Source organism: Myxocyprinus asiaticus, chromosome 40 (genome assembly GCF_019703515.2).
Source record: "Myxocyprinus asiaticus isolate MX2 ecotype Aquarium Trade chromosome 40, UBuf_Myxa_2, whole genome shotgun sequence".
Taxonomy (NCBI): domain Eukaryota; kingdom Metazoa; phylum Chordata; class Actinopteri; order Cypriniformes; family Catostomidae; genus Myxocyprinus; species Myxocyprinus asiaticus.
This window is the reverse complement of record NC_059383.1, coordinates 28,601,255-28,889,612: the sequence shown is the minus strand read 5'-3', so window position 1 is coordinate 28,889,612 and position 288,358 is coordinate 28,601,255. Positions and strand designations below refer to the sequence as shown.

Below are 288,358 nucleotides of genomic sequence, written 5' to 3'. Positions count from 1 at the left end.
GAGGTTACATCAGTAACCAAGATGTTTTGTTATCTTGTTAACCCTAGTCTATGTATTTAACCCTCATGTTTGCCTTTGTCCTTTGTTGAGTATTGTGATTGTATTATCCTGTAATGTTGTGTCATAGTCTTTGTTTTCATTAGTCAAGTTCAATCAAGTCATAGTCTAGTCCTGTTTGGTTCATGTTTAGGTTCTGTTTTGTTTCTTTCACGTTTTTTGGATACACTTAGTCAATAAACTGCACTTGGGTTCTCACTACATCATCGTCTTCTCTTGCTCCTGTCTGCCTGTCCTGCTATGTAAAGTTACATACAGTATGTTGTCCCAACATAAATAGATTAAGCAAAGCTGACAAGACACTTTTTTGTTGAAACAACTTAGTAAAATTGAGTTAACTTGGTTACATGCATTTTTTTGAGTAATATGAACAAAGGAAGATTCAGTAAACCTAAGAATATTGAAAGTTAATTTTTCTTATTGTTGAAAACCCTGTCATTAAAAGATTTATTTCAAAATGCATTAGTCACTCACCACCAGCAGTTATAGCTACTAGAAATGGGTGAATGGGCAATTGAAATGAAAACTGAAGCCCTGGCTGTGGAGAACGCAGTTAAGATGTTTGAGTGCACTGCTTTTGTAGCCCAATTAAATTGTGATGATGTAGCTGGCAGACAGGGTTTAAGCCTGACATGTAGTGTTCATGTAGACTGATTGTGCCTGCTACAGATTGACTATGTGGCTTCACTGCAGAGGTGATTAAGATAGAGGAAAGGGATTTATGACCTGCTGCTCCTAAGAGAAAGTAATTGAAATCATCCCCATCGCTGGAGCTCTCTCCTCTCCTCAGGTCAATGCCGGCTAAAGAGTTGTCAGCGCTTGAGCTGTTTACCACATTGAGATCTGCTTCACCTTGCTTTCACATTGCCATCCGGCACTTGCGTGCAAACATAAGCTCTTTATTTCTGGGGGCAATGGAGGCTGTTATCGCTATCAGCCACTCCTGTAATTAAGACATTAGAGTTTCTTGCACCACTCAGCGCATTAGCGGGAAGAAAATGGCCAACCGAGACAAGGAGAGAACAGCCTGATGGTTTATCTCAAGGGTTAATTAAAACTGGACAGAATCTTTCATTTCGTCTTCTTAGCATCTTGGTCAGCTGGAAACCCTGCGGCTCTGGTGGATTTTGCTGACTCTCTGAGCTGTGGCATCGCACAAATAACTTTCCAGCTGACCTAGAGGCAGAGAGAAGCCTAAAACAGACGATTTAAAAAAACACAGCATACTCGGCAGAACTTCAAACGATCACGAAGATTTTGAAGTGAAGTGTTGAGGGTGACTTCCCCTGTAAGAGGCATCGCTAATTGAAAGGTTATTTTTCTTCCATCAAGATTGTAGTTTCACAATGTCTGCCCTTTGTGTAATCGAGATGTGGAACTATATAATGGGGTATTTACATTACAAACCGGGTTGCTGGTGTTGGCACAGTAAGAACAGGGAGAGTGTCATCAGGGAGAGTGTCATCAGTGGTGCATTAGCTATCAAAGATCTCTCTGATCAATGCCCTTCTGTGAAGCAATACCCCAGTTGTTTAAGGATGGAAAGAAAAGAGAGAAAAACAAGAAATACATTATGCAGTTTCAAGCAGCCAGACACCCACAGTCATAAACCTACAGATTAATAGGGGACTTACAGTAGCTCACTTCTAGCTTATTGTTGAAAGAGGCTTTAAAGGAATAGTTCACCAAAAATAAAACTGTGTCATTATTTACTCACCCTCATTTGTTCCAAACATGTAAGCCTTTCTACCGTGGAACACAAATTATATATTGTTGAGGAATATAATAGCCACACTTCTGTATATAATGAAAGTGAATGAGAATTTTGTCTGTCATGCAATATGACAATAAAAGTGTCATAAAAGTGGTCCAAAAGACTTGTACGCTATATTCACAGTAAAATGAAAAAAATGACTGAGGATTTTCCAGTAAAAATATCTAAACATTCTTAAAACAAATACATAGGGTGGGGTTTATGCTTAAAACAAGAAAAAAAAAACTATTTGCCAATGGGTTACAAAAATAAATGAATAAACTTGTTTTCCATTTAAATATTTTTCTTTTGGTGAACTAAAATTCTCTGAAAACAAGACCAAATATTTTATGTCATTTTAATTCTCAAGTAAATGTATCCTTTTCTAAGAATGTTTAGATATTTTTACTGGTAAAAACTTACCAGGTTTTTTTTTTTTTCTTAAATACTTTTTTGCAGTGTTCCAAGTTTCCTAATGTCATATGATTGTGTTGTGTGAAGAAGAACATACTGAAAATCCACCTTAGCTCTCCTTTTGCATTCATGAGAGAAGTAGTGATGTCCAGTTCATGAAAGAATCAGTCTTTTGAGTTGGATCTTTTCAATTCATCAGTTGATTCAGTTTACAAATTGGTAAGAATGATTACTTTACGAATCTGAATATTCAGAGCCAGAGTTATATTGTGCTATATTCATGCTGATATAATTGTTATACGGTTAAACATTTAAAAATGAAATATTATTTGCTTTGATGAAGATAAACAACACTCTTATTTTCATATTTTGAATTAATTAATTGTACACTTTTCTGATACTAGACTCAAAGCGCTTTTACATAGAGAACAGGGGGACTCTCCTGAATCACCACCGGTTACCATATTTTAATATGATTATTCAAGTGTTTTATTGACTAGTAATGTTTGTATTGTTTTGTATTATCAATTTAAGAGGTGAAACTCGTGATGTTGCTGATTCGAGATCAATGTAAGAATTCATTATTTTTACATGATTAAACTTGTCAACGAAATCAATGATGAAAAGTTTGTTGACGAAAGCTTTTTTTGATTTTGTCAACGATAACAAAGATGAGACAAAAAAGGCACATCATGGAGATTATTAAATGATTTTATTAAAGCATACTGTTGATGAAAATATTACAAAAAAAATTATACTGCAAGATACTATTAACAGTGCAAAATATAAACAGAAGAAGAAACATCTTGATAATCTGTAAATAGAAGAAGATATTAGATATGGATTCATTTAATTATGTACATCACTTAAAGCATGATTGTGTCACTCAATGCCAGCTAGAAGGCCTGGACTGGGACATATCCTAAAGACCACGCCCACCAAGACAAATAAATCAATCTGATTGGCTGATGAATATGACAATCTGACTTTAGATGCCCATTCATTTGCACTGTTGAGGGATTCTGCAGAAATTCTGAAGGCCTAATTGGGTTCAGCTAAGGAGCTTGGCTTCGGGCATGCGATTTGTAAAACAGCTGTCACATTTCGCTTGTAAGCATCGAGGAATACATTTTGATTTGATAAACTTTTTGTTTTTTGCTATTCGTTTGTAGATGAATTAGGAGTGGAAATCGATTGAAAATACTTTATGTTTGATACATGTTTACATTAGAAAATGTTTATTTAAAAAATTCTAAATATTTTAATATTTGATTAAAGTTTGGTCTGTTACAGTATGACACTTTTTTGTCCATTTTGCACGTCATCATCAAGTAAAAGATATTATTTTTGTTGACTAAACTGTTTTGACATTTTTGTAAAACTGAACTTTTGTAAGAAATTTTCTTTAAAAGACTAAAACTGTGACTAAAACGAAAAAATGAAAAAATGAACACGGCAGTTGATAAAGTAAAACTGTAGGCGTAATCACACTGTAAACTAAAAACATAAAACGAGCAATAATGGGGATAAAATATACTTTATTAAACATGAAAATAATATGTACAAGAAGTCAATATCAGAAATCATATGTATTAGTAAACATGTACAGTAACAACATACTGTATCCAATTCCAAGCATTATAGCAGGTAAACAACTTTGCCAAACGGATAACAGACAAACATCCATCTAGACTGCAACGATGCCATCCTGAACTTTGTGATTGTGACTGAATGAACTGAACAGCATACTCAGCCGGAGCATGACACAGCTGGTACTTCTTTCCTGTGTTTATGGACATGAAGTCATGACGCAAAGAGGAACAACATAAGCCAGCGATTTCATGCCAAATCCAACCCAACAGCTGAAAATACAAATTATTTTTATAGGTTTACCGAAATGAATCGGGGGGAGGTAAGGACATTATTTTGAAAACTGATTGTTTATGTACTTTTACAATTTGTTCATTTTTAACCAAAAAATCTTACATAGTGCAGCTTTAAAGGAATATTCTGGGTTCAAGACAAGTTAAGCTCAACCTACAGCATTTGTGGCATAATGCTGATTACCACAAAAAATTATTTCATCTTGGCCTCCTTTTCTTTAAATAAAAGCAAAAATGGAGGTTGCAGTGAGGCACTTACAATGTAAGTCAATGTGGCCAGTTTTTGGAGGGTTTAAAGGCAGAAATGTGAAGCTTAAAATTTTATAAAAGCATTTACATTAATTCTTCTGTTAAAACTCATGTATTGTTGGAGCTGTAAAGTTGTTTAAATCATCATTTTTACAGTCATTTTAGGGTTTTAGGGTTTGTTGATGTAAAATTGGCCATAATTTTACACAGAAAAGGTTAGTAAGCAATTTTATCACACTAAAATCATGTTTACATGCATATTGTTTGTCTTGTGGCTATACATTTGAAACTGAGTATTTTAACATTAAACAATTGGCCCACATTCACTTCCATTGTAAGTGCCTCATTGTAACTGTCACGTTTATGTGTTGTGTTCATGTCTTTTATTTTTCCATTCCCATGTGATCCTTTCTTGTTCCATGTGTTTTGTTCTCATTGGTTTGTGTTCATGAGTCTTGTTATCTTGTCATCAGTTCTGTTATGTCATTGGTTCATGTTTCATTGTCTTATTATTAGTTCAGTCTTGTGATTGGTTGTCTTGTTTACTTGTTACCCATGTCTGTGTATTTAAACCCTCATGTTTGCCATGGTCCTTTGTCAGGTATTGTTAATGTAACGTTGTTTGGTTGTCAAGTCTAGTCAGGTCAGGTCTAGTCAGGTCAGGTCTAGTCAGGTCTAGTCAGGTCAGGTCAGGTCAAGTCCATGTTTATGTTTTTGTTTACGGTTTTTGGATTTCACATTTATGAATAAACTGCACTTGGGTTCTTCACATCATCATCGTCTTTGTCTACCTGTCATTGCCAAGCTACGTGACAGAATACTTGACCGACTATGAACCCAGCAGTTCAGCTCCTACACCTAAGTCAGGAGAATCGTCCCTTGGAAGAATATGTAGAGGACTTCTGCGCTCTGGTCTGCAGGGTTGACTTTAATGAGACTGCCCTCAAGGACTTTTACCATTTTGGGCTGAATGAGTTGGTCTCCTCCCTGATGCCTGACAGTCGAATTACCCTCAATCTGGCTCAGTTCATTGATTTAGCCCTACAATTGAGCGGTTCATCTTTCACTGTAGGAGTGGCTGAGGAAGAACTATGCACTCCTACATTGACTACCATGTCAGAGCCGACCACCGTCATGGCCGCCGAGCCAGAGTTCCCCGTCATGGCCGCCGAGCCAGGGTTCCCTGTCATGGCCGCCGAGCCAGGGTCCCACGTCATGGCCGCCGAGCCAGAGATCCCCGTCATGGCCGCCGAGCCAGGGTTCCCCGTCATGGCCGCCGAGCCAGGGTTCCCCTTCATGGCCGCCGAGCCAGGGCTCCCCGTCATGGCCGCCGAGCCAGGGCTCCCCGTCATGGCCGCCGAGCCAGGGTTCCCCGTCATGGCCGCCGAGCCAGGGTCCCACGTCATGGCCGCCGATCCAGAGATCCCCGTCATGGCCGCCGAGCCAGGGTTCCCTGTCATGGCCGCCGAGCCAGGGTCCCACGTCATGGCCGCCGAGCCAGAGATCCCCGTCATGGCCGCCGAGCCAGGGTTCCCCGTCATGGCCGCCGAGCCAGGGTTCCCCTTCATGGCCGCCGAGCCAGGGCTCCCCGTCATGGCCGCCGAGCCAGGGCTCCCCGTCATGGCCGCCGAGCCAGGGTTCCCCGTCATGGCCGCCGAGCCAGGGTCCCACGTCATGGCCGCCGATCCAGAGATCCCCGTCATGGCCGCCGAGCCAGGGTTCCCCGTCATGGCCGCCGAGCCAGGGTCCCACGTCATGGCCCCCGAGCCAGCGTTCCCACGTCATGGCCGCTGAGCCAGGGTCCCATGTCATGGTCTCAGAGCTTGCGCCACCTTCTGCCTTGGATCCTGAGTCTACTCCATGCCTTGTCACAGAGACACCACGGCCTGCTCCTTGCCATGTCACAGCCAAGCTTCAGCCTGTTCCATGCCATGTCACAGGCCCGCCTCTGCTCCACGGTCCAGGTCCACCTCTGCTCCACTGTCCAGCGGCCATGCCTGCCACGGTCAACGAGCCAGCGCCCTCACCTGCCATGGCCAATGAGCCAGCGTTGCAAGCCTCATCCGTCCCAGAGCCAGCGTTGCAAGCCTCATCCACCCAGAGCAGCATTGCAAGCCTCAGAGGCCACATTATGCCATGCTGCCATTCCTACCTCATCATGCTGTGTTACCACATCTGCCACTTCAAGTGACCCTGCCTTGGTCCTCCGAGCCTCTGGCTCCACCCTGGCCCTTCGAGCCTTCAGCTACTCTCCGGGCTCCAAGTTCCCAGTTTCGCCCCTCAAGCCTCTCACAGCTTCACCTTCCATTGCTCCGCCCTTCGAGCCTCTCACGGCTCCACCTTCCATGGCTCCACCCCTTGAGCCTCTCATGGCTCCAACTTCCTCTGGCTATGACCTGGTCGCATGCTCCATGCCCTGTTTTTGCCAGGCCATGCTCCACACCTTGTTTCGCCAGGCCACGCCCCACAATCTCTGCTTATACAGCGATGCACTTGTAATCCAGGCAGTATGTGGTTTGGCGTTGTCCTGCTGGAAAACCACTTCTGAATGTGCGTGATCTCAGATCCCTCAAAAGCCACTGTCTTAAAAACCATCATGTGTCTGTAACAGATATCATGACATGGGCTCAGGTATAATTCAGTAAACATTTGTCAGTCAACACCATTTACAGTTGCAAATTAAGGCTTTACTATGCAAAGCAGAAGCCATACATCAACACTGTCCAGAAGTGCCGCCGACTTCTCTGAGCTCGGTCTCATTTGAGATGGGAAGTAGAATGGTGGAATTGTGTTTTGTGGTCGGAAGAGTCCACATTTCAAATAGTTTTTGGAAAAAACAGCCGTCGCGTTCTCCGGGCCAAAGAGAAAAAGGACCATCCAAGCTGTCATCAGCATCAGATCCAAAAGCCAGTGTCTGTCATGGTATGGGAATGTGTCAGTACCAATGGCATGGGTAACTCGCACATCTATGAGGGCACGATTAATGGAGAAAGATATGTACTCATTTTCGAGCAGCATATACTGCCATCCAGACACTGTCTTTTCCAGGGACGTCACTGTATTTTCCAGCAGGACAATGCCACATACTTACAAGTGCATGATTGCATAAGAAGAGCGTGAATGTGCTCAATTGGCCTGCCAGCAGTCCTGTCCTGTCTCCAATTGAGAATGTGTGGCCATTATGAAGTGCAAAATACATAACGAAGGCTCCATACAATTGTGCAGTGAAGACCTGCATAATGGATGAATGGGGGAAAATCCAGCTGACTTGCTAAACTTAACAAACTTGTGTCTTCAGTACCCAAACACTTAATAAGTGTTATTAGAAGAAATGGTGATGTTTCACAGTGACAAACACTTGACTGTTCCAACTCCTCCGGAGCGTGTTGCAAATCTTCTGATTTTTAATGAGTGTATATTTAAAAAAAAATAATAATTTAAATTACATTCACAAGGAAAAACAACAATTAATGTGTTGTTGTAGTGCTTTTAATATAGCATAGCAACAGTGGTGATACAGAATTTTTGTTTTATTAGCACTTTCCATAATGTCCCAAATTTTCTAGAATTGGGGTTGTAAATACATTTGAATACATTTGCAATAGTCCACATACCCTGGTTTATATTTACAAAAACTAGCCTGAAAAGCTTGTTTACAATGTTGTGTATTGCTTGTTCTATCTTTGTGCAACTTCATGTCTTTTATAATAAACACGTAAATTTACATATGAACACTACAAACAAGTATAGATGTAGATAAATATATGGCTTAGAAATACACCCTAAGACAAACAATCATATATTACATGCAAATAAATCAAAGAATGAAAAAGAGAGAGAGAATACTGATGAAAGGGCACAAGTATAAAAAATGAAAGAAAGGGAAAAAAGAGGAGCAAAAGTGAAAGCAAACAATGAGACTAGAGGTATAATTTTCATATCCATGATTACATCCATTTTCCTCCATTGCCATTTGTGTCCTATCTGGTTCCATTACAGAGGCCCACTCAAAGAGAGTGAATCCCAAAGTGGAAGAAACAGAGAGAGAAACTTCTCTCCACTGTGACTAAATTTAAAAAATGAACCTTGTTGACAGCAAAGGCATCAGTACACACAGTCTGAAAATCAAGGCTAGTACAAACTGAATAACAATGGTTTTCCAAAGAAGCAAAAAGTGGGACAGCAGTTTTGGACTGACAGAGATGCATTTTTTTATTTTTTGTCAGAGTCCTCAAATAATGCTGGCATATTTTGAAGTTCATGGGAAAAAAAATGACCCAAATCAATTCTTTTAATCAAACTCAAAGTATTTAAAGAAATAATTCACCCAAGTCATTAAAGTAGTCCATACGACTTGTGCACTATAAATCTTCTGAAGCCATACAATAGCTTTCAATGAGGCACAAACTGAAATTGGTATTCATTCATAATCGTCCCCTCTGCCACAGACCTCAAATCTCATTTGTGGCCATGTTTTTAAACATGTCTCTCTGGGATTGGCAAGTCATGTCAGTTAAATTGTGTTTTGCTTGAACAGTATTTGATGTAAACCAAACATAAGATTGTTTCACTAAATTAGTGAGGACACCTCATAGACGCATTGATTTTTATTTAAAGGTAATTGTATTTTAGTGTTAGATTTAAAGAAAACATGATTTGGCTGATTTATGAGCCTTTTTACAAGTTAAGACTTCTGAAATTTTATCAACTAGTCAGTTTTCACCATTTTTCACTTTATTAATGAGGACTTTTTCAAATTTGCCCACAACAGCCAAAACTTTACACACATAATCTCAACCCTCATCCAGTTTTCCTTGCCACCTGATGGTCTGCCAAGTGCCAACAGGTTAGTTCTGCCCTCAGCTAATAAACCATTGATGTTACATGCTGCCTTTTTTATTTCTGCATAATTATGTTTAATTATAAATCCGGTGAGCTATTATTTCATTCCAGTTAATGAGCTTGATTGCCTTTCCTGCTTCATATTATTGAACTGTAGACGGCATCCTAATTTCATCAGGCCGAATATTTGGCGCAGTGTTTGCAGAGCATAATCTCCACTGTATTAAACGCACAGACCTTAACAATGTAATAGCATAAATGGCAGGAGCTGATTTGCATAAACAATACGCCAACTAAAGGAGTGGGAGAGCAAGATTAATTGTCTAAATGAAATTCTTGGGCCGCATTGAGTGTGTTTTCCTCTCTTTCTATAATCTGTTTTGAGCTGACACATTTCATTAAAAGCAGTTAAAAACTCTGCAAACACTGCACCGTGGCAGCTGAAATCCACAGCAAAATGGATTTAAAGTGAAAAATGACAAGTCTTAAGGCCGTGGCCACTCACAGCAAAGGGTTTCTTTGTTCTTCGCTCAGGGCCAAGTTTGAAACAGCTGAGCAACGACATCTATTTGCAAATATTCAGATACCAGCCATGCAGCTGGGGGAGGTGTTTAGAGTTACACTGAAATATGAGGATGCTCAAGCCTACATGTAAAGCATAAACTAATATGACATTAAAATGTGCTATCAATGATTTCATGTCTCATTCTATAATTCACACAAGATCAGTAAAAGAAGCTGTTTTAACCACTCATTGATGATTGTAAAATATGCAGTAGATATTGTGTAATTTGTTATGTTTATTTTCTGCATTCAAGGCGCTAATGCGCTAGCATGCTATACGTGGCCATAATATGCACCGATTAAGAGCTGTTATTGTAAATGATGACACTGATAATACTGCAAAGATCCTATGTACAAAAGAGTGTTAATGGGTAGAATACAGACAAAAGAATGATGATAGGCATATCTCACTTTAGGGTGTATGTGTGAATGGCTTTTGGCTGCAGGTGGCACATGAGTGAAGCAGCATATAAAACAACAGAGTGCATGGGCACTTAAGAATATTTGAGTAGATTTGATTCCTTTTGTAGACAAATTAAACAAAATAATCGCATTAGATGTTTTTGGAAAATTTCTCTGCGCAAATGATCGTACAGATGTAGGTACATTTGCATTAGCTCGCTAATAACTCTGCATGCCGGTGTGTTCATTTTGACAGATCTTAACTGACAGTCGGCCTTAAAGTAAGTGGAGCTCCAGGTCACACCTACCAATGTTGTGGACCAATGGCAATAAGAAGGTGTTTAGCAGCTGGTAAGAAGTTTTCCTGAATGTTTGCCCTGGCGAGCTGTTACATATAACCACCAAATAAACTCAAAAACATCTTCGTTTTGGCCAGATTTTGTAGGAAGTGTGCAGGGGCCTTTAGGCTTTCAATATTGAAAATAAATTCTTGCATTTTTTTTATTTTGACCATTAATGAAAAAATGGTCTTCCTTCAATGTAATGAAGTTCAAAAGACCCAACATGAAAGCTGGGAATTTGATTATCAAGGATCAGAAAATGAGCAAATCAGAGACACTTTTGATCTGCTACCAAATTATGGTCTACCAAGCGGCTGAGAAAACAGCTCAAAACTGAGTGCTGAACTCATGTTTCTGAGTCAAAATCAGGCCACATAAAATCAAGCATCTAGATGCTTTATTCTCAATATAATATTTTGCAGTTTTGACCTTTCTTTTTGGCACAGCTTTTTTCTTAGTGTTTTTCAATTGGTTTTTCTAATTGTATACAGATCAGAAATTACAAACACAACATGGAAAAAATTAAAATCCCAATTTAAATAAAATGTCTATATATATAGCTTTGTTCCAAAGTACACATACCAATGGTTTAGACATACAGTGCATCCAGAAAGTATTCACAGCGCTTCACTTTTTCCACATTTTGTTATGTTACAGCCTTATTTCAAAATTGATTAAATTCATTATTTTCCTCAAAATTCTACAAACAATACCCCATAATGACAACGTGAAAGAAGTTTGTTTGAAATCTTTGGAAATTTATTAAAAATAAAAAACGAAAAAAAATCACATGTACAGAAGTATTCAAAGCCTTTGCCATGACACTCAAAATTGAGCTCAGGTGCATCCTGTTTCCACTGATCATCCTTGAGATGTTTCTACAACTTGATTGGAGCCCACCAGTGGTAAATTCAGTTGATTGGACATGATTTGGGAAGGCACACACCTGTATATATAAGGTCCCACAGTTAACAGTGCATGTCAGAGCACAAACCAAGCCATGAAGTCCAAGGAATTGTCTGTAGACCTTCGAGACAGGATTGTATCGAGGCACAGATCTGGGAAAGGGTACAGAAAAATGTCTGCAGCATTGAAGGTCCCAATGAGCACAGTGGCCTCCATCATCCGTAAATGGAAGAAGTTTGGAACCACCAGGATTCTTCCTAGAGCTGGCCGCCTGGCCAAACTGAGCAATCGGGGGAGAAGGACCTTAGTCAGGGAGGTGACCAAGAACCTGATGGTCACTCTGACAGAGCTCCAGCATTTCTCTGTGGAGAGAGGAGAACCTTCCAGAAGAACAAATATCTCTGCAGCACTCCACCAATCAGGCCTGTATGGTAGAGTGGCCAGACGGAAACCACTCCTTAGTAAAAGGCACATGACATCCCGCCTGGAGTTTGCCAAAAGGCACCTGAAGGACTCTCAGACCATGATAAACAAAGATTGAACTCTTTGGCCTGAATGGAAAGCATCATGTCTGGAGGAAACCAGGCACCGCTTATCACCTGGCCAATACCATCCCTACAGTGAAGCGTGGTGGTGGCAGCATCATGCTGTGGGGATGTTTTTCAGCGGCAGGAACTGGGAGACTAGTCAGGATCGAGGGAAAGATGAATGCAGCAATGTACAGAGACATCCTTGATGAAAACCTGCTCCAGAGCACTCTGGACCTCAGACTGGGGCGAAGGTTCATCTTCCAACAGGACAACGACCCTAAGCACACAGCCAAGATAACAAAGGAGTGGCTCTGGGACAACTCTGTGAATGTCCTTGAGTGGCCCAGCCAGAGCCCAGACTTGAACCCGATTGAACATCTCTGGAGAGATCTGAAAATGGCTGTGCACCGACGCTCCCCATCCAATCTGATGGAGCTTGAGAGGTCCTGCAAAGAAGAATGGGAGAAACTGCCCAAAAATAGGTGTGCCAAGCTTGTAGCATCATACTCAAAAAGACTTGAGGCTGTAATTGGTGCCAAAGGTGCTTCAACAAAGTATTGAGCAAAGGCTGTGAATACTTATGTACATGTGATTTTTTTCGTTTTTTATTTTTAATAAATTTGCAAAGATTTCAAACAAACTTCTTTCACGTTGTCATCATGGGGTATTGTTTGTAGAATTTTGAGGAAAATAATTAATTTAATCCATTTTGGAATAAGGCTGTAACATAACAAAATGTGGAAAAAGTGAAGTGCTGTGAATACTTTCCGGATGCACTGTAGTATTAAAGTGTTAGTAGCCCAGCAATATGCAGATGCTAATGGAAGGAAGTGATCCTTGTTGAGAGAAGTGTAGCTATGTGAAACAGTATGGAGTTTGCCTGTTCTTTGATCGCGTCATCTTCTAGGAGGCGAACAACTGGGTAGCTTCATGTGAGAGAGTAAGAAAATGTTCCTTCATGACAGCCATGTGCTCTTCCCCTGCGCCAGTCAGTGCAAATCTGAACGGATGGCTACCACTGCTCTGAGTTAATGAGAAAGAGAGAGGAGAGAGCAAATTAAAAACAATCTCTTCCAAGGGGTCCAAAACAGCACATACAGTAGCACCATATGATCCAGGATCTACCAAACAATTCACAGCAGTTAAAATTGATATGACCTACAGAGCTCCAAACTGTGACTAAAATGGTCACAAATGCGACTAAAAATAATAAATTGTGATAATAATTTAAAATCTAGTCACCATTGGAGACAGTTGGTTTGTGTGCGTTCATATGCAGTTTCGTCAGATATCATCTTTAGAGTTACTGAATTCATATTTAGCGCACACACCAGTGTGTCTCGTGCCGCTTTTCACCCGTTCTGTTTCTGATGAACTCGCTGCACCACACGCAACAACAAACCCAGCGCGAGAGAGTCATGAACAAATGACTCTTTTGAACTGGGTCTTTTTCATGAATCACACGAAAAGTACTGAGGGTTTGAACTCAGGACCTCAGGTTAGCAGTTTTAATCAGATTCACTCCTCAGCCGATCAGCCGTCAGTGAGCTCACGATGCAGACATTTCAAACCCATTTCAACCCTTACCCCAAAACCTAACTCTAATCCCTAATCCTAACCCTACCCTTACTCCTAAACCTACCTGTACTTCAACCTCAGTAGCAGCAAATGTGGGAATTTTGCAGAACAACATGTCGTTACACAGTAAATACATAGTCTTGTATGTATTTAATGTTAGTACATAGTAGTTAAGGCCACCTAATATAAAGTGTGACCAAAAATTATTTTACCTCTTATATTTATATAAACTATGAAAGGGGTGTGAACATTTATGAGACAAAAGGGAATGCAAACTTATTTTCTCAAATATATTTACTGTTTATTAAACCTCTGATTAATCAGTATTCAGCTATCTCCCTTTTCCTCGGCTTTCTATCTTGTTTCTGAACAGCAATCTAAATCAAGCACTTCTGTGATTTGGCAACTAAAAACAGCCATTTGGCTTCTTAATGTTTCGGTTTAGGAGCCAATGGCTCCTAAGTCATTATTTCAGTAGGAGCCCTGGACCTATCACTGTGCCACAAACTGCTGTCATCTCAGCCCTCGCATGACCATCAAATGTTCATCATTTAAAAACTGCTCCTCAACATAATTGGATATGGCACAAGGAAATGGTACACATTTTGAAACTGAATGCTCTTCGACATGGGCATTGTTGCTGTCATGTTTTTTTATCAGCTGTCAGGTTCAAAGTAACAATGGAGCTTTAACATTGCAATCTATGTTGATAATCTCAACGAGATAAAATACAATCATTTTGCCTCTCTAATCTACTTGCACAGACTTCCGCAAAGGTTCTGAATGTTGACAGAGGCACAAAGCTTTATGCATTTTAAAGTTCCCTCAATGGGCCTGTTGGAGACAATAATAGACAAAAAAAAAACTTTGTTTTTTAACAATTATAATTGTTTTTCTGCTGATTCCTGACCCTCTAGTGGATGGAAAAAAACAAACAATTTAACATTAATTTTAGGTGAATGAAAAGCATGCAAATAACATGGCATAATACAAAAGGCTGTATCGTGTGGAATGAGGGTCTGATGATGGCAAATCACTCAGACAGATAATTGCATTGGATGCTACCAGAGTCCTTGACAAATCTGTTCATTCGAAACACACACACATTCATGTGTAAACCAGGCGTACCATTACTTTAGCACCCAGTTTACACCTGGTATTTAGATCTGTTTTAGGCAATCCAATCACAAGTAAACAGCGATAAATACAGGTGTAAACAGGGTCCATAGCATTTTGTGATCCAATTACTCAAACCACATTCAGACGTAGTCAAAAACGCATGTGACGGCATTGCATTAGTAGTGTGGACACCTGATGTAAAGTGAATCTGCCCCGATGTCTTCCGGACAGTAGCAAGAGACCACTTACATGCAATCTTAAAATAAAATATCTGCCCTAATGGAAGATTTGAAAAGCATACATATACTGTAACCTGTTCATGCATGCGCGCATCACAAAACTTCTGTAATTTAACAGATAATAACATGCAGTGACACAGATCATGGTAAATACAAACATCAGAAGTTCACTTAATACAGGAACTCCACAAAAATAACTGAGGATTCTGTTGGATACTTCACGTTTGTGGTTAGATACAAAATCTAAGTATAAATGGTTATAATATACTTATTTTCATGCTTTTTTTCTTTGTTTTTTGTGCTTTATTAACACACACACTGATGTAGTGAGTGATATATGTTGTCACAAAATCAGAGACCCTCCCCTTAAAATCCAATCGCAAATGGTCACAGGAGATGAATTCAAGACGCATGTTACTACCAGTTGTAAACAGCAATTTGTCTCGGGTGATTAATTGTGATAAAATCACCAGAAATGGATCTAAACACCAGATGTAAACAAGGCCTGGGATATAGTTCAAATGGTGGTTACACAGATGAACTGAACATTATCGTACAGGAAGATATTTCACACTATTGCTGTGCATACCAGGAACATTTTTAGAAGTGTAAAATAAAGTTCATATGCTACACCAATAGACACCAATTAAATTCATTGCACTGCCTTTTTATTTATTTATTTATTTATTTATTATGTTTTTGGAATTGTGTTCTCAGCCTGAGGTTAAATAATGGAGGAAAAATAGCTGTTGCTATAAGCGATACCTTAATCAACACTTATAAACAAGTCTTTCATTTTTAAGTAATTAGCCTGCACAGCTTTGTCAACTTTGCTGATGGCAGTTTAAACTTGCTGTAGATATGTTTACTTAGACAGATATAAAAAGTAGACAGATATAATAAGAACATGTTTCTCTATTGTCCTCATGGTAGCCTGTCTTTGCAATCAGAATTTTAATGACATTTCAGCAAAACTTTTCAGAAAAGGGGAAAAAGCGACTCATCTGCACAAAAAAGGTATTTATTGTATTAGGCAGGCAGGCCAAACTAGCACCCTCAATTTCTGCTTACGCAGCCATGCACTGGTAATCCGGGTAGTATGTGTTTTGCCATTGTCATGCTGGAAAATGCAGGGACATTCCTGGAAAAGACTATGCCATTGGCACTGAAACAGCCCCATACCATGACATACATGCTTGGATGGCCCTTTTCCTCTTTGGCCCAGAGAACACGACGGTTGTTTTTTACAAAAACTATTTAAAATGTAGACTTGTTGGACCACAAAACACAATTCCACTGATGAGACCGAACTCAGAGAAGTCCTTTACTTGCATCTGAGGATGCAGCGGCAAATGGTGTTGATTGACAAAGGTTTACCAAAGTATTCCCAAGTACCGGGTCAGGAGGACTGGGAGGTGGCCACAGGGCCGAGACAGGGTCAGGAGGCCTGGGAGGAGGTCACAGGGCCGAGGGTGGCCCAAAAAATAAAACGGGGCCACTATGTTTGATCATTCATATCTTAAAAAACATAAAGGCATTTGTACGATTTTTGCCGTACTTCTACAACTTTTTGTAAACAACAAAATGACATCACTGTGAGGTCATCGTGAGCAACAACTTGCTACAAATAAAAAAATAAGTCAATCATTTGACCCCAAAAAAACGTGGCAACACGGCGAAAGAGACTCACCTACTGTAGGTTTGCTGCCATTGAAAACTTAGCTAAACGATTTACATATTTATTTATTTGTAGCAAGTTGTTGCTAACGATGATGTCACAGTGACATCATTTTGTTGTTTACAAAAGATTGTAGAAGTACACCATTACTACTTTACATTACTATTCATCAGACATGCATAAATTATTGAAGATTATTAACTATTAATTATCTTTTCTAAAGTGCAACTGTAAAAGTTTGCCAGTCATTTGATCTTTGTAATGTGTTTTTGCCTGGGGGTGAAAACATATTGTACAACTGATGGTTCACAGACTACAGTATGTCTACAACAACTCTTGCAGGATATGCAGTGGATAGATTTTTGGTTCAAAAGGTTTAGATCTTGTAGTATGGCCTGGGAGTTGCTGTGACAGTCTGTCTGCAAAGATTTACACAGAGGATGGTAGGTCAGAACATGAGAATCTTTATTCTGCACTTCTTTGACAACTCTCTGAGCATCTTTATAAGACAGCAACACCTTTGGTAAGATTGCTCCCAAAAGAACATTGGAAGTGCATCCCTCTGAAGACCACAGCATACACAAGATGCTTCAGGAATTCAGGAAAGTCATGACTGGCTCTGCTAGTGCACTGCATTCTGGTTTGGTTGAAAACTTTATGGTATTTAATTTATCACACAATGGAATCGTTAAACGTTAAACTGAGAATCTTATAGGTGGGTCATTTTAAGGAAAATTTGCTTTTATTGTATTTAAAATATAATTTCACTATGTATGTTTTATTACTATTATTATTATTATTATTATTATTATTATTATTATTATTAAAATGTGTAGTTTATTACAAGGCAAACCAAAATTTAGTGATACTACCAGAATTTAACATACAATAAAAGATTTTAAGTTTTAAAATGCTATTAATACTATCAATTAAAGTGCCCTAATAAAAATAAGTATAAAAACAAGAATATTAAAGAATATCAGAGGTTTTTTATGTAAACATCCTTTCCATATGAGTGTTTCCAAAACGTTGATTCACTTTTCTAAAAGGGAAGTTCATCCCAGTACATACTTGCAACATTTTGACCTGCATCTCACACCTGAGCCAGAGACAGCAGTGGATGGTAGAGCTTTGTGTGTCAGATTTCAGTATGTGTGCATTTGCATGATCAGATAAGAGCAGAGACAATCTTAGAGTCAAGAGACAAGATGTGGCTATGTGAGAGGTTAGATGTTCCTCACTTGTCTGCTTCACAGGAACTCTGCCTGAAGATTTGAATGACACTCAAGTGAGGAATTACATTCTATCAGTGCAAAAAGTGTCCGTGCCCTCTACACCTGGGAACATGGTCTTCACCTGGTATGAATGTTCACCATGTGTGTGTCAGTTACCTCTTTTCCACTGAAAGGGTGCTGTTGCCCAATCTGGCCTGTTTTGCAACTTTTTTGCCAGAAATTTGAAGCTCCAAAAATGCACATAAAAGCAGAATACAAGTAATCCATTCTCCAGAGGTATAAATCTATATCTTCTGAAGCAATATGACAAGTGTAGATTAGAAACAAATCAATATTTAAGTCTTTTTTTTACTTTAAATTATCCTGCCCAGTAGGTGGTGATATGCACGAAGAATATGAATTGGCAAAAAAAAAAAAAAAAAAAAGAAGAAGAAGATTGTGACCATGAAAGTGAAAGTGTAGATTGATAGTGTAGCCTCTCATGTCAGTGGAAATGTGGGTCAGTCCTGAGACTTGCCCACATATCAGCACCAGCCACAATTTGGTGGAAAAAAGGTAAGTGTGACACACATAATGTAAGTAATAAGTGAATTGTGTTTAACTTTCTTTCAAACCCATTTTCGGAGGTGATTTATAACAATTTCACAATTTCATACATGTAGCTACACACAGAAACCTTACTGATCAACATTTCAGCAATTGCACAAGCAGTGTATGAATCCATAAAAAAGGCCGGTTGCAACACCTAAATCAGATTCTCTGCTTTCTAAAAAGATGCCATTGCATTCACATTCATTTTCTCTTTCTCTCTTTGCTGTGGGAGAGCTTTACTGTGACAATAGGTCAGGGTTGCGCTGAGTGCTCCAACAAGAGAAGTGGGTGTGCTACAAAATAATGCTTTGTGTGGGCAGCAAGTGCAATTACCCAGAGTGCATCTCTTATCTAAATGTGTATCTACCTTGATAATTATTGGCTTAGATAGGGCTTTAGTTCATCTTACATTCTGCTCTATAGCCCCACTGCAGCTCAGTGTTGACCTGTCACAGACACATAAACAGTACTGTGCCCACATACACACCACTCTACAGCTTTTTTAAAATGTTTTGTTTGTTTGTTTTAGCCCAAATACTGCATTAATTAATCCCCAAAAAACATTTTTGTCCAGAAATTTAACATTTAGCCTTAACGTTTTCCAGAACTGGTGGCACTCCATACACTTTTCCACCATTGGGCCAATCATCTGAAATCATTTCATGATTATAGAGATAATTATTTTAATGTCCAAATGACTCAGCATGCTCACAGCAGTAGAGTGCAGAGCACTAATGCATCTGGACACTAAAATGCAAACATAAAATAAGAGAAGGAAGGAAAAAAGGAAGGAAGGGAGGGAGGAAGGGAGGGAGGGAGGGAGGAAGGAAGCACACCTTGATGTTTAGATACAACCTAGAAAGTCTGAAGGAAGGAAATCAAATAAATGTGAATAAACCCTCACCTATGCCTGTGGAAAAGGAAATTTCAGAAAGATCTAGATCACAACTACTCAACCCGTGGGCCACATGAGGCCCTTGAGTCATTTTTTTGTCATATTATGTCATCATTTTGACAACCACAACAGTGATAATCACAAAAGAATTCAGTAATACTTTACAATAAGGTTCTATTAGTTAATGCATTAAGCATCACAAATTGTTTTGTAAAGGTATTGTTCATTATTAGTTCACGATTATTGGTTTACCAGATTTTGTTATGGATATCTTTTGGTTTGCGCCCATCGAGGTTCAAATACAAATAAACTAATCAAATGAGATAAAGTACCTTTAATTTGTCTTTAATTGTAATATTTATTTCACTGGATTTTAGTCATAATACATAGTGCACAGTTTACATACCTCATTAATATAAAATCATTATTATAAAAATTAGGAGTGCGATGCTTATGGCTAAAAGCCCTCGAGCTTTGCAAAATGAAGTATTCCTGTTCTAGATTTGTGGAATGTGCCATTAGAAATAGGCATGAGTGAGCGAGTGGAATGTGAACTGTTGCTGTTATTCGATCTCCACCACTGTAATGTTACTCTGATATTACTGCGCTACTCTGAGATGCCGTATTACTAATATCACGCTGTTAAGTCTCAGTTGGTAACCAAGATTGTGGCCATGATAATGATAATGGCCATATTGCTTTCATTTGGTTTTCATACACATTGCCTTAATAAAAAGATAAACACATTGAAAGCCATGTTTAATCCCGAGCGTAAAAGCCCTTGCTGATGATAGCATGATTTACACATGATGCCACTTTGACGTCCCTCCATGTTTTCATTTTCAGATTGCCTGCCAGCTCCGGAACACCTTAAATGATCTATGATTTCTCCTTACATGGATCACAGGAACATATCGGGTCCGCATATATCCGCAGTCAACCGTCTACATTAATGTGTCTCAAGCAAGAGGTGAGAAAACACCCAGCGAGCTCATTAGTGTGCCTCCAGCAGCGCTCATCAGCCATTATCAGGAAGCATCCTGACAGGGAAAAACACATTCATATTCAGTGTCATGGACAACCCCCATTACCCCCTTTGATAAGACAAGACTCCCCCATTGCACATTTCAGGCCAGTCAAGTCAACATGAAATCAAAATGTACCCTCTTTACTTTCTTAATGCATGTTCCTGGTCTTATTGTGTGAGATTTTACCATGCATGTTATCCCAAAGAAAAATATATATTGTCTCCGCAACCATTTTTGTCTCCATAATCTTTTCTCCATTCAAATCCTGACCAAAATGTTTTTTCTCTTGTTGAATATTCTGTTTCACTCAGAAATAAGCCAAATTATAGAAGAAAAATGGGTGTATGCTGTTTGATGTTTACATTAAAAAGAATAATGGACAAAGAAAAGGTGCAACAGTTCTACCTGGACACAACTGAGTCTAGCGGGTGACTAACAATTTCTGGAGGGCAGGCAGGACAAATTATAGCAAAAGTTTTATGTGGAGTCTCCTAAAGCACTTACAGGGATTGTATTTGATTAAGGAAACATGACGGTAACCTACTACAATCTGGCTATTTGGGAATTACAGTCCACAGTGTAAGCCAAATTAATTCTCTGCTGAAGGAAAACAGAAGTACAAGTAGAAGGTTTCTCTGTGCAATACCTGAAAAAGACCCAGGTTGAAAACTAGGTTGGGTTAGTCTGATAAAAACAGTACAACAGATTGTACAATGTTGTCTGATGCAGGGCCATCGTACTGCTTCAATCAATCATGATTCATGTAATAATAACAATTGTCTTTATTAAATCAATTTTAAAACCTCATATCATTTAACTATAACAACATTAAAGGTGCAATATATTTAGTTATATGTCATCCTGTGGAGATTTCTGCAGACATTACACACCTCAGCTTTATAAAGTATGCACAGAATACAGGTCCACCCTATTTCACCAAGCTCCACCCACTTGGAGATTTCTCGCATTGCCTCTGAAGCACTTTCATTTCTGGCCAGTTTTTTTTTTTTTTTTTTACTTTACAGTGGTTCAGTCATTATACCTCAGCAAAATAATTCCAACCAAGTTTTGTCGATTGATTTTCAAGGGCAGACCACATTGTTGTTTCTCAATGGCTTACGGGATAAGACACCATCTGTCAGCTGTCCGCATTTTCTCTGTAGCTACAAAATTGATGTTCAGAGACAGCCATGTTCCTAAATAGCTGGGAGATGATGGAATGCAAACTAACGCTAACATGCTACATGCTCATCCATGGCTCCAGAAATTATGTACACTCAAAATCCAGCAGTCCAATTACTATCGCTGGGGATGTTCCCAAGATGGAAGTCCTCACAGTGGGCCATCTCTCTCTCTCTCTCACACACACACTTTTCCTTAACACATCTAAAGAGAGGAAGGTTGATTTAATTGAGCTGTAATGTGACAGACAGGCAGCTGTGCAAGCCTTTAAGAGCCCATAAGAGGTGAGGGCACAGGCTAAGAGGACAGCACCCAAGAGTGTAATATCGTAGCCTAAGGATTAAAGGCTAACTGATTGTCCCATTAACACTGCCTATTAGCCAGCATCCTTGACATCTCACTGCACAAATTGGCCTATTGTATGGGATTATGGCAGTCCTTCATCTGACTGCATTAGCCTCACCCCAAAGGGACAGATAGAACCAAAACCGTGCTGAAGGCAAACTGTCTTCTACTATTAGCCATCAATTATAACAAGACCATAAGACCTTAAGAATCCCGCGCCAATCTCTGTACAAGCCCTTATCAACTGAATGAGTGGCGAGGCAGTGTGTCAGCACTTCATTTTAGCCAAAGACCCAAGAGAGCAGCCACTGTCACCTCCTCAGATTTCTTGCAAGTTGCTTGGCAGCTATCTCATTCACAGATGCAGGCCTGATAGAAGTAACCTCAGTCCATTGCGGTGGCTAAATGCCATCTCATAATGGAACACTAGTGACCCTACAGGCACAAAGGAAGTCCATCAAAGCAATTTGGCCATTTATTTACTGTGCATTTAAAAGCAGAATCAGTGCAAATTGGATTACACCACTTTTTTCTTTCTTTCTTTCTTTCTCTTTCTTTCTTTCTTTCTTTCCATCCATCTTTTCTTCTATCTATGCATCCATCTATCCATGTATCTATCCAGCCAACATCTATCTATCTATCAATCATCTGTCTGTACTCACAACTGTACTAACCTGGTCTTTTGAGAGATGTCCTGTGTAAAAAAAAACATGAAAAATAACAGAAAACTAACAAAACTAAAATGCAAACAAAAACTCTCACGGGGGAGAAAAAGAGCAGAGAGGGGGAAACAAATCGAGAAATGATTCTAAAAGAATAAGACAGACAAAAAGATGGCAATAAGCAGAGGAGGAAGTTTAGAAGAGGGAGAGATAGAGAGAAGACAGGAGAAAGATCAGATGTTGGATCTTACAGTGGATGCAAAGGGAGAGAGAGAGAATGGATCCATACAGCCCAGATCAAATGATGCAGATTTGAGACAGGGGGAACTGAAATGGAGATAAAATGACAACATAGGCTTTTTCTATCGACCTTGGGCATGGAAGCGAGGCTATGAGTGGGCGAGAGGAACTAACGTGTCACATAGTGTGTGATAAGACATTTTGAGCGTAACCTGACCTCACTCACAAAGCACTCTGTAGGTCAAAAGTAAGCCAGGCTTGGTTAAGAATTGAGAACAATAAGACAGACCAATATGACCTAAAATCAGCAGTGTCGAACTGTCAATCACTGAGTTAAGAGGTGGTTTTGAAACGTCTTAGCACAACAACCTATTTCTCAGGAAAATAGCAAATTGCGCTTGGCTCCACTTCATTTACATACAATACACCCACTGTTTGCACGCCTACACACACAATAGCGCAAACACTCACACCCACGCTCATTTGCGCTTTGCATTGGCATGAAAATTGCACAGAAATTGGATAAGATATTGCGCACAGTCGTAGCGCATAGCACTTCCTACATAATCGAAAAAAGAATGGGCATGATGCCATTTAGAACAAAATCTGGCTAAAACAAACATGTTTTTGAGTTCGTTGCTGTGGTTTGAACAGCTCGCCAGGGCAAATTTTCAGGAAAACCGGCTGCTAAACACCATCGTACTGCCATTGGTCCACGTTAATGGTAGGTGTGATCTGGAGCTCCACCTACTTTGAGTCTGACAGCTAATTCCAGATGCATTGTTCAGTCAGTTAAGATCAGTCTACATGAACCTATCGTCGTGTAGGGCTATAAGAAAGCTGCTGCAAACTTACCGACATCTGTACGATCATTCACTTATAGACATTTGCTTAGAACATGTCACGCGATTAATCAAAAAAGGAATCAAATCTCCTCCAATATTCTTAAGTGCCCATTCACTGTGTTGTTTGATATACTGCTTTACCATTTGCATCCGAAAGCCATTCACACATCTGACTATCATTCCTTTGTCTGTATTCTGCCCTATAACACTCTTTTACACAGTAGTATCAGTATCATCATAAATTACAATAACAGAGTGTAATCGGTGCATTTTATGGCCGTATATAGCGTGTTAGCGCATTAGTGCCATGAATGCAAAAGGTAAACATTTCAAATTACACATTATCTACTGCATATACAGTGTATTAATTTAAATCATCATCACTTAGTTAATATAGCTTCTTTTACTGATCTTGTGTGAATTCTGCTCATAGAATGGAGACTTGAAGTCATTGGTAACACATCTTAAAGTCATATTAGTTGATGTTTTACACATAGTCTTGAGTGTCCTCATATTTAAATGTTCCTGGTTTCTCAGCTGTTTCAAACTTTTTTTGGCTCTAAGCGAAGAACGGAGAAGAACATGATTGTGCCGGGGCCTTAAAGCTAAAACACCTTCTCCTATCCAAGATTAATATGCAGAGACAACTATTAGTAAGCCATTCATAGGTAAATTTGGTCAGAAACTGTAAGCACTGTCTTTTTGTGGCGCTTTGAAAATTGCTCTTGTTTATTTTGAGTGACCTGCTTAGACCCGCCCCAACAATGTTCCTCAATCAATGGTGTGAGTTGGGGTCGGGACTTGTCATAATCCTGCCTCTTTTGGTCTTCTTGTTATTCTTGGTTTGGCAGGATTGTGACAGTTTCTTCCGCCCATCTCTCAGGTTGTTTTCCTCTCTCCCTTGTGTTTCTCACAGGTGCTGCTTAGCGCTGATTCGTGTTGCTCATTATTATTGGCAGCACTTGTACCCTTTCTCCCTTTGCTCTGTATATTCTCTCCTTTGTCTCGTCTTCTTTTCCAGATCGTTGTGTTATGTATGCTCTCCAGTTTTGTCAGTCCGTCCATGTGAGTTCCTGTTTGTTCCCTCTCTTAGTTAGTTTGTTAATTATTCTTTCTTGCCTTGTCTTTTCTGTTTTTTTCTCCCCCGTGAGAGTTTTTGTTTGCATTTTGGATTTGTTAGTTTTCTGTTATTTTTCACGTGCTTCTTGTCTTGATTTTGTTTCCCTCCATTGTGAGATTTTGTTGTATTCTCTTTTTTTATTTTTAATAAAGCCCAGCTTTTTTTGCCTTCCTGCATCTTGGGTCCTTCCTCAAATACCGTGACAGGGATACGACATCTTATTGTTTGATCAAAGTTAGACAGGGGGCGTGCATTTTGAAAACATTATTTATTTTTGCAATTCTGTTTGGTGGTGCTGATTGGTGCAGAAATTACAGACTTCAGCTTTAAATCTAGATTTGACTGGCATTCCAAGCAGCAACAATTACACAAACCCCAATGTTTTTAGTTATGCTAAGATGGCAGGAACCAATCTGCTTGACACTTGAAAAGCAGATTTTTGAGCAGATCGGAAAAAGTGTTGCTGGAAGGCATCATTCTCAAGTCTCAAGCAGTGTGTAATTAGAGATTGTGCTGACAGCCGTCTAATGAAGAAACATCTTGGAATGGTGGTCACGGAACATGAGGCACAATATGTCCTGGAGAGCATGCTAAATAAAGTAAATATCATGATCCATGTCAATCTGACAGCCTTATACAATACACAGTCATTCTTGCCCTTTTAGTAAAAGTAATCTCCTTAAAATAATGGACAGCACTTCTGATCACCAAAGGGTATGCTGAATGATAAAGATCAGTCACAGCCATGAAAGCTGTTAAGTGAATGAATAGGTGCACTCATTTAACTGTTAGTTTCAGTAAAGTTTCTGACCTTTTTAAAAATACCTTGTCTGCAGCTTTTCCCTCTTCTTATTCGGAAGCATGCAGAAGTCTCTGAATTAATCCAACAGTTGTTTTTTTTTTTCATTACCATATTTTTCATTCCCCACATACAGTATTTCTGTGAAAAAATTTGGTAGTAAATGAGGACAATTAAATATCATATTTTTTAACAGCACACCTCAAAGAAATTCTTTCCTTTAAATGGCATTGAAAAGCATGGCTTTTGATAATTGTCTTCACTCATTTGAATGAAACCGCTGATTGTCGAAAGATTTTTTAACAGTAAGTAGTGAATAGTACTGCAAATGTCAGACTTAACATGTGGATGGAACAGTTACCACTGTGTGTAAAACCACATGTCTTCACTACCATGCATTACAAGTTCGCACAGCATTCTGTTGTGATGGCTGCGTTTACACTTGGCATTAACATGCGACCTCTATCTGGATGTTGTCCACATACGTACTGAAAAGACAAGTGTACTATCTTGTACTATACTGATGTGGGTTTGTGATCGGACTGTTCTGATCTGCTTGTCCTGATGCCGAGGTAGTCGGGCACACATTGTGATATCAATGTAATCTAAACGCAATCCAGCCATCATATCTTCATTCACAGATCGATGTCACACAAACCCCGCCCACTGTCATTATGCCCGCTCCTCTCTCCAAGGGCTAATGGCACACTGATATGTATCTGGGTATTTCTCCCGTTTATAAGTGTTCTTCTGTTGCCATCTTGGCACTTTAGTGAAATATTTGTATCTCTTGAACACCTGTGTAAATGCTGACTGACAATAAATTGAACCTTGATCTTACAACACTAGCACTGTGTACTTTGTTTGCATAAAGCGGTTAGGACTCAAGAGCATCAGCATATAAGCTTGCTTCCCTTTGAATTCAGTCATGAATGCTGCGTCATAGCTGACGCTATGGGGTTATCCCCGCAGGCGAAGCCGATCTCTGAAACTCTTTCAAATCTAGCAAATTTTAATTGGCAGACTGCGCTTTGTACTCCGCCTCCCCCGTGTGCGTCAGCAGGCGTATATAATGGCGGTGCGCAACGCTATCTCTTCAGAATTTTCTACTTCAGGGTGCCAATAATCTCTCTCGTACTCTGCACGAAAATGAGAATTTCTCTCTACTAGAATCGTCGTCAAGAACTACTCTCACAGTGGGTGGATCTGAGTTTTCTTCTACCCCCTGTGGTGCTCTGGCAATCACGGATTACAACATTCAGCGTTGAACGGCAGTGTGTGGAATTTCTCTTTTGTGGGACAGCAGGCGGGCGAGACATCTTCGGCGTTTTCACCGCTTCACAGTGAACGGATTATTCTGCGGCCTATGGGCCTCAATTGAAAGTATCCTGTGAATTATTGGATTGTATTGGATTTTTCTGTAAGCGTGTAACATAAGCGTGTATGTTTGAATGTGTATTTGTGTACTGTGCACAATTGTAAAAGAGCCATCTGACGTCTTTATAAAGATGGCGTTTTGCAAATATTTCCACAAGCACATGAAAACAAGCATATTTCCCTCTGTCTGGCGGGCACAAGCACTGTTTTGAGTCCAGCTTGTTGAGGCTGACTGTGTTCACTGTGAATGCATGGATCTCAAAAGATGCTTGCTCTTGGCTCGTTTTCCGTTCTGACACAGCGCTAGCCGAGTTTGATTGTGATTTTGGTGGGCGCATAAAAACTCGAAATGCTTTGCTCTCCACCAAAGCCGATCCCATCTCCTCCCACCATACTCCTTCTGAGGCTCCCGAGGGACTGCAAGAGGGAGGTGCGTGAGGATGGAATATAGAGCATGGAGAACCTGAGGATGTTTTGTCATTGGCTTGTGACATGCGTTTCTCTTCTCCATGTAAAGCGGCATTGCCTGCCCAGTATGGACATGATGCGCGGGGCTCATGATGCGATCACGTTCGGCTGAGTTTATGATTAGGGGGGTGCTATGTCATTAACATTATTCCTGCCTTGCATGCAATGCTCATTGAGATTGATCGTGTTATTGCGAGTGTGTAATATTCAAATGCTTTACTCTCGATCTGCTTCTAAGGAAGCTGACGCCATCCCCCTCTCCTTCCTATATCTATCGAGGATGGGCACAGAGCAGAGAATTTGAGGGTGATTTTCGCCGGCTTGAGCCTGCATCCCTCCTTTTCTCAGCGGCCATGCCTGTTCTGTGATGATTAACAGCTCGCTCCGGCACGCTGCAATCGTTCACGGTGGTTTATGTCAGGGATTCTTTGTCACTGGGCTACATTAGTGGACATGTACACACTCAGGTAAGACATTTACCGTAATTTCCCCCCATGGGTGGGAACATGGTACGAAGCAGCAATACCTTAAGATTTCTTGTTTAAGCTTGAAAAAAAACAAAAAAAAAACAATGTTCACCGTGTTGCAATGCCTCAGAGTTTCGGCGCTGGTGCCTTTCTTCCAGAGCTGCACGAACAGCTTATTATGGCTTGACTTTCTCCCTAATCAGTGATAGTTCAAGTCTCTGGCGCTGTCACATTGCTGTGCTTATTAAACACGCTTCTCATTTACCCTGCCATTGCAAACCAGGAAAAGAGTGTGTCATTTCCTCTGTAATGCAGGAAGGTTCACCCTGTTTTTACTATGGTTGACAACATGTCAGGAGACACCCTATGTTGCAACAGTTTTTAAGCGCCTCCATGACACCTAATAGCCATCTCACTTTCCCCGCTGCTGTGAGATGAGAACGAGTTAGTACCTTGATGCAGGTAATTTCAATGCCTGTTTGTACTGTTGTTGATGCTGTGGTGCAACATAAAGATTTTAGGTGCCTCAATATCGCCTAATAGCCCTCTCACTTTTCCCGTTGTCATGAGCCAGAAATGAGGTTCTTCTTCGTGCTTGAGCGTTACAGTGACCTCAAGAAAATTATTTGGGCACTTAAGTCACACTTAAAAATATATGAATGTCATTGCATTAGATGACAAATTATCAAGGTGGGAAATGAATAATCAGAATGAAGCTCTGGATTTTTTTTAAGCACATTCTTTAAATGTCAATTAAAGAATCATGTCAGAAGCAATTTGGTCACAGTTAATGGAATACTGTAGAACACCCAAAAATTAAAATTCTATAATTATTTACTCACCCTCATGTTGTTCTAAACCTACATCTATAATTTATTTTCCCATGGAACTCAAAGGAGATGTTAAAGGAATAGTTCACCCAAAAATTAAAATTCTCTTATAATTTACTCCTTCATGCCATACCATATGTGTATGACTTTCTTTTTTCTTCAGAACACAAATAAAAAAACAATTTGAAGAATATTTCAGTTCTGTAGGTCCATACAATGAAAGTGAAGCAAGTAAAACTTTGAAGCTTTGGATGAGAACATACCAAAATATAACTCCTTTTTCACTATAAATCTTGATCAGCAGTCTTGGTGATTTTTTACACTTCCTAGCACCATCTAGTGCTCTGCACATGTGTCAAGTACTAGGAAGTGTAATCAAGCTTGAAATCATGATCATGCTAAGAGATTGCAATCGTGAAATGCACTGTTAAAAAAGTAGTTACATTTTGATCTGTTCTCACCAAAAACCCATTAGATCACATCAGAAGACATGGATTTAACCACTGGAGTAATATATATTACTCATATGCTGTCTATATGTGTTTTTTGGAGCTTCTAAATATTCTTCACTATTCACTTGCATTGTATGGACCGAGAGAGCTGAGATATTCTTCTAAAAATCTTCAATTGTGTTCTACAGATGAAATAAAGTCATACACATCTGGAATGGCATGAAGGTTAGTAAATGAGAGAATTTTCATTTTTGGGTGAACTCAAGCAGAATGACAGCCTCAATCACAATTCACTTTCATTTTTTTTTTTTTTTTTTTTTTTTTGTGGTCCAAGAAATAATGTCATATTCCTTTTGTTGTACTACCAATAAAAAGCTTTCTGTGCATGTCTGGTAGTGAAAGAGAAAGAAATATGAAATTGCCCACTACATCTATTTATTTCCAAAAAATCATTTGAACGCAAATCACGGTGTAATTATGATTTCGGAACTCATAAGCAGGAAGTTCACAGAAGGACTTGAAGGCAGCGTTAATTTTAAGGAAAGGTCTACCATAATTTGTTTGTAGATGCCTCTTGGTATTCGGTACACACATTATATTTTGTTATCTAATGCAATGAAATTCATAAATTTTTAATTGTGGATTAGCCTACGTGTCCAAATACTTTTTCGTGCTGCTTTATAATTGGGGCATTAAAATGTGTAATTAGAGTAAAAAGAATAAAAACGTGGCATTTGTTCAGATTTAAACTATCTGATGAAATCATTGTGATGAGCAATTAAGCTGCATGGAGCAAGTTAAAAATCAAAAGATGAATATGTTTCCATGGGAACACTCTTCTAACACTCCTTTCACAGTTCTGTGTTGTCTCCCTGTACTTCTTTTCACTACCTCTCCCTATGGCTTTCATGAAAAGTGAAGACAAAGAGAATCACTAAGTAGTTATAGAAAATTAATATGCCCAGTCTTTCCATTGCACTGTAAAGGTCTGAATTCAACTCCCAAACCTAACCTATTTAATATCAACTAAAATATTCCCGGCTATATCAGTCCCTTTAGTGAGAGCACCTTTAATATCAAATTTGAGCCCTTTTTCAACAATATGGATGAACTACATCCACACTAAAACACATACAAACAAAAATTTCACCCTAACACTCTTCTGGATGCTGGCTGGCAAACTTTCTCTAAATTGCAATGAATTGCGGTTAGTCTATAAGTTGGTTTTGGGTGAAGCGGTTTGTGTTCAGAGCTATTGGAACCTAATTAGCTCAGCAAGAACGAGAGATAGATTACATTTGTGTGTAAGAGGGTTAGGAAGAGAGAGAGAGTGCTAATCAAATGTGCAGAAACATCCCTTTTGATAGCAGTGGTTCCTCTGTTCCTATTGCAACAAAAGACTGATAAACAATGGCTGTGTTCTGTTTCACAGGATAATCAATAAATTGGAAGCCTGTTTGCCTGCTGTCAGGGACTTTGATACTTTCAAAATGTTGCATTTTATCATAGACATCGCAAAGTATTAGGTCTTGGTTGCAGCAAAACACTGCAGAAGAGTACTGTGAGAAGATAGAGGCATAAATAACAATTTTCATTGCTGGTTGTTATGGCATTTTGTGAATATGAGACATATATACATTTATTTTTTATGCTGTTGCCGTGCTGTTCAAACTTCAAGGTGTAACAACAGAGTTTGCAGGTGTGTCAATAACTTTAAGTGTGTTATCATTTGTGAACAGGTTTTATTTGATCACAGCATATTTTCAAGTGTCGGTAGCAGGTTCCACCCCTGCTGTTTACAAGTAAAGCTAAGTTGAACCTCTGTACATTTTGGCAAAATCTAACCTTTTAAAATTCCTAAAGAAGTCTTAAGCTTTGTAGATCTCCAGCTGAGCAAATGCTGTTAGTACGGAGAACAGCTCTGTAAAGGTAAGCCAGCAAGATTCCTTGCACAACCCATCATTGGCTTTTCTACCCATACAATTATTTCCATTTTGCAAACTTCCTTCAGGCATCCTGAGGGGTAGAATCCATTAACTCACTTACACTGTGCTACAACTGATCAGAAGTCAGAGTCCTACGCAATCCACTCTTTCAGACAGTACAATGAAGTGAGTGTGGGCTGGTGCAAGAACGCTCTGAGTTCCAATGGTTCCAAGGAGAGAGCAGGAGTCATAAAAGTCTGCTTTTTGATCTCTGTGCTTTTTTGTGTGTTGTAGTCTTTTTCCTTTGTGAAGGCTTGAAGTTAACATCACAGGGCTAGAGTTACATCTTTGTCTCTTTGATACATATACAAATTATTGAGAATCTTTTTAGGTGTTTCTCAAGAAAAGATGATACTTCAATGTTTTATTCTGCTCTTGGTGGTATAATCGTTATTTTTGCTCCTTTGAAATACTGTAAGTAGGTCGTATGTTGGGAAAAAGAGAACTTTACCTCAACAAGACTCTGTGAAGCCCAATAAAGAGAGACATTATGTTCTAGTGAAAGAAAGTGCCTGGCCTCTGTTAGTCAAAATACGTTGTTGACAGCTAATAAAACTCAATCATTTAAGACCACAGCATAAAACATTCAAACAAACTGAGCCGGGTTAACTAAGAGACCATGGTCGTTCAAAGTGTTTCAGCACACAATGATACCAAAAGTGCTTCAAGGTTAGCAATTCCAGGCATCAACAGCAAGTTAAAAAGGAGCAAAAGTGCTTCAGAAGTTGTATGGATAATTATTCTATTCAATGCTCATAATGGGTTTATTTTTTATGGTGAAATCCAGTTTTAACAGCAACACAAGATACAGTTTATACAACTAGACCAATAGATAGAACTATAGATGGATGGATGGATGGATAGATGGACAGACAGATGGATGCACAGAAAGATGGATGGATGGACAGACAGACGGATTGAGAAATAGACAGACAGACCAATAGAACAATGGATGGATGGACAGACGGAGAGGACAGGACAGACAGATAGATGAAAGTGGCAGGATAAATAAGAATCTCTGTTTTTGACAAAATATTGCTATGTTCTTACAAGATATTCTACTTGTAGGTGGGCTAATAATAAGCAGTGTTCTACAGTCAAACATAAATTAAACTCAAAGTACAAAGGGTGAAATTTTATTTTTAATTAAATCAACAGTAACATTTTAAAAGTACAGATATGCTTGTAAATATAATGTCACATTTAGCAAACCAATTAGTAAAAATTCAGAATATTTGTTGCCAACGAAACAAATCCACACTTTGCTTCTGAATTTTTTCTTTTTTTTTTTTTTTTTCAAACAAAGAAAAAAACTTCCCCCTATTGTTTCTCTATTTGAATACTGGCTTTTTCTTATTCAGTTTTGCTATAGTAGCCTAATCTAACATAATCATGGCAAGTGATAAAAAAAATACCTGCTTTAAACACATTCACAACAGATTATATGCTTATTCAAATTCTAAATAGCCTATGAGAGTCACTATTCAGACATTCCAATAGTCACAACTGCTTTCTCTACCTCAAAGTGAGCAAGTAAATCTCAGCATCAAGTTATGCAGAACCTTCCTCTTCAAGCTAAGCAATCCATTAGCAATCCATTAATAAGGGAGAGGGAAGGTGAATTAACCAGAATCAGAATCTGGCTGCATCTTATCAAGCAGGGCGAAACTACCTCAACCTGACGTTACTGCAGCAATCAATTATATGTGAGATATGTTCACATGGATCCCGAATTGTTCATCTGCTCCAGGGTTACAGACCACCAAACGCGCACACACAGGCACACACATACAAAGGGACACTAAAAAGACCTAATGATGAATTTCAGAGAGCATGATTATTTTGTAAAAAGGAAGTTTCATTACTAAGGTGAACATGCGGATGCTAATCAGCACCAGCTCCAATTTATTTTACTTGTTTATCCCAAAACACTTCAATTCACCTAAGAGGTTGGAACGTGCCTGATCTGGCTCACATTTTGATGGGAAAGAACAAGCATATCAAGTAAGTTACCTATAAAAACCACATATAACAGATTTAAAAAAAAAAAAAAAAAAAAAAAAAGGATGGATCAATTAAAAATAAGAAAGCTTCTTTAATTATAACACAGACTTTGGAGAACAGAGGTTAAAGAGCACCTATTATGGTTTTTAAACATGCCTAATTTTGTTTTAAAGGTCATACAATAGATTTATATGCATCCAAGGTCAAAAAATACTTTAATTTGCTCATAATTTAAATTGAAGCATTACCTTTTTTTTTTTTCCCCAGTGTCAAAAACGACTCGTTCAATGATCGGTTCTAAAGGATTCAGTCTAAACTCCTCCTTTCAGAGAGCCTACTCTGCTCTGATTGGTCAGATGTCCCAGTCTGTTGTGATTGGTCTACCGCTTAGTGTAGTGTTTGAGGGTGGGTCAAAGCTGTTCGCGAGCAGCCAATGAAGACCAGAGGTGGGTTTTTTGTTACCAAATTATGTAAATTAGTACATGAAGTCTGGAATTACTAACGACTCGTTTCAGGTGTTCAGAATCGGTTCTTTCTTTTGGGAGTCAATAACTCCATTTGTTATGCACTTTCATTTTTGAAACTTTTCAGACTTTTTTTTACATTCACAAACAGCTATATAACACACTACATGAAAGGTAACATTTGAAAAACCATAATAGGTGCTCTTTAAGATCCATATGCGGTTTAATAGTAAATGTGCAACTCAGACAGTGTAATGAAACAGCGTAGGCAGACGAGAGACGTAGTAATAAACAGGCAATGGACAGGGCAGGCAGCAAACAATCACAGTAAGAGTCCAGGTAAACAAGGCAGGCAGCAGAGTATCAAACGGTGGGTAACAGGCAGAAGTCGAACGCAGGCAGTACAAACAGAGGAAAACACTCAAAAATGTTAGCAGGAGCAAAACAAGACTTTGCAATGACTAGCGTTAGAACAGCGCTTAAATAGCCTATGAGATAGGGCACAGGTGTAAGTGTAATCAGTCCAGGTAGGCTTGTTGGGAAGTGTAGTTCGAGGTGCCCTCAGAACTCGGGCGAGGGGGACCTCTGGTGGTGAGCAGGAGGAGTCCTTGATTTCGTGAGTGTAATCATCTTTGAGGGCATTCAATCCATGGAAGATCAATTGTCTCTTTTCTGTGATCAAGGACTATGGTGCTCAAAAATTCACCATTAGCCCCAAAACAAGATACCAACATATCAATATCCACTGTATGAGTGGACAAAAACATGCTCAATACCTCCACTGACATAATTTTAGCTTTCAACAGCTCATTTAACATGTAATGGTTATGAATGTAAAGACAAATGCAATTTTATACATGTTGGCACAGTGGCACATGTAATCATAAATTAAAGGAAATTATTTCATGCTTCTATTAATGTGTGCATAACTTACACAAATAGGCTACACACAAACACACACACACTGAGTTTCTTTGATACGCTATTAACAACAAGAGGAAAATCTATCAAATGCTACAAAATAAACCTGTATCCAACCCATACTTCATATCTGCCCTTGGTTATTGGGAATAGATTATGGTATTGTTGGCATTTGCCATTCACACACATTATTACAGGCATATACAGCAGAATTCTATTACTCCTCATCAGTGTTATCATAATATGGCTCTAAAAACAATTGTAACAATACTGTAATTTAGTTTTCCCTAGCAGCACCCTTCTGCCATGAAAGTAAAGGTTGCCTTCTAATGCTAACAGATACTGTAGGAACCAGGGACTAAAAATGGTTCAAGGAACGAAAACAAAAAACAAAAACCAATAAAATTTTTAGCAGAACATAACCGAAAACCGGAACAAAGTGATTTTCAGTTGTTCCAGAGTTAAAACGTTATTTTTAAATGCTGGCAACCGGTTAGAACCGGTTAATTTTGTTTCCGATAATTTTTTCATGAAACTAAAGGCAAATGGGTTTATCAAAGTAATTTTTTTAAGCTACACCACTTCATTTTGCCCCCAAAAACAATGAAACGTGCTTTGATCCTGAAAGAAACTGCTGCATCACACATTTCTTTGCCTAATTGCCCGTTGTGGATGTCGCATTCTCTGAATGAAAACCTTTTTAACAACTATACATAATTACTACATATACATGCACGGCTAATCCAGATACAAGGAAAACATTATTAGCATTTCTCAGTTGTTTCCAAGTCTTCACTGAATAATTATTAGATATGATGCATTAATACAGATTTGATACTGCCTGGTTTTGACTGAGAAGCAGATCTGTAAATAAAATTATACTTAACTGTTAATTAACTGCTTGTTATGAGTTCTATGCTGATAAATCCACCACACAGGAAACAATTTAATTGCTTATTTTACCCACCCCTTATGGCAGAGTACTGTCATTTTAAAAAGAACAATATTAACCGTTCTTTTATTTTGTTCTAACCGGTAACCTTTTGGAAAGGATGCTGCAGAACTTTTGAACCGGAAACAAAAAAATACAGTTGCTCGAAATGAACCGAAATGAAAAACATTTTGTTTTTAGAAAATTCAGCATTGCTCAAAACCCTTTTGAGATTTTTTCCTTTGGAGCCTATTTTGGTCAGGCCAAAACTGGATGGTCAGATGGTCATCTTGTGTCTGTCTTGCTGTTTTCTTTCATGTCTCATCAACACAACATACAGTTCCTTGAGCCAAAAATAGTGATTTTCAGCAATACGCTGCTACCGCCTATCAGTGGAAATGGTTTGTCCACTCACTCAGTGCATCAAGTAAACAGTGTTTGCCATCGTGTTGAGCTACTCTAACAAATTATTTCTGTAAATTCCACTCAGTCGGTACACAGATGATGAGTCATTTTAGTAAGTGTCCCACCAGTGCTGCTTATTAATATTATGTTTAAACAGGAAAAGCTTTAGAAAGTTTCTTCTGAAAGAGAAAACCAACACTGTTTCAAAATTTGAATTTTAATGTTTAAACACGTAAAAAATAGTGGGAAGACACTATTGTGTCATATAGGCCCTTTTCACAATGATGTCAGTTAACTTCTGCCTTTCCGTAAAGCAGTGTATCTGTATTTACGTTTTAAAGTTAAGATTAATAATGTTTACATATTTACAATCGGGATCTTTTATAAACATTAATAATCATTTCCAGTTTACCATTCTGCAACTGCCTTAGATGGTTGGGAAAGTAGGCTAGCTAGCAGCAACTTTAGCAACAGGAAAAATATGTATTGCTGCCGGCCTGTGCTGTAACAAGTTTACTTAACAATTTATGTGAAGCATTTACTTTTTATATTAATGTATAATCACTCACCTATTCCAACACTGTTGTTTAGAATAGCTTGATAGATACTGACTCTTAATCAAATCTAAATGCTAAACCATTTCCATATGCTGATGTGAATCATCATTTTGCTCTTTCCTTTCTCCCTGTGTCATTCTCAGCAGTCCACATCAGCCCACCCAACAAGCATGGCACAGTCATCAAGAAGATACTATTGCAGTGTTCCTTGTTGTTCTAATAACAAACAAAAATGTCCCTATTTGAGTTTCCACGATTTTCGTCTGGACGCAGAAATACGTGCCTGTTACATGAGGGCGATCAAAAGAGATGAGTGGCCGAGTTTCAAAATCCTTCATGGGAGCACCTACATGTGTAGTCAACACTTTGCCCCAGAGGATATACAGTTGTGCTCAAAAGTTTGCATACCCTGGCAGAAATTGTGAAATTTTGGCATTGATTTTGAAAATATGACTGATCATGCAAAAAAACTGTCTTTTATTTAAGGATAGTGATCATATGAAGCCATTTATCATCACATAGTTGTTTGGCTCCTTTTTAAATCATAATAATAACAGAAATCATCCAAATGGCCCTGATGAAAAGTTTACATACCCTTGAATGTTTGGCCTTGTTACAGACACACAAGGTGACACACACAGGTTTAAATGGCAATTAAAGGTTAATTTCCCATACCTGTGGCTTTTTAAATTGCAATTAGTGCCTGTGTATAAATACACGCCTCACAGCTTCTGGCACACTGTAATTTGGAGTGACAAGACCAAAATAGAGCTTTATGGTCACAACCATAAGCGCTATGTAGAGAATACCATCCCCACTGTGAAGCATGGTGGTGCTCACTGATGTTTTGGGGGGGGGGGATGTGAGCTCTAAAGGCATAGGGAATCTTGTGAAAATTGATGGCAAGATGAATGCAGCATGTTATCAGAAAATACTGGCAGACAATTTGCATTCTTCTGCACAAAAGCTGCGCATGGGACGTTCTTGGACTTTCCAGCATGACAATGACCCTAAACACAAGGCCAAGTTGACCCTCCAGTGGTTACAGCAGAAAAAGGTGAAGGTCCTGAGGTGGCCATCACAGTCTCCTGACCTTAATATCATTGAGCCACTCTGGGGAGATCTCAAACGTGCGGTTCATACATGACGACCAAAGACTTTGCATGACCTGGAGGCATTTTGCCAAGACGAATGGGCAGCTATACCACCTGCAAGAATTTGGGGCCTCATAGACAACTATTACAAAAGACTGCACACTGTCATTGATGCTAAAGGGGGCAATACACAGTATTAAGAACTAAGGGTATGCAGACTTTTGAACAGGGGTCATTTCATTTTTTTCATTTTTGCCAGTTTTGTTTTATGATTGTGCCATTCTGTTACAACCTACAGTTGAATATGAATCCCATAAGAAATAAAAGAAATGTGTTTTGCCTGCTCACTCATGTTTTCTTTAAAAATGGTACATATATTACCAATTCTCCAAGGGTATGCAAACTTTTGAGCACAACAGTAAATACATCAGCCAGTGGATGAATCCGGATTAAACAAGGAGCAGTGTTGTCTACGTTCCACTGGAATGACTGGGGTAAAGGTAGGAGGACAGTGTTAAACCTGGTAATACGTTACGTTTACCAATAAAGGTCACAATAATTTATTATATAAAGTTATACGTATTACAGTGCCATACAATTAATTATATTTGTTTGAAATACATAAAGAAAAAAATAAATGTATGAAGGTTGAGTATTGAGCTTGTTTTGCATTTGCTTTTTAATACAGCTTGTATTAATCCATACAAAAAATTAAAGCATAATAAATCGTCCTGTTGCCATATAAAGCATTTGTGATGTTATGTTACATTTTTTGATATTTTTGGGGACTGTAAAATGATTACCAAAAATGTATCATGACAATCAAGTGTATCAGCATATTTCACACCTGTAGGAAGAGGCTCACAAGCTCGGAAGTCAGTTTACCAGCAAGCAAGAAAGCATCTTAGTGCTGCTGTCCTGGATGACTCTCAGGAAATGCCTGTCCCAGGGGACAGCACAGAGGAGGCTTTGCCTGCAGGTGCAGTGGCAAAAGATCATGACTATGCCTGCCATCCTTCTCCTGGTTAGTATTACAAAAAGAGTAACAGCTTTTTCTGTCTTGCAGAAAAATATGTGGCAGTTGTATAGTTACATTGTAACTATAGTGTAGTAGGATTCAGAGCAGCTGGACTTGCTGTGACAAGACTTGAAATTTCGCTGCTCATCCAAGAACCTTCTGCAATTCTACTGACTGTTGTGGATGTCTGACCTTTGTAACCTCTTAAGTGTGTCTCTGGTTTGACACACTTAAGAGGTTACAAAGGTCAGACATCCCCACCAGTCAGTAGAACTGAAGAAGCTTCCTGGATGAGGATCAAAACTTATTCAAGTCTTTTCACAGCAAGCCCAGTTACTCTGAATACTACTACAAGATATGAACATGTCTTGGATGACTGAGAACCTCCACAGATATTACATTGTAAACTTAATTTAATTTTAATTAAATGCATGTTTGCAAGCAACTGCTTCCAATCATGTTTTTTGATTTTGGTAATAAAATGTAAAACACACACATCACAAGCCTTTTCTAAATTTGTATGTCAGTAAACAGGCTATATATATATTTACATACAATTTTCATCGCAGTTTACAATTTCAGTCAATTTTGCATTGTAAGAAATTATTTTATATTTACAACAGAAATTGCTTATATCAATTTCATAGGTTGTCACTTGTTCACCTTCCACATGTACCTAAAACTATTGACATGTTATCAAATTCTGCCTCAAGTTTTATAACTTAATAAGACATCCATGTTGATGTTATTATTAATTATGAATTATCCAGCTTCTGTCGCATTGAGTTGATAATCTCCTCATCCCTAAAGATTCTCTCAACTGTGAAGTCAGTGCGGGTCTCTGTAATGAAATGACACCACTGAAGTACGCTTAAGGCCAGTTGGCCTTGAACCTGATAATAGTACTTATGGCTCTTCTTAAGGCAGGCCTGGCCTTTAACTGTGATCAGGTGTTTAACTTGTGCAACATTTTCAACACTGCAACTCTTTAACTCAGCCAGCCCAAATGGCGGTGTTTCTCTTGGGTTGAAGACTTTAGCATCAGGGCTGGCTGCAAGGTGAGGTGCATCAGGGTGGATGATGATCCCACACTGTGTCACAGAGACATCACAAAAATCTAAATATTACCTCAGTATCTCAGGTTCCAGATCCAACCCTCTTTTCATAATGCCTCTCTGAGGAGTTCCTCTCAGAATGCGGGTTACCAAGGCTTTGGCGGAAGACTCCCCGCAAACATGGCATATTTCACGGAATCTGCAGGCTGTAAGTTGGGGTTTGCATACCTGGTTTGCATACCTGGGTCCACAGCTGGCATTTTGACTGCAGTCAGGTTTCTGTCTCAATAGCAGCAGAGATCTCCCGTGATACCTTTAGGCTCTCCAAGTGGCATTGTTGCTTGTAGTTGTGCTCGAAATCTATTGGAAATTTAAAGTTGTAACTTTCAACAGGCAACTGAGGAAACTCAGGGGCACCAGGGTGTTTAATAATGTTCCTACTTATTTCAGGAGGGCACTGGTAAGAGAGCACAGACACAAATGGCACAGGGCCAAATTTAGAGTCCACCAAATTAAGGCCCTCAAGCCCATACAGCAATTTGCATATCCCCAGTTGTGGATGGATGTCTTTCAGTTTCTTCTCACTGGCCATGATGTGAGGATCTGGAAGAGGCCCTGACATAAAAGTGAGATATGTCAAGTTTAATTTTTATTTCATTATAATGTCTCCTGACCTTTCACATTATAGCAGACACCCACACTTATCACCTCCCTGTACATACTTGAAATGCAAACTGTCCAAAATACAGTAACTCTCCCTTTAAAAGTGTTTGTTAAGCTGCCCCAAACCCTGATATTAAGAATTCATCATAAATTACCAAAGATAATATCAACTGAAGGCCTCTATAAAAAGTAATAAATACTAATCACTGTTGTGTTTATTATGTTAGAAATTAATTAAAATGTTTGTACAGGTGGGGGCTCATTCAGACTCACCACCATATGCTCTGTACAGTGTGCTACTTCACACCAGTCCTGACAATATTCTTTGTCTTTGCCACTAGTTTACACACCACCATGTCATTTGCAGCCTCTGGTGCAATTCCCTAGAATATAATAATGATGAACAATTCATTGACAAAAGTCATTACAAACTGCTAGTCCAACATCACCAAGTGTAACAGATATTAATATCTGACCTGTGTCCTAGGCCGCTGCCAGGTCTGCAGTGAGCTGGTGCATGACAGAGGCAATGGCTCCATCTTGAAGCCCATGGTACTGTAGTGAGCAGTTTGAAACAGAAATGCCACTATGTGATTGCATAGTGCTTTCCCAGCAGAGCAGGAACATGACATGCACCTCAGTACCATGGGAACCTCTTCAGAATCAAGTGTAACCTGTAATAAAGACATGACAATGAGTGTTGATGCTGCACAACATTTTTTACATTTCATTATATCTACAAAGAGTAATGGAATATAAACTTAAGGATTACAGTAAGTGTATAAGCTTTGAACATTATTTTTATTTTGACTTATCACACAGAATTTTTTTCAGTCTTTATTGTCCTCAAACAACCCACTTCTGTTTTTAAAGATATGTACAAAGTTGTCTTTTGGAGTTTAGCGACACAAAATCATTGACATAAGACTGAGAAACACACTGAACCACAGTGGAACTTCGTGGGATACTGCAAAGTCTCTGCAACCGCAGCAAAACACAACAAAAAGAAAACAACTCTCTAATCATAATGTTAGAGGACTATTCATCTGAGAAACCTGAAGGTGATGAGCCTCCTCATTTTTCCACATGGACCTGTAACATCGCACTCTCACTGTCACCTCATCAACAACTACATTCAAAACTGTGTTCCAATACAATGTTTTGGAGAAACATTTATCTTACAATCCAGAATCTGTAGCTAATAGCAGTAATATGGAAATGTGGTTGCAACAAGAGTTTGCAGTCTGTACTACAGTAATCTAATTAAGAATAGGGCCTAAAGACTTTTCTATTTGCAAAACAGGAAGCTAACAGATTGATAATATCAACTACCGTTATCCTAGCACGTTCGCTAACGTAAGGGCTAGAAAAGGCAAAAACACACCTTCATAATCAAACAGATACTGCTCAATGAGGAATTTGTAGCCTTTATCAAGTTTGGAACATGTCGTAAGTGAAAATTCATATGCAAGTCATTGTACATCATCTAGCCATATTTGTGGCAGATGTACAAGGGACTGGGTGAACTCCATACTGATTGCGCTAGCATTCCACTATGCTGGTGGAGGTAAACATACACCGCTTTGACTCAAAACGGAAGTTGCCTGACATGTAAAAAGGGCTTATTATCGCCGTCAGAATACATAATGATATCAAGAGTTCTGTGCGTTCAAAGGCCACAGTGATTAATTTGACTGCAAGGAGAGGCAATATCAAAATATGATGGTATTTTACAAAGGAAAAGATTAATTAACAGGTTCCTTGCCTTCATCAAAGCAGAACGAGCTCGATAGGCTTCTATACAATGCAATGAATTTTTAATTCCTTTTCTATCCACATTACTGTTCATTTGATTCATGTGGCTTTCATTATTAAATAGCCTACAGTTTTACTTAAAATGACCAAAACAGCATTTCAGAGTCATTGTGTCAGTAACTGTATGGATGGATATCACCATGCAAGAGGCCTACAACAACCATAGTAGACTTTGTAAGCACTTTTCTTTGCTGTTTCCTCTTATTTGTGGAAAAATATGAAATATCCATACATATAAACAGTAGTTCGCTCAAAAATGAAAATTCTATCATCATTTACTCACCTCGATTATGTTCCTTTCTTCTGTGTAACACAAAATGTATATGTTTTGTTATATGCTCAATCACCATTCACTTTCACTGGATCTTTTTTCCATTCAATGACAGTGAAGTCTGTCATTTTTTAGCATTGATAGCAATGTGTGGATTTGTAGTATTTTTCTTAAGTTTGGTGCATTGTGTCCTGCAAATGTACCCAGCTTGTTCAGATGTGAATACATTTTCTATAACTTCTCTCTCTTATTTGTGCCCATTTTTCATAACTGTCTATAAACTTTAACTCAGCACTCCAAGAGATTACAGAGGACGAATGATGAAACTAAAAATTATATGAATGAAAAGGGAGCAGACAGACACATAGAAACAAAGTCATGTATGTAGGTGTGAACAAACATTCTTAATGTATCCTGCAATAGGTCATGACTTTTCTGAGTTCCGGGCTGTTTAAGATACTTCACAAACGCTCCCATACTTTCTGAATAACCTGCCTGTCTGTTTTTTAAATGTTACTTCAAATACCACTTCATATTGCCTTTAATCCTCAATGGTTATAAAAGGTCTGTCAGAATTGTATTGACATTCAGTCAGTAGGGTTGTTCTTTCAGAACCTAGTATAGTTCTTATTAAAGGGCTTTGGATAGTTTCATAGGCTGGATTAATTCCTGAGCATGTCCCAGGAGCAGCCTGGGGAGATTAATTATAATCGTTGCTCTGTAATCTTTGAACTAACAGATCTCTAATTTGCTTCACTCCTGTTCTTTCATGCAGTTTATTTTTGTAACTTTTATACTGCATAAATTCATTTTCTTAATCAGTATTTTGTCGTGTTCCAGTAATATCTAAACATCCTTAAAACTAGATAAATGTACTTGAGAACAGAAGATATTAAAATGTGTATTTTCAGAGAATCTTAATTAGGTTTATTTTCCTTACCCCAATGGCATTTTTTTTTTTTTTTTCAAGCATAAATCTACCAAATGTAGTGAGGTTTATGCTTAAAACAGGAAAATACTATTTGCCAATGGGGTAAGAAAAAATATTTAAGAATTCATTTCAAGATACATTCTCTGAAAACAAGTCTTCTGTCTTACGCTATTTTACTCCTTAAGTGTGTTTATCTTGTATTAAGGATATTTAGATATTTGTACTGTAAACCAATACAAATACTGATTAAGAATTTTTTTTTTTTTTTTTTTTTTGCAGTGTACCTTGTGCATTGTGCTATAACATTATGCTTTTACTCATTCAGGGCAAAGTGTTCTTTATTTTCATAGTTGTTTACACTGTTTTTCAATCAATATTTGGATGCAAGTCAATGAAGGGAGGTCACAGAAGCTGGATCCCCTCAATGAGAGTAGACTACAAACTATAATGTTAAGAAATGATTGTATTTCTGAGACATGTTCTGATCAGTATTCAGCTGAAGCTCACTTTAAGTGCACTGATATTTGAAACATGTTCTTTTACTCAAGGTGTCTAATCTTACCCAGATATTTTTTGCATGAACGAAAATATTCAAGCTGATGGAAATAGAAGAGGTGGTTTGGAAGCTCTAAGTCTAATGTCAGAAGGCCAGTAGGTCATGGTGGAACTTGTACATTCATTGCCTACAAGAATATTTCATATATGGAGATGTTACGAGCAATGTTTTGAACAGATATCCTCAGTCACCATTCACTTTCATTGCATCTTTTTTCCATTCAATGAAAGTGAATGGTGAGGCTAACATTCTGCCTAACATCTCCCTTTGTCCTCCATGGAGAAAAGAAAGGGTTTGGAATGACATAAGAGTGATTAAATGACTACAGTATTGTCATTTTTGGGTGGACTAGCTCTTTAAGGAGAAGAGTTGGCAGGCAGTTGACTTAGCCAACATTAGCTTCACACAGTGATGAGTGAGCTGTATATGTTTTAGAAAAAGACCAGAAGAAAGACCAATAGAAAGATGAACAGGTAATGAAGGTTAGGTAATGAAGCTTGAAGGAATGAGAGGGAAGTAGTTTGCTACAACATATTTGGAAGGAACCCTGTTGACAGGGTAATGTATATACAGTGTTCCATACATCTTTCCAATGGATAGTTCAGCATCGACCAAATAAGTTTCCCAGTTAAAAAGTTTTAAAGCTAAAAAAAAGCTTTGAAACTTTGAAATGTCAGTTCCTTGAATCTAATATATATATATATATATATATATATATATATATATATATATATATATATATTCGCCTCTCTGGAATACTCAATTCTGATTGGTCAATGGCACCATCTAGTGATCTGATATTTCTCGGAAACAACCGCACATCCACGTATCAGACCGCTCATCCGGGTATTTGCAAGCCATCTTTCCTGCTTCTCGGATCACTGTGCGATCTCTACAAGTAAGCCAATAAAATAATTTCTATTTAAATCAATGTTTCATGTCCATTTATTTATTTATTTGGCAAGTACTCTTGTAATAAGATGCATAATGAGCTGTCAGACATTAATTAATTACAAAATAAACACCAACAGAACTCCGACACAAACAGGATTTCAGCTGTTCAGTGATTCATTTCTTCTCACATAATTACATAATTTCAACACAAATCAATGTTTCATGTCCATTTATTTGTTTATTTAGCAAGCAGTCTTGATAAATAATGAGGAGTCAGATGGCCATTTTTGCTAAATAAACACCAACAGAACAGATGCAAACTGGAGGTGGATTTTAGCTGTTCAGCGATTTCTTTCTTCTTACGTTATTACATTATTTCAGTACAAATCAATATAAAATGTCTATGTATTTATTTATTTGGTTAGTACTTGTTTAATAAGTGGGATACTCTACAGTCAGTCGCTTTTATCGCAAAATAAACCCCTTCAGAGTGACTGTACATTATACCTTACATAATATAAATACATCAAGTTCCACCAACAGTTCTTCACATCCTCTCAGTGAAGCTCTTGGAGTGGCTTTAGCTGTATTACAGACCAGCATTCTAAGGGGCCATTTACACAATGCATTTTTGGGTCCATCTGTGCTGCTTTTCTATGTAAATTTGCCAAACTGGTCTCATAGAATCACATTACTATAACAACTTTTTTGCCAAATTAGTTTAACGTGCCTCGTCCTACATATTGCGGCAGTTTTCTGGTTAAATAAACACTAGAGGCACTACAACAAATAGTTTTATTTCGTTTCACACAAATCACAAGTAAAAGGGCTGATTATCAATTAATAAACACTTATTTTTGGCTCTGTTCCTCACACAATGCTGTCAAAACACCTTTACACAAAGACATCAAAACACCTTTACTATAACGCATGATTTGAAATGCAATATATTTTAACATTTGCATTACATAAACAGCTACATTCACAAGCTTATTCTAGCATGATTAAATTAAGCAGTAGCTGAACTGATATAGTAGACTGGAGTAAGAGTGCAACAAAGTATGTTTCTTTAGCGCATGAGCCAAAAGTGTTATAGCAATACAAAACAACATGGTTGCTTCATCAATTGCGTTTTTCACATCAAATTTGCTTTTATGACACTATCAGTTAGGTTTAGTGTAGGGTTTAGGATAGGGATGTCAGTTTTGTTTATTTAAAACTTCATAAAGCATAAACCTTACACTTGTGATGAGGAGGAGGGCACACCTGGCACTGAGTTGCCCAATCAGCGGGAGAGAGACAAAGGAGGAGCCGGGGATGCCAGGGAAAGAGAGAGAGAGAAACGCTTGCAGCCACTGTGTGTATGTGGTCTGTGTGTTTTATGTTATGTTTAATTTCCTTTGTACCATTAAAGTTTACCTTGATTGCTCAGCCAGTTCCCACCTCCTCCTTGCCCATCTTGTGAACTCATAACATTGGTGCTGAAACCCGCGAAAGGAGAAAGAGCATGCTGTCCGGGAGAGCTCGCTGCTGCCATCCACCAGGAGACAGAGGAGCCGCTGCCGTCTGCTGGGAGATGGAGGAGCCGCTGCCGTCCGCTGGGGGATGAAGGAGTCTCTGCCGGCCGCCGGGAGGCAGAGGAGCCCGCTGCCATCCGCCGGGAGTCGGAGGATCCCGCTGCCATCTGCCAGGAGGTGGAGGAGCCTACTGCTGTCCGCCAGGGGGCAGAGGAGCAGCTGAGGACCGGGTGGGCGACCTGCCCGCGGGAGCTGAAGAAGAGTGTTTTTTTTTTCTTTTATCTCTCTCTCTCTCTCTCCTCTCTCTTTCTCCCTCTGTCTCTCCTGCTCACTCTTTCTCTCTCCCCTCTCCCTCCCCTCATCTCTCTCAGATTCCCAAGAGGTGGGGAGGACCACTGGATGGCGGTACGGCCGGAAGGGCAGTGTCTCCCCTCCAGAGATGCGGGGGAGTAAGCCAGACCGGATGGCGCCTTGGCCTGAATCGGGCAGTGGAGGAGTGTGACAAGGAAGAGGGTGTGGCCGGGCCGTGAGGATGCACGCCTGGCGCTGAGTTGCCCAATCTGCCAGAGAGAGATTAAAGAGGAGCTGGGAACGCCAGGGAGAGAGAGAGAGAGGACGCACGCAGCTGCTGTGTGTGTGCGGGTCTGTGTGTTTTATTTTATGTTTAAGTTCCTTTGTACAATTAAAGTTTATGTTAACTGCTCAGCCGGTTCCCGCCTCCTCCTTGCTCATCTTGTGAACTCATTACAACACTATTGGTTAGGATTAGGTTTAAGAATTAGGGTAGGGAGGAAGGGTTTGTTATCTAAAACTCGATAGAGCATTAATTTTTAAAACCTCATCTGTTTCGGAGAACATGTAACCTGCTTTTAATTTCACCTTGAAACTGCTGTGAAACATATAATGAACCACTAGAGTGCTTTCAATCTGAACGACCCCTAAGAAATGCTACAAAACTTCTAAAACTTCCTTTGCCCTGTATTATTAACACGGTGTGCATATGTCATGTATTTGTGCTTACGTGCAAGTTTTTTGAGTTCATCCCCTTGTAGATCAATAAAGAACATCTATTTTTCAGTATTTTTATATCATTAGACATATTGGCTTTGCTAGTTTGTACCAACAAAGCAGGAACCGAATGCGAACGTTTTGTGGTAGACCACAGGAAGAGACTTAGTGTTAGTGGCTTGCTATTCAATGCAAAGGCATCAGTCACTTTAGATGCACATTAGAATTATTAATTAAGCATATAAAATTTTGGACTGAACAGCATAGGTAAAGATATTTAAAGAATGTAATGGATCTTCCTTAAACATCCTCAAAGTGCTTTAGGATACATCTAAACATTGGAATTCTGGAATGAGATATATGAAACATTGGTGCCATGCGCCATTGTGTTTAGAGGAATGGGGAAAAAAATATTTTAAAACATTCTTTAGTCCATTATTTAACTTTAAAGAAAACAGAATTTCAGACACTTCAAGCTCATGACCATCATGCGGAGCAAACACTGTTCAGAATAAAAATATTATTAACTGCAATCCGCACAGTCAGCAAAAACAGTGCTAGCAGAAACAATACAAATTTTGTTTAACAAACCCTAGAGGGCCATACAGAACCAGATTTAAGAAGCACTCAGCATCTATTTGAAATGGAATAACCCCACTATCAGTCCTCACTCACATTCATAACAAAGACAAAGCTGGTGGAGAAATGAGAGTTTGAAATGAAAAAAGGATTGTAAGTGAGATGGGAGGGAGGAAAGTTGTGGGAATGCTGTTTATGGTTTTCTTTTTCCTTTCTTTTCTCTCTCTCTCTTTTTTTTTTTTTGTTTTTTTTTGACTGGAGGGAGGGATCTTTTGAAGTACATATAGGGCCCGAGCTCAGTAGGAAAAGTTGTACAGACTCACTTACCGAGTGGCTGCAGTGAAACCTTCATCATCATTATCATTAAAACACCACAGAATCATCAACATTAATCTATCCTGAGGCATAATGGGTAGACAGAAGGTACTCCTAGAAAAGATGGCTCGAATCTTTCAGGTTCGGAACATGCTGATGCGACAGGCACTGGCAGAATGCCTGGGAACCCTCATTCTAGTGGTGAGACACTTCTGTTGTGTTTTTCATCGATGAGTTAGTGATGAGGACATTGGTTTCAACTATGATGAAATTACAATGCTAAATTAGCTTCAGATGCTTAATGGAGATTGAGATGTTTACCCAAAGTAAATTTTGATCAAAGCACTGACTTGTTAATATGATAATACTCGCATAGCGTGTGCTGTCAAGGTTTGCTATATTTTACAAAAATTTACATATTCAATATGTGTATGCATTTTGTTTTCAGAGATGAGAGCAATTCAAAGGTTAGTTGAAAATTAATTAGTAAAAACAAAACTTTCAAGATCATCAACAGATGGATGATCATAGATGACTGATGATAGAATTATGCTTTCTTTGATGAGAACTTTATGGAAAGAATGAATGCAGGACATCAAATACTGTATAATCTAGACCCTCTCATCTGCTGAAAAGCCTAAAATTTCCCTTCAGCTATACATGAGGGGAATTTTATTTTTTATACCACATGCCAACTGACCTTTTCATTTAGCAAATGATTGCTGATTCTCTTGCTTAAAAGGGTTTTACTGTACAGTATGTTTTTCCCAACTTGCTTAATATGGATATTCCTTTCTAATTACTCTTAACTTATGCCAATAAAGCCATGATGATAAAGAATTATTGTTAAAATAGAATACAGAATACTTATATAATAGAATATAATAGAATACTTGTGTTCTGTTTTTAATGAGTGTTCAAAAACAAATTTGTAGGGCAGACTGTGAGTAGACACAATGGCAGTTGAATCTCTGGTGCTGCTGCCTTAATCTGTAGAGTGGGCCATGATGTATGTCCTGAAGTGAAGGCATCTGAGTTCATGTAACTGAGATTCTTTGTCAATGAAATCGCTTAAACCCAAACAAGCTCTCAAAAAGTAGACAGAATTATACTGAAATATTCTGGGCCAGTCTGTTTGGTCACAACAAATTATCAGTCATGTGGTAAAAAATAAAAATAAAATAAAAGTCTGCCTTAAACTCCCTGTCTTATTAAACCACTGAACACAAAACGAAAAAGAAAATAATCAGTGACTGTAAATACAGATTTGTTAGTGTCAGACACCTCAGTTTGTTGCTATTAATTTTGTTGCTCTTCTCCTTACCTTAAGAGGAAAGCTGTTGCTACTGAGAATAATTTTTAATTCAACAGAACAACACAAACATCAGAAGTTGTCTTGGAATTAATGAAACAACATCTGTTGGTGGAACATTCAACCTAATCTTATAGAAACACGTTACAATACCTACATTTTTGCAAAATGATTTATTAGTGGCTCATTCGATATATCCGGCAATTTCATTGTGAAATGAACACTAGGGGTCTATTTCAGCACCATAAGTCATGCAGCCAAGTCAATGGGCATGGCCATGAAGTTTTGGAATTTTCGTGCAAGCCTAGGTGCAAGTGGGTTTGGCGAAATTGCTAAATTTATTGAAACATGAAAAAAATTAAACCCCAAATATTTTTTTTAATTCAAATTACTCTTCAAATGAAACAAAAATATAGTCAAAATAACGAAGTGGTCAAAAAAGTCATACCAAATCCAAATATTTTACCTTCTTCAAATCCACCGGCCTCTTTTACAGTGACGTAAAAATATGATATGAACTTTATTACCACCTGCTGGTGGAATCTCCAAACTGTAAATGCAGGAACCGAATTTAGACTTAAAACAGACGTGGTTCTTAAACGTCTTAGCACAATAACATATTTCTCAGGAAAATAGTAAATCTTTTCAGTAATACACCCACAGTTTGCGGGCATACACCCACAGATATTGCGAACACTCCCACCCATGCCCACTTGCGCTTTGCTCTGGCACGTGAATTGGATAAGAAGTAGTGCGTGGTTGTAGCATGTAGTAAAAGGGCAGATTATGTGTCCATATATACTTACTTTTCACCCTATCCTTACACAATGCTATCTTATGACAGCAAAACACTTTTACTATAGTGTATGACATGTAAGGAAATACATTTTAATGTTTGCATTACATAACGTCCTGGTTACTTTCATAACCTCCGTTCCCTGATGGAGGGAACGAGATGTTGTGTCGATATATTGACACTAAGGGTCACTCCTGGGAGCCCCAAAGACCTCTGCTTTTTTGAAAAAAGGCCAATGAGAATTTTGCAAGCCACTCCCCCGGACATACGGGTATAAAAGGAGCTGGTATGCAACCACTCATTCAGGTGTTGTGCTGAGGAGCCGAGACCATGTTCCGGCCATTTCAGCGGGTAGTTTAGCATTGTGGCAAGAGGGACACAACGTCTCGTTCCCTCCATCAGGGAACGGAGGTTACGAAAGTAACCAGGACATTCCCTATCTGTCACTCACTCGATGTTGTGTCGATGTAGTGACACTAGGGGTCCCTATACAAAATGGCACAACTAGCTGAACTGTGTTACGTGAACTAGCGGTGGGCAGACTGCTGTGTGCCTCGTAGCCAGCGCACCAGGCCATCACATAACCTCCCCCAACACTCTTATGAGCGTCAAACGGTCCATTAGGAACAAGTCAGCTGCCCAGCTATTGGGACAGGCTAGCCCAACCGAGGCCTCTTTTCCCTCTCTTTTCTCCCCAAAAAGAGTGGAATTTGTTAACTGACTGGGAGCCATAAGTGTCTGCGTCAGGGGGTGTCCCTCCCAAGGGGAAGACACCATGGAGACCACACCCCACCCAAAAAGAGGGGGGTTATTCTGAGTGGAACACGTCACATGGTCTTACCAAGTCTTGTCGGAAGTATGTCATGTGGAGAAGTCCCATGGTGGGTCCTACCCGAAGGGGGAGGAGTTTCTACAGAGCATGGCGACCGGGGCAGAGGGGCCTCTGCCCAAAGAAGACGCAGTTTGCCATCAGGGAAACAATTTTGCGGAAGAAATCACATGGGGTCGCCTTCGGGGAACCAGCACATGTGGAGCTCCTATCTCAGTACAGGGGCTTATTAGTGCCTGTACTGGGCCGATCAGTGAGTTTCTCCACAAACTCAACTGCCAGAGGGCTAAGGAGGAAAGTCATCCAGGGATCACAGTCTGTGAACATGACTGGGAGTCAAGAGCGCATGTCTTCACCTCAAAGGAAGGGAAAGGCGCTATGCGCAAGCGGTACACCCAGCCAGTTTGTCCCGGAACTTACCTGCTCGTGCCTGCCGATACACAGGACGAGACCGGCTCAACCTGGAGACTGTAGAACCTCGCAGAGGTGTTGGGTGTTGCCCAGCCCGCTGCTCTGCAGATGTCTGCCAAAGAGGCGCCACTGGCCAGGGCCCAGGAGGCCACCACACTCCTGGTGGAGTGGGCTCGTAACCCCGCGGGGGTGGCACATCCTGAGCCTGATATGCCATTGCGATGGCGTCAATGACTCAGTGGGCGATCCTCTGTTTGGAGACAGCGCTTCCTTTCCGCTGTCCACCAAAGCAAACAAAGAGCTGCTCGGAGCTTCTAAGGCTCTGCGTGCGATCCAAATAGATGCATAAAGCTCGCACCGGACACAGCAACACCAAGGCTGGGTCTGCCTCCTCCTGGGGCAGTGCTTGCAGGTTCACCACCTGATCCCTAAAAGGGGTTTTGGGAACCTTGGGCACATAGCCCGGTCGGGGTCTCAGGATCACGTAAGAGTAACCTGGACCAAAATCCAGGCACGATTCGCTGACAGAGAATGCCTGCAGTTCCCCTACCCTTTTGATGGAAGTGAGCACAGTCAGGAGGGCAGTCTTCAAAGAGAGTGACTTAAGCTCAGCTGACTCCAAGGGCTCAAAGGGAGCTCCCTGTAGACCCCGAAGGACTACAGAGAGGTCCCACGAGGGGACGAGGCGTGGTCTGGAGGGATTCAACCTCCTAGCGCCTCTCAGGAACTTGATGATCAAGTCGTGCTTCCCCAAATACATACCATCTACTGCATCGTGATGAGCCGAAATAGCGGCTACATACACCTTCAGGGTGGAGGGGGACAGCCGCCCCTCCAGCCTCTCCTGCAGGAAGGAAAGCACTGATCCAACTGCGCATCTCTGGGGGTCTTCGCGTCTGGAAGAACACCACTTAGCGAACAGATGCCACTTCAAAGCATACAGGCACCTCGTAGAGGGAGCCCTAAACTGAGTGATCGTGTCTATCACCGTGGGTGGTAGGCCACTTAGGTCTTACATGTCCAGTCCAGGGGCCAGACGTGGAGATTCCAGAGGTCTGGTCACGGGTGCCAGATGGTGCCCCGTCCCTGAGAAAGAAGGTCCTTCCTCAGTGGAATTCGCCGGGGGGGCTGTCGCGAGGAGCGTGAGATCTGAGAACCACGTCTGGGTGGGCCAGTAGGGTGCTACTAGGATGATCTGCTCCTCGTCCTCCCTGACCTTGCACAGGGTCTGTGCAAGTAGGCTTACTGGGGTAAATGCGTATTTGTGTACTCCAGGGGGCCAGCTGTGTGCCAGCGCATCTATACTGAGGGGTGCCACGGTCAGGGTATACCAAAGCGGGCAGTGGGAGGATTCCCAGGAAGCAAACAGGTCTACCTGTGCTCGACTGAATCGACTCCAAATCAGCTGGACCACCTGAGGGTGGAGTCTCCACTCTCCTCTGAGGGTAACCTGATGTGACAGTGCATCCGCTGCAGTGTTGAGGTCACCCAGGATGTGAGTTGCTCGTAGCAACTTGAGGTGCTGCTGACTCCAGAGGAGGAGACGGCAGGCAAGTTGTGACATGCAGTGGGAGCCTAGACCGCCTTGGCGGTTGATGTACGCTACCGTCGCTGTGTTGTCTATCCGGACCAACACGTACTTGCCCTGGATCAACGGCCAAAACCTCCGCAGGGCGAGCAGAACTGCCAACAACTCTAGGCAGTTGATATGCCAACGCAGCCATGGGCCAGTCCAGGAGCTGGCGGCTGTGTGCCCATTGCATACGATGCCCCAGCCCATCTTGGAGGCGTCTGTTGTAACCACGACATGCCTGGAGACCTGCTCTAGGGGAACCCCTGCCCATAGAAATGCAAGGTCGGTCCAAGGGCTGAAGAGGTGGTGACAGATCGGCATGATGGCCATGCGATGTGTCCCACGGTGCCATGCCTATCTCGGGACTCGAGTCTGAAGCCAGTGCTGAAGCAGTCTCATATGCATCAACCTGAGTGGTGTGGCCGCTGCTAAGGATGCCATATGCCCCAGGAGCCTCTGAAAAAGTTTCAGTGGAACCACTGTTCTCTGTCTGAACGACTTCAGACAGTTCAGCACCGACTGTGCGTGCTCGTTCCTGAGACACGCTGTCATCGAGACTGAGTCCTACTCCAAACTGAGAAAAGAGATGTTCTGAACCGGGGAGAGTTTGCTCTTTTCCCAGTTGACCCGAATCCCCAGTCGGCTGAGGTGCCGGAGCACGAGGTCCCTGTGTGTGCACAGCAACTCTCAAGAGTGAGCTAAGATTAGCTAGTCGTCGAGATAGTTGATGATGCGGATGCCCACTTCCTTTAACGGGGCAAGGGCTGCCTCTGCAACCTTCATGAAGACATGAGGGGACAAGGACAGGCCGAAGGGGAGGACCTTGTACTGGTACGCCTGGCCTTCGAAGGCAAACCGCAGGAAGGGTCTGTGTCGAGGTAAGACCAAGACGTGGAAGTACGCGTCCTTCAGGTCTACCACCACAAACCAATCTTGTTGCCGGACACTCGCTAGAATGTGTTTTTGTGTCAGCATCTTGAACGGGAGTCTGCGCAAAGCCCGGTTCAGTACTCACAGGTCCAGGATTGGTCGCAACCCAATGCCTTTCTTCGATACGATGAAGGGGCTGTAGAACCCTTTCTTCATCTCGGCTGGAGGGACAGTCTCTATTGTGCCCTTGCGCAGAAGGGTAGCGATATCCGCACGCAAGGTAGCAGCGTTCTCGCCCTTCACCGAGGTGAAGCGGACGCCGCTGAACCTGGGTGGGCGCCTGGCAAACTGAATCGTGTAGCCAAGTCGGACGGTCCGGGTCAGCCATCACAATGGGTTGGAAAGCGCGAGCCAAGCACCCAAACTCCGGGTGAGGGGGACCAAGGGAATGATCACGTCGGACATACCAGTGGGTGGGATTTGAGCCCCGTGGCTGTGCTGAGTCCAGGGACATCGAAGCACTTACCTGGTTCCTGCTGCCCACCATAAGATTGGCTGCGGCCGCCCGGGAAAGCATTTCCGTCATTTCCATGTCGGCCTGGGACTGGGCAACCATTCCCGAAGGAGGAAGCCCAGTCGAAGCCTCTGCGCGCTCACTCTCCGATGCTGCGCTCGATAACTCATCTTCTTCCCGGGCTCCGAACGAGAGGTCAAACTCGCCCTGAGACGAGCCGGCAATCTCGTCCAAGCGCCCGACCGGGGCAAGTGAGCATGCTGGGGAATGGGAGGTCCGTGGGGGGATACCCGGCAGAGGTGGTCCCATTGAGGTCCCCAAATCGCCCCCAGTGCTAACCAGCATGGCCTCATATCCGTAGGTGGAAGGACCAAGGCAGGGAGCCGCTGGGGTGGCTTGCTTTCTTACGAATGCAAGCCGCGACCGCAACGTTGCCATGGTCATGTTCTCGCAATGAGTACAAGACCCATCCAAGAACGATGTCTCTGCGTGGGCAGCGCCCAGACACGTAAGACAGCGATAGTGGCCGTCAGAAGCGGAGAGATAACGACCGCAACCAGGAATAACACATCTTTAAAAAGACGTTCCATGTGTGCCGCTCTTTTAGAAAGAAAATATACTCTTTTTAGAATATACTCTTTTAGTTGTTTCTGCCGAAGTGCCCAGGGGCATTCTCTGCACTCCACGGGTGCAGCAGATGAGGTGAATGAACTTTGCAGATGAATTCAGCTTCAATGAATAGAACTGCTCGGTTCCGAAGAGAAAATCTGAATGAGTGGTTGCATACCAGCTCCTTTTATACCCGTATGTCCGGGGGAGTGGCATGCAAATTCCACTCGTCAATTCTCATTGGCCTTTTTTCCAAAAAGCAGAGGTGTTTGACCAAGGGTGACCCCTAGTGTCACTACATCGACACAACGTTGAGTGAGTGACAGATAGGGAACCAACTACATTTACTGCAGAAGCTTGTTCGACTAATTAAATTTTGCAGTAGCTGAACTGATAGAGCATTACAATTGTGATGCAAACGACTGGTGTACAAGTTCTCAAGAGCACCCAAATCGACACAAGAGTCGAAAGTGTCACAGAAGCACCACAAAATGATGTGGTTGCTTTAACAATTGCGCTTTTCATGACACATTTGCTTTTTATGGTACTATTGGTTAGGTTTAGGTTTCAGGTTTAGATAGGAAGGTAGTTTTGTTGATTTAAATCTCGACAGAACATTAAACTATAGAACCTCATCTGTTTGGGAAAAAATGTTACTCTCTTTTAGGAGCCACGTAATATAATTTTGCAAAAATGTCGCCACAGTTGTGTAATTATCATGAGATCAGGCTCAAAACATTTAATACTGGTATACTTTTTTTGCTCTGTAATTTCTAAAGTAGTAAGTAAAATTCAATAAGCAGGTAAACAAAACCAGTGTCTGTAACCAACAAGAACTGGGCACAACAAGGTCTAGAATTCAATACCATATCTGGACTGAATTTGACACACTGTAGGGGGATGCCAGGTTAAACCATTTCTCATCATCTGTTTTCAATGGAAACTAAGACTCCAAACCACCAATATCTGTAGAAAGATAGAACTCTCCCAAGTCCATCTGTTGTTTTCTGATGATACTGTGCGGTCTGTGAACCCCCATCCAGACATTGATCATGTGGTTCAATAATGGCTGGCAAACACAGACAGGCTAGAGGGCATCAAGCAATGGGATAGGGAACAAGTACACACACAAGTGCATACTCATACACACACTATCTATCAAATCCACATGGTACCCATAACGTTTCACATTCTTCAAATGCAGACCTAAGACAAAAACAGGTACATGAAACCAAGGATGTCCAGCTCGGAACACAGGTATACCCCTAACTAAATCCAGCAATCATTCAATAAGATTCTTTTTTTGCTGGTTGAATAGATTACTTTATGACTTGTCTGGGTGTTTTAGGGATGTCTAACGAGATGATGCCTGACTGAATTTAGCACAGCAAAAAGTGGGCCACATACTTAAACTGATCATTTATTTTATTTTCAATTCATCGTCAGACTCTGCTCATTTTGGCACATTGGTTTAAGTAAATTGTGAAACATTGTGGAAAAAGAGATCTTTCAAAGTTAAATGTTTAAAAATCTGTGGTGATTCATCTATAGCAATTAACTTTGTTAATTATCTAACCAAGATTTGCGATGAGACGTGTCTAGTTGTGTAGATGAATTTCTCAAATCTGACATATCTTTATTTAGGCAGTTATTTCTATGTGGAATATCAGTGAAAATGAAACTATAAAACAGTGGTTGTGGTGCGTCGCGTGTTTTGTTTTATTATTTCATAGACTGAACAAATTTTGATTTCCTTTCCTGATATCTTTATTTACAGATGTTTGGTTGTGGTGCTGTTGCCCAGTTGATTCTAAGTGGAGGCTCTCATGGAATGTTCCTGACTGTGAATTTTGCTTTTGGGTTTGCTGCTACTTTGGGGATCCTAGTTTGTGGGCAAATTTCAGGTAAGGTCAGTCATAAGCAGTTTTTTGTGTTATTTTAAATATTTTTTGGGACAAGACAGGAAATTTCAGATTTCAGATCTGGCATTTTGTTTTAGTGAGTCACATAACGGTTGAGGCATATCCACAAAACAATAAGCAGATATTAAAACATGAACATTCACCTGAACATTCACCATATGGTTTCAGACTAGTAAAATTCCATTGCATTCCTTTCCTGTTTTAGAGCACTTTATTGACAGATATTTTTGGCCTGAATCAAGTTGCCCCATAGCTAAAGTACACTCAGATGTACCTGGAAGATTCCATTTCTGGTGTAATGCCAAGAGCTGAGCAGCAAACGCAGCAACAACAAAAGGCAGTTTTGACATTAATATTTAAAACAGCAGAGTATTGAATAAAAATAGGAGTTGTCAGTAAAGTATTGACCACGAGTAAAGGAACTAGCAGACAGTTGAAGAGCCAGATTCCCAGACATAGATTAAGCCTAATCCATGCCTAAAAAATCATGAAAATTTTCAGATGGAAATTGTGGTCCATCACTTCACAGACTGCTGTAGGCTTAGATGCCGTTCACACCAAACATATATTTGCGTCCATGTGCACTATTGTTGTTTAAAGTTTTTCTGTCAACATGCACCAGATGGACATTTATGACTGTTGTGATGCAGGATCTCGCTGTTTTTTCAGCGTCATGTGCATGAGCACCATGTTTTTAAGACTCTGTGTCAATTTAGAAGAACTTTTAAACTTTTATCTTGAGATATCTGCATTCTGTTTCAGTCGTTTCCCTGCATCAAGCTCTTTTTTTTTTCAGTCTGAACGGCCCCATTGGGCATCTACACACTATAAAGTTCTGACGGAGAGTTTTACAGATAGGAATGCATCAGGGTTGTGGAAAGAGCCATGTCAGTTTTAAAATCAAGCAGAAATACAGCGAATTGTATTTCTGAAAGCACAACTGGACCCTTTCTGAGATTCTCATTGATCAATGGATGCCTACGTTAGGGTTTTCAGCTGTCCTGTATTAGCCAGAACACCCAGTATTTTGGACTTAATGTTCCAATGTCCCATATTTGTGTGGTAAAAGTTGGCAACCCTAGCCTACGACAGAGTGCATTGCGGCCAAAATAAAATATTCTTAACTTTAGTCGCATGACGGAGCGCCACTATAACAATCCCTTGAGTTTTCCTTCTCAGTCCTTCTGATGTACCATCCCAATTGAAATCAATGCATTTGCAGCATTATTAGACACAGCGTAAAATCTATGTGTATGCACCCTTAATTAGTATCTACCAAATAAGAGAAGTACAATTATTTACAAGTTTATTAAATAATATTTACTCATATAAAATAAATAAAACAGATCAACATCTTTTTGAAACCTCTTTCCCAACCTAAAAACCTTAACTCTGTAATCCACATTTGTGTTTCACAGGTGGTCATATAAATCCTACTGTGACCTTTTCCCTGTGTTTGTTGGGGAGAGAGCCCTGGAGGAAGTTTCCTGTGTATTTCCTGTCCCAGACTCTGGGGGCTTTTCTTGGCTCAGGGATAATATTTGGCATGTACTTTGGTGAGTAGAACAGTAAAAGTATCTTTTGATTGTGAATATCAGGACTGTTTTTTATATCCAGGGTCAGTCCATTGCAACATCCCGTACTCTATTTATGAATGTTGTGGTAACTTTATCTCTAAGAGAGTCTTTCCAGCTAATGTTCACTTGATGCTTTGCAGATGCATTGTGGGACTATGGACAAGGCTCTTTGGTTGTTATAGGGGACAATGCAACAGCTGGAATTTTTGCAACATACCCCTCTAAGCACCTCACATTGCTCAATGGCTTCTTTGATCAGGTAAGACACAAAAGCCATTACTGCTTAGATTAAGCTGTATTAAGTGTCTTAAATAAAATTTGAAATATAATTCAAATGTGAACAAGGATTTCATGACAAATATCTCTGGTCCAGATGATTGGCACAGCAGCTCTGATCGTGTGTATCCTTGCAATTGTCGATCCCTACAATAACCCTGTCCCACGAGGACTTGAGGCCTTCACTGTGGGGTTCGTGGTACTGGTGATTGGTCTGTCCATGGGTTTTAACTCAGGTTATGCAGTAAACCCAGCCAGAGACATGGGACCTCGGATCTTTACCGCACTTGCTGGATGGGGCTCAGAAGTGTTCACGTAAGTCTGCAGACTAAATTCACATTTGCTTTACTATGTCCCACTTTACCAGTTGTTCTAAAAAGTTATAATTCGTGCTTGTTAACCATGCTTGTTAACTATAACGCCGTATGAATCAAATATGAAACACAATGTTTGACGGCTCCTGTCTCACTCTCTGTTCAAGCAGAAAAGCCAAAAAACGTATGGTATGTTTATATTAATCTATTTAAAATGGCGGCAGACTTCTGCAAAAAATGAGAACGAAATTGTATTTATATGATGGGATAAATGACAGCTTATTTTAATAAAGTTAAAGTGACAGTAATGATTATTGTTGCTGATATTTTAAAATTTCTTAAATTCTTGAAATATTTAGAGTATTTGATAAATATAAACTTATGCTCAGTTTATTGAAAAAGCATGTTGAAAATACACACATCAAATATGATACAATAGGCTTCTGAGGTATATCTCTCAATCACCATTACATTGCATTCATGCCCACTAAAAAAAAAATAATAATAATAATTTAAATCACAGAGCTTTGAAAATTCTGACATATACTTTTTATAAGATATATTTAAAGTGTGAACTAATATTTCTGTGTATTTTCATAAATGCAGTCTGCTCTGTCATTATAAAGATCTCATTATTTTGCATTACAATCTGTTTTGATGTCATCTTACCAGAAGTTTCTGAGACCCAGCAAAAAAGTTTGACAATTTCCCTTTTTTAAATGTCAGTATAGTGTTTGGTCCATAAAATAAATATGACAAAAATGATACATTTTTATTTTAAAATATATTTTATTCATATTGTGTTTGATGTGCTGTGCTGAACTGAACTGTGATACATTTCAATCCATATTTACAGACCAAGGAGAGGACGTTTGGTATCTCTGAAAAGCCCAGGAAGTCCTCTGATAATACACCAAGATTTACCACTGTAGCAATGTATGGGCTAAGAAAAACTTAAAAAACAAATGTCCTATACAAAAATGAAGTGCTGGGCCTCAGGATAATGACCTTTAAAGCCTAATGTATCAAATATGATACATAAAAAAAATAAAAAAATAAAAAAAATCTTTATGATTTATTTTTATATTTTGTCTAATGGGACTAAAAACAGTTTAATGTAAAAAATAAAAAATAAAAAATCTGACAATTCTTTCATATGTCAGACTTTACAGGGTTAAGGCAAGCCTCACTAAGCCCATTTGTCATTCTTAGGGTTAGGGATTTGAATAAACCCCTAATCCTAAATATTAAGCCTCTGCATTTAATCAGACAGACATGTGTGAGCTCCAGTTTCCCGTGTTGTACACAGATGTCCACAGAGTGGCGCCAAAAGGGAGTTATAATTTTAGTTGTAAATGTAATACTGTCAACAGGAGTGCATTTTTTATTAACTCTACCCCCTAACCCCAAAATTTTGATGGGGCATAGTGCTTGTCAGTAATTTGCCAGTATTTGTTGAATTTCAGGGTACTGTCCTGAGTGATACCTCAAATCATTTAGGATTTAAATCCATAGGTAGAAAAAAATCCATAGGCTTACAATGAATTAGGGACCCAAGTCATATCTAAGAACCAGAATATCATAGAGACCAGGGTGTGTGGGCCAGTAAGCATCCACCTAACAACCACCTAGAACACCCTAGCAACCACCTAGAAATGCCCTAACAACCATGTAGAACACCCTTGCAACCTCATAGCATTGTCCTTACAACTACCCACAACACCCTATTATCATCGTAGCGGCATGTTTTGCATGGGCAAGCACCCATCACTTTTTTTTTTCTTTTTTTTTTTTTTCAGAAAATCTAGTTTTATTTTGTTTTTTGTGCATCTATTTTACAGTTGGCCCTTCCATCAACACTCACAGTTCTAGTTTACCATATCATCTTAATATTTCTTTCTCTTGTGTTTCACAATGGCATATTCCACCCACCACAGAGCAAACTCTCACTGGTCCCTTGTACCCATCTTTGCCCCATTCACTGGTGCCGTGATTGGTGTGATGGTTTATCAGCTAATGGTGGGATATCATGTAGAAGGAGAAGAGAGAGATAAAAGGAAAGCTGTTGAAAGAGAAGAGAAGAAAAGACTCAAACTCTCTGCTGTTTCTGAGAAGGAGACAGCGTAAGTCTGAGCTGAAATGGAGTGATCTTCCACAGTTCTGTTCAGCACCTAAAATTAAAATCAAATTAAGCTTTCATGACAGAGGGCAATATTTAAAACCGATTTACTGGATTGGCAAAACATGATTTAAATCCTAACTTTTGACAGCAAATGGGCAGCTGTGCCCTTGACATTATGATTAGGCTCAAACTAATTATTCTTGTATTATTTTGTATTTTTATGCACAATCAGTTGACCCCCCCCATTTAATTAATGAATCATAAATTGCATATCATTCAATTAATCCAAACCAGCTTGCATGAAGTGTTTTAAGCGTACCCTTTAGTTATCTTTTTCAATTTATTCAAATATTTGTCAAATCATAGCCTAAATTAATTCAACCAATCAAACAACAAGTCACTTGTTGTCAGCCATTTATTTTGTTGCTAATGCTTATACTGTATCTGCATAATAATTATGAACAAGGGATATGATTTATAAAAATCTTCATCTTTCTCCTTATGCATACAGCATCAAAGTCATGGAGTATCTGTTTTAGAACTTCAGTATCATTTATTAACTCATCATTTATTCATTCATTACATATTAATAAGTGCTGAATTTATGCAGTAGAATTTTATGATTATCAGTGATAAAGTTTTATGTCCATTATCACTTTGCTTTTATATATCCTTGTGTGAATGTAATTGTTTTGAAAGTCTTTGTTGTGATGTATTGAATGCCTGTTTTAACATTGATAAATATATCATCAAGCTCATTTGTGTGTTTGTTTTTTCTTTTTACCCTCTTTGAAATAAACTGTATTTTGCTGACACATGCATTAAGAATTAAATTTAGATGGATCTCTATATTTATCTCTGCCATTTATATTTGTAAGAAACAGCATGCGCAAAATAATTTTTGAAATGATCTCGTCTTTTTAACTCCAGGGGATTCTTTTGCTCTCCATTTCATGTAGTTGCTCAATACACATCAAGATTTCAAGAGGAGACTCACGATACCTTTGCTATTAAATAACATTACAGATTAATGCAAATGTGTTTATGGCTGTTGTAGCATTTTCAAGTGGTGGCCAGATATAATGAAACAAGTTTGCTGTCACATTTTGGAACACATAAACCAACTAAGAAGTAACTGTCCACAAATTGGCATATACTAAACCTCTGTTCTGTCTCCCCAGTCTGCAAAGATAATTTAGTAGGCAGGTTGAAGTGAATTGTAACAAACCGCAGATTGAACTCATGGCAATAAAAAAAACATAAATGATACAGAAGAGCTATACTTACTTGAAATATGATTATCAGACTGTAAAACAAATAAAGAGACTTTCTCACTTACTGGGTATAAAGCTCTGCATATAAAGCAATTCTCAGGTGGGCTTAATTCAGGTTTCAGGCTGGTTACAATGACGTATAGGGGAAAGAAGAGAAATATGTAATTTTTAGATCTTCACGGTACAGCCTAAAGGGAAGGAGATCAGCCCATAACTTTAAATTGTATTCACCTGAACTAAACCCAATCCGATCAAAACTTATTTAAGCATTCAAAAAGAGATGTGCAGGTTGTATTTGATTCTATCTTGATTCTATACACCATAGTGGAGAGATATTGCAATCTAATTTCTGACACAAATAAAAGTTAGGCCTATATAATCTTGGGTATATCACGTAAAATAATATAAATCCTGAAATTGTGTATGCATTGATCACAATTCACTCTCGCGTAAATCTTCCAAATGAAAAGGAAAGATTGCAGTGGCTTTTTAGTTCAGTGAAGGGGAAAATAGAGAATGAAAATAAGAGGTGTGTTTATTGAGAAGAGATGGATGGAAATAACCCAGACCGTGAATCTTAAATCAATGAGCACAAACGGAGTCAGTTCATAGGTTTCTGGAAAATGCATGTAGACGTTAAGTGGAATGATTGTGGAATTGAGTTTGGGAATTTGGGATGAGATTTGAGGCAGGCTAATCGAGGCATTTGAAACCATTAAACCAATTTTTTTGTTGTCTGTGTATTTTTGGTCCACAACTGGAATAGTCTTCATCCACAAATGTACTACATTTTTTTGGGTTTATTCTTATGTGTCAAAACAATATAAAACATCATGCTGCCAAATAATATAGCATAATTTTACCAAACTTTTTAAACAGGGTTACAGAATAAATAAATAAAAATATCAGAATTCAATAAACATCATTTTGTTTACTGAATAACATTCATAAGTCCTTGGGGATATTTTTATCTGCACATAATAGTCTGTATATGAAAACACATGCAACCTCAATCACAATAGTTACTTTTCTTCTTTGAGTTTGACTGAGGTTCCCATGACAACTATTGTTCCTGTTGACTGCATTTATCTTCCATGTCAAGTACACAAGAGAAGAGTCAGTATCATGAAATGAAACAGATAAAGAATTGCTTGTTATGCCCTCAAGCCTGAAATGGAATATGACTGTACAACCTGAAATATCTAGGGGCATTTCTCTGATTTGCACTAGGTTCAAATAGATTGGAATTGTAATGTTTAATATTTTATTAATATTATTTTAATATTATACATATATTCTAATCTATATAGATTTTTTTAGTCTGGTAGTGTATACGGACTGATCGTATGTTACGCTTTTGAACGAAGACTATAATTGGGTCACTCCTGGGATTCGGTCATATTCCAACTTGGAATTATTTTTTTAAACTACGTTTGATTAGTTACTATAATGTATATTACTCAGCATTAGGTACATATTAAACTTCCAAAAAAATAATATTTTGCACCTCAGGGGCCCTTTATTATTATTATTATTATTATTATTATTATTATTCTGATTTGTTCTCAACCCTGTCACGGACATAATGGAAGTGGTTTGAAAATTATTCTACACAATACTGGTAATAAAATAAACATTTTCCTACAGCTCAGCAGTCCCTCATACCAATTTAATGACTAGAAATCTAACTTTTATGACATTTGTTTCATTTTTATGTGATGAAGCTACAAATCGGCAAATTGTGTGTCTGTGGACTCATTATTTTTGTAAAAAATAAATAAATAAAAAAATATTACAAAAATTTTAAATTCTGATTTTTAACTAAGACCCCAACTTTTTTTGTGCTAGCCCTTAACATGTGAGGCTGTGCTCAGCAAATAATACATAGATTTTTAATTGCATTTCCATTTAAATTATCTAATATTGTCACTCTTGTCTCAACCCCGTCACAACACTCGCACCACAGATTTTTAATTGCATTTCCATTTAAATTATCTAATATTTATAATCTCGTCTCAACCCCCATCACAACTCTCCCACCACTAGGCCACTTGCACCCACATATTTTTAAAACCATGTTTCATTGAAGTAAATATATAGAATTTGTAATGTATAATATATTGACTATTCCATATTTTTGTTACAATATTCATAACTGTAGTGAATAACTCATAGGTTGACAGTGAAGAGTTGTTGTTGTTGTTTTTACTCAATATGGCCACTGTTCCTCATGTAATGTAGGACAGAAGACCACGCATCATGCATGAAATTAATAAATTCTCTGTATATTTATGGATTAAAATATAATTTTGAAAAGCACTGGTTTAATATCTTATTTCATGTGACAAGGTTGAGTTGTTAAGCTTGACAATACCCTTCAAATTATGAATACAAGTTATGATATGTCTTACCTGTTTCCGCACCATGCTGTTGAAGAAAGCTGAATGATGTCACTTCTGGTTAATAAAGTCACATATAGGTGGAACAGAAATTTTTATGGGCTGAAAATGGTTGTTGTGAGAGGGCTGAGTTCAGACTAAGGGACAAAACTTAATAGCCTGGTTTTTATAAAAATATATGTATTTTTTGGGGTAAAATATATTTTTCAGCAAAGGAACCCAAATAAATGTTTACGTTAATGACATAAATGATAGACAATGCACACATTTTATTAATAGTAAAGTGCCTCAGGGACATGACCAAAAGCTTGGTGTAAGATAGAAAGAAGACATTCTTTCATTCACATAACATCTTGTAAAAAGCTTAACATTTCATTTTAGTGAACCACCACTTTAACAAGTCTGGGGGACTGAAATATTACCGAATCCCAAGAATGACCCAATTGCACGTACAGCAATAGTTTGTTTGAAGTGTAAAATTAGGGAAAATTCTGATCTGAGAGAGAGAGAGCTGTTAATTTTTTGCATAACAGCATTTAAGTTGTTTAATCCATGTTGTAAATCCTTCAGGACCACTATTCGTCAGAATAATTTCTTTTTACCACAAACAGCTGTGCAAAAATACTAAATATAAAAATCTCTGCAAGGTTTGAACTAAATGTCGGTGGTGACATAAATTGTCAATGGGAAACTGCTTCTCTGGTCCCCACCCACTGCTCAAACTTCAGAGAGGCGCTTGACATTTTGAATTCCTAAACGGCATGGCCTTTCAGCAACGTTGATTCCCAAACAGATCTAGCATCCCAGACCTCCCAATAATGGCATTCTAAAAGGATCTATGCCAATTGAGGAGGCATGGCTGTAGCCTTTCAGTCAGGCAGACATGAAAAATAATGAATCAATCCCTAAATGTAAACCTTCAACCTTTATTTCACAATTTGATATGTAAACTATATCCTACCTATCTTAATAGAGGTAATTTTATGCATTTTTCATTGTTTAATTTTTCCCCAAAGGTCAATTTATAGGGTTAGAGACGTTTATTTGCATCAAAAACTATCATAATTTAGTTTTCATGCCCATTTGCTGAATGACAACTTTCTATACTTGCATTCTACACATAAATATAAATGTGAACATGGTATTTAACAAGTATTTAATTACATAACAAATGGAAGATGAAAACAATTCATTTTCAGTTAAATGCACTGAATCCCATAGGAAACACATATAAGTTAAATGTATATAGGACCCACAAGTGCATTCTAGGGTTAGTGATGCAGATTCTCTTATAATTTACAAATATATTCAACTAAATGTTAAAAAAGTCACTACACATTTTAAAAGACACCTTAAAGGGATAGTTCACCCAAAAATGAAAATTCTGAATATCTGGAGTGGCAGATCAAAAGATCACTTTTTGTAAAAAATTATATCCTAAAAGATAGACGCTGGGACTTTTTTGACCCATAAATGTGTTCTTGAGTTAAACATATACAAACACATCAACTCACTATTTATTGATACCTTGTTCATCATTTGGACTGGTGATTGTCTCTGTGAACTGTACAGAAGGCAAAAGAAAGTTCAACATGCTCCAGTGCTTGAGTATAAACTGTCAAAAATCTGGGATGCCTCTCACTGACACAAAAAAAGATGCTTGCAAAATCACACTGTTACTCCCTATCTGTGTATACGAATGTGAGAAAAACCTGAACTTTTCAAAGGAACATATTTAAGAGGCAATATTGTTTTACATTAATGAAAACATTCATAACGCTGCCTAAGGTTTTGCTGCAAAAACGCGGCAAAGGCAGCAGGAGACAGACAACGATCTCTGAAAGACAACTAAGTAAATATTCATAAATATGTATGATGAGGCAAATGGGGGGTCACCTGTCACTCAACCTGCCAAAGAAACAGTGGGCTCAAGTGAAATCTAAGAAAATGAAAACAAAAAGGAGCCAGCCATGATGGAAAACACCATATTGCAAGATTAAACATTCCTACTATGCTGGCCTGTCTGAAAGATACCTATGATTATGTTGAAAATAAGGTGAAGGGTAATTTATGATGCTTTTTGTATGTCATTACGCTTCAAAGAGACATCTAAAGAGTTTTTGCATCCACTTCTTCTGGGAATCAGATAACCCAAAAATGACAGTTTTGGATTGTCTCACGGCTTTCTATGCTTCATTAACATGTTAAAAATCCTTGGCGAAAGGATCAAGCAGCAACCTACGGCTTACAGGTCCCAATGTACCGTCACTAATGAACAGTGGTGAATGACACTAAAAAGGAGAGCAGACCAGAATGCAGGGCAAACACAGGTTAAGATCACAGCATTTAAAAAAAAATAAAAAAAATAAAAAAAAAATAAAAAAAAAACGCTGATTATTTTAAGCATGTTCAGTCGGGATTTTATTAACATAAAATGATAAATTTCCTGTTTACCAAGACATCTATCAGACGCTTTATAATGGGCTTTTTTATGATTCTTTTTCCCTGATCAAATAGTGCCACTATGAGGTCAAAAAAGTGAATTGCTAGAGGAAGGGAGAAAAATCTCAGCATATCACTGAAAATTACAGCTAAACAAAAGATAAAATTAAAGATTAATAACTATTAGTTTTATTTATTTATTTTTTAGCAAACTGTGTTGATCAACCAAACAACAAAAATATGAACATGAATAATATATTATTGCAATTTGCATAAATGTTCTAACATTTTTGTAGAGAATTTGCGTTTTTACTTTGAGTTAAATCCTATTTTTCTCTATTTTCAACTCTTTGGGGAATTCTCTTTGCATCTGTGAGGGCTAAAGGGGTTTGGCAAGCAATGAGGCAATTATAGCCTGAGAGGATGAGAGATTTGCTTGCTTTGAGTTCCTTTGCTTACATAAGTATGGAGGTTTTGATGAAGTCAGGCTTTCTCTGGGTTTTTGGATAATTTGGTAGCATCATTTTGTTGGCCTGGAGCTGCAGGAGGTAGAAGCTGGTGTAGTTCTGTCAAAACATTATGTACAGTCAGCAACATTTAGTTTTTACATTTTTGCATTTTTGCATTTGGCCTTTTTATAAAAAAGCAACATCCAGTGCAAGATGCACATTATTATTTTCAATAGATAAGTTCCCATGATCTTAGTGTTGCTAGTGCCATTGTACCTCCATTACATTTTCTGTCTACCTTCTGTCAATGTATACCTCCATAAAAACTTTTTACCAGGCCTTTATCATTTATTTTTGGTACTTTTCAAATGCCAAACTTTCAATATTAAATATGAAAATCCATTGAAAAAATACAAATGATTACATTTTTAAACCTATGATAATCTAAACAAAGAGTGAAATAAATACAAACTATTTCAATGTTTGTTGCATGAAAAGGATTTTTATCAATTTTCCAAATATTACTACTATCCCATAGTTGTGCCATCATTTCCACCACACCAAACAATTTTGGCCTCATAAAGTTTTTTCAAACACTAGTGTACTTGTTAACCAAGTAAACAAAAATTTCAGTGAAGATCATGCTTGAGATAAAGTATGAGGCAAGTGATGTTTAAAGAAAACAAAGAAAAATTAAGGTAATATCATTTGTGATTTTTATTGGCCGTCATTTCCGGTCAAATTGCAATTTTGCCAAATTATGCAAAAGGGGTGAAAATATTATATAATGGTATGTATTTATACATAAAATGTTAGCTATGAAATAAACTTTAGCTAGACAAAATATTCTGCCCTTTTATTTCTAAAATATTAAAAATGTAATTTCCGTCACTGTCATTTCCACCACGGAATTCTATTACACACAAAAGAGGATTTGAGATGTGGTGCAAATGACATGGTAGTGTGAATTTTAATAACTTTATGAACAAAAATAAATAAATGACATCATCTTCAGTGATGCATGTACATAAAATGTTAGACATTGTTGGTAGGCAAATAAAAAATTTAAATAAATACAAAATATTGAGAGTGGGAATAACGAGTCAAAAGTGCTAAAATGCCCAGAGTTGAAGAAACACTCATTTATGTATTATTTTTCAAGGGATACAAATGGCAATTTTACCATTTTAAAAAAGGTACAGTATCCCTCTAGCAGGAAAAGGATACAGGATTTCAAGTTAGACATAGCAAACCTTAAAAAGGTTAATTCCCCCCCAATTTTTTTTTTTTTTTTTTTACGTTTACTCATCCTTAAGTCATTCCTGAATGTTTAGGACTGACAGCCTGACTTCAGGCTGTTTTGGATGTTATGTGAACCTAAAGACATAATGTTATATAATGTTAAGAATGTCATCCTTAAGGATAGTTGTGTGAAAGTGGTAGTTGTTGCACCCACACCCTACATTTTCTTACCTGCAATAATGTTGTGTGCTATTTCTGAGCTGATTTCTGATGTACCACTGGCACACATCCCTCAGCCCAAGAATCAATAGCACAAGGCTGGGGTTCTGGGTCCTCTTGCCAATAGTGTTCACGTTCTGGATCATCCCACTCATCTCTCCCCAGAAAAAGACATTCAAGTGTCTGCACCAGGTTATTCTGTGCCCACTACACCGAGAAGGGTACCAACTTGTTGAGGGCAGAGAGTTTGTGGATGAGCTAAATGAATGCCTCATAAAACTTTTCCATTGCAAGTAAGCTACTCAAATCAGTCTTGTTTAGGGTACATGTCTGGATGATTCCAAAATTTTTTACAACTCACAGTGAATTCAAGGGCATCAGGCTAATTTATTAGGGGGGTAGGAATTTGTATTTGATTATGTCTTTAATAAGACATTATCAAGGAGAAAATAACACTTTTTTTACTCAGTGGATCTTCAGAAATGTGTGAGATATGTTCTAATGGTAAAGATCTTGTTCAGCATCCAAGAAGGGATCCTGGTAAAAAGGGATGGTTCACCCCAAAATGTAAATTATCTCATCATTTACTCACCCTCATGCCATCCCTGATGTGTATGACTTTTTTTCCTTCTGCTGAACACAAAGATTTTTATGAAAAATATCTCAGCTTTGTTAGTCCATTCAATGAAAGTGAATAGTGATCAGAACTTTGAAGCGCCAAAAAGCACATCAAATTAGCATAAAATAATCAATATGACTCCAGTGGTTAAATCCATGTCTTCAGACGATACATGATAGGTGTGAGTGAGAAACAGATCAATATTTATGTCAATTTTTACTGCAAATGTCCATTTTCACTTCCACATTCTTCTTTTGTTTTGGTGATTTGCATTATTTGTGCATATTACCTACTACGGAGCAGGAAGGAGAATTTAAAGTAAAAAAAGGACTTAATAAATTATCTGTTTCTCACACTCAAATATAATATCACTTCTGACGATATGGATTTAACCACTGGAGTAGTGTGGACTAATTTTATGTTGCCTTTATGTGCTGTTTGGGACTTCAAAGTTCTGGCCACCATTCACTTGCATTGAATGGACCTACAGAGCAGAGATATTTTTCTAAAAATATTTGTTTGTGTTCAGCAGAAGAAAGAAAAATCACACATCTGGAATGGCGTGAGTTTGAGTAAATGATGAGAGAATTTTTATTTTTGGGTATAATATTCCTTTGATTCCTGACCTAAGACCTAAAAACTCTTTGCAACTGGACAGCAATTGATCACCATGCAGTTTTGTTGTATGGAAAAGAGCAGCTTTGACATTTTCATAATAATAACTTATAATAAAAACGTTTCAAGTAATATGAGAGTGGATAGATGATGGAACACGTGGCCCCTCAGTTTAAATGGGCATGATGCTTCTTGTAACGCAGGCAGGCGAGGATTAAGCATCTAAATGCAGCATTAATTAAACAAAGGTAAACAAAGTAACTCAGAATATAAAGAAACAAACACAGGGAACAAGGCCCAGAGCATAAAGTAAAACACGAAAAGACTGACAAAGAAACCAGGGGAAACAAGGGAACGAGGAACACCTGGGGAAACAATCAGGGTAAACCAATCATAAAATGAAACTACAAAAGGACTACAAATCTAACACAGGAAACAGGAACGGGGAACTAAGCAACAAGAATTTCAACATAAAAGTCTAGGTACAACCAGGGAATGTGACACTTCTGAGTGGTTTGATGTGGTATATCTACTTTAAATATATAAAAAAGCTAGAAATAAGCATGAGATGTCAAGGGTGGCAGTGTAGTATATTCTAAGAAATTATAATGATTGCTCACCAAGATTTTGTATCAAAGACATTTTTTAAATGTCATGCAGACTGAGATGAATTGCAAAATAAATTGCAAATGGGATACTGGCAAAAACTGGCAAGTTGAAGAAAAGGACAGCTGAAGCAGCTCACCTGTCTCTGTAGATACACCTGATAGCATTTGTCCATCACAACTTCCATCAGTTCGGTTATAATGTACACCACCACCTCCTCACCCTCCTTCTGCTTGAGCATGATGGTCCAGGCAGATTCGGTAAGGTGGACTGGGACAATGTCTAAGGCCTCAGTGGACTGGACTGAGGGCAGGATTGGACCAGCACTAACTGGACCAGAATCAGTGCAACTCTTGTCAGCCAGTGATTTGGTAGCTGAACGAGGCATGCTCACTTCTTTAGCAAAAAATAAAAATAATAATGGCAAGGAGGGCACAGTCAGGGTAAACCTAACCATTATATATTATATATTATATAACTATTACATTAAATGTACATTCAGGTTTTTTTTTTATTATTATTATTATTCTTTTTTATTCACTTGGTGAACACACAATGCAACTGCCTATGCTAAAATCTTGATGTAGTTCAATACTGAATAAACAAAAATATAAATTAAGATTAAAGGGAGACCATGGCTATAGTTGTCTCAAGGGGAAGTCATAAGGGATTGGCTTTATGTCTCAGTAAATATTATATTTTGAGTCACAAATGTTTGTTTTTTCTCGTAGTGGTTGTGTATGTTAGTTTCAAACACTTTTTTCAAGACTGTCTTTAATTAGGAGCATTTCTGGTAAATTCTATCCTTCAAACTTGGCTTAAACTTCAACATCGTCATATTTTATAACCACATTGAGATACATTAAGGCAAAGGTCAACTATATTGTGAACAATGTTGTTTTACAGTTTCATTAATAATTGTTGTGTTGTTAATTGGTTTAATGACAGGTTCCCATTGTGACAACTTACCTTATCTAGTGTGACAACAAGCCATTGTCAAAGTTTGATTAATTAACTCTATCTTTTTTTCCTGGGAAACAATGGAGGAAATAACCAGCTTTTTGTTGCCAAGACTTTGAAGGGAGAGTTCACCCACTTTGAAGCTCCAAAAAGCACATGAAGGCAGCATGAAAGTAATCCATGGCTACATTTACACAGTCGGTGTTTGTGATTGACAACTGTATTTACCTACAGGTGTGAGTCTTAAAATGTCCCGTTCATACAACAACTTATAGTACCGGCATGAATACTGTCTGTATGGAACGAACAACCGAAGTCACAACCGTATTCTAACAGCTATAATCATAGTGACAGTGACTAAAAGACGTCCATATCACCAGCATTTCTTATCACAATTGATGCCGCGTTATTAAATAAATAAGTCCAATTGAGGCACGAGTACATCTATCAGATCATAATTATCCAACAGCGGCTTTGAATGCTTTTTAACCAAATGCAATGTACAGCTTTTGTGTCGCTCGGCTTGTGCCCATGAGCAGCCGGTGAAACTGGAAAACAGTGGCTGAATTTTCAGATGACATGCAGCTCATTTCTCCATCTCCGTGAGTTAACGAAACCTCACATGAAACACACAAGACACATGCGTGTACAGTGCAGCATGGCTCTCACTGTATATGACGAAACTAACAACTAGTTGTCAAGTACGGCCCTGTTCACACAGCACAGGTTTGCTGAGAATGCGGTTGTGAGACCTGAAAATTTGCGGGTGTCAGTTCGGTTATAGAATGCGGTTGTCAGTCTCATAAATAACTGAACTGTGTGTGATCATAACCGTATTAAGCACTCAGAACAGGTCTGACAACCGTATTCTGCTGCTGTGTGAACATGGCCTATATGACTCCAGTGGTTAAATCCATATCTTCACAAGCGATATGATAGGTGTAGGTGAGAAACGGATCAATATTAAAATCATTTTTACTATAATTCTATAATTTCACCAGCCCTTCTTTATGCATTCATGAATATTTTTTGCCGATTCACATTCTTCGTGCATTTTGCCAATTAGGCAGGGAGGAGAAAGAAAAAAAGGGAGAGATAAAGTAGCCTAAAGCAAAAAAAAAAAAAAAGAAGAAATAAATCATATTTGCACAACAGCCCAGTAGGTGGCGATATGCACGAAGAATGTGAATTGCCAAAAACTAAAGAAGAAGAATGTGAAAGTGAAAATGGAGATTGATAGTTAAAAGGACGTAAATATTGATCTGTTTCTCACCCACACTTATCATTTCACTTCTGAAGACATAGATTTAACCACTGGAGCTTTATGGATTACTTTTATGCTGCCTTTATGCCTTTATGTGCTTTTGGAGCTTCAAGGTTCTGATCGCCATTCACTTGCATTGTATGGACCTACAAAGCTGAGATATTCTTCTGAAAATCTTCGTTTGCGTTCGGCAAAAGACAGAAAATCATACACATCTGGGATGGCATGAGGGTCAGTAAATGATGAAAGAATTTTCATTTTTAGGTGAAAAAATTCCTTTTCTTTCACTTGCCCCCTCAGTCTGAATGGACATGATGCTTCTGATTTTATAGCCACATTGTAGCTTAATCACGGAAATGCAATCATTTTAAACAATTTCACCATTAAGCACTCAGCACAAGATCAATAACAGAAAAGATGTCATTAAAATGCTAACACTCACCCGTATGACTGTTGACTACGGTTCCTACTCTTTTAGTACAGATAAACGGCGCCTTTGTACATGTTGCCTCTGTGTGTTGTTGACCACGGTTGCTAAGTAACCAGGTGCACATGCCATGGTGGATGCCTGTCTGAGTTGGCACACATTTGTATATGCAATTCCGAACTAAGCCTTTCTCTCTCACACTGACAAATAGTAATATATTAACTTAAATAAACCATATAAAGTGAACTTTAAAAATGTGCCTAAAAATGGCTACAATCTTAAAAGAAATGGTGACCATTTAAGACCTGCCCATACAAGTCCTTATCCTGTAAAAATTCTGACTTAAACTGTTGATGTGTCATTCATTTTACTTAATCATTTTACTTGCATTTGTCATTTTAAAGAACAAAATGTTGTAGGCAAACCCCAAATGAATGGTGAGTTGACTCCAGGGTCTTTCTTGGGATTCGGTAAAATTTAGTCCCCCAGATTTTTAAAGTGGTGGTTCACTAAATGAAATGTTAAAAGCTTTTTACAAGATGTTGATATGTCCATTATAATCAATTAAAATAATTATTGCATTAAAACTATTTTTTAATAAAAGAATCACTTCTTTTTATCTTAGACCAAGCATATTGTTATGTATCTGAGGCACTTAACTGAATTTGTACCAAGAAAATAAATAAAATATATGCATTGTTTATCATTCTTTCATTATTGCAAATATTTATTTGTGATCCTTTGCTAAGAACCAACTCCGTCACACACAAACCTTTCACAATTTACACTGTCATCCTGTGACAGGTTGAGTTATTCACAACATTTTTAAAAATTGTAACAAAAATATGGAATAGTCAATATATTATACATTACAAATTCAATAAACTGTATTTACTTCCATGATTCCTGGGATTTGGTAAAATTTAAACTAGGAATATTTTTTATTTTTTTTATTTGATTAATTGTCTGAATACTCCACAACATTGGGCATGTTTTAAACCCCTATCAGATCATATTTTCCCCCATTCAGCATCAAAGGCCTTTTATTAATTATTTATTTTTATTTTTTCACATTTGGACCATTTTTCTTCTCAACCCCATCACGGACATAATGGAAGTGGTTTGAAAATGTTTCTATACATTACTGGTTGTAAAATAAACATCTACCTACTGCTCGTGTGTCCCTCATACTAATTTAATGACTACAAATATAACATTTATGACAGTATTCTAAAAAATAATTATGCGATAAAGTTACAAATAGGCAAATTGTGTGTCTGTGATCTCATTATTTTGGTAAAAAAAATAAATAAATAATAATAATAATAATTTTAACTAAAACCCCCAAGATTTTGTGCTAGCCCTGAACATGTCAAGCTGCAAACAATACATTGATTTTTAATTGTGCTCCTATTTAAATGATCCAATATTGTCACTCTTGTCTCAACCCCCATCACAACTCTCCCACGACTAGGCCACTTGCACCCACATATTTTTAAAACCATGTTTCATAGAAGTAAATATATAGAACTTGTAATGTATAATATATTGACTATTCCATATTTTTGTTACAATATTCATAACTGTAGTGAATAGCTCAACCCCGTCACAGGTTGACAGTGAAACATGTGACAGGGTTGTGTGTTACGAAGTTGTCAATTTCATGTGACGTGGTTGCATGGGTGGATTATGACTAGCAAGGCCCCCGGTCCAATTATCTTTTAAAGTTGAGATCCACGCAATCAATTTTCAAACAAATAAAAGAAACCGTTCAACCGAAACACATTTGCTGAACAGTAACTTTTCTTAAAGAGAAGGTATAATTTTAACATTTGTTATACATAATGTAAAATCAGTGTTAATACTTGTAAATACTACAAATTATGCATACAAAAAAAGCATGTAACAAAATGTGTAATAAATGTGTAAAGTGCACATATTTAAAGGGGCAATAATACATTACGACATATTTTAACTTCATCAAACACTTTAAATATTGAAGAAATTAACAAACAGGTTATTACAGCATCTATGCATGAGTTTGGTGAAACTTGGCAAAGAGTTTAGGCAGTTCTGGCTCACGCTGCTATATGTTTTCTAACTCATCTGAATGATGGGTTTCATTCCATTCAGAAGTGATCATCCCTATACCCTATAACCTTCAAAGACTACCCTCCACTGTGAGAGATTTGAAGGGCTGAAAGGTGTGGGGCTCAAAAATAGTGGTATTTTGGTCGTTTTATTTGAAATTCTGTTTGCAATGACTGGCTAGCATTATTATTATTCTCCCATCAAAAAAGCCCTGTGAAGTCATCATTTATGCCAAAATCTCCCAGACTACATTACTTGTTCATGATTTCAAACTGCCATTTAATCTGCTTTAAAATGCTCTCTTCTTTCTTTCTTTCTTATTTGTCTTACTGTAAAACCTGTAAAACTTTCTAACTTCAAGCATTTAAAAGTATTTAAAATTTTCAGACAAAGTTTTGTCAAACCAACATTATAGTTTGTCTCAACAAACTTTAAATTTCTAGTTAATCAGTACTTTTGTACCACACAAAATAAAATATCTTCTTTTTCTCTTTTTTTTTTTTTTTTTTTTGTAATGTAGGGCAAACTTGCAGTTGTAGCAATTAATAGTATAATAAATGTTTTTGTTCGACAGCACTTTTCATACAAACATAAAGCTTAACCCTATAAAGCCTAACATATGATATAATAGTCATTTTTAAACCAATTTTTCTATAAAATAATGAAATGTTAAGTAAGCACATGTTGCTTCAATTCAATAAATAAAATTTTTGAAATATCAGTAACAATATAAACATTATTGTTAATTTTACTTTATCAAAATCAGCAAAGATTTCACATCAAAAAGATGAGTGCATCACAATATGAAGGTAGCCATTTAGGAAATTATATTACAAGGTCTTCGACTTCCAAGAGCATGGAAAATTCAACAAGGAGGCAGTAGAAATCTAGTGCACTGAATACAACAGGGTTTTCAGCATAGTTTTGATCATGTTGAATAGTTGATGAAGTTGATGAAGAATCTTTAGAAAGTCATGTGTCAAATGTGATATGCATCATACGGTTAAAGAGTGGCTTAAACAGTAATGCAAAAGGGTCCTATAACAGGGCTGGGGGCCCTCATGGTCAAAGAGCCCTATTGAGGGCCTTGTATAGCTGTAGGGCCCACATATTTAAGTGTATATTAAACATTTGTTTTCAAAGTTGATAGGCTCTGAGACAAAATGCATGGTATAAGGTAGAAAGAAGACATTCTTTTATAATTAATTTGATTTCAATGCAATAATTTGTTTAATTCTTTGTAATGGACATATCAACACCTTGTAACATTTCATTTTAGTGAACCATGACTTTAAAAAGTCTGGGGGACTGAAATATTACTGAATTCCGAGAATGATCCTTGTACAGAGGACTTTTAAGGTATAATGCTGTTGCAAGAATAAAGAATTAAAAATACAAGAATTAAGCCTACATGTGGATAGTGTAGTTACATTAACAATTCATATGCATATAAAAGATGGGAAAAGAATGTAGCAGTTACAAGCTAATCTCCTAACATAGTCTACTAAGGATTGCGTCTTTCAGACGTGTCCTTCCCTTAGTTAAAAAATGGTTGATTTCTGATTTAATGACCACAGCGTGTGTACAAACTATGGTTTTGCTGGATGGGAACGTACATGTTAACGCTAGAGGGCGCTGTGGTGGGTTCGCCCATAGTAATCGTTTCGTCTTGCTGAGCTGAAGGAGTTCTTGCCTTTTGTCAACATCAGCTTCCTGAGCTCAAACACACATCTGGACAAAAATGGTACGTGTACACATATCAGACACCATTGTTTATCAGAAATTCCTCGTTATCTCTGGATTCTCTTAAACGCATACGTCTAAGTCGATATGAAAAATATGTGCTTTCCCAAAAGGCTGTTTTTTAATGCTGCTGGGTCACATGACAGCAGCGAGCTAGCGCCGAGTTATTCATCCCATGCAATAGAGATTCAGGATGTAGACTGTAAATCTCGCTTAAACGAATGCAGTTTATTAAGATCGAAGTATATTCTTTTCCTTATGAACTAATTATCTGTTTCAGTTGTGCGACGCTTAATCTGATGTTTTACCGCTAAATGACAACAGCCTGTCAGCCGAGAGTAGCTAACATGAAACTGGACTTATAGTTTCCTAAACAGTCTTGATAAACGCATTGTTATTGCTTCTAGAAATTTACAAGGAATTACATCCAAAATACATTGGGTATAAAATCAACAATAATAACAATAATTGTAGTTTCACCCGAAGTTATATAATACCTTTTTATTCTAATGGAAAATAGTGCAATATTTGTTATTTTAACCCTTCTAAAGTTGTGTCAATGAGAAAAAAATAAACCTTAGATTCAACATTAACTTGTTATGAATGCCAATTTTAAAGTACTAATATTAATCTGTTTTGCTTGTTTTTCTTGGACAGTGCTTGAATATAGTTACTGGAGTCCGTTTAGAATGAATATAATGAATTATCTTTCTTTGAATGCCTAAATACAAGAAGCCTAAAGGCCCAAACATACTTTACGCAAGTACGTGAACACAGACGCACCTTGCTACGCAAGCTCGATTCCACGCGTCATTGTGTGGTGAAATGTGTCAGCGCTCAATTCATAACCCAACGCGACAATGCGCTGCATTCTCAGCGTTGCCGCAAGGGGCGCTAGAGCGGATTTTCTGTTTTCAGTCAACAACAGTCATGGCGGAGCAGCAATTTGAGGAGAGTCTTGCCGAACAAGTTAGATTATACAAACATATTTACGACCCCTCGTCCCCTCTCCATTCGAATAAAACAGCGATTGAAAATGCTTGGCAAGAAATTGCAGCGTCCCTAAATTCTGATAACGACATTAACTATGGGACCGATTTGGCCGAGCCAGGAAGAAATGGCATCCGCAGCAGAGATGCCGCAACTAGCTATGGATATCCAGTCATTTTGGACATGTTGGGATGGCTTTTAGACTTCATAAAACACCGGACCACAGAGTAAAATTTACGTGATTCGGTTTTGTGGCGCCTAAAAAAAACTCTATCGCCCCCTTGTGGTGTGAGGTTTGTAACTGCCAGAGCAACGCAAGAGCACACATGCTGTACAACAGGACCACAAGTAGGCCATGCGTTGACCAAGCACTCGCGTCTGCATTCGCATACTTGCGGAAAGTATGTTTCGGCCTTCATTTGTTTTGTAACCTAAAATATAGCAGAAAAGTTAAAGTACTTTCTACATTAAATAAGTTAAACTTGAAAATATGAAGTAAATTCTACATTTGTACTCAATTCAAACGTGTAAAAATGAATGCTCTAAAGAATGCTTTATTATTAGCTTATAATAAAATATTATTTATGATTGTTTGTAATGTTACAATGCATCATCATGAATGAATCCTAAAATAGAAAACTTTTTTTGATTAAATTTCACAGTTAAATAAAATAAGTACATTTTACTTAACTTTTCAAAGCTGGTGTTCCCAGCATGCACCGGGATTGAATAATTAATGAGCTTGCATGGTTTCACTGTTTGCAAGTTGATTTACACGCTTTTATTGTTGATTTTGATGTTGTTTAGTCTGAGGTTCATTTTCTACTTAAAATTAAGCATTCATGCTAAAAAAAATTTAAAAAAATCCGTTGATTGTTAGTGTCATCGTGTTTTATGTACGAAATGTTCAGGTACGAAGTGTTCAGGTCTGCTCTAGATCTTGGTACTTTCGCCATTAAAGCAAGGTGATGTTGTCTCATAGACTACATAGCATGCATTAAGCTTCCTTCTGGAAGGTTTCCATGTGTCATGTGTTACATGACTAAGGGGCCGTTTACACAACAATGGCGTTTTGGGGCCTGAAAATGCAAACTTTTGAAAAGGGGTTTCAAAGTGCACGTTTTTGAAAACAATGCCGTTATCGTCTCCATGTAAACTTACAAAAACGCGAATTTGTGAAAACGATGACGTCATGCGCACGTGTATCACGTGTTCAGTCTATAGGCATGCGCGCGAGTACTTCAAAACAATGCGCAAGACATTCAAAACTACAATGGCGGACTACAGGACTGTGATTGTGCTGCTCAAGATTGAGTTTATTGACGCTTCTCCAGCAAAGTGTAGGTTTACTGCATCACTACTGCGACAAGCGATCGCCATCCTCATTGTTTGTATTCACCGCTCTGTGGAAGAATGCTTATGTGCGTAGGCGCGTAGTATTTCTTTACAAAGTGACATCGCCAACTACTGGCCTGGCATGAATAATACAGCGTTTTTAGTCGTTTTCGCGGATCCATGTGAACGGGGATTGTTTTTACAACGTTGTCGTCTGTACTCGAAACTTTTCAAAAACGCAAAGGAAAACATTTCCGTTTTTAGTACATCGTTGTCGTGTAAACGTACCCTAAGAACGTTAAAAAAAAAATAAACATTAAAATGCTAGTACACTTGTAAAGGCATGGCTTAATTCATTGCTGCATTGTTTGAGTAAAATGTACAATCAAAGAGAGAGTAAATTTGACTAGAAACAGAGTATTGCAAAGTAAATTTTACTGGGGAATTTCTAATTAAAGCCACCAAGAATTGTGGGTAGCCTTTACTTGAAAATAGGGTCTGTTAAATTTACTAGCAATTTCTGCATGGAAATTGTTTCCTAAGTAAACCCCACTCCTTCTTCACTATATTGTACTTCTAATAAATGAAACAAAACAAAAAAAAAACAAGGGTATGTTTATTTCCCTGTCATTCAGAAGCAGATTAAAAAGGGCTAACATTTTTATGATTATCCATTTTTTGAAATTAAAGGGGTAAATCGCATCAATTTTTAATATAATTATAAATCATATAGTAAAAAATCAGACCAGATTGAAACAAATTGTGATCAGACATAATGATGCATCGCATCATTAATAAAGAATCATAATCAAATCAAATCGTTGTTAGAGCAAATATTTATACATTGTGTAAAGTGGTCCATCTTAGGTAAAACATTTAAATGCTTTTGGATTGTCAGCAGTGTTTAAAGTGAGACTATATGTTCTTATAGGATTCCTCAGCAGCATACAGAAGCTCTTACCCCAAGCTTCACACTAACCGTTTGCAGCAAGTGCTATCCATTTATCAACCACAATCACTTAGCATTTAAACTAACATATGAGTTTTCCATGGAATATTATTGTTTACCCACTTTGTTGTGTCAGTTTCCTTCTGTCTTACACCATCTTTCAAATTATTATTTTTTTTTTTTGCTTCCACACATCCTCCACCACCTCACCCTTCCTCACCCACTGTTCCCCATCCTGTCTCCAATCAACCACTGCGTTGTATTCAGGCTGGTCACAGAGTAAGTGCCCTCCCCGGACCTCATGCTTGTGGCTTTCTGAATTTTAGACTAGTGCTGCTGCTTCTGGGCTGCTGGATCTTGCATGATTCCTCTCACCTCTCTGCCTTCTGTTTAAACTCTTTTGCAAGGATGCCTGCAAGTACATTAGATTAATTCCTCTCTGATCATAAAATAGCAATGACTAATCATCTAATTATAAGCTTGCAGTTTAAGAATTAAGGAATACTTATCTTCCTTACTATATCATCATAATGTACATGCCATGTTAAAAATATATCATCCTGTTTCTAAGCAATGCTGCAACATATTTTGTGTGTTTTGCATATTTCATGAACCCTTTTATGCATATTTTAGACATAGGCTAATTATAGGCTAGTTTCAGTGAGGCTGGGCCAAACATAGTGTTCTCATGAGAATAATCGGCTATGTTCGGAATGTAATACCACTGTAGTGTGTGTTTTTCTAAAATAGTATTCTGTATAGGGCTGAAACGATTAGTCGACGTTATCGACAACAAAAACATTGTCGACAAAAATGTTCATTGTCGAATAGTCGTTTGATCTTAACGTAACATAAGATCATATGAAACTCTAATGATTGCACACAAGAGCAGCACTGCAGCTCGCTCCTGACTGATGAGAGGAAGAAAACACATCTCACAGTCCAGATGAACTCTAAACTTTCCAAACAGCTTCAGGTGATGTAGATCACAAAGTATGAGGGAATTATAATGCAAAAATACAAAATAAGTAAATACAGAAGCACTCTTGTGGAATAAGCAGAGTCTGAGCTGACGCTCAGCTTAAGCAAAACTTGCGTGTCGAGCGTCTTTAAAGGAAACACTCCGGCGTTTCATCTTTAATGCAGTTCTATTTAATGCGTTATAGCTTTATTAAAGTTAAAATAATAAGGAAACTGGCATTTCTCTGTGCAGTCAGCGCCTCTTCTATGAGTTGCGCGAAGTGTCCCGATCTAAAGGGGAGAGATTGAAACTGCACCCGGCTGAGGTACACTCTGTTGCGGGGACACTCATCCCTCGAGTGCACGCTTAATGCAGCTAGATTATAACGTGATGGCAACTTATTGAATCATAATATATGTCACTGTGCATTTCTTATCGTGAAGAAAATTGGCAAAACGCAGCTTTATTAATAAGAGAGAGTTTGTTTTTTTGTGAGTTAAAGATGGATTGAAGTGAACAAAAAGGTGAGAGAGGGTAGTCTTCGCCCCATTATACACTGCAACAAAATACATTTTTGATTTGTTTTTGTTTTGGCTTGTTTTCCAATATAAATATCTAAAACTTTTTTAAAACAACGTACATTTACTTTAGCAGCTATACTGCAGAATAATGTTTTTTTTTTTTATATGAGAATGTTGAATATAATATTAAAAATACAAATATTTTTAAATATCTAAATATCCTTTTAAAAAAGATGCATTCACCTGAGAAACAGCATATAACATATTTAGACTTGCTTTAGGTATATAAGTATATTTTGTCTTTACTGTACTCGCAGAAGTATAACCAAGTGAAAAAATACACTTATATACAAAATACATTTATATTTAAGATACATTCTCTTAAAGCAAGTCTGAATATCTTATATGTTGCACCTCAAGTAAATGTATCTAGTTTTAAGTATTTTTAGACAATTTTAAATGGAAAAAAAGACAAATACACTTGATAACAATAGGATTTTTTTTTTTTGTAGTGAAATTTTTAATGAATTAAACATAAGTATTTTTTCCCTTTAATTCAGTGAATGTCATTTAGAGGTATTTTAAAAGATGATTTTGTCCTCTTTATTGTTAGCAAGCACGTTTAATACATCCTTTTAAGTCGGGGCACAAGCTGAATAGTCGGTTTAGAGCTAATGATTAATCGTTGCAATAATCGTCCGAATAGTCGAATAATCGTTAGTTGCAGCCCTAATGCTGCATGCAACAACAACTGTTTCAGTAGTATGCCACGTTTGTCTTATGACCATGCAAAATTTTGCAAGTTCAAGTTTGGTGAACTCTTGCAAATTTGTATGATGACGACACGTGTAACCAATCAAAGATCACACTGACCTCTTGGCTCAATACAAAAGAATACATATTTCAGAGTTTTTTTATTTGTATTATTATTATTGTTGCAGGAATGTGAGTAGACGTATGTTTTAACATTTTGAAAATTATATAATTTTGATTTATTAATGCCACTCAGCACATTGCAGTGTCAGAAATAATTTTGCAGACCAAGTCTAGTGTGACCGTGGCTTAATTCAGAGAATGCTGTCCATTTATCAACTTGTAAATAAAACAGTTACAGTTTGCTTTGTATAAAACCAGTTTGTATTTTAATCAAACTTTATGTGTCAAAGGCCTTCAGGGTATTCCATGCTTCCAAATAATGAGAATTCTCTCATCATTTACTCAAACTCATGCCATACCAAATGTGTATAACTGTCTTTCTTCTGCAGAACAGCAGCAAATATTTTTAGAAGAATATCTCAACTCCAAACATAGGTCCATACAATGCAAGTGAATGGTGACCAAGTCTTTGAAGCACCAAAAAGCACATGAAGGCAACATAAAAGTAATCTGTACAATTCCAGTGGGTTAATCCATGTCTACAGATGTGATCCAGTTGGTTTTGGGTGAGAACTGACCAAAATGTAACTCCTTTTTTACTATTAATCTTGACATCTGCAGTCTCCTTGGCAATCATGATTTCAAGCCTGATTACTGTTCCTAGTGCTCTACGCATGTGTCATGCACTTTGAAGTGCCTAGAGACTGCAATGACAAGATGTACAGTGAAAAAGGAGTTACATTTTGGTCTGTTCTCAACCAAAACCAATTAGATCACTTCAGAAGACATTGATTAAACTACTGGAGTCGTATGATTACTTTTATGCTGCCTTTATGTGCTTTTTGTAGCTTCAACATTTCGGTCACCATTCATTCATTGCATTTTTGTTTGTGTTCTGCTGAAGAAAGAAAGTCATAAACATCTTGGATGGCATGAGGGTGAGTAAATGATGAGAGAATTTTCATTTTTGGGTGAATTATTCTTTTAACAAACTGTGCACAGTATACATGCTGCATACTGCAGAAATAGTATTAGTATGCTACTCCGAACATAGCCATGGTTATTTAGAATGTTATGGTTGAATCAGTTGTTTCTATTGATTTATTGATTATTTAGGGTGTGAAGCATCTCAGGTTTTCATCTCAGTTTTCTTTAAGGCCACAGATCTGATGCTACATAACATTTTTATGAATGTGAGGGACTTTTGTTGTATGTGAGTGATTTAATTGCATCCTATGTTGTTTATGTTTACAGAGGTCTTAGAAGCAGCTCTTTTGCTTTGCTAAAAAAAAAGGCTTTAAAATAATTGCTGTCTGATGAAAACCTCTTCCCATTTTTACTTAATTGGAACATTAAGTTACACATCAAGGTTTGTACACTAACAAGTTTAATTTTGGCAATAGCTGGTCCTTGTGTTAGGTGACCTGCATATTCCCCACCGATGCAACACCCTACCTGCCAAATTCAAGAAGTTATTGGTGCCTGGCAAGATTCAGCACATCCTCTGCACAGGAAACCTCTGTACAAAGGAGAGCTATGACTACCTGAAAACATTAGCTGGAGACGTGCACATTGTCAGAGGAGACTTTGATGAGGTTGAGTTTTATTTCCATTTCTATTTAAAGGGATAGTTCATACAAAAATCAGAATTCTTTTCCAAACCTGCATGACTTTCTTCCTTTCGTGGAACAAAAGGAGATGTTTTGCAAAATTACTGGATCATTCACAATTCACTTTCATTGCATCTTTTTTTCTCTTCATACAATGAGAGTGAATGGTGACTGAGACCAACCTTTTGTCTAACATCTCCTTTTGTATTCTATGGAAGACAGAAAGTCAAACTGGTTTAGGACAACATGAGGGTGAGTAAACAATGACAGAATTTTCATTTTTAGATGAACTATTCCTTTAATGAATCACTTTTTCATAGATGCTTATGTACTTGTTTATCCATGTTCCTTGCAGGTTATGTCGATTTAGGACTCGTTTTACTGTGGATATAGATACTTGTCTACCTGTTTCCTCTTGTCTACACTTTCTCTTTGTTTTTAAATGATAGAACTTGAATTACCCAGAGCAGAAGGTGGTGACGGTGGGGCAGTTTAAGATCGGTCTGATCCACGGCCACCAGGTGATCCCCTGGGGTGACATGGCCAGCTTGGCATTGCTTCAGAGGCAGCTGGATGTGGATATCCTCATCTCTGGCCACACGCACAAATTTGAGGCTTTTGAGAATGAGAACAAATTTTATATTAACCCTGGATCAGCCACCGGGGCCTATAGTGCACTGGAAAGGTAGAGCATTTAATTTTATCTCTTTTAAACCTTGTGTAATTAAAGTAGAAGGTTATATACAGGGATTAGAAATTAAACGTTTTTCATTTTTGTAATAATTCTCATAATTTTCGTTCTGAGCACAAATTATATTTTTACATTCCATCCACGACCTCCTTTCCTAATGGTAGCCAGATAAACTAGTCATTTTAATAAAAAGTAAAAATGGTTAACAATTTGGGCAGCAGGAAGTAGTGTAATTAATTCGTTTAATGTGAAATTATTGGTATGCAAAAATAACATTAGTAACCTGTTACCAGCATTTTCAATTAAAAGGGATTTTGTTCTCATTTTCTACTATGTTTGGGGGGGTGGGGGGAAATCGCTAATTTTCCATTTCTAATCCCTGGTTATTTGCAGTTATATGAAGTAATGTTAATGTACTTAACATTTATTATTAAATTGTCTCTTCACAGCAACATTACACCATCGTTTGTTTTGATGGACATTCAAGCCTCCACAGTTGTAACATATGTCTACCAGCTCATTGGAGATGATGTCAAAGTTGAGAGAATCGAATACAAAAAGTCTTAAAAACCTAGTATGGTGTCAGCTGCCTTCTTTCATGATGCAAATCTTGTCATTCCCTCTCACCTGAACTTCACCATCGTACAAATGCTGTATCATAACATTACGCTATTTTAACGTAATACATATTGTTTATGTCATCAGAATGTCATGGTTTTTTGGGTTTGTGGTTTCAGCAGATGTCGTTGAGGATGCAACAATGTTGTATTATTTGCATAATATAAGGGAGAATGGTCTGTTAAAATGTTATGTGCCCTAATTAATTTTTCAAGGCCATAAGATCTGCTTTGAAATCATGTTTCATACAATAAAACCCCACATCACATTAAAAGTGTAATTCAGTTTTTTAATTTTTTTAAAGAGTGTACTACACTGAACACATTTGGCATTAAAATTATTTTAAAACATATGGAGCAGCCTTTTACTTAGAACTGCATTATTAATAACTTATGTATGTGTGAATTATCATGCAAGAATTTTCATTAATTGCTAAAGCCATACATTGAACGTATTTTAGGTAAGGAATAAAAAGTCCTCATTCTCTTCTTCCGAATCATTGAAAGACAGGCTGCTCGTGTTCAGAGAGATAAGAATCCACGTCAGTCACCTCCCAGTCCAAGTCAACATCCTGAAAATTTCAGTCCATTTTGGAGAATGTTAAATACAGCTGTATGCTTTAAACAGGCTCAAAACAGGAATGAGAAACCTGTTATGTTCATATATCAGGATCATTAAGAAAGACGCATAAGTACTAAGTAAAGTACTGCATAAGCAATGGTCTGTAATGCGCCAAACTTACCCTGTGAAGAGGCATGTTTTGCAAAGGTACTTTTCGTTCTTCTCATTCTTGACTATACTGTAATTGATTTTTGAAATCTCTGAGACACTCTATATAGTAAATATTAGGATCACAATTAATACTTTTCACCATTGCTCACATACTGAATTGTACAACATTTGTACCGTTTTTACTTTCCCCACCTTTGATGATTTTAGGGCAAGTTGTTTTCTTTACTTTTCTGCGGTCAAATATCTCTTTCCACTTTCTTTTATCTTGCTAGTTGTAGTTTGAGAGTTTGTGATGCATCCCACTTCTGGGTCATGTGTTGACCTCTACTGTTTTACATTTACATTCAAGTCTGAAATAAAATATAGAGTTTCAGTTAGAGTGCACACTATATTGCACATATAAAAATTTATAATTGCACAAATTATATATTTCATTATAATAAATGTTATTACCAAAAGAGACAAACAAAATTCCCTCGCTTGAATTATTATTGTACCTGTCCTGATACATCGGTGTAATACATTCATGTAGTGCTGACATATGAGCTGCCGCATGTGCTCTTTGTTGTAGGCCTCTGCAACACTGTACAGAAAGCACTTCTGTCCTGGTGTCAAGCCTGGATGTTAAAACCAAGAGAGTAATTTGAATTTACATAGTAATTTGTGAGTTATTTGGTAGCTATTTCTCAGTTTTTATTTTATATTATAGTAGTAACAGACACAAATCATTGTAAATGTGACATATTGTATAATCATTGTATACGGGGTTCAAAGTCTGAGATGACTAGTGAAAGTACTTTTCTAGTTTACATTTTCACACATTTTTCTTTAAAAATAAATGATCAACTAACAATTTAAGTTAAAAGCTGAAAAATGCATGAATAAAATAAATAAATATAATATATATATATATATATATATATATATATATATATATATATATATATATATATATATTTTTTTTTTTTTTTTTTGCTTTCATGACAGCATGCACCCGAGCTGGCATTAACTCCACAAGTTTGTGGAAAATCTGATAATCCATGTTACCCCAGCATGATTTTAGTGCTTTAAATTAGAAATAAGGATATCTTTTTATTTATTTATTTGTACAAAGAACTAACACTTTTTTTTTTTTTTTCATTCCATTTGATTAGTGGAACAAAGAAAGTGCATAAATCTTAAACATTCATTTTATGTCACAACGTAACTACGTTTATTTCAAAATTTTCAGAATTCTAAAATGTTCATTACCATATGAAGTAGATTTTGAATCCCAGATTTTCAATGTGGTTCTAGAATCCAGATTTTTGGGCCACAATAATTTTTCATGAAATACCTGTAAAAATTGAGCTGTAGTCATGGTCTTCGGGATCTGAATAGTTTTTATGTCACAATTCTGTTGTAGCACTTTAACAATTGCTGCTCTCTGCATTTCGTTTCCAAATCTTGGGTTTCTTTTAACTACATAGAGACAACCGAAATACTTTCTTTAAATATTCAGTTACATTTCACACTAAGTGTCCTTAATAATTATATTGCAATTGCAGCTTGGGAAATTCCAGAAAATGATGTCAAGCCTTTAGGCAATTAGCCAGTTAACTTCTGATAGGCTAATTGGAGTCAACTGAAGGTGTACCTGTGGTTGTATTTTAAGGCCAACCTTCAAACTCAGTGCCTTTTTGCATAACATCATGGGAAAATAAAAATATAAAATCAACCAAGACCTCTGAAAAAAATTTGTGGACCTACACAAGTCTGGTTCATCCTTGGAAGTGATTTCCAAATGCCTGAAGGTACCACATTCATCTGTACAAACAATAGTACGCAAGTATAAACACCATGGGAACACCATGAGATGCATTCTGTCTCCTAGAGATGAACGTAGTTTGGAGCGAAAAGTGCAAATCAATCCCAGAACAACAACAAAGGAACTTGTGAAGATGCTGGAGGAAACAGGTAGACAAGTATCTATATCCACAGTAAAACTAGTCCTATATCGACATAACCTGAAAGGCTGCTCAGCAAGGAAGAAGCCACTGCTCCAAAACCACCATAAAAAAGCCAAAATACAGTTAGCAAGTGCATATGGGGACAAAGATCTTACTTTTCAGAGAAATCTCCTCTGGTCTGATGAAACAAAAATGTAACTGTTTGGCCATAATGACCATCGTTATGTTTGGAGGAAAAAGGGTGAGGCTTGCGAGCTGAAGAACACCATCCCAACCATGAAGCATGGGGGTGGCAGCATCATGTTGTGGGGGTGCTTTGCTGCAGGAGGGACTGGTGCACTTCACAAAATAGATGGCATCATGAGGAAGGAAAATTATGTGGATATATTGAAGCAACATCTCAAGACATCAGCCAGGAAGTTAAAGCTCAGTCGCAAATGGGTCTTCCAAACGGACAATGGCCCCAAGCATACCTCTGAATTTGTGGCAAAATGGCTTAAGGACAACAAAGTCAAGGTATTGGAGTGGCCATCACAGAGCCCTGACCTCAATCCGATAGAAAATTGTGGGCAGAACTGAAAAAGCGTGTGCAAGCAAGGAGGCCTAAAAACCTGACTCAGTTACACCAGTTCTGTCTGGAAGAATGGCCAAAAATTCCAGCAACTTATTGTGAGAAGCTTGTGGAAGGCTACCCAAAACATTTGACCCAAGTTAAACAATTTAAAGGCAATGCTACCAAATACTAACAAAGCGTATGTAAACTTCTGACCCACTGGGAATGTGATAAAAGAAATAAAAGCTGAAATAAATCATTCTCTCTACTATTATTCTGACATTTCACATTAAAATAAAGTAGTGATCCTAACTGACCTAAGACAGGAAATGTTTTCTTCAATTAAATGTCAGGAATTGTGAAAAACTTTTTTAAGAGTTTAAATGTATTTGTCTAAGGTGTATGTAAACTTCTGACTTCAACTGTAATGCTGTGGTTACACAGCTGTGAGTTAAATATTTTAAGATTTTATATGTTAAGATTTTGTTAGAGTCATTTGTCAGGGGTTTCTAAGGAATGTCTGTTTGGTCTTAGATTTAACTCACTGGTGTCAGAGATGCTCTGGTTACTCTGTCCAAATTATACAAATGTAATATTTCAGAACTTTCTGCTGATAAAGCTTGCTACTGTAGCTGTATGGAAGAAAACCTGTCAGGTTGCTGGGGAGATAAAATGGTTGTGTCCTGAGTGCAAACATACTGCATAATTATAATATAGACCATCATTGCAGATGGATGCAATGCAGATTGATGATGTGCAATTAGTGGCACATGGTGACTGAAGACTGTGCCTTATATATAACATGCATAAGTGTTGCATAAGTGATTCAGAAACATAAAACTTTTAGGACATTAAAAAATAATTATACAAGTTGTTTAAATGTATAAATTATACTGTATTACACAGGATTTAAAGCACATGAGCCTGTTTTCTCATATACATTAAAGCACAATGCTGGCTAAATTAAATTTGCATATATAAGAGATATAATATATATAAGGTATAAGAGATTAGGCCAAAGTATGATAACATGATAAAAAGCAGATAAAAAATAAATAAATAAAAAACTACAAACTATTTAATTTAAATTATGTTAAGTATACTATTAGCTACTACTTGTGTAGAAGATGCAAATAGCCTCCTAAACTGGCCAATTAATTATATAATTATTTATGGCACAAAATGTACCAAATTTTTGAGCCCAGATGACCTGTTCAGACCACATTTCATCACATATGGATTATTAAATGTACATGAAAACTTGAAAAACTACACAATAAAGTGTTTCATGCCAGTCCGTTTTTGAGCTTAAAGGCAACAAAAAAATATGTTTTATGGCACATGCCACTTTTGTCGCTGTTGTTCTCAAGGAATTTCACGTGTTTCTTCATGTTGAAGTGTCAACTGAACTGTGAGTCCTGTAGAATATTTACAAGTGATTTAAAACGACCTGTGATCCCATCCGATAATGCGCTTCCGTACGTTTTTCTGGTATTTCGACCTCTGTGGGCTTCCGTAGGTGACCGATATGGCTGTTCGATTCCAGAAATTTGGGAATCGACTCTGATTCTTGGTTTTGGAATCGATTCCGAGTGTCGATTCCAGACTCATTTTATTTTTTTATTTTTTTCTATTCCGAAAAAAACGGGAGGTAAAGTTAAATCTCATAAACAGCTCACTACAAAGTGTTTTTTGCACTATTTATTATAGCATGAACAACATTTACTATTAATAGGTCCATTCTAAAATGAAATCAGGGCCTATATACACATACCAAATCACGATGCTTAAATCCCATGAGATAAATTTGAGGGAAGTTTGAGTAGATGCGGCTGTATTTCGAAGAACAACTGCAAATCATATTAAAAGCACCATTTTACCTACATTGAAATTGTCTGTTACCACTCATGAGTTCTTGATTAGAAAGAGGTTTAAATTATAATGTACAGTAATTGTCCACTACCTTTTGTACACTGAATAAAATGTCCAAACAATACACTTCAGTTTTATTCAGATTCATACAATATCATATATATATATATATATATATATATATATATATATATATATATATATATATATATATATATATATATATGGGTTGGGGAGTAACAGAATACATGTAACAGGTTTACGTATTTAAAATACAAAATATAAGTAACTGTATTCCACTACAGTTACAGTTTGGTAATTAAAATACAGTTACATTCAAAAAGTATTTTGATTACTGAAGAAATTACTTTGCATTTTATTGTCATTTGTTTCATTTAATATTTAGTCCTTTCAGATGGAAAACATTTATACATATAAATGATGCGATACAAAGTGCATTTGAATAGCGGTGAAACACTTTCTTATGATGTGTTACATTCATACGAGCAGACTCGTAGACATTTTTTTTTTTTTTTTTGTAGTAAGACCTTTGATATTAGGGCAAAAATTGCATTCTTGATAATAATATTTGTATTGTTTTCCTGTAAAAATATCTAAAAATCCTTTAAAATTTTTGTCTTTGAATTTGATTTCATAAAATAATTTTAATGTAAAATGGTGTAAAATGTAAGCTAGTTTTTTACATTTTATATATATATATATATATATATATATATATATATATATATATATATATATATATATATATATATATATATACATACAAGGTTTTAAAACACTGTAAAAATGTTTACGAGTAGAGAAGCGTTAAATTCTCGCTTTTATAAGTGCAAATCATTTAAACTTTAACACTGATTTATTGATGTGAAGTAGTACGCTAACTCAACTCTACCATCTCCTTGTTGCTGACTTGTGTTGTAACATCGGGGATGTTGTCATTGTATGCCAATTTACTGTCATAAATTTGGCATGTTAATTGATTATAAATTTAATCCAAAGTAAAATACCGACAGACATACAGGAAAGCAGATGTGTCGAATGGCTTGTGTTGCTTCATACAGATGAACAAACGGAGCGGATTTACAGAAGCTGACGGACCACAAAAGACTCAAGATGCAGTCACTTTATAAGACTTTTGTAAATAGTATTAGGCTTCTGAAATGTGTAGTAGTTCAGTGGTCGAGGAAATAAACACAGTCCGAAAATATCAACCGGTTTCCCCGAAAGGAATCGACTCCGAACGTTTCGAGTCGATTTTCGATTCCCAACGCCTCAGAATCGACGAGTCGATTCTTTTTGGAATCGATTCCCAGCCCTAGTGACCGAAAACAGCATGGTCACTGTACGCAGCAGTGTCGATTTTGAAGCAGGAACACATTGCGGAGGCAAATAAGCTTTTGTGTGTGTGTGTGAAATAATTAAAAAAGGACATTACACCTCGCACTGTTTGCGTTGGAGAAGTGACAATGCCTCGCTACGCACATCTGGTGATGGGTCCTGCTGGAAGTGGAAAGGTAAATTTACTACCACGAACTAGAGGATCCATAATAATTCTGCATTATTTTATTTAGTGTGTTTATCCATTCTAAGGTTCAAACATTAAAACCTGAGTCTGCTTTGCGTTATTGTGAATCATTGCTCTCTGTGTGGTATATTGTTTTTAATATTTAAATCCAGTTTCATTTCATATTTCATAGAGTACTTACTGTTCCACCATGGTAGAGCATTGCCAGGCCCTCAGCCGATCTGTACAGGTGGTGAATCTGGATCCAGCAGCAGAACATTTTGAGTACCCTGTCATGGCAGGTGAGGAATGGATAGATAGGCACACTTAGAGGGGGAGAGAGAGAGAGAGAGTATGGGACAGGTACAAGACACTTACTGTAAATAAGATATGTGATCTATCAGCAATTTGTTTCAATAATTTGCTTATTCATATTATAATAATTGACACTACATACAGGTCATTGTATTAAATGCTTAAAGTCCACTATTTTATTTTGAATATATGGGAGCAGGTAGTGGTGTCTAAATAACTCATTTTAAAGCTGAAGTATGTAACTTTTTTGGTGTTAAAATACTTTCTCCTTTCCCAGCTTAATATGCAGAGACAACTATAAGTCATTCATAGGTTAGGTACTGTGTCTCTGTGGCACTATGAAAATTACTGTTTGTTTTGAGCGACCCATCTTAAAAGAGACAATAACATTCACTCGAGCAATGCCGTGAGTTGTGGGCAGGACTGTCTGTTTGTTGGATCACAGCAGACGGGGGCGTTTTCAGAAAACTGTTTTGCGATGAGTCCGAATATCCACACCTCCCTACAATGTAGTATGCCAGAAACAGTATGCAGATGGGATTCAGCTTTAAGCATTTAATCATTGGCCTTTAGATCAAGAGGTCTTCAGTCAGTTGTGCCCAAACGTTTGACTGGTTGTGTACATGAATCAAGCCATTCCCATATTTAAGATGATCGTTTTTAAATATGCAGATATTCGAGAACTGATCCAAGTGGATGACGTTATGGAGGACGACTCTCTGCGATTTGGTCCTAATGGAGGACTGGTCTTCTGCATGGAGTACTTTGCCAACAACTTTGACTGGTTGGAAGATTGTCTTGGTCATGTGGAGGATGATTATATACTCTTTGATTGCCCTGGTAAGATGCTCTACATCCATATAATCATTTTTATGATTATTTTTTTTTAAGTATGCATGGTACTGTTGAATGTAATCAGTTAAAGGAATAGATTACCTACACATGAAAATTCTTTCATCATTTACTCACCCTCATGACATCCCAGAGGTGTATGACTTTATTTTTCTGCAGAACACAAAGATTTTTAGAAGAATGTCTCAGCTCTGTTGGTCCTTACAATGCAAGTGAATGGTGATCAGACCTTTGTAGCTCCAAAAATCATGTAAAGAAAACAGAAGTAATCCATGAGTTTGTGTTCTGCTGAAGAAAGTCATACACATCTGAGGGTGAGAAATTGATAAGAGAATTTTCATTTTTGGGTGAACTATCCTTTTAAATAATTTACTCACCCTCTTGCCATTCCAGATATGCATGACTTTTTTCTTCTGCAGAACACTATTGAAGATTTTTAGAAGAATACCTCAGCTCTGTAAGTCAATTCAATTCAAGTGAATGGTCTCCAAAACTTTGACACGCCATAAAGCACATACACTGATGAGCCAAAACATTATGACCACTCACAGGTGAAGCGAATAACGTTGATCATCTCCTAACAAGGCCACATGTCAAGGTCTGGGTAGATTATATGGTAAGTGTACAATCAGTTCTCGTAGTCATTGTGTTGAATGCAGGAGAAATGGGCAAGAGTACAGACCTTAGCGATTTTGACAAGGGCCAAATTGTTATGGCCAGACGGCTGGGTCAGAGCATCTCTGAAATGGCAAGGCTTGTAGGGTGCTCCCGGTGAGCAGTGGTGAGTACCTACCAACAGTGGTTCAAGGAGGGACAAACCACAAACCGGCGACAGGGTGTTGGGCACCCAGGGCTCATCGTTGCGTGAGGGCAACGAACGCCATCCCGTCTAGTCCGAACCGGCAAAAGGTCTACTGTGGCACAAGTCAATGAAAATGTTAATGATGGTTATGGGAGGATTGTGTCACAACACACAGTGCATCGCACCCTGCTGCGTAGCCACAGATACCCGTGATGACCCCTGTCCACCATCGAAAGCGCCTACAATGGGCACGCAAGTGTCAGAACAGGACCTTGGAGCAGTGGAAGAAGGTCACCTGATCCGATGAGTCCTGTTTCCTTTTACATTATGTGGAAGGCTGTGTACTGGCCGTGTGCACCGTTTACCTGGGGAAGTGATGGCAACAGAATGCACTGTGGGAAGACAACAAGAGGGAGGGAGTGTGATGCTCTGGCCAATGTTCTGCTGGGAAACCATGGGTCCGGCCATTCATGTGGATGCCAATTTGACAAGTGCCACCTACCTAAACATTGTTGCAGACCAGGTACACCCCTTCATGGTAATGGTATTCCCTGATGTCAGTGTCCTCTTTCAGCAGGATAATGCGCCCTGCCACACTGCACACATTGTTCGGGAATGGTTTGAGGAACATGATGAATAGTTTAAGGTGTTACCCTGGCCTCCAAATTTCTCAGATCTCAATCCGATCGTGCATCTGTGGGATGTGCTGGACCAACAAGTCCGATCCACAGCGGCTCCACCTCACAACTTACAGGACTTGAAGGACCTGCTGCTATTGTCTTGGTGCCAGATACCACAGGACATCTTCAGGGGACTTGTAGAGTCCATGCCTCGGCAGGTCGGCGCTGATTTGTCAGCACGCAGAGGACCATCAGCATAACAGGCAGGTGGCGGTGTTAAGGCAGCATAAAAGTAGTCCATTAGACTCCAGTGGTTTAATCCATGTCTTCTGAAGTAATTTAATCAGTTTTGGGTGACAACAGACCAAATTATAACAACTTTTTCACTGTACATTTAAACTCGATTATACTTTCTTTGTGCTGAAAGCATGTACAGAGCGCTAGATGGCACTAGGAATTGTAATCAATCTTGAAATCAGGATCGACAAGATTGCTGAAGATTTATAGTGAAAAAGTTATATTTTTTGGAGTTATGTTTTGGTCTTTTCTCGATTAAAATTGACTGGATCGTTATACGTAGAAGTCATGTGGATTACTTTCATGTAGCCTTTATGTTCTTTATGAAGCTTGCAAAGTTTTGGGCACCATTCACTTGCATTGTATAGACCTACAGAGATGAGATATTCTTTTAAAACTCTTCATTTGTGTTTTGCAGAAGAAAGAAAGTCATACACATCAGGAATGGCATAAGGGTGAGTAAATGATGAGAGAATTTTCTTATTTAAATGGACCATTCCTTAAAGGATTGTAATCACTCAGGATTGGTATGCCTGTATTGAGGAATGATGAAGAGCATTGTGTTCTTTGACTGCAGGTCAGATTGAGTTGTACACTCATCTGCCTGTTATGAAGCAGCTTGTGGAGCAGCTACAGCAGTGGGAGTTCCGTGTGTGTGGGGTGTTCTTGGTGGACTCACAATTCATGGTAGAGACTTTCAAGGTAAAATGCATATATTTGGTAAGCTGTTTATCATACGGCAGTAGCAAATAATGTCAAAAACAACAGTCTTGTTGTGTAACTTAACGTAAATCACTTATGTTTTAAGATTTATTTTAATTGGAACCGTTTCAGCACTTTTGAATTGTATCTTTAAACGCTGTTTTGATAAATTATTTATTGAAGTTGGAAATATTCTAAATATGATATTCGTTCAAATTCATTGTCTAGTTTATCTCTGGAATTATGGCAGCCTTGAGTGCCATGGTGATGCTAGAAATCCCACAAGTCAACATAATGACTAAAATGGATCTACTCAGTCCAAAGGCTAAAAAGGAAATAGAAAAGTATGTTTCTGAGAGACTTTTAAATTTGATCAATTTAAAATTCACTCTAAAATGTTAAGTCTAGTTAGAGACAACATATACATGATGTGACAGTGTTTACTATTTACAGGTATCTTGACCCGGATATGTACTCAGTGATGGAGGACAACTCTGTAGCTTTAAGAAGCAAGAAATTCAGAAAATTAACCAAGGCCATATGTGGTTTGGTAAGATGCCCATTACACAGATTGTCATTCTGCATAGTTAATGTTGATCAGCCTTAATAATCCACAAACGCTATTAGAGACAAAAACTGTGAACACAAATCCAAGAGTAATGTGGTCTTGTGTGTTAATTGGTAACTAGATAGGTAAAGTTTATCAAGACAAACTTAGATGTTGTCACAAAACCTTGTCTAAAAGTTAAACTAGTTTTTAAAGTTTGATGGTTAAATAGACTAGGGCTGTCAACAGGGTTGAATTCACTGAAATGTAACCAAAATTCAAATTATATTCAAATTTAAAGACATTACTTCAGTCAGGGTAAATCTAAAAGACATCTGAATTTTTTAATTGCCGTTGTCTCCTACATCCACGAGGGAGCAACAAATCAACATAAACCAATCAGCACCATGTTACAGTGATTTTTTTTGCTAAGAAAATATCTGGCTGTTAACAAATGTGTGTAAAATGATAGTCAAAAGTCTTAGCCAGTTCATATTCTCAAATCTAAAATAAAAAAGTAAAATGAGAATAGAAAAGCTTAAATAGATGGTTCAATTTTAACTTAGTGTTGTACCCTTTCTGGTGCCATAGTACTACAACAAACTTGAGCTTCATAATACCAGCGTTTTTCACTAAATACAGTTATATACATAGCAAATTTTCTGACAGCTTTAATACAGACAAAACAGTAAGACAAACAGCCAGCTAGCTAGATAGTCAGACTTCACAAAGACAGTCCGATAGATAGATGGATATATACAGTGCATAACTTTTTTTCACATTTTGTTATGTTGCAGCCTTATGCTACAGGGTTCCCACGGTCATGGAAAACCTGGAAATATCAGGGAATTTTAAAATTGTGATTGCCAGGCCTGGAAAAGTCATAGAAATTAATAAAATCTTCAAAGATATGGAAAAATCATGGATTTTTTTTTTTAGTTCATATGTTTTTAATTACTATGCTCTGTCCTAAGATATTTAATTGGGGTGTTGCATTGCACTGAATTAAAAACACATGGTGAAGAGTTTAAAATCATGTTATTTAGAATACCTGACCAATTAGAGACAATGACGTTCTGCTAATCCCCGCCCATTTTAGGATTCACGTTTTCAGGCTAATTGTCATTTACTCGCTTATTTCAGTGAAGTGTGTCTCTCTTTGCTAATTTTCACGTAACCTACTTTAGCATGTAATATTAGCTTTTACAGCTAAGTTTAGCATGCCAAGAAAGTGCACCTTTAACAATGCCTTGCTCAGCATAGTCAAGTATGAAAAATGGCTGGCAAAGGATCGGGATCCTACGGTGCCCGGGAAGGGACAGATTTGGTTCACTTAATTTTTGTCATTGCCACATCATAATAACCTGTGGGAACATGATAATATGTTGTGGCCACTAGATATTATGTTGAGGGAACAACATCATTATTTCATGGCCACAAGAAAATGATCTTTTTTATGTTAATGTAAAGGGCTAAAAAATACCTATATGAAGTGGGGTAAAGTCAGTTTTAGGCTCGATATTCGTTGGATATTCATTTTCTTTTACCCATACTCTCTGAAGGTGACAGTCTAACAAAAATATTGTTCGCACACTTGGTCTAAAGGGTATATAACTGTACTACAAGGGCCATAAAATATTGTACGCAGAACAGTCAACACTTGGTGTGGCTGCAGAATTATGTCTGAACATGCACTGATGCACTTTCATTGCCTAGCATACTCAAGGGACCATCTGAAAATTCCACCCACTATGCTGTTGACGTGCAAGTTAACATAAAAAAAAAACCAGTAAAAGTGCAGTATTTTCACATTTCAAAGGTTGTAGTTCCAGTGGATACTTACTTCAGGTGATTGTGGGGATGGGGGCATGGTCGTGTGTCTGTTTGTGGGAGAGAGAGAGTGGTGTGGTTCGTCAAACTGGTTGGCGTAATTTCTAACAGCTGTTTCTTGTTACAGTGATAGCGGAGGGAGACTTTAAAAAGCAGACAAACAGAGGTCACGTGAAGCCATGCAAGAAGCAGACGTGGGAGCGACGAGCTCTGCGCACTTTGCTAAATTTATATTTATTTTCATGTTATAATCTGGTGAAATTTGATACACCCAGTTACACATTTGCTCTTTAAGGCAAAACATGGCAAAGAAGTCAAAATTCTCGGGCTCTGGAGATATTAAAAGACACTTACATGTTCAGGATGAAAGCCCCGACAGGCCTACAAACCGGGGACTCGATTTGGATTGTGCGGTGGGAGAGGAGATCCAGTGTCAGTTGTCCAACATGTCGGTGATGTTGACGAAGGTTCTTGCTGACTTGGAGGATCTCGCTGTAATATGTTGATCGATTACGGCGATGGAAATAAAATTCTCTGAGATAGTTACAAGAGTGACTAATGTTTAGAGACGAATCGATTTTCTGGAATCATCGGAGAGGGAATTAACTGCTAATCCGCCAGCGACCAAAGTTGATTTGGAACATCTCCTTGAAAAGCTTGAAGATCTTGAGAATAGAAGCCACAGGAATAACATTCGAATTGTTGGAATTCCTGAGCATGAGGAGGGCAGAGATATGGTGAAATAGACCATTCCTAGACGAGCTTTTCCCGAGTTTGCTCGACATAACAAGCCAGGAAATCGAGCGAGCTCACAGATCTGCTGAGGGATGCCTCGATCGATTCTGGCCAGATTTCTGAGATCATCCGATAAAGATCTTGTGTTGTGCCAGGCGAGGAGCAAAGGGAAGATTTCTTGGAAGAATCACAATATTTTCTTGTTCCCGGACTTTGCGAGTTCGACAAGAGAGAAACGCGATCGGTTCAAGGAATGTAAGAAACTCTTACATCAGCGAAAGATCACTTTTGCTCTGATGTTCCTGGCCAAACTGAGAATAGAAACGAAGGTCGGTTGCAAAGTATTTACATGTCCCAATCAGGCAAAGTCTTTTATTGAATCAATGGGTGAGTAAACCATTGGGTGTTTCTCATATGAATGGGTCGACTTGCTGTACTTATTCTGGCTTTTGAGGAAGCTGGGCATCATTTTGGTTTCTTTTTTCTTTTTGCGTTGGCTCCGCCGAGTGGCTGGAGCTTGTTTTGTGAATAACACTTTTCTTTAAAGAAACTTTTGCATTGACGAAAGATTACTTTTGCATTGAAGTTCCCGGCCAGTTTGAGAGTGGACACTACAGATGACCGCAAAATATCTACATGCTCACACAAAGGATGTCTTTTATAAAGTTGACGGATTGTGTAAGTCATGGTATATACTTTTAATGCGGCCTCCGAGTGAACTGACTCGACCATCCGGGGAACCGGGAGGCCGGTTTTGTTTATTTTTGTATTGGTTCCGCCTAGCGGCTGGAGCTTGTTCTGTTGAATAACACTCCTTTGGAACAGCTGTGGATTAATCTGTTCGTTCTTCGTGCTTATTCCTCCTACTGGCTGGAGTGTTTTGTTGAGTATGTTTACGGGACATCGGAATGATTACGTCAATCGATGAACTCATAACAGCCGGCTCACTGAACATATCTGAACGGTTTTATATCAGCTGGAATTTGTTTTGTGGAAGATCACCTATTGACTGGGGTTTATTTTACAAAGTATTTTCTGTTATGTAATTTTGCCTCACAAATTTGTGAGGCAAAATTGAGCAATCCGATGGCAAAGATGTCGTGGGGGCTCGTGGGCATTCATGGACCTTTTGAGTTTAGAGGGATTGTCGCCGGTTGGCGCTTTCGTGTGCGGGGTTAATGCGCACGTTTTTCTTTTTTCTGTTTGTTTTGCTCGGGGGGAGGTTCGGGGTTTGATTATTTCACTAATGGGGAATGTGGTCTGCATAATTTTGTTTTTGACACACAATTCATTTTTTCTGCTATATCAAAATGTCAGATGTTAATATGAGTGGATTGTCTCTCTCCACATGGAATGTAAATGGGTTGGGGCACCCCATAAAAAGAAGGAAGGTTATTACTTTTCTTAAACGTAAGAAATATGATATAGTGTTTCTTCAAGAAACACATCTCTCCCCGCAGGAAGCTGAAAAATTTGGGAAGATATGGGGTGGACATTAAGTAAGAGCAAGGGAGTCATTATATTGGTAAATAAACATTTACAATTCAAATGTCTCAAAAAAAAAAAAAAAAAAGCAGCCAAACACACCAGAGAGGGGAGAGAGCGACATGACAGTGCGGTGCTGGCGTGTTCTTGGAGAATTTATATTATAAAGAGTTTATGTTAGTAAGAGTTTATGTTAGTGAGAGTTTACAGTATTGAGAGTTTATGTTTTTGAAAATTTACATTACTGAGTGAAAAGCATTAAAGACAAGTGTGTGAAGTGCACATCGGGCTAGAAAATAAAAACAGGCAAGTTTTTATTTTCTGGACTGATGTGCACTTCACACACGTCTTTGATGCTTTTCACTCGGATTGAGGTCAGGGCTTTGTGATGCCCACTCTAGTACCTTGACTTTGTTGTCCTTAAGCCATTTTGCCACAGCTTTGGAGGTATCCTTGGGGTTATTGTCCATTTGGAAGACCCATTTGCGACCGAGCTTTAACTTCCTGGCTGATGTTTTGAGATGTTGCTTCAATATATCCACATAAATTTCCTTCCTCATGATGCCATCTATTTTGTGAAGTGCACCAGTCCCTCCTGCAGCAAAACACCCCCACAACATGAAGTTGCCACCCCCATGCTTCACGGTTGGGATGGTGTTCTTCGGCTTGCAAGCTTTTTCCTCCAAACATAACGATGGTCATTATGGCCAAACAGTTAAATTTTTGTTTCATCAGACCAGAGGACATTTCTCCGAAAAGTAAGATCTTTGTCCCCATGTGCACTTGCAAACTGTAGTCTGGCTTTTTTATGGCGGTTTTGGAGCAGTGGCTTCTTCCTTGCTGAGCAGCCTTTCAGGATATGTCGATATAGGACTCATTTTTCTGTGGATTTAGATACTTTTCTACCTGTTTCCTCCAGCATCTTCACAAGGTCCTTTGCTGTTGTTGTGGGATTGATTTGCACTTTTCGCACCAAACTACATTCATCTCTAGGAGACAGAATGCGTCTCATGGTGGTCCCATGGTGTTTATACTTACGTACTATTGTTTGTACAGATGAACGTGGTATCTTCAGGCATTTGGAAATTGCTCCCAAGTATGAACCAGACTTGTGGAGGTCCATAATTTTTTTCTTGGCTGATTTCTTTTGATTTTTTTGATGTCAAGCAAAGAGGCACTGAGTTTGAAGGTAGGCCTTAAAATACATCCACAGGTACACCTCCAGTTCAGTACACCTCCTATCTGAAGCGAACTGACTAATTGTTTAAAGGCTTGACATCATTTTCTGCTGCTTAAAGGCACAGTTAACTTCGTGTATGTAAACTTCTGACCCACTGGAATTGTGATGTAGTCAATTAAAAGTGAACCATCTGTCTGTAAACAATTGTTGGAAAAATTACTCGTGTCATGCACAAGTAGATGTCCTAAACGACTTGCCAAAACTATAGTTTGTTAATATGAAATCTGTGGAGTGATAAAAAAATTTGTTTTAATGACTTCAACCTAAGTGTATATAAACTTCTGACTTCAACTGTAGATACATTTTGTTGTTTACTTTTTTTTTTTTTTTTTATAGTATATTTGAATACTGCATCTGTTTAATTGCACATGCAGGAAGATCTCACCTGTTGTAAGTTAGTCTATCCACTGGGAACTTACTACAAGTTGTAGTTATTTTTAATTATTAATTAATTTATTCATTAAATGTTTTCAGTTTAATTCATGAAGCAATGGTGTGGTTTTGTGATTTACAAATTTGCGATTGTGATTTCGGTGCCATTTTCAGAATTAAAGGCTAAATATTTGGGCATGGAAATTAGCTTTCACGTTATGGAAAACTCATGGAAATTCATTGGTTGAAAAGAGTGGGAACCCTGATGCTAAAATGCTTTAAATTATTTATTTTATTTTATTTTTCACATCAATCTATACTCCATACCCCATAATGGCAAAGCAAAAAACAGATTTTGATAACTTTGCAGAAAAATCTTACATAACACATTGACAGAAGTATTTAGACCCTTTGCTATGACACTTGAAATTTAGCTCAGGTGCATCCCATTTCTCTGGATCATCTTTGAGATGTTTCTACACTTTGATTCCAACTGTGGCAAATTCCATTGATTGGACATGATTTGGAAAGGCACACACCTGTCTATATAAGGTCTCACAGCTGAAAATGCATATCAGAGCAAAACCAAGCCATGAGGTCAAAGGAACTGCCTGCAGAGCTCAGAGACAGGATTGTGTTGAGGCACAGATCTGGGGTTAGGCTAGAAAAAAATTTCAGCTGCATTGAAGGTTCCCAAGTGCACAGTGGCCTCCATAATTCTTAAATGGAAGAAGTTTGGAACAACCAGGACTCTTCCAAGAGCTGGCTGCCCAGCCAAACTGAGCAATCAGGGAAAAAGGGCCTTGGTAAGAGATGTGACCAAGAACCCAATGGTCACTCTGGTTGAGCTCCAGAAATCATGTGTGGAGATAGGAGAAACTTGCAGAAGGACAACCATCACTGCAACACTCCACCGATCTGGGCTTTATGACAGAGTGGCCAGACGGAAGCCTCTCCTCAGAGCAAGACACATGAAAGCTCTTAAACAATAGAGAGTGCTTCCAGGGTGGAGTATAAAATTTAGGTGCTCTATGGTCAAGGGTTCATAATAGTCCAAAAAACAAAAAGCTGGATAACCATGGCTCTCTTATTAATTAAAAAAAAAACTTTATTATCACATGGCTTAATACAAAAGGTAAAACAGCTAGGGATGGGCAGATCAATCCTAAAGTATTGATACTTCCGATACTGATGTTGTATCAAAAATATTGATCCTCACACAAAAATATCGATTCTAAAAAATAAATAAACTAGAGATATTATAATTTGGTTACCATGAACATAAACAATAATGATAAGCTTCAAATGAATTAGAGTAATAATAAAGTATTAACCATTTTCATAGTAGCCTAATAAAAGGTACATTAATGACACCTATTAATTTAAATACATATTGAAAATCAGGTTACCATACCATGGTTTTTAGCAGTGTACTGTACACCATGACAGCAAGAAACTTACCCTGATATACATTTTGTTTATGTGGGACTATAATTACCGCAGGCATTTTGTTTTTGTTTTTGTTTTTTGTTTTTTAATGGAAAAATAAATTTCTTATACTTTTTACACATGTACTGTATATAAATGTACATTTTAGAGAACGGGTGCATGTGTTTTTTTATGGGGGGTCTTTCATAAATTCACAGTATGCCCACCTCTTCAGACACTTCTACACCAATGCTTCTGGAGTAAATTCATGCTAAAATAACACCGTATCTAAAGGTGACATTTCTTATTTCTTATAATTGTTTGTAATTGTTGTTAATAAGTCATTTACAAAATAGTAAATCATGGTTTTACTACAGTAATATTGTTGTAGGAACCATGGTTTATTGTGTGGTAACTATGGTTTAACTAAATCCCATGGTTAAACTGTAGTTACTGTTGTGAAACCATGGTTACTTTTTGTACGGGTAAACAAAACAGAAGTCTAATAATTTTCTGTTTAGGCTCACAAATGTAAAAAAAATATTTGAATTATGACTAAAAATAATATTTTTAATTACCCATTTTATCAAAAGAAAAAAAAATGTTATAGAACTAACGGTATTGGTGTCCTTATCCACAAATAAGTGGTATCGTCCATCCCTAAAACAGCGCTCTTACACATTTCGGCGTGAGCCTTCCTCAGGGAGAGTATCAAACAAACTTCACACTGGTGAGAGTAATATCAATTATTTAGTAAGTCACATGATCAACTTGTTAACTATAGTGTTAAGCATTTGCTATTGTTATGGGTTTTACTATTCAAAGGGAATATTACAAATAATGAACTTAACAAAAGAACAGAAATACAACTACTCACAACACACACACACACAAACTAAATTATAGAAAAGACAGGATATTTCATAGCATTTAACTTGTATATCCAAAAAGTCTCTCTTTGATTAAGTTTTTGTTCTCTGTATTTTAAGAGTAGAAGGATTACAGTTGTGCATTGATTTAAAATGCTTAGCCATAGCCAAACTCTTTATTACCCTCCCAATGGCATATTTATGTTCATACATTCTTACAATCGTCTTTTTGTTCTACCGATATAGAAAACCTTACATTTTGTGCATTCCAACCTGTTGATAACATGAGTAGTTTTACAATGAATTAAGTGTTTGATAGATTAAATCTTAATTGTTTTTCCATCTAGAAAAGTATTTTCTTGTACTACATTATCGCAGTGATTGCATCGATGACATTTAAAACAACCCTTAGGTTTATCCCCTAACCAATGATTTTCACGAGTGGGTGGTCGGTAACTATGTATTAATCTAAGCATTTTTCTAAGTCCTTAGATTTATCCTCAAAATCTTGCTCTTTGTCACAAATCCTACGCAGTCTTTGAAATTGTCCAAACGGTATGTTTTATATCAATTTAGGAGGATGGAAACTCTTAGCATGAAGAACCATATTTCTATCAGTAGATTTCCTAAATATTGATGTATGTAAAAAGCCATCTTTATCTTTACTAATTTCAAGCTCCAGAAAATTAATCTTTTCCTTATTGTACTCTAGGGATAGTTTAACATTTCAGTTAGTACTATTAAGATATTGGTGAAATGATATTAGATCTTCCTCTGAACCCGAACTAAATGGGATAACGTCATCAATGTAACACCCCCACAAGATGATATTATCTAAAAAAACAATTTGACATGAAAGCCCACTTGGAATTTGAAAAAAGAGCACCTAAAGGACTCTCAGACTGTGAGAAACAAGATTTTCTGGTCTGATGAAATGAAGACTGAACAGTCTGGCCTCAATTCCAAGTGTCATGTCTGGAGGAAACCAGGCACCGCTCATCACCTGCGCAATACCATCCCAACGGTGAAGCATGGTGGTGGTAGCATTGTGCTGTGAGGGTGTTTTTCAGCAGCAGGGACCGGGGGACTGGTCAGGGTTGAAGGAAAGCTGAACACAGCAAAATACAGAGAAATCCTTAATGAAACCCTGGTCCAGAGTGCTTAGAACCTCAGACCGGGCCGAAGGTTCACCTTCCAACAGGACAATGACGCTAAGCACACAGCCAAGACAATGTAAGAGTGGCTTAGGGACAACTCTGAATGTCCTTGAGTGGTCCAGCCAGAGCACGGACTTGAACCCAATCGAAGATCTCTGGAGAGACCTGTAATTGGCTGTCCACTGACAGTCCCCATCCAACCTGACAGAGCTTAAGAGGATCTGCAGTGAAGAATGGCAGAAAATCCCCAAATCCAGGTGATCAAAGCTTGTCGCATCATACCAAAAAGACTTGAGGCTGTAATCGCTGCCAAAGGTGCTTCAACTAAGTACTGAGTTAAGGGTCTGAATACTTATTTCAATGTGATATTTCAGTTTTTTCTTTTAATACATTTTCAAAGTTATCAAAAATCTGGTTTTTGCTTTGTCATTATGGGGTATGGAGTGTAGATTGATGTGAAAGAAAGCATTTTAGCATACGGCTGCATCATAACAAAATGTGAAAAAATGAAGGGGTCTGAATACTTTCTGAAAGCACTGAGTGTATATATATGAGAGAGAGAGAGAGAGAGAGAGAGAGAGAGAGAGAAAAGTTGAGAGAGCAACTTCAAAGTAGATCAAAGGCCTTGTGTTGGTTGTTTATATTTGAATTTTTTTATAGTTGGAGTTGAATTAACGAGCATGTCGTTGGCTCATTTGAACAGTCTATCAATTTAAGTATATGAGGTTTTCCGATTTTGTATTATTTGCTGTACAAAAACCGTAAGTCTGATTCATTGGAAAGGACATAGGACACTGTTCCAGAACAGTCTGAATGTCTGTACCAAGTGTGATGGATGTAGCTTCAAAGTTAGTGTTTTGATCTTGGTTTAGGGATTTTGAAATAACCCTAAACCAAGTTTGTAAAATAACAGTAAATATTAATAAATTACAGGTATATCCACTCTTAATGTTTTGGAGGCACAAGTTTTACAAGCATCCTATACAAAAAAAGTTACAAAATATCACTGCTTTCTGTAGATTGATGACTACAGTTTGGTCCGTTTCCTGCCCTTTGATCGTACTGATGTGGAGGGCATCAACATCGTCCTGCAGCACATTGACTTCTCCATTCAGTATGGTGAAGACTTGGAGTTTAAAGAGCCCAAGGTTTGTGCATAGGGTTACTGGGATATTCTATGATTCTTATTCTTATTTTACTGTCATTTATTGGCAAGAAAAACACCAAAGTGTACCATTATGTGGCTTATTAATTGTAAAATTACAATGCTGTTTTAGATCAAATTATAACACATTTTTCTTTCTCTCTAGGACGTTGATGAGGAACCGAGTAACACAAATTTTGATGAGTTCTTCCAAGACAGAGTGGACTCTTAAATTTAAGCTTCATGCAGGACTAAGTTAGGAATGTGTTTGACTGTTCTGATTCAAGCGCATTTAAGAAATAGTTTCACTTATTACAAAAACATCTTGTCGCTTTCATAATGTCATTGTTTGAAGGATTCAACCCTAACCTTTGCCATGCCTCAATCTTAGCAAGAGTTTTATAAAATGTTATCTTTTTTTAGAATTGTATTTATTTTTGCAATAAAAATGTGCAAATGACAAATGTGGTGTTTCACGTTTAGGATTTTGTAATTCATTACATTCTGGCCATTTCTTGATAGGCATTTATAGGAATGGTTCACCCAAAAAATTCTCTCATCATTTACTCACCCTTATGCCATCCCAGATGTGTGTGACTTTCTTCAGCAGAACACAAATGAAGATTTTTTGAAGAATATATCAGCTCTTTTGGTCCATACAATGCGAGTGAATGGGTGCCAAAATTTTGAAGCTCCAAAAAATCATACAAGTCAGCATAAAAGTAGTCCATATGACTCCAGTGCTCAGAAGCGATTTGATAGGTGTGGGTGAGAAACAGATCAATTTTTAAGTTCAATTTCACTATAAATTCTCCTCCCTGCTAAATCTCCACTTTCACATTCTTCTTCTTGTGTTTTTTGGTGATTCACATTATTCATGCATAGGCCCCCTACTGGACAGGAAGAAGAATTTCTGTAAAAAATTGACTTAAATATTGATCTGTTTCTCACCCACTCCTTTCATACTGCTTCAGAAAATATTGATTTAACCACTGGAGTCATATGGATTACTTTTATACTGCCTTTATGTGATTTTTGGAGCTTCAAATATTTGGCACCCATTCACTTGCATTGTATGGACCTACAGAGCTGAAATATTCTTTTAAAAATCTTAATTTGTGTTCTGCAGAAGAAAGAAAGTCACACACATCTGGGAAGAGTAAATAATGAGAGAATGTTCATTTTTGGGTGAACTATTCTTTTAAAATGTCCCTGGTATGCTCAAAAATGTTGTCAAGGTAGGTAGCTCACTAGGTTTTGAGACACAACCTGTGCCATCAAAGTCATTTTGAATATTAAAAAAGAACTTGGTCTTGTGGCACTTGGTGCCTGTTTATACCATTTAAAAAAATTGACATACCTGTATGAATGATGTTCAAACAAATTCTAAGGAAATGCTGAGAAACAGAAGGGCAACAAAGCTGAAGCTCGTTGGCGCCCTCACTGGTCATTCTCGGATGTTGTACTGGAATCTCCACCGTAGAAACTTCCTGTATCGTTGTTGGGTGGGACAGCGGAAGCGTTGACAATATATTTTTGCCTGCCAAATTTGGGACGTATTTTACCAAAATGCCGGTAAGAAATCTTTAAGTTTTACTGTTTTAATTATGGATGTATCTGTGGGCCTTATGAGCAATTGTGTCGCGTTTAAGAACAGAAGCGAACTAGAAAAATGCGTTAGCATTAATAGCAATGCAGCTAACCAAAAAAAATGCCATATTACTCTTGACCATTTTCTGCAAATGTAGCATCTTTTCATTTTACAAATACATGTTGTATTATGTTTCATTTCGTCACCTGTTATTGCTAAAGCTATATATACAAGTGTTAGAAATATGTTGTTTGAAATGAACAGTCGCATCTGGATGTGATGCAAACCACTGGATTTTATCAGCTGCATTCTGTGCAATGATCACCTTGAAATCTTAGTCTTTTTTAAAGAAAATTTAACATATCCAAGTAATAATACTATATGTTTTTGAAATCCTCCGCTCTCTGCAGGCTTACCACTCAAATCTGATGGATGCAGACACCAAAATGGTGGGGAACATGGCATTACTACCCCTCAAAACACAGTTTAAGGGTCCTGCTGCTAAAGAAAGTAAGATGCAAGTGTTTGATTTATATGCATACATTTCTTTTGCTTGACATTACTTGCTTGGCAGTACTGTGAGATTTGAAACATGTTGTTCTTCCTTAAATGGCCATTATTAGTGCAGAGTTTTGACTTATCAGCTGTTTACTTCCTGTTTCCATGTTCAGCCAAAGACACAGATATTATCGATGAGGCCATCTACTACTTCAAAGCCAATGTTTTCTTCAAGAACTATGAAATTAAGGTAAGGGACGACTGGCTATGCAGCAGCCCATTCAGGAAGTGTAGAGAGCTTGAAAATGTACTTGCATGCATTAACATGTGCTGAGTTAGGAATGGCATACTAGTACCATACTACTGTTATTACTTTTGCCATATGTGTCTGGCAGAAATAATAAGAGTAATGTGGTACTATTATGCCATTCCGAACTTAGCCAATGCATTCTCATTAAATCTGCTACCTGGCTATGTTTCGTCCTGCTTCTACAGATTTTTCTAGATAACTTTAATTGCTAAGGGAAAGAACTGTTCTTCTTTCTGCATCGTAATAGATTATTAAAGGGATATTCCGGGTTCAATACACATTAAGCTTAATCGACAGCATTTGTGTCATAATGTTGATTACCACACAAATAAATTTCGACTCGTTCCTCCTCTTCTTAAAAAAAGCTAAATTGAGGTTACAGTAAGGCACTTACAATGGACGTGAATGGGGCCAGTATTTGGAGGGTTTTAAGGCAGAAATGTGAAGCTTAAAAATGTATAAAAGCACTTAAACGAATGATTCTGTTAAAACTTGTGTATTATTTTAGCTGTAAAGTTGTTTAAATTGTCGTTTTTACAGCCGTTTTAGGGTTTGTTGACTTTACGTTGTCATGGCAACAAAGTTGTACAATTGTCTAACTTTACACAGAAAAGATTAGTACGTGATTTTAAAATCATGTTAACAAACATATTGTTTACATCTTGTGACTATACTTTTAAAATACTTTTGAGTTTTTTTAAAAATCACTTCCATTGTAAGTGCCTCACTGTTACCAAGTTTGTTTGTTTGTTTTTTTTAAGAAAAGCAGGGACAAGTCAAAAATAATTTTTGTGGTAATCAATATTTTGCCACAAATGTTGTAGATTTAGCTTAATTTATATTGAACCCAGAATATTCCTATAAGTTGTTCTGAAACCCATTTACGTACGAACCTATGCACATAATGTTCCTTTTTACTGGTATGGTTGAGTCAATAGTGCTCTTTGTAGAGTCATATCAATGGCCAGTATATAATTCCATTTTGTGAGGCAAATAATATGTATACCAAATTGCTGACTTATTTTACAATATTTTCTCAAAATTCACTAAAATATTTAATAACAGAAATTTTGCATTATCCATTGACAAAGCTGTTTTGCTGCTCAGCCAATCAAACATGGTTATAGATTGCTTCCGCTTATCTTAAAATGGCCAAATATTGGCCATAACTACTCTTTATCTCATAATGTCAAGTTTAAGTTGATTATCAGATGCCGCCTTGTAAGTTGCTGTTGTTTCTTAATGACATTTATGTTTTTGATAGAATGAGGCTGACCGAACTTTGATCTACACCACTCTTTACATCTCTGAATGCCTCAAGAAGCTCCAAAAGGTAACTACATTGAAGCATATGAGCTTCATTGTATATTTGTATAAACATTCAGTGATTGATTGTTTATCGGTTGCATGAGTTAGTAGTATCTTTTAACCTTCTTAAAAAACTAACTACACCATTCTAAACTATTTACAGTGTAGTTCAAGGGGCCAAGGAGAGAAAGAGATGTACACGCTGGGAATCACCAACTTCCCAATCCCTGGAGAACCTGGCTTTCCCCTGAATGCAATGTATGCTAAACCCTGCAACAAACAGGAGGAAGGTATGGGCCAATACATTCAACACTTAATAGGGTCAGGTTGTTGGAGAAGGGTATAGCTGCAGGTATTGCTCCAAAAAGGGGCGGTCGCTCCAAACCACCATTGAAGATATACGGAGCCCCTTACCTAACCCTTTCCCTAACCTTTGCCCCCTTTTGGAGTAACCCCGCCCTCTTGTGGAGATTCTGCCCCCATTTGGAGGTCTACACCTACTTGGATTGTTGTGGTCTGGCTTTCATTATGATCAGTTGATGATTTAAATGATGATTACCAAATTGATCTAGATATTGTCTTTTTTTTTCCACAAATAGAAACAATGAGGGCTTACCTGCAACAAATTCGACAGGAGACAGGACTGAGATTGTGTGACCGTGTGTTTGACCCTCAGACAGACAAACCAAGCAAAGTAAGGCACATTAAAAATCAGTCAAATCTAGTTAATTGAGAAATGCAAGAGAAGTGATGGGTCATATTTCACCTCAAAATGAAAGACAAAAAGAAAGCATATTTTGGATTTCTTTTTATTATTATTAAGCCGGTTTTAAGCACATATTCACTATAAAGTCTCATTACTGTAATGTAAACATTTATTTCTCTGAAATGCAGTCATTAAAGTCTTCCTGTAAAGACAATGCTTTTTAATTAGCCTTTTAATTTAAGTGCTTTGGAGAATACTTTTTCCAAATTAAATGATAATAATTCTAATATGATTTTATTTTTCAGTGGTGGGTGTGCTTTGTAAAGAAACAGTTCATGAACAAAAGTCTGTCTGCACCTGGCCAGTAAGAAACATCTCGGGATCTCTCTTGGTACTCTGGATCTCTTGGGACACGAATGGCATTTTTCTTTGATGTCTGTTTTTGTTTTTTCTTCAATGTGTGCAATTGTGTTCAACCAGATTCTGTAGAAGATAATTTTTTACTGGTGATATCAAACATATTTGATTTCCGGCCTGTCATACATCATGTAAAACAGGAGCAGATCAAATAAAATCTAATAAAGACAAAGTGTTTCTTGCCATGAATGAAATTTTACTACTAATACACTTGGAGCAGATGGAGTTCATAGGAATGTTTTTATTTATTATCTGTACTTATTAGGCAAAGAGCATAAGAGATTGTTGCAAGAAATAAATGTGACATTGCTCTACATTTAGTGCTCAATTGGTGCCAAGGACCATACAAGTTCAAGAAAGATCAGTCAACACACTTTAAAGCCAGTAAATCAAATGAAAATATGACGAGGCTAAATTGAAAATGTACAACTCTTTGCTCAATAGCTGTCTTCTGAACAATAAGAAATTAAATATGCAGTAGTACACACCAAACAAATAATTTTGCTTAGACAAAATCTTAAAGTCATGTGTTGCCAGGACTCTTATGCACCTTTTGAAGTTGAGGTAACTGCTTTTTGCATGAAATAATTAAGACATAAACCACAGGACAAAGGCAAGACTGATAAGAAAAACATAAGAACAAACAGATATGTAAGACAAATGCTACATTTTAATGAGCAATTACAAGATGAGGCCTTGGTAAACAGAAAGTGAAGAAAGAGACTACAACCATAAATGAGGTTACAGAACTAAGTGTGGGGGAAAACATCACATACAAATGACTCGACTGATAAAGCTATGGTACAATACATATTTACATACACAAAAAAAATACAGCTTTTGAGCTTACCATTTATACAAAAAAATATTCTGTCTCTCATGCAAATATCGAACTTTTTGGTTTGTCCAAGAGGATTCCAGACATTGAGATTGACTTGACATCACGGAATACAATTTTCCTTTCTTACAGGAGAACAACTTAAGGCAGAAGAGAAAGAGATGGCCCTTGCTGAGAGACACCTATGGTATTGTTTTAAGGGAATAGGGCTGTTTGACGTGACATGTTCACACTCTGACAATCAACCTCTACTGGTACCATAAATGCACAAAACACTCCAGAATTGCATAAAAGACTTTGTTCAAAATTGATGGCTCAGTGGCAGATAAAAAAGCGAGTCAAAACAAGTATCATGCAATACATTTCATCATAATTAAGATAATAAATAATCCAGACACACTAGAGGGTGGGGGGGAAAGGACAATAACAAAACGTGCTAAAATTCACACATTCAGAAAAAAATTGAATTATAATCCTATGGTTGCTTTCCTTTGATTTCACTAACTGGTGCAACCCCAAATAACTGGTGCAACAGGCTGTCGAGAAGTGAAATGAAAGTTTGTGATTGAAGTATCTGAGGGGGCATTGTTTGAATTTGATTTAGGCAATGAAGCATTATCACAAAAATTTGATAGACAATATCAGTTGAATCTATTAAATTTATATGACCTTTTAATAGGTTTTAAAATCAACACAGAAACAGGACAATAAATCCAACTGACATTTCTGTTGAGTTTGACCAAGATATGAAACTGATGGGAACTGATACCACATTATATGTACTAATAAACGTAACAGTGATGAGGCCCCTAGTCGAATGCCATCTCTTGGCTTTTTCTCACGCAGCGGGCAACTTTCCTCTTGAACTCGCCATTAGGATCCTCTCTCCACTCTTTCTGCAAGCCAAACACAAACAGTACACTTACAGTCATTTCTGCAGCAGAAAAAAAGCTGCTTTACTAGAGATTTAGTATTCACTAGACTTACAGCTGCATCCACATTGGCTGGTGAGTCACCATTGGGGTCGGCTAACATGGAGATAACACTAATCATGATTGTCTCTACAGTGTGGATGGGCAGCCAACGCTCCTCAGGTTTCTCATAGCCAAATTTGTCCTCTCCTGGTTCATGTAGGATGGAAATGCACACATCTCCATTCTTTGCAACTGTGGTTACAAAGAGATGAAGAATATTATTAGTATCAGCCAGCTGCAGAAGATGTTACCTTACACTGACATACGCACTCACCATTAGGATGCCAAATCTCAGTAATAAACTTCATCTTGGGAGGTCGAAGTGGGTAATCATGAGGGAAAATTAGATTCGCCTTAAAAAATCCACCCTCACTACAAATCAAAAATAGAAAACATGAGAACTACTTTTTGGATCTGTTTCAGAGGAAGAGATTACTGCTTTGGAGAAGACAAGATTAGTAAAGTTGGCATTGACAGGACTGGTACTTACAACAGAGTGTCCTGTGGGCCAATCACGACAACCTCCCACTGGTAGATATCATCATCATCAATAAGACCAGCAGAAAAACCTTCCACTGGGTTTTTGTTGAGCTCTGTAAAATCAAGACACAATACAAACATGCATTGCATTAGCATCATAGAGCTCTAAAAATGTAGGAATAGGGGTGTTCCCTGTACTGATGAACATGTGTTCATCACGTGTTTTGCAACTGTGTTGAAGCAAAATGATAATAATAATAATACTAAAACTTATGAAACCAAAGCATATGTTGATGTTTTGTTTCCATGCTGGCAGATCAATTATTTGTCAGTGACACACTAAATCGTGTCAACTGATCCAATGAGCAGACCAATTTCTTAGTTTTTACAACGTATTTTACACTATAGAGTAAATAATTAAACTAACAAGTTTGGAGAATATATTATCATTTTCTTCGCTGGAAGGCCAAAGCTGTGTGATCAACATGCTTGAATCTCACCAACTTATTCAGCTAGCATGCTAGCAAAGCCTTCTGACCTTATTACTTTACAAGTGGAAAAACGATATAAGCTCTTACATAAAACTCTGACACAATCGGTATTGTTACACACCATGTTGTCTGCTAAAAGAATGTGCTGAAAATAAGAATGCAACAGGAAAAGAAAAAAAAAAAAACATACTAGAGTTGTACTCTTTGTGCTAACAGTTAGCCACCTACCTGCTAGCTGTTTTCGCAAAAGCAGGGCCGATTGCTCAGTCATTTTATTTAAACTAATTTCAATAAAATATACAATGTCGCCAAAGAAAATAGAACGAAATGATGTCACAGATATCAAAGTTGTGCAACACAGAGCTGTATGGCTTTTGGAGTGTATTTGAGGTCTACTTCACATGCGCCGACAACAGATTCATGTCATACTAACCAGGCGGCTGTGTCTAAAAACCTAGTGTGCTGCCTACTTAGGGTCTTCTTCTTCTTGATGGCCGTTCACTCCTACGAGCATTACCGCCACCTACCGTATTTTATGTTCTACATCCTTTTGCCTAAAAACATGATGCTCTGCCAAGATCATAGAGCTATGTTGTGGATCTGGCATCAGATGGCGCTGCGTGTTCAGCTCTTCCTTCCTTTACCAAATCCCCACACAGTCCCAATCCAAGCATTTTACCATATTATATTCTTCTGTCTAAACCTGTGTCAAATAGAAAGGTAAAAAGTGCTTTATACACCTGTGTATCCGCCAGACCCAAAATATCCTCTACACTTACAGATCTACCCTCAATGCTCTCAAATAAGTTTTTACAATATTCATTATACTTATCACATACCAACAGTACATGCTCCACAGTTTCTAACATCCTACAGTTGTCACACAATCCATCTCTGTGCTTACTCATAATTGCCAAAGTTGAGTTTAAGACTGTATGTCCCAGAGCCTATAGCTTACAATACTTCCTCCCTTCTGTTCATTCCCATAGACTTGCCACTATCTTCCTGATTTTATAAAGCCACCTACATTTGCTACTACTATCCCATCTTCCCTGCCATTCTTTATTTTTAATTCTACTTAGGGTCTGTGCAGTGTATGTGTATTAGACCTTTTTCACAGCAAGCGCCATCTTTGATTTTTGACGGGAATGACAACGAGGTTGTGAGGGGTAGGCGTTCAGTCACTTAAATGGACTGTACTGAAGTTTAGTGTTTTTGGATCACTTACAAAACATTGAAAAATTATATTTTTAAAAACATTCAGTAGACAAAGATGGCGCTACTTTGAATAAGAGACGGGGAAGACCTGCCTGCAGAAGGATGGCCGGAAGGGCAACACCACCCCTCTAGGAAGGGAGGGGAGGGGAGTAGTCAAGCCTGAATGTGATGAGGAGGAGGGTGTGGCCGGGCCGTGAGGATGCACGCCTGGCGCTGAATTGTCCTAATCAGCCAGGAGGGGTATAAAGACAGCCAGAGGCACCAGTTCAAAGGAGAGAGACACACACACGTGTCTGCTGTGTATGGCTGTGTTCCAAGTCGCTTTTAACATCCACTGCTAATTTTGAACAAGTATTTTGTGTGACTCAGAAGAATGAGTAGTCTCAGAGTGATTCGTTCATTTTGTGTTACCTGTGCATGCGCATTGCACTACCTCTGTTTGTTATGTGAAAAACGCATCTGTACAGTAAACAGAAATGATTAGTTCACCTCTCCAGATTCCAGAGGTGAACTAATCTTTCTGTTTCTCATAATTTGTCCTTGGCTGCATTATCAATTTTTCCTTATTGTTACTATAATTAAAGTTTGCGTAAGTAGACGTGTTGGGGGGTGGATTTGGCTATTGAAAATGTAACATTTTAATTTAATTCTGCTCATATAACAAAATGACTTGAATAAAGATTCATTCATTTTGCTGAACGAGACTCAAAGATTCAAGTCAGTAAAATGATCCAATCTTCCCATCGCTACTCTGAAGTATGCTTCAGGCAGCTCCATATCCCACAATGCAACACGATTGTGACATGGCAGCAGATTGCTCTTCATAAACCCCGCACCACACAACTCTAATGTATGATGGAAGTGAAGTTAGTCAATTAAGCAGTTTAGAAAAGTTATACTGAGATTTAACAGCATACTTGTAGCTACCTTAAACTGTTTATCACACAGTTATAGCCTATGTGTTCATTGTTATGTTAACATTTTCGTTTGTGTAAATCTTGATTAATCCTTTCTAACAATTCATTCTAATGAAAAAAAAAATTAAACATACGAGATTTATACATAAGCCTCTGAAATCAATCTTCGAATTTTTTTTTTTTCCTTCTTTCTCACGTGCAAAAATCACTAAATAATTCCACAAACTGACATCAGCCCTCAACATGCTCCAAGTGATAAAGGGTTTAGGGTGTTCCAGTTAAACCCATTGCACGTCATCTGCCCAGTAGTGGACACTCGCGCAACGTAAGCAGTGACGTACATCCAAGTTTGCAAGGGAAGGGGATACAGTTTTTAAATGGAACGCAGCCTGTGTGTGTGTGTGTGTGTGTGTGTGTTTATATTGTTTAACTTTATTTATGTAATTATGTAATTAAAGTTATATTGACTGTTCTGCTAGTTCCCTGCAGGTGTCTCCGTAGACCTTTGTAAAAGTCGAAGTTTAAAGTTGTTTAGACTGACACGCGTCTAAAAAAAGTGACGCTCCTGAGCAAAACGCTATAAAAAAAATAAATAAAAAAAAACAACGAGACGCAGCGCTACGGTCGAAGACGTCAAGCGTACGTTTATTTAACACGTTAGGTGTGAACAGCCGCTTAGACTGCAGTTATGGCATCTAGCGTAGGCTACAACATTTCTGAGTCATCAACGTTCCGAGTCATATGCGCATAAAATGCTGCACTCGCTCATGATGCCCCCCAAATGCTGGCTAGGTAGGTAGCTAATTAGGTTTTGAGACGCAGCCCAAGCCAACTGGTCCAGACACCCACCACTTTTGTTAATCATACTGCTGAAAATCATTTTAGTGTCAGAAATATAATTCGAATTAAACGTCCAAGTACCCAAAGTTTTTCATTAATATAGGCCTATCTTTATGTGTTAATAAACTATATTAATAATGCATTGTATATTAATAATAAGTTGATTTTAATTTATACACAAACAATTATTTTCAGATTTACACATTTTAGTTTATAACAAAATATAATTGAAATTGAATTAATTGAAGTAATCTTTAATAAAAATCTATATTTTAAGTTTTATAAATGTAATTCAATTCGACTGAATTTTGTTATGAAATTAAAAAGCGTAAATCTTTTAAGTGTTTTTTAATGTAATAATTCTAAAGCCTGGAAATTCTTTAAAATCTAGAAAGTTTCTAAAATCTTTTGAATGCCTATCCATAGTGACAATCTATGAAATTAATATTAAGAGTCTGAATGTTTAATTGATTTCATATGCAGAAATCATATCAAAACATCAAAATAAGCAGTTCAATAAATAAGCTGCCCCTGCTGCCTGGTGGGTTGCCTGCATTAGAATTGTATATGATGAATTGTATATGGCATAATAACTTTTTATATGCAATGTCAACTAAAATACACAAGGTGGCATACAGTGCTCACATGGAATTTGTCCCCAAACGTCCCCCAAGTAAAAACACTTTGTAGAACAGTGTTTGTGGAGTATTGTTAGAGTTCACTGTTGTTTTAGTTAATATGCTGTATCAAGTTCTCAAATAGCTTAACACAACAAACCTGATTGCCTTCAAATGAGTCTGAGAACATCCTTTCTCTTGAGAGCTTTACAAACTGCCTGACATGCCAGAGTCTTACATTTGCTTTTTTGCAGAACCATAAAAGGCAAACATCTGGCTCACAGCCAAGAGGCTGATACCAAACATAGACTGAATATGGGAAAGAGTTGTTAACAACTACATTCCACATCTGTGAAACTCAAACAATGAGATGGTTTTCTGAATAAACAGCCACACTCAGGTAACAAAAGCAGTTGGCTGTTTTCTCTGATGGCACATGCATTGTAGAGGGATGTACCCCCCACATCTGTCTGTCTGACTCCATGGTTACCACTGATTGGTTATATACCTTATCTTTTGTTGATATGTTTTTGCATTGCAACAGTCACCTTACTGTCTTAAACAGAGGAAAGTTGGTTCACTGAAAGAAAGCGCTTCCTATGCATAATCTTACGGAAAGATTTGACTCTTCTCATTAACTGCAAGGTGCCTTGTCACTGATACAAACAACTCAACTCATTGCATTTAAATTAGAACAGGCCAACTCCATAAACCAGCAGAAAGCACAGACAATTTATTTCTGTTTCATAACGTACTGAATGCTCAGATCAAAAATCCTGATAGTTGTAACTATTTTCCTATTGTCCCATGCAAATTCTAGTTGTTAAATAGCATTTCTGAATATAAGAACATCTTAAACCCCTTATCGTAATGGATTTAATAAACACAGAACTCTTTCATATAGCTAACTGGAATCCATTACAGACAGTGGCAGTCAGAAGACTTAAAGTGCATCGAAATCTTGAATACAGGTTGGGTAAAACGGCTTGACACTTCACTGCAGAGCAATGAGATGCTGACCAAGCTTCTTTTTCTCTCTAAAGCCCACTGCAATTAATGTGTCAATCAAGAGGTGTGTGATAAATAGGCTATTACTGGCTCGGCTGACCTTTTAGTGAATGGAATACACTACACAAGGGAAAATATTTGTTTAGCCTCTATAAATGTTGCTGTTTGTTATTGTAGCAGTTCATGCCTTTTGGTGTAGTTGATTTTCATACTGATTTTCATAAATACTTTTTTAAGGTTGTAATCAAATTATCTTAACATTTTACATTTGGATTGGCAACACATGCAGTCAGTTCGCGTTCATTGTATGCTGAAAAGATGTAATGAATGTGAATGGTGACTGAGACTAACAGACTGCCTTACATCTCTTTTTTCAGAGGTCAAGGACTATTATGAAACTCTACATAGGCATAAACAGAGAACATGTTTGGACCACCTCACACTCCAGTATCCATTTTTTTTTTTTTTTTTTTTTACCAAAGAATAAATCAGTACAAATAAGGCTAGTTTGGGAGGAAAGCTTCTGGATGGGTGAGATTTTAGTCTGGAAAATCACCCTTCACTTGCAACTGTAAGACATCTTGACTGATGGACTTGAATCTGAGCTGTCAGATTATGCTGATTGCCATTTTTGTTTCCATGAGCTAAATCAACTTGAATGGTACCAAGGGATGTCAGTGTACATTAATGTTTAGAAGCCTTTTGTGTATTCCTCAAAAAGTGCTGTAAACAACTTTCAGAACTATGGCAAATAATTAATGTTTATTGCAATCTCATATTCCAAGTAATACTGGAAAGAATTACATTTGACTTGAATCACAAGCGACATGCACCGTGTTATCTCCATGACAACCTAGCCTTGGCAAAACTAATTTAGCTGTTTCATATCTTTTTATCTGAGCCTGTGGTGTTGCAAAATGGTTGCAGACCCTGGGTCTAAGTTAATCTTCTGATTTGTCATTCCAATCCTCCTTCTCATCAGTGAAACAGTGTGCAGTAAGTGGCCTTATCTCTAGTCTCCAAATATAAGCTTTCACTCCAAATGATGTCAGGGGAACTGTGAAGGATAGTGTGCACCTCTAAGCCACATATGAAGAGAAGGAAATCGTTTTCTTGTTAGATTTAGTTTGCACAAATCAAACAAGAAAAAGTTTCAGGTTTGGTTGAATGACTACATGTTTAACCGTTTAATCAGTCAGACACATGTAAGATAGGTTAATTCACTTTGTTAATTAAGAATATGCTGGCAGAGTATTTATCCACCCAAACTGCCCTTATACCTTGAGTGAAGAAGCCTGTTAATTTTGAAGTTTAAACACCATCGTTTGAACCAAAACACACAACAGAACAGGGATCTCCAAAGCATGAAGATCTTTGTTGTAGTTTGACCATTAATCTATTTAGCTTTAGTTAAACAGCATGACAGGTTTGTATGTGTGTGTGCTTGTAAGACTTTGATAGGATTCCTAGAAAATAAAATCTTTGATTGCATTCTTTGCCATTGTCACAGTTCCGGTGAGTTTGTCGGTTTGCTGTTTGTTTTGTTATTTCTTTATAGCCAGTGCTGGTTTCTCCACTCTTTGCCAGCCCAGTTGTAGATACAATTTATTGTAAATAAATCCTTTGAACCGTTCCTCTGCTCTTGGGTCTCTTTGTCTCACTTTCTGATAGAACAATCTAGCCAGTATGGACCAGCGGAGGAATCTACTCTTTGCTCCGCCCTGTCTCAGCAGGGAGCTTTACTGGGACATCAGCAGGAGTAAATCTCCGCATCTAACCGGGCTCTGGAGATGATGGTGTCGCAGCTCACTGAGCTCACTTCTGTCGTTCAACAACTCCGCCAACCTCCCGATGCTGGTCTCACTCAGGAAGCGCCCTCACCGTCTCCGGCGGTTCCCCACGTTTCTGGACATCAAAGGCTTGAATCCATCCTCCAACCCCATTCTCAGGCGAGGTGGGATCCTGCAGCAGTTTCCTTTCACAATGTTCCTTGTTCTTCACATAACAGCCCTCTTTTTTCCCGTTGGAGACAATGAAGGTGGCTTGCGTTATCACACTTCTCACCGGAAGGGCCGGTGAATGGGAGACTGCCATGTGGGACAACAGACTTCCTTGTTGCGCTTCATTTCACACCTTCTCCATGGAGCTCCGCCGAGTGTTCGATTGCTTGGCTCAAGGTTGGGAGGTAGCAAGGGTCTTATCTGGACTGTCTCAGGGAGATCGGCGAGTCGCAGATTATGCTATCGATTTCCGCACCCTGGCTGCTTCGTGCGAGTGGAACGATCACGCCACGCCATGCATAGGCTTTCCGACGACATCCAGGATGAAAAATATCCCTTGGATCTGCCTCCACACTTTGACGATTTGGTGGACCTGGCCATCATCGAGTGGATCAATGTCTGGCCCTACACCATCGCTCTCCAACTTCTCTTCTTCAAGGATTATGCTTTCATTGTGCCCGATCTGGTCATTTCTCTGCTTCCTGTCCAGAAAAAGACACCGCTCGTCAGTAGGCAGGGGGTTACTGGCGAGCGCAACACCCTTGGACAAAGCCCTTGGATTACGTACACTTCTCCCAGCCCAGCTGCAGTATGGATCAACCAGTCACACAGTCTCTGCACTGGTAGATTCCAGAGCCGAAGGGAACTTTATGGACATCGACTTGGCTTCCTATGATCCAGTTGGATGAACCTATCACCGCCCACACCCTCAGTGGCACGCCCTTGACTGTCATCACCCAGTCCACCAAGCCAGTCACCTTTTGTCTCTGGAAATCGTATGGAGCAGTTGTCCTTTTACCTGATCCAATCTCCATCGGCACCGTGTTGTGGATCCTTGGTTTTTGCTTGGAGTCCTTACTGTTTGTCTTAACTCTGCTGTCTCCCCTGTCCAGTCTTGTGTTTCGTTGCAGGAAGAACCGGCAAATTTATCCGGAGTACTGTTGACATACCATGACTTGAGGGTGGTGTTCTGCTGGTCCGTGCCGTGACCCTTCCTCCTCATCGCCCGTACGACTGTGCTATTGAATTGCTTCCTGGCACTTCGCCTCCTCTGAGACGTCTGTATTCACTCTCAGCTCCCGAGAGGGAGGCCATGAACAGGTATATCAATGATTCTCTAGCAGCTGGTCTCATCCGCCCTTCCACATCACCGCCAGGGGCAGAGTTCTTCTTTGTGGAGAAGAAGGATGGCTCGCTTAGACCTTGTATAGATTATGGGGGGGCTGAATGACATCACGGTGAAGCATCGTTATCCTTTGCTGCTGATGTCCTCAGCTTTCGAACTCTTGCAGGGAGCGTAAATCTTTACGAAGTTGGATCTACGCAATGCTATTCACCTTGTTCGGATCAGGAAGGGGGATGAGTGGAAGACAGCTTTTAACACCCATAGGGGGCACTTTGAATATTTGGTCATGCCTTTCAGATTGGTCAACGCCCCCGCAGTCTTCCAGAGACATGAATGAGACATGGTTGACCATTTTGTGTTTGTTTATCTAGATGATATTCTGATCTTCTCCCAGAATATCCAGGACCATGTTCAGTAAATCAGGCAGGTGCTTCAGCGACTGCTTGAGAATTGGCTGTTCGTCACCTGTATAATTTACGGGGTTATCACTGTTCCAGTGTAACCTTGGTTAATAGCCTCCTCTTTTCCCTGCCCAAGAGCCCAACGTTCAGGTCCCGTCCATCTTCACACTTTTTTCTTTCAGAGGTGCCGGCGCACCTGGAAAGCCACCAGAGAAGCCCTCATATGGATTGCTGCTCGTGTTAAGAGGTCGGCGGACCGGCACCTGTCTAAGCCCCCAGCTTATGTGTGTGGTCATAAGGTTTGGTTGTCCTCTAAGGTCATTCCACTCTGACTCCCCTCACGTAAGCTGGGTCCCAAGTTTATCGGGCCATTTCCCATCTCCAAGGTCATTAGTCCGGTGGCGGTCCATCTTAAGTTACCTCAATCGCAATCACCCTGTGTTTTATGTCTCCAAATTTAAACCGGTTTTACGTTCCGATTTACATCCCACCACACCCGTCCCATCTCATCCGAGACTAATTGAGGGCCCTCTGGCATATACGGTCAGGAGACTGATCGACGTCAGGCAGAGGGGCAGAGTGTTCCAGTGCCTGGTTGACTGGGAGGGTTATGGACATGAGTAGAGATGTTGGGTCCTAGCTCAGGACATCCTGGACCACGACCTCATAGACCAGTTCCACCTCCGGCAAGGTAATTCTGCTGGGGATGCCAGGAGTATTTTGCAGGTTTGTTCTAGTTTGTTTTGTTATTTCTCTTCCTCATGTGGCATGCATGATCAGTCTTTCCATGGGAACATTGATTGTACCCAGGGGAATGCTGATCATGCCACTAATTAGCGTGCTAGCAGCACCTGGTTCTCTGCTGATTCACTGCCTACTGAATCCCTTCGATGTGTCAGTATCTTCAGTTGTTTGGTGTGAAGTAACTTACCTCGCTCTATCTGCCTAGTTGGTCCTGTCTCGTGTATCTGTTTGGTTGCCAGTCTCTACCCGCGTGTCAGAAGTGTGGTTACCTTCCAGTCTGCTGTGCGCTTGGTCTCTGCACCCACAACTCTTCAACGGATGATTCCTCATGAATCTGCTCACTGCACTGTGCCGGTTTCTCCACTCTTCGCCAGCCCAGTTGAAGTTACAATTTATTGTTAATAAATCTGTTGAACTGTTCCTCTGCTCTTGGGTCTCTTTGTCTCACTTTCTGACATCTCTTTACAGTGTATTGCCAAATAAATCAGGACTTGTATTCCAATGTGGGAAGGTAAAGGAAATGATTTTGTCTCCTCTATTCAGTGAAATGAAATGTTTGATAATTTATGGGATAGCCATCAATTTCATGTTCATCTGTATGGTTTATAACAAAATGCAACTATATCTAAACCTGTACTAAATAAGAAACAGATATTTCTATAGCTTGTGCTACCATTATGCCTGCTTGTACTCAAGACAAGCAGTTCCCTAAAGGAACAACAAGCATATTCTCTCTTGAAAAAATAAGACATGAACGTAGATCCTAACTGATTTCATTCAATGATCGCTCCAGCATTGTGCATACCAAGGATAATTTTTTGTTTTTTTCATTTCACTAATATTATTTTTTAATTGCAGAACATGAAAGATTTACAAATGCAAGAATTAAAATGTGCATGAAGAGTAACATTTAAAACAATAACAGCAATTATAAAAATAATAAAAATAACTAAAGTTAAGATTAAGACAACCTTTGATGTTGGCTTGACAAAGCCTTGTTTAAAAAACCTTTAAAAGTTTGAAGTGTAAAGTTTACAGGCCTTGCAGACAGCATGTGTGGTTGCTAGGGTATTCTGGATAGTTGCTACAGTATTTGTTGCTAGTCTGTTTTGGTTGGATTTGGTTGGTTGCTAATGCATTGCTATGATGTAGCTCCATTCCATCAATGGAAGTCTATGGGAATTTTGGGATTTTCAACGTCCGTAATGGGAAAACCATAAGCCGGATCAGTAAGAAAAGATGTAGCAACCTATGTCAGAACATTTTGAAAGTCTTTGCCAAGTTTGGAGGGTGTAGCTTGCCTTGAAAGCTTTAGGACAAGTTATATTGGACCCTTTTCACACTTCCAGGTTTTGGAATGCGGAAGTAAACAACTGCAAGGTAAACTTCGATATCAGTGAATGGGAGTGGATGGGAGACCGTGCAAAATATAATTTTTGCTTACCATGTGCTCCAAAATCAAAAGAACGTTGTACGTTTCCACAGTTTTCCAAATGATGGAAAAAAATGAGACCGACTGAATTATGAGTCAGAAGAGAGAAGATGGCAAATATATTGTCACTCTTGGCAGCTGCATTAGAAACCGTATCACATCTGTGGTAAATTGTTTTTTAAAACTGATTCCAGGGTAATACAAAGCATAATTTGATAAATGAACACTAAATAGTTAAAAATAAAATGTTTGCTAGATTTACGCTGCTAAATAAGGCGTAATTACGTCATCACAGTCTGTGATAAGGGTCCATAGGAAATTTTGGTCTATGTTTGGAAATTTTCCAAAAACAGAATAACAAGTCAACATAATTAATGAAAAGGCCAGAGTTTTCCCCAGCCTAAATCAGGCGGTGGGGTTGTGTGACGAAGAGGAGAGCGTGGCCGGGCCGTGAGGATGCACGCCCGGCGCTGAGTTGTCCAATCAGTGGGAGAGTGATAAAGGAGGAGCCGGGGATGCCAGAGAGAGAGAGAGAGAGAGAGAGACACACACGCACGCACGCACCCACGTACGTACGTGTGTGTGGTTATGTATCAGTTTTATGTTGGTTTTTCATTAAAGTCTTGTTGATTGTTAATCCGGTTCCTGCTTCCTCCTTTCCCTACCGAACAAGAGGCTTGTCTGCCACAAGCTTCAAATATTTTGCTGGTGTTTTGCTTTTTGGTTTATTTTAATGCAATGCTTCAACTGTGTTTTATTTTTGTGGATTTGCCCATTTCTGCTCATAATTATATTTTCCTTAATAAATGTATTAATTAGAATGAAACTATTTCGATCAGTGTTCATATGTTAAAAACATCTTTCCAGGTTAAGTGTAATTTTTGTCAGTTTAAATATATGAAATGGTCAAAATCAGTCGATTCCATTAATTGCATGTTTCATCAAGGAGGTGTACTTCATCTGGTGTGACGTCGGCCAAAGCTTCTCGAAAAGGAGGTCAGCTGATCCACAATGACATGACGAAAAGAAAAGTCAAAGGAAGAAACGGGATTTCCGGAGTCCGTGCAGCCAATGAGCGCATTCCACATGCGGACAGCTCGAGCAGTGCATGCGGATCAGCCGAGCGAAGACACGCGATTGGTGCTGAATTGCTGATGGTGAAAGAGCTGCGAACACCGGCAATGTGCAACTGTTCACGGGAATTAAACGAGGATATATCTGGCTCCGTCGAACGAGAGAGTATTCAGAGGCATCGTTTGTGAATCTAGCATAACTACAGTACTCAAGGATTCCCATTTCCTAGCAGTGTACGAATAATTTACGAAGAACAAGAACAACCAGCGAGTTTACGATGCGTTTTGTATAATCTTTGTTTAATTCGGCTGGGTTTGTAACTTTTTTGTTTCCTTGTATGGTGATTAAACGCCGGCATTTAAAAGTTACCCGCGGCGATCATCGCTTTTTCGAAGGTCCGAAGGTCTTGGGACTCTTAAAGGCTTGAAGAAGCCCTTTTGGGGGGTTGAGAATCCGTTCATAATCAGGCTGTCCGTCCGTCCACGATGGAGAACGCACACACGAAGACCGTGGAGGAAGTTTACAGTAATTTCTCCGTCAACGAGAGCACGGGGCTCGGCCTGGAGCAAGTCAAGCGGCAGCGCGAGAAATGGGGACCCAACGGTGAGTGAGTGAGCGAGCGATCGAGCATGGCCCGGCTAATGCTAACAGAGGAAACTAGGATTGGCAGTGCACATTACTAGAAAGCAAAGAGAATTTGGTGGTTTCGCAATGTTGCTCCGGTGGAGGAGCACTTGTTAGGTCCGTAAAAAAGCGGGCGAACATGTGGCGTTATTCATTTCAACAACCGGCATGTGTCCGAAATGAAGGCGCGTGACGTCACTGCTGCTCACCACCAGCATGTTTTATTAAACACATTTGACCTGAAATAAGTGCTTTCAATAGCTGTAAATAAAGAAAACCGGTTTCTTGTTACTTATGACGTTTTTATCATTATCAATTGTCTTCTGCCTCCAGGCTGTAAAGCCTTCAAGGAATGTTCCAGGTTCAATACAACTAAATCTCGGTCGTCATTTGATTTGATTACCAAAATGGAATAATAAACGGATAATAATTTGATTCCTCACTCATTTATATAAAAAAGTAGCAAAAACCGCTGTTGAAGTAAATAATGGAAGTGAATGGAGCCAGTCTATAAACATTAAAATACGCACTGTTTCAAACGTTTAGCCACAGGGCATACACATTGTGTTTACATGATTTTGGTGTGATAAAATCGCTTGCTAAACTTCTCTGTGTAAAGTTATATCGAATATTACAACTTAAACGCTGCTAAAACCTAAATTTTATCACATTAAAATCATATTAGCATATTGTTTAGGTCTTTTGGCTATACATTTGGAACCGTGTGTATATAACGTTTATGCTACTGGCCCCATTCACTTCCATTGTGGTGCTTTTAGAGTAATTGCATTTTTTTTTTTTTTTTTTGAAATAAATGAGGAATTTTTTTTTAAGTAATCAACATTATGCCACACATGCTGTTGATAGATCTTAAATTGTATTAAACCTGTAGCAAACCTTTAATGTATGTTGATGATTTACAGTACTGTAACTTTAAGGATCTAATGTCAGGGGTTAATATTTATTCTTTTCTCTCTCCTTGCTATGAACCTTTGGGTGTCCCACAGAATTGCCTGCGGAAGAGGGTAATCCTTAGTCTTTTTTTTTTTTTTTTTTTTTTTTTAACCTAATTTTTATGGGTTTCGCACCTTGGTGTCTATATTTATGCATTCTCTTGTCTTTGTCTTCAGGTAAATCACTGTGGGAGTTGGTGGTGGAGCAATTTGAGGACCTCTTAGTGAGGATTCTTCTCCTGGCAGCTTGCATTTCTTTTGTAAGTACCTAAAATGTGGTTGAAAGTTTTAACTGTTAAATTATTTAATTGAAATACAGCAGGCTGTCTGATTGCTGGGTGTAGCATTTGAAAGGCTGATTTTCCTCTTTTTCTTTTTTTTTTTTTTTTTCTCACAAAGCAGTATCAACAAAGCCTGTTTCGTAAACAAATCTTTGTTCAGCAGAATTTGATAGTGCAGAGATTATTGTCCATGTTGTGATGTCACTGTATTGCAGTTTCAGTTTAATTCCATTTTAATAGTTGAGCCATACAATGTTATTTAAGTAGTTATATGGTCTGTTGTGGCTTCATTGTATGGTAATGTTGGTTAGATTTTATGATTATTGTGGTAAATATTGTTAATACTCTGTGGCATGTTAAAGGCTTAGAAAGCAGGGGGTCAACTGTCATTCCCTACACCATGCAAGACTTGCACCATGCCGAACGATATCGGAGAGGTTCATAAACACTTGGCATGCAATTTTAATCATGTAACAAAATGCAGCCTTGTCATCAGGTTCCAAGGTGATGATGGATAGTAGTCCAATTAGTGGTTCATAAATGAGGTCTTTAACACATGTTTTATGGATTGTGTTTCGCTGCTGGCATGGGAGGCATCGTGCAAGTCCGAAAGGGCTCAGAGAGCCCTCTGAGGACATGGTATGCCATACCATGGAGGTTGGATTACTTTATTCAACTGACATTGTAACCTACCCCAACAATCCATTTGGTAATTCATCAACCTGTTTGTCATCGACTTCCTATATTTGAACAGGATTTGCTGAAACATCACTGTTTGTTGCATCAACATTGGGGATTATTACTAAATCATGCTTGTTTACATGACAAATATATGAAAAACAGTGCCTCGCAAATGGGGCTGCACTGTATAGTGAAGAGTTTGCTTCTCTTATTGGCTGCTCATTTCCCATCTTTCAAGCTAGAGTTCATTGTTGTCACATTACACAAGTGGTACTGGCAACTGGGAAGGTTGTTCTCTGTTAACCATACAAAGACTTTCAGTCTTTTCTATCTCTTACTTGCCCTCACTATCTTCTCATAGAGATGCATGAACTCATTCTAACGCTCACCTTCGTTATTTCTTGGGGTGAGGGCGTTATTCATTCAGCACCGTACATCCCATCAGGACTAAGAACAGCGACTGGAATTTACAACCACAGCTTTTTGCACAAGGGCCTTTATAATTCAGTTGAAATGAATGGCATATCACTTAATGCATTGAATTTCTGATAAGATGAGGCCATTGTGCTTTGAACACTTTGACATTCTCTCAGTCTTCAGCCTTTTGAGGAAGTAGCATTTTCATTTTGTGCTCTAAATGGCTTTCTCAGCTGTACATGTTTCAGATTATCTAACAATGCATTAAATTGGTTAATTAATTGCTATTAAAGGAATAGTTACCCGAAAATGACAATTCTCATCATTTACTCAGCCTCAGGCCATCCCAGATGTGTATGAGTTTCTTTTTCTGTAGAACACAAATGAAGATTTTTAGAAGAATATCTCAGCTCTGTAGGTCAATACAATGCAAGTGAATAGTGACCAGAAATGTAAAGCTTCAAGAAGCATATAAAGGCACCATAAAAGTAATCCATATTATTCCTGTGGTTTAATCCATGATTTCAGAAGTGATATGATAGGTGTGGGTGAGAAACAGATCAATATTTAAGTCCTTTTTGACTCTTAACTTGCCACTTTCACTTCCACATTCTTCTTTTGTTTTTGTGGCGATTCACATTCTTCATGCATATCGCCACCTACTGGTCAGGGCTGGGCAAAGGTGGAGATTTATAGAAAAAAGGACTTAAATATAGAATTTTTTTCTCTCACCCACACCTGTCATATTGCTTCTGAAGACAAGGATTTAACATCTGGAGTTGTATGCGGGACTATGTTTATGCTGCCTTTTATGTGCTTTTTGGAGCTTCATAGTTCTAGCCACCATTCAATTGCATTGTATGGACCTGCAGAGCTGAGGTATTATCCTAAAATCTTCTTTAGTGTTCTGCAGAAGTAAAAGTCATAAACATCTGGAATGGTATGAGGGTGAATAAATGATGGGAGAATTATCATTTTTGGGTGAACTATCCCTTTAAAAGTAGGTTTTAATAGTCCTCTGACACATTAGTTTGATCTAAATTCAGTTTATAAAAACAAAATCCCACAAAACCCGAAATTGGGTAATTATCTTTAGAAAGGTTATGAAGAATGCTTTCTTTTTGCAGTAAATATTTTTATTGTTCTTGAAGGAATGTGCCTATGTATTTGCATATCTAACAATCAGGCAGTGTGATTGCATGCACGCTTGAATCCAGTTTTTGTGTAGTCTGACAAACAGACCTAGAAAATGTGATTGCAGCTTGGCTTCGTCCAGCATGTATACATGTTAATCGGACCACAGTCTGCCTCACCATTGTACACATGCATGCTCTGAAAACCAGGTGATGCATGGCATAACTTGATTTTAACTGGGCGTATTTGTCATCCGTCCTTCAAATATTTGATTTTGCATTGTCATGTATACTTGGAAAGAAAGATGAAAACTCAAGTTTGACTATGCAACAACCCGCTGTAGCTCGATTATAACTGTGCATGTAAATGTGCTTAGTAATATTAGGTATTAATTCCACACAAGCTTTTGTGTAACCCTTGACGAAATGTTTGTAGTGCTAAATTAGGCAGATGACATTACCAGTCGTTGTTTAGGACACATGTCTGTGATTAGGCTAATTGAGAGAACATTTTGTCTCTCTGTATTAGCTGAGATACACAGTGAATCACCAGACTGGTGATAAAGATCTGCAAAGGAAAGGTCTCGCACAAGGTCAGGGTTTTAACCAGTGAGCAGAATGCAAGCTTGTCCTAGAGTTAGGGTTGCAGCGGTATACCGGTTTCACGGTATACCACGGTATGAAAATTGATGGTTATCATACCATGTACATTTGTTTATCTACGGTATTAAGGAAAAAAATGCAGCCGGACGGAGAATCTTACCTGCGCATGCCCATCTCCTTTCCTCCTCGACTGCCTGTCAGATTCGTCAACTTGCCCCACACACACACACATGCAGCGAAGAAAATGTCAGAGAGAAGTGAGTCTGACATAAGTGAGTGTGTGTGTGAGTTAAAGCAGTGTTTCTCAACTGGTGGGTCGCAGTTCTATTCGGACTGGGTGGCAAACAGCAGGGAAAGAACAATGCCATGGTTTTCCCATTGAAGATATTTCGGCGGCCACCCAAGTGACAGCCTATTTAGGACTGCCGAGGCAGATTTAATGATAATCTCGCAATCAGCTAAAAGCTTCTCATCTGCATTTTCACACGAGTGTAACGGAACCAGCTTGTGCTAATGATCTGCTCTTCTCTCTGACGCGCGTGCAACAACCGGGCTTCCCTCGATATTGCGGAGTGCAGCCCTCAAAACTGATGTGACCGATTTTAATTCTAGTGAGACTTTTCTAGTTTAAAGCGTTATGGAGGAAGTCAAGTCGAACCTCTCAAACAGTAGGCAGACCCGACATGCCAAACAGCACTGAGGAGGAAAAGAGCAACACTGTGCTATGCGGCATAAAATAAAATCATTACACATCACCTTTACAAAATTGATTCACGATTTTACATGAGTAAAGGTAACTTATATTTTGATATGAAATAATCTAAAGGTAGAATCTATTAGACCTCATTTTATTTCAACAGTGGCAGTTGTAGTTAAAGTTTCAAGATGTGTTTCAGCTAGTATTTATTTTTTCATAAATAATATAATTTGTTATTATTATTACTGTTATTTAAGACTAGCTACACTGACCTGACCATGGTAACGAGGAGCCTTTCCTCCTGTGTAATATGTATGTTCTGTTTGAATTATGTTTGAAATTAGGAAACAAATGGGATAATAATGGACTCATAAGTAAATATGCTCTTCAATTTTTAAAAGTGGGGAGAGAAAACTTCCTGTCACTTTTGTTGTTGACGTCTACAACAAAAATAATGTCACTTGATGCATGTCCTTGTACTTGAAAACCATGAACAAAACTATGTAACATAAAAGGAAATGCGATACAGGATACATTAAATACAGGTTACGTTTTTACTATGGTGGGTCGCCACTTGATTTCCAATGTAAAATCTGGGTCCCGAAGCAAAAACAGTTGAGAATCACTGAGTTAAAGGTACAGACAGGAGCAGTCTGGCTGTGATGTCGCACACCTACAGTATATGTTAATTATTAATAATCACAGGACATTACTTTAAAAGCTCACACAGCTGATGTTATTTTTCATTTATTAGTTAATTTAACATGCTATGCTAACATATAAACTAACATGCTTTAGATATATAACGTTATTAGTTACATGCAATTTTTTTATCATGTTTATTATAATTCTGTTAGCTTTCTTATTTTATTTTCAAAAGGGAGACTTTTTTTTTTTACACATACTTCAATTTAAATAAAGTTTCAATTATAGTAAAGCGTTTGTTCATCCAAAAAAAAAACCCTTCTGCTTTCACTCCTTTAAGGGTCATTGTAACTGATAATAATAATTGTGTAATACCGTAAATCGTGAAACCGTGATAGTTATCGTACTGTGAAAATCTCATATCGTTGCAACACTACCTAGAGTACCCTCAGAAACAAAACTTATTTCATAGCTCTGCATATAATATGAAGCTTTTTGCCTGCTCTGGAATATGTGGGTAGGTGTTAAAGTACTCAAACTTGCATTATTGTTATTATGCATTGAGTGCACAGTGCGTCTGTGGTCTTATTAGATTGATGCAACTCTGCATGTGTGTTATGGAGTCCTTCTCGCATTCACAAATGAAGTCTATTGTGTGGTCCAGGTACACTGAAGCCCATAGAGTCTGATTGATGAAAGCCCAGCTGTTTTAATTGGATCACACAATAGACTCTGCGCTGTAGTGTTTACTGGGGCCTTTCTGGACAGTGACAGCATGCCAGTGTCAGCATGCCTGTAAATTCGCATGGCTGGCTCATTAAGTGCTTTGTCTTAATGTAGTGCTCCTCCAAGAAGCGGCATGCATTAAATATATTCACACTTGTGCAGTTGCTGACGACAAACCTTCTGTTTTGACACTCGGCACACAGCCACAACTTCTGCCAAGCCTCACAATATAGAAGGATGTGCTGGGGGAACAAAAACTGAGCTAAAGCGTTCTGTTGGTGTCCTCCCTGTAAGACTCGTTGGTGTCATTTAGTCTTTGATAATGTCTCCTTATATGGCCAACTTCCTGAATGTCACAAATAAAGTGGGGGGAAAAAAATTGGATCTTGTATTTATTTGTTTTCTTTTTTTTTTTTTTAATAGGTTTTGGCCTGGTTTGAGGAGGGAGAGGAGACCATAACTGCATTTGTGGAGCCTTTTGTAATATTGCTTATTCTTATAGCCAACGCCATTGTAGGAGTCTGGCAGGTAAGTTTGGACCCCTTTATCTTCAGCTTTGCCTTTGTACTTTTATGTCTGAACAACATGCATTCCAAATGCAAATACAACTGCATCTCCAAGGTTACCAGCTTGCACAGTCCAAAGTAACACATTGATGCTGACACATTAAAATTTGTGTAGATAGTCTCAATGACCGCAATTACTTTTTGTTCTATCACTTACCACAGTATGTTCAATAAACTTGAACAAATAGGTATAAAACAAGTAACGGGCAAGATAAGGCAGTGTCACTGGTTTTAGTTCCCTTTGAAACTTCTAACTACTATGAGCTAGAGGTCTGCGCGGGACTGTTCACTCCCGCAAATCGAACGCTTCCACTAAATTTCTCCATGTTCAGACACTCTCTGCCCGCAGTGATTTACTTCCCGACCGCTCCCGTTCCCGCAACCCCACATTAGTTTTCCACTTAGGGCAAAAGTAGACAATAAGTGTACACAAATGTTTTATTTTTCTGTTTTTGCTATTACTATGAGATGATGCGTGACGTGATGCCCATCTGACTTGCCTGAGGTTGGTTTCTTTACTCTAAATTGACCATTTTCTAGTCACAGTTTCACATACTTTGACACAGTGTGCCCACGCATTGCTCTGCCATTCTTCTAAAGCATAGTTTATAGCTGCATAGCCTGCTCCAAATATTGAATAATTTTATGCACGTGCTGTGTGCACATTTTTGTTGCATTTTCTGTTTATTGTTATCAAACACAAATTAGTTGTAAAATATATATATATATTTTTTTGTTGCATTAATTAATAAAATAAGAAATCCCCATCGGATGTTTCAGGCTATTCTATGACCGCCCACGTACCGTCCACTCCCACCTTCAACTCAGAAATGTAATCCTGTGCTGCAAGAAATCTAATTGGGTCCTGCAGATCTCTACTATGAACCACTTTCTAAACTACTATGAGTCTGCTACGGACAATTTGTACATGTTTAGCTTTTTTGGCCAAGAAATGTCCCAAAAAATCGCTAATAGTGATACGAGAACATGGTAGGTTCTTTGCTTGTTGTGCTACCACTTCTCATTGACCTTTTGACTCGGTACAAGCAGAACCTATGTGACTGAGAAGCTGATTAGAGTTATATAAACCATATCATTGTACTGTATCTTGTAAATATCTTGGCTATTGCTAACTGATAAGTAAAATTCCTCATTGAGCCATATTTTAATATAGCTATGGCAGTTGTATGATTTTTGAGCACAGTTAATAATGAGCTTTAAATGGGTCATGACATGAGGAATCAAATTTTACTTTATCTTTTGACATCTAAGAGGTTATTGTACTATAAAAACAGTTTCAGAACTCAAAACTTCCTTATCTCTGCAAAAAGAGCATTTGTTGAAGCCAAGTTGCCAAAAAGACTTGTTTTCTACTTCCTCCACATTGTAATGTCACACTTTGGTAGTCATTTGCATCTGACCGCCTCCACAACAACACATGAACGCCTACTTTAACTTATCGCTTCTGTAGCCCTGCCCAGCAGCGGTGAGCAGTGAGATGGCAACAGAACCCTTCTAATAGGGGAGGCTACAAGCTTAGCCTAAAATGCATAATGCTGCGCTCCCATAGACATTCTATGGCGGTACATTGGCAAGGAGACAAGAGGCCGTTCGTTCTTTTTGAATGGATGTCTGTGGAGGATATGCTTCAATGTGCTGAATAAACTGTTTTTGTGAGGAAATGGCTCATCACTTAATGAATTGACTGCCTTTCAGCTAATCTTCAACATGTTTTACACTAAACAATGCTTTTGGAATGAACTGTGCGGAGTTTACGATGATAAATTTGTGTTTAATAAGAGAAGTCACAGACAATTTTGCGACAGGTAGGTGTCACTTTATGGCTCTCCCCACTCATTTATATGGTATGTCGTAACATGCTAGTTGACCATTACGCTCTCTCCTATTGTAGAGCCGCGGAGGTTGTTATCTCTCTCATATATATATATATATATAAGAATCTCTAATGGCAAGGAGAGAACAAGTCAGTCAAGAGCAGAGAGCCAATCATAACAGTTGGCTTTTACTGTCAAATCTTAAAGGAGAAACGGCACCAAAACCGAGCGTTTCTGTCAGAGCAGCCCTCTACATTGCGAGTGAATCACTTGCGTATGCGATAAGATTTAACGCTATGTGTATGTTATCAGCCACTGGCAAGTAAATATTCAGATTTTACTCACCAGAGATTGAGTTGTGTAGTGGTGAAGAAAAACTTAAGCATCGCGATCCTTTTGCTGAATAAGAAGCTGGATTCAGTGAGCAAAACTAGAGAGCGTGTAAATTTTAATTTGAGAATGTGTACAATAAATATTAGTACACGTAAGTCAATACACATTATACAAGTAAAAGTTTCCTTTTGCTTCTTTCCGTGTGTTCAAAGACGAGTCCCACAAACTAAATTTGATGTCTTTCTTAATATCCTTTATTTACAGTCAGTTGGTGATGAAAAAGATACAAATAAATATTCATTCTAATCATACATTGTGCGGATGAGGGAAAAACAACCGTGCAACTTCTCTCATTAATGTGCGTTGTGCTCATTCAACTGTGAACATTTGCTTGCAGAGCTCTTAAAGAGACAGTACCATTTTAGCGCTTGTTATACATATCAATGTAAACTCAGTGTAATAATACAAGTGCATATAAACAAACCTGTTACAAAATGTAGTAAGTGTAATAAATGTGTAACTGCATTAATATTTAAATGGCACGATCATACATTGTGAAATATTTTAACTTCAGAAAACACTGTAAATATGAAAGAATTAAACAAATAAGCTTGTGCTGCATTTATGCAAGGGTTTGGCAATTTTTTTAATTTTTTGTTTTTTTTTTTTGGACATAGTAGTTTTGAAATAGTAACACTTGTTATTTATTTTATTTTATTCAATTAAATAATTGTTGTGTAATTCTGTTTTCATTATTAGGTTATGACCTTGTGAAAATTTTGTCAGAAATGTGTATGAAATTTTAAACAGTGACAACAGCTTGTATCATTATTAAAAACACAATTTCATGACATCATATAAATTGATATAATGTGAATGTGTACACAAGCTAAAATGTTATTAAAATGATAAAAAGTGAAATATAAAATGTACAATCTCGCATACTAGATTGCATGGTCATGTATATGAAAACTATATATGTGAAGATGCCCCCTTATCGGTTTGCTCCATATCTTTTTCAATTTTTAGTTGCATTACGCTTGCATGTTGTCAAGAGTCTGGTGAGAAAAAACAAGAGGATCAGAATGAGGATGGAAAATGATTGTGTTTAACAAATATATGACTTTTTGTTTGTGCCAAAAACTTTACAAAAATAAGTGAGCCTCAAGGAACATACTCAAATAATAAAGGCATGTCATGACCCCTTTAAGGCTTATTTGTACTATCCTCTTCAACCAGCTGTATTTCTCACAACACTTTGTCTGATAGTACATAACAGGCCCAGGTTTCCTCTAGATGCCTGTATATTGTAAAGATTATATTTTATATTTCAGTGTAGTTAGCCTTGTTATAAAAATGAAAACATGTGGTGTTTTCTAAAGATAGTCCTGCTGTCCCAGTGGAACCCAGCATAGAGCCAAGACCCTATTTTCTCCAGCACCTCTCAGTGGCCTTGAAACCCATGTCCCAGATTTCTCTCTATCATTTTATTTTTGTCACCATTTATTACCCAGACTGAATCCTCTGCCTAGTCTCTGCCTTCAGTCAAGTTTTCTGGTTGGATGCCTTGGGCTACAGTTTTGCACATGACGTTAGGATATAAATGGACAAATTTCTTTAAGGACTCCATGAAATCAGAACTCAAGTTTTAGTGGCTTTTAGTCCAAGGCTGTTAACTTCTGAGTGTACTCCAGAAAGATGACAAAATGTAAATTTGAGCAGATATACACATAATATTATTGTATATCTGCCGGGAAAATGGACCAAAGACACGTCTTGCTCTAACAGGTATATACATATTTTTATCTGATAAAATGCTTTCTAGAATTAGAATGTCTCCACCCCATATTAGAAATACCTTATACCTCTGAACAGCAAAATCAAGTGCCAAAGCACCATGGCTCATGGCTGTGATGTAAATTAAATGCTATTCGATATGCTGTGCCACAATTTCCTGTTACAATAGGAAATATTTCAACAGGAACTAAAACTACCCTCACAAAGCCATTTCTTGGGGTCTTTAAGGCTTCCTTATACAGTTTATAGGTGGCTTACAAGTATTTTCCTTACTATTCTGCCAGCTCTTACCCACTTTTGGTGGATTCCTTCCTTAGTGGCTGGTGTGATGTGTGAGGCACAAGAGCTAATAATGGTCTGGTCTACACAACCTAATTTTCAATCAGAGAGGAGAACAGCAGTGGCTGGCCCAGGGCAACCCTCATTTCAAAAAGTGCTGCTCTGTGCACCTGCTCTGGCGTTGGGTTTCAAGATTTACAGGCCCATTACATGTCCACAGCAAGGAACTGAGTTTCATTCTTGGCAACCAAGGTATAAGCTGTACAAAGATGTTATTGCTTGGTGCCTATATATATAGTGATTTAATGTATTTTTATTTTCCTTATCTTTTCATTTTTGTCAAGATTTGTGTTTCGTCTATTCAAGTTTTTTTTTTTTCTTACTACGTGTTCTTATTTGAGTACTAAATTTATTTTTATGGCATTTTATGTAAACCATTAGTTAAAAGCATAATGATTGACTGAACTGACTTGAATGTCTTGGGCATTCATTCTAAACCAAAACCTAACTTTACCAATCAAAACCACTAAACCATTGGAAGTTCTATATGCTTTTGCTGAGTAAAAATCTTTGTATTAATGACATTACTTTTTATAATAAATGCCCTGGTGTGCTGGTTTTAGCCACATCCTTTCAAAGTAGCGAGCGACTACAGTGTGGAGTTTTGGTTAAGCCTAATCTTCAATGATGTCTGAATGAAAAGCGTTCATACAGAACTGGATTGGTCATGTCTGTCCCCTTTCAGTTCTGCTCTGAAACAGATTGACTGTGAAATGGAAATCGTGAGACCTCTTGGGCTAAATTGTATTACTCCATCTGCTTTCTCTCCCTCTACTCTTTAACATTACCACAATGAACATTAGTAATTTTTTGTGAGTAATCCTCAGATAAGGGGGAAGAAACCCCTGCAGTAGTTCTAATTTCATTCATGTTGCGTTCACAGGAAAGAAATGCAGAAAATGCCATTGAGGCCCTCAAGGAATATGAGCCTGAGATGGGCAAAGTCTATCGCCAGGATAGGAAGACTGTACAGAGGATCAAAGCCAGGGACATCGTACCCGGGGATATTGTGGAAGTTGCCGGTAAGAATTCCTAAGTTAAAATTCTTGATATAAAACTAAGCCTATGTGTTAAAGGGATCATTCACACACATTTTAATCATCATTTACTCAACCTCAAGTTCCAAAACCCCTGTGATGACTTCCATGGAAAACAAAAGGAAAATGTTATCTTCATTCAATTAATGGTGACTGAGGCTAACATTATACCTGAAATCTCATTTAGTGTTCCACAGAAGAAGTCGTGCAAATTTGGAATAACACAGAGTAAATGAATAATGACAGAGTTTTCATTTTTGGGTGAATTATCCATTTAAAAATGTGAAAGTGTTCAGTCCCACCAGAGTCGAGAACTAATCAGGAACATGTATAGAGCAGTCAGTCCCATCATTCAGATGGTATTGCTTCTGTGTGAACAGGTCGGTTTCCCACTGGTTAAGGCTTGCAGTGACACTCTCTCTGAACTTTTGTGTGTGATCAAACAGTTGCCTAGGGTAAGATTATGTTTCTCAGATATTGCAGTTGAAGACTTCCTAGGAAGTACAAGTTAGAGCTCTGCTGGTACTTCAAGAAAACATACTACCGGTGGTTGCCACATTAAGTTTTCTTGGCTGTAAATTCATCTATTGAAATTAATGAAAGCCATCACTTCGTATTGCTTGAGTTAATGGAGCAAGTAAAGTCTTACATTTTTGTGTGTGTTCCATGTGCTTTTGCTTTTGTAAAACTACTTTAAAGGTTTGACAAGCACAATTTGCTTTCGTGAGTTTTTTGATTACGTATTTCATATTGAAACCAAGTTGGTGCAGGGGAGGGGACATTCTCATTCTGGAGAAATGTTTTTTGGACTGAAATTTATTGTAGGGCAAGATGAGTCATAACATTTTTGGGTGGAGAGTGAGATATTGTAGATTTAAATGCTAAAGCTTAGTTTTGCCAACTTATTAGAGTACGCTAGCATGTAGATGGCCTTAAATCTAACAGACATGGATGAAAAGCACCAAAACTTCAATTGTTATTTCATGAGTTTTTCTTTTTTTTTTTTTTTTTTTTAAACATTGTCCTTTCCACAGTGATTATCAGGAATGCCCCTTGCTCTAAATTGCATCAAATAACCACCACATTTCTCTTCACTCACTGGAATAGATCACAAGACTTCCTTATTGCTTTACTCAGTATGTCACACACAGGGCAGTTGTTATGTTTGGCAGCATTTACTTACAGTGCTGCAATCCAGATTCACCTGAATGTTATTTCAATGTTCCACTTAGTCTGTTGTACTGCACTCTTTCAGGAAGTCTGGAGATGTCACTTTAGCCAAGACTAAATCAAGCAAAACACTTTGTCAGGTACCTTCAACAGATTCTTTGTGCTGTACCATTTTTGGCTCAGTGCCTGGACACTGTTTGCATGTGTGTAACCTTCATATTTTTCATTTTGTGGTGTATAGTCAGTGTGAGCTAAAACTAGACTGATAGGAGTTAGATATTTGCTTAGTCACGATGAGGTGAAACAGGCTGTACTGAGAGGTGAGTCACACAGTACAGAAGAGCCCTCATCAGCAGGATGGGGATTTGAGGAGCTTTTTGGAGCCCATGTACTTGGAGCTCTGACTAATTCCCTGCAGTAACACAACCAGGTGAGTGTACCTGTTACATAAGTTGATAGGGGTGCAGTTAATGGATGGGTTATGCAACATTAGACACTTCACATACAATACCTCTGTGTAGGTGGTGGAATTACAAAGGACACATCTAAGAGATTTAATTATTGGATGTGAATAAAGAGTTGATTTAAAAGAAACGGCATTCGAAGAGGCCGGAAGAGAAAGGAGGGGTGGAGGTAAAAATAATACATGTTTTCCCCCACAGGGTTTAAACCATAATTCTTTGGACTTCCTTCCCTTTGTTGGGACAGGGCGTTTGGGGTTTTGTAACTTGTTCCTGACTGTGATAGGTCACTTTTGTCCTGCATCACTCTACAACACCTATCTGTTTGCTGGCACTTCTGTCAGCTGCAGCCAGAGATGGAGAGAGAAAGAACTGCATTCCTTTTCTCTTTGTGAAGGACAGAGAGGTCAGAGTCTGTTTTTCCAACCCCCTAGACAGGGATCTGAAGCTGCATGAATGTCTGACCCTTTGTGTCCCAGATGTACGCTGGTACAGGGTAATAGGCAAACATTAGAGTGGAAAGATGGTGGTATAGGGAGTGAAGGAACAAAGAGGGAGGTGACTGCAGGGTGGAAAAGGAGTCTCGTGAGAGTAATGTTAAGTGTCAGTGTAGAGGCAGCAGCTGTGTAACCTCCCAGTCGAGTGACACCAGAGCACATAGTTTCTGAGCTCTCATGATCAGCAGCATCTGTATGTACCTTCCAGAGGTCAACAACCTGACATTCAGAAGATGGCACAATGAGTTAGAAAACTGACGGTCCCCTTTCTCTTTGAGGTCTACGTGACATCTATGAATGTATCCTAGGGTTGCGTGGTATACCGGGACTAACAAAATATCGTGATACCAAAAAATGTAAAATGGTACTATATCATCTTGTATGTTAATTTCAGTACCATGTTGAAGTATGCTGCCGTTAGCATAACGTAATGTAATGTGAGAGCTTTGAGATGAAATCAAAGACCATTTGAAAATAATAATAAAAAAGCCTCTCTATGGCCAAGTGTGATCATTAAACAGCAGAAGGATGTGGTTGCGTGCCACAGTATGAATAAGAGGCGCCTCTCTGCCCTGTCATCTCCTTCACACACACACACACACACACACAGGCACGAACACTCACACAAATGCAACACACACTACTAATGCTTGATTTTCATGCAGTGTGTCCAATAGGATCCATCTGCAGGACACAGATTAGTGTGTTGAGTGTATAAACGGCTGTGAACTCTTTCTCCATTGCAGCTCGGAGATTTCAGCTCGTGAGTCACGGGAAGCTTGATATAATGAACTCTATCTTTCAAAATAAAAGTCCAGCTGAAATGAGAGCTCTGTTCAATTGATTGCGTGAAATTGAAGACATTACGACAGAAAAATATTACTACTGTATAAAAGTGTAATATTCAAAGCAGTCGCAATAATACTCATAAGTAACAATAATATAATATTAAAAGGTTATATTATTAGATTATTATCTGTAAGCAATATCACAAGCGTACTGAATATCAGCATGTTGTGATTCAGCCATGGCAGCCTTTTGCCTCAGTTAATCGTTGTTTTTTTTGTTTTTTTTTTATTAATACTGTAAAGCTCTGTGCATTTTTTTTTTTTTTTTTTTTTTTTAAACAATTTGATCATAACATTTAATTAAAACATTTAACATGGAATTCAGAGAACAGAAAAGACAATTTGTATCTATAAGACTTTCTGCATTTCATTTAGATAAGTAATTTTCTGTGTAATTTCATAAAGAAATATGTTTCTTTTATTTGTTGCTTAAGTATTGATTTAGTATCGATACCGAGGTACCAGGGCTGGTATCGTACCGAAGCCTAAATTTTGGTACTGGAGCAACCCTAATGTATCCTCAATAAAATACGGGACAATATCCACCCCATTTGGAACGTTGTCATTTCGGCATTTCGGCCAAAATACGGGATGTCCCAGCTAATACTGGATAGTTGACAACCCTACTTTGCCATGCAACTTCCCATGCCATTTGTGCTACGAACATGAATGATACCTCAAATCTTGTGGCTTGTTCAGAAGAGGTGTGCTATTACTCAGACATATGATTTGCACCCTAATAATGATGAAACAGGTGAAAGAATCCCACCAAATTAATTTGAAGGAGGGACTTAATACATGTCTAGTAACCAGAATATCATGGACTTTTGGGTGGCCTATTTTGACTTTGTTTGAAGCAACCACCCTAAACCCTAGCAAGCACCAAGAACTGCTGTCCTTTTGCCTTCGCTTTGTTGTCATCCTCTAGTGTAGCAATATGATGTTCCTGAGCAAAAAATGGTGTTAGCTGATCTAACTCTCAACATAGCAGCACTGAACCCCCACTTCACGATCCAGTTACCCTGTCAAAAGCAGCATCATATTGCTAAATTGGCGAAGTAATAAAGCAATAGATTGCCTCTGGAATATTTGGAATACCTCTTTTAGAAGATGAGTCATAAACTAGTCCATTATTGCTGCTTATGTCTTACCTCACTCTCAAAAAAGGATGACCTTGCAAGACAGTGCTGAAGATGGCATCCTCTATGCTTTAACAATACCTCTTTTCACATCCTCACCCAGCCACTCGCGTTTCTCCTTATTAACGCCATCCTTCATACGTGTGCTGGCTGATGGCATGTAAGGTGATTCCATCGTGCTCTCTCGAATTCAAAACATCTGATTGCAGCTGGGCCTGGGGAGCATCTCCTGTCATCTGCAGAGTGGTTGTGGTAAGTGATTGGTCAGCAGTGCACGTCTCCCCTTTCAGACTGCCATGAAAGCACTTTACACTTCAGAGTACCACTGCTAATGCCAGACTGAATGAAATTGAAAGTCTGTCTGCAAATCCTCTTCCATTTTAAGCCTTTTTTTTTTTTTTAGCAGTTCTGCTTTAAGAAAAATATTTTCTATTCGAAGGGAGTTGTTAAGAAATTGAATGAAAGTCAGTTTTATGTTTTCATTCCTTCTTTGAAACATGGATATGTTCTGAACTTGTCTGCCAATTCTCATGTCATTGGGATAGGTTTGAAAAGGTTAACAATGGTGGACATAATAAACATTTAAATGGCTTGTCTGAGCTGTGGCACAGTGGTAGCGCCCAGTCTTACCTTAGAGCTGTGCTAATATGACTTAAGGCTAGGATATACTTTGTTTTTCCGCATGCTGCTCCGTCTCATACACGGTCGTGCGCAGCCTTTCAAAGTATACTTGTTTGACCGCTAGCCCATACGGATGCATTTACCGCATGCACACTACGAATGCTTTGATATTCTTTTAGCACAGTCAACGTCAGGCACATGCAGATGTTGACTGTCCGCATGTTTATAATAAGTAGGCTGCACTTGGACAGTCCACACACACTCTGCTGATGATGAAATTCGCATCACTCACACTGTACGCAAGACGTACCGGCATGTAGAATACCAAAGTATGCGTTCATTGGTATTCTCTTCCGCTTGACCATACTTAAAAAAATCTTAGGTTTCATCTTAGGTTTCATTGTTGTGCATTAAGGCTAGGGTATTAGGCTAGGTGCTTTAGGGTAATCTGTATGCAGTGCTGGGTAGATTACTTCAGAATTGTAATCTGGTACTAATTAAAAAAAAAAAAGCATAACTAAAATTGTAGTCAGTAACAATCTCTCGGATTACATTTTTAAGGTAATCTAATTTTATTGCTTTTGGATTACTTTTGGATTACTTCTGACCTTTTTGTTTTTATTTGATGCCACATGCATTAGAGGAGGATAAATGCATCAAAATATAAGAACTGTTACAATTTGTGTTGTTCTTGCTAAGTTGTTGCAAAAGCGCGTTCACGTACAACTTTGAAGTAAAAGCAGTTTGCGAGACTAAGACTTACTTTATTGCATAATGCAGTTGGTTCACCATTTATGTGTGGATAACCAATCCATCTTTAGTGTAATTATGTCTGGTGTCTAGTATCAGGTGTTGTATGTACAATCCCACATCTTACCTTCACCCTGCATTCGAAAACACTTGAAGACTTATTAAACGTATACATTTAGGGGGGCCTGGGTAGCTCAGCAAGTAAAGATGCTGACTACCACACCTGGAGTCGCACGTTCGAATCCAGGGTGTGCTGAGTGACTCCAGTCAGGCTTCCTAAGCAACCAATTGGCCCGGTTGCTAGGGTGGGTAGAGTCACGTTGGGTTAACCTTCTCGTAGTCACCAATGTGGTTCTCGCCCTCAGTGGGGCGCATGTTGAGTAGTGTGTGGATGCCGCGGAGAATAGTGTGAAGCCTCCACATGCGCTAGGTCTCCGCGGTAATGCGCTTGACAAGCCACGTGATAAGATGCGCGGATTGACTGTCTCGGACACGGAGGCCCAGGCAATATCATGACATCACAGCTATGAAGGAAGCACAAACCATGCTGTAGGGTCATACCAAACAGAATTTTCTAAAATAGTCACTTAAGTGAGTTCTGACTGACCGTTGTCACCTTTCTGCACTCCGAAGCTCTTACAGTGGAGGGTAATTGTCTTTGAAAGAAATAGGGCATAGGGATGATCGCACCTGAATGGAATGCTCACTTGGGCATTGGATGTGAGAAAGTGACTGGAGTTTATTTATATTTTAATTGCAGCAGTTTATTTTTTATTTTTTTAGGGATGTACAGGATGAGTTAGTGTTTTAATTTTGTTTAGTGTACTGTGATTCATAACATTAATATATTGTGATCTTTTACTCTCTTATTTCTAATTCATCTGCATTGACTTACACAATGGCTTCAGCCTCGTTGTAAGCAAAGACCACGATGTGCTGTGTTTGTTTGTGGGCTGGTTATGTAGTAATGTGGTCGGTTACATCATCGTTCCCACAACCAGTGTTTCCTAATCATGGTGCTGGAGTAGAGCGGGGCGATATGGCTACATACATTTTATATAGATATTTTTCAGCCTATTGACTATACTTGATATACATCTCGATAATTATGTATTTGCTCTAAAATGGCTTGGTTTTTTTTTAGTTTTTTTTTAAATCAAAGGAACCATCATTTCATCTAAACAGCCATTGCAGCCAAGTAGATTCAATATTTTAAAGGCATTAAATAAAAGTCATTAAAAATAATGAAGGCATGTTTCCCACGATTGTTCACTAAATGAGAATGAGATTTGAATAATTTTGATCTGCACGTTTTTATATGCAATGATACATAGTAGCATAATAAAAGGTGTTATTTACCTTATATATATCACGATATTCACAATATAGCTTAATTTTATATCATCAGCAAAACCATTGCGTTTATATTGTGAATATTCTATATATCGCCTAGCCCTATCCTGGAGTGCCCCCAAAGCTGCATGTTTGGATGTCTCCCTTATTTGGGTTTCAATTCAGGTAATGGAGCCTCTACTAATGAGCTGATGAGTTGAATCAGGTTTGTTAGATAAGGGTGACATCCAAAGTGAGTATAGTGTTTGGGGTACACAAGGACCAGGATTACTAAACACTGGCCTCTTAGCCACCACCGTGTCCAAGCATAGAAAGAGTGCGAATGAAGGACAGACACAGGATGTGCTGTTACGAGCCAAGCAGATTTAATGAGATAAATAATCAGTGAACCAGATGGCCACTTTCTCCTCATGTTTAAAGGGGGAGGTGTTCTGCTCTTTGTCCTCAGCAAGTATCAGTTCTGGCCATTGGCAGCAGTGGGAACAGGCTCTGTGGACAAGTTGTTTGGAAGACAGGGAACAAATCCGGCCCTGTGTGTTTACGTGCTTGGGCCATCGCTGCACTTTGCGGCCTTTCACAATTGGTTCTCCCAAGTGACAAGCTCCCAGGGGAGACCTTGAAATGAGATGACTTGGAGAAAGAGAGTCTTATGCACAGACAGGCCAAAAACAATCAAGAATATCGCAAAGAAAATGAGACTGCTAATGCTTCCTTTGAAGAAGGGATTAGACCTCCCAAAAGTTTCAAAATGTGCATAATAAGGTTTTTGACACCTTTCTTTGCCCAAGTTGATATGAGCTTAAAGTCAATGAGTGCTACTTGCTTCTTGTTGAAAGAATTTATTAGTGGTGCTTGCTATTGTTCGCACTTAGGGTTAAGGGTTCAAATTGCTAACCCCTAAGTATTAAAATTTGGTGCATCTCCTGTCCCTAACATCGTGCGGCTAGTTGAAATTAATAGAGTCGAGGGGGAACCTGAACCATATCTAGGGACCTGAATATCAAAGACTTGAGGTGGGCTCTTTTGATTTTGAAAGTAATCAACCAAAGCAGTGCTGTGGAATCTTGGCTACAACGTCTGCATGGGCAAGCAACATTTTCTAAGAATAAAATTTAGAAATCTAGTTTTGGAATTTGTTGTTACATAACAAACATCTATGGTCTTCTATAGTAATTTATTTGACTAATATTTCAGTTTTCTCTATTCACATCCTAAGGGGAATATCATTAGCCCAAACTGTGGTGTTAAAATGGCTTCACAGTCTCCCTGTGAATTAGGGCTGCACAATTAATTGAATTGTAACAGCGATCACTGACCAATCACTGTTTCACTTTGATCACACTGCAGATGTTTGAGACTAGACTTGACTCTCAACTGCTTTCAATGCAGGTGACGTGAGAGGAACAACGCGATACTCTGAGCATAAATACGCATAGCGCACAAACATTTTGGGTAAAATAGTCAGTTTTCTATCATATTAAACTATTATTTTAGTGATACTTTTCAGTTTTTAGTTAAGTATATTTATAATAAATATCTCTCGCTTTGTCCGCCATCTTGGATTTATTTATCCACCGAGCTGATCACGGTGCATTCTGGTATCGCCTACTCGGGGAAGGATACATATGATGCTACCTTAGAATTTGGACAAAACGAAATATCTTAAGAGGCAGCATAATTAAGATACCTACCTTTTGGAGCAGCCTTCATGTTAGGAACGTGCCTATGATGTCTTTAAGTGCTGCCTCTGTAGGCAGCTCACTAGGTTTGAAACAGACCCTTAGTTTATTATTTAAAATAAACCCCTCTCCAAGACCTGACACCACACCCACTGTGTCTGTCTGTCTTGCTCACCTTGCCACAGTTAAATACAGAACAGATGTGCTCTGAGTTCGGTTTGTGCGAGTCACTAACGTGTACTTGACCGCATTATATAAGTGCTTCAGATTTACCTCAGTAATTCCAAAGATTGAAGGAGAAGCACAAAGCTGTTGTCAACTTAAACTAAACAAACAACATAAAGGTTTTCCGCCAAAATAAAGGTTTGAGACCAGATAGCAGTGCCGCATGCTAAATTTTTTTACTAAAATATATTACTAATGATTATTACTATTGTATATTGCAAAATATTAATAATGATGGTAATAATAATAATAATTGATCTCTTAAAGAGGATTAAAGTGCAAACACCCTGCAGAGTAACTCTTTCTATTGGCAGTAAAGCAAGGGCAAAACATTATTTAATTCTGGTCAAAAGGAATAATTTACTAGTTTGTAGTTTGAGTACATGAGAGCTGCTGTTAGGGTGATTTTGTTTAAAAATATTTTTTTTTAGAATTGATATCTCAGCAGTGGCAACTTTTTTTAAATCGTGCAGCCCTGATAAAAATAAAAAGATTAAAACAGAATAATTGTAATTAATAATCATGATAAATGATCATTTTCACAATTATCATGCAGCCCTACTGTGAATAACTCTAAATAAGCACTACACTGTTTCTCAGGAAGTAATTCAAAGAGGAGTCTTTGATAGCAAATCTGATAAAACCACTACCTCTCATTTAGCTATTTAACTTATGTAACCATGGTTAATCATTTGATTATTTTGTTTTGGGTTTGTACTAGTCTCTCACAGCACTGTTAGATTATATCGTTAAGGTAACAGTGAAGAACCCTGATAAGCTTTATAGCATAGCGTGCATTGAAAAAGTTCTGAGTATTCTTTTAATTAAGTTGCCTGCGGAAATCCAAATGTAGTTTTAAGGTTTTTAGAAAAAACGAATCTTAAACACCTTTTTTAGTTTTACTCTTGAAAAACTAAACTGGCTCTCGCCATGAATATAGCCATAGAAGCTGGCATGGCGATAAAGGAAAGAAAAGAAAGAAAATTGCCTGTGGCTTTTGCAAATTTTAACTTTTTAACTCTATCATTAACCATTTTTATTAAAGTAATATTAATTCGCTCTAAAAAGATTTTTTTCCAAGATCTGTTCTTATAGGGCATTCTCTCCTTATCTGCCTAATGATGGTTACACTGTTAATATGACCTTTTTTTTTTTTTTTATTTTTTTTTTTGTTTTGTTTTTTTTATTTGAGCAATATATCCAGTTCATGTTCCACATTTTTAAGTTTGGTTAAGGGGCATTTTAAATGTATATTTTTGTAATTTGGATCATGGGGGAAATGTTTATTTTTATTATCCAGGGCCCTGCTAGAGCTACATTCAGTGCTCTTCACTGTACTCAAAGGGAACGTTCGCCCAAAAATGAAAATGATCATTTACTCAACCTCATGTTTCATACCTGTTTAACTTACTTTCTTACGTGGAACACTAAAGGAGATGTAAGGCACAATGTCTCGTGACTGAGGCCAACATTCTCATTAATCATGTTTTATATGGCGATATACAGTATTGCACAAAATGTGCTTATAAATGAACAAACATTTTTTTTTATACATCACTTCTTAAAAATGGTACTGGCCTTTACATTGGACTAACCATCCAATCATCTCTAAGAAAAGCTGTTTATATTGGATGCTAGCTTGACCATACATTTGAAGCTCATATCAAAATAGCTTTTCCATTTTAGGACCTGTGCTGCTTGTTGGTTTGATACCACCCGTCATGCTGCCTGCCTCCCATTAAAAGGCCAGTGTAATTGCATACTGGTCTAAACTTGGTCCAGAAAAAGCAATGCATCCAGGGCTGTATCCTCAGGTCATTTGAAGTCCTTTCCTCCTACAACATCCTGTGAAAAGAGTCTTCGACATTGTCTATCTTTTAATAAACCCAACGTTTACATATGTTGAGTAGTGGCTTTAATCGGACACCATCTCATAAGACTAATAAATGTTAAGTGTGTTAACGGGTTCATGCATCTGACATCTTGTTCATTAAGAGATTTGTTTGGGAAAGACTGAAGTATTTACATTTGCTTTTTCCCTAGTAGCAATTACTAACCCCCCTCTGTTTGTGGAAAAAATGAAGCACAGTCTATTTTTGTCCATGACCAAGTAGAACTACAACATTTCAAAGCTTTTGATGTTGTGCATTAACCTATTCTGGGCAGGACAAATGTACAGTGAGATCACTTTGAAAATCATTTAAGATTCTGCACTATTTAAGATGTTGATCATATTAATTCCCTCTTCCAAATTATAAGATTTCCTTGCTTCCACTGAAGCACACAAGATGCTCTTTGAAACATTGTCAAATCATGCTGGATCAACATTGATCAGGTTTTGCACAAACTTGCATGGAGTTCAAATACCAAATATCAAATGCACGAGTGTATTGCAGAATGTAGTGCTTTTCATCCAGGGTAATAGCTAAAGTTATCTTAAACATAATCACATTGCTTAGCAATTGTGTCTTAAAAGGTTTTTGAAAAGTGTTGAAATTTAAACTCCAACACCCTTGGTAATGTGTGTGTTTTTTTAATTTGTATTTATTTATTTTTTATATGAGAGCAATGATGTTTTATTTTTGGCCTTGAATTCATCCTTAGACCTTGAAAGCTCAATCCAACAATATCTCTGCAAATGTCAAGCCATTAACCGTAGAACTGATATTTCAGGTCCAACAGTGGCTCTTCTTGATGGCTCATGATTTTATCTTGGCACTGTGACTTTTAAACATCAATTTCAGAGTGTAGCAGCACCTTTGCTGTCACCTGGAATGATGTGTAGAGATGGAGAGGCAAATAGACTGACTGTACAGCTCTCTTGGAGCTGTGGGGCCTGACTTGCTTTGCTCATACAGATGCAAGTCTCTTATCTTGCAATTAAAGTGTTCTGGTTTTATTGCTGTTCAATAAATGTTCTCATACATATGGAAAGACTTGGCAGCATTGTTTTGGTTGGCCTCATTTGCGTTTCATAGTCTTGTATGCTTAGAGTGTTGAAATTATCTCCAGCTAACAGCAAGTTTTGTTTCCTTTTAGTGGGTGACAAAGTTCCTGCCGACATTCGCTTAACGTCGATTAAGTCAACGACCCTTAGGGTGGACCAGTCCATTCTAACAGGTAAGAACAATTCCATTGCTTCTGCTAGTTGTCTTTTCAAATGCATTTGTTTCTCTGTGTGTGCCCACTTAATTACAAGGGACGATAATGTGACCTTGTAAGGTGAATATCCACAGTACAGTTTTTCCTACATAATGCTGTTTTGCTGCCTGAATACTGCTGTATTTTGATTTTCTGTGCAGCCATCAAAAGTGCAATAGAAACATAACAGAAAGATGTGTTCTCAATTGGTACTATGAAATAATATGAAGATCCATCCATGGTAAATCAGATCATTTGGTGGCCATGTTCTTTTCCATGCAGAAATGTTCTAGTCATACAATTACAACTCTTATCTACTTCAATGAGGAAAAACCGAAATCTCAAATTGGTTTGTCACAATTACAATCAAATAACATATTTCAAATCGAGTATAAATTTGAACAAAATGAAAATATAAATTGAGCTTCTTTGACCCCCGTTTTAACCTTGCATTAACATGCGTATCGGGTAATCCGATCACGTGTGGTCAGGCGAGACACATTGCTGTTTACACCTGATCACTTAAGTGTCTCTAGTGACCACTTGTGTTCAGATTTCGAGGGGAGGTTCTCTGATTTCATGATTGCATACATAGATCTCTGTCAGTGTGTTATTGCATGAGAATAAAGTGCATCAAAATCAGAAAAGACCAAGAAAGTGCAGAAAAAAGGTGCACTTTTTCTCCCAGATGCTACTGAAATTTAATCAAAGCAAAACACAACATTTTGAGCAAAATTATCTGTTATTTTAGTGGATTTCCTTTATTAACCTGAGCTTCAGATGTGTTTGCTTCTCAGAAGTGTCTCTGCATTTTTTATATCTGGCACACTGAAGAAGATCTGTGAAGTTCTCGTGCTTACGCTATTTCAAATTTTCAGATCGGATGGTTATTTCATTTTAAAAGTTCAAACTCTTGTTTTAGTGTAGCAGTTGATTGACAGTGAGGGGTGGGGCTTCACTGCTGTATGGGACATATTCAGGACGGATAGCGTTTACACCTCAAATGTGATGTGGTCACATGCATTTTTGACTACATTTGTATTTGTTTTTTGTGATCAGATCACCAAAATGCATCTTAATACAAGGTGTTAACGTGTCTTTAGCTCAAATCATGTACAAAAAAAACAATATTTTTAAAGTTGGCCCAGCTAATGCGCATGTGCGTTAAGTTACTGCCAGGCGATTTCTGTATCAAAGCGTTGATTGGCTCTTTTTCTTGTAAGGTGGGACTTTCATTCCTAGAGTCGCCATATTTAAACATATGATTTTTCTCATTTGTATGCATACGAGTGACCCGTCTCATCCTATGTTTCTGGCAGTACCCTGTATTTTTATCTTTAAACATTCAATTCAGACTACAAACTCCCAACTTTGGTATGTAGCTGTAGATTATTAGATAGCTGTACAGAAAAAAAACACAGCAGCAGGAGGCATCCATATAAAGCCAGTTCAGTGGTTGATCTGAGGTGGAAAATTAGGCATCTTACTAGAAGGATCAGTGCGTTTAACTTTTAAAGAGAGGTCAGTTGTCTTCAAATTGGGTGAAAGGAGAGGAAGTGCTCTTGTAGGAGTCAGGTCTTCACTGCCTTAATTGGTAACTGTCTGTGCAACTTTCCAAGTCTTTTTAGCTCTTCCATCCATGGCTATTTTTGTTGGTGTTGTGTACTTTTCCAAACAGAACTAAAACCATTCAAGCAATTACACAAATGCCCATCATGTCCAAGTATATTGAGCTGCCTTTATGAACTACTAACCCAATCCTCATTTATTAAACTGAGGATTGTACTGGTTTGTGAGAACTTGTATTTCACCCTCCTTTTATGTGTCCTTTTTCCACAGGAGAGTCTGTTTCAGTAATCAAGCATACAGACCCTGTCCCTGACCCTCGCGCTGTGAACCAGGACAAGAAGAACATGCTCTTTTCTGTAAGTCAAGACTTAACCTCATACGGCTGTTGCCAACACCATATATTTGTACTGCTTCAGACTTGAGCTGTGCTGAAAATTTTAGGATGTTTTGTATAAGACACTAGTTCCATCAAAAACACTCTGGCTGTTGGCTTGTACCATGTTGCTTGTTTGTTCTTTTAACTAGTAGTACTTGCTAAGGCAAACATTACTATTGCATATACTTTGAAAAGCCTTAAACCTTAAGTAGCCAACCAGAAAACCTTAGCGACCGACCATCTAGCAAGGCCCAAACAACCACATAGCAATGTTAAAAAAAAAAAATTACTCTGAACACCTTGGCAACCGCATAGCAATGCCCTGGAACACCCTAATATTGCAACATTTGCACAGGCAAGCACCACTCATATTTACAATAGATAATGTAAAATCTACTTTTAGTAGTGCTTCAAAATTCTGTATTTAAATTATTGGGATCTTTTTTTTTTTATAATAAGGCAAAATTTCTATGAAAACACTTGTATATCCAACTTTTCTTTCTAGAAAGCTATTCTCACCATTTTCCTTGAAGAACATTCTAGAAGCCACATATTTACGGGATAGTTGAAGTCCATGGCCACTAGAGGTGGGAAAAAATATCGATATGTTAAAGTATTGATATTTTTCCTTGAGATTTCGTATCAATATTTGCACGCCAAATATCTGTATTATTTTCATTTTCCACATTAATATTGTGGTGATGGGAAATGTTTTTCTCTTTTCCAAATCGATCTAGGAATTCAACAACAGTCCCTTAGAAGGTGCTTTACACATAATCACCCTCCCTGACTAAAATGTATCACAATTTTACAGTAGTAACATTAACTGAGATAGTTTGACAAATTTAAGTATCATATAAAATAGGCTAACCTTTTAGGTGAAATCAGTTATACTTGTGTGTATTGAAACTGTGTTGTAATAAATGTTTTTAAAGTGTTGAGGCTACTATTATATTCATAAATACTATCATTTATTTTTAGAAAGACTAGCTACATTGACCTAATCACAGAAAAAGGGAGCCATTATGGTCTTATATGCTTATGGCTTTGCTTTGTACATCGATATTAGAAAATAAATTGGCCTTGTTTTGTAAACTAGCACTTTTATATTAATTTAACCAATGAATTTGGTGATTTGGAAACAGTTCTCTTAAGTCAGATGAGGACGAATGAGAAACATTGAGTGAAATGTCGCAATATATTGTAGTTTTCACAATACACCAAAAATAAAGAATCGCAATAATATTGCATTGTGACCTAAATATCGAGATTATATCTTAACTGCAGTTACCTTGTGATTCCCACCCCTAATGGCTACACTAACATGTTTTTGTTTGAACACTGATAGATTTTGTTACATTTACATGTCTCGTCCACATTTGAACATTTTTCTCCACCAAAAAGACTTTTGAAAATGCTCCCTAGTAGGGCAAAATACTTCGGGAAGCGATGATGTTAGAAAACGAAAATGGATTCATGTGGACGTAGCCTAAAATGGTGTTATTTTTGCCCTAAATCTCACCTACAATCTTATATTTATAGGGTACCAACATTGCTGCAGGCAAGGCGGTAGGCGTAGTGGTTGCCACAGGCGTGAACACTGAGATCGGTAAAATCCGTGATGAGATGGCATCCACGGAGCAGGAGCGCACACCCCTGCAGCAAAAACTGGATGAGTTTGGCCAGCAGCTCTCAAAGGTCATCTCGCTGATCTGCATCGCCGTGTGGATCATCAACATCGGACACTTCAACGATCCCGTTCACGGCGGCTCATGGATCCGCGGGGCTGTGTACTATTTTAAGATCGCTGTTGCACTGGCGGTGGCTGCCATCCCAGAGGGATTGCCCGCCGTTATCACCACCTGCCTGGCTCTGGGTACCCGTCGTATGGCCAAGAAGAACGCCATTGTACGCTCTCTGCCCTCCGTGGAGACCTTGGGCTGCACCTCCGTCATCTGCTCTGACAAGACCGGCACTCTTACCACCAATCAGATGTCAGTTTGCAGGGTGAGAATGCTTGAAATATAATAACCAGTGGCATTGGGCACTGTTTCAGGAGTCAATATGTTGTATTATGTACAAATCTTGGGTCCAGATCTGGACTGTGGTATGCTACTGTTGGCCTCTGACCAATGGAAAAGTGTGGTATAATGTATAAGGATGCATATGTTTTTACAACATCTTTAGCAAGCAGCTTTAGGGCTCATCAAAGAGGAAATAATTACTTACATCCCTGGCTATTACAAATTATGTTTAGCCCATAATTTCATTTCTTGGCAGCTGTAAGTCTGTTATTGTTTAGTAATTTGTGGGCTGGGCCTCAGCCAAGAACTTGGAGGAGCAATATTACTGAATAGAGAGCTGGCTGAAAAATAATCATGAATATAAAAGACAGCTTCATGATGGTACTGATTTAGCACTAGTATGTGACTTTTATCTTGGCCTCAAACTAAAGTTGTGGGAAACTGTTAAACCATGTGTCTTTGATTTCACCATGATTAAAGGAATATTTCACCCAGAAAAAAAAAATCTGTTATTTATTCAAACCCTTATGCCTTTCTTCCATGGAACACAAAAAGAGGTGTTTGGAAAAATGCTAGTCTCTGTCACCATTGACTTTCATTGCATCTTTTTTTCTATGCAATGAAAGTGAATGGTGACTGAGGCTAACATTCTGCCTTATATGTCCTTGTGTGTTCCACAGAGGAAAGAATGCCATTGAGTTTTGGTGATTTGTCATTTTTGGGTAAACTATCTCTTAAATCATATCTCTTAATTCAAAACTGTTATTTCAAAGATACTGATGACCTAGTGTTAGACCACCCGTGAACGCCTCTGTGTTTCCTCTTTATGTTCTTTCTCTTTGACAAGATTTATTTTTAAAAGGCGACACCCTTCTCTCTTCATTTGGATTCTTCTTCGTTTTTCCCCCTCACGTCATTTCTGCATACTTTTCTCCAATCATATCTTATTCCTCCATCTATCCCCCTCTATCTGTTTCTGTTCTTCCATACCTTTGCTGTGAGTGCTGATCAGTATGCAGTAGTCAGTTACTTGCAGTAGTGTTGCATAACTGACCTTGTGTGTGAGATCTCTCTCTGATCCTCGGCAGTGCCTTTGCTTTAGGCTGTACTAGTGTACATTCACAAGCCAAATGTGTGGAGCTGCTGAAACAGTAGAGCTGAAGAGATTTCAGTTATCTGGTTGCTGTATGTCAACAGTATAATGGTTTCCTTGCTTTTCCTCTTTTAATGGACTTTAAGGCTTGATTTATTCTGATTTATGCTCAGGATGCTCAGGATCAGTTTGCTTTTACCGTCTAAAATAATACTATACGGAAAGGCTGCATCTAAAATTAGCTGTGTTTCAGCAGAAGGAATGTAATTTAGGTTAGCAGTGTAGTGTTTACGAAGGCAAGCATTGCTAGTACTATATTACTGTTCCTATACTAGGGGTTTGTTTAAATCCGTAACCCTAAATATTAAACTTCTCCCTCACTGTTTTGTGCTACGGACATGAATTAAACTTTAAATTGTGTAGCTTTTTGAGGGGAGGTATGCTGTTACTTTTCAAAAGCAATCAGACTTATGATGCTTGAATTGATGCACCTGGCGAACAATGAAACTGCAGAAAAAATCCCATTGATTTGTATTAAAAATGACCCAAGCTATATCGAGTAACCCAGAATTTCATAGAGAATATCACAGAGACTTGGATGGGCTCTTTACTTGTGCCACCAAGCAGTTTCTTAGCGACATCCTAGCAACCATCCTGAACACCCTAGCAACTGCATAGCAACACCCTGGCAACCACCCACAACATTCTAGCATAATGGTGGGGTTTTGCATTGCACACACCACTCGCATTTTCTTCAGAAAATTTAAAAGTATAGTTTGGATTTTTTTCTTTCAGATTATTTTTCCTCTCACTCTCTGATGGCTCAAAATTACAGATGTTTTATGCGAGTGTAAAGCCTAAGAGTGCTATAGGCAAATGAGTGGAAGTTTGACCAATAAATAGTTTTTCTGCTAACAATGCTTTTTCCACAGTTCATGTTGCCTTAAAGATTAGTAAGTGCTCATTAAAATGCATGTGTCTATCTGTCTCACACACTGTCATGTTTTATTGTCTCTCTGCTGTTGTCCACTGGGCCCTAGCATTAAATCAGGAACGCTGTTCAAATTAACCATCCCACTCTCTCTCATCTCTTTTGTTCTTTCCCTTTCCGGCCATATCCGGGGTATGTGATTGTCTTCTGTGGTTTAAAAACTCCTAAATGCTCATTTGCTTATGTTTTGGGCTTTCTGGAGAGTTTTTAAAGCACTTACGACCTCAAGTTCACCCTTAAGTGAGTGTTATGTAGCAAGTGTTTACAGTTTGTATGACTGGTACATTCAGGTCAGGTAAGTAGAGCTGTTTTCATGAGTTGTACTGAAACATCTGTTTGTAGAGACATTTTGTGGCGGAGTGTTCTGCCACCTGCTGGTAGAGTTTATTTTTATTTTTTTATGTTCTCCTATCCCAAATTAATATTCAGAGAAAACTATAGGTAAGCCAGTAATAGGTTCATTTCCTTGAAAAATGTACACATTGTGGATCTGTGGCACTTTCAAAACATTGCGCTTTTGAGTTTGCTGAAAAACCTGACAAATCTATATTGGCTTAAAAGGATAGTTCACCTAAAAATGAAAATTCTCATCTTCTCACCCTAATGCCATCCCAGATGTTTATGACTTTCTTCTGCAGAATACAAAGATTTTTGGAGAATATTTCTGCTCTGTAGGTCCATTCAACTCAAGTGAATGGTGACCAGAACTTTGAAGGTCCAAAAAGCATATAAAGGCAGCATAAACGTAATCCGTATGACTCCGGTGGGGTTAAATCCATGTCTTCAGAAGTGATTATAATAGGTGTGGGTGAGAAACAGATCAATATTATTTTTCTTTTGTTTTTTTGGTGATTCACGTTCTTCGTGCATATCGTTACCTACTGGGCAGGGAGGAGAATTTATAGTAAAAAAATGACTTGAATATTGATCTGTGTCTCACCCACACCTGTCATATTGCTTCTGAAGACGGATTTAACCACTGGAGTTGTATGGATGCTGCCTTTTATGTCCTTTTTGGAGCTTCAAAGTTCACTTGCATTGAATGGACCAACAGAGCTGATATATTCTTCTAAAAATCTTAATTTGTGTTCAGCTGAAAAAAGAAAGTCATACACATCTCTGGGGTGGCATGAGGGTGAGTAAATGAGAGAATTTTCAATTTTGTGTGAACTATCCCTTTAACCAATACCCAGAGTTTAGAATGGGACTATCTGTTTGGTTGATCAGTGGAAGGTGGGAGTGTTTTTTTCAATTCTATCACTTTGCAGTGCTATTTCGTGACTGTAGTAGTGTAAAACATTCACACTTAAGCTTTTCATATTTTTTTGTTTGTTTCAGATGTTCATTGTTGATCAGGCAGATGGAAAAAGCTGTTCCCTGAAAGAGTTTACCATTACTGGCTCCACATACGCCCCTGATGGACAAGTGTAAGTTTTACTGCCACTTGCGCGCACACAAACACAAATGCATCTCATATTGGTTGGGACACTTCTTTTGATTCTCTTCTAATTACTGGCTCCAGGTTTCATGAGGGTAAACCCGTGCAATGCTCCCAGTATGATGGTCTGGTTGAAATGGCCACCATCTGTGCTTTGTGCAATGACTCCTCTCTGGATTACAATGAGGTTTGTGATTTAACATATTTTGTAACTTCTCAAACTACAGAGATATTGTATTGGATACAAACTATTATCGCAGCAATGCAGTTCAGTGTAAATCAGCTCCTTAATTGTCATGCAGCAATTTGTGTTTTAAAGTAATACCTCTGTGTCTATCAGGTCAAAGGTGTGTACGAGAAAGTGGGAGAAGCCACAGAAACTGCCCTCACATGTCTGGTGGAGAAAATGAATGTGTTCGACACTGATTTGAGGAGCTTTTCCAAAGTTGAGAGGACAAATGCATGCAACTCCGTAAGTCAGACATCTCCAACCACAATGTCAATGAGTTTTAGCTGGTAGTAACCCTAGTGTGTTGTGAGGTCATAGAGCTGCACATTTATTTCCATATAACACCTTTGTGTTTGTGATGTTATGGCAACTCTAATTCGTGAGTGTTGGTTTCTCTCTCTCAGGTCATCAAGCAATTGATGAAGAAAGAGTTCACTCTGGAGTTCTCACGAGACAGGAAATCCATGTCAGTCTACTGCACTCCCAACAAAGCTCGCTCCTCCATTGGCAAGATGTTCGTTAAGGTGACGTCACTCTTCAGTGTGCTGTTTGTCTGTGCCACACAGCACTACTACTACTTGTGTTGTGATACAACAACGTGCCTGCAAGTTCATTAACCTCATACTATTTCTGGGTGCAGGGTGCTCCAGAAGGGGTGATTGACAGATGCACACATATCCGTGTGGGTGGAAATAAGGTTCCCTTGACGGCAGGCATTAAAGAGAAGATTATGTCTGTGATCCGCGAGTATGGCACAGGACGTGACACGCTACGCTGTCTGGCTCTGGCTACCCGAGACAACCCGTTGAGTAAAGAGAGCATGGTACTGGAGGACTCGAGTCGATTTATTGAGTATGAGGTGAGAAGCATACCCCACTCGATGCAAATATTGCAAAATACACAACGTCATTTAAGGCTGTGCATTACAAATATTTTACCATGGGAAAGGGGTGTTCTTAGACATGATGCAGTGTGATAAAAAAAGACCAGTGTGCAACAAATTGTTAAATTTATCATTAAAGTTATATTTCACCCAAAAATGAAAATTCTCTCATCATTTACTCACCCAACCCAGATGTGTATGACTTTCTTTCTTCAGCAGAACACAAGCAAAGATTTTTAGAAAAATATCTTAGCTCTGTAGGTCCTCACAATGCAGGTGAATGGTGATCAGACCTTTGTAGCTCCAAAAATCACATAAAGGAAACATAAGTAATCCATAAGGCTCCAGTGGTTAAATCCATCTCTTCAGAAGCTATATAATAGGTGTGGGTGAGAAACAGATAAAAATGTATTTTTTTTTTTTTTTTAAACTCTAAATCTCCACTTTCACTTTTACATCTGATAGTCACATGTGGGGCCTGTGTTTTCTTTATGTGATTTTTGGAGCTACAAATGCCTGATCACCATTCACTTACATTGATTATATGGACCTACAGAGTTGGGATATTTTTCTAAAAATCTTTGCTTGTGTTCTGCTGAAGAAAGTAAGTCATACACATCTGGGATGGCATGAGGGTGAGTAAATGATGAGAATTTTCATTTTTGGATGAACTATTAATTTAAGAATAATTAGAATAAACAGCCTAGTTGTAGACTGTTTACAGTTGTTCACAATTAATACAGAATTAAACTTTAGCAGATACAGGTGTGCATTTATTGGCTTTTGTACAAAGGCTTCAAATGTGGCTCATCCCATTAGAATTTAGATTCAGAACTATCTGTATCTAATTTTCTATAATAATTTTTCATGAATAATTGCAATTGTTGTTCTTCCTTATTTAGACTGACCTGACATTTGTGGGATGTGTGGGCATGCTGGACCCCCCCAGAGCCGAGGTGGCAGCTTCCATCAAACTCTGTCGGCAGGCGGGCATCCGAGTCATCATGATCACTGGTGACAACAAGGGCACAGCTGTCGCCATCTGCAGACGCATTGGCATCTTTGGCGAGGATGACGATGTCTCGCACATGGCCTACACTGGCCGAGAGTTTGACGATCTGTCTCCTGCTACCCAGCGTGAGGCAGTACTCACTGCACGTTGCTTCGCCCGTGTCGAGCCCTCCCACAAATCCAAGATTGTGGAGTTCCTGCAGTCCTACGATGAGATCACTGCCATGGTAAACTGAAATCACAAGTCCTCATTGAAAGATTTTCTAGTGGCTTGTTTGCTTTTTAAGTCTGTGTTAAGAGGAATGATTTACCCTTTGTCAATCATTATAATCATTCTCTGTCCACTGACTTGCCATCCTGTTTTCATTCCTGCAGACTGGAGATGGTGTGAACGATGCACCTGCTTTGAAGAAGGCTGAAATCGGCATCGCTATGGGCTCAGGCACGGCGGTGGCCAAGACTGCATCTGAGATGGTGCTTGCTGACGATAACTTTGCCACCATTGTTGCTGCGGTGGAAGAGGGTCGCGCCATTTACAACAACATGAAACAGTTCATCCGCTACCTCATCTCCTCAAATGTTGGTGAGGTGGTCTGGTAAGGATCTTAACCCCTTTCTAACATTTAAGCATTCTCAAATTCTCTCTTTCACTGGCACGTCCACATTAAACTTTTTACTTCTATTTTTAAGTCAACATAAAATGGTGTTTGCAACCTGTTTTACTTTATTTGACGTATTTCAGAGTGAAACAGGTTTTTTTTATTTGTTTACAAAAACGAATGTAGATGTATTTTATTAGTGAAAGTGCATAGGTGAAGCCATGTGATTGGAGGGGAGGGGTTTAAAATAAGAGGTCGGTGACATTTCCAGCTGAAAAGGAAATTAATATCTGAGGCAGAACATGTCATTATATTTTGAGGAAGATTGCGAAAACAAACATATAATTCTTTGGAAAAACATGTATTGATAAATTGTGCATGATAAGACCAGGATTGTGTATTAAGTTAGTAAGTAGGATTATTTTTGATTTCATGGTGCAAAATGATTTAAAATGTCCCTATGAAATTGTTTTTAATCAGGTTTATGATTCATCCTGTCACAATGAAGAAAGTCCATTTCTTTTTAATCTTGTTTTTGCTCTTGTTTAGTTTCCATCCTAGAAGCGATACTATCTAAATGACAGCATAGTGAAATTTATCCCTTACCATGAGCAAACCCTGCCAAGGTCTTTTTGACATTATTCCAGTTGTTATCTAATCGCATAACTTGCAATGTTTGTTCTCTCTCTCTCTGGCAGCATTTTCTTGACGGCGGCTTTAGGGTTCCCAGAGGCTCTGATCCCAGTTCAGCTGCTTTGGGTGAATCTGGTGACTGATGGTCTGCCTGCAACTGCGCTGGGCTTCAACCCACCCGACCTGGACATCATGAGCAAACCCCCTCGCAATGCCAGAGAGCCCCTCATCTCTGGCTGGCTCTTCTTCAGATACCTGGCCATTGGCTGTGAGTGCACCACTTGCTTTGGTTCTTTCCTTATCACCTTCCAGATTTCTTTAGACATATTTGTAATTAAGGGTGGTGAGCAAGCCTTTAGCCTTGTCAGACTGTATAGAGATTATGGCCCTGTATACACCTGGTATTAAGAAGCGTTTTAGGTGATCTGTTTGAAACGGGACAACACATCTCAAAAAGGTTTTGGAATTTTTCATGTGACCACATTGGGCTTACAGTGTTAAAATGCTCATCCATTCAATGAACCGTTGTGCTAAACTAAGAGTTTATACTTTGCCGGTTACGTGCGGCTTTAAAAAGAAAGCCATCTGATCAGAAAAATAAATGTGAAAATTGCATACATAAACATGGAAAAGGACTTCATAGAACTTTTTCAGTATGCCTGATATGAATTGGGAGAAATGGTGCACTGATTTTTTTTTGGGGGGGGGGGATTTTTGTAATTTTGTTTTTACTTTTTCATCACTCAGTAACACACTGACCTATTGATTGATGTATAAAGTCATCTCAGAACTTTATTTACATGTTTTTTGTTTTTGGTACCATTCTGAATAAATTTCTAGAGACTGTTGTGTGTGAAAATCCCAGGAGATCAGCAGTTATAGAAATACTCAAACCAGCCCTTCTGGCACCAACTATCAAATCACTGAAATCAAATTTTTTGCACTGCACTGCTGGCACACGATTTGCCGAATAGATAATTGTATGAAAATTTGCTGATAATTTACTCACCCTCAGGCCATCCAAGATGAATCTGAGTTTCTTTCTTCATCAAAACAGAATTTAAGATTTTTAGGATTTCATTTCAGGCCTGCCTCCTTTAAACAATGCAAGTGGATGTACTCCATTTTTTTGATGGTCCAAAATGCATATTTAGGGTGCATCAAAATAATCCACATCTCCAGTCGACAAATAAAGTTCTTCTGAACACAAACGATTTAATATTTTTTAGAAACAAAACAGTACTTATACTTTTTAACTAGAAATGTTCGCTTCTGTACATATCTGTGATGCGCGCTCATGAGAGGGATGACGTAAGCTCGTTGGTAAGGTCACGCGTCACGTGGAGGAGGCAGGAAGCGCGTCATTGTTTACAAGAGAAACTTGCACAGACCAAGTGCCGTTCACAAAACAATTTCAAAACAATATAAAATAATAAAATAATTTCCAAATAATAATACAAAAACATTAATGCAGTAAATAACCATCATTTATTTCGGAGCAATGCCGTTGCGTTATCTACTTGTGCTTTTTCTTTAGCAGAAATTTATAGGCTATGTGACTGTCAGGAATTCAAGCCACACAAGTTGTAGTTAGTGAAACCAAGTGCGAGAATGTTTACTGAGATTCACAGGATTTACAGGGTTTACACAGTGAGATCAATGGTACAGATGATATCACACAGAAGAGAAGCTTCACATACTGAAGAAGAGGTAACAGGCGAATCAACAGGGTAAGCACTAAACATATATCGACAAAGATCAAGAGCAAATACAGACAGGTAAATAAACACTGCGAGTCCTTTGTGTGAGACTTGACAGTAAAGTGGCGTGAAGGTGAGTTATTTATGCAGGCAGTGATGAGCGAGTGAATTGAGTGCAGGTGCGGTGAATTAGAAATCGGGTTTAATTACAAATGCGGTGAATTAGAAATCGGGTGATGAGAAGCGGAGCGCTGAGGGAGGTGCAGAGCCTGATGGAGGCGTGACAATGACAAAGTTTTCACACATACCTGAGTTCACTGGAAAAACAGCACAGGCACAGCCGATGAATTCAGATATCGACCCTTTATTTCTTTCTATGGTCTGAAATCCTCAGGAGTAAAATGTTCACTGCATACCCTCCAATATTTGAGAGAATGTAGGGGTGTACTGATATTCAGGTTCAGCGCGATAAGCCAGAGCTTCAATCGCTCATGATCATGTATAGGCTATTGATGAAAAATTAATATTTTTCCCAGCGTGCATTTTCTTTGGGGTTTCTGAAGGTTGAAGCATCCAGGATACACACGGCAAACGACCATTTTGAACAATACAAATACAAATCTACAGCAAAGACAATTAAACTTTTGTACAGCGCTCCTTCTCTTGTAAACAATGATTCCTGACTCCTCCTCCACGTGACGCGTGACCTTACCAACGAGTTTACGTCATCCCTCTCATGAGCGCGCATCACAGAGATGTACAGAAGTGAACATTTGTAGTTAAAAAGTATATAAGTATTGTTTTGTTTCTAAAAATAATCAGTCATTTGGATTCAGAAGAACTTTGTCAACTGGAGTCGTGTGGATTATTTTGATGCACCCTAAATATGCATTTTGGACTGTCACAAAATGGAGTACATCCACTTGCATTGTTTAAAGGAGGAGGCCTGAAATGAAATCCTAAAAATTTTAAATTCTGTTTTGATGAGGAAAGAAACTCGGATACATCTTGGATGGCCTGTGGGTGGGTAAATTATCAGCAAATTTACAATTTGGAGTGAACTATTCCTTTTAATTCCTACTTTAAACAGTGCCTATGTTTGTGGCCAAAGTAAGTGGGATTTGACTTATGTTGTGCATGTTACCCTACAGGTTATGTTGGTGCTGCTACTGTAGGTGCTGCTGCCTGGTGGTTCGTTGCTGCTGAGGATGGGCCCAGGGTCACCTTCTACCAACTGGTAGATGCACATTTCTCTCCCTTTCTCTCATACACACTCACAAATGCATACACTCTCTAATAACATTTTGCTTCTGTTTTATCTCCACAGAGCCACTTCCTGCAGTGTGCTCCAGACAACCCTGAGTTTGAGGGCCTGAATTGTGAGGTGTTCGAGTCCCCATATCCCATGACCATGGCTCTGTCTGTGCTAGTCACCATTGAGATGTGCAACGCCCTCAACAGGTCAGTCTTGGAAGTGCACTGCAATAAACTCCTAATTTGCCACTGACAAGTGTTGAATTAAATATGCAGCCAATCACTTTTGTTTTTCTTTTCTTTTTTTTCTTGTGTCCTGTTGTAGTGTGTCCGAGAACCAGTCTTTGCTTCGCATGCCTCCCTGGGAGAATGTCTGGCTGCTCGGAGCCATCTGCCTTTCTATGTCCCTTCACTTCCTTATCCTTTATGTGGAGCCCCTGCCGGTAAGATCGAAAGCAGTATGTAATTTTTCTTTGTTTTGTATTGCTCGCAACTCAAAAACTGCCTTGGGTTCTTCTTTACAGATGATCTTCCAGATCACCCCACTGAATTTGACCCAGTGGCTTATGGTGCTGAAGATCTCCCTTCCAGTCATCCTACTGGATGAGGTGCTTAAGTTTGCAGCCAGAAACTACCTGGAGCCCAATAAAGACCTGGACAAGCCCACAGGCAAAGCCTGCTCCCTCAGCGCCTGCACCGAGGGCATCTCCTGGCCCTTCGTGGCCATTTCACTTCCCCTAGTGTTGTGGATCTACAGCACTGACACTAACTTGGCTGAAATGTTTTGGTCTTGACTGAAATGAGCACAAAGTCCACACCATGTGTAGATAGTGTGTGTATGTGTGGTTGTGAGTTTAAAGCGTGCCTCTGCAACAGTGAATGTGTATGAGAAGGACAGGTTTAACACAAACTTAACAGTAATACAGAAACATAGCTTTTTAAATGTCCTGTGGGGATTAAGAAGGCACAGACCTGAAGTCTTGAAGTATTAGTAACCATTAATGTTCTTAGCACATTTGTGGACTTCCTGCTGGTTTGTTTTTTCCTTTTGTTTTCAGTTTTGTATTTTGTTTAATTTTTAAACATTAATTTGGAAATGTTATGTCTTAATATCTGATATCTAATTTCAAACCAGTATGAATAATGGTTATTTCCATTTGTTCTCCCCCCACATCATGTGTTCAAATGGCTGAATGAAAAAATAAGTGCTTGTGTAGAGACAGTTAACACTATTTTAGGCAGTTGTTCATTTGTTATTCCAATTTTTTTTGTTGGGTTGGGGGGTTAAAGAAGAGCATAGTGGGGTGGTACATTTGAATAGAGAGAGAAGAATTGTTTACTAATGTTTACCTTTGTGTCTTCGGGGGTGAATTTCACCCAGAGCCAATGGAAAAGCATGGTGTCACAAAGCAGCATGGGAAAGAGTGTGGGACTGAATGTTTGAATGTGTCAACCAAGTCAAATCCTGGGATGAAAGCTGCATGTTCTGTTCGTTGCATGCATTGTGTGTGGGTTTTCATTTTTGATTTGTACTTGCGTGTCTTTCCCTTGGTGTAATAACTTCCATTATTTGATTATGCATATCTTTTTTTCCATTATTACCTGACACTTTTGATTAGTAAAGCCAGTTCTTCAGAGTACAGCTACCTCAGGACTGTCAGACTAGACTCTCTCTGCCAGCCCCCCCCCCCCCAAGCTTTACACAGCTTGTACACATTACAACATGAAGTGTGCCTCTATTGGCTTGTGAGAATGATAACAAAATACTAAAATGTATTTGGCCCTAACTAATCTGTTTTAAGTTTCTTTGTCATTGTATTTTATAATTGAATGAACTTGCGTTAACTTAATTTGGGGGGTTTCTTTTTATTGGGGTGGGCTGGGTTGGACAAAAGATGTAAATGTTACCATTTGGGGGGGTTGAGGTCAGAGACAAAGGAGTAGAAAATTTAACATGCAAAAGTATAGGTGTTGCATTCAAAACATGAATTTTACAATGCAAACCAAATGTTTTACGCTACATTTTTTTCTACTTTTGCAAAATACACTCATTGAACCATTTTAATTAAGATGCGTGTCTTCATTTTACTAGCTGTCCTGTTCCTATGATGCAACACATCAAGTTTTAGGAGCAAATATACTTGAATAATAAAATTAATGTACAGAGATAATTAAATAATTGAGCACAAGATTGACAGCTGGGAAGAGCTTCTTTCTGAAGCAGCCTCCTGTTCCTCTCCCACCAGCCAGTGTGATGGAGAGGCCTATATATTTGTACACAGCACATATACCTAACGGTACAAGGTAAATTTTTTATTAAAAAGAGCTTTCATGTATTTAGTTGTCCATGACATCACACTAATTCTTGCTTGCTGAAATGGAAGCATGTCTCTGACTATGCCCTAATTGTGTAATTAGAATGCCTCAGTAGGCTTCCATTTTAAGTAAACACCACTACACATTCCTCCAATGAGCCCTTTCCACCTCAACTTCTCACATTATACAATGTCCTGAAGCCTCAAGTTTTCTGACAATATTTTCTGTATTGGACCAACCCTGCTACATGAAAAAACTGCTAAATTCCTCAACTACTGCCTTTTCTGGCTGCATTAGACACATGACCGTGTCTGCTTAAGAGTAAATTCCACTGCAATACATTCTATTTTTTAACAAGTATATATATCGTAAATATTTGGTAAAATTACTTTTGAGTCTGCCTTTGTGACTTTTTAAGCCTTGTCAGGTGATTGTTTCCTTTGCTTCGTATCATTTCAAACTTGCCTCTGACTAAGCTGAATGAAATTAATAGACTTCATTCGTTTTTAGTAGAGTGGTCCGTACACTGTGGTCTGACTTGCTCAGGAACTGATATTGGGTGTTGGCATTAAGAAGCTTATCAAAACTCTATTGCCATTAGAAAAATGTTGCAAACTTTTTTCTCAGTAGACATTGCCTTTTATATCAACTATTAACCATACTGACAATTATCTACACCTGTGTTATACTCACTTTGCTAAATATTTATTTTAGTGTGCACTTTAGTGTTTTACTTTCCAACTAAAACATTCAAATATTCCTCTCTCTTCATTTATGTCTTTATTGCCAGTTAATCCTTGGTAAAAAAATCTGCCTCCCTGTACTCTGCTTGAAACCTCAGGCTTCTGTGTTTTGCATGTCTGTTTTAAGTGGCTTCATTTTGCTGAGTATCAGAACTTGCAGGTTGAATATGCAGTTCAGGCAAAATAGCCACCTTTATACTGACAGATCACATGTAAGAGAGGCAAAAGAACATTTAGTTTAGAGTAGGCTCAATAATAATGAATAAATGACAGAGAAATAGAATGACCAGGGTGTATGGAAGCAAGCAAGCAAGCAGTATCACTGGTCCTCTACCCTGCATGAAGATATAATGTCTACAATTGCCTAATGCTGATGCGAGGAGAGTTTGTTGCAATTTTTTTTTTCCTGTGTAAAATGTCATCGTTTTATATCCATGTATTATATAGTATAATGCATGCCGTCAGTTGTAATTAGCCAAATAATTTGATCTATATTTATATACCTAAACTTGCTGTGTACATCGCTGCTAAAAGGTATGATATGATTATACACATAATTTTACAAATAAACTTGCCAGTTTAATTTTACCCATGCCTACAACTATGCTTTGTCTCTCTTTGTTTGCATAATGATGCAGTGTGACAATTTTTCCTACCATTTATTAAATTAGAAAATTAGAAAAATAAATAAATAAATAATAATAATATTATGCAATTACCTCAATAATTGCCATTGGTCAGCAGGAGAACAGAATGCTCTTGGCCTGCATTTGCCTCTATCTCCAGTCTTTTGTGTGTAATTCAAGTTCATACCCCTAAAAAAGAAAAGAAGCAAGGCATTACAAGGATAGTTTACCCAAATATGAAAATTATTTTGTCATTTACTCACCCTCATGCCATCCCATATGTGTATGACTTTCTCCTGCAGAAGGTCCAAAAAGCATATAAAGGCAGCATAAAAGTAATCAATATGACTAGTGGTTAAATCCATGTCTTCAGAAGCAATATGATATATGGGTTAGAAACAGATCTTTTTTTTTTTTTTTTTTTTTTTTACTATCAATTTTTACATTCTTTTGTTTTTGCCAGTTCGCATTCTTCGTGCATATCTTCACACAAGCAAAGATTTTTAGAAGAATATCTCAGCTCTGTAGGCCCATACAGTGCAAGTGAATGGTGACCAGATCTTTGTAGCTCCAAAAATCACAAAAGGAAACAGAAGTAATCCATAAGGATCCAGTGGTTAAATCTATACCTACTGAAGCAATATAATAGGTGTGGGTGAGAACAGATCAAAGTTTAAGTCCTTTTTTCCTCTAAATCTCCACATTCACTTTTACATCTGAAAGTCACATGTGGTGCCTGTTTAGTTTCACTTTCACATCTGAAAGTTAAAGTGGAGATTTAGATAAAAAAGGATTTACATTTTGCTCTGTTTTTCATCCACACCTATTATATTGCTTCTGAATATATGGATTTAAACCCAAGAATCATCTGGATTACATTTATACTGCCTTTATGTGCTTTTGGAGCTTCAAAGTTCTGGCAACCTTTCACTTGCATTGAATGGACTAAAAGAGCTGATATATTCTTCTAAAAACCTATGTTTGTGTACAGCAGAAGAAAGTCATACACATCTGGGATGGCATGAGGGTGAGTAAATGACGAGATAATTTTCATTTTTTAGGGAACTATCCCTTTAATTCATGTAATCATTTAAAACCACAACGAGCATGTGTTAGTTAAAATTATTTGAGCATAATATATACTGATGATAAAAATGCAGAGCTGTCCCTCGGTGCTGTAACGTCAAGGATTGAACACTTGAAGGCGACAAAAACAAGACATGACGCGATGATACGGTTCAATTGCAATGACATCATCGAATTACACATATAAACACAGCTGCATCCTTTATGTAACCACTGAACAAATTTTGTTCTATTAAAAAACGCATAAAATACAAGTCATAAAAGAATTCGCATTTATTATTTATAATTATTATTTAATTTTACAAAACGATAAACGTGAATTGTTATTGTTGCTAATTCATCAACTGAAAGGAAAACATGAAAGGCGCATATGCAAAGTAAATTATAAATGAAAATTATAAAACCTGACAGAGAGTCATTGTCCAATAATATTGTGCGCGTGTTCCTGTGAACCTTCTCTCACAGTCAAAAAACGCTCCACTAGCATGTTAACACAAGGCAGTTTGAACGAAAACAGGCAGACCTAATTCCCCCTAACACATGTTAGAAAGAAAAAAGAACAAAAAAAGTTAGATATTTCAACCTCATTCGGACCGGTGGAGCAGTCTGTCGCTTTAAATGGAACCCCTGCTGAGAGACCTGTCACTCATGTCACGTAGTCCCGCCCTTTCCTGCAGCAGCAGCTCTCAGTGCATTTCACACAGAGGCATTACATTGCGTACAGCAAACTGGATATCTGCTAGGACTAATTATCAGCTGCAAAATGGGATAATCTTCACAGAATTTCGCCATCCTTCAAGTCAACAGGAACTAAACAACCAGTCAAGGAAAGTGTTTTTCTTTCATTTTTACAATTTGCATTCTCCATAGACGTAGGCACAAAGGGCTTAGGGGATAATGGTGATAAAAACGATGTTACATTATGAGCTCACGACAGCTGGAATGCATCGTCAGAGACACGACCGAACCATTTAAATTGTTCAAGGCGACAGTTTGATTTTAAAAAGCGTGTTTTTCTCTCACCAAGGAGTATTTTGTCCATTCTGTGCTCTCTGGAGAACAGATGCTGTCATTGTGCTGGGGACCGAGATTTGTGCGCGTGATATTCTGCGAGTGGTCTAGTCGGAATGGTGCGCGAGATGACCGTGCGCGTGTCTTTATTGTTTGCGCGCGACATAACGCTCAATAACGGCCATTCTGTCGTTGAAGAACTTCGCAACGACGACCAATTTGGAAAAGGAAGACTGATACTTCTTACAATTCCAGGGAAATCATGAGCGAAGTGTTTTGTAAACGTTTTTACTAAGTGTCTTTTCATTATCCCTTATTATGAACGTCTTGTTTTCATACTTTCCTCTGATTTCCTTTGCCTTGGGCGAAGTCCCACTCAGTTGGAGATAGTTAAGTGTTTGTTTCTGACCAATTTGATATTTTCCCACATCATTCTGAGCAAAAACAATTAATGCCAACAATGGTGGAGCCTGTGGGTTTCATTGAAGCATGGAAAGCTCAGTTTCCAGAGTCAGAGCCTCCAAAGATGGAGCTCAGGTCAGTAGGGGGCATCGAACAAGAACTGGAGAAGTGTAAAGCTTCCATAAGACGGTTAGAAATGGAGGTGAACAAAGAGCGTTTTCGGATGATCTACCTTCAGACACTGCTGGCAAAGGAGAGAAAGAGCTATGACAGGCAGAGATGGGGTTTCAGGAAGCCACCTTACATGATTGAAGGGGACCAGCAAGCTGTAGGGGCTGATTCCCAGCATCTCCATGCACAAGAGCATGGACAGGCAGAACGCAGCAGGTTTCAGCCTGTAGGAGAGACCAGAGCGAAACCAAGACCTCCCCCTGCTAGGAAGTCAGCCTCCCATGGTGATGGACTGGAGCTACAATCAGGGTTTGAGGCACACCAGGCAGGGCCGGTCAGTGAGACGGATGGGCTCTCACCATCCACACAGAGGGGCGGGGTCTCCCCTCGCAGGCCCCATCCACACCCTGACAAGGAACTGCCTTCAGATCCATCCCCCAAAGACAAGCCAGGCATGGGGCTTGGGGTGGCTGCCTTACGGTCGAACTTTGAGAGGATCAAACGGGCTAACTCGCACTCAGCCAGTGAAGGGAAAGGAGGCCAAGAAAAATCTTTCTACACCAACGTGGAGTTTCATCATGACAGGGGCCTTGTGAAAGTCAATGATCGTGAGATCTCTGACAAAATCGTCTCTCTTGGAAACCAAGCCATGCAGATGGAACGGAAGAGGTCTCTCCATTCACTTCCTGGCAACCTTGCTACAGTGGCAGGTGATCTGCGCACCAGGCCTGTCTATAGGGGGCGCTCTACTGAAAGCACCTGTGGGTATGATGCAGAGTATGAAGATGGTGAGCCCAGCCCACGCTACAGACCAAACGGGGGTAAACCCCCACCACCACCATGGCAACCATCTGATTTCCAGCCATATACTAGTGTTTACGTTGGAGGTATGATGTCAGGAGACAGTGGTGATGGTAGGGTCACCATGAGAGACCATGGAGGAAGCGATGACCATCTCCTCACCTGGCCAAGGAGGTCCTACTCACCTGGGAGTTTTGAGGATGTGGGGGGTGGTGGAGGGGGCTACACGCCGGACTGCAGCTCTAATGAAAATCTGACGTCTAGTGAGGAAGACTTCTCCTCAGGGCAGTCCAGTCACGTGTCGCCCAGCCCTACGACAGCCTACCGTCGGCCCCTTCGGGAGAAGAGTCGCTCACCCTCTCAAAACTCTCAGAATTCTCAGCATTCGTTTGACAGCAGCAGCCCCCCCACACCGCAGACTCAAAAGCGGCACAGGCAGCAACATGTTGTGGTGTCCGAGGCCACAATAGTAGGTGTTAGGAAAACAGGACAAATCTGGCCCCACGATGGAGACTCAATTGCCTCCAGCAGGGCTTCCCATGACAACCATGGAGATCTAGGTGAGTAATGACTTTGAACTTGTGTGACTTGTACATATTCTTGTTGTTTTGAAACTTTTTTGCTTTTGTTCTTGTCACAAGTCTAGAGGATTCTGACAAAAATGTAGCAAAATAATAAATGGTTTAAAGGGGTTGGCCATCTGGGCAAATGGGTAACATTAAAAGAACCGTACTTAATACAAGTTAAGCTCAATCGACAGCATTTGTGGCAAAGAAGATTACCACATAAAATAATTTCAGTTTGTCCCTTGTTTATAAAAAAAAAAAAAAAAAAAAGCCGAAATCTTTGTTACAACAAGGCACTTATAATAGAAGTGAATGGGGCCAGTCCATAAATCTTAAAATACACATTGTTTCTAAAGTATAGCCACATGATGTAAACATTATACATGTAAAAACATAATCTGAGTGTGATAAAAATGCTTACTAACCTTATCCGTGTAAAGTTTAATCCAGTATTACAACATGATTGCCATGACAGCGTAATGCCGGTAAACCCTGTAAATGATTTGTTCACATTTAAGTCATTTTAACACGTATAATGTTTAAATCTTGTATATATATTTTTAAAAGGGTGTGTATTTTTGGACATTTATGGACTGGCCCCATTCACTTCCTATGTAAGTGGCTTGCTGTAACCAAAATCTTTACTTTAAAAAAAAAAACAGAAAATGGGGGCCTGGGTAGCTCAGTGGTAAAAACGCTGGCTATCACACCTGGAGTTCGCAAGTTTGAATCCCAGGGCGTGCTGAGTGACTCCAGCCAGATCTCCTAAGCAACCAAATTGGCCCGGTTGCTAGGGAGGGTAGAGTCACATGGGGTAACCTCCTCGTGGTCACTATAATGTGGTTCGTTCTCAGTGGGGTGTGTGGTGAGTTGAGCATGGTTACCGTGGTGGATGGCATGAAGCCTCCACACGTGCTATGTCTCCATGGCAGTGTGCTCAACAAGCCACGTGATAAAATGCGCAGGTTGACGGTCTCAGACAAGGAGGCAACTGGGATTTTTCCTCTGCCACCCGGACTGAGGCGAATCACTACACGACCACGAGGACTTAAAAGCACATTGGGAATTGGGCATTCCAAATTGGGAGAAAAAGGGGAAAAATAAAAAATAAATAAATTAAAAAATAAAACAGAAAACATTGATAGGTTGAAATTATTTTCTGTGGTAAATAACATACTGCTACAAATGCTGTCAGTTGAGCTTAACTTGTATTGAACCCAGAACGTTCCATTAAGCATAGGAAGGATTCAGTGAATGACAGATAACATCACAGATGACATAATTCGCAAACTGCAATTTGTAGCATGACTGTATGATTGGAATTCAAAGCTTTGGCAATCCCCACAGACTCTTACAGTGAAAATGAGCAACTTTGTTTTTCCTTTGGCTCTATTCTAGCATCTAAGCTTTTGTTGCTTATCCCAGGACTAAACATTTCTTTCTTCCTTTGTATTTTCTTGGTCTTCCATTTATTGGCTTCTATGCCAGTTTCCATACTTCCTGGCCCAAGCTATTGTCCACTTATGTTTCACGCTCTGCCTGCATCAGACACCATGGCAGCCCCTCGCTGCGGTTAGTTAGTGTTGTCCAGTGAGGCCCATAGATGATGAGTAATTAACTGGACAAGCTAATTTAGTATCATGAGGTCAAGATGTGTGTGTGTGTGTGTGTGTGTGTGTGTGTGTGTCAGTGCTTAGTTTGTCTCTTTGTGCAGAACAGGAGCTGAGTAGCATTTACTCATGTCACATGCCTGCTTTAGAGAAGAACTGCAGTTCATTCATTGATTGTTATGCTGCTGAGGGAATCTCCAAATAGGACAAAGACCCAATTTAGCAGGAAAATTATGTAAATCCACCTTTTTCTGGAATGTTCCTGCAGAGTTTAGACCTTGGTGTTTATGAGGAAGTCAGCACAGTGAGCCTTACATTAGACCTCTCCAATTGTCTGTGCATAGAACCCAGCAGCAGGTGTCTGAAAGGTTCATCCAGAGACACTCAGATAATGGTGAACATGACTCACAAGGCTGCTATATCCACTCTTAGATCAACTTAACTTGGACTTAAGACAAACTGCAGTGTTTTACTTATTTGGTATCCAGTATCTTTTAACTCGTTTCTCGCCAAGAAGCACACCGAATGACATCAGCTATTAGGATGGCTACAAGGGATGCGGTGTCATGTGGCACGCTGGCTTGAAACCCCAAAGCTTTGAGCCGATGAGGTGAATTGCACTTTGGTGTGAAGCAGACAGACTCAGAGGGTGTTGGCACGCCGTATCCATTCAAATGCCAGGAAGATTGTCTTTGTGCAAGAGTGAGATAACACAGAGGGTGGACAAAGATAGATAGACACCAGCTGAGCACAGTCCATTTTGCTCCGGGTTCTTTTGTCCTCGTACCAACTTTGAAAAATGACATTGAAATGAATAACTTTTGATAGCAACCTCACTTGGTTTTAATAGTTGGCACAGTCTATAGTGTAACGAGGCAGTGGTGATGGAAGAGAAAACTTGATCGCTCTTCTTCATCAACAGTACACAAACTAAATTGTACAGTCAACATTAACAATTACAACTTATTATGACCAATACCAATTTGTTTCCAGTCTGTTATCTGCAAATAATTTAAAGTGGTACACAACATTTTGGCTTATGATGATGTTGGCCTTCAAGCCCTTTAGTTCTCTTATATCAGTGAATCAAGATGTTCTGACACAAAATCAATAGCCTGGCCATTCAGCTAATGAATAAAGCCTGCCCAGGCTTCACAGTTAGTGTGGCAGTATGTAACTTATCTTGCCAAGACAGAGATACTATCTTAAATTATCCTGCTTGTTTTTTACGTAGTTTGACCTGCTGCAGCATGTACTTTGAAACCTGATATTTTTAAAGGACAGCACAGTGCAGAGTAAAGAAATCCAGTGGCCTAAAACTCTAGCACTGTAAAAGAGAAAGAGAAGGGGGCAGGAGGAGTAAGCACAGTGTGCTGAGATGATGTCTCTCGCCTCAGTGGTCATGTGGAGATGTGGGGGCTACAGAGACACAGATCGGAAGAACTCTGCCATTGCGTAATGGCGTAAACAGTCCCACTCATGCGTGCGTGTATGCACGTGCGGCTGTGAAAGCTTGAATTTGTGTCTTTATTTTTAGGTTACAAATAGTGATAGACTGAAATATTGGTTAGGCCATTTATTAGGCTGATATTTAGAGATTATCGGTATTGACCAATAACCAGACCCACTTGGCTGATTAACAAAAGTATTAGTTCCCCAAATCTACCAACACCATTGTCAATACTTAAAGCACTTTCTCGTGTTGTTTAAAAAATAAATTAAAAAAATTACATTTTGAGTGAATATTATGAAATTCTCACTAAACCTATCAAGAACATATACTGATCATATTTAATCACAAATCAATACAAAACAATTATATTTTATTTTGCACAAAGAAAATTCTGCCAAGATTTAGGACCATTACAGTTATTATTATTTTTTTTTTCAAAACCATTGAAGATGAAAGGCAGTGCCAAGTGAGATATGAGAATATCATAATGAGCTTTTCTTTTTTTCTTCTTCTTTTTTTTGCATTGAGGTAATGAGTATTGGGGGTAAAATGTGCGTAAATGACTAGGCTAACTTCAGGCATGAAACTCTAAATGGCGCAAGCTGATAGGTTCTTTGAACTTGTTAGCTGTTAGCTAATCAGCTCACACACTTGTGATTTGTCAAGCAAGAATCACCCAAAACAAGCCTTTAATTTCAGCCATTTATTGTACATTTAAATTGTTATCATTAAAAAGAATTTAACAGTGTAGGGCTTGACAATAAGGACTGCCTGATGGCCCGGGGCCACTGTTAGAAATATTCGGGCCTGGCTATTATTATTATCAAAGCTGTTCAGCTCGAAGTTGACATTTAAAACAGTCTGCTTTGTCATCCTCATAACACACCTGTTACATGTCTCATTTCTGGACTGTACAGGTATTTTCTTTCTGCGCTTTGTGTATCAGTCAGTGTTGGTCTTGTTTGGGTTGTCCAATTTTATTCCCATTATTAATTCATAAATCAGGTCTAATATCTACCTAATGTATATTACACGTCCCAAACGATTTTGGGGGAAATTGTCTAAATAATTAAATATAAAATATTTGGCTTCGGACACATTTTTTAAAGCCATGCATGATGGTAAAAACAGCTATTTTCATTTTTGTGTTTGGGCCAGTGAAAATTTTGGCAGGGCAAGTATGAATCGATACCACTAGACTGACTGGGCCAGTAGAAAAAATCCTTATCGTTGAGCACTGTCAAACATATTGGCCATCTGCCGCCATGACCCCCACCCCCCCATAATGTTCAACCACTGACAACACAGAAACTTACCAAAGTGGGTCAAGCGATCACTACACCTCCACTTCACAGGGACTCAATCATTGCCATCCTCCCCTGTTTTACTAATTACCAGCCTAATCTTCTTATCCTTTGTTTAATATTTTGCAAGAAACAAAAATACAGGAGTATTTTAATGACAGAATTATTTCAGTACACAGATTCAGGCCCATCTGCTAAGGTTTCAGCCTCTCTTGTTTCCTCGTCATCACCAGGGGCCTGTTCCCACAGTCAATGTCCCTCTTGTAAACAACAAGAATTGTCTTTCTGTGGTTTACAGATCAGTAGCAGTGTCCTTTGGGGGTGAAGGGCGAGTGAGTCACAGAGAGAACAAGAGGCAGGAGATGACAGGAAACAAAAAGTTCTCACACACAGCCTATCCAAGAAAACATCAGTCATTCTTTATGGAATAAACACATCACTGCTGTGCTGTATGTTTGATATGGTTGCATAAGTGAAGTCCTTGTGCAAAATGAAATTATGCTTTTTATCCGTGATTTTTACGGTCAAGTCTGCATTGCAGGTAGCTAGGAATGGACTGTCTGAAACGTGTGGAAACTCTTGTAGTGCACAAGTAAAAATTATCATGTTTTCTTCCATGGTTGGATTTTGAAACAAGCACACAGCCACCAAAGTAGCACCATGAGGCAGGATATATTAAGAAAAGGAAAGTCGCAAACTGAAGATTAAATGTAAGTTGGTTTTATATTTTCTAAAGATCCCATAAAATCGCTTGTTTAAATACGGGGCATTACTAAGTGTTTATTTACACTTGGTCACTTCATGAGTTTTTACTGCTCGGATATAGGGCTGGGCGATAGGATGGAGTTATCAGATATCGACGATATCTTACAAAGATCCCGATACCAACTGCGACACTCAGTTGGCAGACGATGATCGACAATATCGGGAAATGGCAAAACCATGGATCTGGGAAGTCGCTAAATATATTAAACAGTGGCCAGGGTTTGAAACTAGCTCCTCGTCCAAATGTATTTCATGCCCGGGTTATTTTGCTCATCTAACCGCAAGAGGCGGACGACCTGTAAGACGTCTCTGAGTGACACATGAAAAGAAATGCTGTTAGTCACAAAGACACGCACTTGAAGAAGCACACTTTACTATATTTTAAGAACAGACAAAAGAAAAGCCATCATTGCTTGTGTCTGATTCGCTGTTTGTTCAGAGGCGTGCAGCATGAGCCTATCTTGTGGAACACACGTATGTAGGCATGCAGTGTGAGCCTGTCTCATGGAAAGAGTTTTTTTTTTTTTTCCCTCTGTTTCATTCTTCTGAAAACTGTTTGCAAGAATAATGTCATCTATGAAAGTGCTGCAAATGATTTCCAATTAGGAGGTGCTGTGAGTTTGGTTTGCTTTATTTTCACGGACCAGTTCGCGGTTAACATGCATTTTTAATGTAACTCTACAGGTTCAGTAATATATATCTTTGTATTAAAGAAACAAAGACGAAAGTGATTAAATCATAAAATAATACAAGACACGTTCACCTTGAACCTAAAATGAATTCTTTTTTATTTTCATTAACTATATTACCAAAACGCAAAACAAACACAAATTCGATAAGAACACACATTTGGCAGCATTATTTTGGGAATGCAAGGGAATTTATTAGGCTTTATTATTATGATTATTATCTTTACATTTATAATTGTATTTAGTTCTTAATCTGTAGGCTGTTAGTAATTTTCCACCTGTTGTTGTTGTTGTTGTTGACGGATGCTTGCTTGATGGCAAATGGGGCTGTTGGAGACTGTAAATGTTTGGATTTAGGTAGGTGGTTAAGATTTTTTTGATCAATTTGTGAATTTAATAGCTTTTTTTCATTTAGTTTAAAGTACAGTTTGAATTGACAAATGTCTTTGTTTTTCATGTTTCAGTAAATGAATTACATTTTTAAAGCAAAAATATTCACCGACGCTCGGCAGGGGGGGTTGAAGATTTAATTGTATAGTGCAATATTTTTAAGGTGATTATCGATAAAATATTTTTTACATATTGCCTTGCCCTAATTGGATAGTTATCCGATCATGAAAAGGCCAAGTGTAGCCTAAATGCTCTCCTATACAGATTTAAGACGGATATAAATCCGGAGGTGGTTTGAGCTGCCTTCCAGACGAAACATGGTGAAGTGTAAATGCATCTGGCTGTTCAAGCCACATATGTAAACTTTACTCCACCCAAACAGCGCTACATCAGTACAGGGAAAATGCGAAATATAACAGAAGTAACAGAGTATTTTCATAGGGCTCGCATTGCGCAATAAATAATTACAAAATAAGAAACAGGTGCACTTTGTAGGAAAGAAATAACTTTTTTTCTTAATTTATTTGATGCAGATCGCTGAAAAAGCTTTGAAATTCGCTGCCTGGCATTAGCATAATCACGTAAGGGAAATCTGTTTTATTTGCTTATGTTGTGGGAATTGAAGATCGGGTTTATATTAATTTGGCCAAGTGTAATTGGAATGTATTTATTCAATCGGACAGCAGTCCGATCACTAAAAATGCATGAAGTGACCAAGAGTAAATATCTCCAAAGGGCTCATTACTTTTTTAAAAGCCAATAGTGTTTAGTTTACATAACAGCTGTGAAAAATTAATTGCTACTTGCTATTATAATGTGACCGATCACTCCAAAGCACTTTGTTCATTTTAATATAAAGTTAATTTAATCTGCACTGCTCTTTCAGAGATTATGATTTATCATGGGTTCCTTTAGCATGAGGATCCAAGAAAAGTCTTTTTCTTGTCACATGAATGACTTTAGAAGTGTGAGTTTGTGTGAGAGAGGTGTGGACAGGAATGTAGGTTTGGGTTCTGCTCAATGCTTTCATTGTCCAGCAGCAGCGCTCTGAGGTCAGGCCTTCCAGACCTTTATTTTTAGATGGGCACTACCGATCCGCAAAAGTGTGCTTACTGGTGGGAACTGGAAACCAAGAACAGAACACACAGTGAGTATGTGGGAATGATGACTGTGGCCTTCCCTTTGAAAATGCTTGTTTTTATTTTATTTTAGGAGAATATTTGGCTAATCCACATGTCTCTGCTGGTATATTTTGTAATGTTTACCAGATTTTGTCCTAGTGCTGAATCCACAGTGCCACAGAATAGAAGATGTCCACTTTAAAGATAGCTGTGTTTGAGTTTTCTAAAAAGAGACTGAAAGCAGAATCAGATAGCAAAGACTAGCAGAACATGTATTGACATCTATGTTCAGAGTAACACAAAAGGAGATGTTAGAATGTTAGCCTTAGTCACCGTTCTTTTTCATTGAATGTAAAAGAGATGAAGACTGAGGCTGTCATTTTGGGTTTAGAACAACATGAGTGAGCAATTGACAGTACCAAATGACAGAATTAAAATTTGGGTGAACTATCTCTTTAATTATTAAAAAAAAAATGGTTGTATTGGGAGGAAATAACATGGACATAAGGAGGAAAACTGTGAGAAACACCAATGCAGCAGGGTTCTACCTCCTAGAGTCGTAGTTTTTTTTTTCTGAGGTGCCAAATATCCTGCCAAAGTTTTCAAACTTTTCACAAAAAAAAAAAAAAAGGAAATATTTTGTAGAGGTTAAGCCTCGGTCACCCTTCAATGTCATCTTTTTTCCATACAATGAAAGTGAATGGTGCCGGAAGTAGGGATAGGCATTTTGGTCATTTTGTCTACTTTGATTACATGTTCATTTAATAACATGTCTGACAAACGTCTATGGCTGCTGCATTGTGCCTTGTTGTTCCAGTGTATCGTCTATTCATTATTATAGGATGTTATAAAATAATATGCTACAAAATGTACAAAAGATTCAAAATATAATGCATCGTATTTTATCATTATGTGAAGATTTGCTCTCTAACTATGAAAGAATGTCCCCAACGCACATCTGTCTGTTCTTCCTTCAGGTTACCGTTGTAATCTTAGTAAGCACGCACCATTTTTTTTTAGTGACTGTCTGAACAGTCTATTTTCAAATAACAGGAGACGCCATAACCATTGCGTTTTTAATATGCATGTTAAATTGAAGTTCAGTCTGAAGATGCTGCATTGCGTTCCATTTAGCTGCACTCTGTCTAGCTCTGTCTAGCTGTTTGAAACACTCGCCTGCTGTATATGCGTTGCTTCAGCGCACTGCCACACACGCCTGGTGTGTGTGTCCCAAAACATTTTCGCTCTTGTGAGGAAAGCCATGATGCTCTGTATTGTTGCTGTGATTCATGAAGCATTCCATTCAACTCAGAGAGTCTGAATTTCCACCTTTCAACTGGGGAAAGTGCAACGGAATGACACTTTATATTGGACATCTAACTTGGAAACTCGTGCAGAAATCTTCAACTCCCATTTCGTCGAGCTGCAGGTGCGTGCTACTTCACGCAGGGCAGGGAGGTTTACGGTCAGTGACAAACATTTACTTTTATTAAATAATATCCATTAACGAGTCAAAGTTCTTACATGAAATGACAATGAAACGTGTTTAGCAAACATTTTGCAGAGACCGGTGTTCAAAACCCGGTTAATTACACTCTCTTTTGATTATCGTAATGATAGCATTGCAGTGTTGTATCAGTTTGGTTGCTATGAGACGTTTCTGACAATCAGTGTACTCCTCAAAACCACAACGTAATCAATCTCAAAATTAAAAATAAGCTCCCTCTTTGTGTGTTTAGTTGTCGGGTAATTGTCACTGGATTTCGAATTAAGTGAAAAGTCACGTCATGCGTGATCACTATCGATCATCGTTTTCATGATTGATCATTGCTGCCATGTCCAAGTACTCGAGTATTCGTGCCCATCCCTAGCCGGCAGCTAACATTATTTATTTATATTATATTTCCTTTTTCTGTTCCACAGAGGAATAAATTAATATTGGTTGGAACAACATATGGATGAGAAAAGGATGACAGAATTTTCATTTTAGAATTAACAATCCCTTTAAATACACAATGACTACAGTACATTAGATTGAAGCACTGCATGAACTGAAATGCTTCATTTGTTTCACTGGGCAATTTATAGGCACAAATATAATGTGCCATTACCACCCACTCAAGCTGTTGATGTATGGATGGAAATGTTGCCATAGATCATTGCATAACAGGAGATGCGAGAGGTATAAGGCTGTCCAAACAGATGTCCAAACCCCTACAGAGCGTTTCCTGGAGTGGGGCACTGCTTTGGCTGGCAAGGGCTCTGTATGGTCCTGGCAGCATATGGCTGGGATCATGGAGTGGACAGTAACCCCACCCTCAGAGGAAGAGTTGCCCGACACCACCCAAATTCACCCAGACTGCGGCTTCATCACCCTTTCCAGTGCATGTGCACGCACGTGTGTGGGGTTTGAGCGTGTCAGTGGGGGCACGTGTGCCAAATGTTCGAACACAGGAGTTTTTGTCACACTGCACAGATGCAGCCATTCCAATGGACAGCATGTGTAGAAAAAAAACTCAGGAAAAAGATGGCATTAGAGAGGCCCACCCGGCACAGATTCACTGCTTATGTAAACTACTGCTGTTCTGTTTGCTGGCTTTTTCTGACAAGAGGACAATTGTAGCAATCACAGTTTACATCTTCGCTGTGGGAGTCAGACAAGAAGGGTATTTAGATTTAAATGGGAGGTGACTCCTGTCGCACTTCAGATTGTCACACGAACACGCCACATATTATCAATCCTGTTTAAATCATCTCTGTCCTCCATTCATTGCATTTTAATGTGTCATCCCTTTATAAGACATCAAATGTCTTCTCCCCCTTATACATTTATTTACAAGCTTAAATGCTTTCTTGTTTATTTGCAGTACGTTACGTTAATGAAAATTCGCTTGTTTACACGGTCAGGACCTTTTGTTTTTAGTCTTTCTGCAACTTCACTTTGTTGCATGGCATACTGTAAATCGACCCTAATTCCCCCCTCCGCTGATAAAACTAAGACATTCCAGATTGTTCTTTCTTGTGGTTTAATTAAGTATTTGTTAATTTCTGTCATAAATGCTCCCTCATGCAGTCTGGACATCTGCTTTGAATCTAGAGCATTTGCAGCCAATTATTACCCTTGCACCTTTGTGATGTGCCTTTGGGTTTTCGACCAAATGAGGGGAAAACCAGGAAGAGATCAAAGTCTTTGACCCAAAGGACACTGGGGGTGCCCGCATAACTGAATTAATTTTAAGAGCAGAGGGAACCCAATGCCAAAGATTGCTTTGATTTTCTGTATTCTTTGCAGCTGTCTCTCTGCTGCTTCCTCTATTTTCTGTCTCTCTTTCCATCTCTCACCCCTTCCCTTCCACTCTAATAGAAAAGGATTAATATCTGATTACAGCCTCTGTCATCACAAGCCACACGATAACTGTAGTGTAAATGTCCAATATCATTCTACGTCTTCATGTGCTCTGTCACGATTAGTGTGAACTCTTTGTTTAAGAGGCAGTACTGGGCAGTTATGGTGGACAGTGTTGTATTAGCCTGTCTGACTGTAATAGGATCTGTCACCCTCGCTAGCTACATGGTGCCCTCCTCCCATCCCGTAATGCTCAGGATTAAGATTTTCTATTTTATCTGGGCTTCATGATACTCTGTTACATTCCCCAGCTGTCAAACTTAACCGTCAAGGCTATTCAAGAGAAAAAAAACTATAAAACTAAAAACAGTGTGGTCTGTGTGTATCATGACAGATCAAAACACCAGTCCATTGAGACTTATGTCAAAAACAATAAGCCTGGTTTACATCACGGCATGATTGTAAAGAATTAGGGTCAGTGGTGTGGCAATTGGATGACTATAGCACACAATAGTAGGGCTAAGAGTGGCTTTAAGAGGAAAGGGTTAATACTTGGGTTATTCCAGAGTCAGTGGTATGGTTTAGACTAAGCTTTTCCTGCAATGGGTTTATGCAAATAATCTTTGATATTTAGCGGAGTCTTCATGCCATCACCCCAGTCCTTATCACTGAATGGTACTGCACCCAATAAGGGCAGTAATTCCACTATACTATCACTGAAATCCTTTAACTATAACCAGTGATAGTGCGGTGTGTTCCAGATTTGGGGTTTGCAGTAATTGTACAGTTAGCTGCAGTTATCAGTTTGTGGTTGAATGGTGTATTGGCTTTAGTGTGTTCAAGGGAGAGAGAGAGGCTGAACTTGGTTTGGCAAGACACAGGGGAATGCATTTGTATTGGCTCTCTTTCTCTCTCACTGCAGTGAAATGAGAACACTGCACAGTGGCTGCAATTTCAGGATTAATCTCTCTCTTTCTCTTTTTTTACACAGGCTGTTTTTGTACATATGTTTATTTAGCAACATACTAAAGTACATTCTCTTTTATAATGACCTAACAGAAATGCATACGAGTGAGACAGAAAGACTGAGCATGTTGTTAAAGCAATATTTCACTTAAAAATGAAAACTCATTCAAAATCATTTACTTGCCCTCATATCGTTCCAAACCTGTATGCTCTGTTTCAATGTGTGTGAGTCCTATTTGCCTGTGAAATTAAATTTTGATCTGTACCTCACACAAAGCTACTGTATGGCTTCAGAAGACTTGGAATATTCTCGACAAGTCATATGGACTACTTTTGATTCTTTTGTTGCTTTTTTGTCCTTTTTGGAGCTTGACAGTGTCCACCTCATATACTGTACTCTATTTATTTTATGAAAAAGAACAGCATCACCATTCTGCAAAACTTTTGTGCGTTTCCTTTTTTGCTCCATGGATGAAGAAAAGTTAAAAGGGTTTGGAATAACATGATAATGGTGAGTAGGTCATGACAGAATTTTCATTTTTTGCTGATTTTTATTTTATTTATTTATTTTTTTATTTTTTTTATTTTTTTTAAAAAGGCAACATGAAATAAAAAAAGATGCTTTTTTGGTAAATGTCCCTCTTTTTATTGTAGTACACATTATTTTATTTATTTTTTCCTCCCCTTTTCTCCCCAATTTTGAATGCCCAATTCCCAATGTGCTCTTAAGTCCTCGTGGTGGCGTAGTGACTCGCCTCAATCCGGGTGGCGAAGGACGAATCTCAGTTGCCTCCGCATCTGAGACTGTCAATCCGTGCATTTTATCACGTGGCTTGTTGAGCGCGTTATCGCGGAGACGTAGCGCATGTGGAGGCCCACGGTATTCTCCGCTTTTCTGCTATGGGAACAATAATATTACCCAATAATAGAGCTGCAACTAATGATTATTTTGATAATTGACTAATCTAATGATTATTAGAACGATTATTCAACTATTCAGACGATTATTGCAGCGATAAATCATTAGCTCTTAACTGACTATTCAGCTTGTGCCTTGATTTAAAAGGTTGTATTAAACTTGCTTACTAACAATGAAGAGGACAAAATCATATTTTAAAAAATGCCTCAATGACATTCACTGAATTAAAGGAAAAAAATATAATTTTTATTAAGTTTAATTCAGTAAAACATTCACTGCAAAAAAAATCCTATTGTAATCGTGTTTTGTCTTGTTTTCCTTTTAAAAATATCTAAAAATAGTTAAAACAAGATATATTTAGATTTGCTGTCAGAGAATAATCTTGAATATAGGTGTATTTTGTATATGTGTATTTTTTTCACTATTTTCTGCCAGTGCAGTAAAGTCAAAATGTACTTATTCAAGATATTTTCTCTAAAAGCAAGTCTAAATATCTTACATTTACCTAAGAAGCATCATATATCTTGTTTTTATGATTTTTAGATATGAAATATTTAATATTATATTCAACATTCTTGGAAAACAAATTTTTCTTCTGCAGTATAGCTGCTAAGGTAAATTTATGTTGTTTTAAAGGAATTTTTATATATATATATTGGAAAACAAGCCAAAACAACAACAAATCAAAAACGTATTTTGTTGCAGTGTATATTGGGTGAAGACTACCCGCTCTCACCTTTTGTGTTCACTTAGATCCATCTTTAACTCAAACAAAAACTTAAAACAAACTCTCTCTTCTTAATAAAGATGCGTATTGCGTATTTTCTTACGATAAGAAACACACAGTGACACATATATTATGATTCACTATGTCACGAGCCATCATGTGTATAATCTAGCTGTAGCAAGCATGCGTGAGGGACGAACATCCCTGCGCCAGATGTGCATCATCCGGGTGCAGTTTCAGTCTCTTCCCCCTTAGATCAGTTCACTTAACGTGACTCATAGAAGAGCCGCTGACCGCACTGAGAAATGCCAGATTTGGAGTTTGTACTTATTTACATGACCTGCTTCCTTATTATTTGAACTTTTATAAGGGTTTCCTTTAAAGACAATCGACACGCAAGTTTTACTTAACCCTGTAAAGCCTGACATATGAAAGAATTGTTATAAAATTCTAATTTTTTGACATTAAATGTTTTTAGTACCATTAGACAAAATATAAAAAGAAATCGTAAAAAACGTTTTTTTGCATGCTTTTTTTTTATGTATCATATTTGATACATTAGGCTTTATAGGTCATTATCCTCCTGAGGCCCAGCAATTCATTTTGTTTATAGGACATTTGTTATTTAAGTTTTGTTTTAGCCCATACATGCTACAGTGGTAAATCTTGGGGTATTATCAGAGGGCTCTCTGGTCTTTTCAGAGATACTGAATGTTTGAGAGTTTGGCCATGACAACTTCCTCTCCTTGGTCTATAAATATGGATTGAAATGTATCACAGTTCAATTCAGCACATCAAATACAATATGAATAAAATATTATTTTTTTCAACAATTTTTAGCATATGTATTTTATGCACCAAACTATATTGACATTTAAAAAAGGGAAATTGTAAAACTTTTTTCGAACTTATGGTAAGATGACATCATAATAGCTTGTAATGTAAAATAATGAGCTCTTTATAATGACAGAGCAGGCTGCATATATGAAAATACACAGAAATATTAGTTCACACTTTAAATATATCTTATAAAAAGTATGTCAGAATTTAGCTCTTTTTTTATTATTTTATTTTATTTTTTTTTAAATTACCTCAAAAGCCTATTGTATCATATGTGATACATGCTTTTTCAATAAAATTATGTACAAATTTGAACCAAGCATAAGTTGCTTATATTCAGCAAATACTCCTTTAAAAAATATCAGTAATAATATAATCATTAGTCACTTAATTAAAATAAGCTGTCATTTATCCAACATAAGAGTCATTTTTTGTGGAAGTCCAATGCCATTTTAAGTAGATCTATATAAACATTGAAACCAAATTTTTTCACACAAACACTAAATGGTGCCATAAACACGTGAAACTTACATACTATATGCTTTTTGCTTTTCAGCTTGAACAGAGAGTGAGACAGGAGCCTTCAAACGTTGTGTATCATATTTGAGACAAACAGCGTTATAAGGTTAAGCGGAACGGCAGCTCCAGCTCTGCATTATTTCACAATGAGAGTGCTTCTGCATTTACTTATTTTGTATTTTTGTATAATTTCCTCATAGTTTGCAATCTACATCACTTTAAGCTGTTTGGAAAGTTTGAAGTGCGTATGGACTGAGCTATGTGTTCTTCATTAAACTCACGTCATTGAAGTTTAATGTGATCTCATGTTACGTTAAATTAGATCAAATGAAAAAAATTTGACAATTTTAATTGTTGACGTTGTCAAGAACTTTGACTAATCCTTTTCAGCCCTTCCCAATAATATAATTTACTTGCTTTTCACCATCCGATAAAATCAAGTCCCGTCAATATTTCCAGCTGAATGTTCACTCATCACAATATGAATATTAAATGCGTTGAAAGTACCTTTTCATTTTGTCTTTAAATCTATGTATATGGACTGCTGCATTAGTAGCTGCTCTCCCTTAGGCCTTGTCATCCTATTTTCATTGTACTCTTGCTTCTCTTTAAAAAAAAATTCTCTCATCCCCTCTGGCTCTTTGTAGTAGGATTTATATTAGCAGGGCTCATCAGGGAGAGTTTCCTGGATAAACTACTGTCGGGTTGAAGGGGAATTTCGGTTACAATAATAACACGTTATCAGATTAATGAGTGCATCTGATGTGTAGCGACCAGCTGCACTTATATCTAAGGAACTGATTGGATCTGAATCTGGGCCCTCTTGTTCCTCTCAACCTCCACCCTCCTTTGGAGGCAGATCAGTTGTGTTGAAGGCAGGTGAGCTGGTTCTGATTTAAAGCTCAGAGGATGGGCGGAGTGCCACAGTGCAGCTGGCTGTGACTCTGAGCCGCGATGTCTCCTCCTCCCTGTCAGCCAGAATACAAATCAACCAAGAGCACAGCTGAAGAACACAACTGTTTGACAGAAGAGGACAGAATATTTGAGAAAAAGGGGCCGTTTGAGTACAGGATGTCTTAAACTTGAGGCTTGTATTGAATTGGAGGAAGCTGTGGTTTCTCAGTCATCTGTGCTTGTCTATGTCTCTCATCTTGTTCTCCAGGCGATAGTGAATCAGGGTTTGGCTAGCTACTGGTCTCTCCAAGGGAAAATGTGTTTTGGATTTTAATGCTTTAGCTCCAGTGCGATTTAGATATCCAATAAAACTCAAGCTGAGTCTTACTCATACTTTTACCCATCCTTCACCCAGACCAGACTTCTTTTTCTTTTTTCACTTTGCATTTCTTTCATTCTTGGCTTTGTAACCACATTGAGGCCACAGATTAGCCCAAATCCAGTGGTCACAACCAGACAGTGCAGCTGTTACACAGTTAAGTTCCATAGAAAATAGATTATTGGTCACCATTATGAACAAAGCCTCATGACAGTTCTGCCCACACCACAGTGTCCCTCTGAACAAACATGCTTTGTCCCAAATGACAAAGTTTATCTTCAGTTCTGTTTTCTTTCACTCCACTATCCATCCTCTAATGTCCTTTCCCAAAGAAATAGGCATGAACTGTCTATTATTGATTCAGGGACTGTATTCCTGCCCCAGCAAGGACTGCTGTGAGGGGTTTCTATGTTCCCCAAGCCACAACTCAAAGTGCTTCATCAGGTGACACACAAGGAGATGTTAGGCAGAATATTTGCCTCAGTCACCATTCACTTTTATTGTATGTGAAAAAGATGCAATGAAAGTGAATGGTGACTGAGGCTAACATTCTGCCTAACATGACCTTTTGTGTTCCACAGTAAGGTGCCTGCGTGTGTGTGTGTGAATAAATGACAGAATTGACATTTTCGGGTGAACTACCCTTAGGTTACCTGCAAAAAATTCCACCTTGTATCTGACTGACTGGGTTCAGTGTTTTTTTTCCTGACTCATGTATATTTGTGACCCAATTATGGCAAGAGTGGTGTACCCACAGGAAAAGTGTATACATACATACATTTTTCTGTATCCCAGGACTACATAGTGATCTGAAGTTACAGTGTTTTACGAGGTGTCGCATATCACTGTGGAGGTAGCCCTCATATCACTTACAATCTTTATGCACATGTGGACGCAATTGTACAGTATGTTAAACTTACATTCTAAATGCTTTGGTGTTGTCCAGTTATCTTTTTCTGTGTCCTCAGTTCAACTTCAGGCAATCTCATTGATTTTTAACTCCTGTTTCCTTTTTGAATACAAAATACCAGACACACACACCTTCTGAATGCCACTTTGGCGTTATAATGTGCAATAGGAAGGATCTCCCCTAGCGAAGCGTGAAATATTCTTGCTGATGTTGAAAAAGAGGTGTGAGTAAGGGAGGGTGAAATGGAGGAGGGGAACCGCATTCAAGGTGACCTTGTGCATAAACGCAGAACAAGAGATGACGTTTGATAATGTCGTTGCCGTGTCCACGAAGTTCACCTTGCTGAAAATGCCAGCCACATCCACTGAAGGATGATCAAGCTGGCAAATAACAAATGGTGAATTACAAAATAAAAACATTCAATTTAGCTGAGCTGAAATAACTAGTTTTAGTCTTTATTTTTGTGTGTGTGGCAGTAAGGCCAACAAAACTTTCAGTGAGTAATGTGATTACAGATAATGAATGGGATTATGCTTCAAAGTAAAATGGTTTCAGCTGCGAGTACAATAAACATAATCAAATAAAAATTTTAGTGACTTAAAATGAGAGCACTTTGCAAACCAGTCAACACAGATGAAATAGAATCAGCAAACGTTGGGTTGGGGGAAGGGCCAGGTTTTCAGCTTTGCTGTGTACAGTTTTTGTCCTTCTAAACTTTAATAGCCTTTCCAGATGTTGGCCACAGGCATAATCAAAATGGTGTCTGTTTGGGTTCCTTAAATAGTTGGTGGCTAATCTAAATGAGTTTTAATTTTCTCCTTTGCTATACTAAAAGACTAAAAGCATGCAGTAGTGTCAACAATCCAACAATCTTTTCGTTAGACATTCTTTACAAAACAATTGTGGACATGGATTTGTTGGTAAGAATGCCTGTAATGGTGTTTACATTTTCACATACAAAACGGGGCTTTCTTTTAACAAAAAATATGTATACACCGACCAGCCACAACATTAAAACCACTTGCCTAATATTGTGTAGGTCCCCCTCGTGCCACGAAAACAGTGCCAACCCACATCTCAGAATAGCATTCTGATGGTAGATGCTATTCTTCTCACCACAATTGTACAGAGCGGTTATCTGAGTTACCGTAGACTTTGTCAGTTCAAACCAGACTGGTAGTTCTCTATTGACCTCTCTCATCAACAAGGCATTTCTGTCCACAGAATGCATGAAAATCTCAGGAAATCAGCAGTTACAGAAATACTCAAACCAGCCAATAATCCATGCGATTATCTAATCAGCCAATCATGTGGCAGCAGTGCATAAAATCAGGCAGCTACTGGTCAGGGGCTTAAGTTAATGTTCACATCAACCATCAGAATGAGGAAAAAATGTGATCTCAATTATTTGGACCGTGGCATGATTGTTGGTGCCTGATGGGCTGGTTTGAGTATTTCTTTTCAGGCACAACAGTCTCTAGAATTTACTCAGAATGGTGTTAAAAACAATAAATCCAGTGCGGCAGTTCTGTGGACGGAAACTCCTTGTTGATGAGAGAGGTCAACAGAGAACGGCCAGACTGGTTCGAACTGACAAAGTCTAAGGTAACACAGATAACCGTTCTGTACAGCTGTGGTGAGAAGAATAGCATCTTAGAATGCTATTCTGAGACGCGGGTTGGCGCGTTTGGCAGCACGAGGGGGACCTACACAATATTAGGAAGGTGGTTTTAATGTTGTGGCTGATCGACGTGTGTGTGTGTGTGTGTGTGTGTGTGTGTGTGTGTGTGTGTATATATATATATATATATATATATATATAATATAAAATTATTATTATTATTATTTTTTTTTCTCACTCAAAGAAAAAGTGTTGACTGTCTTGATTCCCCCAACTTAGACACGGAAGTTTGTCGCATTTTCTCAGATAGCTTTGGCCTTGCTTTGAACCTTAGCTGCTTCATCTGTGTGTCTGTTTCCTCCCTGTTGACACTCATTAGTATTTCCCTTTTTGGGCTATTTCGTCCTGCTGGCAGACTGTCAGTCAAGTCACCCACCTCTAGTGTGACCTTTGTTAAATATTCAGGATGTCAGAGCTAAAGCTCAGCAATTATCATGTGTTGTGTTGCCTGTACTGCAGATTAGTGCCTGACCGATTTATCGGTTGGCTGATATTATTGGCCGCTATTGGCCTTTCACTGATATATCATATCGGCATACATGTTTTCGATATGCGCAGATATGAAAACCTTTTTTTTTTCTTTTTTTTTCCCAGAACATATAATGCAGAAAACATTGCTTGGTGATTTAGAATAGGTGTCATAATATAGTTTGTCCAGCAGAGTGCACTCCGAATCCATTGTTTACAGAGACGGTGGTTCTGTAGATGGTGCGAAGGTAAGCGGTGTCGTCACGATAAGTTGCTAACTAGTTTGTTTATTAACTTTCCAGTATGTATTTCACAATGACCTCATCATTTTCCCTTTTCAATATAACTAATATAATGTTAACCCTGTTCCTGACAACCATGTCACTCATGTTTATCACATTTGTTTGCTGTTAGCCAGCTATAGTTTTTCAGTGCAGTCAGTAATGTAGCAGATTGAAAGGTAAACATCAGAGCATCTTTTTGCAGCTCAGCAGACAATGGTGCGGTGGTGGATTGTGTCTGTTTAGTGTTGATTTCACGCTACGTTGTTACCTAGTTGGTGAGACGCAGTGTTGGAAAGTAAAATAAACAACATCCATCTTTTACTCTCCGTGACAATGAGCTTATAGCTAACTAGCTAACCACTTAGCTACTTTCATAGCTTGTCAGCTGAGTGGAAGCTAATGTATAAACATGTATTCACCAAACTGTTTTGTTCAGGATTCATAGTTTGGTACCCCCTTCAGCCGAACAATTCCAGTCATTGCATTTACAAAATGTAATACTTAAAAGTCTGGTTTTCCACCGTTGAAAGTTTCCCCTGAACTTGTATAGCAGAATACGGTGTAACACCGCTGCCACCATTTATGTCTTGACTTGGCAGGTGTAAATGCTTCTTGTTTTACAACCTGTCCCTAATTGACTGGCAGTATTAAAATAGTCAGCATTTGACTGATTTTAAACAGTACTACTGGTGTTTATTTAGCTATTTATTTTATTTTTATTTATTCTTTATTTAAATGGTCAGCAACTGACTGATACTGAACAAACAGTACTGATGTTTATTTAGCTATTTATTGTATTTTTATTTATTTATTTTCTCAGTGTTCATTTCTAGAACACTACTGATTTTGTAAGACACAGGAATTAAGATATTGGGTAGTGGCACTATAGTGCCTTAGGGGCCATTCACACTGAAACTGTTTTTGCAATTAAAAAAGCTAGATGCAGTGCCACAAACGCAGGTTTGGTAGACGCTGAAAAAACAGCGAGATGTAGCGCAAGTCAAATATGTCAGTCTAGCGCATGTTTACAAAGGAAAACAATTAAAATGCTGCGCAGCGACACAGTGCGTTCAGTGTGAATGGCCCCTTATATGTGATATCTGTTTTGTTCAAGCAAAATGCCTCACCCAGAGACCTCTTTTACATTTGGGTTTTCCATTTCACCCTGCACACATGCCAGCATCACATATCTGGGTTTATGTGTGCTTTGACTCCAGATTGGAGCAATTACCAAGATGTGGCCCCTTGTCTCTCTCTTTTACACTCATTCACTCACACACACACACACACACACACACACACACACACACACACTTAACCACTTATTCTGTGCCAGTGTGGCCACCCAGAGCTATTTAAACTTCCTAATTATAAGGGCCTCTGTGCAGCAGATTACTGACACAAGAGAGCTCTAATTATTGGTGCTAATTTTGGGTCATCAAACACAATTTTGTGGTGATTGTGGTGGTAACTGTGTTATAAGTCACGGTGATGCTGCATGATGGTGCTACAGTCTGTTTATGCTGCCGTCAGTCTCGGGACCATGTGGTCTGAACATATACACCACTGTGGATCCAGTCTGTTTGCCAGACTGGTTGAAGGCAGATCTTGCTTAGGGTTTCGTCACTCAAGTATCTGTCCACGACAACAGGTGGAAAATTACTTATACAAATTAATATCTAAAGAAAATTATAAATGTAAATGTAATGATAATTGAAATATAAATCAATTTTAGGTTCATATATATATATAAAATATATACACACACATACATACACAGTATTGGCCAAAAATATTGGCACCCTTGGTAAATGAGCCAAGAAAATTGTGGAATAAAAAAACTGCATTGTTTATCCTTTTTGATTGTTCATTCAAAAAATTCACAAAAATCTAACCTTTAATTGAAGTAAAACAATTGAAAGAGGTGAAACATCTCATTATTAAATATTTTTCTACAAAATGTGTTGGCCACAATTATTGGCACCCCTAGAAATTATTATGAGTAATATATATCTGAAGTATATTCCCATTCATATTTTAAATATGAATGGGTATAAATATGAGGTAACACACATACCAAATTCCCTTAATCATCAATCACAGTAGGTTAGACTAAAGAATATAGTTCTGATGTGTGGCAAAAAGTTGTTGAGCTTCACAACATGGAAAGTGGCTGTAAGAAAATAGCCAAAGCATTGAAAATACTCATTTCCACCATCAGAGCAATAATTAACAAGTTCCAGTCAACTGGAGATCTTAAGAAACGGCCTGGAAAAGGACGTGTGTCTGTATTGTCTCCACGCACAGTGAGGAGGATGGTTCAAGGGGCCAAAGAATCTCCAAGGATCACAGTTGGAGAATTGCAGAATTAGTTGGGTGTTTGGGTCAGAAAGTCTCAAAAAAAATACATCAGACCTCACCTACATCACCACAAGTTGTTTGGGAGGGTTTCAAGAAAAAAAAAAAAAGCCTCTGTTCTCATCCAACAACAAACTCAAACATCTTCAGTTTGCCAGACACTACTGGAACTTCAAATACGACCGGGTTCTATAGTTAGATGAAACAAACAAAAAGAGCATTTTGGCAGCAAACGCCAGAGATGGTTTTGGCGCAGGCAGAGATGAAGTACCCAATGCCCACGGTTAAATGTGATGCTGGATCTTTAAAGTTGTGGGGCTGCCACAATGGTGCCAGACGGGCTGGTTTGAGTATTTCTGTAACTGCTGATCTCCTGGGATTTTCACGCACAACAGATCTCAAGAATTACTCAATGGTGTAAAAAAACAAAAAACATCCAGTGAGTGGCAGTTCTGTGGATGGAAACACCTTGTTGATGAGAGAGGTCAACAGAGAATGGCCAGACTGGTCCGAACTGACAAAGTCTACTGTAACTCAGATAACCACTCTATACAATTGTGGTGAGAAGAATAGCATCTCAGAATGCTATTCTGAGATGTGGGCTGGCGCTGTTTTGCCGGCATGAGGGGGACCTACCCAATATTAGGCAGGTGGTTTTAATGTTGTGGCTGATCGGTGGATGGATGGATGGATGGATGGTGAACCTGCAGAGTTGTTCACAATGCATGTTAAGCACCAACTGCTCTGTAGAAATAAAGCAAACTTAACTCCACCTACTGAGATGGTCTTAGGTCGTTCTCATAGATGACACTATTCTTGCAAACTGATGCAGATGACTGAAACGAATGAAATAGTGACAACTCATGCATGTGTCCCATGAGACATGCTTGCGCTGCACACCTCTGAACATACAGCGAATCGGACATGTGCATTGACGGCTTTTTCTGTTCTTAAAAATATAATAGTGTATTTCTTCAAACATGTGCCTTTGTTTCTAACAGCATTTCTTGTCATATGACACTCTGAGACATCTTACTGCCTTACACAGTGGCGGGTAGATGAGCAAAATGACCTGCTTTTGGCTGTTCACAGATGCTAATTTCAAATTCTGGGCTACTATTTAATATATTTGATGACATCCCTGCTCCATGCTTTTGTTGTTTCCCAATGTTGTTGAACATCGTCTGTCAATGAACGGCGATATCAACATCAGGACATTTGTCAGATATCGTCGCTATCCTATTACATCGTCCTATCGCCCAGCCCTACGAAGCCAGCTCACTTGATTTTGAAACTGAGCTGATATCTGCTTTTCATGCTTTTGTTCAGTCATTCCTTTTGTTTGTTGTTATTTACACTGGCTTTTTTATAGAGTAAATTCATGATTAAGGTCATGTTGAATTTTCCACTACCCTAGCATAAGTCATTGTCACTGTCAAAAATTATGTTTCACTCGACTAGGACATGCTTTTCTTGGCATATTGTTGAACATTTGTAGATCTTGATTAGCTGATGTGCTCACAGTGCTGGATTTGTGTGCACCGATGAATTGCGCTGCTCCTGGCTGACCCTGTTTCTCCTGAAAGCCAAGTCATACGTTAGGCTTTTTTTCACTCTGGTTGCAAATTTTATCAGCTAAGCACATCAAATCTCACCAACACTCAATAGGTTTATAAGCACTGTAAATGTTTGATCTTAGTCGGATTAAAACAGTAATTCACATGACATCTTTAAAAGGGCATGTCCGACATGTCCTCTTTAGTTCGATTGAAATCGTTCCAGTCCGATATTTGCGAAGTCAGACTAACAAGCCTAGATAATGCGATTTGTAGCTCGGATTTGTCCAACACGTATACATGTTAATCGGACCAGAATTGGTCTTGTGTTTGTACACATGCTCCAAAAGACAGATAATACTTCCTCCACTAATGTCTTTCCTTTAAATAGTAATTTACGCATTTTTGTCATTTATACATGGACAGACAGCTCGACTATGCCAAAACCCACTGTAGCGCAATTATAACGGCACATGTAAACGTACTAACACACACAAGTCCAACTCAAATACTGGACTAAAATCACATTGGTGCTGCAAAGGTAAAACATAGTCAGATGGACTGGACACTTCTAGACATGTTAGAATTTCCAATATATTTTAAATATTTAGGCCATGTCCACACTAACTGGTGCCTCAAACATCATTCTCATTTTAGGTATTGTTTAATTTTCATGGTTGGATTTAAACGTTTCTATATTAAGTTAGTGCTAATTTTGAAGCTTTTGGTGTCGCTCTTGGGTTTGATATTGACAAATATTTTTATAGCTGTCGATAAACCATTAGCTGAACTTTTGATGCAGACAGGCTTCTCCTTACATCATTGGTTTTTGTATGAGCTGGAAAAGGGCTCAATTTTATATGTAAGTTTACACAAGAAATGGAAGATAATGACAAAGTACAGAAGTGATTAGTTAGCAGACACATTTAGGTTACATTTAAGCCATGTTATTTTGATGCTGTATGGATACATTTATTGTCTCTCTGTCTGACTGAATTTGAGCATCAAAACATTTATCATTCAAACAATTAAAAAATGTACCTATTCTTTGTTTAGCAAACAACAGGTCTTTTGCAGTATGATATTTTAGGCTCTGTGTGAAGATTTCCTATGCACTGTTTTGTTGTAAAAATATTTGGCATGTTCTCCAACATCGTGGGCTAAACAACACAAGTTTGAATCCAGCTTGAGCCTTTTCCCGACCCCACCCCCACCCTCTCACTTTCTGTCAGTCTAGACTCCTTTAAATAAATAATGGCAAAATCCTAAAAATAACAAAACTAAATAACAATATTATTTATTAATCATGATTAGATGGAGTTCTCACATTGCTGGATTTGTGTGCGCTTTTCACTTGTGATTTTCCTCATTTAATACGATTATTATTATTATAAATTAACAGTAAAATTTAATAAGCATTTAGTCAGTCATTTTGTGAGCGCTGACTGTATACCCACGCTGCAGACCACAAGCCAGACTAGACGGGAATGACACCAGCAATAGTGTGTGTGTGTGTGTGTGTGTGTGTGTGTGAGGGGTCAAAAAAAGTCAGTGAAATAAATGTCTTTGCTATGAGACACGAAGAGGGAGAGTGAGACCGAGACATAGACAAGGATGACAAGGAGGAGGAGGAGTGGAGAGACACAGACACACACTCTGCAGGGGTCAGACTACTGGAGCCTTTCCTGTCTCCCCCCTTTCCCCCCCCCCTCTCTCTCTCTCTCTCTCTCTCTCTCTCTCTCTCTCTCTCTCTCTCTCTCTCTCTTGCTCTCTTTCTTGGGATGGGAAAGTAATAAGCTTCAGGAGTGGCACGGTGCCCTAAGGAATGCAAGAGCCTGTCAGAACATTTAGGATTTATGATGGTTATTAAATAATTCCATTCTAAACCAATTGGTGGTGTGTGTCTGCATGTGTTTGTGTTTGAGTGGTGGTGGCGTAGTGGACTAAAGCACTGAACTGGTAAGCAGAAGGTTGTTGGTTTGATCCCCACACCCACCACCATTGTGTCCTTGAGCAAGGCACTTAACTCCAGGTTGCTCCGGGGGGGATTGTACCTGTAATAAGGGCACTGCAAGTTGCTTTGGATAAAAGCATCTGCCAAATGCATAAATGTAAAGGGTTGCTCCCATGCTAGACAGACGTTTGCTGTGTGTGTCTGTAGGTGTGCTTTATTGCCCATAAGAAGGTGTGTAGTACAGGAAAAAAATAGTTTTTGCGTGTGTGAGAGATGGTGTGTGTGGATGCCACATTACTCTAAACAGTCCAGCTGTACAGCTGACATGTCACACAGACCACTCAGGAATCCATTCTGTCTCAAACTTCTTATTCTGGGACATTTACTGCCATCAAGACACATGCACACTAGTGATGTTAATGATTAATCGATAATCAATTCATTGTCCTTAATAATTTGATTATTTCATAATAAATACGTTCAGTAATCATGCCAGCAGATATTGATAAAGCTGGCTATACAGTCAAATGCCGTTAGAGGGTGCATGCACGCTGCATGTCACGTCTTGTGAGCATCACAGAAGAAGAAGAGCATTGGAGCGTTTCTCTTTAAATGAACATTGTTTTCTGCCTGCTAGTGCTGTCAAAATAATATTTGAATATTCATCGAATTTAAGAAAAAAAACGTACATTCAAATGCTAAAACTGTGCAGTAGAATTTTGTATGTGTGCATGAAACACTGAATAAACAAAAAAAAACTGCAAAACAATCGAAGACATTCGTCTAGACGTGTTTACATAGAAAAAGAAATGGTAATCTGGATTGTTGCAAAAACGTTCGGTGTGAACAGCCCCTTAGGTGAAGGTCCTTGGCTGTTGCGTCTTGCTCTCTTATTAGCATTTCTCAGATTAGGCAATGTTTTTTTTTAAAAATGCTTTGTCAGGAAAGGAGTTAAATTTGGAAACGTGTCTCGAGATCCTTGCGTTCTGATCTATTCTGTTGTGCTCCATCTGTTTGAACAACCCCTGGAATGGGCTCATAGTCTAAGCCGCTTGACCACAGAGTTCAGCTGATTACTACTATCTAGGAATATTACTAATGTACATACAACTGTAATGAATGAAAAACACTGTTGCATCGCCATTAAATAAGCTTGAGTCTGAGGTAGTACCACTAACACCATGTTAACTAGGAGTGTAACGGTTCTCGGTAAAAAAACTAACTGTACTGTTCGCCAACCACTGTTCAGTAAGCATTTGCTCTGTGGTTCATCTCTAGTTTAATAACTCATCTGGATCATACAGTTTGCAGAAGAAAATAAAGCGCCAAATAGACATGCGCAGTTGTAACCTCTGCTAATGCACATGTATGGCTCTGTAGATGGACACACTCCACCTGTGTTTTTACGTGGGTCAACTTTCTACAGAGAGAAGCTGTCATATTAACTGTTAGTATGTAAAATCGGTTGATGACATCACAGTTCTACACACGTTAGTTGGCAAAATGGCAAGTGGAGAAAACAAGCCACAAGAGAGAAGCCCCTGCGTCATTTAAGTCTCCTGTCTGGGCACTTTTTCTTTATGCAGTCAATTACAACACCGATGGTCAAAAGACGTTTACAAAACAGGCACTGTTTGCAGACATTGCTCGACTTGAGTGCCGTATACTGGCAATACATCGATATTTGATTAGCTATTTACGCTGACGTCACCCGAGGATATATAGCACGTGGTGTGCGAGCGTGTGTAAGTGTGGGGGAGACAAGGGAGCGCGAGGGCTCTTTTTAACCAAAACTGAAATAAATGTAGGATATTTTAGACATTGTTTTGACATTCTTAACCGATTTACTTTAACCAGTGACTTTGTTTTAATTGGTTATTTTGTTGTGGTATCCTGTAGGCCTCTTTGAAATAACTGAAATAATTTGACAAAGTGATATGGAACCGTTATGCGGTCAAGACCTAGAACTGCTTTATAGCCGTGTGTTTCCTTGAAAAATAATTGCACACCTTAGAACGTCCGTGAACCAATCAGAATCAAGCATTCAACAGACTCGTGGTATAAAGCTAGTTATACCATGAGTTAATATTTAACATATTTAAAATATATAATATAAAAGAATATTATATAACAGTGTAAATGCAAAATTGACCAAAACTAAATATGACCAAAAAGAGACATAATAAGTATTTACATTTATTTTTTTGTCTCATTCATAAGTTTTTAAAGCCTTTAAATGAAATCATATATCCCTATTTTATTATTTGATTTATATATCTGAAGTTAAACATGCACCTTAAAAAATATGAATTAATACGACAATTAATCCTGAAAGCTCTAAAAGAGACAATTAATCGTCATAATCACAATTATTTGTTTGACAATTAATCGTCAGACAAATTTCATAATTGTGACAGCCCTAATCTAAATACAGCCCTAATACAAAAACTATATGCAACACTTCACAATAAGGTTGTATTTGTTAATATTAGTTCGCGCAGTAGTTACCATGAACTAAAAATGAACAATACTTTGAATATATTAAGTTTTATTAGTTTAATTTTGTTAAATATTACTGTTACTTTTGTTATGAAATTGAAATATGTAAATATTAAAAATAGTCTAAAATATTTTTGAATAACATTAGTTAATGCATTGATCTAACATAAACAATGCACACTATTATTTTGATAATTTAACATTAACAAAGATTAATAAATGCATTTAAAAGTAATTGTTCATTGTTAGTTCACGATACAAAATGCATTAACCAGTATGAAGGAAAAGAACATTATTGTAAAGTGTTACTGAATGCATTTTTTAAATTATTTTTACTTTTTGAATTGTATTTCCAAATGAGGATGTCCCCGAAGGGAGGTTTTGTCAGACTTTTGTCCCCAAACTATAGCAAAGTACACACATCCACCTTTATTCTGTAGTCTGTATGTCATCTGACACATTAGAAGGTGTTGAGATGCAGAAAAGGAGACACTGATGAGGAGAGTTAGGACACAAGCTGTGTTCCCACACTCTATCCCGTCTCTTTGCTAATGCAAATTTTTCTTGGGGTTAGTGATAAAAGATTGTAACCCCCCCCCCCCCCATACACATTGAACATTGAACTCTCACATGAATTATACCCTGTTTCAAAAACCTACTATGGGCAAACCACTTTGTTGCATTTGATTGGTCAACCAAACGGAGCATGAGGTCACATGGATTACCTGAATCCCTCCAGAGCTTTTGTTTAGCTACATTAGAGTTTGACTGCCTCAACGCTTTTTTAATAAGTTCCTGCTCTGACTTTTATTTGTTTTGTCAAGTATTTGACTCTGGATATTTAGAAAAGCCTCTCTGAGAAACATTTTCTGGCTCATATGCTATGGTACATCCAGTGTATGAACCTGTGATGTACAAGTCAGAGAAGAAAACAATTGGAAGTCACTGTAATGATTAAATGCAGCTATACACTGAATAACTCAAATAGACCCACACAATATATTTTTAATTACTTAATTAATTCCTGCAGAATACCAAACAATTTTGGCATGCTGCGAATTGTTCAATGTCTATGAAAACTAACGTTATAACCTCAATAACGTCAGTGTGGCCTGAAACATACTATACATAATATGTGAACATAAAAGCTTCTAGCTATGCAAGATAGAATGCATGCTTGTAAAAAAAAAAAAAAGAAAGAAAAAAAGAATCAGAAATATGTCATCACGCAAGTATGTGTTGTATTCTCAGCAACAAGGGGTGCTATATCGGGCATAAACTATTGTCTTCTATGGTGAGTTTTCTTTTTCAGGTCAACTATTGTCATGGCAGAGCAACAGACACATGCACTCTACGACTGCTTTGTGATACTATTTTAGCACAATCAATACCTGGCGTATACACCAATGATGCATAAAGACATGCTTTGCTGATGCACGCTGTGCTGATGCTGAAATTTGCTTCACATGTGCTGTGCAAGACGTACCAGCACGTGGAAAACCAAAGTATACTTTGGCCTTAATACTTCTGACTTCAGTACCCAAACAAACTATAGATGAGAGCATCACAATCTATATTCTGATGCTTTTTGAAAACTAGACACTTCTTGAGAGCATCACTAAAGGTGTATCGATTTGTTTTGGATTATGATGCTGATTGATAACATGGTAGCTGAAGCTAAGGCCTGTCTCATTAATGCTTGCTGAGCAGGCCATTAGTTGTCTCTCTTGTGTCTTAAATAGATGGATGCATACGGAATAACTTTAGGCTCATGTATCAGGGTGGGTTTTGGTGTCTGATGGAGAGGCTGTTCATTAATCATTGATGGTTGTAGGTCAGGGTTGTCTGTCTGTCTTAAGCACACACACACACACACTCAAAAGGGGTTAGGTTTACAATAGTACACAAGCACACACCCACACCCACCGCTCAAGGGTCCCCTTATTCAGACATACTCAGAGACTCATGAAAAAGTAATGTGGCAACTGAATTTCCAAACCTGAAAGCATCAACATTACTTTGCATGTTACAGTAGGCCCCTATGCATTATGATTATTGGACAACTTTTATTTGGCGAATGTTGAGTGGTCTATCCGGTCTCCAGATTGCACTTTATTTATTTCCTTTAATAGCACCATTTGGCAACTGGTGTTGTCTAAATTATTTGTATCGAGCATTTATCTTAAGTTCCCCTCCTCCACTAAATCTTTTTTTAGGTCTTGTTAATAATAAAAGATCTGCCAAGAATGTGATTTAAATGTAATTACATTTTAGCTACTACTGCTTTGCAGCCATAATTTGGCTTTTTCAACTTACACAAAGTATAGTTTTCATAAAACTTTGCCCACGTTCTCTCCTCCCCTCTCCTCGGCCAGTAATGAACAGTCTTTGTGCATCATTTGCGCCTACACTTCTTAACACAGAAATCTCTCTTTGACTTATTAATAAATGAAAAGCAAGTAGGAGGACTGTTGTAATTTGTCATTTTTGTTCGAGACACAGTCAGATCGAGAACAAGGGAAAATTTAAAGGAGTATTTGGAGGAGAAGAGAAATTACTGTATGGGAAAGAGTCAGCATGAAATGACTGTGTATTGAAATGCTGTGTATTTTCCATGTGAATGCATAGTGCATTGGGACAGCTACCCTTGCGTAAATACTGTACCGATCAGTTCCGTTCCACATGACTCTAACCATCTTCACATTACATCACCATCCATTTTGACAGTTTGCTGTCTCTGCCCTGAGATTATGCTGGAAGCCTTTGGCGATGTCACCTCTTTAATTTCAGCATTACAAATTTGGATTCTCTTCTCACATTCTCCTCCTTCACAAAGCAACCAGTTCAGATTTGAAAAATCCCCCCACTGAGAGACCACTGGAGCGAACAAGGTTCTCAGGGGAATCCAAGTGGTCATGCAACAGCAGACTATAAATAGCCTTCTGTTAATGTACTGTGCGTATGCAGAGGGGATAGGCTAAAAAAAAGATCCTAGAAGATTGCAGGTGGAAAAACTGCATTCCTTGTAAGTTGCCGGAGATGGACCCATTAAAATCATTACAAGACAGCCGACATACTGTACAGTAGAGCCCGACCGATATGGGATTTTTGAGACCGATAAATTCACCGATTACCGATATGGTGACCGATATAGCTACTTTTTGAGCTGGAATGAAAACAGACCTTTTCTATGTGGATTGTGCACCGATTTTGCACAGATATGACTATGCAAGGTACTCAGAAGGCTGCTTTCTTAAATATTTTTATCAAAGAACATTTGACGTTATTATTATACATTGTCAACGAATTCTAGAAATGAACACTGAGAAAATAAAGAATAAATAAAAATACATTAAATAGCAAAATAAACATCAGTACTGTTTAGTATTAGTCAACTGCTGACCATTGAAATAAATAAAAATACAATAAATAGCTAAATAAACATCAGTACTGTTTAGTATCAGTCAAATGCTGACCCTTTAAATAAAGAATAAATAAAAATAAATAGCTTAATTAACATCAGTACTGTATGTTTAGTATCCCTTTCCAGTGGAATTTAGCGTCGGATTTGGAATAGATTAAATATTTTAAATGGGTCGCATAAAATTATTATTTTTTTTTTTTTAATTATTTTTTATTTTTTACTGTTTTCTGAAGGTTGGTTTCTCTTTAGACTAGTCGGTTACAAAACTTCCGTTTAAACGACAGTCAAATTAGTCGTAGCGCACATCCCTAATGAATACATGTTTACACACTGACAACAATGAAAGTAGCTACGTGATTAGCTAGTTAGCTATAAGCTCATTGCCACGGAGAGTAAAAGATGGACTTTATTTACTTTCCAGCATTGCGTCTCACTAATCAGGTAATCAACACTCACCACACACAATCCATCACTGCCGTTGTCTGCTGAGCTGCAAAAAGATGCTCTGATGTTTACCTTTCAATCTGCTACATTACTGACTGCACTGACAAACTATAGCTGGCTAACAGCAAACAGATGTGATAAACATGAGTGACATGGTTGTCAGGGACAGGATTAACGTTATATTAGTTATATAAAATGATGGGGTCATTTTTTATTAACTTTCCAGTATGTATTTCACAAACTAGTTAGCAATTTAAGGAAAAGAGACCGCTCAAATCCGCACCGTTTAACTCCGCCCTGTCTGCAGAGCCACCGTCAACTTAAGAGTCAGCTCTGTAAACAGTGGAGTCGGAGCGCGCTCTGCTGGACAAACTACACTATGACACCAATTCTAAAGCATTGTTTTCTGCATTATATGTTCTGAAAAACAGTTTTCATATCTGCGCATATCGGTAAAATATACCCCGATACGATATATCGGCTGACCGATATATCGGTCGGGCACTACTGTACAGTAGTGTTGCCATGACACTGCACTGACCTTGTCATCTGATTGGTTGGTTAAGGGCCTGGATGCTCCCATACTGGTCCTGTTTGTCTTGCTGTGTTCTTTTTTGTTTAGAACATGGTAACTTGCAATTACTATAGCTATACTATATATACTATATACTATATATTTTTTGACATGGACCTGTTGGAGCTTTGGAGCTATTCTTTACTATAGCTCAGTATTGAAAAGTGTTACAATGGCAATTTAATTATTAAACAATAAACCACATTGTAATGATGTTATTTTAACTGTAAACTTTGGTCACATCCACACTAATCCATTTTCGTTTGAAAACTCAAAGGATGCGGTAATGGAGAGTGTTTTGGATGAAAATGCTGTTCCAGTGTTAATGAGGCTTAAACATAGCGAAATCAATGTGTTTTCAAATAAAACTGAATTAGTGTAGATTTGGCTTTTAACACGCATTACGCAAAAAAAAAAAAAGTGTCTGATTCCAGACAAAAACTCTTTTGCCTACAATTATTATCTTCTTTTATTTATCCAGTTCGCTCACTGTCCACACAATTAAGGAAGATCCAGCAAATTATCTTTGTCTTTTATATCCTCATATTCTGCACTGAATTAGAACCCTGCCCAGTTGCGTGCTTAGATGGCAGCTCCTGTTGAGAGGTTTGCTGTGTGGGCGGCTGACCTTTGGTACTTCCTCCTTGAGGGCTTTTCACACTGTGCTTAACCTGGGTTATCTTAATTGTAATCCCCTGCTCCGGTAATCCTCTACATTTGTGGACATTTTGCTGTGCCAAAGGTATACAGTGTGAAACTATTCAATGTTAGAATGTTTCAGAAAGTTGTTCAGCAAAAGACAACCAATCATAGTTAAACCTCGGTACCTACCTGATTAAATATCCATGCGCTTTGTACAGTACAGAAAGTAATCTTTCACGTGCTCTTTATGTTCTCCGTCTGAGGGAAACCAGTAAAGTGTCGAACAGTTGTGGCAAACGCGATAACTGCCATGATGAAGACACTGTATTCTATGTTTTCGTGGCATATTTCAGAAGATGAAAGGCAAAAAAGCTGATTTGCTTGGTGACATTTCCACAGAAGAGCAGAGCAGCTCCATTGACAGGTTGTGTGTCCATCGCAAGCTGCATTTGTCCAATCACTGTTATTGACACTGCAAATATGCAAATAAGAATGTTAACCTGGAGTTAATGAATTTGTAAAGTGTGAAACATTGGAACATGAATACCCAGGATTAATGATGAATCCAGGGTAAAGTATGAACAGTGTGAAACATGAAACAGGTAACCCAGGATTCTGTTTACCCGGGGTTTAGAATAACCCGGGGTTAATGTTTTCAAGTGTGAAAAGCCCTTTCGTCTGCTAGAAATGGTTTCTGTGGCTTGGCTTTCTGTCAAGAATCTATCTGGGTCGACATGAGGATGGATATATATTATGAACATTTTTATAAGCTTAATGAACTTATTGTAATGGAGGACTGGATTTCTTAAGGGATGTGAATTTTTTTTTAACCACTCCACAGAAATATATACATACACATACATACACAGTTTACTTCATAGTTTATGAAGTAGTTCTTATTATAGTTTATATAATAAGTATACATATTTTTCAAATTGTAATAGTAATTTTTCATGTTATTAATTTCCTGACTATACTTTGTGATCAGTTGGATGCCACTTTGGTGAATTAAAGTGCAAATTTCCTTCCAAAACAGCAAAATCTTTACATTTATTCCAAACTTTTGGCCGTGTGTGTGTGTGTGTGTGTGTGTGTGTGTGTGTGTGTATATTTAAGCAATATCACACGAGCAAGCGTGCGATATGGCCTGCATCTGCACTGCTGTGATTCGGCCGCAGGCACGAGTGCCGTAGGTAATCACAGCAGTGCTGATTTCGGGCCATATAGCACGATTGCAAGTGTGATATTGCTTATATAGAATAATTCAATGAACAAGTACATTTAAAAAAAATTAGGAAAAACTGAGTACGGTCATAAAAATGCATTTGTGCATGGAACTACTTGCTTACGCGACGGATCAGAATCTGCCGTTGCTGGTTCTAACCAAATGATGTGTCCAAGCCTTCTTTAGGAATTCAAAAATGTCACTTCAGAAATAGTATAACGGCTTGTGCTGTTTCTTCCAAGTTATTGGATAAACAAGGATGGATGGGGATGTGTGTGTGTGAGTGAGAGAGAGAGAGCGAGAGAGAGAGATGGAGCGTGTGGGATTACCTATTGTCCTTCCCAAGCAGAGATGCTGTCAGCATTCTGAAGATCAGCTTTCTCAGTGGGAAAAATAGCCATCCAAGCGGGGGTATTTCTCCCTAATTCGTGGTAGCCGGTGTGCAAAAGTCATTCACTATAGAAACTGCAGTCTCCTCCGCCATTTTAAACAGTGTGTCCTCTCCAATGCGGAAAGTCCGGTAAGAGGTAAGCGCCTTGAGTTTGTGTAATTAGTCTGTTGTGTCTCTCAGCTGTGATGAGCCGTAATGCTGAAGTTGTTCGTTTAAAGCCGTTTATAGCTATTTCCTAGCTTTAGTAGTGTAGTAGTAATACGAGCGATCACGGAGTGCTGTTGTATGTAAACGCTGACTGACGCTGACTTCATGTCACCAAACTGGCTCATATTACACACAAAAATTACCTTTTGCCACCACCTGCTGGCTAACATATGTAATGTCAAAAAATTACATGTAAAGAGACGCATATACAGTAGCTCTTAACACATCTGCACTGCTCTTACACTTTAGACATGAACACAAGCGGAATTATACACACAGTGATGAGTCCGAGTGATGGTGTGAGACCATCAGTACTCATGGAACGTCTCTCGTTCAATCAGATTCGAGGACTGGAACTAACTGTTGTGTGTGTGTGTGTGTGTGTGTGTGTGTGTGTGTGTGTGTGTGTGTGTGTGTGTGTGTGTGTGTGTGTGTGTGTGTGTGTGTGTGTGTATATATATATATATATATATATATATATATATATATATATATATATATGTATATGGAGGGGGGATATTTCATCGGGGGTTCATATGTTATCGACAGGTGTCCTGTCTGATGCATTCTGGATAAGCATTTTTCATACAAACAAGTATCATTCAACCTTCACTTAGAACAACTTCACTTACTCAAACTTCACAGCTGCCTCTGCCTCATGCACATACATACTTTGTTGAGAGTGTGGGATGCAGAGGTTCCTGATTTTCGCTGTTAGGACTTCATTCAAGTACGTTTATTTTAATTCATCAAGAGAAATAAAATGGTCAGATATAAAACGGCTTTGAATCGTTGTCACAGTTGCTGACAGGTTAAAAATAGCTGTTGTTAAGCTGCAATTACCGTGTTACTGACATGATATTTGCAGAGAAATCGTGACATTTATCTTAAGTACTCATTGCCAGTATATCAAACTGCTTGTATGTATAATCATAAAACCCTGCAGATACAGTGCAGACATTTAAAAATGTTCAGTTTAGACAAGTTGTGGAGGACGGAACATTGTTATGGACCAAGCGCAGCGTGGTCAGGTTAAGCTGTTGCGCACCATCTCCAGGACACAAGCGGGGTCCGAAGTGGGGTGGCAAAGCTCGTCTGTGCCACCCTTCTGGCCCCACACCTGTTGCATGCCATATCTGCATTTAAAACAGCCTGCGTTGACAGCTTCATTTAGTACCGCATGAGCCAATGGCACCATCTAGCCGCTGTGCGCGGGAAAACACTGAGGTATCTCAGTATCTTATGCCACAAAGGGTTTTGGGAAAACACTGAGATGACGGCATCATTATGAGATGATCCAGTGTTTATCATATTACAATCCAAATTGCGGAGCTTTTTAAAATGATCCTTTCTCAATTGTTGGTTATAGACTTCATAAATTTTGCACTTTGTTTTGTGCTGATCAACTATTACTAGCACTCTGGGGATATGTGAAAAAAAGAATTTCACTGTATATGTGCAAATGTATAATGTGTGATAAATATAATTATAATTATTATTCTGTTCGTTAACATTAGGTATCATGACTAACAATTAACAATCTTTTTTTATTTTTTTATTTTTTTTTTTTACAGCTTTTATTAATCGTTGGTTAACGTTAGTTCCTAGTGCATTAACTAATGTTAACATATACAACATTTGATTGAAAAGTTTTATATATATGTTGAAATTAACATTACCCAAGATTAATAAATGCTATAGAAGTAGTTTTAATTGTTAGTTCATGTTAATTAATGTTGATAACTGATTGGGGGGGTTGATAATTTGCTTGGTACATTTGCCTGCTTTTTGTGCTTACCCGATCACATGCCTGATTTTTTTTTTTTACATCTTGAATTTAGCAGAATACTTCTAAACATGGTAACATTTGTTAAATGGAGCCAAGAGTGCTACACTCTTATTGTATAATTATGCCAAAAATAAGAACCAAAAATGAATAACACGCAAGGGGGATGTATTAAACATTTTGAATGACGGATGGGTGCTCCAATTCTGCAGATCTTCAAGATCGCTCTTGACAATCAAGACTGCCACAGTCCTTCTTCAGTGAGAGGAACGGACCGATAAAAAGAACAGGAAGTCACTGCATCAATCCAACCTCAAGTTTTCTTTAGTTGTTTAATGTTTTTTGCAGTCATTTTATCAGTCAGAGTGAGGAAGAACTGCTTGTCAACCAAGAATGGTATTTGTTGTGAAAAGTATTGATTGCATGATGGCTGCTTAAGTGACACATCCATCCCCAATGAATATTATCACTATGCCTTTCCATTCTCCCTTTAGGCTGATGTGCTCTCTCTACTCTTAATGGGGTCTTTCGGGGGTATTTCTCTGGATATACAGTCAGAAGTTTACATACACCTTAGCCAAATAAACTCCATTTTTCACAATTCCTGACATTTAATTGTAGAAAACATTCCCTGTCTTAGGTCAGTTAGGATCACTACTTATGTAAAATGTCAGGATAATAGTTGAGAATTATTTATTTCAGATTTTATTTCTTTCATCACATTCCCAATGGGTCAGAAGTTTACATACACTTTGTTAGTATTTGGTAGCATTGCCTTTAAATTGTTTAACTTGGGTCAAACATTTTGTGTAGCCTTCCACAAGTTTCTCACAATAAGTTGCTGAAATTTTGGTCCATTCCTCCAGACAGAACTGGTGTAACTGAGTCAGGTTTGTAGGCCTCCTTGCTCGCACACACTTTTTCAGTTCTGCCCACAAATTTTCTATCGGATTGAGGTCAGGTCTTTGTGATGCCCACTCCAGTACCTTGACTTTGTTGTCCTTAAGCCATTTTGCCACGACTTTGGAGGTATGCTTGTGTCATTGTCCATTTGGAAGACCCATTTGCGACCGAGCTTTAACTTACTGGCAGATGTCTTGATGTTTCTTCAATATATCCACATAATTTTCTTTCCTTGTGATGCCATCTATTTTGTGAAGTGTACCAGTCCCTCCTGCAGCAAAGCACCCCCACAACATGATGCTGCCACCCCCATGCTTCACGGTTGGGATGGTGTTCTTCGGCTTGCAAGTCTTACCCTTTTTCCACCAAGCATAACAATGGTCATTATGGCCAAACAGTTCAGTTTTTGTTTCATTAGACCAGAGGACATTTCTCCAAAAAGGAAGATTTTTGTCCCCATGTGCACTTTCAAACTGGAGTCTGGCTTTTTTATGGCAGTTTGGGAGCAGTGGCTTCTTCCTTGCTAAGCAGCCTTTCAGGATATGTCGATTTAGGACTCGTTTTACTGTAGATATAGATACATGTTTACCTGTTTCCTCCGGCATCTTCACAAGGTCCTTTGCTGTTGTTCTGGGATTGATTTACACTTTTCGCACCAAACTACGTTCATCTCTAGGGAGACAGAATGCATCTCCTTCCTGAGTGGTATGATGGCTGCGTGGTCCCATGGTGTTTATACTTGTGTACTATTGTTTGCACAGATGAACGTGGTACCTTCAGGCATTTGGAAATTGCACCCAAGGATGAACCAGACTTGTGGAGGTCCACAGTTTTTTTTTTTTCTGAGGTCTTGGCTGATTGCTTTTTATTTTTCCCATGATGTCAAGCAAAGAGGCACTGAGCTTGAAGGTAGGCCTTAAAATACATCCACAGGTACATCTCCAATTCAGTACACCTCCTATAAGAATCCAATTGGCTAATTGTCTAAAGGCTTGACATCATTTTCTGGAATATTTCAAGCTGCTTAAAGGCACAGTTAACTTAGTGTATGTAAACTTCTGACCCACTAGAATTGTGATATAGTAAATTTTAAGCAAAACAATCCGTCTGTAAAGAATTGTTGGAAAAATTACTCATGTCATGCACAAAGTAGATGTCCAAAACTATAGTTTGATAATATTAAATCTGGAGTGGTTAAAAAATTAGTTTTAATGACTTCAACCTAAGTGTATATAAACTTCTGACTTCAACTGTAATTCTATTTTACAGTGTTTTACCATTGTCAGCTCAGATATATAGCCTAGCTAAAATGGCTGGCAAAGGGTTTTGATTGTGGTCCAGCCTGTCTTAAGTGTGTGTGTGTGTGTGTGTGTGTGTGTGTGTGTGTGTGTGTGTGTGTGTGTGTGTGTGTGTGTGTGTGTGTGTGTGTGTGTGTGTGTGTGTGTGTGTGTGTGTGTGTGTGTGTGTGTGTGTGTGTGTGTGTGTGTGTGTGTGTGTGTGTGTGTGTGTGTGTGTGTGTGTGTGTGTGTGTGTGTGTGTGTGTGTGATCTGTGAGAGAGGTTTTTGTGGCCTGAGGGGTGTTGTTGAAATATCAGGGGAATAGGTCACATTCAATTTGTGCTATTGAATGGCAGCTTTTGTGAATCCACCCTGAATTTATTGATTTTTCTCAGCATCTCATACCACAATGATGACCGAAAGCAAAAATTTTTTTGTTCTTGTAGGATGACACATGCTGCATTCACCCTCCTCCACCTCATTATCTCTCTCAATCCCTTTCTCTTTCTCTCTCTTTAGCTGTTTTCTGGTGATCTGTGCTCTGTCATGGGTTGTACTAATGTAAACGTGGCACTGCACAGTAAGTGTATATGTCATTTTCTTTTTCATATACTTTGCTCTTTATTATAGGCTGTAGTACTGTAAAATATGCTGCTTTGCTGCTGTCATTAGCTTTGCTTTCTAGTGGTTAAGTGCTTGTGTGTGCACATCACATGTGTCTCACTTTCATCTCTTTGACCTTGAGGAGTGATCCAATTGATTTTGTTTGCATGTACGCACACCCAATGCCATTGATTCACTGTACAGTGTGTGTTTTTGTGTGGCAGTTAGTGCACATCTGGTAGGTGGTGGTTTAAAGATGGTGCAGCACTGCAGAGGTTTGGTAGCAGCACCTCCCCCAACCTCCCTCCACTTCAGCCCCAGACCCCCCAGCACGCGCACGGAGGTCTTTCCACATCATTTTAGGACACGCTCCACTCTTTTGTTTGACAGAGTCCTAGCTCTGCTGATGGAGGTTCATTATCCTCATTTTAAAATGGAGAGACGTTAAATCTCAGAGAAAAGTTGCTTTCACTAGCAGGTGGATGAGAGGGAAACATGTGAAATACATGTATAGGGGATTGTAATAAACTTTGTCAATATCAAAAAAGCTGAATTGATCACAGGGCTCAATAATAAGGATTTTTTTCTGCTGGCCTAGTCGCAATTTTGACCAGCCTCATCTATGTTAGCCCGCAAGATAACTTCAGACTGGATTTGGATTTAATAAGAATTGTAAAATTTAGTAGTTTTGTTTATTGTTTTCAAAGGAACTATAATTTTCATGAGGACGGAGTTAGGTATATCATAATAATGAGAATATTCATTAGTATAGAATTTGGGATTTCTTAAAAGATTAGATTTTATACGTATTTAATTCGGAATTGAACATTTTTGTAATTTCGTTTTTGTTGTCATAGGATCAAGATTTTTTTGTAAGGATGGAATTTCCTAAGAATGAGAATTTTCATTGGAATGGAATTTGGAATTTAGTGAATATTGTCATTTTGTGATAACAGAATTTAGAACTTTGAGTGAATTTTTTTTGTTTTGTTTGTTTTTTTTTTTGTTTGTTGTAAAAACAGAATTTAACATTATGTAAATTTCAGTAAGAATGGAATTTAGAGTTTTCTGAGAATGAGGAATAATTGTCATTGGGGAGGGGGGGCCTGATGCTTGTGAGTCTGGGCCAGATCTGCTGTCGCCACTGGTGGAGTCTCATGGTGGAGGTCGTCTCTAAGGCATCTTTGAGGCAGCTGTTTGGGAGGTTTTTTTTTTTTTTTTTTAAACCTTCTCTCACTTCTGTCATAGGAGGGGTTGCTCATTTATACACGGTTACCTGTCAAGTTGACTTTGCCTTTGTATCCCCAGATCTCACAATCTGTCTGATTCCAAGATCATACACCACATACAAATAGACACAGATACATGCACGCTGCTCAGCATAAGTGTTGTATACCATGAAGAATGGTTGAAACATCATAGCAAAAGTGATAGAACACAGTAGCAAGATGTTTTTGGGAGATTAGGCATTAATGTTAGGGGCAATAGAGAGAGTGTGAAACAGGTTGAAAGAGATGCAGAGATGTTAATTGAGGCTAGCTGTTGTTTTTTGCTAGGCTTATATTAAATAACCAATTTTTTAAGGTGGCAGTTCTGTAGAAGCCCCATCTGGAATTCTCAATTATAGCAAAGAGTAAAACTGAGAGAACTGCATTAATCCTTCAATCCGCATGCCTCGTCTCACAGGCTAGCTGAGAGTTTTTTCATAAATGTGCTCTTTAAACCTAAATTGTATAAATTAGCTCTTCCCAAAGGAGAAGAGGAAGGAAAGATCTTGTCTCCAGAGCAGCTGGAGGATGTAATGATGTGTTACAGTGGGATGTATCTTTTACATCTCACAGTGCTCTGTCGTTTTGATAGAGTGAAGAACTGCATTAATGTGACATGAAGAATGAACGATGAATGAACCATGTGTTGCTCCAAAAAACTAACAAGATAATTCAGAGAGGGAAAGAGAGAAAGATGGGAAGGAAAAAAGATGTCCCTCGATATATACAGTGTGTGTAGTTTGTAGGTAAATGTGAAGCCCTCCTGCTGTCACCAACTGTATCTACAGTATGTTATACCCAGAATACTTTACTATCCTTCCCTTAGGAAAGCAGTGAGATTAAAGGAGAACAATTGGATACTATTGCTTATAGGGATAATTCACCCCAAAATGAACATTTTCCTCATAATTTACTCACCCTTATGTTGTTTGAAACCCATATGACTTTCTTTATTGTGTGAAACACAAAAGAAGGTGTTAGGCTGATTGTTAGGAATATTAGGAGAAACATCTGAGAAAAAGTTGATACTTTGGGGAAAAAACAAAACAAAAAAAAACATTATTGGGATGATGCAATTATTTCTGCCTGATGTCATGAATTTTACGTGACCATGGCAACATTTTTGCAAACCAAAATTACGTGGTGTATTAAACGTTTGATTGCTGTTTCCCAGTGAAATGTCCAGCAGGGGGTGCCAAAAGCAAGTTAAATGTTGTAATTGGACTAGGTTTGTAAGGTGAATTTTAGATGGATGTTTTAATGAGTGAAACGTACCTCCCTAACGTAAACGTTTAGCCTAAACTTAACAGATAGTGTTCTAAAAGATATATAAAAGGCGAACAAAGCAGCCATCCTTATGCTTACCAACACCTAAACCTAATCGATAGTGTTTTAAAAGCAAATTCGACATGAAAAGCACATATTCTGAAGCAACCACTAAATTTCGTGTCGCTTCTATGACACTTTGGTCTCGTCTGTCCGCTTGTGTGCTAGGCTCGAACAGTGGTCTTTCAAGTTCAAAGTCCTACACTCTATCAAGTGAGCTACCATGCAAGCTAATCGCAATGTATTGTTTGTCAAATGATGTGTTAGAGTAAAAGTGTGTCTATCATTACATAGCAGTGTGTGAGTAATATTGTAAAAATAAGTGTTTATAAAGTCATAATCAGCCATTATACTCATGATTTATGTGACCGTGAATAAAACGCACAGTTGTTGTAGTGCCTCTAGTATTAGTTTCACCAGAAAACTGCAGAAATGCGTTGAGGGCGAAACGTAAAAGTCTGTTTGCAAAAATGTAGTTATAGTAACATTCATTTTATTAGACTAAGTTGAATTAATTTTTCTCTCTAGGCTGTTTAGACAGTTTAAACAGTATGTGGGTAACCCTGCTTCAAATAATGTAAAATGACACAAAAGGCTAAAGAAGCTTTTGTAGGAGGCTTTTAAAAGATACACTCCACTGGTTAGTTGCCACAGAGCTCTCCGTGTTCAAAGTCTCACTGTGAACAAAACCACAAAATCAGTGTGGTTTGAAGTGCCTCTCTTTAGTACTAGGAAATATCACTATAGTCATTTGGATAATCTAGGCTTTAATACCACATAATCATGCCAGATTCTTCCCCTCACCATCCATGCCACATTAAAGGTTGTCCACTGTCAGAAAAAAAAAAAAAAACATGCAAAAATTGTACCTTTAGGGGTACAACAGCTCGTCACTGGGGCAGTACTCTCAAAGATACACCCACTGTGCCTTCTTTACACCTTAAGGCACTAATATGTACCTTTTAGGGACAGATAAGACATTTAGGGTACTAATATGTACTCTTTTGGGACAGTTGAGGTACAAATATGTTCCAATTAACATATAAAAGGTACAGTGGGTGTACATTTGAGGGTACTGCCCCAGTGAGAAGCTGTTGTACCCCTAAAGGTGCAACTTTTGCACCTTTTTTTTTCTGACAGTGTAAAGCAATTGCTGGAAAGCTAAAGAAAACTCTTTATAAAAACTCTAGATATTTTTTGTCTTAAGTCATAAACATTATATACATATTTCATTGTCTTTATAATGACACTTTTCTTAAAAATAAAATCTTATACAAACTCCAAAAGAAGAAAAACCACAGCCCACAGTTCTGTGATGTCATTTTTAATGAATGTTTGGCTGCTCAGAAGACTAGATATAAAGTAAGGATGGTGTAATTTGTGGTTTAGAGCAAAAAAACTTCCCAAACCCACTCCTCCCCAATTGTCGCTGGGCTTACAGGTGGCAGCCAATCAGAATGGGATGCGCCAACTGCTCAGTTTGCATTGGTTACTTAGGCTACAGCTCCAAGTTAGGTAACACATCTTTCAGCCCAGGTTCTAAAAGGAGTGCTATAATGCTACAATGGCAGGGATATGATACTGGGCATCTGTTTAACAGGACATTAAGAGAGATTTGCCCCTTTGTTAGAGGCTCCTGTTTGCTAATGATAAGAAACAACTCTGCGTCCACTGTTTGTACGCCACTACAAATTACACTCCCGCTGGCCTTGGTTTGTGTGCGTGTGTGGGTTTAGTCATGCTGAGGAGACATACGTTTAACTCCTTTCTTTTCACCTTTGTCTTAAATACTAGACTGAAATTGGCATAGTTTTTGACCATTGGATAAGTTATAGCGGTACTTGCATAACATATTTGTGAAATGCTAACGATTTTGAGTAAAGACAGAACTAAGCCCTTTGTCATTATTATTAGGCCCACCAAGCAGTCAAATAACCTCTGCAAATAAGAGAACACTATGAATTTTTAAAATGTTTGGACTACAAATACTGTTCCCCTATGAGAAGGGTTGAAAAACAGTACTAATGAAGTTAGTACCACTGAAATACCTTACATTTTAGGCGCCGTTTACATGACAACGTTTTCAACTAAAAACGGAAAATGTTTTATGCGTTTTGGCTGTTCATTTACACGACAATGCCGTTTTGGGGCCTGAAAACGCAAACTTTTGAAAACTGGTTGCAAAGTGCAAGTTTTTGAAAATGATGCCGTTATCGTCTCCGTGTAAACATAAACGCATATTTGTGAAAACGATGACGTCATGCGCACGCGTATTACGTGTTATATAAAGAATGATGGATTGATGGGCATCAATTTGAGATGTATAATTATCAATATGAATACTGGTGTCTGTGCAAATAACAATAATCAACAATTTATTCATTTGGAGTGTTTTGTATGGAGTGTGAACATTGTACAGTAGGCAGAACCTGCAATTTGAAAATCGTGAAATGAATGAATGGCTTCAGATGGGAAAAATGTATTTGTATTTTAAATGTTATTTATTTATATACTTTTGATGTACCTTTATCTTGCAATTCATTCACCTACCGCTTATGTATATAGCCTATAGACAGAGATGTGATACCATGTACAGTATTCAACGATATGCTTAGAATATGAAAACATGAGAGGCAGTGAAAATGCATGTTAGATCCAGTGTACACAAGACCTCTCTCTCCATCAGAAGATATCCATATATCAGAGTTCTGTCTGATATCCAGAACCAGTCAACATCAACAGCTTGTTATGTTAACTTACTCTCCTACCAGCCCAAGAGTCAGCAGGGGGAATACAGAAGAAGGCAGGAGATGAAGTGATGGCAAAAATGAGCAAACTTTATTGAATAATCTTGAGAGTTCAGTCTATAGGCATGCGCGCGAGACATTAAAAACTACAATGGCAGACTACAGGACTGTGTTTGTGCTGCTCAAGATTTTGAGTTTATTGACGCTTCTCCAGCAAAATAATTGTAGTAATAAAGCAGCCTCATCATCTGTCCAGACAAAACTGATCGATGCTTTCGCCATCTTCATTGTTTGTATTCACCGCTCTGTGGAAGAATGCTTATGTGCGCAGGCGCATAGTGTTTCTTTATAAAGTGACATCGCCAACTACTGGCCTGGCATGCATAATACAGCCTTTTTAGTTGTTTTCGCAGATCCGTGTGAACGGGGATCGTTTTGACTACGTTGTCGTCTGTATGCCAAACTTTTCAAAAACGCAAAGGAAAAACTTTTCAGTTTTTAGTACATCGTTGTCATGTACCTTCATATAGAGCCCGACCGATATGGGATTTTTGAGACCGATACCGATTTTAGAGAGGGAAAATTCACTGATTACCGATAATTCATCCTATTTTCTCAGTAGAAAAATAGCTGTCCAAGCGGGGGTATTCCTCCCTATTTCACAGTAGCCATTGTGCAACAGTCTTTCACTATAGAAACCGCAATCTCCTCCACCATTTTGAACAGTATTTTCTCTCAAGTGTGGAAAATCCGGTAAGAGGTAAGCGCCTCGAGTTTTTGTAATTAATCAGTTTGTTGTATCTCTCAGCTGTGATGAGCCTTAATGCTGAAGTTGTTAGTTTAAGGCCGTTTAAAGCAATTTCCTAGCTTTAGTCGTGTAATAGTACTACGAGCGATCACAGAGTGCTGTTGAATGTAAACACTGACTGACGCTGACACGCTTCACCAACTGGCTCATATTACACACAAAAATGGTAATTGCTGCCACTTGCTGGCTAAAATATGTAATGTCACAAAATTAAATGTAAAGAGACCGATAGCTTTTAAAACATCTGCACTGCTCTTACACTTTAGTTTAGAACGGTATGAACACAAGCGGAGTGATACACACAGTGAAGTGTCGGGAGTGCTTATGGCATGAGACCATTATTATATTATATTCAGACTCATTATTTTACATGCCGGACAATAAAACAGGTAAAAATATCCCGCAGACTTGCATTGCAGGATGGACTTAAGCCATACGAAGACCAGAGTCATTCAGACTTGTGGGTTAGTTTTTTTTGACCTGGGCCTGTAAGCAACTGCCTAGCAATGCTCTAGCAACACACCCGCAACACACTAGCCTCACGGCTGTGACTTTTGCATGGATAAGCAGTATACCCGTCTTATGTTTCATGTTGAAACTACTCTAAACAAATATTTACTTATTTACACTCCTATGTAATAGCAGGTTTCTGTGGTTACGCTCTTCAATTACATAAATCTAAAGTTCTTACAAACTTGCTGCAAACTTGCAATAAATTTCCCACTAATTACGATTCGCCGCAAATGTTTGCCAGAAGTTTGCAGCTCTTCACCGGTAGTGGTGAACCTGCAGCAAACCTTTGGCGACAAGTGTTTGCTGCAAAGATCATTTGCATGTGAAAATGAGTGGTGAATTTGCGGCAAATTTTGCAGCATGTTGCCAGAACTCTTGATTTTTGTAAGGGGTAGGCCTGGTTGCTGATAATTGCTCACTTGTCTCAAAGATTTTAATGGTTGTCGAATTCGTAGGGAGTTGCAAAGTATCAAAGTCATGCAGATGACAAGACTTGTTAATTAATGGAGTCATTAGTAGTATCTGCTGAGAAAAGTAGGCTCCAGTGCTTGGAGTGATCAAACAGTTGGCAGGAAGTCGCCTCACTGGGCCACCCGCCGTCTGCCATGCGGTTCTGCGGGATATATAAACAATGTGGCTTTGGTAAGTCTGACATGAGTGCAAATTGTGTAAAGCTGAAATCAATTGTGACATAATCACAGTTGATATCATCCAGGGTTCCTGCTGAGCCATGCAGCCAACTCCTTGAAATGTTAAGCATGCTCGCTCTCTCTCAACTAGAATAAAATGTTATCATTCAACTAGATTGGGAAACGGAGTAACCATTTGGAAGGGTGCTAGATAAGACAGTCCCTGTTCTGCTTTCTTTTATAAGACTCATCTGGGATTTTCCTCTGACTTAGCTGAATTAGTCATGATTCAATCGAAGGGAACTATTTTTGAGGACTTCAATCTCTCTCAGGTGTCTCTTGTCTGCAACAGTGCCTCCCTCCTCAAGAAATCATATAACACACATCTCTCTTTGTTTACAGTACATAACAGGACAGGCAGGGTTGCAAGCACATTGCTGTAATACAGATGTCAGTTCAGCCAGACAGCTTTTAAATGACTAAATACTAGAGCCTGACCGATATGGTATTTTTGAGACCGAGACCGATTTTAGAGAGGGAAAATTCACTGATTTCCGATGTGGTGGCTGATATATTTAATTTTTGAACTTTAATGAAAACAGACCTTTTCTATGTGGATTTTTCTCTGATTTTGCACCGATATGACTATGCAAAGGTATTCAGAAGGCTGCTTTCTTAAATATTTTTATCAAAGAATATTTGACATTAATATACATTGTCAACAAATTCTAGAAATGAACACTGAGAAAATAAAGAATAAATAAAAATACAATAAATAGCTTAATAAACATCAGTACTGTATGTTTAGTATCAGTCAAATGCTGACCATTAAAATAAAGAATAAATACAAATTAAATAGCTAAATAAACATCAGTACTGTATGTTTAGTATCAGTCAAATGCTGACCATTAAAATAAAGAATAAATAAAAACAAAACAAATGCTAAATAAACATCAGAATTACTGTTTAGTATCAGTCAAATGCTAACTATATTAATACTGCAGAGTCTAGATAAACAGCGGCTGCCGTGTTACACCGGATTCTGCTATACAAGTTCAGGGGAAACTTTCAACAGTGGAAAACCAGACTTTTAAATATTACATTTTATAAATGACACGGCTGGAATTGTTCGGTTGAAGGGGTACCAAACTGTGAATCCTAAATGAAACATTTTGGTGAATACATGTTTACTCATTAGCTTCCACTCAGCTGACAAGCTATGAAAGTAGCTACGTGATTAGCTAGTTAGCTATAAGCTTGTTATCACGGAGAGTAAAAGACGGACGTTGTTTATTTTACTTTCCAGCATTGTCTCACCAACTAGGTAATAACATAGCATGAAATCAACACTCAACAGACAAAATCCACCACCGCACCGAGCTGCAAAAAGATGTTCTGATGTTTAACTTTCAATCTGCTACATTACTGACTGCACTGACAAACTATAGCTGTGAAAAAAAAAGAAAAGAATTTCACTGTATACGTGCAACTGTATAACATGTGATAAATAAATAAATACAATTATAATTAAAATTATTATTATAACAGCAAACATACATGAGTGACATGGTTGTCAGGGACAAGGTTAACGTTATATTAGTTATATTGAAAAGGGAAAATGATGGGGTCATTAAGTTTCCAGTATGTATTTAACAGACTAGTTAACAACTTACCGTGATGACACTGCTGAACTCCGCCCTGTCTGCAGAGCCACCGTCAGTTCAGCTCTGTAAACAATGGAGTCGGAGCGCACTCTGCAGGACAAACTATGCTATGACACCAGTTCTAAAGCATTGTTTTCTGCATTATATATTATGAAAAAAAGTTTTCATATCGGCGCATATCGGTAAAATATATGCTGATACCGATATATCGGTCGGGCACTACTAAATACAACTAGATAAGCTGGGTTTCCAGCCATGTATTTTTATGCGTATTTTGGGATATCGCATAAAAACTGCTGGATGGAACCACCAAGATACAAATAAAATCTCCAAAATGTGCATAAAAAAACATATACGCTCACTTGAGGTGGATAAATGTTTTATTCGATAAGAAGAAATGTGCATAAACAATGGAAACACATTTACCGAATGAACTCCTACTGAATTATTAGGAATACAAGATGTGCATCAAGAAAAGTCATGTGACTCTAACTCGTTCATAACTGGACTAACCAGTGCACCAGTCATCACATCTGAAATGTTGCTCTGGTCAACCTGAAATAACGTTCCTAGAAAATCCAGTGCTTGCATAGAGTTTGCAGAGCAAATAAGTCTAATATAAAATTGAATTGAGCAGGTTTATTGAAACTTTAAAAAAAAATATTTTATTATAGGTCAGCGCGGTAAAGACATTTTGAACATATGGCATGGAAACATGGCTTTATTCGAAAATTGTTTTTGTGATATGTTTTTTTTATAAATTACATTTGCAACTTGGATGGAAACCTAGCTATTGAAACATTTTCATCCTGTTCTGATATGCTAAGTGTGTAAGTGTGGTCAGAGCAAAGAGAGATAGAGATGGGAAGAGAATGGCAGCATGGAGCAGTGTTGATTGCCGGGTGGCTATCTGTGTTGGGGTGTGTTGTGATTCACTCTTCCCCTTGCCGAGACAAAGGCTTATTTACTCACACTAGGGGGCTTAGACGTGTAAACGGAAGAGACCACATTTGGCTGCTTTCCAGTTTTCAACCCAATCATTTCTTGTATTTATTTCTTTGCAGATAAATATGCCACTGAGATCACTATCACCCTCAAAAAGCAAAGTGCCTCTTTTTACTCATAGCACATATTTGGAATAATCTGGTTTGGGATTATTGGATGTCTAGACTAGAAATGTGGAAAACTTCATATTTTTAATATCGACTAGTCTTAAGGAAGCCCTTTTTAATAAGGCTGGTTTAGTGTCATCAGTTTAGTGTCATCAGTCATCAGACATGATTCTTATAGCTAAATATATGAACAGATATTCAACAAATAAGCTAAGTAACTATAACCTTTTATTAGACTGAACTGTCTTTGTCCTTAAAAAAATAGAGACCCATTGACTTTGCATAGTGGATAATAGAAATGCCGGGTTCACACATCCTCCGTGAGCGTGGCGTGAGCAAGGTGTGAGCGACGCGTGAGCAGGGCGGTCGTGTTGGACATTCACATTGGCCGCGTCTCTTCCGCGAGAAACAGCAGCGCCTCTGTGCAGAAAATAAAGTTATCTATGGGGTCCTATGCCAAATCTTTAATTTAAGGTCGTTATAAGCTGAGGTTATTGCTGCTTCAAGGGCAACAGTGGGCAGTCACTTGCACTTCATCTTTATCAGCACACTTGGTTGTGATTTGGATAATGTTGTGTCTAAACTGTACACCTATATACACAGAATGGCAAAAGGTCCAGCAGTTTATTAATTCTATATTTTATTTATTTTATTGAGTTTACTTGCATGCAGACATAAATTGAAGTGTACTATATGTTCGGTTTGAATAATTTTGATTAGCTTTTGTCTTTTCAATAATCTCCTGATTATTTTAGTGCTGTACTGCACTCAGAGCCGTTGAGCTCAGTGTGAGCCGCGTGGCAAAAATAGGCTCTGCCGCTGCCGCTGGGACGCTTCACCTTGCGACTCGCGCTTGCAGTGTAAACGGTGTCATTTGTTAATATGGGCGCCGAAACGAAAACGCACCGCTCACGGAGGATGCGTCAACCCCGCATGATAATGGAATCATTGCTTACAACAACAGATTTGTAGTATGAAAGTAATTGTCATAAAAATTATTGTTGAATGTGGTAGATTTGTTACAAAAGCCAATCCTAAATTAATTCCCTTTAAAACAAAAGCAAAATAAATAAATTTAGATAAACTAGTCGACCTCACAAATTCACTAGTTGATCATCCCAACCCATTCAGAATTTAGGTGTTTTTCTATTAGCATTACAATGGGCAATTCTCAAATACACAAATGCTTGCTTAATTGTATTTTTTGTTGCTTTATACATTTTAAATTGAGGCTTTTTTGCTATTTTTATTGATAGGACAGAGAAAAAGGACAGGAAATTTCAAGGAGATCAGGAAGGGGGGTCAGGAAATGTTCTGATGAGAAATGAGTCTGATTCTCGCATTGCCTGCATGAGCACCACAGCCCAGTGTCTCGGTTACAACCTGACTGTCTTTTATCAGTGGAGGAGAAGTCTCCAAAAGCAAATACCAGCTAACACAGACTGTATTCCTTTGTTATTTTATGCCCTTAAAATGACACCACTCATCAAATTAGCTTCTCTATGTGATCCCCATTTGATTCAGTCATAGCCTGGGGTGCTTCACTCATAATTTCTGTTTAATTTTCACCTCCCCCCTTTTTTTTTTTTTTTCATATTCATTTCTTTTTTTGTGTGCTTGTGATGGTGGGGGTATTAAATTGTCAGAAAATTGGATATTTAGGGAAATGAAGAGAAGAGAATAGAGTGACTTCTTTATCCTTGATCTGTCATTTTCTATCTCTTTTTTCCTAGTTTTTCCATCTAAATTTAAATCAACAAAACCGACCTATCGACCCTAAACCTTAAACCTAAACCACCATGTTATAAAAAGCAAATGTGTTTAAAATGCATTTGCTGAAGCAACCATGTCATTTTATGGTACTTCAGTGACACTTTCGGCTCACATGTCCACTTGGGTGCTCTTCAGGACTCGTAACCCGATCCTTTGCATCGCAAGTGCAAGTGCAGCGCTCTATTAGTTCAGTTACCGTGCAATTTGATCGAGTTGTAACAAGCTTGTAAATGTAGTTGGTTATGTAATGCAATCACCATTTTAGACTTATCATCTCTTCAGTGGGCTATACTGTAGTTTAAAGTGTTTTTGGATCATTCTGTGGACAAAACATTGATAAAATATCTGTCCAAGAACATTCAGTATACAAAGAACTCCAGACTCCAAAATCAGATGTGATCTAAGAGCTTTTTACAGTTTTATACTGTTTGTGCCATTGAAGAGATGGTAAGTCTATCCCTCACAGCCTCGTTGTCATTCCCATTAAAAATCAAAGATGGCGCTAAGGTGAATAAGGTCTATTCCTTTCACAAATTCCTCCCATCCCTCTTTTCTTTTGAACCCAAATGATAGGATTATCTGAAGGCCTTTGGCAAGGTACCGCAACATTAGGCACACATGCTAAGATTTTGACAGGTTTGCAGCAGCTCATCTCCCAGGCTTCCTCCCTTTCACATAAAATCTGTTGGCCACTGAGGGATGCCCTGCTGTAGGTTTCAATCGGTTCTTTTCCTGCAGGGAATAACCCCATTTTAACACACCGGAAAAGGAGATACTGGGATTAATTCCCCATAAATTGTCAGGAATTCACAGGATGCTTGGATGGTTAATCATCAAAAGTCGATTTTGTGGATGACTGTACAAACATGTCTAGGTTTCTGTAAGAGAATGGAAGTGCTTCTTGAATTCAAGAATTGTTTATAATGATGATGATTCCAGATGTTAATGGCATGCTGCTCCTTCGGCCAAAGAACAGCGGACATCTGCAGGAAGCCAGGGGAAAGTAGGAGAGATAGAGTGGAGGAAATAGATGAAGAAGAGAGAGAGAGTGGGAGAATGAGAGCTAAAGGGATGACAAAGCAGCATGACTCAGAGTCAGCTAGTGCTGTATCACACTCATATGGCATCATACACCCAAATGTACACTGTATGTATACACAATCAAGGTCATTCTGCTGATAGATGTGACCATGTTTACAGTAACTTAAACATGCATGTGGATAGTTGACGCATGACATTTCAATAAACTTTGTTTTTAATCAAATCAACATATTAGGTTAAAATTTATATGAATGTATAATGGAAAGTTGATATCATTTTAAATGGTTCTGCAGTGACCAATTAATTTTTGTAAGTACAAATGTTCCATGTAGTCTCTCAAGTCATTAAGATTGCATAGTAATTCTAAAAGAAATATCAAAATGCTTTTTTAAATAGTTTGAGATGGGGTATATGCAGCATTGTTTTTCATATGCTGCTTGGCAGATAAACATTCCCAGAAAATCCACAGCAGAGGGTGTGAACGTTTTTTGTCATCAGTAGTGAGTTTGAATTTGTTTGTGGGAGGAAATCTGATTATTTCATTATGAAGTTCAATTTATTTTATGCTCTATTGCCTACACAGGCCATACACTTGCTTTCCAAACTACTATATGGCTACGTTCACACAGGCAGAAAAAAAATCTGATTTTTTTGGATGCTGTCACTCAAATCCGTTTAGGTTTTTTTTTTTCTGAACAGGACAAAAACACATTAAGTCCTATTTTTACAAGCCTCATCCAAACCACATTCGTAGGTGGTTTGGAATCAGATTAAAATCAGATTTTTCTTAATGTGTCTCATTCTGAATGGTCAGATCGGATTTCATCGCCATAAAGTATTGAATGTCACGCAAATACGGGACGCTTGAGCATTTTGAGCGTTTCGTCTCACCATCCGACCTTTTTATGCTTTAATACGGAACACAAAGCCTTCAATATGGGATGTTTCGCTCTCTGCTAAAATACAGGACCCCAACATAAAAGGCTTCCTGTATGGGATGTCATAATTTCGGCCAAAATACAGGACGTCCCCGCTAAAATGGGCAGCAACAACACTAGCAGCAACAAACGTTGCATATGCCGCCACCTCCCATTTTAAGCCGTTGTCTGTGAAGAATGTTCATATTTGGATACTGCCCTCATGAAAAGCATAATTAATGGTAAAACTTCCATTGCAAAAATCTCATGCATGGTGAATATATGCAAGTTTGCTGTGTTACTATGACAACTAATGTGGACATGATAGCATAAGTGACTAGTCTGAACAGAAAAAGTCTGATCTGGCCACATATAACTTGCAGTTTCAACTGTCATTTCAGGGAAAATCTGATTTTTCCTGCAGTGTGAACAAAGCCTATGTGTATTTCCATGTATGTAAATATTAGAGTAGCTTGTGAATAGTTAAATGCCTTCATTGGCTGTGCAATTTAGTTTTCCACAACTTGCATTAGCTGTAGACTGACGTGCATCAATCCAATCACCCATCCTCTGTTGTGGAACAATCACTGGCTGTTGCCATGGCCACATTTAGCCAGGTTTACATTTTTCCACCAGTCTAAAAAGAAAACAATTCCCAAACGAATGAAGGGTTTCATCAGCAGTTACTTGGAATTGTCTGTCCTTCAAAACTGGCAAGTGTTTTTTGTGTCACCTTTTAGAACGAGAATGTTTTGGTGATAATTTAATGTTTCATATTTATCCCAGAGGGTTGCAGATGTGCCTGTCTTATATGAGGCCCAACGGTAAGTTTTAACTGAGAGCTTTGAGTTGAAGAAATATAAGATCCTCCAGTGAGGCTTTCAGCAACCTAATGACCAAACCAGTCTGGGAAGAGGAATCTTTGGGTTCCTGTCTTTCACTTTTTTCTTTCTGTGGAGGGGGAAACTCTTTTAACCTTGACTTAATGCATCATCTTAATGTCTGCAGAAATTTCTTGCCTGTCTGAATTAATACCAAGACATAAGTCCCACTCCAGAGACATAATCTCATTGTAGCTCAGTAGGCTAACCTTAGTCAACTGCTTTAACCTGAATCATTTGAACACTGTGTGTTTGAAACCTGATGACAACTTCAGTTAGAAATGGGGCCAGTAAACAAAAGTAACAGTGCTGTTCTCTATTTTTCTAAATAATCCGGTATCAATCATTTATATCAGTACAAATCACTACAGAGGAATGCTAGATGCAATGCATTCTGTGATGCAATTCCTCCACATTGTTTTGTTGACTGTTTTTAAGGAAGATTTCATCCCTCTTTTTCCTGCTGTTTGGACACAGATGGTCCATTTATGGGCACGCCTCCCAATTACGGTTACGATGCTGACCGGGCGGAGGAGCAGCGACGACACCATGACATCCTGCCCTACATCGATGACTCCCCCTCCTCCTCCCCTCACCTCAGCTCTAAGAGCCGCAGCAGTCGTGACACCCTCTCCTCTGGCTCAATTGAGTCCTCCAAGTCTGTAAGTCTCCATCACTTAAGCCAATCAACCTACTAAGCAGAGAATGACAATTTTATTTTTGTTGATTTTTGTTGGCATTTTATAAATGACTAATTTACAGTTTTACTTGATTTTATCAGTAACACTTTATAATAACATTCTCATCATATTAACAGATATTATTAAATTATATAATAGATTTAGAAATAAATGTAAAATACATTTTGAATATAAAGAATATTTGTAAAGAAAATCCTATGTGATTTATATTTTTGCCCACATACTGTATATGCAAGACTTTTACGGACCCCTGGGTGAAAAGAGGAATCCATTATAAAAGATCTTTAATGCAGATTATAAAGCATTTTACTAGTAAACGCTCATGTATTTATATCCTCAGTGGTACTCATTACAAAATCAGTAATCAACTGTGAAATGTGACCGTTTTCAAAGCTTGCATATTACAAAAAATGCTGTGTCTGCAAATTACAATTCTAATAGAAGCTTTAGTGCTTAGCACAGCTTAGTAAATATCATAAACATTAGCAAAGTGCAGAAAAAAACTCACATCTTGCATTGCACGTAGTTAAGCATGACCGAAATGTATGCTTTTTAGATGCCACTGTTATCAACCATGGTATAAATTATGATAGCTTATATTTCAGAGCTTTAGTAAAAGCATCTTCATCATCATAACTACATAGTAGCCATACCAATTCACCGATTATAAAACAGAGCTTTCTCACTTTATTGACACAGCCATTGGCTGTCAAAATTGATTGATATCTCTCCCTCGCCAATACGATGCCCAGAGGCAAGTAGTTTTTTCCCCGCTCTTGCCAGGTTTTTTAGAGCCCTTTTGACCCCTGTGTTTAGCTCCCATATAGATTTTTTTTTTTTGATTTTCTCCCCTTTTCTCCCCAATTTGGAATGCCCAATTCCCAATGCGCTCTAAGTCCTCGTGGTGGTGTAGTGACTCGCCACAATCCAGGTGGCAGAGGACGAATTTCAGTTACCTCCACGTCTGAGACCGTCAATCCGTGCATCTTATCACGTGGCTTGTTGTGCCCCTTACCACGAAGACAGCGCGTGTGGAGGCTTCACGCTATTCTCCGCGGCATCCACGCACAACTCACCGCGAGAACCACATTATAGTGACCATGAGGAGGTTACCCCATGTGACTCTACCCTCCCTAGCAACCGGGCTAATTTGGTTGCTTAGGAGACCTGGCTGGAGTCACTCAGCATGCCCTGGATTTGAACTCATGACTCCAGGGGTGGTAGTCAGTGTCTTTACTTGCTGAGCTACCCAGGCTCCAGCTCCCACATAGATTTTAATCAACACAGAGTAGATACTCACCTGCAGCCTACACTCATGCGCCCTCCCTCCAGTAACACACGCACACACCTACTTGCTCAAAACATTTTTACCCAACATACACACAGCAGAATTTGTAATATGGACAGATTCAGAGAAGGTTTTGCTGTGTAAACATCTTGCATTGAGCTGCAGGTAAACCTGAGGTCACTGAATTAACACTACAGAGACATGAGCCCACAGTAACAAGCCAATGTATAGATGGTCACCCTTTATTCATTTATTTATTAATTAATAATTTAAGTAGGTGTTATATACCGTTTCAGACACCTTTCCTTACCTTGTTTAGCCTCAAACAATAGACCAGATAAGATTTCAATGAGTAAGATATTTTTCTATGAGTCACCATGTGTCTGCACATTTATGAAGAGTCATGCTGGCCATGGCTGGCTCTCACACACACATTAGCCATTTCTCAATAGGAGACACTTAGGTAATGATCCAGGATTTTCTCAATAAGCAATTGGTGTGAAGATGCAACATTATAAAGATAATACGGTTATAGTTATTATAATACGATTCAGTTTTTATTGTTTATTAGGAAGCATTTCAGAGTACAATACAATATGAGAAAAGTGGGGCAACTTCCCATACTGTAGCTTATTTCATAACTTTATCCTCCCTAATACAATTTTATTTCTCTTTATAATGTAAAGAACACATGCTAAATGCATTACTGAATAAAATCATTTGTAACATAATAACATTTCTCTATAGGGACACATTAACTCCAGTATATTTTGTTATAATTTTTTTTTATTTTATTTTGCAGATAGAGTTTATTAGACATGTTTTTACAGGTATTAATCTTTGATATATGTATATATGCCATAAAATCAATGGACATGGGTAAATACATTTTGGCCAAAATCTTCTGGTGTTTTCCAGTGACGTTTTTAATAATAGGATCAAATGGGCAGATTTGTTTCATATCAAACCTTAGTGGCAAGAGAAACTTAAGTGTACAGTACATTGAAATTGCATTTTTAAACACTATACCTACAGATATAAAGCATATTGAATTGAAGTTTAAAATCTCAAAATTATTATTTTCTGAATGGCTAGGTCCCTCTTAGTCTCTGTAGCGCACACGTTGGGTGGTTTCGCTTTTGACAGTGGTTCAGATGAATTTTCGGGTGATGCGAAGAGAAATGACAGCTTGCCCGTATCTCTTGCATGCCTGGTTCACCGCTTGCAAGTGAAGTCTCCATTCTCCGTTCAGTAAATCCGCTCCTGTGTTTTCAATACCCGGACATGCGTCACTTATAATGAATAAGCGCACTGCTCCACACAATCAGTTTCTGAGCTATGATGTGCAGTTTAGTCGATCGTGTACCTCCTGAAATGTAAAATACCGATTTTAGCCACAGAAAGTTGGGAAACACATTAGTGAAGTTTGTTCCTGTCAGGCAACAGATACCCTAACTCCACCCCCACCCTAATCGGAGCCTGTAAGATAGAGTAGCCTGTCTGGAACAACTTGGGACACCTTTCTGCTATCGCTTGAAGTTCCTGAAAGTACAAAAACGGATACTGCATTAACATGTTAAACAAAAACAGTAATTGCAGACATTAACGCGTTAAATTTACCAGCCCTAATTATATTGAATAATATAACTAATTGTTATTGACATACTGTCTGTCCTTAACGTTTTTTCTGTTTCACTGAAGGTTTGTAGTTTCCTTGATTTCCTTCAGAGCCATTTGTCATTTGTGCTTTCTGTGTGAATATGAAAATAGATTTTTCTCATCCTCACGTTCTCAATAAGTGAGCATTATTGTTTAAGCGGCAGAGATGAGCTCAAATCATTCTCATACACTGAAACGATGACAGGCTTTCATTAATAAATATGTGAATGAATAAAAGAGAGATACAGGGTCTCCCCGGGGAGAGATGTCTAGTGCCCAAGAGTTCATGAATAAACCCTTGATTTCCACCTTATGCCCTGCTGCAGATTTTAGTGGCAGGATTTACTGTCACCAGGTAGGGTTTCACTTCAAATATCAGGTTGTGAGATGTGAGCTGCTTCATCAGAAGAAAAGTATGTAGTGTGGTCCAGAGAACATCACAGATTCTTTGGGTTAAAGGGATAGTTCACCAAAACTGAAAGGTGATGTTAGGCAGTATGTTTATCTCAGTCACCATTCACTTTGTTGCATCTTTTTTCCATATAATAGAAGTGAATGGTGACTGAGTCACTCTGTAGTCTTATACTTTGCATATGCACAAATATACTTTGTCTCATAGTTGTGCATATTAATCTGGGAAAGGTATTTAAAATCTAAAAAATTATGCACTTCACCTTTTTAAAGTTTGATACAAGCTGGTATAGACAGAATTGATAGCAGAGTCATGAGGCAGATGGATGTTTATTCTGAAATCTGGACTAGAAAGTCTCATGAGACAATCACAAACATCTGTGGTTTCCACTGCCTGTGCTGTGGCCATGGCAACCAACATTTCAGGCCCATTTAGCCCTCATCAGCACCTACACAAATGCTACAAGGACAAAAAAATATAAATGTCTTGCTTCTGGATGGATTCTAGGTCCATCATGTTATCCTGATACTTTACTTGCTGGATAGTGTAGACTCCATGAAAGGCCTTTTTCAGTTCAAAGGTGTTATGAATTTCCCATGATTCTCATGTAGCTAAGACAGTTATTGTAAGGCCAGAGAGCAGCTCTATTGAACCAAGGCCAAATCGCTATTTTATAGCTCATTCCAACATTGCCAGTATGTAATTTAAGGTTATATGATTTATTACCATGTAGTTCAGAAGTGTATGAGATCTTTCTCTCATTGTACAGGCAGAGTTGGACCTGGAGAAGGGCTTGGAAATGCGGAAAAGGGTGTTGTCTGGAATCCTGGCCAGTGAAGAGACCTACCTCAGCCACTTGGAGGCGCTATTACTGGTGAGAGGTCCTCAAGCTTGATTCATTCTAACTGCTAACAGTGTGTGTTTGAATTTGCAGATTTTTAGGTCTGAAAATTGACAAAGGTCTGTTGTATGGGGTAACAAACCAGTGTGAAACTGAGTGATCATGCAGCTGTGCTGTTCTATGTTAGTTGGGCTGTAAGAATGATTCGTTCTCAGCTCAATCCGTGGAGCCCATGGAAGGGCACACATTCTTGTGTCTCTTGACTTAGATTTGTATAAAATTTTAACCCATACAACTAGGCCTTTCTCAAGTCCTTTGAAGGTGGAGAATGTTCATACTTTGTGTCTTTTCTGTGACCTACTAAAACAGGTGTCAAGGCTTTGTTCACGCAGGTAGCAAGAACATGTTTTGTTTTTTGCATATCCAGCTCAAATCCATCTAGTCTTCTGTAACAAAAATAAAACACATGGTATCTGATTTTTACAAACTTTATCCAGATTTTGGGATGTGATTATTATGAAATGACACAGTATTGTTACATTTACTTTGTATCCCTTATATTTTTCCTTGTACCTGTCCATTTTGTCATTATTGCCATGAGAAACCTGCAAAAACTTAAGTTAGAAGTAACTGTGTTACAAAAATACGCTTGCATCTCCAAACATCTAATCCTGCTCCTCTACCTGCTCATTTGTCAGCCCATGAAGCCCCTGAAAGCAGCGGCCACCACTTCCCAGCCTGTCCTGACTGTTCAGCAGATCGAGACAATATTCTTCAAAGTGCCTGAGCTCTATGAGATCCACAAAGAATTCTACGATGGCCTTTTACCCAGAGTGCAACAGTGGAGTCACCACCAACGCGTGGGAGACCTTTTCCAAAAACAAGTAAGTAAAATTAAATGCTAAACAAATTAATGTGTAATGTTAAAGTCTACATGTGATCAAAATCAAGCGTATTTACTTTATTAAAACACATTCCTGTTCTTATTGTGCATTTATCAGTGCACATTATTAAAAAAAAAAAAATGGTTGTTTTTTAATCTTTAACTTGCTGTAAAGACTTTCATTTTCGATTAACGTCACCAAGCCTCTTATTTTTTCAACCCCTCCCTTCCAACCACCTGCCTCCATTTTGGTATGTAATGCGATTTTTTTTTTACACGATCCAATCAATTCCCAACGGATAGGGTGCCCTTCCTGCCCTACATCGATTCTCGTTAAATGTCCTGTTTCACTCAGAAATATGCGGAAAGTTGTTTAATATCTGTGTAATCGGAAACTGCTTCTCATGTTGTTTATTGAAGAATTTGATCCTGATCAAATCACATTTACTAGAATGTGACTATTCACAGTCTATGAATCGTAAATAAACCATTTATGTCCCTAAAGCGACACCACACAATCACAGAATGTCTAAATTGCGGGACTCTGTGTAGCGTTCAAAATCCAATCTCAAAGATGCCTTATTTCACCCAGCCATTTGGACAGATACTACAGTGTGTGCTTTGTTCTTGAAGAGAGGGCTAATAATAGTCTCATTCGAGGATTGTATTCTCTATCTCTTTTTCCCCCTCTCTTTTCCATTAAGTTCTTTCCTCACGTTTCCTCACGTGACTGATGGGGGGCAGATAAACCCCTCCTCACTTTGTCCATGCAGCATGCACTGGAGTCATATTTCACATTTATTTATCTTTCCATTTCCCCCTTCATTGTTGCCCTATTCCACTGTCCCACATTTAATTAATGGAAGCTGTAGTAGCTATGTTGTGTTCTGTTTTCTTCAGACAGTCAAGCAGTCATTTTGACCGGAGGCTATTTGTCACCGATCCTCACAATCTATCCTAACGAGAATCTAGAGGCAGGAGGCGAGGCAGCGCCTGAGAAGGCAGCCTCCCTAAAAAGACAATCACTCGCAGCGGGAGAGAGAGGAAGATGTATGAAAGAGGGAGATACTGTTTAGGAAGAGTGTCTGCGTGAGAACGTAGCCAGATTCGGTAATAGAAATATCTCCTGCAGTCTTTTCTCCCTTCCTGACAGCTCATGTTGAGTAAGAAAATGCAACACAAATCAGGAGATGAGTCGCTACGTTGTACCAATTGGTTAATGTTCCCTCTCACTTGCGATAAATGCTTTATGCCTGTCGGTGACATCGTAAGTAAATTCTCTGGAGAGTCTAGAGGAATTTCAGTCTTTTCAATGCAGATCTGTGACCTACTTAAAATCGATACAAAGATACACACTTTCATCTTCAGCTAGGCCTGGCATATGGTCATGTCATCATGAGGAAATGGGTCTAGGCTGAGAGGATGTGTGTATTGCTGTGCTGAAGTCTCTGTCAAGCTGTCTCAACCAGCTGATATATCAACTTTTGATTTTGTGTCTGTGGTGCTTGGATACATCTCAAACTTCTCAATACAGCCTTGTCACACAACATCTCACTTGTACTGACATTTTATGGTGTGTGTGAGTCATACCTAATAGTTCAGTTACAGTTACCTGAATGAAGACTGTCTATCCTAGCATTGACAGTACAAAGGCCCCGGTATACCTACGGTGAAGTTCTTTTTCGTTTTCCATTCAGTGCCAAAAAAGAAGTTCGAAACAGTTGAGCAACGGTACACTGTTTATGAACATAGACACTGGCCATGATGTTGGGGGAGGCATTTAGAGGAGCATTTAAATATGATGATGCGCAAGACTACACATAAAACATTAACTAATGTGACATTAAAATGTGCATACCTCATTCTATTAGTAGAATTCAAACAAGATCAATTAAAGAAGCTGTTTTAACCACTCAATGATTTAAAATAATATAAATACAGTAGATAATGTGTAATTTGTAATGTTTACATTTTGTATTAATGGTGCTAATGCGATAACATGCAATATGCAGCCATTCTGTTATTGTAATTTATGATGACACTGATACTACTGCAAAGATGGCTGTATAAAAGAGTGTTCATGGGCAGAATACAAACAAATGAATTATGTTTAGAGGCATATCTCAGTTTGGGCAGATGTGTGAATGGCTTTCGGCTGCAGACAGCACATTAGTGAAGCAGCACATCAAACAACAGAGTAAATGGGCATTTCAGTATTTGAGTACATTTAATTCCTTTTGTAGGCTAATTAAACAAAAATCACATGACATGTTCTTGGAAATCGTATCTACGCGAATGATCATTCAGATAACTCTGCATGCCAGTGTGTCCATGTTGACTGATCCTAACTGACTGAACAATGTAAACAGAATTAGCTGTCGGCCTCAAAGTAGGTGGAGCTCCAGGTCACACCTACCAATTAAGTGGACCAATGACAGTATGAAGGTTGTTTAGCAAATGGTACTAAATTTTCCTGAAAGTTCGCTCTGACAAGCTGTTAAGAACCACCGAAACAAACTCAAAAACACCTCTGTTTTGGCAGGATTTTGTTCAAAATAATGTCATACCTTTTCTTTCTTTGATTTCATATGAAGTATACTGGGGCCTTAACTGGGAGGAGATGACAAACTCATAGAAAATAAATGAAGACATTGTAAAGTTACATTTTCTGGCTGTAGGAATGGTCGTCCCACCTTCCAGTTCAAAGAACCAATCGCCTTTTAGATAGAGGCATCGGCTGTAAAAAAAAAAAAAAAAAAAAAATGAATGATTTGAGCTAAAAATTTTAACCAAAAAAATAAAAATAAAAAAATGAAACCATTATTTTCTGATTTTATTTCTGATTTTAAATATGTAATCTTGACAAACAGTTTTGGTCTTTACCCCTTCAAACAGATTGGACATGTACTTGTATGACTATTGCCTCCCTAGAAAATTCTATAGGTGCCCGGGAACATTTCCAATATGGCCACCTAGTGAATTGACTTTCCATAAAGTGACTTTGATCCTAGTCAGGGTAGATTTCATATTTATTTTGCCACAAATAAAAATGAAGTTTGTTTTCGTTTGCATCAGATTTCATATGGCATTTTATCTGACTACATTCTGTAGGTATGTTTGTTCGTTTTTGTATGCTTTAAAGTAGCTTTTTGTACATTGAAAAAATTCAACTTTGCTTAATGTATCTGCTCACAGAGTTTAGCCATGGTTGGAATTATAAGCTTGGTGGTGTGTGTTGTTGCTTTATTATGGCCATCATCCCTCTCTGCACTGTAATGAGGTTGTCACAGAATAAATACCCATCCTCCAGGCTGCAGATAGATTCTGGCCTGAGGCATCCGTTTCTGCTCAGCAGGGAGAGGATTGTGCACAATGGGAAAATCACTTCAGATTTGGAGAAAAGATTTATTGCCGGACATACAGTACCACCAAGCAATGTCCATAATCATGGGGTTACTTGGGATTGTGGGCTGGCTTGGAGAGAAAATGAGAGACTGACAGATGACACTGTGTCAGTACAATGATATCTGTCATTTCTGTCCAAAAGTTTAAAGCCAAACCAAAAAAATGGAAGTTCTGTCATTACCTAGCCAGCCTTATGTCTTTCCAAACCTGTTCCATATAACAAAAGTAGGCATTGACCACGGCCTGTCAAGTTTCAAATCGGATTTTAAAAAAAAGCACCATAAACGTAGTATAAACAAGGGGCGTGCTATATTCCAAATCTTCTGAAGTCATTCAAAAGTCATTATTTACAGATACATATAATCTTGAATAAATAATAAGTAAAAAATTCACACTTGGGTACATTCAAACCTGGCACCTCAAAACCAGGTTTAAATAGTAACTGAAACAGCAACAAATCCAAAAACTTGTTAGGAGTGTTGTTTCTGGCTTCACATGTGAAGGGGATAGCCAACCACATGTATGGTCATTTTACATATAAAAAATCTTAAAGGTGCAGTAGCGAAAATAGAGGATCATCAAAAAGATGGCAGAAAATGGTCATCGTAAAACTACATCCTGATTGATTTGGTGCAAGAAACCTTGACAACATAATAAGTGGACTTAAAAATAGACTGGTTCATTATAACTGCCAAACACACAGAGGGTAAAATCATGTTGACTTTTCTCTGGCTCAGGTCCAGCCTCTCATATTATCACACATACATACACCCACACAAACTCATTATCATCTAATGTATATTTGTATTTTAAGAGATTGATTGGGCCATTACACCAGAGAGAGATTTCAATGCTGGCAGAGGGCCATTGAGTTTGAATGGGCTAAATCAGATTTCCAAATGTGATTTTTACAAGCGCCAACCACGCACATTAATTGCTCACCGTAGAGTTTGCCTCTGCTGCCATGGCAACCGCTTTAGGCTCTATAGCCTTGCACGTCAAACGGTCCAGCTGCTCCTGTGGCGATGACACCGACCCATTTCGGTCTGTCCCATGTCACCATGGCGAGTCTAAGCATGCATCTTACTCATTATTGATGCTCTAGCTGCCATCTTGGATGCTCTCATGAATGTCAACAGTTTGCATCCTACTGTTTTAAAGAAAAGAGAGACAAAACATGAAAAGACAATAAGATTCATAAGTGAAAATGACTCATTATGTTTTCTGTTCCTGCAGGCAAGCCAGCTTGGAGTGTACAGGGCCTTTGTGGATAATTATGAACTTGCTGTGGAGACTGCGGAGAGGTGCTGTCAAGCAAACACGCAGTTCGCCGAGATCTCTGAGGTAATGCCTACTGGAGTGATCAAGGCCTTGTTATTCTAATCCAGGTGCGGTTAACTCCACCCACCATACCACCTTAGTTTTTTTCTAAAGCAAACCAATACTTGCCTCTGATTGGTTAGAAATAATATCCTCCTTTAGCATACAGTAGGCTGCAATCACATTACAGCAGAAATTGGCCCTTAATACTTTTTTTGAGTGTGAAACTCAGTTATGTTGTTAACACACAGTTCAGCTATTCATTCCCCTCCTGTGAGCTGTTATACAGCTGTATGAACAGGACAATTTGAGAGTCACACCTGTTAGTAAATACGGTTTTCAATCCCATTCCTAAACACTGAAGTTATAGTTTATTGTAAAAAAAAATGTAAGTTCTAGAACAGAAATTGAAATTGTTGCCTGATCAACTTCCATACTAAATTCCCATCAGATAGACTCAATTCCCATCCCTCCATCAATAATCTAATAACTTCCATCTTTTATGCTGGGTTTTACCTGCAAGCGCTCCCCCTGGGGTCACTCAATGTGAAAGATCAAACCAGAGAGACCATTACCAAACAGCACAGCAGATATAAAAGTGCTGCTCAACCCTCTTCAGAGGTCAACTGGGGATTTTTTGCCTTGCAAAATGTTATGAGGAATCAAATCTACATGATGCCCACCTCTTCCCACTTTATTCCCCTTACTAGCCATTGTCATGCCAACTACTGTTTCCTTTTATACTTTGGATATTCCTCTGTACTAACACAACCAAAAGTGAACATTAAGATAATTGTTTGTTCTCACTGGTGCGTATATGAAATGGTAACACATAATAATACAGGCTAGCGGGGGTGGACGGTTTCTAGTGGGTTCTAGAAATTACTGCCACTGGTGAACAGCTTATAATAGGAAACATTACACTTACAGCATATTTAGATTATATGTGACAGGCTAATTTATTCTTTTAGTCTCTCAGCATAACTATAGAGCAGCCCAAAGGGATTCTTTCTATGCACTGAGAGCGGAGGAGGGAGAATAGCCACAATGCAATGGAAAGTTGAATATACACAGTAAATGTGTGTTTTTACTTTTAGTGTTTGCAATATTGTGTTCTGTTTTCAGCTCTAATTAGCGGTAAGGTTGGCAAAACAAGACTAGTGATGCTGCAGTGTAATTAGCCATTTTATTTCATGACAAAGTGTGAACGTAACCATCCAATGTTGCACCTGGGAGCCCATGAACATCATAAATAAAGATGAGTTGAGTTGTTGAATTAAGTTTTGCATTTTAAACCTGGCCTATCAAATCAATTTTAATGTGTGCTGGACAATGGATGTTTAATGCATTTTTTCACATATTAATGCATTTTGTTTTATTAAGAAAAAACATTCCAGACGCAAAGTTGAGACATACCTGTCATAGTGTGCAGACAAAGTCATTGTGTACCTTACAGGTTCATTGATCACAAGTTTGTCTCTGATATCTCCGCAGAGTCTCAAGGTCAGGAGCACCAAGGAGTGCAAAGACCTGACAGCCAAATACTCACTAGAAAGTAAGAAACAACAAGATCAAAAAATGATATTTTATGTAGTAAAAGCAATTACAGTGTGTTTAAACATTTTGTTCAAAGCATGTAATGTCGTGCCATCTTTTTAAAATCGGTTGCATAAAACCACTTAAGTGGGTGGATTAGATACGGTTTCATATCATCAGCATTTGAGCTTGCAGTATGGAAGTGGCTCTTGTGAGTAATCACCCACTGTGTATGCGTGTGTGTGTGTTCTCTTCTGTCTTGTCTCTGCCAGCTCTTCTCTATAAACCAGTGGACAGAGTGACCAGGAGCACCCTCGTTTTACATGTGAGTCACTTAGTCTTCATTAGAATAGTTTCTTAAAAATCATGAGAAACCAAATATTCCTTGATCTTTTGAGATAATTGAAAAAAGTTAATTGAACTATGAAAAAGTACTTTAAATTTTGAAGCTCAAAACTTCCTGAGACCAAAACGACAATTTATTGAAACTAAGCTTGAAAATGGTGGATTCTGTAGACAAATACATTAAAATAATAGTTCACCCAAAAAATGAAAATGTATCATTTAGTCACCCTCATGCCATCCCAGATGTGTATGATGTTTTCTTTCTTCTGCAGAACACAAATTAAGATTTCTAGAAGAATATCTCAGCTGTGTTGGTCAATACAATGCAAGTGAATGATGGCCTGAACTATGAAGCTCCAAAAAGCACATAAAGGCAGCATAAAAGCAATCCAGACTACTCCAGCGGTTAAATCCATATCTTCAGAAGTGATATGATTGGTGCAGGTGAGAAACAGATCAATATTTACAATCTCCACCTTTGACCAGCCCCGACCAGTAGGTGGCGATATGCATGAAAAATGCGAATCACCAAAAAACAAAAGATGAAGAATGTGGAAGTGAAAGCAAAAGAGAAAATGTATAGTAAAAATGCCTTGATTATTGAGCTGTTTCTCACCCACACCTATCATATCGCTTATGATATGGATTTAAGATATGGATTAAACCAGTGGAGTCATATGGATAACTTTTATGCTGCCTTTATGTGATTTTTGGAGCTTCAAAGTGCTGACCACCATTCAACAGAGCTGAGATATTCTTCAAAAAACCTTTGTGTTCAGCAGAAGAAAGAAAATCAAACATCTGGGATGGCATGAGGGTGAGTAAATGGTGAGAGAATTTTCCTTTAATGAACTATTCCTTTAATACATTCATAAGTCAGTTAAGCCTATACAGTGTTTAGAAATGTGTTTACATAGACATAAAAGGTGTGCCCATTTTAATTATATGGTCAGATAGAGTGTAAAGTCGTCTTAAAAAAAACTAAATTAATGTTTTTTTTTTTTTTACACAAAATAACTACTAACATTATAAGTTCACCTTAGGAAAATAATTTATTATTTAAAAAATATTATATGACCTTTTTTTCTGAGTTTTTTTTTTTTTTGTACAACTTTTTATTAAAAATTGCTCTAATAAATTGTTTATACATGTTGGGTTGTGTGTGCGTTTTATACAGGATCTTCTGAAACACACCCCCTCCAGTCATCCAGACTACCCCCTGCTTCAAGACGCCCTCCGTATCTCGCAGAACTTCCTGTCTAGCATTAACGAAGAGAGCACACCTCGCCGCCAGTCAATGACAGTGAAGAAGGGAGAGGTGAGTGCTAAGACCGCTCCCTTCCTCCCATCTTATCCCTCTCTCTCACTCTCATATCTCCTCCATCTTGTTTACGATGGAGAGTGTTTGTCAAAAACATATTTTTAAAGGGCACAGAAATGTCAAAATTCCAGGTCGCCCATAGTGCAGGAGCCCTGAAGCAATCCAGCCAGTGAACTCCCATCAGGATATACGGCCAGTCGTTTCCATCCATCTCTTAACGCTCCACATCTGAGCCAGCCCACATTCTGCTCTCCACACAACCTATCCTTGGGCTACATTACCGTCCCTCTATTTCAGACTAACATATGCTTTCCATCTCCAAAGAGGATTTACACTATAAATAAAACATCCCCTATTTGTTACTGAAATCTTTGCTGCATATGAGTTGTTTGAGCTCAGACTAGATTTAAGATGTAGCGGGAAGTATTTTTAATCATCTCTTCAATATCTGCTTAATTATACTCTTGAGTCATGATGATGTCATTAGTCACAGGCCCTAAGAAAGCATATGCTTTTGCTGTAGAAGAGGGAGCGAGTGGGTTAACATGAGATTGGTCTTAAAAGACAGGAATTAAAAGGCTTGTTTAAGATAGAGAGGAGACAGAAAAGAGCTGTTAAGTTGGACAATTCTCACTTCTCGGAGTGGAATAGAAATCTACGCTAGCATAATCATGTGTTGAATGTGCTTTCTTTTTTGCTGATGAATTCAGTGCATTTGAAATACTGCTGCTTTTACATTAAGATAAATATGTTGAACTTATATTCAAGTCTGCCAAAACCTTTTTCCATCAGTCTTTTCTATCCTTAGTTGAATACAGACATAATTTCAGAAATATGATTAAAAAAAGCATATTCTATACATAGAATGCACCATCAGAGTAAAGAGAGCATTCAGACATAATCATACGCATTAAAGGAATAATTTACCAAAATTAACAATTCTGTCACCATTTACAGTACTCACTCTGTAGAGCACAAAGCGAGATGTTAGGCAGAATGCTTGCCTCAGACACATCATTTTGTGCTCCAGAGAAGAAAGTCATATAGGTTTTGAACAACATGAGGGTGAATAAATGATGACAATTTTTATTTTTAAGTGAACTATCCCTTTAAAAAACAGCTTTAGGAGACAAACTTTTCAGACAAGAACAAAGCATCCATGTTGTTGTAAACCAATGAAAGCTGAGCTGTGATGTCAGCAAATCGATTCTCATCATGCTTTTATTTTTCGCAGTTGGTAAAGCGCAACTGCAGCGCTTCGCTCTGAAAATCTGTCGCAATAGGATTTTGTCATACATCAGCATGACTTCACATCAAGTTGGACAGAAATTTCTCACCAATATGCACCTGCCGATCATCAGCGATCAGTTCTGTGCAGAGCTTGCTCATCTCAAATGAGCCTGAGGATACATTTCTTTTCAATGTGTGTGTCCTGTCCGCCCCTTCATTCCAGCAGTCCAGCCTCGGGAGAGTGGCAGATGAATTGATGCCATGATTGATGGCGAGCAGTGGTTGTGTGTAATTTGCCATAATGAGCCACCTCACTCTTACTCACATCTCATTGATTATTCATATCAGGGGCATCTTGTGTGGAGTAGTCTCCTCCCACATTGAGCAAACACAGAGGAGGAGTTTGTTATTGTTCGCTACACCCCTCCCTCCTTCCTCCCTCGGGCGTCCTGTGGACGCAGAAAGCTGATCATCAAATATTGATAGTGTGTGCATAAAAGAAACTCATGGAAATCAATGTGTTGTTGTGGAGCTTATTGTCTTTCAGCCCAGTCTAAGAAAACACAAGCTTTAAGTGCTGATCACACCAAACAAGTTTTTGTCTCTATGCACTTTTTTTTGCATTGTATTTCTATATACATATGCACTAGACTGAAGTCTTCAACCATTGCGCTGTATTTCTTTTTTAGTTTTTTCAGACGTGAAATTTTTACACACTGTGTCAGGTTAAAAAGAATGCGTTTCACCAAGACAGCTGTTCTATTCGATTAATTGCTCTACATTTAGCTTTTTTTCATGCAAGAAGGTTTTGGGCTGAAAGGCCCCTTAGTTTGCCTTCCCTTTGTTCTGCATTCGGCCAAGGTTTTATAGGGATGGTTCACCCAAAAATTTCTCTCATTATTTACTCACCCTCATGCCATCCCAGATGTGTATGACTTTCTTTCTTCAGCAGAACACAAACAAAGATTTTTAGAAGAATATTTCAGCTCTGTTTGTCTATACAATGCAAGTGAATGGTGATCAGACATTTGTAGCTCCAAAAATCACATAAAGGAAACATAGAAGTAATTATTATTAATTATTTTTTTCTGATTAACACTTTTATTTATTCAAACACATGAAACAGAAAAGCAAACATATATACACAGAATCAACTTTTAACCCCATAATTCCCTTTCACCCTCCCAATCTCCAACCCCATCCTGACTCTCAACAAATATCCCTGTGGTCCAACTTGAGAATACACACAAAAACACAAAAATTACCGGTCAAAAGTTTTGAAACACTTGACTGAAATGTTTCTCATGATCCTAAAAATATTTTGTTCTGAAGGCGTATGCTTAAATGTTTGAAATTAGTTTTGTAGACAAAAATATAATTGTGCCACCAAATTAATTTATTTCATTATAAAACAAATTTAATAAAAAAAAAAAAAGGTTTTGAAATTGATGACTTGGACCAAATAATAAAGAAAAGCAGCCAATAAGTGCCCAGCATATAGATGGGAACTCCTTCAATACTGTTTAAAAATCATCCCAGGGTGATACCTCAAGAAGTTGGTTGAGAAAATGTCAAGAGTACATGTCTGCAAAATCTAGGCAAAGGGTGGCTACTTTGAAGATGCTAAAATATAACACAGTTTTGATTTATTTTGGATTTTGTTTAGTCACAACATAATTCCCATAGTTCCATGTGTTATTCCATAGTTTTGATGACTTTACTGTTATTCCAAAATGTGAAAAAAAAATTATAATAAACAATGAGTAAGTGTTTCAAAACTTTTGACCGGTAGTGTGTGTGTATATATTTATATATATGTACACTGAACAAAAATATAAACGCAACATGTAAAGGGTTGGTCCCATGTTTCATGAGCTGAAATAAAAGATCCCAGAAATGTTCCATACGCATTGATTAGATTAGGGCCTAATGAATTTATTTCAATTGACTGATTTCCTTAAATGAACTGTAACTCTGTAAAATCTTTGAAATTATTGCATGTTGCGTTTATATTTTTGTTCAGTGTGTGTGTGTGTGTGTATGTATGTGTGTATATATATATATATATATATATATATATATATATATATATATATATATATATATATATAAAATAAAAATCACACACATTTAAAACTACACATCTCTCTCCACTTCTCCTCCCCGAGAGCCTTCCAAAAATGCCAAATAGTTGCCCCATTTCTTATTAAATAACTCAGTTTCCCTGCCTTCTATATGACATCTCTGCCGCCACCCTGCCCATCTCTATGCACTACTCCTGAAATGAGGGTGCTCCAGCCAACTTCCATCCCCTAAGGACTACCTGCCTGCCGATCATAACACTGGCTAGGACCCAATTTTTAATATATTTATCCCCTATATTAATGACCGCCCCATCGCCTAAAATACAGAGTCTGGGGCAAAATTACATTTGAGTGTCCAATACGTCACTCATAAAACTTTGAACCCTCAACCAAAAATCAGCAGGTAGGTGTGTCTTTAAGACCAAGCCTATACAATCTAGAGGGGGTCCAATAGAATCTATGTAAAATCTTAAATTGCATAAGGTGCACCCTTGCATCTCTAGATGTAGACTTTGTTTTTTAGAATCCTAGCCCACACTCCCAATTCCAAGTTTAAATCTTTCTCCCATAATATCTTGAGAGAAGCTGAAGCTCTGTCCCCCAGACTCTGAATTAGCAGTTCACACTGATGCCTCATGGCCTTTCCAAAAGCAGTAATCACCACTTCCAGAGTATCTGCCAAACTCCCAAAAATAGTACAAAGCAGGTGGCACAGCTGTAAATACCTAAAGAATTGAGACCTGGGGATCCAAAAATGTTGAACCATATTTTCAAAGGATCTCAACACTCCACTCTCATACAAGTCACCGAGCGTACTAACCTCACTCACAATCCACTCTGTCCAGCAGAAAGGGGACTTACTAATACATAATTTTTGGTTCAGCCATATGCTCGAAGCAACATTTAAGAAAATGTCTGAATTAAACACTCAATACAAAACCAGGGAGGGGCTCTCTCAGTGACCAATGAGCCAAATGTCTGAGACAGAATGCATAATAATAAACTATGCAATTTACTGAAATGTAATCTGGGACATTTACCATTCCAAATGAAGGACTTTGCTATGCTATCAAATTGTTTAAAATAAGAGAGTGGGACATCTACAGGGAGAGATTGTTGCAGGTAGTTGAATTTTGGAATACAATTCATTTTAATAAAATTAACTGTCCACCTGCCCACATCGCTCAAACCTTTTTAATAAAGGGTCAAAATTTACTCTAAATAAATCACACAAATTTGCTGGGAATAACACGCCTAAATACTTAATGCCCTGTTTGGGTTACTGGAAGGCGCCCGGCTGAAAAGATGTTACCGGGCAGTACGCTGTCAGTGACAAAGCTTCAGATTTAGACCAATTGACTCTGTATCTTGAGAACTTGGAAAGGAATTAATAATTCTTTGGAGGCAAGGCATAGATCTAGTATGGTCGGAGGCTAATAATAAAATATCATCTGCGTAAAGCAAAAGCTTATGCGCCATACCTCCCGCCACCACCCCTGGAAAATCATCCTCCTTTCTTATCACGGCTGCTAATGGTTCCAGGGCAAGACAGAACAATAATGGGGAAAGAGGGCAACCCTGCCCGGTGCCCCTATCCAGAGTAAAATAATCTGAAATTAATCCATTTGTTTGTACCGCCGCTACCGGGTGTCTATAAAGTAACTTAATCCATCCAATAAAAGTATTCCCAAACCCGTATATTTCCAAAACACCTAATGTTATCAGAAGAGCTACAGCCCCGAATAAACCCCAGCTGATCAATATGTATAAGAGATGTCATAAATTAATCGGTTAGCCAAAATTTTTTACAATATTTTAACGTCTAGCTGGATCAGGGAAAGTGGACAGTAACTCTTACACTCGTTTGGACCTTTGTCCTTTTTAAGAATCAGACTGATCCGGGCTTGTGTCATGGTTGGCGGAAGTTTTCCATTCTTTAATGATTTCGTATAAACTTCTAGCAAAAGTGGAGCCAGTTCTGTAGCATAAGATCTAAAAAATTCAGCTGCAAAGCTGTCTGGTCCCGGAGCCTTTCCTGTAGGCAAGGCCTTAATTACCTTGCCAAGCTCCTCCAAGATTATCTCAGAATCAAGATAATTTTTTTGCTCAGTCGTCAATTTAGGAAGTTTTAATGGTTCCACAAAGTTTCTTATATCTTCATCAGTAGATGAAGACGTGGAACTATAGAGATCAAGATAGAATTCTTTAAAAGCATTATTAATATCAATGGTTGAGGTAAATATTTCACCACAAGCAGATTTCACTGAGGGAATGGTAGAAAAAGGCTCTCTCTGTTTTATATATCCAGCCAAAAGCTTCCCTGCTTTGTCCCCTGACTCAAAGTATGACTGTCTTTCCCTGAATAGCCAAAACTCCACCTTCCGTGACAAAATAGTATTATATCTGTATTTCAATCGGGTCAATTCTCTGAGGGCATTAGACGACATTCTACGCTTCGGCTCTGCCTCAGCATTTTTAATATTTCCTTCCATTTCCACAAGTTCTTGTGCTTTGGATTTTTTGGTGAATGATCCGGCCCCTAAGAACCGCCTGCATAGAATGTGCCTCCCAAGCCACGCCCACAGAGGATACTGAGGACCAGTTGGTCTCCATAAAGACATTGATTTCAGCCTTTAGCATTTGTTGGAATTAAGGAATTTGCAAAAGGGATACATTAAAGCGGCAACTATATGATTTCTTTTTCTCTGTATGTGGCAACACCTCTAAACACACCAGGGTGTAATCTGAGACTAAAATGTTTCCAATTGAACAATCAACAACAGATGAAATGAGGGACATAGATATATAAAAAAAAAAAAAAATCTATTCTAGAGTAAATCTTATGGACTGAAGAAAAAAATGTATAGTCCCTACCAGATGGGTTCAAAAGTCTCCAAATATCTGTAAGGTTTAGATTTTTACACATCCTGTGAAGCGTCACTATTCAAGTGATCCAAGTCCATCAAAAGATTAAAATCTCCTCCCAGTATTATATCATGAGGGGTGCCAGAGGCTTACAACATCCCTTCAAGATCTAAAAAAAAAAAAGCCCTGATCATCAACGTTAGGAGCATATATATTCGCCAAAATAAGACACTGTCCCTAAATTTCAGCTAAAACAATAATGACTCTTCCTAATTTATCTTTACTCTGTTTGAGACATTTGAATTGTAGATGTTTACTTATCAGTGTAATGACTCCCCTGCTCTTACTCGAGTCAATACAAAAAAAAAAAAAAAATGCCCATCCCATATCTTTCCAAATTTTTCAGCTTCCTGCGGGGAAAGGTGCGTTTCTTGAAGAAACACTATATCATATTTCTTATGCTTAAGAAGAGAAACAACATTCCTTCTTTTTATGGGGTGCCCCAACCCATTCATATTCCACGTGGAGAGAGACAATCCACTCATTAACATCTGACATTTTGACATGTAAGAAAAATAGATTGTTTGTCAAAAACAGGATTATAAAGACCACATTCCAACATTAGTGCAACAGTCAAACTCCGAACATTCCCCAGAACCAAACAAACAGAAAAAAGTAAAACGTGCTCATTAATCCCCGTGCACAACAGTGCCAACTGGTGTCCATCCCTCCAAACTCAAACAGTCCATGCATGTCTATGAGAACCTCCGCAACAACTTTGCCATCGGATTGCTCAAGTCCGGTGATTCTATAAAAATTTTGTGAGACAGAATTACACTGCAAAAGATAATCTATAAAACAAACTGTAGCCAATAGGCAGAATAAACACAACGAGCGTGCAGCTTCATCCATAAAACTGTCCTAAAGGTGAATTATTCTACAAAATAAACGCCAGCCGCTAGGCGAAACCAGCACAAAAAGAGCGTGCAGATTTTTGTGTCAAACGAATGTTCAGTGAGCCGGTCCATTCAGCTGCAACATGAGTACAAGCAAATTACTTACTCACTCCAATGACTTTGCAAGAAATGCTCCACAAAATAAACTCCAGCCGATGGGCGGCACCAGCACAAAAAAACTTGCAGGATCCTCAAACTGTCAAGTGGATATTCAGTGAGCCGGCCCACTCGGCTGCAACATGAGTGTAAGCAAATAACTTACTCCAATGACTTTGCCAGACATACTCCACAAAATAAACTCCAGCCGATAGGCGGAATAAGCACAAAGAGCGTGTAGATTCATCCACAAAACCGTCCCGAAAATCCTTTTTTGTCAGCCTGAGCACGTAAGTGTCTTTTAATGTCTTCAGAGCCCAAGGATTTTGAATTTTTGCTCTACAAAACAAATTCCAGCCGCTAGGCGGAACCAGCACAAAAAGAACATGTAGAATCTTCGAACATTCAAGCGAATGTTCAGTGAGCCGGTCCACCCGGTCACAACGTGAGCACCACAACATGACCCACTCACTCCACTGACTTTATGAAGGACATTGCTTGCTGTGGGCATGTGAATGTTTTACAGCCATCTTTAGCATCTATTCTCAATCTGGCCGGGAATATCAGTGCAAAAGCGACCTTCTATTGATGTAAAAGTTTCTTGCATTCCTTGAATCGATCACGTTTCACTCGTTGAGTTCACAAAGACTGGGAACAAGAAAATGCTGTGGTTCTTCCAAGAAACCCTTCCTTTACTCCTCGCCTCACGTAACACAAGATCTTTATTGGATGATCTCTGAAATTTGGCCAGAATTGATTGGGGCCTGTCTCCCTCAGCAGATCGCTGAGTCGGAACCCTGTGAGCTCGCTCTATTTCCAGTTTATGGCCTGCTATATAGACTCGGAAAGAGCCCGTCCAGGAATTCCACCATATTCTGGCCCTCCACTCCCTCCGGGACTCCCACGATACGGATGTTATTCCGACGGCTACGGTTGTCCATGTCCTCCAACTTCTCCTGGACACACTCCAAATCCACCTTGGTCGCTAGTGGATTAGCAGATAATTCCCTCTCCGATGGCTCCAGATAATCGATCTGTTTCTCAACATCCCCCACATCAGTAAATTTTGCCTCCCATGGCAGTGATCGATCGACGTATCACAGCAAGATCCTCCAAGTCAGCAACGACCTTCGTCAGCATTGCCGACATGTTCAACATCTCTTGCCGCATTTCCCGCAATTCTCCGACCAAATCGACTCCCTGGTCTGCGGCCTTCTCGGGTGTCAGCCTGAGCACGTAAGTGTCTTTTAATGTCTTCAGAGCCCAAGGATTTTTAATTCTTTGACATATTGTCCTCCTAGAACAGTTATCGAATCTCAACGGTTTATGTCATTAAAAGGTATTAAAACTAGCAAAGTGCGCAGAGCTCGCCGTTCACATATCCGATCCTCGCCTGGTGTCACGTGACCCCTATTATTATTAATTATTATAATTATTAATTAAATCCATATCTTCAGAAGCGATATAATAGGTGGAGATTTAGAGCAAAAAATGACTTCAATATTAATCTGTTTCTCACCTACACCTATATTGCTTCTGAAGATTTGGATTTAAACACTGGAGTCTTATGGATTACTTTTATGTTTCCTTTATGTGGTTTTTGGAGCTACAAAGGTCTGATCACCATTCACTTGCATTGTATGGACCTACAAAGCTGAGATGTTCTTCTAAAGATCTTTATTTGTGTTCTGCTGAAGAAAGAAAGTCTTACACATCTGGGATGGCATGAGGGTGAGTAAATGATAAAAGACTTTTCATTTTTGGGTGAACAATGCCTTTAAAACTTACAGGGACTTTTAAAGACATCTAGACTGGTACTGGGGATCGGTTCTTTTGACTTGGGCTAGTAAATAACCACCCTGAACAGCCTAGCAACCACCGAGCAATGCCTCAGCAACTATCCAGACCACCTTTGTTACTGCATTGCAATGCTCTGGCAGGCTAGCAACCATCCAAAGCACCCTATGATCGTGATGGCAAGTTTTGCACAGGCAAGCACCACTCACATTTTCTTCAGAAACACAAAAAAAAAATCAAGTTCACCTTCCTTTTGTTTGCCAATCAGCAAATAATTTGATAGCTATAGGAATCTGCAAAAGCATGATTACTTTATTCTTAATAATATTATTCTGTCTCATATATTATATTGTGCTAGAAATGAATTTAGCTTGGGCAGAGGTAAGCTGTTCTAATTATACTGATTGGATCTTGATGCCAATGCACAAAGTTCTCATTACTTAATGAGTAACTTCGGAACTGACATCAGTAGGCAGCTAGAAGCATTAGCATTATTGTTCAAGTAATGGTTGAGTTGGTTAGTTAGGGCTTCTAGTGTTACCCGTGCTGGAGAATGGAAGTATTCGGATGAGAGGAAAGAGAGATTCAAGGTGGCCCCAGAGGCCTACACTAGCTGGGCAGAAGCCACGTAATTAAAATGCAAATGAACCAACCGATTTCAGAAAGCAGCTTTGAGCGTCTGCGGTACACACAAACAGCATTGCATGATTGACTTTAAATGTACCATATACCACGTGACGCTGCACAATATGCGCACGCACACATTCACAATGTAAGCATGCGCATTAAATATGCTCACAAAATGGATGCACTATGCACACAAAGACGCATAAACACAAACACACAGAGGCAATCCAAACATGGTAAATCCTGTAGATCAGACATACACTATATGCATACACAACAAGATGACCTCAGGCTCTTCAAAGCCACCTGCTCGACTCCAAACAGACCGTCATGCACATACACACATCAGCACTCATTTGATATGTTTTGCTTCATTACCTTCAGGGCACAATCTGTTGAGAGGCATACGTTTAAGCGCATTGGTGCTTTATTCCTTGTAAACACAATAATTACACTATCAATCAGGGTTGTAGTATTTATAATAGAAATGTTACATTAAAGGATACTTCACCCAAAGATGAAAATTCTGTTATCATTTATTCATCCTCATGTTGTTCCAAACCCATATGATGTATGTGAAATGCAGAAAGAAGCTCACTGCCTCAGTCACCGTGCCTTTTATTGTATGGAAAAAGGTGCGATGAGAATGAGTGGTGACTGAGGCTAACATTCTGCGTAACATCTCCTTTTGTGTTACACGGAACAAAGTCATATGGGTTTGGAACAACACAGGGGGAGTAAGTGATGACATAATTTTCATTTTTGGGTTAACTGTCCCTTTAATCTCAACAAACCACTCAATATTTTGTTCTTGTTCACTGTTTGAAACCAACTTTTAATGGTTTCAGTCTGATTGTAGTGGGTGATTTTGAGATATTGCCATTGTCGTTTTTCTGCTGGAGGCTAGCGGTTGGAAAATGTCATCTGATGTGCTGAGACAGCTCATTTGAGTGTCTTCTCTTTTATGGGGAGGCAGAAGCACATCATGTTCACATTAGAGAACAACAGCCTGGCATAAATTTGCAATGTACAGTATAGTGGAAGTGTTTACAAAAGGTTTAAGTAGTATACCAGGCCTGTTTATTTTTGTGTTTGTGTAAGTGTTTGTGTTCCTTGCATTTCGCCTACAGTAAGATACAGTAAGTATTGTAAATGCCACTCATGTACTTTATACTGTGGTGCTCTGTAAGAAGTACAGTTTTCTTTTGTCTTTGGAATTATGTGCTCATATGAATTCTTCATTTTTGTTGTTTTGTAAAAAGATGCAATGGAAATGAATGGTGACTAAGGCTAATATTTTGCCTAACATTATGTGTTAATTGGAGGAAAGAGTGTCATAGCAGGTTTGTCACAATGAGGGTGAGTAAATAGGACAGAAATTGAATTTTTGGGTTAACTATACCATTAAAAGGTGAACAAGCAAGTTTTAGATAACCCAAGATGTGTCTTTCAGAGTGATATGGTATATACCTTTCATCTCTCTGAAATAATAGTGAAAGCTGTAGCTAAACAACGGTTGGAAGTAGTGAAGGATAACAATGTTTTTGAGAAATTCCAGTCGGTTTTTAGAGAAAATCACAGTACAGAAACTGCCCTTCTTAGGGTGACCAATGATTTATTGATGGCGGAGGATGCTGGAGAATGCTCCATTTTAGTGTTGCTTGATTTAACTGCAGCATTGATACAGTTCATCATTCTGTTTTAATTGACACATTGAAGATATGGGTGGGAATATCTGGGGTGGCTTTAGACTGGTTTGTTTCCTACTTTACAAATAGGACATTTGTAGTGTCTGTTAGAGATGAGATTTACTCCTCTTCAAAATTGTTAGGGCCAGTATTGTTTTTACTGCACTGCCTGGCCAAAAAAAAAGTTGCATACTCGAATACAGTTGTTCTCAACCTTTTTTTGATGAACGCCACACTACTTCACTCCCTTACCCCAGCAGGCAGATGGAGGGCTATATCTGGGGACAATAAAATTAAAGTGCGAAGACAGAAACTAATAATAAGTTATAATGTTAATATATTTTACATTTGCCTTTTTGAAAATTTTAATTTATTATTTATTTTTTATAGTTTTAACAGTGATATTTGTAACAAGACCATAGTAAACACATGGAAGCATGGATCTTCTTCAATACCACGGTTAGATACCATGATTTCTATAAAACAAACTATGGCATTTTTGTAATTATAAACAGTAGACCTACTCTAAACACATGTAAAAACAATAAATATAAATATTTATAAGTTGTAACAAAAATTAATTATATTCCCTCACTACCCTAATGTAGCCTATGACAAATTGAATAAAGCTGAAGTAGTGATCAATCTATTATCAATATCAATATTATCAATATAATCAATATTATCAATCTATTTCTGCCTGAAGTACAGTTAGTTACTATAGTAAATTCAAGGGTGATGTAGAATTCTGTGCCGAATTCAAAACGTTTCCGCTCGTCGCGCATTGCTTCTCACTGATTCTCGCAAAGCTGCGAGCTTAAGAGCTCGAGCTTTAAGAGCTTTGCACTCGTGCTGCTCTGTCCATTGAACCGTATCCATCTACAGAGCCATACAGGTGCATTAGCCGAGGTTGTGCTTCCGCCTGTGTATTTGACACTGCTAAACCAGATACTTCAGATGTGTTGCTAGACTTCAAAATCAGATGAACCGTGGTACAAATGCATACCAACCCGTATAACTGAGAACCAACTGATATACTCCAAGTCTAGATGAACGTTTTAATGCAAAGAAGAACTTGATAACAGATTTGATTATTATGACTGATAACCCCCCCCCCCCCCATTTGTAACCTAACGCCCCCCTCTCTACTAATAGGCTCTCAGCACCCTCTGGCATCCTTTGAACACCCCCGTTGAGAACCCCTGCTCTAATTTTTAATTGGACCAACTTTAGCTTTGATTATGGCACCATTCGTCATGGCATTGTTTCGACAACCTTATGCAACGTCACATTTATTTCCATCCAGAGTTGCATGAATTTTTGGCCGAGATCTTGTATTGATGACGGGAGAGACGAACCACCCCGTAAAGTCTTCTCCAGCACATCCCAAAGAATTTCAATGGGGTTATTGAAATTGAGTATCGAGTTGCATTGTAATGGCGCTGGTGTCTGTGGTATGCCATCTGCGGTCCTCCCTGTTTCTGCCTTTCGCATTTGGTATGTTTTTATTATTGTCTTTCTTAACCTCTAATTGCAACTCTATATTGGTTTACGACCGCCTAACACTACTCAACATTCGTAGTGTGATCGTTCCCCTGCCCAGGCATGATGTTTGCGGACCGTGTTTCTGCTCTCCACCCTTTTCCTCTCATCCACCTGCATACCTGTGTTGGCCTCCCATGGATCTGTTTTGGCGAAAATGCCGGAGGAGGCGCGGAAAGTGTGGGGGTATTGCTGTGCGGCTCAGATCGGCCTTGATGCAGGACGGTGGCGCGCAGCTTCCTTCCTTCTCGTGTGGATCTGGGTTCGTCCATTGACTCAGTGCTGGTCGTCGTCCTCTTGATGGTTTACATCGATGGCTGCGCCCTATTATACCTGGATTCTTTTCTGCACTTGCATGTTGGATTTCTCCATGTCCTCACCGTGGAGGAGCAAATTTTCATTACCTTAGTCCACTGTGTCATCAGACACAGTCTGTGAAAATGTAATCGCAGTTGACGATGGCTCTTATTAATGCCTGGTCTCTGGTATACAAAACGTTTATAATAAATGACTTTTTTTACCTCACATGCGCTGGATATTTTATGTGTTACCGATCTTGGATTAAGCCGGGCAAGCTATACCCTTTTTCGGAATTAGTGCATCACGGCTGTAATTTCTTAAACTCCCCATGTTCGTCTGGACGTGGAGGGGGTCATGTGACTGTTTTTAAAGACACTTTTCATTGTCGACCTTTACCTACAGGCATATATCACAGTTTTGAGGTGTAAATCTTCCAATTAGTCTTAGTAAACCCCATTGTTATAACTCTAATATATCGTCCACCTCACCAAAGCAAGGACTTTCTAAGTGAGGTTGCTGTATTTATAGGGGATTTAGTTACTAGGCATGAAAAAATATTGCTGTTGGGTGATTTCAACATTCATGTATGTTGTGCCTCCAAACCATACTCTACTGACGTTCTTTTTTTTTTTTTTTTTTTTTTTTACCCAATTTGGAATGCCCAATTCCCAATGTGCTTTAAGTCCTCCTGGTTGCGTAGTGATTCGCCTCAATCCGGGTGGTGGAGGATGAATCCCATTTGCCTCCGCGTCTGAGACCATCAACCCGCGCATCTTATCACGTGGCTTGTTGAGCGCGTTGCCATGGAGACATAGCGCGTGTGGAGGCTTCACGCCATCCACCGCGGCATCTGCGCTCAACTCGCCACGTGCCCCACCGACAACAAACCACATTATAGTGACCACGAGGAGGTTACCCCATGTGACTCTACCCTCCCTAGCAACCGGTCCAATTTGGTTGCTTAGGAGACCTGGCTGGAGTCACTCAGCACGCCCTGGAATTCGAACTAGCGAACTCCAGTGGTGGTAGCCAGCATATTTTACCACTGAGCTACCCAGGCCCCCCTCTACTGACTTTCTTAATCTAATTGAGTCATTTGACTTTGCTCTATGGGTATCTGGTCCCACACACTCTCAAGGACACACATTGGATTTAATTTTAACCCATGGTTTTTCAGTCTCTGAAATAGAAATCAGCTGTGAAACATTCTCTGACCACAGGCCTGTACTTTTCTCTGTTCCCCTTGCTGGCCGAACCCTGAAAAATCCATCACTGGCACGTCTATCACGCTCTCTCACTCCACGCTCCAGAGAAGAGTTTTCAACTACATATCAGGAAGTATGCAAATCTCTGGAAATGGACTCTACTCTGCATAATATGGATGCAGATGAACATTTTTAATCTATTTAATTCCACCTGTGCCGATATCATGAACTCCACTGCACCCTTAAGGTTTAAAAATCATATGCCTGTGCCAGTGCGCTGGCATAATGATACTTCACGCTCACTCAGACAGGCTTGCAGACGTGCTGAACCTAAATGGAAAAAGGACAGGCTGCAGGTTTCATATGAAATCTTGAGTAACTCCTACAACATGTTTCAGAAAGCTGCAAAGGCTGCTAAATGTATATATATTTTCTGAACTTATCACAAACAATTGCCATAGACCCTTCTGTGCATCCTTTTTCTGAGCCTTCTGTCTCTCTCTGAAAATTTTGGAAAGTTTTTTTTAATAGAGAAGATTACAATTTTAAGATCTCAGATGTCTCACTCGGATTATACTTTGCCCAATATTTCACTATGCTCTGTCACTTGGTCTGAGTTTAATACTATTGACTTGGGCTTATGTAGGGAAATCTTAGGTCATGTAAATCCAACAATTTGTCCCCAGGTTGTTATTTCTACCTACTTTCCTTAAACAAATTATTGACAATGTTGGTCCTGCCCTGTTGCTGGTCATTAACAAATGTCTAGCTACTGGTTCTTTCCCAAACTGCCTTAAATATGCTGTGGTGTCACCATATCTAAAAAACAAAAAAACAAAACAAACCTAGATCCCTCCACTTTGTCTAATTTTCGCCCGATTTCTAATCTACCTTTTTATTTCAAAACTTCTAGAGAAAGTGGTATTGATTCAATTACAATCATATTTGACTGTTAACTCTATACATGAAATCTTTCAATCCGGTTTTAAACCCTTACACAGTACCGAGTCGGCTCATTTAAGAGTTTCAAACGATATTTTCACCGAGACTGATTCAGGGAAATCCATGGCTTTAGTCTTGTTAGACCTGAGTGCTGCGTTTGATCTGGTTGACCATGAGATCTTGTTGACTCGCTTGGAGATAGGAGTGGGCCTTCGTGGTACTGTACTACAGTGGTTCCGCTCCTATTTGACAAATAGGTGGTTCAGTGTTCGCATTGGCCATCACTCCTCCTCTAACATACCTCTCAAATGTGGAGTTCCTCAGGGATCAATCCTTGGTCCGGCGTTGTTCTCCCTGTATATGCTCCCTCTCACTTTTATTTTTAATAAATACAGATGCTTTTCATTTATATGCTGACTACACTCAGATCTATCTTCCGCTAAAACATAATGATAAATCAGCCTTACAACCCTTGTTGGACTGTCTACAAGAGTTGAAGTTATGGCTTGCAAATAACTTCCTGAAGATAAAACAGAAATTATTTTATTTGGGCCTAAGGAAAATTGTGCTGCTGACCTTGACCTAGGTTTACTTGCCCCATATAAAACACAATGTGCCAGAAACCTGGGTGTACAATTTGATAATTTAAAATTCGATAAACACATTAGCGTGGTTGTAAAGTCATGCTTTTTTCATCTTCGCCTTCTCACCAAAGTAAAACCTTTTTTATCCACGTGCAAATTTCAAACTGTGATTCATGCTTTGATAACATCTCGTTTAGATTATTGTAATTCACTTTACTATGATGTTTCTCAGTCTTCCTTCTCTCGTCTGCAGCTGGTACAAAATGCAGCTGCCAGACTTATCACGGGGACTCGCAAGTACGAGTCAGTTACACCAATTCTAATTGCTTTGCACTGGCTTCCTGTCAAGTACAGAATTGACTAAAATTTTACTGTTTGTTTACAAAGCACTACATAATTTGGCCCGCCTAGATCTAGACAAAAAAAAAAAAACGTGGTGATCGAGCATTTGTAGTCGCTGGACCAAAACTATGGAATAGTCTACCTCTACATATTAGATTAGCTCCCTCAATTTCAACCTTCAAGTCTGCTCTAAAGACATATTTATTCTCTTTGGTTTTCAATACTCTTTAATTATTGTGATCTTCATATTTTTGTATATTTATCTGCTTTGTATGTTTTATTTTCCTGTAATAACCATTTTACCTTGTACAGCACTTTGGTCAACCATGGTTGTTTTCAAATGTGCTTTATAAATAATTATTGATTGATTGATTTGATTGATTGATTGATTGGTTAAGGTCAGGACTCTGTGGTGGCCAATTCATGTGTGAAAATGATTCCTTATGCTCCCTGAACCACTCTTTCACAATTTGAGCCCGATGAATCTTGGTATTGTCATCCTGGAATATGCCCATGCCATCAGATAAGAAAAAATCCATTAAGATAACCTGGTCATTCATTACATTCAGATAGTCAACTTACTTCATTTTATTGCCACATAACGTTGCTAAACCTAGACCTGACCAATTGAAGCAACCCCAGATCATAACACTGTCTCCAGAGGCTTGGACAGTGAGCACTACGCATGACAGGTGCATCACTTCATGCACTTCCCTTCTTACCCTGACGCGCCCATCGCTTTGGAATAGGGTAAATCTGGACTCATCAGACCACATGACCTTTTTCCATTGTTCCACAGTCCAATCTTTAAGCAAATTGAAGTCGTTGTTTCTGATTAGCCTCACAAGTGGCTTTCTTGTGGCCACACAGCTGTGTAGTCCCAATCCTGTAAGTTCTCGTCACATTGTGTGTGTGGAAATGCTCTTACTTTCACTATTAAACATAGCCGAGAGTTCTACTGTTTTTTTTTTTTTTTTGTTTGTTTTTTGTTTGTTTTTTTTAACGACGTGACTTCAAGCGTTTTAGTGATCTCCGATCACGATCATTCAAGATTTTTTTCTGACAATTTTTTTCTGTGAAGCTGATGGTTCACCACTATCTTTCCAGGTTTTAATAATGCGTTGGACAGTTCTTAACCTGATTTCAGCAATCTCCTTAGTTTTTTTTCTTTGCTTGATGCAGGCCAATACTTTGCCCCTTCTAGAACACAGTAACATCTTTTCCACAGCCATGGGATATGTCCTCCAACATGGTTGTTTAAGAATTGAGAAGCAAAACACTGCATCTGTTAGGATTAAAATAATTGTTGCCAGCTGAAACATATTAATCACTGCAATAATGATCCAATCATAGGCTCTTAAGTATCTGCTTATTAAATCCAAACTGTTTTTTGTTTTTGTTTTTTGGCCAATTTTGAATACCATGTCAGATTTTCAATCTTGTTTTATTCAGTTAAGGAACATTTCCAAGGTGAGACATGTCGTGAGCTTCAAGGATACAGAGAAGCTCATACGTGCTTTCATTTAGTCTCACCTAGATTATTGTAATGCCCTGTTTTCAACTCTAAATCAGCACACTTTAGCATGACAACAAGACTTTTGACACAAACAAGATCTTTTAATTATATTATGTCACGTTCAGAGGGAATGATGAGGTTCAGGACCCAAGCGCAGAGATTCAAAAAACAAGGAATTTATTTAAATACAAAAATGAATAAAAAACAAACCAGAACTCCCACAATGGGGAAAACAAACATAAACTACCCTATAGGGGAAAAGGTGTCCAGGCTGGGGTAGAGGGTAATGGAAACGGGCTGGACTTGAAAACACGATGCACACAACAGGTGACAAAAACAAGACAGGACACCTGTGCGAGAGTTCGGCCACACACAAACACAAAACCTCAGACCGAAGTGACCGAACTTCAGCACAATGTGAAGACACCTCGCGACCCGGGCGCACAGCACAAAGCGAGCGCAATGCGTATCCGTGGTCGCAAAAGACAGACATAGATTATAGATGATAAGCGCAATGCATTCACTTACATGAAAGGCATTACATGGGTTGGCGTGAGAATATTTAGTAGTACTTTTAAGACCTTATGAAACAGTAAGACCTCTTAGACCTTCTTGAACTGTTGGCTGTTCCAAGATCCAGATGCAAAACAAAAGGTGATAGAGCGTTTGTAGTAAAGGCCCCACGATTATGGAACAGCCTGCCTTGGGATATTAGATCTGCTGAATCTGTGTCTGTTTTTAAGTCTCTGTTTAAAAACTAATTTGTATAGACTTTTGTGTTTTACTGTGTGTGTTTTTGATTTTGTTTTGTGAAGCACTTTGTGCTTAAACACTAAAAGGTGCTATATAAATACTATTATTATTATTATTATTATTATTATTATGTGTTTCCTCCATGATTCCCCTTGGAAAAAGGACCATGACAATCTTGGTGGTGTGGGAGCATTTTGGAACAATGTGTTTCCCAGGATCCCATTTCAGTATTGCTGACTGGGATCTTTTGGACACAAACAGGCATTGTAGCCTCTGCTTTCACAACTGGATTCATCTACTCTATTTTAAGAAAGTAACCATCTACTTACTGTACAGAGAACCCTGCACATTAATTACTGTACTGTCAAAAGAGTTAAGCTGAGAAAAAAAGGCACAGTTTATAGCTTGAATATAGATTGAACTGTTTGCATTGACTAAAGGTTTTAATTGCTCTTACTGTTGGAAGAGATGTAGAGGGAGGCTGCCTTTTCTCAGGCACAGCTTTTCTTTACATTATAAATGGTGCAATGTGGAATAGGAATCTCATTATTTGACTGTGGGATGAACTGAAATCAGGCCATGACACTTTGTACTGGAAATGCAGTGACGCACAACATGCATGGCATGCTGGAGTGAGTGTGTGATGAGTGTTCCATGTCCCCAGCTGCAGACACCCACATGCACATACACACACACAATGCTGAAAACTTCACTCAAGCGACCAGTAATACATGTCTGTGTGAGTCAATGGCAGTGATGTACTTGCATTGATAATAAGTGGTAATGGTGTTTCGTCCGTGAACGAAACAGTGTTTTTTAACTCAAACAAATCATTCTCAAAGTCTATATCATATATTTAAAATAATTTTTTTATTAAAAAATTACTTTATTTTAAGGACAATATCCTGAGCAAATAGCATTCAAGGGTGGTCTGTGAAGGAGTAATATCATTGGTTAAAGCCTTCGGGTGAATGCGCTTTTCACTGCCTTTCACCAGTCTTGTTCGTGAACAAACTAAATGAACTTTTACATCTTGTTTGTAAACGAACTGAAGGAATCTGGCATCTCGTTCCTTAACGAAGATCTGCAGACTGGCTGAACCTGAGAGGGCTTGTAATTCATTCAGTTCGGCATGTGACTTAAGGAGGGAAGGGCGCTGGATGAATTCTGAATATATTAAAGTAAACGATGACCATACACAATAATGGACTTTATTGAAACTCATAATCAATTTATTTAAGGCATTATTGTTGTCTTTTTTCTGTAGTTTGATAAAGTCATGCCCAGCACTTGACACAAAATGAAGGAAAATATTACAAGTCAGTTTTGTTGTCATTTGTGGGGGAAACACTTTTGATGTTTAAACACTTTTATTAGTACATTTGTCAACAAATAAAAAAAAAAAAGACGAGACTCATTTCGGTCCTGAACATTTAAGTGTTTTATAACAAATCAGTCGAGTAAATGATTCAATAACTCTCTCATAATACAAAAAGACTCACTTTTCATCACTTACAGAATAGGGTGAACAAATGTGTGTACAAATCGTAACAAATCTTTTTGGTGAACGAATTCAAAATATTCAAGTCACTGGGATGAATCAAAACCCCCACCACTAATAAGTAATCTTTAAGGGGGAGACACTGTCTGCTGAATGTGATGGTGACTGGAGTCAGGTTAGAGCTTTTCTTTGAATGAGAAGGTTATGATATCATCTTTGTTTCCCTACTGCAGTGGTGACGTGTTGCTTTGGGAGCAATGGTGCGTGAGCTGTGGCCAAAGGCTGTGTTATGCCTGTATATGTGTGTTTTCACACATTAAACACTGCTTTGGCTCTTGGGACTATCACTGTTCACTTGGCATATGATCTGTGGACAGGAGGTACCTGTTTCAAAATGTCCTCCCAATTTTCTCATTTCATAAAACACAAAGACTCATCAACTGTGGCTCGCTGCTCTTTTTGGAGAGTTGCTGTCTAGTTTTGGAAATAGAGTGAGACTGCCCTCTAGTGGCACTTCTCATCAAAACGAGTCAGAATCTTTCTGTTTTAGCAATACAGTATTTTAAAGCACATCACAGATAAAGACAACAAAACAGAATGCTGTAGTGTGTGGTTGTGTAATAGACATATAAGTCAGTAATTCATTAATCATGGCCTATGTCATCGCAATGGTGCAGTGGTAGCACATGTACTTGTGACACAAAGTAGTTCCCACTGGACCAGGTTTAAATCCAGTGTATGTCAGCCTGTAAAAAAAAAAAACAACAAAAAAAAAAACATCATGGTCTGAATACAGCCTATAATAAACCACAGTGACACTACCTTAATCAACTGTCAACATTAAAAGACGACCAGTTCTCTTTTATTAAATGATGACTCTTTGTTCAAATACTTTCTCCTTTCTCATTTGTCTGAGACAAGTACATGTATGCCATTATAAAAAGGTGGATTTCTTTTAAAGTGTAAACAATGGGAATTTCAACGCTTCTCTTTGTTTGTCCCGATTCCGTTAAAGCTGAAGTATGTAACTTTTTCTGTATTAAAATACCTTCTATGCAGAGACAACTATAAGTAAGCCATTCATAGGTTAATTTTCTCAGAAACTGTATGCACTATCTTTTTGTGGCACTTAAGCGACCCGCTTAAACCCGCCCCAACAATGTTACTCAACCAATAGCGTGAGTTGGGGTTGGGACTATCTCTTTGTAAATAAAGAATTAAATAAAGAAGAAACTACACACTGCAGCTTTAAGAATCTTAGTGATATGAGTAGTTTGTAAGCAATATTATTTGACTTATTAATACTAATTTCTGAATTAAAAATAGTTGCATTTGTTTTCTCTGCACAACAGAACCGTCAGCTGTTGAAGGACAGCTTCATGGTGGAGCTTGTGGAAGGGGCGCGAAAACTACGACATGTTTTTCTCTTCACTGACCTCCTGCTCTGTGCCAAACAGAAGAAACAGATGGGAGGGTATGGGGAAATCTCCATGTTTCCTTTTTCTCATCTTCCATTAATTTCTATCCTTTTCTAATTCTGTCTGTTTTGCCTCCTCACTTTCTTCATATTTTTAAATATAGATCAGTCCATATCACTGACAGTAAATGTGTTATTGAGTCTGACATGCTTGTGTTATTTTCGCAACCTGAGCCTAACATCTTGACTCTTGAGAACTGCGGGCCCAATCTGAGCTGGACACTACAGCAACATCAATACACTGTAATCACATTTTTGAATGTATTCTTGCCTGGTTATTAAATTATGTCCCCATTCCCCCTTCTCTTCCTCTTTCCTGCAGGAAGAGCAAGCAGTATGACTCTAAGTGGTATATTCCTCTCTCAGACCTCACCTTTCAGACAGCAGAGGAGTCGGAGCCCCTTTCTATCCCACAAGCCTCTGACGAGGAGCTGGAAGCCATTAAGATCAAGATCTCTTCCCTCAGGAGTGAGATCCAGAGAGACAGGGTACTGTACATTTTGGGCTCCTTCTCTAAGATTCTCTTCTGTAACAAAATGTAATTTTATTGCAATAATATTATCATTGTGTATAACTATGCGACTACGTATATGTACTCACTGATTTTTTTTTACATTGCACCTGCATAGGACATAGTGCAAGGCTGAGTATCTTTTAGCCTAGATAGCATTTTTGGGCATCATAGACACATTTGAACCTTCGAACGCACATAAGATATCCTCAAATTGAACATTCTGAACATACCTGTGATTCCCAAAAATGCTGTTTATGTAGGCAGCTCATTAGTTTTTCAGCCGATATCTTGCTCCCTTCTTCCACAGCGGGCCAACAAAGGGTCAAAGGTCATGGAGAGGCTGAGGAAGAAGCTGTCAGAACAGGAATCTCTACTGCTGCTGAACTCTCCCAACATGCCCCTTAGAGTGCACCACCGCAACGGAAAGGTGAGACGCAGTCATGCACAGCCTTTCTGTCAACTCTAATTTTCAGCCTCATACTCCTCATTGTTCCTGCTCAAGCTCACAGTCTGTGTGCTGGTTGTGTTTCAGAGCTACACGTTTCTGATCTCGTCAGACTATGAGCGTGCGGAGTGGAAGGATCTGATTCGAGAACAGCAGAAGAAATGTGAGTGGCACAACAAAACATTTTTTTTACCTTAATTGGTTATTTCTTAATGCTTACATAAAGTTAACTGATTCAAATTTTTAAGTAGCGGGTCAGGTGATTGAGATTGTTTTTATACTCTGTATTGTTCATTCACACAGGCTTTAAGAGCTTTAGCCTGACCTCCATGGAGCTGCAGATGCTCACAAACTCTTGTGTCAAACTCCAGACGGTCCACCACATCCCCCTCACTGTCAATAAAGAGGGTAAGAGAGGTGCACAGGTCTCAAAATTTACCCTATTTACTTTACGTATGAAAGTGAAATGTGTTGCAAATGATATTTAGTTTTTTGTGTTTTTTTTAGAGACTAAATTATTTTTCAGCTTATTTAGCTTCAGTTATGTTTAATGTACTTGTGTTTAAAATTAGGATTATAGGACATATTTTGAAACTTTGCCTCTCCACCTTTTGCTTACAGAGGATGAATCCACTGGACTGTATGGATTCCTGAATGTAATTGTCCATTCTGCCTCTGGACTTAAACAGAGCTTAAGTATGTGTCTCTTTCGCTCTCTCTTTTTCACTGTCTGTGTTCCTCAAAGGCCATGTACACATTTGCTTAGCCTGTCCCTACACCACATTAAAAAGTCAGTATCTTACAGATGCTATCAATTCTTCACATGGTTGTTTATCATTGGTGCAGTGTGTGTTGAGGATATTCTCTGTGTCCCTGTCCTCTCTCTTTAGATCTGTATTGCACATTAGAGGTGGACTCCTTTGGCATCTTTGTGAATAAAGCCAAAACAAGGGTGTACAGATACACCACAGAACCCAAGTGGAACGAGGTAATCCCACAAGCCGATCCCTGTCTATTCACCTCCGAAATGAAAAGTCCTGCCTGCTGAAAAACTCTTGAAGCATTAATTCTTAATTAAGAGCAGCATAAAGGAGGCCATGTGGAATATGCAGGCCTTCTGGACAAATGATATTATAATTTAATTAAGAGCAATTACCATCCCCCAAAGTAAAGGGGAGCAAACAAGGAAATGAGCATGGGCAGAGGTCCCATTACACTGTTTATGGTTTGACTTTTTACAGTCAGTCTATTAATTCTGTACAGTCTGTACATTGTAGTGCTGAATGAAAAAACTGAAGTAAAATAGAAAACTGCAAAGTAGAAGCATTTTCACAAATGGACTTTTGAACCTAATGGTGCGTAAAAATATTGATTTTTCCGATGAATCTGATGAAGATTTCATGTGAACAATCTCGATATCAATTCTTAAATCCCAAAATTGATCTTCTACTCTATAACACATCCCTCTTCTACAATGCGAGGAAATCACTCGTATTTGCAACCAGATTTCACGCTATGCATATTTGGCAACTGGCTGGTAAATGTTTAGATTTCACTCAACAGTGTAGTATAGTGGCGGAGTATTCCGCAGCAAAATCCTTTCCCTGCTTGTTTAGAATAAAAGTTGTTCCGTGTAGTGCGTGTCCAAAGACGAGATCCACGCGATCCATTTGACATAGAATACTGTCTCTTTTAATACCCTTTCTGTTCTCTACGGTCAGTTGTTGATAAAAAAACAAAAACAAAAAAAAACATTTAATTCTAATCACGCATCGCACAGATGAGATAAAGCTGTTCGAGTCTCTCTTGTTAACATGCGCTTATTTACAGATGCTCTTTTTGGAAATGCTGGTTTTGTTAAAGAGACTGTACCGGTTTTAGCACGTGTTCAACAAATCAGTTTAAATAATTGTAAGTAGTACAAATTATGCATGTAAACAATAAACATGTAACAAAAAATATGTTATTTATTGATTGAATACATGGTGGTAGGTCTGATCACTGACAATGATGAATTAGCCTACAGAGAGGAAGTGCACACTCCTGTGCTCCTGACACGCTGGTGTCAGGAGCACAACCTCTCCCTCAATGTCAGTAAGACCAGGGAGCTTGTGGTGGACTTCAAGAGAAAAGACAGAGAACACAGCCCCATCACCATCAATGGAGCACCGGTGGAGAGTGTCAGCAGCTTCAAGTTCCTCTGTGTCCACATCGCTGAGGAACTCACATGGTCTATCCACACTGAGGCCATTGTGAAGAAGGCTCACCAGTGCCTCTTTTTCCTGAGATGGCTGAGGAAGTTTGGAATGGACCACCACATCCTCACACGGTTCTACACCAGCACTGTAGAGAGCATCCTGACTGGCTGCATCACTGCCTGGTATGGCAACAGCACCGCCCTCAACCGCAAAGCCCTGCAAAGGGTGGTGCGAACTGCCAGACTCATCATCGGAGGTGAGCTTCCCTCCCTCCAGGACATCTATACCAGGTGGCGTGTGAAAAAAGCTTGGAGGATCATCAGAGACTCCAGCCACCCAAGCCATGGACTGCTCTCACTGCTACCATCAGTGCACTTTATTAATCTTATAATCTTATATATCACACTGGACTGTTATAAATATATTCTCTCTTAACAACACAGTGGCAACTGACTATCAACCGACAGCCTGAATGTCAATACAGCACAATACAACATACTGTATATTTTATATATTCTATTTTTTTTATTGTATACTGTGTATTCTATAATGTGTGTATGTGTAATCTATATTTTGTGTATTGTATACTGTACATTGTATATTATTATTTGTTTATTGTGTTGTGTGTAATTATGTGTATATTAGATTTTAAATTGTGTTGCGTAAATCTGATGTTTATTGTAAATTGATATATGTCTCATCACTGTCATGACTGCTATGTTGCTCGGAACTGCACCCAAGACTTTCACCCACTGTTGCAATTGTGTATATGGTTGTGTGACAAAGTAGTTTGATTTGTTTGATTGAGTTGTTCATTTTTAAAAAGCCAAAATGTGACCAAAATGATAAAAAACTAATAAAATATAATGAGTAAAATTAATATCTTTGTAATGAACCTAGTTAAAAGGTCCCCTGTATTATTAACAACATTAGCTGGAAAATAATTTATTTTATAAGTAAGCAAAAAGGACATTAGAACTGAAATATACCCATATGAATGGAACTGAATTGAAATCGGATTTGAATCTAGTCGAGAGCTTGTGAATCGGAATCGAATTGAATCTGAACATCTGTATCAATACCCAGCCCTATCTGAACCCCACTGTGTGTATCTGATTTCTTGTACGTTGTAGGTAACGTAGTTCTCTACAATTTATTTTCTGCCTTAGGAGTTTGAGATTGAACTAGAGGGCTCCCAGACGTTGCGTCTACTGTGTTACGAGAAGAGCTACAATAAAGCCAAGATGAACAAAGAGGACAGCGAGAGCACGGACAGAATAATGGGCAAAGGACAGATCGCGGTACAATCTCCCAGCACACAGTCACCACACAAACAACTCTCCTTCAACTTGCTTGTTAATACTTGTAAACACACAATTTATGTGTGTCAAGCATATATTTGCTTGGCTCTCACATGAACTATTGTGTTATTACTATGTGTCATTCACTACATGGGACCTAAGTGAGCCTGGTGAAAGGTATATCCACTCTTTGTGGAGATAGGGTCCCAGATGGGCACTGGCCTTTGAAAGACCCCAGATAATTAATCAAGTTTTGAACTGGTATGGTGTTATTCACTGTGCCCTGGGTTTAAGGCATCAAATCATCCATAATTCATGTGTTCCATCTGAAAATGTCACATGCAAAACAGATCAGCTGACCTATCAGTCTCTTCCTCAGAGAGATTGGTGCTGGGGTCATAGAGAGAGCACTGAATTCTCTTGGCTTACAATGACAAACAATTCTTTGTAAAGTCTGGGTTTGAGTGCATCTGGTTCTGAAAGTTTTAGTTGGATGTATCCTGGGGGCAGGGGTGCATTTGGGAGGGGTTTGTGTTGTGCTTTGATACCTCTGTGGTCCTGAAAGCATACATGTTTTCGACAAGCTCCCTTTGGCCAATCAAAGGCCCACCATCAGCCAGCTGTGATTTTGAGGCGACAGCATTTTTGGCATTATGAAAATTTGTGCAGCAAATAATATTGTACTCGTCTCTCAGTAAAAAAAAATAACTAAAAAAAATAAATATATACACACACAATAAACGCAGTTATATTAAGGCCAGGCAATAAACAAACAAAAAAAAAAAACCTCACTGTCATAGGATACATTATAAGTATAGCCACAAGACTTAAATATGTGCCATAGGAAATGTAATGAATAGACTAAAAGACAGCTCAGTAAACCTCTCAGCACAGCACTATGAGAGAGATGCTGATTGGTCCAATGGACTTAGGTGGCTGTGGGTTTATGGGACAGAGACTGAGGTAAGTCAACAGATCATCTATTACAAACTGTAGTTGCAGGATTACAAAAGTGGACACAAAGAGAAAGACTACTATTCAAGAATTAGCTTTTTCTGTCTTGCTCATTTGGAGAATCCAGTTCTTTTTGAAGATTGATCCAAAATGTCAACATTTGCAGTGAACTGAGCAATTGGATCATTGTAGCCCAACACATGCTCGGATCGGAAGCTTTAATACAGCTAAAATAACTACTTGCATACTTCATTTGATATTGAAGACCTTCTGAAATTTCTTGGATTGAGGATGACAGCTGATTTTTTTTAATTTTAAGAATGAATATAACCCTTAGGCATGTACAAGATTATTATCACATAGCATCATGATGGATTTCCAGTGCCATTTGAGGATCTCTGCTCAGTATTTGCACAGAAATGAAAGAGATGAGTGAAGATGGCTTGATAGGACAAGGTGAGGAGGGCAAGAGTTGTTCTCCTCCTGTTGACTGTGGTGTGAAGCTGGGGGAGGATGTGGAGGAGAGCATTTCCACACATACTGCCCCAGCAGGCAGAGGTACAAGATTATGGGGCCATGTGCAAAATGTCTTGGACAGAAGAAATGTAAAGTGTGTAATATAACTGCATAGGGTCATTGTTTCTATTAGAAGGTAACAGAACTCTGTTGTAATTGCCAGTCAAACAGTTGCTTATAGTTTTAGTGCTTCAAATTTAATTGTTTGATAATTGTATTTTTCTATAAATATGTGTATAGCATATTTGTACAGTACCCATGATAAGAAAGCTATCTTGTAACACCCATGCTTCTGGAGCAAAATAATTAAAAAACATAAAAATAGTTCAAATGTGCAGACCGGGAGTTAGTTTATTTATTTATTTTTTTACATTTTTATTACTGTCCAAATGTCAACATTCTAAATCACATTTAGAGATTATATTTAAAGATATGCTGATAATGTGTTACAGTATATGATAATGAATATTGTATGTGGGTGGGTGTGCCAGTGGAGTTCTAATGACCTGAGTTGGCTCTGGCCCACATCTCACTCAATTACTGCCCTGTTGATAGACAGGTTGTAGTGACTGAGATGATGAGATTAGATAGCGGAGCAGGATCAGGCCTTACACCATATGGAGATCAGACCAGGATGAGGGAAAGGAACATGCTCAACTTGGCACCCTTACCATGTTTACCATAGTGGCAGTGGTGGCTCAGCGGTTAAGACTCTGGGTTACTGATCAGAAGGTTGGGGGTTCAAGCCCCAGCACTGCCAAGATGCCACTGTTGGGCCCTTGAGCAAAGCCCTTGACCCTGTCTGCTCCAGGGGTGCCATATCATGGCTGACCCTGCGCTCTGACCCCAGCTTAGCTGGGATATGTGAAAATTATAAATTATAATTAATTATAAAATTATTAATTATTTAAATTAATTAATTATGTTTGTTTAGGAGGGGTTGTAGAAATTGGCTGGTGATTTACAAAACCAATGTATATGGAGAACTGGCATAATGGAAAATTTTAACATTTGAATTGTCTTTGCTGTGAGTGAAACACTGTTTATGAACTACTTTAGGCCTTTCATAACATCTGTAATATGTTTAAAATAGGACACATTAATCAGGAGTCAAAGGAAACATGTTTAGACAACCCAATAGCGCAAGACCACTAGGTCTGAGCTAAGCCATTATGATTTAGGTTTATGTTTTTCTGTGTCTTATGTAGTTGGATCCTCAGATGCTCCAGGGTAAAGACTGGCAGAGAACAGTTATCCCAATGAACGGGGTGAGTATATACACATCTGATCCTGTACTGAAATCCTAACATAAATTCCCTAAATTGGTGAATCTACTGAATGTACTTTTATTTTAAGATTGAGGTGAAGATATCAATTAAATTTACCAGCCGGGAATTCAGCCTGAAGAGAATGCCCTCAAGGAAGCCAATGGGTGTGTTTGGAGTAAATATCTCCACGGTTACAAAGTAAGTTGAAAAAAGATGACCACATACAGCAAACAAAGTGTAATACTGTAATTAAGCATAAATGTGTTATCGCCAAGTAAATTATGGCAGGGTGGTCATGACTGGCTGACTGCACATTGTCCCACTTATATCACAGCTATTTACCAAATAAATAACTGGAAAGGAAATATTGATCTGAGTTGAAATTATTGTTTTAATGTATGTGAGAAGACCTCAAAGTGATACGATACAAAACTAGCTCAACCATGTATGAAATTGGTTGTCTGGGGCAGCAGTCAGTTACACAGTGTACTAGTCATTATAGAAAAAGATGTGACTGCAGAATGCTGCAGTTGACCAATCAGAATCATGGATGATGACCAATCATCCTTGCCCTAGTCTACTGTGCTTGTTAATGTACATTTTTGGAAAGAAATTACAATCAGCCCAGTTCATGGGTTGCCCCTGAATGTATCTGAACTCACTAACTTTTGAACTTTTCAGCTCTTAGTTATTGGATAATTCTTAAAAAAATGACGTTTCTTCTCACAAAAAGGACCCTAAAGCACAAATGTCTTGATGCTTTACATATTTGTGCAGATTCAGGCATACATCATGTCAAAGAAAATTAGTTATTCTGAGTAAATTAGAGACTTCATTGAACTTCATTGACTTTTTGTGAGCAGTGTTTGTGGTCAGATCTGATTGATACTAATGATATTGCCTGTAAGGGGTGTCTAATGGGTTTAAGGGCAGAGCCAGTTAATGACCCCGTTTACACCTGGTGTTAAGATGCTGACGGTGATCCGATCACATGTGGTCAGGTGAGCCACCTCGTTGTTTACACCTGGCCGCTTAAATGCGTGACCACTTGTGATCGGAATTGGAGGGGAGGGACTCTGTTTCAGGATGACATGCATCAATCACTATGTGAGTGTTACTGCATGACATTAAAGCGCAACAAAGTCAGAAAAGACAAAAAGTGTCCACGCTGTTTCTCCCAGATGCAGATGAAATTTAATCAAAGCACAAAAGCAATATTTCATGTGGAATTTTCTGTTATTTTAGTGGATTATCTGTATTAACCTGAGCTGCAGATGTTTGTGCTTCTCATTAGTGTCCCTGTATTTTGATTTCAGACACACTTTAGTTCTCACACTTGTGTATATTTCTGCTTTTTTTTTTTTTTTCCAATTTGGAATGCCCAATTCCCAATGTGCTTTTAAGTCCTCGTGGTGGCGTAGTGATTCGCCTCAGTCCGGGTGGCGGAGGACGAATCCCAGTTGCCTCCGTGTCTGAGACCGTCAACCCGCGCATCTTATCACGTGGCTTGTTGAGCGCATTGCCATGGAGACATAGCGCGTGTGGAGGCTTCACGCCACCCACCGTGGCAACCACTCCCAACTCACCACGCGCCCCACCGAGAATGAACCACATTATAGCGATCACGAGGAGGTTACCCCATGTGACTCTACCCTCCCTAGCAACCGGGCCAATTTGGTTGCTTAGGAAATCTGGATGGAGTCACTCAGCACGCCCTGGGATTCGAACTAGCGAACCTCAGGGGTGGTAGTATATATCCGCTTTTTAAAATTTTCGCTCATAACCAGAAAAGTTTAAACTCTGGTTTTAGCACAGTGGTTGAAGGTGAGGGGTGGCGATTCACTTCTGCCGGGACACATACATTAGCATTTACACATCAAATGCGATGCGTTCATATGGGTTTTTACCACATTCGTATGTCGGTTTTGTGATCCCATTTAGGCTTGTATTTAGCACTAACCACATGTGATCGGATCGCCAAAGACGTATCTTGACAGCCTGGGTAGCTCAGCAAGCAAAGACGCTGACTACCACCCCTGGAGTCGCAAGTTCTAATCCAAGATGTGCCGAGTGACTCCAGCCAGGCTGACCCGGTTGCTAGGGTGGGTATAGTCACATGGGTTACCTTCCTCGAGGTCGCTATATGGTGGTTCTCGCTCTCGGTGGGGTGCGTTGTGAGTTGTGTGTGGATGCCGCGGTGAATAGTGTGAGCCTCCACACGCACTATTAGTCTCCGCGGTGATGCGCTCAGCAAGCCATGTGATAAGATGTGTGAGTTGACTGTCTCGCAAGGCAGTGGCAAATGAGATTTGTCCTCTGCCACCCGGATCGAGGCGAGTCATTGTGCCACTACGAGGAATTAGAGTGCATTGGGAATTGGGCATGCTAAATTGGGGAGAAAAGGGGACAAAAAAAAAATGCATCTTAATACCAGGTGGAAACGGGGTCAGTGCTATAAAGACAACATGACAACACCAGTACAATCACTCAGATCCAAAATGTGCAGTGTAGATCACTTCATGAGCAGCACCTAGCAGCTGTTTAGTGTTCTTTTTAACATCTACACCTGATTCTTTTCCATACAGTGAAAGCTTATAGCCACTGGGGGCTGTCAAGCTCCCAAAGGACAAAAAAGCACAATAAATGTAGTCAAATTGTGTGCTATATTCAAAGTCTTCTGAAGCTATCAGCATATCTTGTGGTGATAGTTTTGTGTGAAGAATGATATCCACTGAAAATCTATTGGTTGCATTTCCCCTGATTTTGCTCATTTATTGTACATCTTGTTCTCAGACGAGAGCGCTCTAAAGTGCCCTACATAGTTAGACAGTGTCTGGAGGAGATTGAGAGAAGAGGAATGGAGGAAGTGGGTATCTACCGCGTCTCAGGAGTGGCCACTGACATTCAGGCGCTCAAGACTGCCTTTGACACCAGTGAGTGTGACCTGCAAACTCATGTTTTTACATAGATCTAGATGCGACTGTCTTTGTTCAAATCTTACATTCTCCTCTCTCTGTAACAGATCATAAAGATGTGTCAGTAATGATGAGTGAGATGGATGTGAATGCCATTGCTGGAACGCTAAAGTTGTACTTTAGGGAGCTTCCCGAGCCCCTATTCACTGACGAGCTCTACCCAAACTTTGCAGGAGGAATTGGTTTGTCTATCCCTCTTACCTAAAAATCTTATTGCTATGTGTTAATCAGGATTGACTTCTTGAGAGTATAACTGTATTGATTACATGTACTGTATGCCCTTATTTCTCTGCAGCTCTTTCAGACAGCGTAGCTAAAGAGAGCTGTATGCTGAACCTCCTACTGTCTCTACCAGAGCCCAACCTGGTGACCTTCCTCTTCCTGCTGGATCATCTCAAGAGGTAGACAAAACTCTTTCTCATGTCCTCTGAGGCTTAAAGGAAAATAAGTTCATCCAAAAATTAAAATTGTATTATTTATTTACCCTCATGTCCAATCTGTGTTTCTTTATTTCGACACTAAATGACACTTTATTTCGGCATTAGTTTTATAACATTTTGTAACTGAGCACAACACACCGCTAATCATTGCTGTCTGATTTTAGGGGAAGGGTTATGGATAGGTTTAGGGTGTGAGTGGGTTAGGACTATGACTGGTTGACAGAACTGTTGCGCCAGGATCAACCAAGGATGTTTATTCCAGAATATGTACAACTACTTGTTTGCATCAGCTTCTCTGAGTGCTACTGACAATAAATTCTTGTTCTTACAAAGGTATAGTGGCTGTTTGCTTGCCTTAAAGGAATAGTTCACCCAAAAATGAAAATTCTCTGATCAATTACTTACCCTAGTGCAATCCCAGATGTTTGACTTTTTTCTGCAGAACTCAAATGAAGATTTTTAGAAGAATATCTCAGCTCTGTAGGTCCACACAATGCAAGTGAATAGTGAGCAAAATTTGAAGCTCCACAAAACACATAAAGGCAGTGTAAAAGTAATCCATACTTCCAGTCCAGTGGTTAAATTTCTTCAGAAGCGATATGTTAGTGGGTGACAAACAGATCAATATTTAAAATCAATCAAATCAATCAAATCACTTTATTGTCACACAGCCATATACACAAGTGCAATGGTGTGTGAAATTCTTGGGTGCAGTTCCAATCAACATAGCAGTCGTGACAGTGATGAGACATATACCAATTTACAATAACATCAAATTAACACAACACAATTTAAACATCTGTTATACACATAATTACACTCAACAATATACAAATAATAACATACACTGTACAGTATACAATACGCTGTTTTTTTTTTTTACTATATAGATACACATTATTCAATAAAAATTAAAATATATATATAAAAAAAAGTGTGTATATATATATATATATATATATATATATATATATATATATATATATATATATATATATATATATATATATAAAATGTACAGTATTGTACTGTATTGACATTCAGGCTGTCGGTTGATAGTCAGTTGTTAAGAGAGAACGTAATATAATAATATAATTTATGACAGTCCGGTGTGAGATATAAGAGTAAGGGTAATAAAGTGCAGTGCTGATGTATATTGATCATGAGAGATCAAGAGTTCAGAAGTCTGATTGCTTGGGGGAAGAAGCTATCATGGAGTCGGCTGGTGCGGGTCCTGATGCTGCGATACCGCCTACCTGATGGTAGCAGTGAGAACAGCCCATGGCTCGGGTGGCTGGAGTCTCTGATGATCCTCCGAGCTTTTTTCACACACCGCCTTGTATATATTTCCTGGAGGGAGGGAAGCTCACCTCCGATGATGTGTTTGGCAGTTCGCACCACCCTTTGCAGTGCTTTGCGGTTGTGGGCGGTGCACTTGCCGTACCAGGCGGAGATACAGCCAGTCAGGATGCTCTCCACAGTGCAGGTGTAGAACCGTGTGAGGATGTGGCAGTTCATTCCAAACTTCCTCAGCCGTTTCAGGAAGAAGCAGATGTAATCTCTGATTAGTCTCTCAAAACATTTGCTGATGATGGGGTCAGAGCATCAGGATGCCAGTCATTTAAACAGGTCCTTTTTTACAATAAATCTCCACCTTTGACCAGCCCCGACCAGTAGATGGCGATATGCACAAAGAATGTGAATCGCCATAAAACAAAAGAAGAATGTGGAAGTTAAAATTAAGATTCATAGTAAAAAAAGGACTTGATCTGTTTCTCACCCACATCTATTCTATCGCTTCTGAAGACATGGATTTAACCGCTTAAGTCGAATTACTTTTATGCTGCATGTATATGCTTTTTTGAGCTTCAAAGTTCACCATTCAATTGCATTGTATGGACCTACAGAGCTGAGATATTCTTAAAAAAAAATTTGTGATCTGCAGAAAAAAGAAAGTTATACATCGTCGACAACTAATTTAATTATCGATTAGTTGGATATTTACGGTAAGCACAGAGAAGCCCTGTCAGTGACGTCACTTCACAACCAAGTGAAAAATGTGTTGCATTATGAAACTCGTTTGAAAAACAATGGAGAAGTGTTGTAGTGGAAAAAACATGTCCCAAGCCGTCCAGCGCATGAGAGCACTTTATAAACACTTCAAAGAAGATCATAATAAGCATACAGTTTAATGTGGAGCAGGTCCTGCGTCAGGTGCATTGATAGAGGGCGTGTGCTGTTTGATGCGCGAGAGTTGTTTCTCTCTTACATTTTACTGCTATTTTCGATGTTTTAGAATGTAAGCATTTTATTAATTAAACATCAGCCGTGTATTTCGCAAAACTGTTTGTTCTTACCACAAGCAAGTCTCCGTTAAATTCTAATGAGCAAGCGAGCGCACACATCCACGTCAATCAAACTGATCACAATGGAGAAAGGGAGCGCAATCATTTTGATTTACCTGTCCAAATTCATTCCACGATATCAGTTTCAATGTAATTAGTTGTGCAGATTTCATGGAAATCAGACTGAAGTCTCAGCAGTCAAGGTGTGCCAGTTTTTAAAGTGTTTCTCCTGCTCATGTAAGCGCATATAATACAGTGAGCACCGGGATGAGTCTTTTCAGTGAATTTGCACAGGGTTTACAGATGATTGTACTATATTAAACTGTACGTAATGCTGAATATAATGTATAATAATGCTAACAGTCCTGATATGTGAAGGTCCTCCTGAAAATGCCACATGCAATGTCTGATTTCACTAGTAAATTTATACTATGGCAAACAATATTTTACTGGATAAGCATACACAATTTTTTGAAAAGAATAGTTTAGAAACGTAATCAGTTACAATACTTTTTTAAAACCTATAATATTAAAATACTTAAATGCAGGTAATCGGTGACAGTTTTGAAGCATACATCTAACATAATTATGTATTTTTCAGCTGGGCAGAATTAATATTTCTATTCTGATGTCACCATTGCCCTCTGCTGGGCTGATTTTTTTTTTTTTGTCCCACTCCATCCCTTATGGATTATTTTACTCCTTAATGATGAGCATTTTTTAAGTTTTACAAGTAAAAGAAAGGAACTGTTTCGCATATGTCTTGAAAGTAATAATAATAAATTCAAACTTAGCTTTTCATGATTCAGGCTTTGTTCAAAGTTTTTTGAGAGTATAGAATCCTGAATTCAGTACTGTAAATCAAACCAAATCCTTACGCCCTTTATCATATCAGTTTTTTGAAAAACCATATTTTAATAAAATACAGGAAAATAAAATGTATTTTTTATTAGATTAATTGATTAATCGTAAGAATAATTGAAGATTAATCGATTATAAAAAAAATAATCGTTAGTTGCAGCCCTTGTCGTACACATCTGGGATGGCCCAAGGTTGAGTAAATGATGAAAGAATTTTTTTTTTTGGGGTGAACTATTCCCTTAACACCGATTGTCTCTCATCCCTCTTGTCATTCTTTTACTTTGTTTTAGGGTTGCAGAAAAGGAGAGTGTTAACAAGATGTCTCTTCACAATCTGGCTACCGTGTTTGGTCCGACACTGCTACGACCTGCGGAGAAGGACAGCAAAATCCCAACTAACCCCACACAGCCTATCACAATGGGAGACAGCTGGTCCCTGGAGGTTATGTCACAGGTACAGTCAAAGCTCTATAAATTAATGAGTCCATCGGTACACTTACATGCACTTTTAAAAGTTTGATTTCAGTCAGTCAATTTTAACTGCACAAAAAAACGTATTGCATGAGAAAAACCATGATTAAAGGAATCTAGTTATTTGTAAAAGAAACTGTTATGCACTTATGCACTTAAGTTTTGCTATTTACAGTAGCACATTTGTTTTGTCAAAAAATCTTTCAACAAGGTTTTTTTCTTTAGGTGCAAGTTTTGCTGTATTTTCTTCAGCTGGAGACCATCCCTACACCAGACAGTAAGAGGCAGAGTATCCTGTTTTCCACCGAGGTGTAAAGGAATACTTATTCCCATTCTAAGTCTCACACCAGTAGGAGAGAGTGTGTGTGTGAGAGAGAGAGAGAGAGAGAGAGAGAGAGCATGTCCACCCACTGGGTGTGAGGGACACTGGAATGCACAAGAGCGGCGACTCCTGGACAAAAGTGGGAGTGCTTTGTCTTTTGCTCATTTTCTAGTTGTCGCCACTAGGGGGCACTTGAGGAGCTCAAAATATTTGGAGCACACATGAATAATACTGAAACCTAAATGTACCCCAAATCAGCTAATTTTTTTCTGTCCGTTCAGCACCTTTGCTCTTCATTTCCACAGACCTTGGTTGATAATGGATTCCTGAGCATGCTCTTACGTTGTGTACATGGGCCTTTAACTATGTCATATAAGCTGGTGACAGTAAATTCTCTCAGATCTATATCTACTGCCTCTGATGTTTGTCCTCATACATTGTCGGTCCCCATTTGTCACTGATGAAAACCACTTGCTCTTTCTGTGCTGCTACAATTCAGTATCCAACACCAAACTGTAACAGATTTACAGTATGTCAGTGTACAGGAGCCTTTTATTCAATAGGCAGTTCTCCACAACTTTGTTCGTACTGCAGACTCTTTTAAAGTTAAATGGAAAACAGTGTTTTGTCAATCATTTAAAGGTGTTCATTTAGGATTTGTGTGTTAATGATGGTATTTAGTTTGCAGTGTTGATGTGATTCTAAGTTAGAGAAACAATCCAATAATCTAACTATTATTTCATTTTTATTCTTTATTTTTTCTTGCCCATACCTCTTTATCAAGCAATATTTAAGAGTTTGGGAGTGTTTAAACATTAAAATAATATGATACATGTTTTTTATTTTGTCCTTTTTTTGGGGGGGGGGGGGAGAAAGATACTTTCATATAGATTTAAGTACATTATCAAGAGCGTCTTTATATTTTTCTTTATTCTGATTTATGTAATACATACAGAATAATTATGATTATTTATTTGGGCCCAGATATCAACATCAGTATCATTATATATGAGAATATCAATTGTTAATTTAATCCGTGTTATGAAGTACTGTAGATTCCTTACATATCCTGTTCTACTGTCTTTATTTCGTTTTTTTTTATCTCAATCTGAATCGTTGATTTATCATAAGTCCCCATTCAGCACAGCTAAATGCCTGGAGACTCTGTCATTAATTTGACGATGCTTAGAGGATGCTAAAGATAGCACACCAACATTAGCGTTTCCCCTGCCATATATCTAGTGTTGAGAGATGACCAAATGGAGAGCGCTTTTTGTATTCAAAATCTTCCCTCTCATCAGTCAGATCTCTCCAGCTTCATACACTGTGGTTTATGTCTCGCTCCATGTTAATTCAGACTAACTAAACAACATTGCCTTGCAGTCTTATTGTAAGACTCTTAAGATAAGACAATAATGCTGTAAATGGCACAAACAGAGCACTGCTGTTTGTTGCCCATGAGTCGTGTCATACTTTTTAATGAAGGATGGGTTATTTTCAGAACGATGCACTACATCTACTGTTTCCTGTTTCTAACTATTACAGCCGCTGTTTATCTGTATTGTCCTTGTAGCATTTCTGTTAATTATATAAATAAAAGTTAATGCTCTTAGTCTTTTATTATTTTCAGTTGAAAAGTTAAAAAAGGTGCTTTAGTTACTTTATTTAACATGCAGGCATGTTCGTTGATAAAGTGTTTTTTTATGTTTGTTTTGATAAGTTTGATCATTGTTGTTTGTGCATTTGATGCAATAGTATCGTTGAACCAAATTTTTGCTATTGTAGAAGGATTTTTGAAGACTGCAACATATCTGTAAAAAGGGGACCATGTTCGATAAATGGAATTTCTGTTAATCACTGTATAAAGTCTTTTTCTGTTGTTAACTATGATCAGTAAAGGTGCATTCCCATTATTGCAATGACTATACATCTTGTCCGTCCTCTTCTCTGGCTGAGTTTGTCTTTAACCGTAATTGTCGGCACTAAATGTAAATGTCATGTCTCGCAACCAAACTACAGCATTCATAAAAGTTAAAGCAAGGTAAATGTTAATCTTCATTTTACAGCATTACGCGTGTCACAGAAAGGGTGTATTCTAGACACCAATGTGTCCTGGAGATGATTGTAAAAGTTCTTCAGAGAATATGAAGGCCCTTTTGTCACTAATCAAACTCTCCATGTTTGCAGCTCCATATTACACAATCATCTGTGACAAATGATGAATAAAATATCCTCTTATCAGTATGAAACTAAACCATAAATCAAAGACAGGAAAAAAAAAAAAAAAAAAAACTGTGATGTATTGCTCACAGAAAGCAGGTTATATTAGGTTATGCAAAGCATTCCCATTGTGTTAATTTCTTTTTTTTATGTGCTTAATTTGATTCTTGGATGCTACTGGGAGAAGAATATTGGAGCATTGGGGAAAATGCACCAGCTGAATAAGAGATACAGAGTATGTTATTTGAAAAACTGTTATTTGCAGTGCACATGGTTGAATTACTGATGTGATTACACTTCTGAAAAAAGCTTGCATGGCCTGTAAACCATTACAAATTATCTACACTCTGAAAACTGTTCTGTTAAATTAATTGACTCACATTGACTTAATGATTCAGTCTATTCTCTTAGGTCTAAAGTTTTGTATGGAAACAAGGGAGAGAGATAGGTGCAAAAAGTGATGCTGGAGTATCCACAAAGTGTAACAGTTTTGAAATAGTTGGTATTTATCTGCATCTGTCATATCCATTGTAGTGTTATCATGGTTTGTTGAAATGTTGCCTTTTAAAACATAAGACGTACTGCACAGCCACTGGGACAGGCTATGGATTCTCTCCCTTTCTCCTCACAGTTTTTCGTCTCTATATATTCTCGCTAATACCTTAATGTTCTGGTTATAGGACTGTACAAATAGATACTGAATTCTGCAGATTGAAAGGTTTGGAAGGCATTTGTGGCCTCTGTTTATACACAAAATGTTGAATAAAACCTCCTGTATAAGAGAAACGTCTGTCTTTGTCCTTTTTTTTACTCTAGAATCTCAAATTTTATATTAATGTTTGGTACCAATTTTAGACTTTATTATCAATTATATGTTAATTTAATTGTATTATTATTATTATTATTATTATTATTATTATTGCTGTTATTGTTTGTTGGCCTGTTTACCAATGCTGTTATTAGTCGATTCATACTGTAATCCATTATCTTCACATTCACATGATGTTTTGAATGTCAGTTGATTATGGATTTGATATTTATAGTTTATGTATTTATCCACAAGAGGGCAGCACAGCCTTGAATTGCACCAAGTGCCTGTAACTGTGCAAAGACTACAGCAATTGTAAACTAATTTTTAAAGGTGCACTCAGCAATATATTTCCGCATTTAAAAAGGTTTACTTATAAACAAATTAATAGTAATTTTGAAACATGTATAAAATTATGACCACTCGTGAGATGAAGAGTTCAGTCATATCAGTAACATTATAAAAGCTGTTTTATTGTACATTGAGCAGGGGTGTCTTATGGGGGCAGCCATGTTAGCATAACATGACCATCTGAATACTACTCTCAGTAACTGCCCTGTTATTGGACACTTTCACTCATGGATTAAATTAATCCTGGCTAACTGTGCATAGTGAATTTCTATAATGGCATTGTTAACTGAAAACTATTGTTTTTGAATGATCCAGCATCCAAGCCGCTAGGTGTCAGTGTAAGACATACTTAGACATACTTTAAAAATTACTGAGTGCAACTTTAAAATGTTGTTTTGATATTTTTGGATACCCCTTATTAAAATGTGACATATCATTGAACCGGAGTATCACCAAAATTGATGTCCTGAGAAATTACATATTCCTTAAAATGCGAAAAGCTGACCGCAGCCCGCATGTGCTAACCAATAATAAACATAGAAGGCTACAGTTAACTGTTATTTAGAGCCATGGAAGACTGGGGGAGTGTTTTGGAAACCATTTGTAAAGTAATTTGTTTTGCAATTCCATCCAGCGGTCAGATATTGCTCTGTAACTACCGCACATCAGGGGATTTAGACGTATCAGACCGCTCATCCAGGTTCTGTGAGCCGTCTTTCCTCAGTCTCCTGCTTCTCGGCTCACTGTGCGATCTCTACAATAAGCTAATAAAATAATTTAAACTCAAATCAATGTTTCATGTACATTTATTTATTCATATGTTTGGCAAGTAGTCTTGTAATAGGTTGAATAATGAGCAGTCAGATGGTCATTTTTACTAAGTAAACACCAACAGAACTCCGACGCAAACCGGAGGTTGATTCCAGTTGTTCAGTGATTTATTTCTTCTCACATAATCACAATTTCAGAGCAAATCAAAATTGTATGTCCATGTATTTATTTATTTGGTTGGTAGCCATGTAATAAGCGGGATAGCAGTCGGTTGTTATCCCAAAATAAACCCCTTCAGGGTAATACAAGACCCCTTCGCTTCGTGTCATTTACTTATGAGATGCTGTTACTCTGTAAACGGACAGTTCGTATGAAAATAACTAGAGTTTATAGACCATTTCAAGAATGTAAACAAAAACAAAGGAATTAGAACGGTCCAAACGTATTTCCGGATCCATTCAACAAAGTCTCTTTCTCAAGGTACGTCAGTCCACTCGGTGGCCATATTTGGAATGCTCTTAGGGAGTTTGGGCAGCTATTTTTCTATGTAAACAAGCGTCATGAAAGAGCAGCTCCTACCTGCTTGAATGGGGAAAGACCAAAAACGGTTGGTCATGAGAATGATTACATCTAAAAGATGCTTCTCCCACATTCACCTTCTGTGAATGTAGCCTTGGCCAGGAGGAGTTGATGTCGTCAGACGGTGTCCAACGACCCTGAACCGTAACACCCTCCCATTGGTGGGTCGGCAGTGGTGGCCAAATCACTGCCCATCTCCTCCTCTTGGCTTCCAGCTTGGCTCCTCTCTCCTGTTCCTTAACCAGCAAGAGGCTTTTTCTGCTGCCTCCCCCATCCTGCAAACTGCTGTCTTCCTTTCCTTTCCTATCATTCCAATGGCTGTGAATATTCTCCATACTGACTGGGCAGGGAATCCTCTACAGCCAACCTCAACTGGGAACAGCCACGACTTTCTCCCAACAGTCTTGCAAAATATCCTGGTATTTGGCACTCTTTCTTTCAAAGGCTTGGTCACACCCTTCTTCACACAGGACTGTAAGTTCAATCAGGATGATCTTCTTCACCTCCTCAGACCACAGGACCACATCAGGCCTTAGGTTTGTCTGGATGACCTGGGGGAACTGTAGCCTTCCTCCCAGGTCTACCTTCATATCCCATGAGTGGGCCTTTTGTAGTAGGTTGTTTGTTGTTCTTACTGTGGTTGATGGCTTTTCTCCCTCTCTCACAAACTTGAGCAATGGTGTTGGTTTCCTGTGTGTTTGGTGTTTCTTGCGTCTCTCCTGCTCCAGGGTGTTAGCAAGCGTCATGAGCACCTTATCATGGCACCATCTGTATCTTCCCTGGGTGAGTGCTGTTTTACACCCTGACAAGATGTGCGCCAAGGTGCCCCTCTCCCCACAAAGCTTGCATAGTGGGTCCTCTCTCATACCACACTTGTGCAAATTTGTTGGAGCTGGGAGCATGTCATACACCGATCGCAGCAAGAAGGAGATGCGGAAAGGCTCCAGTTTCCATAGATCCGCCCATGTGATCCGTGGTACCGTACCTTCTCCTGGGTCATGGCTCTTCTCTCCTTGGTATCTGTCTTCCCCCATTGTTGGAAATGGGAAGTTCTGAGGCCCTGTCTCACTGTGCATAGCATTCCAATGATGTCACATAGCTTCAGCATACTTTCAGCTTGTGCGACAGAGGTGTCAGCTGCCAACTTGCGTCCTGATCTTGTAGTAATGCCTGCATGTCTGACTTGTTCATCCTGGGAGTCTCTGTATGTCATTACCACTCTACACTTTGCCACCTTGAATTCCTCCACCACAGATGACAGAGAATGTAGAGGCGTACTGAAGTGAAGCTTGGAGGGATTCCCAGCCACCTTCGGAGGTACTTGTTAATCTTCCTATCCACTCCTTCCACACTTGTCATAGGAATTTCATACACTGTCAACAGCCACATGAGTCTCAGCAGCAGTCCGTGTTGGTAGAGCCATGCTTTGAATTTCCCCAGAAGTCCTGATTTTTCTATCCTCCTCAGCCATTCCTCTGACTGCTTTTCAGTGTTGGTGATGTTGTTCCTGTCAGTAAGTGAGTCATCAAACCACTTTCCGAGGCATTTGATTGGATTCTCCTCTATCGATGGAATATCCTCTCCCTGCACTTGCAGCTTAAACCTGTTTATCAATTTGCCTTTTCTGATCACCAAACTCCTGGATTTCTTTGGCTTAAACTTCATTCTGGCCCACGTTGCCATGCGGTCAAACACTGTTAACACCCACCTCGCCTCCACATGGGTTGTGGTTGTCACAGTGAGATTGTCCAAGAAACCTCTTATTGGGGGTTGTCAGATGCCCAATTCTATTTTTGGTCCTTGGGTTTCTTTCCCAGCAGCTGTTACAAGGAGGTTCATTCCCATAATAAAGAGGATGGGGGAGATTGTGCATCCAGTTGCGATTCCCTTTTACAGGTCTTGCCACTGAGTTGTAAACTGGGCTGTTTTGAAATTTAACTGGATGCCTCCTAAGTAACTGGAGATCATTCCCTTGATAAACAGAGAGATGTGGTAATGGTCCAATGCTGCATAAATTAGGGCATGAGGGACTGATCCATATGCATTGGCCAAATCTAACCACACCACTGTCAGGTCACCATATTTTGCTTTGACTGAGAACTCCGGTGTGTTCCAGACACCCAGAGAAGCCTGGGATCCCACCTTTCTGGATAGAGGTGTCGATGTATCCGTTCTCTGTCATGTACAAAGTCATCCTTTTAGCCAGCACTGAAAAGAAGATTTCAAATAAGCAGTAAAATCTGACAAAAGTGTGTGGCAGGGTGAGCAAGAGATGGACACAGTGGGTGTGGTGTCAGGCCTCGGAGAGGCATTTATGTAAAATGTCCAAAACAAAGGGGAATCTGGGGCATTTGCGGTATAAAGGGCTATGTGAAGGAAGAGTAGTGAAGACGGGAAGCTCCAGGTGATAGTAGGCGGGGTCCCGGTGGCCGCGACGCGTTCCCCTCCTTTGTACGAGGCATGTGGGACGACGGCTTCACTCGAGCAGCTCTGCGTCCCTTGGCCTCGGCACTTGAGGGGAATAGCGGCCCAGCATCCTGACCTGTCACAGTGATGCATGCTTCAATCCCCGGCATTGCATCTAACTCACACCTGACCCTCCCCGCTCCATTCTGTTCCATTCCTGGACCTGTGAAGACGGTAGCAGGTACCCTCCCCGCACCATTCCTGGACCTGTGAAAATGCCAGCAGGTAGAGATCAGTCTCCCAAGTAGAGCTGTGCTCGGTGTTTAAAGACAGCAGTGATGAGGCTCTTCATTGGGTTAAGGTGAGCCCCATCGTGCCCCGCCAAACAGGGAAAAGTCACTGCGGGCGACAATGATCCATGGGAGGGGAGTGTCGTTCTGGCACAACTGGTATAATAAATTGTGCGTCTTTAACTCAGATTATGCTAACAAATGCAATTTTACCGTCTTGTATAGCTAATGCGCATGCACGTTCTCGAGTTGATTGACAGGCGATTTCTGTATCTAAAAGGCGATTGGCTATTTTACCGCTAAGGCAGAACTTCCTTTCTACATCCGTTGACTGTTGGCTGTTGGCTTAATTTCTCTCATTCATTTTAATAGAAGTGGCCCGTCTCTGCTAAATAGTCTCTGTTTTGACAAGCAGGAAATCTTCACCAAAGAACAGTCCTTGAAATGGTCTATATGAGACAATTATTTGATAATAATTATGTATATAAGACAATTTATAGTATAATAAATTAACTTTTTAGAAAAAAAATTTAGGGTGAAGAGGTAATCTTGGCAAGTGTGAGAGAGGTATTACAGTTCATTCAAACTCTGTTTCCACATTGTAAACTGCTCATGTTTACATGCTCTTACATGCTTTTAATAACACACTTTTTGGGGGGGAATGCCCATTTCCCAGTGCACTCTAGGTCCTCATGGTGGCATAGTGACTTGCCTCAATCCGGGTGGCAGAGGACGAATCTCAGTTGCCTCCGCATCTGAGACCGTCAATCCGCGCATTTTATCACATGGCTTGTTGAGCGCGTTACCGCGGAGACCTAGCGCGTGTGGAGGCTTCACGCTATTCTCTGCGGCATCCATGCGCAACTCACCACGTGCCCCACTGAGAGCGAGAACCACATTTTAGTGACCATGAGGAGGTTAACCCAACGTGACCCTACCCACCCTAGCAACCGGGCCAATTGGTTGCTTAGGAAGCCTAACCAGAGTCACTCAGCACGCCCTGGATTCGAACTTGCGACTCTAGGTGTGGTAGTCAGCGTCTTTACTTGCTGTGCTACCCAGGCCCCAACAATAACACTCTTCTTATTCTTTAGCCTTTATTTTACATTTTCTGTAATATTTACCTCTAGAAAATTACTTTCCAATAATACCTAACATCAAAGTTCATGTAGGCATGTACACGGCAGAGAGTGTTAACAAGATATCATTGTTTTGTGGAGATTATATGAAAAACACCCCTTTTCAGATCACATGACTATTCAAAAAAACCCATTGATAAGTTTTGAATAAACCTTTTAGAATGGTTATCTCTCATTTATATATGTTACTATTATAGATGTAATTATTTTCCCATTTTTCCCTTAACTCTGTAAGGTCTTTGTTTGCTATGTTCTTTTTGTTTTGTGCCAAGAGAACCAGTATATTTTTTTTCTATATGAGTATGCATCAATGTGTCATGATGACATAGGAAAAGACTGTGTGCAGCTTCCTTTGAGAACAGCCTGGTAGATTTATTTTTGGTGCATTATGTCCAGTCCTGTGCTTTTGCAGAGACCATAAATTTAACCAGTAGTCCGATAAGAAACACTGTTTCCTGTCCTTATTATGAGACTGAGCTTTAAGGAAGAGAAGGGATGGATTGAGCTGAAATGCAGAGTGACACTCTGTCATAATGCTGTTATGGAAGAGCAAGCTCTTCTCCTCTGTTGCTCTTTGATTACTCATGTTCACAGTTCTATCTGTCTTCTCTGGCTGTCACTCCTCCCTGCACAGGGCTTAAAATCTCTGACTGTTACAATGTGGCTGGTCTCTGATAACACTATCCCTCTCCCACCACTGCCCTGCCTGCGAGAGGCCAGCTCACTCCAGATTTCACTAACACTTGTTATTTTCTCATGTCCCAACCCATTTCCATGTTTCTCTCTTTTTGCTGACTCACAATTTACTCTCGTTTTCTATTTGTCTTCTTTTTCCTGTATCTTACTGTCGCCTGAGCTCACAGGCCGGTTTGTCAATCCTTGTTGTGTATGGGCCAATTTTGCTGTTTGATACAGAACTTGGACGATCTCTCCCACCCCTCTTACGTCTGGTATCTGTCAATCACTCAGTATCACTAGCTTGCCATGACTGCATAATCATGAAAATTTGCACATAATTTACAAGTTGGCTATTTTGTATGTTCTCGCACAATGTTGTTCGCATAAACTCATCATGTTCATCACATGCAAATTCCCGGATGTCTAATGCGGAAGCACGAGTTCCGCGCACGAGGCATTAAGGACATACTTCTTAATATTATGCCCAAACCACTTATCTAAACTTAACCAATCAGTAGAGTGTGTAAACATGATAGGAAGATGTTGCGTGTGACAGAAGCAAGTAATTGTCACTGTGACGAGGAGGAGGGTGCACGGCCGGCCCCCAGTCGGGCTAATCAGCCAGAGAACAGTGATAAAGCTGAGCCGATTGCAGCAGTTCGGGAGAGAGAGAGCCACAAGCAGCTGCCGTGTGTGCATTTGTGCTTGTGTTTTTTTGTTTAAATTAAATTAAATATTACTTTGACTGTTTGACCAGTTCCCGCCTCCTCCTTGCCATTCACCCTGTTACATTGGTGCCTAAACCCGGGAAGGAGGAGGGAAGCACTTGTGGAGTCCTCGCAACTGCTGTCTGCCCAAAGCAGCAGCCGTGGCCGTCCGCCGCAGGACGGAGGAGTCGCTGCCGGCCACCAGAACGCGGAGGGGCACTCCATCCGCCAGGGGTTGGAGGACCCGCTGCTGTCCACCTGGGGAGGAGTGGCTATCATCCGCCAGAGGGTGGAGTGGTCGAGGACCAGGTGATGGCGTGTCTGGGAACCGCCTCGTTCTTTTCCTCTCCCCTTTTCCCTCCTCTTGTCTTCCTCCCAGGTCTCAAAAGGTGAGGAAAGCCTGCTGGCAGGCGCGGCCGGAAGGGCAACGCCCCCCTCGGAAAGGAGGGGGTAGGATGTATGTCATGCCGGGGGTTCCCCAACCTGAGGCAAAGGAGGGAGGAGTGTGATGAGGAGGAGAGTGGGGCCGGGTCGGGCCGTGAGTGCGCACGGCCGGCCCCCAATCGGGCTAATCAGCCGAGGAGAGAAATAAAGCCAAGCCGGATGTGGCAGTTAAGGAGAGAGAGCCACACGCAGCTGCTGTGTGTGCATTTGTGTTTGTGTCTTTTTGTTTATATTAAATATTACTTTGACTGTTCGTCCAGTTCCTGCCTCCTACTTGCCCATTTGAACCCTGTTACAGTCACGTATTAGATGGAAACTATGTCCAGCGACATCATTGGCTGTAGTAAAGTCGAGTGCAGTCGCACGATATCATACGAATTAGCCAAATTTAGAAAAGTCATACGAATCCTGATGATTTCACCTTGAGAGTGTGTTGATATGACCCGACACACGTTTCCTGTGTCCAAAGACAAATCAACACCCTTTGATCTTGCAAGGGAGCTTTCGTATCAAGCCACGCTGAGCTCAAAGGTTTTCAGATTTTGCCTCATAGTCATATACGAACGAATGCAACGAATTAGAGAACATAAATTCATGCTGTCCACTTTTTCAAGTGATTACTTGTTCAAAATCAATAATCAAAAAATGTGGGGGGCCTGGGTAGCTCAGTGAGTATTGATGCTGACTACCACCCCTGGAGTCACGAGTTCGAATCCAGGGCGTGCTGAGTGATTCCAGCCAGGTCTCCTAAGCAACCAAATTGGCCCAGTTGCTAGGGAGGGTAGAGACACATGGGGTAACCTCCTTGTGGTTTAGGGGTTCTCGCTCTCAATGGGGCACGTGGTGAGTTGTGCGTGGATTGCGGAGAGTAGCATGAGCCTCCACGTGCTGTGAGTCTCTGCGGTGTCACACACAGCGAGCCACGTGATTAGATGCGGGGATTGACGGTCTCAGAAGCGGAGGCAACTGAGACTTGTCCTCCACCACCCGGATTGAGGTGAGTAACCATGCCACCATGAGGACCTACTAAGTAGTGGGAATTGGGCATTCCAAATTGGGAGAAAAGGGGATAAAAAAAATAAATAAATAAAAATACAGCATGATTTTCTACTTGCTAGTTGGTTGCATTTGTTATTGGAGGAGGGACATTCTCACTTTAGAGAGGATTTGATTTGAAAAATCTGTGTTGTGCAAGATGAGACATCAATATTTTTTATCCATTTAATCGTAAAAGGAAGACTATCAATTCTAAATGCAGCTATCTGCTACAAGTTCATTGTCAACTTTTAGGAGTGCGCAAGCAAATAGATGGCTTTAAAGCTAATAGAGTGCAATAGTGCCTGTCCACTTTTTCAGCTGCCTTGGTTCCAGAAATATTTTTGTCATTGATTTTGTTCCATAGGGATTTCATTAAATCCTTTATAAAGAGATCTGTCAAAACATTACAAACTTTGATTTGATTTGATTTGAAACAAATAAGTATTAAAAAAAAAAATTTAAACTCAAAGGTACAGGACTGTGTACTTAACATCTTTTATAAGGCAATGAACTACAATCCCATGAAGCATTGCGAATGATGTAATCAAATGAAAAATTATTTTAAAAAAATAAGTAAAAGTATTGCTTTAAAGTTGCTGATTAAACCAAACATTTGCGCTCTATTGCAGTTTGCCATAGACTAAAATCACAAAACTAAAGATTTTAAGCCTGGTGGGGACACCAGCAACGAATACACAACACACAGTATGCTGGTGCCCAGCAATGCAGCTCTTTTCAACAGGAAAGAAGAAAATAACTTCAGGATGCTGTTGCAATAAGAACTTTTGGTTTGCTGGTTTCCTTATATTTTCAGTTTCTGAATGTTATGGGCACATATTTAATCCTCTCAGTGGATTTAAATAATGATTGCCCCTTATCTGGTATCCAACTCTAATCTGTGTGTTTTGAGTCTTGCTGTGTCACTGCTCTGCTCTTAGCACGATGCACTGCCTGTCTATCTGTGGCCTCTCCTCATCTCCAAAGCCATAAAACTCACTGACAGGAGCTTTGTTTGAGAAACGGCAGTAGAGATGTGGATTGAAGTCTGATAATAATTAACCCTTTCACATTCACACTCATCAGCAAGCCAGTAGGTCTTTGTGCACGAGTGCATATGTAAAAAAA

The 288,358-nt window shown here is 38.6% G+C and overlaps 7 protein-coding genes and 1 pseudogene across 9 annotated transcripts; 6 read left to right on the top strand and 2 right to left on the bottom strand.

Annotated features, from left to right (window-relative positions):
- Positions 1-48,072: 48,072 nt before the first annotated feature.
- Positions 48,073-61,944, top strand: LOC127431089 (aquaporin-3-like). 2 transcript variants are annotated; one of them, XM_051681344.1, is made up of 6 exons: positions 48,073-48,275; positions 56,766-56,892; positions 58,329-58,466; positions 58,628-58,746; positions 58,861-59,078; positions 61,015-61,944. In XM_051681344.1, the coding sequence occupies exons 1-6, from the start codon at positions 48,168-48,170 to the stop codon at positions 61,202-61,204; spliced, it is 900 nt and encodes a 299-aa protein (XP_051537304.1). In that variant the 5' UTR covers positions 48,073-48,167; the 3' UTR covers positions 61,205-61,944. The 2 variants fall into 2 exon arrangements, with proteins under 2 accessions (XP_051537304.1, XP_051537305.1); XM_051681345.1 differs by lacking the exon at positions 61,015-61,944 and adding an exon at positions 59,934-61,004.
- Positions 61,945-69,254: 7,310 nt separating this feature from the next.
- On the bottom strand, positions 69,255-71,452 carry LOC127430930 (uncharacterized protein C2orf81-like; annotated as a pseudogene).
- A 5,989-nt stretch (positions 71,453-77,441) lies between these two features.
- On the top strand, positions 77,442-86,375 carry LOC127431094 (vacuolar protein sorting-associated protein 29). Its single transcript, XM_051681351.1, has 4 exons — positions 77,442-77,550; positions 84,585-84,776; positions 85,241-85,476; positions 85,932-86,375. The coding sequence occupies exons 1-4, from the start codon at positions 77,548-77,550 to the stop codon at positions 86,047-86,049; spliced, it is 549 nt and encodes a 182-aa protein (XP_051537311.1). The 5' UTR covers positions 77,442-77,547; the 3' UTR covers positions 86,050-86,375.
- Positions 86,376-92,541: 6,166 nt separating this feature from the next.
- On the top strand, positions 92,542-107,740 carry LOC127431091 (GPN-loop GTPase 3-like). The gene is made up of 8 exons (XM_051681348.1): positions 92,542-92,741; positions 92,925-93,033; positions 93,719-93,886; positions 96,195-96,319; positions 96,548-96,663; positions 96,773-96,869; positions 107,002-107,130; positions 107,293-107,740. Exons 1-8 carry the CDS (start codon positions 92,694-92,696, stop codon positions 107,356-107,358), a joined length of 858 nt encoding a protein of 285 aa, XP_051537308.1. The 5' UTR covers positions 92,542-92,693; the 3' UTR covers positions 107,359-107,740.
- A 793-nt stretch (positions 107,741-108,533) lies between these two features.
- LOC127431095 (actin-related protein 2/3 complex subunit 3-B-like) lies at positions 108,534-112,139 on the top strand. Its single transcript, XM_051681352.1, has 7 exons — positions 108,534-108,701; positions 109,128-109,227; positions 109,389-109,465; positions 110,790-110,858; positions 110,997-111,123; positions 111,433-111,527; positions 111,845-112,139. The coding sequence occupies exons 1-7, from the start codon at positions 108,696-108,698 to the stop codon at positions 111,905-111,907; spliced, it is 537 nt and encodes a 178-aa protein (XP_051537312.1). The 5' UTR covers positions 108,534-108,695; the 3' UTR covers positions 111,908-112,139.
- A 467-nt stretch (positions 112,140-112,606) lies between these two features.
- Positions 112,607-115,197, bottom strand: LOC127431096 (ubiquitin-conjugating enzyme E2 G1-like). The gene is made up of 5 exons (XM_051681354.1): positions 114,968-115,197; positions 114,259-114,361; positions 114,043-114,140; positions 113,782-113,960; positions 112,607-113,690 (listed from the first exon to the last, which is right to left on the bottom strand). Exons 1-5 carry the CDS (start codon positions 115,008-115,010, stop codon positions 113,604-113,606), a joined length of 510 nt encoding a protein of 169 aa, XP_051537314.1. The 5' UTR covers positions 115,011-115,197; the 3' UTR covers positions 112,607-113,603.
- Positions 115,198-126,122: 10,925 nt separating this feature from the next.
- LOC127431077 (sarcoplasmic/endoplasmic reticulum calcium ATPase 2) lies at positions 126,123-168,114 on the top strand. 2 transcript variants are annotated; one of them, XM_051681321.1, is made up of 20 exons: positions 126,123-126,719; positions 127,748-127,765; positions 127,871-127,953; positions 133,300-133,404; positions 138,630-138,768; positions 150,566-150,646; positions 152,507-152,592; positions 154,155-154,619; positions 158,059-158,147; positions 158,243-158,345; positions 158,499-158,630; positions 158,792-158,911; positions 159,028-159,246; positions 160,173-160,508; positions 160,657-160,877; positions 161,579-161,781; positions 164,365-164,450; positions 164,541-164,674; positions 164,793-164,910; positions 164,992-168,114. In XM_051681321.1, the coding sequence occupies exons 1-20, from the start codon at positions 126,602-126,604 to the stop codon at positions 165,259-165,261; spliced, it is 3,126 nt and encodes a 1,041-aa protein (XP_051537281.1). In that variant the 5' UTR covers positions 126,123-126,601; the 3' UTR covers positions 165,262-168,114. The 2 variants fall into 2 exon arrangements, with proteins under 2 accessions (XP_051537281.1, XP_051537282.1); XM_051681322.1 differs by lacking the exons at positions 126,123-126,719; positions 127,748-127,765; positions 127,871-127,953 and adding an exon at positions 137,725-137,938.
- Positions 168,115-169,957: 1,843 nt separating this feature from the next.
- Positions 169,958-278,799, top strand: LOC127431075 (breakpoint cluster region protein-like). The gene is made up of 23 exons (XM_051681317.1): positions 169,958-172,183; positions 226,455-226,639; positions 230,807-230,911; positions 231,577-231,762; positions 236,403-236,510; positions 237,981-238,041; positions 238,295-238,347; positions 239,545-239,685; positions 261,069-261,190; positions 261,516-261,681; positions 262,015-262,134; positions 262,240-262,315; positions 262,456-262,560; positions 262,774-262,848; positions 263,043-263,140; positions 265,520-265,651; positions 268,330-268,389; positions 268,478-268,587; positions 271,183-271,322; positions 271,412-271,546; positions 271,660-271,765; positions 275,301-275,463; positions 275,706-278,799. The coding sequence occupies exons 1-23, from the start codon at positions 170,701-170,703 to the stop codon at positions 275,793-275,795; spliced, it is 4,020 nt and encodes a 1,339-aa protein (XP_051537277.1). The 5' UTR covers positions 169,958-170,700; the 3' UTR covers positions 275,796-278,799.
- The last annotated feature ends 9,559 nt before the right edge of the window (positions 278,800-288,358 follow it).

Excerpts from the sequence above, each read along its gene's own strand:
- LOC127431077 (XM_051681321.1), top strand. The coding sequence starts at position 126,602 with ATGGAGAACGCACACACGAAGACCGTGGAGGAAGTTTACAGTAATTTC. Across the intron at positions 152,593-154,154 it reads AGAAGAACATGCTCTTTTCT|GGTACCAACATTGCTGCAGG; the intron begins GTAAGTCAAGAC and ends TTATATTTATAG. Across the intron at positions 164,451-164,540 it reads GGGTCACCTTCTACCAACTG|AGCCACTTCCTGCAGTGTGC; the intron begins GTAGATGCACAT and ends TTATCTCCACAG.
- LOC127431096 (XM_051681354.1), bottom strand. The coding sequence starts at position 115,010 with ATGACTGAGCAATCGGCCCTGCTTTTGCGAAAACAGCTAGCAG. Across the intron at positions 113,961-114,042 it reads TGAGATTTGGCATCCTAATG|TTGCAAAGAATGGAGATGTG; the intron begins GTGAGTGCGTAT and ends TTGTAACCACAG. Across the intron at positions 113,691-113,781 it reads CAGCCAATGTGGATGCAGCT|AAAGAGTGGAGAGAGGATCC; the intron begins GTAAGTCTAGTG and ends TTTGGCTTGCAG.
- LOC127431091 (XM_051681348.1), top strand. The coding sequence starts at position 92,694 with ATGCCTCGCTACGCACATCTGGTGATGGGTCCTGCTGGAAGTGGAAAG. Across the intron at positions 92,742-92,924 it reads GTCCTGCTGGAAGTGGAAAG|AGTACTTACTGTTCCACCAT; the intron begins GTAAATTTACTA and ends CATATTTCATAG. Across the intron at positions 93,887-96,194 it reads TATACTCTTTGATTGCCCTG|GTCAGATTGAGTTGTACACT; the intron begins GTAAGATGCTCT and ends CTTTGACTGCAG.
- LOC127431094 (XM_051681351.1), top strand. Across the intron at positions 84,777-85,240 it reads TCAGAGGAGACTTTGATGAG|AACTTGAATTACCCAGAGCA; the intron begins GTTGAGTTTTAT and ends TTTAAATGATAG. Across the intron at positions 85,477-85,931 it reads GCCTATAGTGCACTGGAAAG|CAACATTACACCATCGTTTG; the intron begins GTAGAGCATTTA and ends GTCTCTTCACAG.
- LOC127431089 (XM_051681344.1), top strand. The coding sequence starts at position 48,168 with ATGGGTAGACAGAAGGTACTCCTAGAAAAGATGGCTCGAATCTTTCAG. Across the intron at positions 48,276-56,765 it reads TGGGAACCCTCATTCTAGTG|ATGTTTGGTTGTGGTGCTGT; the intron begins GTGAGACACTTC and ends CTTTATTTACAG. Across the intron at positions 58,747-58,860 it reads TCAATGGCTTCTTTGATCAG|ATGATTGGCACAGCAGCTCT; the intron begins GTAAGACACAAA and ends TCTCTGGTCCAG.
- LOC127431075 (XM_051681317.1), top strand. The coding sequence starts at position 170,701 with ATGCCAACAATGGTGGAGCCTGTGGGTTTCATTGAAGCATGGAAAGCT. Across the intron at positions 239,686-261,068 it reads TGACAGTGAAGAAGGGAGAG|AACCGTCAGCTGTTGAAGGA; the intron begins GTGAGTGCTAAG and ends TCTGCACAACAG. Across the intron at positions 271,323-271,411 it reads CAAGACTGCCTTTGACACCA|ATCATAAAGATGTGTCAGTA; the intron begins GTGAGTGTGACC and ends TCTCTGTAACAG.
- LOC127431095 (XM_051681352.1), top strand. Across the intron at positions 109,466-110,789 it reads TCAAGAACTATGAAATTAAG|AATGAGGCTGACCGAACTTT; the intron begins GTAAGGGACGAC and ends TGTTTTTGATAG. Across the intron at positions 111,528-111,844 it reads AGACAGACAAACCAAGCAAA|TGGTGGGTGTGCTTTGTAAA; the intron begins GTAAGGCACATT and ends TTTATTTTTCAG.